This window comes from Rutilus rutilus (genome assembly GCF_951802725.1).
Source record: "Rutilus rutilus genome assembly, chromosome: 25".
Classification (NCBI taxonomy): domain Eukaryota; kingdom Metazoa; phylum Chordata; class Actinopteri; order Cypriniformes; family Leuciscidae; genus Rutilus; species Rutilus rutilus.
This window is the reverse complement of record NC_140229.1, coordinates 23394294-23682651: the sequence shown is the minus strand read 5'-3', so window position 1 is coordinate 23682651 and position 288358 is coordinate 23394294. Positions and strand designations below refer to the sequence as shown.

General features: G+C 39.0%; 13 protein-coding genes and 1 long non-coding RNA gene across 32 annotated transcripts in view; 8 read left to right on the top strand and 6 right to left on the bottom strand.

Annotated features, from left to right (window-relative positions):
* Positions 1 to 12785: 12785 nt before the first annotated feature.
* Positions 12786 to 13961, bottom strand: LOC311285441 (general transcription factor II-I repeat domain-containing protein 2A-like; the record flags this gene model as incomplete). Its single annotated transcript, XM_084401097.1, has 1 exon — positions 12786 to 13961. One exon carries the CDS (start codon positions 13959 to 13961, stop codon positions 12786 to 12788), a length of 1176 nt encoding a protein of 391 aa, XP_084257223.1.
* A 4567-nt stretch (positions 13962 to 18528) lies between these two features.
* Positions 18529 to 19921, top strand: LOC311285566. The gene is made up of 3 exons (XR_014626379.1): positions 18529 to 18664; positions 18853 to 18913; positions 19385 to 19921. It is a non-coding gene; the product is annotated as an uncharacterized lncRNA (long non-coding RNA).
* Positions 19922 to 22444: 2523 nt separating this feature from the next.
* Positions 22445 to 60599, bottom strand: spp1 (secreted phosphoprotein 1). 2 transcript variants are annotated; one of them, XM_084400241.1, is made up of 12 exons: positions 59293 to 60599; positions 58578 to 58675; positions 30342 to 30493; positions 29808 to 29890; positions 27411 to 27627; positions 26241 to 26310; positions 26092 to 26148; positions 25933 to 25989; positions 25311 to 25361; positions 25114 to 25155; positions 24504 to 24800; positions 22445 to 23115 (listed from the first exon to the last, which is right to left on the bottom strand). In XM_084400241.1, exons 6-12 carry the CDS (start codon positions 26292 to 26294, stop codon positions 22756 to 22758), a joined length of 918 nt encoding a protein of 305 aa, XP_084256367.1. In that variant the 5' UTR covers positions 26295 to 26310; positions 27411 to 27627; positions 29808 to 29890; positions 30342 to 30493; positions 58578 to 58675; positions 59293 to 60599; the 3' UTR covers positions 22445 to 22755. The 2 variants fall into 2 exon arrangements, with proteins under 2 accessions (XP_084256367.1, XP_084256368.1); XM_084400242.1 differs by lacking the exons at positions 29808 to 29890; positions 30342 to 30493; positions 58578 to 58675; positions 59293 to 60599 and having other exon boundaries at positions 27411 to 28219.
* A 505-nt stretch (positions 60600 to 61104) lies between these two features.
* On the top strand, positions 61105 to 83640 carry sh3bp2 (SH3-domain binding protein 2). Of its 4 annotated transcripts, none has more exons than XM_084400239.1 (13): positions 61105 to 61230; positions 72048 to 72187; positions 74531 to 74633; positions 76146 to 76263; positions 76361 to 76428; positions 76640 to 76722; positions 78357 to 78413; positions 78539 to 79055; positions 80599 to 80710; positions 81267 to 81322; positions 81557 to 81635; positions 81781 to 81840; positions 82575 to 83640. In XM_084400239.1, exons 2-13 carry the CDS (start codon positions 72052 to 72054, stop codon positions 82728 to 82730), a joined length of 1545 nt encoding a protein of 514 aa, XP_084256365.1. In that variant the 5' UTR covers positions 61105 to 61230; positions 72048 to 72051; the 3' UTR covers positions 82731 to 83640. The 4 variants fall into 4 exon arrangements, with proteins under 4 accessions (XP_084256365.1, XP_084256363.1, XP_084256362.1 ...); XM_084400237.1 differs by lacking the exon at positions 61105 to 61230 and adding an exon at positions 65301 to 65827 and having other exon boundaries at positions 80602 to 80710; XM_084400236.1 differs by lacking the exon at positions 61105 to 61230 and adding an exon at positions 65302 to 65827.
* A 4631-nt stretch (positions 83641 to 88271) lies between these two features.
* Positions 88272 to 114199, top strand: vldlr (very low density lipoprotein receptor). Of its 3 annotated transcripts, XM_084399904.1 has the most exons (20): positions 88275 to 88644; positions 92855 to 92974; positions 96129 to 96251; positions 97292 to 97414; positions 99193 to 99564; positions 99718 to 99840; positions 100278 to 100400; positions 103786 to 103905; positions 104041 to 104166; positions 105390 to 105561; positions 105734 to 105952; positions 106079 to 106197; positions 107035 to 107174; positions 108003 to 108144; positions 108312 to 108461; positions 108689 to 108742; positions 111344 to 111385; positions 111632 to 111712; positions 112260 to 112429; positions 113349 to 114199. In XM_084399904.1, the coding sequence occupies exons 1-20, from the start codon at positions 88578 to 88580 to the stop codon at positions 113382 to 113384; spliced, it is 2622 nt and encodes an 873-aa protein (XP_084256030.1). In that variant the 5' UTR covers positions 88275 to 88577; the 3' UTR covers positions 113385 to 114199. The 3 variants fall into 3 exon arrangements, with proteins under 3 accessions (XP_084256032.1, XP_084256030.1, XP_084256031.1); XM_084399905.1 differs by lacking the exon at positions 111344 to 111385 and having other exon boundaries at positions 88313 to 88644; positions 113349 to 114194; XM_084399906.1 differs by lacking the exons at positions 108689 to 108742; positions 111344 to 111385 and having other exon boundaries at positions 88272 to 88644.
* A 2069-nt stretch (positions 114200 to 116268) lies between these two features.
* kcnv2a (potassium channel, subfamily V, member 2a) lies at positions 116269 to 119515 on the top strand. The gene is made up of 2 exons (XM_084401033.1): positions 116269 to 117691; positions 118160 to 119515. Exons 1-2 carry the CDS (start codon positions 116381 to 116383, stop codon positions 118400 to 118402), a joined length of 1554 nt encoding a protein of 517 aa, XP_084257159.1. The 5' UTR covers positions 116269 to 116380; the 3' UTR covers positions 118403 to 119515.
* Positions 119516 to 119688: 173 nt separating this feature from the next.
* On the bottom strand, positions 119689 to 130748 carry pum3 (pumilio RNA-binding family member 3). Of its 2 annotated transcripts, none has more exons than XM_084401031.1 (18): positions 130393 to 130748; positions 130009 to 130205; positions 129675 to 129854; positions 129421 to 129559; positions 128719 to 128794; positions 128547 to 128640; positions 128387 to 128453; positions 127087 to 127261; positions 126863 to 126966; positions 124680 to 124758; positions 124503 to 124601; positions 124354 to 124407; positions 123504 to 123584; positions 123245 to 123387; positions 122887 to 123109; positions 120893 to 120980; positions 120626 to 120716; positions 119689 to 119927 (listed from the first exon to the last, which is right to left on the bottom strand). In XM_084401031.1, the coding sequence occupies exons 2-18, from the start codon at positions 130076 to 130078 to the stop codon at positions 119801 to 119803; spliced, it is 1890 nt and encodes a 629-aa protein (XP_084257157.1). In that variant the 5' UTR covers positions 130079 to 130205; positions 130393 to 130748; the 3' UTR covers positions 119689 to 119800. The 2 variants fall into 2 exon arrangements, with proteins under 2 accessions (XP_084257157.1, XP_084257158.1); XM_084401032.1 differs by having other exon boundaries at positions 130316 to 130421.
* Positions 130749 to 131564: 816 nt separating this feature from the next.
* trappc13 (trafficking protein particle complex subunit 13) lies at positions 131565 to 144704 on the top strand. 2 transcript variants are annotated; one of them, XM_084400697.1, is made up of 13 exons: positions 131565 to 131694; positions 134761 to 134829; positions 136047 to 136146; positions 137880 to 137964; positions 138054 to 138181; positions 138702 to 138774; positions 139058 to 139102; positions 139477 to 139494; positions 141745 to 141878; positions 143163 to 143361; positions 143455 to 143555; positions 143632 to 143779; positions 144273 to 144704. In XM_084400697.1, exons 1-13 carry the CDS (start codon positions 131613 to 131615, stop codon positions 144378 to 144380), a joined length of 1290 nt encoding a protein of 429 aa, XP_084256823.1. In that variant the 5' UTR covers positions 131565 to 131612; the 3' UTR covers positions 144381 to 144704. The 2 variants fall into 2 exon arrangements, with proteins under 2 accessions (XP_084256823.1, XP_084256824.1); XM_084400698.1 differs by lacking the exon at positions 139477 to 139494 and having other exon boundaries at positions 131599 to 131694; positions 144273 to 144677.
* sgtb (small glutamine rich tetratricopeptide repeat co-chaperone beta) lies at positions 144668 to 156329 on the bottom strand. 3 transcript variants are annotated; one of them, XM_084400699.1, is made up of 12 exons: positions 156253 to 156329; positions 152664 to 152779; positions 151492 to 151595; positions 151290 to 151365; positions 151005 to 151104; positions 150806 to 150910; positions 149023 to 149161; positions 148794 to 148856; positions 148138 to 148175; positions 146587 to 146670; positions 146274 to 146394; positions 144668 to 145421 (listed from the first exon to the last, which is right to left on the bottom strand). In XM_084400699.1, the coding sequence occupies exons 2-11, from the start codon at positions 152761 to 152763 to the stop codon at positions 146283 to 146285; spliced, it is 921 nt and encodes a 306-aa protein (XP_084256825.1). In that variant the 5' UTR covers positions 152764 to 152779; positions 156253 to 156329; the 3' UTR covers positions 144668 to 145421; positions 146274 to 146282. The 3 variants fall into 3 exon arrangements, with proteins under 3 accessions (XP_084256825.1, XP_084256826.1, XP_084256827.1); XM_084400700.1 differs by lacking the exon at positions 156253 to 156329 and adding an exon at positions 154635 to 154731; XM_084400701.1 differs by lacking the exon at positions 148794 to 148856.
* A 2366-nt stretch (positions 156330 to 158695) lies between these two features.
* Positions 158696 to 180187, top strand: nln (neurolysin (metallopeptidase M3 family)). Of its 4 annotated transcripts, none has more exons than XM_084400294.1 (13): positions 158701 to 158831; positions 159387 to 159643; positions 159738 to 159886; positions 162612 to 162716; positions 164879 to 164981; positions 166663 to 166823; positions 167002 to 167137; positions 171677 to 172043; positions 173809 to 174010; positions 174145 to 174331; positions 175417 to 175545; positions 178915 to 179051; positions 179635 to 180187. In XM_084400294.1, exons 1-13 carry the CDS (start codon positions 158791 to 158793, stop codon positions 179788 to 179790), a joined length of 2130 nt encoding a protein of 709 aa, XP_084256420.1. In that variant the 5' UTR covers positions 158701 to 158790; the 3' UTR covers positions 179791 to 180187. The 4 variants fall into 4 exon arrangements, with proteins under 4 accessions (XP_084256423.1, XP_084256420.1, XP_084256421.1 ...); XM_084400295.1 differs by having other exon boundaries at positions 158701 to 158823; positions 179635 to 180065; XM_084400296.1 differs by having other exon boundaries at positions 158717 to 158736; positions 179635 to 180065.
* Positions 180188 to 181387: 1200 nt separating this feature from the next.
* erbin (erbb2 interacting protein) lies at positions 181388 to 249632 on the top strand. 2 transcript variants are annotated; one of them, XM_084399952.1, is made up of 26 exons: positions 181388 to 181815; positions 213686 to 213893; positions 216177 to 216294; positions 218920 to 218998; positions 219077 to 219166; positions 220016 to 220072; positions 223486 to 223549; positions 223767 to 223841; positions 225646 to 225790; positions 227319 to 227391; positions 228842 to 228971; positions 229670 to 229785; positions 230227 to 230296; positions 231885 to 231984; positions 234916 to 235037; positions 236716 to 236889; positions 237011 to 237187; positions 238833 to 238950; positions 239085 to 239268; positions 239642 to 241103; positions 242381 to 242479; positions 243924 to 243980; positions 245228 to 245401; positions 246651 to 246743; positions 246869 to 246943; positions 247029 to 249632. In XM_084399952.1, exons 2-26 carry the CDS (start codon positions 213705 to 213707, stop codon positions 247134 to 247136), a joined length of 4149 nt encoding a protein of 1382 aa, XP_084256078.1. In that variant the 5' UTR covers positions 181388 to 181815; positions 213686 to 213704; the 3' UTR covers positions 247137 to 249632. The 2 variants fall into 2 exon arrangements, with proteins under 2 accessions (XP_084256078.1, XP_084256079.1); XM_084399953.1 differs by lacking the exon at positions 242381 to 242479.
* Positions 249633 to 251771: 2139 nt separating this feature from the next.
* On the top strand, positions 251772 to 261487 carry zfand5b (zinc finger, AN1-type domain 5b). 4 transcript variants are annotated; one of them, XM_084401029.1, is made up of 6 exons: positions 251812 to 251925; positions 255090 to 255266; positions 258623 to 258800; positions 258912 to 259118; positions 260203 to 260331; positions 260420 to 261487. In XM_084401029.1, the coding sequence occupies exons 3-6, from the start codon at positions 258644 to 258646 to the stop codon at positions 260566 to 260568; spliced, it is 642 nt and encodes a 213-aa protein (XP_084257155.1). In that variant the 5' UTR covers positions 251812 to 251925; positions 255090 to 255266; positions 258623 to 258643; the 3' UTR covers positions 260569 to 261487. The 4 variants fall into 4 exon arrangements, with proteins under 4 accessions (XP_084257154.1, XP_084257152.1, XP_084257155.1 ...); XM_084401027.1 differs by having other exon boundaries at positions 251814 to 251925; positions 258909 to 259118; XM_084401028.1 differs by lacking the exon at positions 255090 to 255266 and having other exon boundaries at positions 251772 to 251925.
* A 932-nt stretch (positions 261488 to 262419) lies between these two features.
* smc5 (structural maintenance of chromosomes 5) lies at positions 262420 to 281981 on the bottom strand. Its single transcript, XM_084401025.1, has 24 exons — positions 281695 to 281981; positions 281482 to 281623; positions 280305 to 280357; positions 280044 to 280206; positions 278167 to 278301; positions 277930 to 278070; positions 277071 to 277232; positions 276906 to 276977; positions 275577 to 275832; positions 275240 to 275394; positions 275034 to 275147; positions 272257 to 272351; positions 272036 to 272168; positions 271032 to 271205; positions 270049 to 270218; positions 269762 to 269885; positions 269564 to 269686; positions 268450 to 268578; positions 268264 to 268359; positions 266027 to 266131; positions 265832 to 265951; positions 264364 to 264543; positions 263186 to 263281; positions 262420 to 263101 (listed from the first exon to the last, which is right to left on the bottom strand). The coding sequence occupies exons 1-24, from the start codon at positions 281856 to 281858 to the stop codon at positions 262961 to 262963; spliced, it is 3243 nt and encodes a 1080-aa protein (XP_084257151.1). The 5' UTR covers positions 281859 to 281981; the 3' UTR covers positions 262420 to 262960.
* Positions 281982 to 283101: 1120 nt separating this feature from the next.
* The window catches only part of mamdc2b (MAM domain containing 2b), a 22679-nt gene continuing 17422 nt past the window's right edge, over positions 283102 to 288358 (bottom strand). For both annotated transcript variants that reach the window (XM_084400773.1, XM_084400772.1), the window contains 5 exons: positions 288096 to 288189; positions 287855 to 288010; positions 284398 to 284657; positions 283591 to 283675; positions 283102 to 283501 (listed from right to left, as the gene is read on the bottom strand). In XM_084400773.1, coding sequence (XP_084256899.1) covers positions 283425 to 283501; positions 283591 to 283675; positions 284398 to 284657; positions 287855 to 288010; positions 288096 to 288189 — 672 coding nt within the window. In that variant the 3' untranslated portion in view covers positions 283102 to 283424. The remainder of the gene's footprint in view (positions 283502 to 283590; positions 283676 to 284397; positions 284658 to 287854; positions 288011 to 288095; positions 288190 to 288358) is intronic.

The window sequence follows — 288358 nt, the reverse complement described above, 5'->3', positions numbered from 1 at the left end:
CAGGGGGAAGAACAATCCAGATCAACGGGCAGAAAAACAGCGCAACACCACACAGCACAACCCAGCCTTCTCTTCCTTGTGTGTTTTTATTCTGTCAAGAAGCGAGAGTGGTCTCAATCAAACACTCAGCGTGGAGTCCTTACACCTGTCACCAATCTGCCGTTTAGTTGTCATGACGACAAACACTCATACAGGTCCGGGGATGGTGTTACGCTGAAAACGTCCCGACGGGAACAATTCTCCAGAGGGGAATTGTTCCGGGGCTGTTTGTCACCCCGTGACAAAATCATTACTACTAAACTGTAACGGAATATTTTGCTCAGGTAACGTCTGTTTATTTGTTAGTCTAGCCACGGTGTTAAATAAAAACCTTGGATTATTTTGGTTATTTTCTATTAGTTTGCGGAGGTGCTCAGCCCTGGCTGCTTTTAGGGCCTTTTTATAACGTGACATACTCTGCCGTGCAAAGGCAAAAGACCGTAACTTCGTTTTTGGTCGAAAATGAGTTATTTATATTTTTGGCACATTCAAGACCTCCTTTATCATGTGGATAAGTATCTTAAATCAATTCCGTTGTTTTTTCGAGAAAATAATGAATTGTCTTAACAGTAACTTCCAAAAGCCCATGAGAAACAAAGGCAAAGCACCGTAACATCAGTTACGGCTCTTTGGCTTTGTTTTGGAACGCTCGAAATTGAGTTACGGTGCTCTGCCTTTGTTTAGCCGCGCGTCAATATGAAGTTACTGTGCCGGTGTTCAATCAAATAATGCTACCTACCAGATTGTACTGTTATCTGCCTTTGTTTTAATGTTAAAATTACGGTGTAGCCTGTGTACTTTGTACAGCTGCCATCAGTCCCTATAACTTCTAATGTCCTCAGAGCTTTCTCCTGCACAACTGCGGTCAGAACATTTAGTATGGTGTGAACCCGCCGTCGACAAACGTGCGATAACGATCGCGAAGGATTATGCAGAGTTGACAGAAAAACGTTACGCATTGCCGTATCAGATGAATACAACCAAGTATTAAAGCCCCGCCTCACTCATTTCGGGTACAGGACCTGGTTGAAACACTCATGCATCTAGCTGGCATAGTGCCAAAACTTCGCCGGCGACTTCAGCCCCGCCCTAAACGCGGTCGAGCCAATGCTGGACTAATATATCTATGGAGGTATTTTGTCATGTCAAATGTATTAATAATGCCATCAGAATGCAACCAAAGCACAGGATAGCAATAAGTAGATGGCTATAAATAATTGTAAATCATACAAAATAAATGCCATGGTGACTAGATTTTATACAGGTGTTACTATAATGATTTTGTTAATGGTGATCAGCAACCAAATATTGATAATGTGGAAGTTACTGCCTTTTGCCTTGGCATGACTTCTCACTTTTTGCTGACAATACAAAGGCAGAGTACAGTAACTTTAAAATAGTGGTCAAAAGTCAAGTTTGAGCTCAAATTTTTTTTATGTATATAATTTCCATTACTAAAACAACTATTTGCCAGATTTCCAGTGTCCTACCTATAATTAATTTGACGGGACAACTAAAAATCTTTAAAGTCATTTTTCTCAGTTCCACACTCTAGCGACTTAAGGTCTTTTGCCTTTGTAGGGCAGAACTGTCTTTCCACGCGATTCTAAAGACCTCTAAATTAGTTTGTTTCCATTTACGCTCTAAATTACGAGTTTCTCTCTTGATAACATGCGTAGCACTGTTGTACCATGGTGCTTTCGTTTTCTCTATAACCTTTTTTAATCTAATTGGTGCAACGATGTCTAATGTACTAGAGAAAATGGTGCTCATAGTGCTAGTCATTTCCTCTAGTTCATCTGTTTGTTTGGGTTCACTGAGCAACTGAGATAGATCAGGTAAGCTATTTGAGAATCTATCTATAGTGGTTGGAAGGATTGTTCTGCCTGGTTGATAACGCGGCGCAACATGACAAATTTCAGCAGTACGTAGTATGCAAGTGACCATGTAATGGTCAGTGACTTCATCACTTTGCGGTATAATATCTATATCGGTTGGATTGGTTCCATGTGATATAATTAAATCTAGCGTATGATTAAGACGATGAGTGGGACCAGTGACGTTTTGCTTGACCCCAAAGGAGTTTAATAAATCTGTAAACGCAGCCCCTAACGCATCATTTGTGTTATCTACGTGTATGTTAAAATCTCCAACAATTAATGCTTTATCGACATTGACCAATAGATCTGAGAGAAAGTCTGCAAACTCTTTTAGGAAATCAGCGTAAGGCCCAGGCGGTCTATATACAGTAGCCAAGGCTAGAGATAATAGGGATTTCTTTCTTACATCTAAGAGAGTAACATTTAGCACAAGTATTTCAAACGAATTAAACCTGTGACCTGTTTTCTGGGTAACATTAAGAATATCTTTATAGATTGTTGCAACACCACCGCCACGACCAATCAGACGGGGCTCATGCTTATAACAGTATCCAGGAGGAGTAGACTCATTAAGACCGAAATAATCATTTGGTTTAAGCCAGGTTTCAGTAAGGCAAAGTACATCGAAACTATTATCTGTGACCATTTCATTCACAATAACCGCCTTAGGTGTGAGTGATCTAATGTTTAGAAGACCTAGCTTTATAAATTGTTTTTGTACACTAATATTGAGATTTTCTGGTTTAATCACAATTAGATTTTTCCTAGATTCTACAGTAGATTTAATGTTTGACCTCACTAAACGAGGAATAGACACAGTTTCAATATAATGTTCTACATTGGTACTTATATCAATTAAGTTTGGACAGCAAAGAGTGTGATTTGGACTTTGACTTACTAGTCATATGGTGTGTAGCGTCTTGGAGATGTTGTCCGACAGAATAGCCGTTCCAATTCTGCTGGGGTGAAGGCCATCAGCGCGGAAGAGCCTAGGTCGCTCCCAGAACAGATTCCAATTATTTACAAAGAGCAGTTTCTGTTCATTACACCATGACATTAACCATTCATTTAGAGCAAATAATCTACTGAACCTTTCATGTCCTAGTCGGTACGTGGGAAGCGGTCCAGACACGATGATCGTTGTTTCAGGCGATGTGCTGCGTACCGTCTCGATCAGGCTCCTGTAGTCCTTCTTCAGAACCTCCGACTGCCGCAGCCTGATGTCGTTCGTTCCCGCGTGCAGTACGACAGCTCCGATGCGCTCGTCACCGTTCAGGATCTCGGGGACCTGCGCAGCAACATCAAGAACACGAGCACCAGGAAAGCAGTGAGTGCGCACCTTACCTTTACCTATGGTGGCGTGGACATGCCGGACGATGGAACTGCCGATGATCACAGCGTCGTGTTCCGTCTCGCGTAGAGGGGAGAAGCGGTTCCGTGTGGAGATCTCGAAGGCCGGGAGGGGCGGAGAGGTCCTTGCTCTGGTCCGGGCTCGCGTCTTCCGCTGTGGAATCACCCAGGGTCCATGGTGTTGTGTCGGTACCAGAGTGAATGAAACCAGGGATGATCGCGTCCTGGGCAGAGAAACACACGGAGTAGACGAGGTCGGAGTAAAAAGGTTACTAACCACTGACTTGTGAGCATCGGCGCGTGATGTTTCAAGCGCGGATCGCCGATCTCGCAGCTCGGCCTGTCTCTCTAGTAGGTCGCGGATCTGCTTCTCCACGGATTCCAGCTCTAACTGCACAGAATGCAGCTCGAACGTGCCCTCACCTGCACTCAAAGGTAACGTTAGACACACATCCGTTATATTCGCCATTATAGCAGATGTGCTATGATGGCGAATTATAGCTTTCAGTGATACGGGTGTAAATAAGACGATCGATTGGCGCGACCACGCGTGCAATGCTAGCGGGCTGAGGCTAGTAGCGGAAGTTTGGATATAAGTAGCGATATCAAGGCAATCCGATTGTTTTTTAAAGAGAATAGTATTCCAGATATGTTCACACGCTATAAAAATGAAAAAGTTCGTTTGTAAAAGAGTGTAAAGAAGAAAATCAAGGTTTCTGAATTAATTAGACGGAGCTCCAAACACAACAACGCACTCAGTCCCGACGCATGCGCAGTTAAAAATGTCTATCTTGTACTAGAAGATAGGCATTCATTTTGCGTTAATTTGTAAAGGACGCATGCGCAGATAGAATGCCTATCTTGTACTAGAAGATAGGCATTCATTTTGCGTTAATTTGTAAAGGACAAACAAAAATGGATAATTTTTAAATCCATAAAATAACTCATTTTACATTCTGGCAACATTACATTATGAAAAATATAACATTTTACATTATGTGCTGTTGACTTCCGCCTTGTTCACATTCTTGCACATGGGGATTCAAAAGAAAACTTTTGTTTTCCTTTTTAATTTAGGTATGATAGAACTGTTGCAATTATTTATTTTGACAACTAGCCTAATATAGAAAGTTAAAAAAAATTTTTGACAAACTCAGAATTGATTGAACAGTTCATTGATTATATAAAACGCATTGAAGGTTGAATAATCTTTGGACTTCAGTAGTTATCTGTAGTTATCTGTTATCTGCAATAGAACAAGCTATTGGAGATTTTGAGAACCAGAACCAAGCTAACTGAGCAAGTTGAACTTTAGCTATATTGTGTGCCCTTTTATTACTATTTAATTAATTTTAATATGAGGTGGTGGGTAATAATAAATATAAAAATAAAAAAATCACTCAGTATTCCATGATTCCTAATTCACTACTATCTCAATTACAATGAAGTACAAATTAACTTTATTCAGTTGTGTATATGCACTAAAACAGTCCAATTATGATAAAATAATTAAGATTTCTGTGCCACCCCAGACTGGTTGCTGGCCCTTGCCTGGCAACCCCTATGAAAAAATCCTGGCTCCGCCACTGCTTTTGACAATTGTATGTTGATTGTTTGATTGATTGTGTTGTTTGTTTTTTGCTTGTTTTTTTGTCAGTAAAGCCGGCTTAATAAAAAAAAATTAATCATCCCATTTCTGTGATTTTTTTTTTTTACATAATGTTACGAACTTCTCCAAGACACGAAGGTTAGATCCAAATGCAGCTTTATTGGCTGGGGCAATCCAGAGGCGTAATCCAATGTACAGGCTAGGGTCATACACAGGCAGGCAGTCAAAACAAAGAAACAAACAAAACAAACAAACAAACAGGCAGGGACCAGAGGCAAGAGAGTAATCCAGGGAACAGGGCAAGATATCAAAAACCAAGAAACAAGAAAACCAGGGAAACGCTCAGAAATGCAGTGAAACACTTAACAAGACTTCGCGGTGAGTGAATGAATGAACAAGGTATATATAGACTGAGACTAACAGGATGATAAGACAGGGTGAATGCAATCAGTGAAAGAGGTACAGGTGAATGTGATAAGTGATAATGAGTCCAGGCAGTGAGTTCTGGGAAATGTAGTTTTAGAGTGATAATAGTCTTATGTGGAGTGCCCTCTGGTGGCTCTCAAGGGCAACTCCAGCTGGTGATCGTTACATAGCCCCCCCTTTAAGGAGCGGATTCCAGACGCTCCTAAAACTGTCCAGGAGGGAGGTGGAGCGGAGGCGGACCCGGGGGCGGGACGGAGGGCCTGAAGACTGCAGCGGAAGGGGACCTGAAGACTCCGGCAGGGCGGAAGGCCAGGGCGGAGCAGGCTGTGCAGGCGACCAGGGCGGAGCAGGCTGTGCAGGCGGCCAGGGCGGAGCAGGCTGTGCAGGCGACCAGGGCGGAGCAGGCTGTGCAGGCGGCCAGGGCGGAGCAGGCTGTGCAGGCGGCCAGGGCGGAGCAGGCTGTGCAGGCGACCAGGGCGGAGACGACCCTTCAGGCGGCCAGGGCGGAGACGACCCTTCAGGCGGCCAGGGAGGAGACGACCCTTCAGGCGGCCAGGGAGGAGACGACCCTTCAGGCGGCCAGGGCGGAGACGACCCTTCAGACGGCCAGGGCGGAGACGACCCTTCAGACGGCCAGGGTGGAGACGACCCTTCAGGCGGCCAGGGCGGAGACGACCCTTCAGGCGGCCAGGGCGACGACGACCCTTCAGGCGGCCAGGGCACAGGAACAGACACCGGCTCAGGAACAGACACCGGCTCAGCGGAGACCATCTTGTCCTGAGACACTGGCTCGGCGGTGGCCATCTTGTCCGAAGACACAGGCGTGGAGTCGGCCATCTTGTCCGAAGACACGGGCGTGGAGTCGGCCATCTTGTCCGAAGACACGGGCGTGGAGTCGGCCATCTTGTCCGAAGACACGGATGTGGAGTCGGCCATCTTGTCCGAAGACACAGGCGTGGAGTCGGCCATCTTGTCCGAAGACACAGGCGTGGAGTCGGCCATCTTGTCCGAAGACACAGGCGTAGAAAAAGGAACAGATTCAGGCTCAGGAACAGATTCAGTCTCGGCGGGACGAGACTCTTGACGGTGTTACGACCAGCTCAAGCCGCAACACAAAAGAGGGATCAGACAGAAACGTTTAAATCAAAATAGGATTTATTGAATTAAACATATCACAAACAATAATAATGAACATAAGTCTAGGGATAAGGGAAAACAAAATCTTGACAACATGTGTAAGAAAACACAATGAGCCACTCATGAGGAGAGTTTCCCCATGGAGTGCCTGCCCCAAACAAGGCACAGCACTCTATACTCTAAATAATTATCAATTAGGATGAGGAAAACCAATCAGGAACTCCCACGTCCAGGACCAATAGGATCAGGAGACTCAGGGACGTCACAACGGGCGGACATGACGTGAAGCTCAGTCTCTGGATCGGCTGACGTGACGTGAAGCTCAGTCTCTGGATCGGCAGAAGTGACGTGAAGCTCAGTCTCTGGATCGGCAGAAGCGACGTGAAGCTCAGTCTCTGGATCGGCAGAAGCGACGTGAAGCTCAGTCTCTGGATCGGCAGAAGCGACGTGAAGCTCAGTCTCTGGATCAGGATCAGCGTGCTCTGAGTTTGACGGGACCAGCGGCGAAGAGGGCTCTGAGCTGGGCAGGACCAGCGATGAAGAGGGCTTTGAGCTGGACAGGACCAGCGATGAAGAGGGCTCTGAGCTGGACGGAACCAGCGATGAAGAGGGCTCTGAACTGGACAGGACCAGCGGCGAAGAGGGCTCTGGGCTGGACAGGACCAGCGGTGAAGAGGGCTCTGTGCTGGACAGGACCAGCGGTGAAGGCTCTAGCTTGGCGGGCATGTCGCTTGCTGTCTCAGGCGCGGCGGGCATGACGCTCTCAGTCTCAGGGGCGGCGGGCATGACGCATACTGCCTTGGCTTCGGCAGATCTGGCGTGAAGTGCGGGCTCGGTTGGACTGGCGTGAAGTGCGGGCTCGGCTGGACTGGCGTGAAGTGCAGGCTCGGCTGGACTGGCGTGAAGTGCAGGCTCGGCTGGACTGGCGTGGAGCGCAGGCTCGGCAGGGCTGACGTGGAGCGCAGGCTCGGCAGGGCTGACGTGTAGTGACTTAGACTCGGCAGACGCCAAACTCTTTGAAAAATGTGAGCCGCTCAGTTGCAGGGCCAAGTCAGTATAATGTTTCAGAGTCCAGCTAGGGTGATGCAGTGGCATAAAGGCTCGGATAGGCCTCCACGAAAAAATATCATCAGGCATATCTCATCCATAGAAGTCAGGTGGGCAAGCTCCAAAAAGTCAACAATGTAATTCTCAATGGGTTGCTCTCCTGGACTGAGACGCATAATCTTGACTGCTGGATTCATGATGACGATCGCTGCTGGATCTTTGTGTGACGAAGTCTTCTGTTACTAACTGCTCCAAGACACGAAGGTTAGATCCAAATGCAGCTTTATTGGCTGGGGCAATCCAGAGGCGTAATCCAATGTACAGGCTAGGGTCATACACAGGCAGGCAGTCAAAACAAAGAAACAAACAAACAGGCAGGGACCAGAGGCAAGAGAGTAATCCAGGGAACAGGGCAAGATATCGAAAACCAGGGAAACACTCAGAAATGCAGTGAAACACTTAACAAGACTTCGCGGTGAGTGAATGAATGAACAAGGTATATATAGACTGAGACTAACAGGATGATAAGACAGGGTGAATGCAATCAGTGAATGAGGTACAGGTGAATGTGATAAGTGATAATGAGTCCAGGCAGTGAGTTCTGGGAAATGTAGTTTGAGAGTGATAATAGTCTTATGTGGAGTGCCCTCTGGTGGCTCTCAAGGGCAACTCCAGCTGGTGATCGTTACACATAACACTCGATCTCCTTAGCTGAACCTAACAACACTGGTCAAAATTAATATATTGAGTTAGTTTAGTAACTGAGTAACAATTGAAATAGGTGTTACATCAACAAATCCGAATTGGGCATCAAGTCCTGCATTGTAAATGCGGCCACTGTCTGAACGTCAGAGAGAATCCTCGCACTCATTGGCTGCCGCCTCTGTAGATTCGCTAGTATAGTGTTGTAGTGTATTTGGTAGTGTGAGAGCGAAAATTGTACAATAAAAGGCAAGTTTTATTGTACTTCACCAGCGGAGACAACAGGAGAATCAGTATCTGTACGCCCAAAGAAGCAGAAAAGCTCTGAAGACTGAAGACAGAAAGACTGACAAAAACAAGCAATGTTCTACTTTTTTAACTCTATTTATAAAATTCACCATTTTATTTGCACAATGATGTTGCATGTCAAATGTATTATTATTAACACGCTAAAATATGCGTCTCTGTTAATATTTTTAGCAGTTTATACCTCTGTATAAGTGTGAATTTTGTTTTTAGAGACTTTTACATTATAAATGGAGTTTATCGTTCATTGTAATTTATTTATAACTTCTACCATTCATGTAGGGGCTTATATATGGGATTATGTCAGATGATATCATCCATGTGGAAAATTACATTCCTGACAGTTTCACATCCTCAGTCATCGTTGACGTCTTTTGGGTTGGTGAAGTATCTGTCTGAGCTGCTAAACCTGTTTGCTCTGGTCATATGAACTGTTACACTCACTCATGCGATACCAAAGACAAAAAATCCCATAGTAATATCTGAATATCCATCATTATGGATCAGCAGTCAAGACGTCATGCCACTAACATCTTACAACAGTGAACAATGAAATTCTAAAAACAATGTTTTTTTTTTTTTCATTGAAGTATGTGATACATGCCATTGATCATGTAGGCCAGTGGTTTTCTTAAAAACCAGTGTATCTGGTCTGGTCTTTATGTTACAGGCATTGTCTGTATTTGGTATCTGAGAGGTGACTGAGGGTCTGACCCGTGTATGCAATGCAGTAACAGTGTTTACTCATTTAGCCCGTCTTCCAGAGAATAAACATCTACTTGTTTTGTAATTAATTAATTTGCTCATACAAGCAAACTAATCAAGAGTTATATTTTGTAGAAAGAGAATTGTCAGTTTGAACTTTATTCTGCTCTTCTCATCATAGCTGTATGAGACATGTAAAGACAACTGTGTCTAAGGTCATGAAGGTCAATAACACACCAAATGTATCCACTAACACATATGCATACTTAGGATGTGTAATTCTTTTTAGGATTAATACCACAATTTGTCACTATGTTAAACTATGACAGTGAATCATGTGTAGAAGTTTGTATCAGTGCTCTGTGCCGTGTGGATGCGGTTTTCATGTTCTGTTCCAGTGAAGTCCTGACGAAAGTTATCGCCTATGTTTTATTTAATTGTGTTTGCAGAGGTCGTTTATTATTATGAGCCTGAAAGCACCGAATGTGAGTAAAGATCGGCGAGTATATAAAGCGTTGTCAGTCGCCAGGAGGCCGGTAACATTTGTATCAATTCTAACATTACAATGTCATGAGAACATAAACTTAAACAAACGTGAATGATGTTCGGGACAGTTGGGCCAGTGCTGCATCGTCACGAAAGTTCAACCCTTGCTAATGTAAATGTTCCAGTGCAAGAAGTCAGGTGACGTCATTGGTGTGCCAACTGGCTATACTGTATAAAGGAGAACACATACACTTGTTCTTTGTCTTCAGGAAGCTGTTTGTTTGTGTGTACATGTGCTATAAGTACGTGTGAGAGAGCTCAAATTCTCTCAAATTCTCAAAGAGTGAATGCAGATATAGGAAGTGTACGCCTCCGTGTGAATGATATATCATACCAAATGACACTAACGATCTTGTCTTGGAGTGGAGCATGAGCGGTCAGCCCTTGAGGGGGCTCTGTGCTCACTCTGATAACTTCACAGTGAGAAAGCTTCGTTCCCACCTTTTGGGTGGCGTTTATGGTCGTGGGGTTCGCAGCTTGATTTGGCCGACGAGCTTGGGACGGGTCTTTCCCTTTTGCCAGTTCCAGAGGCTCTTGCTCTGAATCTGTAAGCCCACTCGCTGGTTTCTTCCAGTCCGGCGAAGAGCTTGTTGCTTGGCCGCTGTAGTTCCGAGGAACTAGATGTGACTGGAGTTGAGGCTGATGTTTTGTCTGAGCCTGCCTCTTCCTTGTCACCCACGTACGAGGAGTTACTGGATGTAATTATTTGCACCAGCGTCAGACTGAATCTAAACTGGACGGTGGCTAGGCGAGCGGTTCATGGCAGGTCACAAACATTCGTCTCCTGCAAACCTTCCGTTTCTCCCAGACCTCTACGATGAGGTGTTGAGGTCTTGGGGGAAATCTTTTTCTGCCTGTATGTTTCCACCCAGCAAGTCCAACTACGCTAACGTTAAGGGGTTGGAGGAACATGGGTATGTGAAGAAGCCCTGGATGAAGGAATCGTTAGCTTGTTATCTCTCATCCGGCGAGGCTCCCACTTTGCCCTTAAAGCCTTGCCAGTTTACATCTCAACTTGCAGGCAAAGCGGTAGTGGGCCAACCTGGTGGTGTCCTGATTTTGCCGAGTTAGACACGTTCCTGACATTCCTGTCCAAAAATGTTGTCCTAACCCTATCCCTCCCCCTAAACCTAACCTTACTGTTACGTACCAAAGGAAGTATGTGTTTGGTTGTGTCCTTATTGGGATAATTTGGAGGGAGGTGGATGCCATTTTATTTGAGAATTTGTGTTTTCTCCTGTTATATAGAGAGGAAGTAAGGGAAGTGTTTGTCTTTTGATTTCTTTTACTTTTGAAGCTAGGAAAGTTATTTCTAAAAACCCTTAGTAAAAAATGATTTTGTTTGTTATGTTGGCCGTTTCCCCTCCTGAAGTCCTATCTTTATATCCCACTGATTATGTAAAAATAAAACTTCACAAACTGGTGTCCTTGTAATTTGTGCTTGTCCTGGGACCTGGAGACGGGAGTTCTCTCTCAATCTCTCCTCGCAACTTTTGGTACCCCCTTTCCTGCCCCTAGACCTGAAACAAATCGTAACATTACCCATAAGTAATCCCTAAAACCGGAGGGAAATAATAGGTGAATAACACTGATACAGAAGCACATAACCCTGGTTGTAAGACTAAACTTTAAACCCCATGGGGTCGGCGGTATCGTCGGCGATACCAGCTCACTTTTTATCTTATTAGTGCAAAAGAGACTCAAAATACTCTGATCCTGTTAAGTGTCTATTTTTCGGTGTATACCCACAATAAAAACAAAGTGTTGTGCTTTTTGCCAAATAAAGATAAATAAACATGATGCGAATTCTGCCTTCTCTCTGTCAGTGAAGTCCATTCTGAAACGCGTCCGAAAATGAACTGTAACTCAGCGAATACTTGTCACACAGGAACGAGTGATATGAGCAGGGGTGGGCAAACTTTTTGGCTCAAGGGCCACACTGGGTTTTAAAATTTGACAGAGGGCCGGCCCAGTAGCAGATCTCATGAAAGTGCGTATCTATACCACTAATTTTATTTCTCGTGCCATTTATACGCCAAAAATGTTTTTTTGCGTGCATATGCTACGCACTGTAAACCCCTTGGTTAGGATTAGGGGTGCGGAGTGCGTGCCTATTACACGCCATAAAGTGCGTATCATATGTACGCGAAAACTGCATATCTACAAATACAATTTCGTGGTATTTGCACTTTCATGAGATCGGGCTGAGCAAACACATTTACGTTGTGGCAACGTCTGCGCGAAATTCAACAACTGAGAGACGACATTCTGACAATACATTTTTATGCTAAATATCCCCCATTTAGCATGTTATGTTTTGAGGTTGATTTTTAATTAGTCAGATGTTAAATAATTATAGCATATACTTTTTAAATATTGTTTATCCTTAATATTATTTAATGGGCCTAACAGTAAATTAGAAACAAAACACCTGCAAGTGTACACTTAGAAGAGTAAAAATTACAGAAGGTTACGTTAATTCAACTTTATTAAAACTGCATATGTGGCAATCAATTTGCACTTCCAAAAGTCATACATTTGTGGAAAAAAAAACGAAATAAACGAATATACAAATTTATTATTAAAGTATAATAAAATAAAACATAAAAAGCAAAGGCAGATCAGAACATTTAATCAACAAAACCGGGTTCACGTGGCAGACAGGGGAGCGTAGTCGAAAGCCGGGCGAAAGGTCGGTAAACGGAATCAGTCAGGATACATTCACAAATCCAGAGGAGCAAAGAATCTAAATAGCAGACAAATCAAAGGAAAAAAACTATTCAGGTGTGCAAGCGGTTACCAAAGATTTTTTTTCTCTGTGAGTTTCCAAAAAAGGAAAAAACATTAACGTGCAACAAGCCTATGCGCTTAAGTTGCTGTCTGTTCAAGGAGTGCTGAAATGTCAATTATTCAATCGTGTGCAACGTTCTGTGTTTGCTGGGATATTAGTTAAGTTATATGATGAACTAATATAAATTACATATGAAACTCAATACCTAAAAGGTAAAGATTAGACTACCTACCTACCTTATTCAGTTTCAATGAGAACAGTGTTGTTGATCACCCTTTTTTGCCAGCGCATCGAAGTTTGGTGTCAGTTTAGTTGTGGCAATTCTCAGGACCGATCTCAGGTGATCATCAGTTAACTGGGATCTGTGGCGTGCTTTGTTGATGTTCATCACGCTAAACGTCTGCTCACAGACGTAAGTAGAGCCAAACAACACCAGCATCTTCTGTGCCAACTGCCGGATGTTTGGAAACTTGGTTTCGTTGAGTGAAGCATAAAACTTATCCACGTTCAAGGAGTCGAACCTCTCCTTTAAGACAGAGTCACACTGCAGATCTATCAATTCCAATTGCAACTCCTGCGGCGCTGTTTCAGAGTCCAGTGACAGGGGACATGACACCAGCTTAAGTGACTTCTCAATTTTTTCAAAATCAGAGAATCGACGGCAAAATTCTCCGTGCAGGACATCCAGTGATTTGCTGTATTTCTTCGCATGTTGAGAGGCCTCTTTCAGCGTCGCTAGTGTGGGGAAATGAGTGAATGTGTTGTTTGAAATTTGCCTTGAGAATAAAGTCAGTTTGGTTTTGAAGGCTTTCACATTTGTATGCATGTCATGCACGAATTGATCTTTCCCTTGCAGCTTCTCGTTCAGCACATTCATGTGTGCCAATATGTCAACAGCGAACGCAAAATCACAAAGCCAGTCGGTGTTGCTCAGCTCAGGAAAATCGTCAGCCTTCCCCATTAACTCCAAAAATGAGCTTATCTCCCCTTTGAGCTCCCACACTCGTTGACATGCTTTCCCCAAACTTAACCAACGGACATTAGAGTGGTACAGTAAGTCCTGGTGATCAGCATCAGTTTCTTCAAGGAATTGAATGAATTGACGGTGGTTAAGTCCTCTTGCTCGAATGAAGTTAATGAGCTTTACGACTACCTTCACTACATGATCAAGCTGCAATACAGACTTGCACAGAACTTCCTGGTGGATTATGCAGTGCAGGAAAATTATATCCAACTCAGGGTTTTCCTCTTTCACCTTATCCTGGATTCTTTTCAGCAGCCCGACGTTTTTTCCTGTTAAATTTGGCGATCCATCTGTGGTGACATTCACAAGTTTACTCCATGGTAACTTCAGTCTTTTGATGACACCAGTCAAACTGTCAAACAAGTCCACTCCTCGTGTTGTCCCCTTTATGGACTCCATGGCCAAAAACTCCTCCGTGATCTCAAAATTATCATCAATCCCTCTGATAAAAATTAAGAGCTGCGCTGTGTCTTTTATGTCATTACTTTCGTCCAGTGCTAACGAATAGAACTTAAATGACTCAGCTTTTTTGTTCAAGTCGCTGGTCAAATCTTCGTCAATTAGTTGTATACGGCGGGTCACTGTTCTGCGTGATAAACTAATTTGTTCAAATTTGTTTTTGCTCTCTGGACACAAGAGACTCGCAGTCTCTACCATGCATTCTTTCAAAAACTCCCCTTCGGAGAAAGGCTTGCTGGCCTTTGCTAATTTGAATGCCAGCAAATAACTTGCCTTGGTACTTGACTCCTGAATAGTAGCTTGTCGAAGAAAAATATTTTGCTGAGCCTGTAAATTGGCTGCTAACCTCTGAGCAGTAGCCTTCCTTTCTTGCTCTGACTGGTTGCTTACATAGTTAGCATGCTTGGTGGAAAAGTGGCGGCTGATGTTGTATTCTTTGAAAACTGCAATGGTTTCTTGGCAAATAAGACATACGGCCTTTGATCGGACTTCGGTGAAAAAATATTTAGCTGTCCACTCCTTATTAAAAACTCGGCATTCACTATCCACTTTTCTTTTCTTTGATCCACTCATTATTAATTTTACACGTAAATTTAAGATATTTCGGCTGAATCCTCAGCGTGAGTGCTTCAAAGCGACCGTTTGTACTTGGTTTCCATGGTGACGCGTCATCGCTTGTTACGTGACACACCGCAGCCACAACAGCGCTGAATGAATGATGATCTGCTTTTATGTCATTTTTTCTTTTTTACATTTGTTAACTATGGCATGAAATATCTGATATTCCAATTGTCAAATATATGCAATGCAATATATATATATATATATATAACGCAAAGTATTGCAAGAAAAAGGCTAAATGAATGCGATCTTTAGAAAAAAATTTAAATACTTGACGGGCCGGATTAAACAGCCTAACGGGCCGTATGTGGCCCGCGGGCCGTAGTTTGCCCACCCCTGTTATAAAGCTTGAATTCTCTTCTTTTGAAATGAAGTAATTTATATAAAAAACAAATATTCTCTGTTTATTTAATCTGTATGAAAAGAGAGAGATGTCAGTCGTTCTCAGTTCAGCTCATTATAGCTCATTAAGTGCTAATGTGATCACGCCCACGGAGAGCGCATGCTATTCAAACGCAAATAATCTGAGACAATCCAAGCAAACGTGTCAACGCCCACATTAGCTGGATAAAACACATCAAGTTTAAAGGGTACTAAACCCTAAAACAACTTTTTTTAGTTAATGATTTGTAAGACTGGGGCTTTATTAGTGCTGTTCATTGATTCAAGTAAATTTTTTGACATTTTGGTATAAAGTGTTTAAATTCTACAATATATGGTGTAAAAATGTCTGAGTGCTGCCCTCTTCAGGTTGAACGGTGGCTACTGCAGTTGAATTTTCCTACTGGATGTTGTGGTACTGCATGACATAAGCAGGTACGAGCTCACCACGCCCTTGGCAGCCCCTGGTATAAAAACATCTTGTTTCGTTCGTCCACTGTAGCGAGTCAGGAGTTGGAATTGCGAGTATTGAAAACGATCAGGATAGCGTATATTAGCATCTAGTTAGCATAGCATTTATATAGTTATTTAGCTTCTCCAAACAGCTCGCGCTGAAAAGCGAAGCAGTGCCAAACGCTGCTCCTCCTGCATGGACTCCATCACTGCAGTGGCGTCTTGATGTGAGTGAGCATATATTTTTAGTCACAATTTATGTTCCTTCCTATTAGGCTAAAGTTAATCCTCTGGGGTCGACAAACGCGCTGGCGCGTTTTGCTGGATTTTTTCACATAGCAGCAAAATAGACTTAAAATACTTATGGTCATACAGACTTAAGAAAAATGGAAAAATAAATGGTTAAATGTCTATTTTTTATGTGTCCACTTACACAGGGTTGCCAACTCTCACGCATCTGGCGTGACACTCACGCTTTCAGCATCAATCTCACGCTCTCACGCACACGCAAGAAATGTCACGCCAAAATCCATTTTTCTCCCCTCTCAATCTGTTGATTTTCTGTTGATGACTAGACCACAGCGTATTAATGACAGGAGAGGAGTTTAAGGCACACAGCTGTATCATCTGCCTACAACGTTCTCACTGCAGTATTCTCTGATCGTTGATTCGCTGAAAACCTTGAACCTGATACGTCAGTTGCGTGTGACAAGTTCAGAGAGAGTTCAGAGCATCGGTTCGGAGTCGGAGCCCGATGATGCGCGTTTGAAAGTTTGGATGACAATCAAGGTAAGCAGATAATAAAATGGTGTGCCTTTCACTCACGGGCGTAATTTCCTATGGGGACAGGGGGGACATGTCCCCCCCTCTTTTCGAAATTCCGTTCGTGTCCCCCCACTTTCAAATTAGTTTGTTATGATTTTTTAACCGCACGCCGTCATCGCCACAGAGGAGCAGGGCCGAGCAGGACACGGAGCGCCTGCCTGCGTCAATTCGCGCAGCCGCGTCCAGGAACGTCGCTTGCACACACTAAAAATACCTCACCGAAAGTTATAATGAGCAGGTATCGCGCTGTCTGTGAATGTCCTGGCACACACGACGCACAGAAAGACTCGCGCCAGTATCGAGCGCACAGACAGCGCGTCAGAATCAGTTTTGCTGGGCAGTTCTCTTTCGCGCTTGAACGAACAATAACACATGCCAAAATGTCCGTTTTGTCGAGTATCCTCATAACAGAAAAGCAGTGTTAAATTAGTTACATAAAGTCTTAAATGAACAAGAGTAAATGAGAAAATGAGATGCGTGAGAGCCTGTCAGCAGCAGCATATTTTAAAGTGACAGCAGCCACTAATTCTGTCTGTCAGTAAAGTTAACCAAAGAACAAAGGGAACAGAGAAAATCACTAACTGCTCTTGACTAAAGAACGCTTGCATCTTTAATAAGGATTCATCTAATTTAATTCATAATTTATGCAGTGCGGACTGTTTGATAACCTAAGTCAATTTCTGTATATTTCATACCTGTTAGACAGGAAGGGCACATGTAAATATTACATTTATTTTTGGGTTTATGTGAGGATAGTAATAAGTTCACTTATATTAAAAGTTGTAATAATTTTCAAAAGTAAAAAATCATTTTCATGGAGACATCAGTAGCTACAGTGATACTGGCCTTCATTCAGAAAAAAATGCCATTAAACAATTATTTAAAATATACTGTCTTTATGTTGTTTCTATATTACAGTGGAAATTGAGTCATTATTTACATTTTATTTGCACACAAAACATTAATGGTGAACATTTTTGACTTTATAAAATGATTCTCTCAAGTCTTGGCAATTGGCCCCTATTAAACAATAAAGAAAGTAAGACATATTTTTCTTATACATAGTTTAGTAGCCTACTATATTCTTTTTGGCAGAATTTATCATTATAATCAACTTAATTATTTCCTGGATTTTGTATCACCATAGTCCCTAAAGGTAAATGCAGGAAATGTGATTAAAATTGTGAAAAACATTGTTTTGCTTTTTTTAAAGTGCAAAAACATTTCCCCCCATTTTTTTATAGTGCAATCAATAAATTAATTGTACATTTTGAAAACTTTTTTTTTTCATAAATCAGGGTTTAGGCTATATAAGTAAACAATGACTGACATTTTTTAAATTAGGGTTAGGATATTTCGTTCGCACATGTGAAACGCCCATTTCATCTGATTGGTCAAACCACTTCATCTTCAGTACAGCCAGAATAAGAGTCCGTACGGCACACTCAAATCCCACTTTAATAAGCTTTTGCACCACTTGCTGACATTTGATGCAGAAATATGTTGCTGGGAACACAATTAGTGCTGTTGCGAAGCTTTGCTTCTAATGTAGGCCTACGACACTTGAGAGATCGCAAGCCCCCCCCCCCCCCCCCCCAAAAATATATACTATGGAAGTCAATGAGACCAGAAACTGCCTGGTTACTGATATTCTTCTAAATATCTTCCTTTCTGTTCAGCAGAAGAAAGAAATTCATAAAGGATTGAAACAACATGAGGGTGAGTATATGATGACAGAATTTTCATTTTAAAGTGGAGTATCCCTTTAACCATTTATAGGCTTATTTACATTTCAGATTTTATGCTGTATTTATGTTACACAACATTAGTTCATTTAAATGTCAGGCATTAAAAATGTATTGAAATGGCTATTTATTAAGTAATTTGACAATTTGCAGTATGTGTACAGTATAAAAAAAACTCAAGCTGTGTTTCGAGCACTGGACTGTGTATTAAATGTAAAGTTAAAGGCCATAATTTCACACGCGTGGATTTGAGATGTAAAGTACAGTAAATCCTGTAAATAAGTTAATGCTTAAGTTCTGAGCCTTTTACAAGCTAAACACGTAGCAGACAATTTGTCTGAACAATGCATTGGGACAGCGGCGTTGCATGATTTACCGTCTAGTTTGGATTACTACACACTGAGTTGTGAAGGGATTTTGCAAGGCATTTTGAAAGTTTTGATTTAGACCCGGAAGTTGCACAAATGTTGACTTATTGTCACGTCATCTTCATGGGAAATTCACTGGACCAAGCCCTGGTTTATTCACATCCATCCAGTATTTAAGCCACATTATCACAGATGTCAGAGTAATACAGACTGTGACATTACAGTAACTGGACGAGAGCATCAGCGCAAGGTAACTCACTCATCTCTTGAGTTATGCTACATTTATGGCTTTTGAATCTATGTTTATTTCTGGTAACTGAATAATCACTGAATATGAGCAAGCAAAATGTGTTAAAAATATTTAAAAAAATAATTCTGTGATAATATTTAGAGAATAAATGTTTCACATTAATCTCGTTAAGCGCTTTTGTTTTGTAGGATGAAGTCAATACAGGCAATGTTGCTGATGCTTTTTGTTGCATCTGTCTTTTCAAAACGAGTAAGTATCAGGTTATATGTTTTCCTTTAAATGTTCACTTTATTTTGATGGTCCCTTTAACACATTCAGTTGCCTATAAGTAACATTGCACCTACACGTCTACTAACTCTCATAAAAAATTTTGTAGAGTATTAGTAGAGTATTAGTAGACTGGTAGGGTTAGGGTTAGAATAAGTTGACATGTAGTTGAAAAGTTACTTTTAGTCAGTATAATGTCTGTTGGAGGAGCATCACAATAAAGAGTTAGCAGATATTAAGCAGACAGTCTACTTATATTCTAATGAGAATGAATTGACATGTAGTTGCAAAGTTACTTATAGTCAACAGAATGTTCAAAAGGGACCATCAAAATAAAGTGTTACTGTTTATTTTTATATATATATGAAAGTTACTTAATAGCTACTTCAGTTTCTTTCAAAAGCATACAGTGCTATTAATAATAATATTTTTTTCAACTGTTTGAATCCTCAGTTTCCTTTGCGCAGAGGATTTGATTCATCAGAATCAAGATCCAGTTCCAGAGAGGATTCACACTCCAAATCTGAATCAAATGAGTCTAAATCAAGTGAGTCTAAATCAAGTGAATCTGAATCTTCTGAGGAAGTTATTGTGCCACGCACATTCCCTCCAGCTAGAAGAACAACAAATCCGCCGACCACTGTCAAGACAACAAAATCCACAATCTCCACGACAACCACTGCAACTAGAAGAACAGCAAATCCGCCGACCACCGTCAAGACAACAAAACCCACAATCCCCAAGACAGAAGACACCACAACCTGGGTTACGCAGAATGTGGCCAGTACTATCACGGAATGTCCACCTGGAAGGCTTGATGAAAACTGCTCATAACTTACAATATTGCTGTATTTTCAAGCAAAACGAATGTACAAATAACATTGTAAAACTGATTATAGTCTACAGTGTAACATAATGCTTATGTGTTGATAATGAAGGTCTTGATACTAATAATTAATATAGCTAATTGATTAAAATCGCATGTCCACATTACGGTGTCATGTTCTTTTTTTTTTACGAAAAACAAAAACAAAACCCGAAAACAATTTTATGATGTAAGAAAAAACATCATTTTAAATAGGATTTATTATTAGTAGTACTTTGTCTGACGTAAAAAAAAAAAAAACATATCAGCATTAATATGTGAGTTCAGTCATTTTATTGTACCTTTTTCAGTAACCGAATGAAATAATAATAATAATAGTATAAAATTATTATTATTATCAGTAGTTGTAGTAGTATAACCATAGCATTTGTATAAATGACATGTACCCTGTAGATTATTCAATAATGCACAATGAGGTCAAAATAAGTAAGATTGACAGCATCATCCTTGCATGGTTGGGGAAAGTTGCTTTTAAAAGTAATGGGTTACAATATTGCGTTTATTTGTGCAATTGAGATGAGTAAATGCCCACATTTAGTCTAGAACTACAATAACCATCATGTTCACACACAACACCTCTGCACTTACTCAAGATTTCTCTCAACAGGACAGGAGAGCTGAGAAACAATGTAACTTGAGTAACTTATTTAATAAAGTAACTCTTTATTTTGTTGTAAATTTAAAAGTTATGTGTTACTTTACTAGTTACATGAAAAAAGGTAATCTGATTACATAACTCAGGTTACTTGTAATGCATTGCCCCAACACTGCCTCCTATGGTATTAAAGAACTTCAATTGATCTAAACAATTTACATCATGCCACATTGCATTCGTTTAGCATGGTTACAGATTATACTGAAAGTCAAAAGGTGCATCTGATGAGTGATAATGAAAAGGCAATTTGGGATTGGAAGCACATTGCTTGTTACAACGTAACTTAATGGTCTATGACATGACCAGTAATCATAGTGACATCCATTTATCATTGTAAACATGGAAATTGAAAGTCAAGTTTAGCACATTGCATTTTTGGACACAGCATTTATTCGCACATCTCAAATTGCGTAAGGTCAGCCAGTGATTGTATAAATAATAATAAATAATAAATGTATATAATAATTAACTATTTATAAAGGTTGAAACAGATTTGCCAGCATTAAACAGTTTATACAGTGCTTTATTTTATATCAGAGCCTCATACCTAAATCAAAATATGTGTTTTTGTTGTTAGGTTAATTATATATAAAGCCGTCTGCAAACATTACCAGACGTTGAGGTATTTGATTTGATAGCTCTGTGATTAGAGATGTAATTAAACTTACTGTACGTTGAGAAGAACGTCACATCAGTGGAGTAGAAGTTATTTGCACCATGCTGTTACTTTGTCAACACCAGTGTCAATTGTAAAGAATTAAACTAAATTATTTTATTTAGTATAGTTTTTGAAATGGCCCAGACTATCTGCGATCTCAGAGCGGGATAATTACAGAGCACTAGAGACTCACTCAAACTTCAAAGTTTGACAAATATTTGTCTGAAGCCTACACATCAAGACATTGGCACAAGAAAGACAGAGCTGTGTGATACGTTTTTAGAAATCAAGAGAGGGTTTGACATCTCTCCAGGCAAGTCTTGTAATTTAGACTGTACATCATAGCGTTCAAAACAGGCATTGCATTGATGTGACTGTAGTAGAGAGGTATTTCTTTTTTCCCCCTTCTGTTATTTATCAAAGGAAATGTTTCAAAAGTGGATACAGTTTATATGTGGTTTATAAAGTGTTCAGGGTGGTTGCTGGAAAGTCAGGCCAAGATGCTTGGTTATATTGCCTGGGTGTTACTGGACCAAGTCATAAGTTTCTGTTAATAAACAAAATAATGTAAACTGTCATAATTACTGCAGAAATGGCAGAGGAAATATCTCAGCCAGTATATGTGAGCCAATATAAGGAGCCTTCAAGTCAAAAAGCTTAAAGTCACCAAAAATCGAAATGGACAATTCTTATATTTTTTATGGAATAATGCAGCATTTATTATAAATTATTTATCCGTGCACATCAGTATTTATTTTTTTTAATTCATGTGCCTCATAATCTTTAATTAAAATAACTTCCTTTCCCTCTTGCAGCATCTCTTCTCTTCTCTGATGATGCATTTACAGGCTTGAGGGCGGAGCAACCTGTCACTCACATGAGATCCACCAATAGCAAACCACAACCATCCAATCAATTCCACATGTACAAAATCAGGCCCTGCCCTACATTTGTTCTTGTTTGAGAAGCTGTTTCACACTGATATGTGTCACAACAGGGAAGAAAAGACCATCAAAACTTCCGTTTCATGCTGACTTAAAAAACACTGTTCTATATCATATGGCTGGGCTGCTGAAAAAACTGCTTAAACCAGCCTAAAATGTAACCAAAACCAATGAACAGACCAGGGAGACTAAGCAGCAAACCAGTTTAGGCTGGTTTAGATATATATATATATTTTTATTATTATTCACCAAGTGTTAAATCTACACCACCAAAAATGATGTTGTACTCCTCCAAAGGCAAACTCTGTCCACGATTTGTATCTGTAATTATTTTTTAAGGTAGCTTTGGTAATATTTAGACACTGCTTTATCTTGTGTATTTTTGGTGCACTAAGAAACACTGCATAACTGATATAGGACAAAATTTATTCATAAATGATCATTCATTACATTGAGCAGTATAAAATTACATTTACATAAGGTTTGTAAATTATTGTGCAATGAACAGGAAGACATTGTTGAGATGAAACTGCATAGCAGCAGCTCAAGAACTCGTATGAACCGTGTCTTTGTGCTCTGCGTTTGTCGTCGAACTCACACTAACACCACGTGGCGTGAGTCACCAAGCACCATACAATTAATACATTTGCATTCGTTTGTGTCGACTGTGCTTGATTGCGATTACTTTGCGTTTATGATGGAAGCCTCGGTGGTCTGTGTGTTCTCCTCAGACGAATCGCCCTCCTGGCTTTCTGTGCTCTGTGAGGAGTCGCTCTCGCTGTCTGCAGCTCCAGGGGTGGCTGTGGTCTCCTCGCTGCTATCTGACTGCCCTTCATTCTCCTCCTGGCTGGCGCTGGCACTGGCGCTGGCGCTGTCGGTGGCAGTGTCTCCAGCACTTGCCCCCTCGCCGTCTGACTCTTGGTTCCCGGCGAGAACGATCTCTTGGCTTCCCAGAGCCGCCTGGCGGTCTCCTGGCTCCATGTTCTCCATCTCGGGGGTGCTGGTGTCCTCCTCCTCCAGAAGATCATGCACCTGTAGAGCCTGAGAAACAAAAGTCATTCTCGTTTTGTTATATCATTCAGTTGTTAATTTGAGGAATCATTCATGTCTGTTGCATAAATGGTACAGGAGAGTTACACAAAGACTAATACTGTTTTTAACATTACTTGTCAAAGCAAAAACCCTTGAAGTCACTGGGAAAATGGTTTAAAATGGACAATTCTTGTTTTTATGGAATATTGCAGTAGGCTATTTATTATAAATGATTTATCCATGCACAACATCATTTGAAATGTATATGCCCTCCTAATATTTAATCAAAATAACTTCCCCTCCCTCTTGCAGCAACATTTTCTCTTCTCTGATGATGTGTTTACTGGCTTGAGGGCGGAGCAACCTGTCACTCACATGAGATCCACCAATAGCAAAGCACAACCATCCAATCAGTTCCCCATGGACAACATCAAGTAAATATATATATATATATATACGTCACAATAGGGAAGAAAAGACTATCACAACTTTCACAGTTCCATGCCGACTTTAATTAGCGTCGGGAAAGCTATAGGCTACTTTAAAAATGTAACAAGCTAGTCAAAATTTAAAGAAGATAAACTACAGTCAAGCTAAAGCTTTGAAAAAGTAGCTTTTTGTTGTTTTAACTTATAGCATAGCTAACTACATTAAAGGTATTTAGGAGGGCAATATGTTAAAACAAATAGCTGACTATCCAATGATATCATTTTATTAGAGCCGTATTTTTGCTCATTCAAAAACAGTGACAGGTTTTAAAAGAATAAACTCAATTAGGGTGACGAAGTATCAAACTTTAGCTAAATTTTACATAGCTGAGTAAAAAAAAAAAATAGTACATAAAACAGGGAGGCAAACTGGTGAATCATTTTTGTTAGCTTGTTCATTTAAATGAATCACCCTAATGAACTGATTCAATTGAATGAATTGGGCCAACACTATAAATTGAGAGAGATCGTTTTAGGATGAACCGACTCCCTAGAACAAATCAGACTTTCCAACGCTACATGCTACGAGAGAGACCCGTTCAGGATGAATCGATTCACTGAAATGATTCGCACATTCCTACGAGAGAAGGACCGCAAGGACCGTTGAGGTGAGTATTGTTAAAATACTTTAACAATAAAGGTTGTTACTGGAAAAGCAACACTATTATTAATGAATATATGAATTACTGGCACGGTACTGAAACATGTAGTAAAGTTAGTAGCATAGCTACTTAGTCAGTCACCCGGAACACTGCCCCTAGTAGGTACCATCTGATAGCATGGTTCTGCCACAGTACTTTCTTCTAACATTTGTTCTGCTGTAAAATACATCTTTGTTTTCCTTTTCTATTACTTGTCCATCCTGCATATGAGCACATTTTCCAAACAAAAAGTAACCTTTCTATTTACCTTGTGCAGTTGAATCTCTTTCTCCACGTCATTGAAGCTCTGATCATCATAAGCAGACATCTTCTTGCTCACAAATGTCAAACCGCCTAACTTGTCACTGCTGTAGGACTTGTATGGTGAAGGTAGTTTTTCAATGTTGTTTGCGTCCACATAGACTATGGTTTTTTTGTAGTCGCTTGGGTAGCCCATGCTGTCTCCCCGGCCTGTGTTGATGATGGGGTCCAGCGAGGGCTCGACTGTGGTTGGGACTACGGTGCTCTGAGTTTCTCCAGAATTACTCTCATTGGAGTTAGTCTCCTAAATGGACAATATATGTTAATGCACAATATAACTGACAATACACATTTTTTTGGTTTTCTTGCTATCGTGGTGGATTATATTTTTTGTGGCGTCACGCTGGCTGGCACATTGTGAAATCTCATTGTTATAAATAATAAAATGCAAATAGCCAAATAAGCGTGCGTAATCAAGATTTAAAAAAATAAATAAGGGAGGAGAAAACCAGTTATTTAACCAAAACCAGTTGATTTAGTCCACTTTTTAGCAACTGGGCACAATGGTTCTACATGACAGAAAACGTAAGTATTTTAGCATAATCAGAGTGACTCACGTTCTCCTCATCCTCATCTGTTTCAGATTCCTCATCTGCCTCCTGCAAACGCAAAAAACAATATTGAGATTCGCAGCAGGGTCACTTACAGTGCGTCTAGACCAGCAGAATGGTATTTTTAGAGCCTGTTGCCTTTTATTGGCTATTGTGGGAGTGCAGTGACGTGTGATGTGGTCAGAGGATGAGTCTTCATTTACCTCAGTGTCATCTTCACTGTTTGTGCTTTCATTGGAATCTGCTGGTGTGGTCTGAAACACAACCAAATGCCTTGCCATTAATAAAACAATACTGTATTGCTCATGTATGTGCTAATTACCACATCCTTGAATTTAAATAGCTCAAATGGGCTAGTTTATATCAGTACTTTGACATTTAGTAATAGTTCACTAATTTTCCTGTAGTTCACCCAACATTTGTCACCTGTGACTTTCTTTCTTCCGTGGATTATTTTTATGTATTAGTCCATGCACTGACAATGCAATATCACCATGTACATTATTGATTTTGTGAGGAACAGTGAGCTGTTAACCACTGCAACCGAATCAGTGAGTCAACGAGTCATTCAGACCATTTTTTTGAAATAATGAATTGAATCAACTCTTTGAACAAATTGATTCTTTTTTGTAGGTTTTTTGTAATTTCTCAGCTTGACAGCCCTAGTCCTCATTTGATTGAAAAGACGTGGTCAAGATATTACTCCATTTCACATTTTGTGTTCCACAAAAGAAAGAAATGGCACAAGGTTGAATAAACAACAGAATTTTAGGGGTTAACTTTTCTCTTATAGACATTTTAGAGGCTATGGAAGACGAGTTTTACCTGTGTAGGTTCTGCCTGGAACATATTAGCATCAGCTTTTTGTAGAATAGGAGGTGGCTGTATAGGACAGATGTTTTGTTAAAATAGCAGTATAGTTTATATACAAATTATTCATTTCAACACAGTGTTAATTTTGCCCATATTAAATAAGATACTTGCCCGTTGAACAGCAATCATTTCTTCTGAGCTCTCTGAACTGCTGGCTGAGCGCTTGACCTGAGAAAAAAAAAAGTGCATTTACACATTTGAAGAAAAAAATCATAGTGTAAAATTTTAAAGCCCAGATTTCACAATTAAAATGAACTTACAGGCAGGCAGAAGACTGTGGCGATGAGGAGGGTTAAAACGATAACGGTCTTCATTTTTGTGCAAAATACTCTAAAAAAAGGGAGAAAAACAAAGTTGCAATGAACGTCAATTTTGAACCATTAGGCCATTCAAAAGTTATGCCAACTAATGCACGTAATAAGACATGTATTACATAGAGGATCGCCTGTTCTGTTTTACTTTAATGTTCTAACTATAAACTGCCTCAAGAATGGGTGTTTTTGGTATTTACTGCAAGGCAAGCCGACCCGGAAGGAAGCATGCCTTTTAAGGGCACTCAGAATCACGTTGGTGTCCAAAAATGCCAAAGAACTTCCTCACCATGAAACATCTCATTTATTTTCAGCTACAACTGCAGTGCATAAAGTATAAGTTGAGGCAGCGTGTGCTTGGCGATACCTATAATGATCTCCCTCTGGTGTATAATTCCAGAAGTTATATGTAGACTATGTAGCAGCCGCAATCCCAAGAAATAGCACGCCTATGGCTCCAGACTTAGTTTCTCATTTGAATCTTTGTTGCTGTGAGCCAAGGACTAAAATTTGTGGCGTCAAAGGAAATGTGAAGTGCAGCACAGAACGCTAAGTGTGGAAGCGTTTTGTTGAGGCTGCCGGCAGAAGTGATGGTGGCAACTGTCAGTCAGCCAGTATTATTATTCTTTTGTATGGAACTTTAATTTAGTGGTTGTGTCGCTGGAATAAATGACTCAGTGGACAAATTAGTAAGGCCTTTATGTGCCATAGCCGCAACTTCCTCTTTCGTCTGACAAGTTCATGTTAATCATCTCTGCCTATAATAAACTGTGGTTGGAATCATTAAAAGTCTTCATAACTTCAGTCTTGTACTTACATTGAGGCTGCAAGAACAGCATTTTTTTTTACTTAGAGCAGCATTAATGCATAAAATGAATTTATTCATGATTTAAGGTTAAAATAGGCTGTAGCTACATGATCCCAAACTAAGTCCTTCACGTGCTATAAATACAGATAAATGCCTGACGAACCTGATCAATTACAGACTACAAGCAAGTAAATACATTCCACATAGGCTAATACTTCTTCCAACATCTGCATACTGAATCCTTGGACAATTGGTTTTAACCTCACCATCCTAAAGAATAAAAACAAATGAATTGTTTAATTGTGACTTACCTCTTTCTCTTTGAGAAATTTGAAGTCCTTTGACTGTCAGAGGATAGACTGAGGTCCTGTTTATCAGATGAGATCTTGCAATGTTTTGATGCTAGTGAGAGATGGCTGCTGGTTTGGCTTTTAAACCCTGTTCCCTCAGGAAACAGCCAATGGCTGTGAAGCTTGTGATGTCATGAGGTTTACCGCTGCTGTCCCACCTTTTTTGCTCCCACTCTTCCTGTGGTTTATATGGCCAGGCAATGCAAACATTCACAGCCAGGCATGACAAGCACAAAAAAATAAAACCAATATCCTGTATTGCTCTTAGGATCCTTGATATAATGTTGTCATGCTTATTATTATTACTAACATATTATGCATATACCATGGAAAGACTCAATGTCCACTATAATTGTTATTGTATAATAAAACAGGGCAAATAAATATTTAATAGCTTCAATTAAGGGGGTTTAAGGCCTCTAGCTGTAAAGCAGAATGAAGTGTTAAGTGTGTAATCAGTTCAAACTTTGGTAGGGAACAGTGTGTCACAGAAAATCACAAAAGGAGCCGTTTATTGTAATATATTAGAAGTTTATATTTGGTAGTGTTTGCTAGGCACATTACTGTTGTTTTGGGATTCAAATTCCCCACACGTACCTTTTTGCTATGAACATGAATGATACCTCAAATTTTGAGCCTTGTGTGGATTTTTTAAATCAATAAACAGATTAGAAATTAAACGAATAACTGAATTACTCATACATCTGCAATGAATGACAGCACGCAAATAAACATTGGAGTGAATACCGAATAGCCATTCACTGTATATATTAATGTCATGTTATAAGCCCGTGTGTGTGTGTGTGTGTGTGTGTGTGTGAGAGAGAGAGAGAGAGAGAGAGTGTTTTGGGGGATGGTGTTTGATGTGCACGTGTGCAAATACCTAAACCACTGCGCAAGTATCACTTAGATGTTCATGTTCTTCTTATTATGTTACAAATTTCAGTAGTAACTATGATAAAATAGCTTCACGGTTTAACATAATAGTTCATCATATTGTTATTTAAGTGCGATTTATGTACACTGCACCCATGTGTTTCACATAAAAAGGAAGAAAAACATTTTACAGTTTATTTTGAGTAGGGTGATGGTGTGTCATACCAAAATCACATGAATTTCCCATCAGTCTGTATCATTCCTATGATTCACAGTCTGTTTAGAGAAATAAAGTCAGATGCTCAAAATTGTGCCTCCTTCTGTGTTATTCTGTTCATTTACAGAATATGTAGTCTTTGACTATTGTATGTTAAGGAGACGAGACAATTTTGCATTCCCTTACTTCTACTATAGAATTATTCACCATTAACGTGCAGCACATGAACATAAATAAGCTACTGAAAGTGATAGTTAGTGTTCATGATTCATGATTTGCTAAGATATTGTGAGGCGTACCTCAGGGCAGCAATTAAAGAGACTGAATATCAGTGCTTATGATTGACAGGCAGCTTATAGACTTGAAACATCATACATCACTCTATATAAGAATCATTCTACCAACTTATGTAAGTGAAGAAGAAAAAAAGTCAAAGGGACTTTAAAGTGCAAGTAAATGGGGAAATAAAGTACATCAGACATACTAATCGTAGGTTGTCATCTAGAAACATCATCTTGAGAACACATGTGTTAAGACATGCAGCATTGAACCACCATTCATATAAGACGTGAAATGTTTTTCATTTCTTCACTCAGGCAAATTTTGTAAGAAGTCTACAGTTGGCGTCTGGAATTTTTTTTAAATGTAAAAATAAGTGTCTTGCTGTCATGCATGGCGGCTGAACCACATGTGGCTCACGGATGGATTAACAAAAAAACTCAGAGACACCACCACAACACCACAGAATTACAGAAACTTTCCCAGTTCTATTAGATATAATCACACAGACTGTTGTGTGATTTCACATTTCACATTCAAATGAATGACTGAGAAGGTCTTTTTTTTTTTGTCATTTACTAACAAAATATCTTCGGTTAATTAAGTTAATGTCAGTCCTCACTGAAAAGAAAAATACTACATGACACAACAAAATCAAAGCCAATCAGATCATATTTGATTTGATGCAGATCCAGTGACTGTTCTGAATGTCAGCATCTTATGCTCGGTACACAATGTACGATTTTAGGCTGTCCCAGATGAAACATGACCAATCATGGTTATTTCTGTGGTCGTATCTCCTAAAACGGAGGTCCTACGTCGTACAATGAGAGAGGTTCAAAGACGGCCATTGTCACGGTCTTGCGACCAAAGATAGCCAAGATAGCTGTTTGCTGCTACAACCTACATCTACTGACAAGCCAATAAAAATGCAACCTGAAATGGCGTATTAACGTGACATGGTGCTAAAACTTAAAACTGCTTACCTCAAGCACCATTTGCAAAATTGGCATGCCTCTTTACCTAGCCATGATGACCACCTCCATATTCTCCTCTTTCGCTTCCTCCTCTTTTTTCAGCGCATATAAAAAACACAATTGCCAAAGTGTGATTCATCTTGCTCTATTTGTTTATCACTAGCGCATGCTGATGACATTTTATTCTTTTATACTAATTTGCATCGTAGTCTACAATTCAATATGTCATCTTCGTACAGTATACATACATGTCGTACCCAAGTTTATTAGATCAGTGTCGTACAGTGTGATTTGTAATGATATTATAGGATTGCCGAAATTGCACAGTCTGTAGCAGACATTAAACTTGATGCGGTGAAGTAAAACAAAAAAAGGTGTAATTTGAGCTCTCTTGGATTCATTTAAGACAAAACGTGCCACCAAATTTTGCTTTCAGAAAGGTCGGGTAAAAGAGCATGGAAGTATTTTCTATCAAGAAATGACAGTAGTCTAGTTTTGAAGTTTATATTTTCGTAAAACACTTCTTTCAAGTTCAGGCCTTACCTGAATGCCATTATCGATGTTATGATGAATTGCTGAGCTGGGTGGGAAGGCAAGGAGATCTGTCTTCACTCGGTTAGAGGTGGCGTTCTGGCGATCCATGTAGCCACTATTGCAATCCTCTGGCTGGGATAAGATGTTGAGCTGTTTATAGTCTGTGTAGCAGAGGTAGGAAAAAGTACTGGAAAACAAGTACTGGAAAAAAAGAACCTAGTCACGTTGTGTACATTGAGAAAAGAAGGGGGCCAAGTATCGATCCCAGAGGTACCCCATTGACTGAAGTGACTTAGACCCTAAGACAAAGATCCCTCCACAAAACCTTGAAAGATCTACCTGTGAGGTGAGACTCAGCCCAGCCGAGTGCTATGATAACAATTGTAGAGATGGCAGACAAGAAGATCTGATGATTTAAAGTGTTGAAAATTTCAAACAAGTCCTGCAGAATGAGATCTTGTGAACTGCAAGGAGCTCTCGCCAAACACAAAGTAGTCTCAACTGAATTTTTCTTTTTGAAGCTGAACAGTGATTGCTAGCTTAATAGAAAACAAGTTATTTAAGTGTTTTCACTGAACCATGAGTGAGACTGTAATTTTTTTTTTTTTTTTTTTTTTTTTATGTAGTTTTGTGTATGTTTTCTTAAACCGTTTTGAATTTGCTTGTTTGACTCTTAATTTAAGTTAAACTCACTTAAACTTTCTTGAATCCCAAATGGTCACTGGCATGTTGGTATGAGTGTGAATGTTCACTAACAGGATCAAGGCTAACATTAGGAAATATGTTTAAGTATTAAACTTATCCCTGCTTTAACGGATGAAGCCATCACAGACACAAGACAGAATTGTGACTGTCCAATGACATTTCAATCAATGTTAAGTCTGTGTGTGGTGATTTTTTCTCCACAATGTCTGTGTTTCATGCAGGGATGGACTTTATGAACTCAGTGAAGCATGCACCAGGACTGCATTCTAATCAGCCTAGTCTTTGCTTCTGTACTGCGGTTTGGTGGCTTTGGAAATTAAGTAAAAAAAAATATTTTTAAAAAGACCACATGGCTTCAATTCAGCCCTGATCCAAAACATTAGTTTATGAAGTTGATGTCACCCTTTACAAGACTTAAACAAATGAAGTTCCAAGTCATGTGCCATTAAATAGGCCCCAAACCATTAATCTTTGAGGTCAATTTGTTTGGAAACATTCTGTAGGAATACATTACCTATACGGATTCTACATTCCCAAACATGCTTTTAAAGGACCGTTGAATTAAACTATCAGCTTCTTAACTGTTAAAACTATATTAGGCCATTAATATTAGATGTGGTCTAGATTACACTGTTTTATAACTGGGGAATAACATGATCAAGACCTACAAACCATTGAGACTCTTTTATGGCTATGGCAATGGAAAATCCGTATAAGCCAGTCAGTGTGGGGAAATCTGTCATGCACTATGTATGTAACCTGATATAGCCATCAGCTATACAGTGTCAGAAAATGTACAGTATATCCATATGTGAAAGTTAAAAAAAATTGGCAGCGCGTGTTAACCACTAAGCGTGTAGGTTTAAGTAGTAGGTTCTTAACCCCAAAGGTTCAGCAGACATGTCAAATGCATGCTCGGCTTCCTGTCAGGGAACTTCAGATGTAAAATTCAGTCTGGATCAATTTAGGCATGAAATATTTTGAGAATTCTTGGGAAGATTGGAAGAAAGTGATGTGAAAACACAAACAGGAAACTGAAACTGGAACTTTCTGAAACTGGAGGATAGCATACTGTGGAGGAGCCTACTGACACAAAATTTGTCTGAAACTGAACCACATACTGTACACTTGGTCAAAACCAATAGCTTTGTCATCCATAGTCTGGAAACAGAATAACCTAATGTGTGTAAACACATACAAAGCTTTGAAAGAAACTTTCTGTTTGTTTTGTATGTTATATAATGTTATATGGGGCATGGAAAGGGAAAAATACTTTATATACTTGCCTTTCCCACTTTAGATGAAGTTTGAACATAAAAACCTCAAAAGTTTTTACTGTCTAGATCCAACAGTAACACAATAAGAATAATAAAATTAATCTTGTGGAAACCTCTTAAAACAAGGAACTTCTTCCATCAACAAAACAACGTTTGACGACAAAAACTGGGGCAGGCAGAACAACAACGATGCATTATATTCTGTTTTTTTGTTTGTTTTGTTTTTACTTTTGGATTGTACATTTAAGAGACTCTGCAGTACATTGTAAAAATAATATTCTTAGATATAATGATTATTGTAGGTTTTTTGGGTTTACTTATTGTAACTACTTTGAACTTTCAGGAACAAAATTTGCCACAAATAATGTGATGTTTTCATTAATATGTAAGTTGTTGATGCTTAATCTCATTTAAAGACATCTTAATTTACATTGGAAATTGATACAAATATAGTTTGGAGTTCGAGTCATGGCATCTTAATATTTTAGGTTCAGTTCATATTTTTAGTTGTTTACTTTGAGAAGATTTGTTACTGCATTTGTTCTTGAGTGATTACGTCATGTCCAGAAATAATGAAAACAAAGTCTGGCTCATGTGTGGCTTGTGGCTGGTGTAACAATAAATAAATGTAAATTCTGAAATAGTATTTAATTGATGGTTTTGTTGAAGTGTGCATTATTTCAACTTATTTTTTTAATAAACATTTTAATAACATTGCATGTCAGAGCACAAACCAAGCCATGAAGTCAAAGGAATCGTCTGTACCATCTCCCCACTGGCCTTCACCATGACAATGGAGTTAATAATTCGGGCATCTCGATGGGTGGTTGGAGGGGAATGTCTGAAGAGCGGGCTGCAAATCCCCAGTATCTCCATTGTCAAGGGCCAGATCATAAATGAGATGTTCCACATCAATGACGAGCCGATACAAACTATCCTGGAGAAGCCCATCAAAAGCCTTGGTCGGTGGTACAACACAGATCTCAAAGATGCCGAACAGGTGGAACAACTCAAGCAGGATACCATCAGTGGCCTGAAGCAGATCAACAGCAATGCTCTCCCAGGGAAGTTGAAGCTCTGGTGCCTTTAGTTCGGACTGCTGCCCCGCCTCATGTGGCCAATTTCCATCTATGAGGTCACCCTATCCCATGCCAATCGGTTGGAGCGATTGGTGAATGTGCAGATGATAAAGTGGCTTGGACTACCCAGATGCCTCAGCAGCATAGGACTGTACGGCAATGGAGCCCTCTCTCTGCCAATCTCAAGCCTGGTGGAGGAGTACAAATGCTCTAAAGCAAGGCTTGAAATGACCCTCACAGAATCTTGGGATCCCTTCATCAGAGGGGCTGCTCCCGCCCTAGCCACAGGGAGGAGGTGGAGGTCAGGTGTAGCAGTGGCACAGGCAAAGTCCGCTCTGAGACACTGGGACATAGTGGGCCAAGTCCAACAAGGCAGAGGTGGCCTAGGGCTGGGAGCAACAACACCCACATGGTAGAAGGCTACTCCAGCTGAACGCTGGCGCCTGGTGGTTGAGGAGGTGCGCCACCAGGAGGAAGCGGACAGGTGTGCCAGAGCGGTGTCCCAAGCCAAGCAAGGCTGCTGGATGAGGTGGGAAGGTGTGGAGAGGAGGAAGATCACTTGGAGCGAGCTGTGGAACACGGAGTCCAATATGCTGAACTTTACCATCAGAGCCACATATGATGTCCTGCCCTCTCCAACCAACCTACATCTCTGGTTTAGAGAGGATCCAGCCTGCCTCCAGTGTCTTGCACCACCAACCCTGAAACACATCCTGGTGGACTGCAAGACCAGCCTTACGCAAGATACACCTGGCGCCACAACCAAGTGCTGAAGTGCCTGGCTGTTACACTGGAGAGTAAGAGGGTAACCATCAATGCCATGCCCCTGGAAGCCTAGACTACCTTCCGCCAACCAACATCCTTCATCTGGGAAGGGGAGAAATGGTCGACCAATCGATCACCTCCAGACTCATGTCCACTGAACGCAGCCCGGGACTGGGAAATGCGGGTAGACTTAAGTCAGATGCTCACCTTCCCACCCGAAATTGCAGAGACCATTCTGCGCCCAGACCTGGTCCTTTGGTCCAAATCCTGTTGACGTGTCTTTATAGTGGAACTGACAGTCCCGTGGGAGGAAGCCATCGATGAGGCAATTAAAAGGAAAAGGTTGCGATATGCAGTTTTGGCTGCGGAAGCAAAGGATCGGTGTTGGAAGATAAATGTGAGTCCAGTGAAAGTGGGCTGCAGGGGCTTTGTAGCTAGTTCCACCACAAGGCTACTAAAGGAGGTTGGAATCAGAGGACAGGCTCAGCGGAAGACCATCAAAGACCTTGCAACTGCTGCCGAAACGAAGCAGTCACTGGCTGTGGCTGAAGCAAAAGGAGACTGTATGGGCTCCAAAGTGACCTCATGGAGCCTCCGGTGCGACACACACCCAGGTCTGATCAGCCTGTGGTGGGCCAACCTCGGGTGAGGGTGTATTGTGATAAAAGGCTGAAACACCCAATGAGGCTGGGGTATTGAAGGCACCAGGCGGTCATCCCCCAATCCAACCCCACCAAAGAGGACATCTCAAACAACAGCGCTTGCTGAATATCAAGGGATTCTAACATCTAGTCCTAGTATACTAGCATACTGTAGACCTCCTAGACAGGATTGTATTGAGGCACAGATCTGGGGAAGGGTACAGAAAAAATGTCTGCAGCATTGAAGGTCCCAATAAGCACAGTGGCCTCCATCATCTGTAAATGGAAGAAGTTTGGAACCACTAGATCTCTTCCTAGAGCTGGCTGCCCGGCCAAACTGAGAGAACCCGATGGTCACTCTCTGACAGAGCTCCAGCGTTTCTCTGTGGAGAGAGAAGAACCTTCCAGAAGAACAACCATCTCTGCAGCACTCCACCAATCAGGCCTAGATGGTCGAGTGGCCAGTCGGAAGTCAATCCTCAGTAAAAGGTACATGACAACCCGCCTGGAGTTTGCCAAAAGGCACCTGAGAACTCTCAGACCATTTGAAACAAAACTGGATTGAACTCTTTGGCCTTAATGGCAAGCGTCATGTCTGAAGGAAACCATGCACCGCTCATCACATGGCCAATACCATCCCTACATTGAAGCATGGTAGTGGCAGCATCATGCTGTGGGGATGTTTTTTAAGCGGCAGGAACTGGGAGACTAGTCAGGATCGACGGAAAGATGAATGCAGCAATGTACGGAGACATCCTTGATGAAAATCTGCTCATGAGTGCTCTGAGCCTCAGACTGGGGCGAAGGTTTATCTTCCAACAGGACAACGACCCTAAGCACACAGCCAAGATAACAAAAGAGTGGCTACGGGACAACTCTGTGAATGTCCTTGAGTGGCCCAGCCAGAGCCCAGACTTGAACCCGATTGAACATCTCTTCAGAGATCTGAAAATGACTGTGAACCGATGCTCCCTATTCAACCTGATGGAGCTTGAGAGGTTCTGCGAAGAAGAATGTGAGAAAGTGCCCAAAAATAGGTGTGCCAAGCTTGTAGCATCATACTCAAAAAGGCTGTTATTGGTGCCAAAGGTGATCAACAAAGTATTGAGCAAAGGCTGTGAATACTTATGTACATTTGATTTTTTTATTTGATTTTTTTTATGTTTAATACATTTGCAAACATTTCAAACAAACTTCTTTCACATTGTCATTATGGGGTATTGTTTGTAGAATTTTGAGGAAAATAATTAATTTAATAAGGCTGGAATAAGGCTGTAACATAACAAAATGTGGAAAAAGTAAAGAGCTGTGAGTACTTTCCGGATGCACTGTATGCCCAGATGGCTCATTGGCGACATCTGGGGTCCACCACTCTGTTCCTCTCTTGTTGCTTGTTGCACTCTTGTTGCTGGGCCCAACCAAAGTTCCTCCTCTAAATCCAGAGCCATCGACTTGCTTATTCAGCGGCACTGGTGTTGGCCTTAACAGCTAGCTGATGGGCCTGGTCTCGAATTTCTAAATCTTTAAGAATTTTGATAACAGATGTACTGTTATCCAAAGCCTCAACAGCCAACTTTGACCAGGTAAACCTTTGCTTTCCAGCCACATTGTTCCCCGTCAGCTGCTAACTCAGCATCCTTAAGGCTCTTACGTTCGCAGGCCTCCTCCACAGCATCCTCCCAGGGCACAGTAAGCTCTGTGATATACACAGTGCGAAGTGAGCAGGACCAAAGCTCAAGGTCTGGTCTGAGATTGGTAGCTGCAATTTAGGATGGGAAGCAAAGCCTCTGATTCAGGTCGGCTAAAAACTTCCAGTCGCAAGCTTCACCCTACTGGCCAGTATCTGGGGTCTTCACTTTGACCTCCCTTGCCCCTTCCCCCACAAACTCCTTTACTGGAGCACGAAGACATAACGGAAGAGTTAAGGTGTTGATGGAGGTCCGTCTGGAGTCCAATGACGCTACAAGACACCTGGTTGTGCCTCCACATATAGTGGCCATGTGTCAAGCTTACTTCAGGTTTGCTTGAGATAAGCAAATTGGGCAAATAGGATCATCTCCGTACCATTGGCTGAGGTTCACTGGAAATGGCAGGACAATTTGAGATGCTTCCATGCCCCACAGCTCCTTCCAAAAGAACTTTTGCCTCTCAACTCCCTCCCATCTCATCCACTGCCCTTTCTTTGCTTGGGAAATAGCCTTTGCACGCATCTCGTTGCTTGCTCTTGCCGGCACACCTCCTCAACCAAAAGTTTTCGGCACTGAGATTGAGTTGTTACTATCTCAAAGGCTAAGGCCTCTTCTCCCTTGCTGCACATGGCCAATGATGTCTCAGTGATTAAGGGCTGGCTTAGCCTGTTGTAACAGTGGATGGAGTCCACTTCCTTCCAGTGTTGAGGCCAAGAACTAGTTGGGCAATGCATGGATCACGGGATTCCATCAGTGTCACTTCCTGCCTCACTTTGGAGCATTGGTACTCTTCGCAATAAAAAAAGGTAACACTTTATTTTGATGGTCCCTTTTGAACATTCTGTTGACCTCTAAGTAACTTTGCAACTACATGTTAACTAACTCTCATCAAAGTATAAGTAGACTGTCTGCTTAATATCTGAAAACTATTTATTATGATGCTCCTCAACAGACATTCTTCTGAGTATAAGTAACTTTGAAACTACATGTCAACTTATTCTACTAACACCTAACCTTACCAGGCTACTAATAATCTACTAATACTCTACTAACACTCTAATGAGAGTTGGTCGACATGTAGGTGCAACTTTACTTATAGTCAACAGAATGTGTTAATTGGATTGAGTTGTGTTTAACGTTACAGCTCAAAATGCATAAAACATTTCCTGTAGACTTGTCTCTATTGTTATTAGTTTGTGTTTTTTGCAATCGGGCGAACAGGGGTGTGAATGGGCCCTGGATTTAAGGCTACAGCTCCAAATGTTTCTTCTACAGCCCCAGATCTTATTTTCTGCTTTCTTTTAAAGCTCCAGAAAAAAATACTTTATTATGTTTATATGAACACTGCAGCAATTTAATTGAAGGAAACTAAATAAATGAAAAAGACAAAACGAATAAAAACTAAACTAAACAATCCCCCTCCGCTTATGTGACTAGTCCAGATTTGAGGCGCCTCCACACATGGCTAAGCATCTGTATGGGCCAGACATGTTTGGACCTTAACATTTGGCAAAAAAAAAAAAAAAAAAAAAAATTATTAAAACACAAACAAGCAAGCCCAGCCCAGATTAGAAAAAGTAACGTAACACATTACTTTATATTTTATACTTGACAAAATTAGTTACTTTTTTAGAGATTAACACTATATTGTAAAGCATTACTTTTAAAAGAAACTTACCCCAACACTGTACACATACCCTAATGTACACATAAAAACCAAAGTATACTTTGAGCTTAGTACACAGTCTTGTGCGATTTTCAAATACTTTTTGGCTTCAAATCAAAGTTTGTAATGTGGTGATTCACTTCCTACCTAATTGGTTTGGTCCATGGCTTATAACTCTTTACCAATGACTTTTAAAAATCCCTCTGGGAAAAAATGAAAGGTGAAAATATTGCACTGTTGCACTCTATAGCAATTACAGCTAAGCATAGTGAATCCTCAAACCATGTAATTCATCCACGAAAAACAAGTGCCAAAATGAGCCACTTTGCATGCCAATTTATTGGCCAAAGTTCCATAATGCAGCTTTAAGTAGATGAATTCAACAGAAATAACACTATATTTATTTCTATTATTTAAATACAAACAACCTCAGAATATTTTTTTACTAATGTCTGAACTTATATTTTTCAGTATTTATTTTGAATATGCAATGTTAAATATGGAAATGTTCAGTATGATCCATTCTGTAAACAACATGCAAAAGTACTGTATTTTACACTATCATTGCTAAGTCATTTGTTTCTGTAATACTACTGCAATTTAAGAGCCACAACTCTTCAAAACCTAATCTTTTACAGTAAATCGTTGTGTTTTGGTCAAAAAGACGTGACATGGCACATGTCTTTCAAGAAGTCTTTGTTTTTTCTCATCCCACACGTCTCTACCCAGGTTGTGTGTGCTCGGATGTTATACAGTCTACATGTATTTTGATTTCCACCCCCATTTTCCACCATGACTACAGAACCATACTTCCTGTTTCAATGAACTGTGCTGACTTCTTCAAAAGCGACTGAGGATCCATGTCACTGCTTTGTTTGACTGCAACAAATCTAAACAATCACAAGTGCAGAGACAGAACACAGGAATTTTAGCAATAATACATGTAGACAATTTATTCACATTTAGAAACTGCAAGAATGCAGAGCACCGTTGAACTTATTAAGTTTCTGCCAGTTAGTAATAGTGTATCGCCTACGCAGTCTGTAGCGTTTCATACCCAGTATGGAAATAGTCTATAATTGAAGGTACATTTCCTGTCTGGCATGATGGTTTTCAATGGTGTCTCAAAAAGCTCAAGTGCTTAGTTCATAATTAGACTCCATGAGTAACCATGAATAAGATGTTGTAAGAGAGGCATTTTTGACAGCCCAAAACACCTCTTTTGTAAAGGCAATTCATGCATCATTCTTAAAAAGTACCTAAATTGTCCAATTGTCTTCTGGTGTAATGGAAAAACGTAATATTATGTAATGGATGTGCAATAAGAAGAACATGTTCTAAATACTGAAAAAAATAAAAAATCATAATCATGTGGTCAACTGTTTAATGGTTATCATATGGTCATTGACACAACAGGCTTTGAAGACTTTTGTTCAAACTAGCATAGCAATGTCAAAATTTATTTTGTTATGATTAGCTAAAAAAAAAAGCTATGTTCTACAAACATAATTGGATTGAGTTGTGTTTAATGTTACAGCTCAAAATGCATAAAACATTTCCTGTTGACTTGTCTCTATTGTTATTGGTTTGTGTTTTTTGCAATCGGGCGAACAGGGGTGTGAATGGGCCCTGGATTTAAGGCTACAGCTCCAAATGTTTCTTCTACAGCCCCAGATCTTATTTTCTGCTTTCTTTTAAAGCTCCAGAAAAAAAAATACTTTATTATGTTTATATGAACACTGCAGCAATTTAATTGAAGGAAACTAAATAAATGAAAAAGACAAAGCGAATAAAAACTAAACTAAACAATCCCCCTCCGCTCATGTGACTAGTCCAGATTTGAGGCGCCTCCACACATGGCTAAGCATCTGTATGGGCCAGACATGTTTGAACAATTTACACATCCTCTCAGTTGAGAAGAATGTGTGTTAAAACCATTGAAGAAGATGCTGTTCTTTACTGTCTCACAAACCATACAAGAAGTTATTTGCCTCAGGCACATCAAAAATTAAGTATATCTCTACACTGTACAGTGTGCTATCAGAAGATCAATAATGTGGGATATTTTGTATATACTGCTATACAGTCAATCCTATTATTCGTTCATATTTTACTTGACTCATAAAGACACATTTGTCTTTTATTTGACAAACCAGCTATTGTTATTAATCAGCACTAATGGAATAACGTAACGCTCTTAAAAATAAAGGTTCTTTATTGGCATAGATGGTTCCATGAAGAAAGTTTAACATGCATAGAACATTTCCTTTGCACAAAAGGTTATTTATGGTAAAAATAAAAATATTTTTTTTTTATATGTTCGTAACACTAGGGTTCTTTTAAGAACTGTTCACTGAAAGGTTGTTTGGTGAACCCAAAATGGTTCTTCAATGGCTTCACTGCGAATCCCCCCTGTTGGAACCTTTATTTTCAAGTAGTGCACTGCTAAACATTTAAACATTGTATAAACATAGTATAATTTGTTATTATAGTTTCTTATATAGGTGTTATTAAAAAATGGAACTGGATTTTGAAAATAAACAGTGCATTTTTTTATTGAATTTGATGAAATGTTTTATATTAAAACTGCATGATAGTTAAAATGCTTATGATTCATTTTTTAAGACCTCGGATAACTGTACCAAGTACCCCTCGGAAAGATTAGGTATTAGACACGTTTCCCTAACAGTTGGAGATAAAAGCATCAATGAAGGCATTTAACCACTAATCTGAGTGTATCTAGTATGCTTATAGTACTTTCTAACTTCCAATTTCAGTCATTTAAGCGCTGGACTATTGTAGGTGCCATTGCTGTGGTCATCTAAAAGTAACTGTTCAGTTTAATGACTTGTGAAATGTGAGTTTGTCCATCCAGGCCAACATTTAATCTCATTCATGCCAACATTAAGTCAACACTATCATTAAAAAACAAGCTCATTAATTTCACCGCAAAACTACATTAAACGTACTTGTTAAAAAAAGCAATTGAATGTTGCATTGATGTATATGTGCAATGTGAAGATTTTTCATATGTCAAAAGAATTATTTTCAAACAGAAAATACTGGAGAACATGGTAATTAGCACATGATGACTTCCATAATAGCACTATAGCTGTAATTTATTAAAGTATGGCATTCATGAGCTTACAACAGAGGTCACAAAAGATAACTAGGTAGTAAAGTCATATTGTAAAAATGTAGTTTAAAAAATTGAATTTACTGTAGTAGTTGCATTATTTGTTTGACATACACTGTATAGGGCCAGGCCATTGTACAGCATTGTACTGTAGAATCATAATTATTACTATGTCCACTTTTCCCAGCATGCACTGTGGCATAAATATATTAAGCACTTTTATTTATTATTTGCTGGTTTATTTTGCTGTTGCTCTAAATTGCAATTAACTTTTACACAAACAGCCTTTTTTTTTTTTTTTTTTTATCTGACAATGCAACTAAATGTGCTCTGTATCGCTATTGAGCTGGTTCGAAGAAAATTAATTGAAAATAAAAAATGTTTTATGTTTCCAGTTGAAGGAAACACTTATCACCATAATGGTAAATTCACACAAAACACACAATTGCCCCACGATACACGAAGCATGACATTGTTATCTTCATAGCATAATCTATTGTATATAATATTTATCTCATATCAATTTGAACTAAGTTTCATTTATTTGACAGTAACATTCTGAATACAGAAAAAAAATCTGAATATAGAATTTTATTGTAAGAAATTATTGTTAAAATACTTTTCTTTTAACAATGTTGGTTGAGTTTGGTCAACAATTAAAATATATGACATGTTATGGCTTGCTGCCAGTTTTATGAGACACTTTATTGGTATGGTATGTAGTTTCCCAGTATAAAAAAATATAAACATGGAAACAAACATCTGAAGAACTTGCTGAAGAGGAAAAACACTTCTTAGGGAATGGGGTAAATGGGTGGGATATGGAGGGATCCTTCAAAACATTTAAATGTACACTAAAATATCCTGTTAAAAGTCTCTTAAGGTTTCACCGATCATTTTTTTCTTGGGTAAAAACAGAGTTTATGGGTGGTATTAAAACCATTTTTGCCTTACTCATGGACAAAAACATCGTTGCCCATTATGTAATACTGTCTGTTCATGTCCATGTCTACTGTTACTTGGTTTTCAAAACCAGCTCCACAAAATGTCAATCATTCTAAGAAAACTTTACTGTTGTTTTGCTGCTCAGTTCCCTTAAGGTCATTAAGACCACATATGTAAAACCAGAATCAGGATCCAGCTTGTCAGGCTCAGTATGTGCGCAATTTTATCTTAAACATGTCAACACATATACATCAAACACGCATACACTATTAAAACTCTGCCAAAGGCAACACACCATGTGACATAATGGTGCATGTTGTAAATGTAGACACCTAGTCTTAGGTGTTTTTTTATTTTATTTTTGTCTGTCTGGTCACCCCTGATTTCAGACTTTAGAGAAAGATTTTGCTAAGGAAACATTTTCAATGTGTTTCAATGTGTAACATTTTCTACTAAGGACACACATTTACACACTTTAAATGGATTTTAAGAAGGGATGTGATGAAGTCTTACTCTTGCTATAAACATTTTTATAACCAGAAAAGTTCCTCCATCATTGAATTCTATTCATTTTTATCTTTAAAAAGCATTTACTTTATTATTTACATTTCAGGCACCTGGTTCGTTCTTATCCAGAGCACAAAACTGATCAAGCTCTTGTAGTCAACATACGGCAAGCATCCATACATCTGTTTTCTACTTGTTCAGCTTTAGGTGGCAGGCTGAAATGTCTGGCAGACATAGGATGATGTTTTACTGACTTATTTATCATCTAAAAATGCTAAATTTACAGGTGGTAATTTTATGATTTGGGATAAATGAAGAACAAAAGAGGTCAGAGTACTGAGCCCTGTGGAACACCAGTGGCCAGTTGGTGTTGTGTCTTGAAAATGTATTCTTTCCATTTCTATTCTTTCCATTTATAGTAAATGTTGTTCAGAAGGTGGGACATGAACCTGTCATTACTTTTTTGTTTATGACCTTAGTGATGAATATGTAAGATTTACATAAACTGAATGCTATTTGGGTTATCAGGACATTTTGGCATCAGATAAAAAACGAGAAAATCCATTCTTCAATAGATAATCTAAGAAAATATCTCACTCACACAATATATCAATGGCAGGAATATCGAACCTGCTTAAGTTGGACATGCATAAAGAATAAATATCTCCACATCTCCACTAAGTATTTACTTAGTTTGCACAAAAGTAAAATGTTATAACATGTTTTTCATGTTAAAAAATACATACATTATGTTCATCATAATTATGGTAGGGTGAGTCATTCATTCTTCACACAGAATCAAATGTCCCATACGCTAAATGTGGAACTGTCTGGGGCTCGGTTTTTAGTGTGGGTTTTCTTCAGACACAAGAAGTCTCAATATTTAATTGTGCTATAACAAAATGTACAGCCAACATTTTATCCACAAACTAGCATTTTAGTTACAAATTGAGAAATACATTTAAATCTATGAGTTCTCTTACCAAATGAGGAATTTCAACACTATGTATAAATGTCTCTTAGATGCTTGGAATAAATGTGAGTGACTAGTAGTAACAGGAAAAATCCATTCAGAAAGTATATATTCATGTACTTTTCCAGGTAAGGAAATGTATAGCAACGTCATAAGATGCTTGTTTTTGAAAAATGTTGCTGTTTTAAACATGTCAAGTTCTCCACTGGCCTATTTCTGTATGTAGTAGGCCATTCTTCTATAGCAGAATGAACAAAATGTTTTAATAGATGTGGTCATACCAGTACATGCAATAAAAGTCCAATTAAACAAAACTGTAAATGTTCGTTTTTCATAAGAGGAAAATGATTATCAGTAAAAGTCCTAGTTAATGAATTTACCACCAGATAGACAGCGTATTGAGAATAGAAGTCATAAATTTCATATCAGAATGCCAATGGAACAACTGAGAAAAATGGAAATTCCCAAGAGAATGAGACCTCAGAGAGCTTTAAAAAGTTATGATCTCTTGTTTAACACATACACAAATGTGCACTATTACTTCATAGCTTCATAATTTTATGACTTATTATAAAGTATGCTGACCTCCAATTCAGATGGTTTATATGATTATGTCTAAAAGCTCAAACAGCCCTTGCAAAACTTGCTTGTTTTGAACAGGAAAATATTGTACAGAGGGGCTATTTTATTGAAGGAAAATATTCATATTGTTCCTTATAATTTTGTAATAAGTGAATAAATCATGCTTTTAGACAATTCATTTTATATTGTTATTTGTTAATTATGTATGCAAAAGATGTAACGTCAAAAATAATATTTATAATGTTTATAATTTTTTGTAATTATAATTTGCACAGCTTCTGCATATTTTAAGTAAATTAAAACCAAACTCTGTACACAATGTCCAAGGAATAGGATTCAAATAGCATTTCTGCATCCAAGATGTGCCAGGGAAATCTTCAAACAAGTAAACACCAAGGGAACATACAAAAAAAGTTCTGCCCTTATAAAATATGTTTTTGAACCATGTTTGTCACCTAAAGAACCTCAAAGACTTGACCAAACAAATGAGCAACTATATAAAAATGTGTGCATGACCATTATGTGGAAATATCTTCCCAGAATTTCTAGGAATTTAGAAAAAGATGTGAACAAACTTAAATTCCTCCCACACAAATCTTGTTTTACAGTGACTAACAGGAGAGCTCAGGCGTGCAGAAACTAACTGTGGCTGTTTATTTGTAATGTTTACTAAGTCAGGCGTCATTGAAGAGTGACAGCTTATAGAGGAAAAGGTGTGCTATTTCTTTACGATCCTGTTTTTTTTTTGGCTGTTGTATGATAAAACAAACATAAAATAAAATAAAAATCCCACAGACATACATTAGAGACCACTTTGTGTATGAGTGTGTTATAAGGTAGTCTGTATGCAGTAATAACATGGGAAAAAGGCCAGCAAAAAGCCTATTTGCCGGGGCAGTGTGTGGGAGAAGGGTGTTCATCGAGAGAAGTCTGTTGCGGTCGACAGTAAATCCTCCACAACTAGCTGGAGCCCCACACCACACAAATCAGCTCCACGGGCTCTCTAAACCTCTGGCACAGCAGTCTGTTTACTTTGGGAGCAGTTTTCTGTCTGAGAGAATACTTGTTTCACAATGCTGAAACTTTAAAGACACTTGGCACACTTGTTACGTAACTGTGAATGTTTAGTTTAGTTGATTTGTGCAGTTAAAATGTGTTGCCTATGGCAAGAGAAGATGTCATAGAGAAACACATATCTATCTATATCTATTTTATATCAGTAGTTGCCAAAAGTGATGTCTGACCTACGAAAATTGACTTCTTCACCCTTAATTTGAATATCATTAAAAGAAATTGTAAAGATTTTGTAAACACATTGCGTAGTTGTGCTCGGAGTCTGTTTTGTTTGTGGTAACGCAATGAAACATGCCAAACATGCACCAAATTTTTGTCCAGGCTGTCATACAAAGAAATTATGAACACATGCAGAAACAAGAGAGAACCAACAAAATATTAATAACTGATTGTACTGTTGCAGTGTGAATAGCAAAATAAAACCTGTAGCTGTAGTTTTGCCAAATCATTTTGTCAGATAAATACTGTTACACCTGGCTCAAAGATGTAACATAAAGGGAGACGACACAGCGGAATCACATTTGAACATAATATTTATTATAACAAAACACAATAACACATAATTGGAGCATGGCTCTGGCAAACTGCTCAAGCAACAAAGAGCAGCCGCCCAACAAACTCTCGCACCAAGGTTAAATAACAGCCAAGACGAGCATCAGGTGGACTCCAATCACGCCTCAATCACAGAACCTGCCAATGAAAAGAAAGAAACCAAAACACCCAAACCAACACAATCCTAACAATACCTTCACAAAGTTTAGTGTTTTATTCTTTCCTCGCATTTAAAATATTGAAAAAAATATCTTCTCCGGATATCACTTTTGGCCTTTACTGTATATAAAATGTATCCATTTTCACCAGTTTATGTAATTTGTTTATTATAGCATTTAATAGCATTTAATGATGGAAATTACATTTAAAACATTTAGATAAATGGCCAATTTCTCAGACTTGCGTTCGGTTAGCGTACTAAATACAATTAAGTGACATTTTCATGTGCAAAATTTTATAAAGTTATAGTTTAATTTGAAATGACACAAAATATTACTGTTCAAGTAGTAATTTCTAATTTCTACAAATTTCTAATTTACACAAGCTTTATTACAAGCTTACACAAGTAAATATGTTTGTTGTGGTGAAAATGATGGCAGTGGGATGACTAAAGTTTTTGGAAAAATTTATATAAATCATTTCCACACAATAATAATTTAAAGAAATATGATCTATACACACTCTTTTTTAGATCATAATATTTAAACTTCTTTTTTTATGATGAATGTTTATAGTTTAAAATGGGATGTCTGGGTATAACAATACAATCTGTAAAAGGAATTTGAACCTTCAGATAATAAAGGTTTTATTAATTCTGAGTTTTATGTTTGTATGTTGTTTATGTGAAACTGTTTGTGCTGCCATTTTGGCCAGGACTCCCTGGAAGAAGAGACTTTATATCTCAATGGGACTATCCTGGTAAAATAAAGGATAAATAAAAATAAAAAGGTTGGTTAAAAAGAAAATCGTCCCCAGGACATAAAATTAATTAAATTAAATAATACTTTTAATGAAATATGCATACACTGCAAAAAAGTATTTGGTTCGCCATTTAGCTTTAATGACAACAGTTAATACATGTCACATAATTGAACAGAATAAAACATATTATTTAAAACTGTTATTTTTGCTAGCTGTTTTTATATTCATGTTTAAAAGTCAGATCATGCATGTAGGTGTACACCCGGAAATCTATTCCATATATACAGTACATGAAAAATTCCTGGATACTGTTAAACTTGCCATGAAAAATATGTCCTCTGTGGGACAAACATCTCTAAAAAGAAACGAACAAACAATAGCAGACCACAGAAATGTCAATAATAGTGGGCAAAAGTTTGTTTTAAGTCCAGTTTGGTCATCTAATATAAGATTTTTCACAAATTCTCAATTATATGTCCAGTCAAAACATTTATGTCACACGTAGCCCAAAGAGCTTGAATAGTCAAACATGTCACTGGCAAACCAATATGATGAATTTCTCTAAACACTGAAAGTGGGTAAAGCTGTAGCATAAGCTTCCTGGAAGTTGCATGTGGTGTTGGTTTGTCGCCGCCAACGCTCACCCATTACTGGGCCTCTTCAAAGGTAATTACAGAGTCACACGGAGGCTGCGAGATCGGCATAAGTTCAGCCTTCTATGAGGAGGAAGTAGACTTAGATGGTCACAATTGGGCGATGCCTATTGCGTTGACCTGTTCAGACACGGGGCAAACATCACCGCCATATGCTGTTGATGTTTTAAGAAAGGTCAGGAAAGTGTGGTGTTTTCAAGGAGTGTGGTCTGTCTATGTGTTTGTCTATTTTTGGTAGCAAGTCCTCCTCTGCACTCTTTTTTCCTAAAACACCGATGTAACATGTTTTTCATGGGCCTGTATTTCATTTTAATAAGGATACTTGAGTATAATAGAGTATCAACACAAAACTGAACATATCTTCATGTTTGGTTCATTGCTCAAGTGAATGAGGAAAAACAGAAAAATATATATATATATTGTTGTCATTTGTGAGGAAACCACTTAGTATAGATTTTGGTGACATATACACATTTTAATAAAGTATAATATGGCTTGTTGCATTTTGGTACAAATCGATGCAATGACTCACTCATAACACATAGAAGAAGCTTATTTGTTGTCACTTACTGGAGTAAATATGTAATATCAATGTAAAACGTGTTGCTGGGATAATAAAAATAAAATTATATTTAAAAGATTTGTAAATTAAAATTAAAATTTCCACCACAAAATTTTCATTTCTCATCTACTTTCAAGGCAAGGTGTTTGGCATCTCAAATGGCCTGCTATATTTTGAGTTGTCTGGTCAGATTTCGTGGGGAATACCAGGCTTACGTTGTTCGCTCTTGCATGTCTGTATACAGAAAACGTCTGAGATTACGACTGTAACCATGGTTCCCTGAGAAGGGGAACGAGGCACTGCGTCTGGATCGATGCTTTGGGGAATGCTATCATCAGTGTGACCAGTGTCTAAAACATGCGTATACATCATACAAAGCATCAATCATACAGGGCACAGACTCCCTAGACCATCTAGTGATAATATTCCCTCGACCATTGCCCAAGCTCATATGCCTCATATGTGACAAGGACCTCCCTTCCTTGTAGGCCCAGCCTCAACCACCTACGGCCCAGGAGCAGAGCTCTAAGCTTCTTTAGCTTGACACAGCTATTTGGGAATTCTGGCCCAGGGAGACAGATTTCAATACACTACCCTGACCTACCACTACCACTAGAGGGAGCAAACATGGGGGTTTCCATTTAGAATAACTATTCACCCTCCTCGCTACAAATAACTCTAACATCTGGGAAGCTGCAGGGGAGTTTCAGCTCTACTACCCCAGAACGATCAGGGGAAAGCGCTTGCACCCTGCCTGGACTAGTCCAGGACCACAAGACTCCCAGCACCCTACAAAGGTGCCTGATAACAAGAAGAGCTGCTAAAAAGGCAAATTAACCTCTACTTGCTACGTTTTAAGGAATCGGCTTAGGCTCCAACATGGAGTGGAGGACTTTAAAACTCTGATAGTAGGGGAGGGTTCTACTATACACTTAACCCAGAAGGACTGCCCAAAATTGTCCAGGGTCCCAAGACTCCCAGCACCTAAAAAAACTCCCATTACCTAAAGTGTTTAGGTGCTCCCAGCACCTAAACACGTTATCACGTGTCTGATAACAAGAAGAGCTGCTAAAAAGGCAATTTAACCAACAGTTCTACAGGATCCGGTTGAGGCTCAACCTTGAAGAGCGACCTACCAAAGGGAGCACTAGCTACAACCCTCGATACCGTCTCTTCTAGAAGGGAGCCACCGGGGATCTATCCTACTTAAAGACCCCAGAATCCTGGGGAAGGCAACCCTTCTATCACACTCATCTAGGACCTGCTATAACCCATACTTGATTCAATCAGCACCGGCCAGTGACAAGAACAAGGAGGGATTCGGTCAGCGATTCGGTCCTGTTTACCAAATTGCTTTCTTTCGATCACTTCCCTAAGATCTCTTCCTCGTAGCGTCCTGCCTCCTCTGTGCTCTACTCCTCGAAGGAGAAGGAGCACGAGTGGCTGCACTCTCCCTCTGACCCTGCCTCCAGTCCTCAGACTGTGATGGACCAGGACCCCCAGGTGAAGATTTAGATCAGCACGTGATGTACTTCCTGAAAGCAGCCAACCACACCCACTTCACTAAACCCGACTACCATCATTATAGACGCGGCAAAAAGCTCTGAGGGCAAGACCCATGCATCAAGGAGAACGTTTCTCATCTTCTCCTTGATGTCTGCCAAGTTCAACTTCAGATACCTCATTGAGGCCACCATTGAACGACTAATGGCAGCGTCTATTTGTTTGTTGGCCCGGAGTGCTAGATCTGTGGTGTGGCGCAGCTCAGCGACAGCTTCATGAGACAATCCCTGCCCCTGATCCAAATCTTTAAGCAGGTCTGCCTGGTATGCCTGCAACTCTGCCATTGTGTGCAAGGCACCACTGGCCTGACTAGTGACTGAGGAATGCGAGAGACATACCTTTCTCGAACTCCTCAGCCAGCTCGCCCTGTGAACCCAACAACGCTGTTCAGCAACCACAGGGCCCGTGCCCAAGACGTTTGTCCCACATTCCTTGAGAATTGGGCCAAGCGCGAATGGAGCTTCCTCATTGTGAATCTCTCACATTGGGCGCATTCAGCTCCCCCAAGAGCTGAACGCACATGCTCCTCACCCAAACACATAATGCACAAGTCTTTAGTGTGTGTCCTCAGGTGTCAAAAACCTGGCACACGGTGGCATACACTTCCTGAAAAACTTTTTAGAGTGCTTATCCATGATAAATGCCTTCACATGCGCTAACACAAACAAACGGATCCTGAAGACCAAACAGCTGATGATGTCCATTGCAGGCGCTCTCTTGTACTCACAGGTGCTCTGGTAGTGACATCATGGACTGTCGTCGGCCAATGAAATTGTTGTGTGTTTACACATGCTTCAGACACTGGTCACACTGATGGCGTTACCTATAACGTAGATCCAGACACAGTGTTGAGTTCCACTTTGAAACGGAATAAGGTCTGATATGGCGTGAGTGAGGCTTGTAGCAACAATAAATAGTTGTTGCTAAGAATTAGGAATAGTAAGCTAACTAGCATTTAACATGGACAAATGTAAACGTCAACCCTCGTTAACTTAAGGGGAACCACCTACACCTATTGTAAAAACATAGAAACTTGGATCTGTGGAGAGAAAGTGACAGAGCCCGTGGCAGAACAAAATTCGAACCACAGCCGCAGATGTGATAGGCCTACTTGCTTAAGTGACATATTTTTTCTGATATAAGCTTTGTTGGAAATGCTTACTATCAGTGGAGCGTAGAGTGAGCGTCACAGATCTGCTTCACAGGTAAGCATAGCGATTCCTCAAACCATCTGATCCATCAGCAGATCAGCAGCACAATTAATGTAAACGAGATACTCGGCAAGTAACGTAATTTTATTGTCCAACGTTCTGTAGTGCAAGGAAGTAAATAGGGTCAGATTTAATTTCATGCTGACTTACTGTACATGTTTAACCTTACTTTAAAAACATTTGGTTAAATAAAAGTCATATTTTGTTAAATCAACAGATGTTTTGGTGTGCTCTTAAGTAGTTCACAAGAGTTTTAAGTATAGGAATCTCTAGCCCTTCTTGGTTCTTTTAATAGGATTGTATCTTTTATTTGATGCTATACTTGTCTTGAGAAGCGGCTATTTTAAGTGGCGACCGTGGCAGGGGTTTCTGACATGCTTTTTTTCCATTTCCTGTCAGAGATGTGAATCCTGTAAAATGTCTGTTTTGAGGGACTTTACAAGGGCTGAGGAGGGAGCAATGGAGCAGCGCTGTCGGTTTCTCACACAGTGCAAAAATACTTTGTTTCTTTTTTAATATTGCCTTCTGGTGTAACAATATTATCCATATCCTTGTGCCAAAGAAATGATCAATGGTCTTCTGCTTGTTTTTAATGTTTGTTCATAAACTACGTATCTCTGTTTGAGAGAGTACTGAGGAAACACAGTGACCTGCATCAGTTGACGTCAAAGAAATAAAAGGTGTTGATGTCTCAGCAAATTGCAAATTGCTGTAATTAGGGCCGTCTCAGGCCCTGTGAGTTTAAGTGACCGCCTTAGCTGCAATACACACGTTTTCCAAGTACTGGTGCAGTTAGATAGTTATGTAGTGGGCCACTACACCCACAATTTTAAACAGAAATCTGAAGCATTTTTTTAGAATGAGTAATATGCCTATAATAGTATGACTGTGTTTTCTGTGTTGTCTATGTGTGGGGTTTCATTTTGATTGATAACAATAGGCCTATATCATAAAAAAAATGTGTGATGGTGAAGTGATTGCTGATAAAATAATCATTCATTATTCAAAAGTAATCGTAGACCTATCACAAATTTGATAAATTTTTATGTATTTGTTTATATTTATTTAAAGTCACCCTGTGGTGAAAATCAAGTTTGTAATGTGGTGTTTTTAATGTGCTTTAAGTGCAAATTCATCAGTCAACACCATTGCTGAGTATTTTCTCTTTAAAACTGCAGTAAACCAAAGACATCGTTTGAAATCGCTGGTGTTTCTGATGTCACAAACTACCTTGTAACCAATCAGGTCAACGTGTCGACGGGCTTTAGCATATCATCAACAGCAAACTAGCAGGTCTCGAGAGATACCAGGTTATCCCGCTATATTTTTCTGTTGACATGAAAAATGTAGCAATATAACGGGTACGGCGTATATTATGATGTTATGATGAACTGTATGCCTTTCTCCATTGATGTTCTGAGTTGTTCAAAGCCTTTCTGATGATTGTTAGAAGGGGGTTCGGCCAAGATGGCGGCGAGATAGGAGGTGTTTCTGAAGTGTCGTCGGGAATGTTTTAGGCTGGATGATATTACAACCAACATAGCTCAAGCTATGAAAACATAAACAAGCTCCAGTTGCTACCATGTCAGTGCCTGCACCTGAGTAAAAGATGGATCCTGTTCAAAGTGCATGTAACGTTACCCTGGAAGCTTCCTTTTCATCCAAGAACCAAAACACATCAAAGATGGAAGAGACAACGAACAAATGGTTTGACTCTCAACCCAAACTTTGTGATCTCCTTGCTACTCCTCTTCCTGACACCCCCATAAGGCACAGTCTGAAAAAGTCTAAGTGCGAGTCCAGTTAGCGTTATGACACGTCCGCTGAAACTTTGGCGGCCATTCGTGAATTTCGCGATGAGATTTTCCAAAAAATGTCAACAATTGACAAGACAACTGCCGTTACTGCAAAGCAAATTGAAAGCTTGTATTCGACCGTACATCAGCTTGTTACTGAGGTGACTGCTCACAAGGAGGCTTTGAAAGTCGTGTCTGCTGAGATCCAGGATCTTAAACAGGTGAACACAACTTTGAAAGAAGAGGTTGGAGATTGCAAGCGGTACAGTTGGAGGTGGACGCTGAAGCTGCACGGGGAACATGAAAAGGATGGAGAGGATGCCCGTCGTGTTGCAATCAATATCATCGGCAAGGTGGTACCTGGCATCAGTGAGAGTGGATATCGCCCATCGTCTCGGCCCGTGGAGAAATGATGGTACATACAGATCTATAATTATCCCGTTTGCTCTTCGTCATTACCGAGATGCTGTCTGGCAAGCTGCCAGAGGTTGTAAGTTCCTCTGTGACAACAAGCTACTCACTGAGGCCTTATCCCCAGAGGACAGGGTGGCAAGAGAAAAACTTTGGCCCTTGGTCAAGAAGGCCAGAGATAAAGGGAAAAGGGCTTCTTTCCGTGGATCGTTTGCTCTGATTGACGGGAAGAGATTTGATTTCGCCAATGTGAAGTATGCATTCTTCTGTTCTCTCCGGGTTGAGGTGGTATTCAGCTATTTTGTTTTAGCTGATTACCCTGGTAAATTAGTGCCTCATATTTGGCCAGAGACTGATTTATCAATGTTCCAATCTTCAATGCTAATTTCTAGACTTGACTCTTGTTTAGTCTGATATGTTTTGATTTTCGTTAGCACTGATTAATGGCACATTTTGCCAGTTCTTTTGGGCATTTTTTTAATAAAGAAATATATCATTCCTTCCTTTAAAGTAAAGCTTCCGTACAAATTCTTCAGTCGTTGGTACATACTTTATCCTTTCTTTTTGTCTTTTTCTACTTGTTATGGATTTCAAGTTTAGTTCATTCTCTGTTATGTCCTTAAATGTAAGAGGTATGCGTAAAGTGGTAAAGAGGAAAGCTATTTTTTTATTTTGTAAAAGCTGTGAAACTGATTTAAGTTTTCTTAAGGAAACACACTCTTGTGAGTTGGATGTTAAATTCTGGAAGAATCAATGGGGAAATAATTTTTTTTGTAGCCATGGTTCTAATAGTAGCCTGGGGTTTCAATTCTTTTGCACAAATTTAAGGGGCAAATTCTGGAGGTAACAACTTCAGGTGAAGGCAGATGGATTATTATGTCGCTAAAGCAAGATAACTCAACTTGTATTATTTGCAATTTATATGGCTGCAATTCCCTCTCTGCTAACAAAATATTATTTTCTCAAATTACTTGTAAATTGACAGAATTGCATAATAAATACCCGGGCTCCTTTCTAATTTTAGGCTGTGATTTTAATGAATGTTTAGATAACACACTGGCCAGATTTCCTCCTAGAAGCAATGAATGTCTCAATATTAATCATAATTCTAATAATATTTTATCAATATGTTCTTCTCTCTCCCTCACAGATCCTTGGCGTTTTTTCATCCTGACACACAAGACTTTACTTGGTCAAAGGGTAACATGTCTTTGAAATCTAGAATTGATTTCTGTTTAGTTTCATCATGAGCCCTGCAATTTGTTAAAGGTGTATCTCATTCGTTCGCCCCCCTTTCTGATCACAAACAAATCATTTTAAAATGAGGCTGTAATGATGAGAGTCCGAAGTTACGTGGTTATTGGAAATTTAATAATTGTCTTTTAAATGATAACATCTTCAATGACAGTATAAAAAAATTATGAATTATATGTTTTCTGATCAAATTCATAACGAGAAATAGAGCCAAATGGGAATTTTTAAATACAGAGCTAGACAAATAGCTGTAAAAAGAAGTAAATATAAAATAAAATAAATTAAATAACTGAACAAATGGAAAGAATAAATTCTTTATTGATAGGTAATCTGTCTCAGGAAGAGGAGTTAGAATTAAGAGAGTTACATCTACAAATGAATCAAGCATATCTAGATATTGGCAAATGTGCCTTTGTCAGGTCCAGGGCTAAAGGGCTGGAAAAAGGAGAGGTGAATTCTAGTCATTTTTTTGCATTAGAGAAAAGGAACTGCAAACGAAATTCTCTGACTGTTCTTAATATTAATAGTGTCAACTGCACAGATCCTAATTTGATATCTAATTTTGTCACAGCCTTCTATAAAAACATTTACACATCCGTGTTTGATAAACACAATTGCGACAATTTTATAAAGAAGGTTCAAGCTCATGTTCCAGTTATTGATACTGACTTCAAAGCCTTCTGTGATTCTGGTTTGACTATTGAGGAAGTTCGAATAGCGCTTCACTCAATGAAGAAAGGACAATCTCCAGGCAGTGATGGATTAACTGCTGAGTTTTATATTCATTATTGGGAACTATAATCAAACAGCCATTGCTTTGTATGTATAAAGAATGTATTGATTCAAAGGAAATGACAGCATCAATGAAACAAGGCGTTATATCCCTTGTTCCCAAACCGGACAAGGACCCTCTTTTAATAGATAATTGGTGTCCAGTACGCTCCTGACTATCGATTATAAAATGTTAGCCTTGGTTTTTGTTAATAGATTAAAGGTCAAACTGGTTGCAGAGACGCTATCAGGTTTTATAAAAGATTGGCACAATATAAGATTTATTTTAGATCTTTTGGACTATCATTTGGACATTATTCTTTTCCTACACTTTTATAAAGCTTTTGACACCCTTGAGCATGGATTTCTTTTGCAGACTCTCAAGTTATTTGGTTTTGGTGACTTTTTTTGGTAATGTTATTGAAATGTTTAATAGAGATATTAGCAGCTCTGTCTTAATTAGCTTCAATAGTTCTAAGAGATTTTTCATTACCCGCGGTGTCAGACAGGGCTGTCCAATTCCCCCCTTTTTATTTATTTTTGTATTATCCATGAACAAATCTTGGAAGGTATATCCATCTTTGATAGAGAAATTAAAATCTCCCAGTTGGATGATGGCACGACTCTCTTTTTAAAAGATAAGTGTCAATTAACCAAGGCTATAAATGTAATTGAGCAGATTTTTTGGGGTAATACCACTGATGCATAATGTTTCTTCTGTGTAGGCTATATATTTGTGTGTGTGTGAAACTTTACATATATTTGATATAATTCCATTCCTGTAGAAGTTCTGTTCTGTCCTTTATGTCTGCTTATTCTTTGATACACAATCAATAAAAAATATATATATTTGATAACATAGTCAAGCAAAACGCTAATCATATTAATTACCGTTATGTGTCCGACGTTGTAAAGAGCGATACCATTGTGCAGCGTTTACCTCAGTGAGTTGGCTGAGTGGAGGCGTGACTAATTTGCATATTCATACTCCGCTTATACTAATACTACATTCAAGCTATTTTAAAGGGATAGTTCACCCAAAAATGAAAATTCTGTCATCATTTACTCACCCTCAAGTTGTTTCAAACCTGTAAGAATTTCTTTTTTCTGCTGAACACAAAAGAAGATATTTTGAAAAATGTCTGTAACCAAACAGTTGATGGACCCCATTGACTTCCATAGTAGGAAAAACAATTACTATGGAAGTCAATGGGGTCCATCAACTTTTTTTTTTACAGGAAAAAACGTTTAAATATTTTAATTTTGGTGATCAAAGATGAGTTTTGAGGGATAAAATGACTGACTACAGGGGGACTTTAAAACAGTTACATTGCAATAATCAAAACATAATTATTAAAAATAAAATAATTTTAAGTATTTTATCTGCTCTGCATTATTTTGTTTAGAGGCATTTCTCTTTTTTAGTTAAGCGTAAATATTCAAAATTTCTGCCGTGGATTACAAAAATAAAATAAAAAATTGGAGATGTTTTTTTTTTTTTTTTTTTTTCACACAAAGTCAAAGGGGTCCAATGTTGTTTGAATAAAAACAATTAAACAAAGGAAAAAATGCAGTTTCAAACTTCATCTATAAACACCCCTTACTAAATTTGCCAAAACAAGTCTCTCTGTTTTGTGTTTGGAAGGTTCACTTTTTTTCTCTCTCTTTTATATATATTTATATATTTATTTATTTTTTATTTTTTTTTTTTTGCAGTATGTGTCTCCAACAGCAGGTGGCGGCATCGACTAGAAGAAGGTGTGTAGTCAACCAAACCAACTCAAGTCTCCTGTGTAGGGGACTCCTGTTCTCAGTGCTGTGAAGTGTGATTGCTTGTCATGTATTATGGCACTTTGTTTTGACAGAGAGAAAGTGTATATATATATATACGAGAGGGGGATATCTAGAAGAATTTAGTTTATAATGGCAATAATACTCTACACAAATACAGATGTATGGGTACAGATGATCTAAATAAAAGGTTTTATTTTTATTTTTTATGTTTGCATTATGTTTTAACATAAATCCAGAATAAATCCCAAGCTTTGTCTTGTTTAAATTCAATAGGTAAAAGAGAAAAGGGACTTTAAACTGAATTAATTGTTTTTTGTTGACACTGACATTGTTTTTTCTGACAAAAAAGAGTCATTGAGCTTCTGAGTCATTGTAAATATTTCCGTTGAATGGGAGGTAATAATAGAAACTGGTCTCAGATGCGTGGGCTAAAGGCTTGCGTCAGTCGCACTCTGAGATGTGGTATAGACATCGGACCAGCTTTCACTTCCTCTCTGCATCAGTTCAGGTGTTATTGAATCTCTTTCAAAACAATATAATCATACACAGTTATTCAGTACAAAGCAAACAGATCAAAACAAGAAGAAAGATTGAAGAATCATCTGGAATAAGCTCTATCAAAGCAGATGCATTTTGTCAGATTCGTTTGTATCTTCCTTCCTCAAAGTGCCTTTGCTGTGACTTAACTACTTTTAATGGAGAGTAATTAGTGGCTCCTGTGATGTGGCTTTGTTTGGTAGGCCGCACAAAGAAACCACTTTAATATTTAACTGCTATCAGACTGGTATTTAACCCTAAATATTATGTTTAAAAATTACTACAATAATGAGAGCACCAAGAAATCTAAGAGATTCATAGAGTTGCAAATTAACTTCATGGAAGTTTCATAAAGTAATCAAATTTTTGACCAGACATACACTACCATTGAAAAATGTGGTCAGTGACCGTAAAGTAAATGGTAAATGCTACATCATTACAAAAGATTTTAATTTCAAATAAATGCGGTTCTTTTGAACTTTCTGTTCATCAAAGAATCCTTTAAAAATGTATCAGTTTCCACAAAAATATTGCACAGCACAACTATGTTTTCAGTATTGATAATAATAAGAAATGTTTCTTGAGCATCAAATCCTCATATTAGAATGATTTCTGAAGGATCATGTGACACTGAAGATTGGAGTAATGATGCTGAAAATTCAGCTTTGATCACAGGAATAAATTACATTTTAAAATGTATTCAGATAGAATTTTTTTTTTATTGTAATAATATAATCGTATAATATGACTATATAATTTATTATATATATAATATAATAATATTTCACATTATTACGGTTTTACTGTTTTTTTTGGGTTTTTTACGTAAATGCAGCCTTAATCTTACTGACCCCAAACTTTTATATAAAATATTTTTGAATATCTCACACATCTCACACAGTAAGTTGAATGAAGGTCTTTGTCTAGATCTCATGTGGTTACAGGTGAAAAGACAAACAAATTAAAGGCATTTGGCATATAGCGAATGATGCAATAATCATACTTTTTGATACTAGATTCCTCTTCTACCAGTGCTGATGCTAGTCAACCAAACCCTGAGCCCGTGGCATCATGCTTGTTGGTCCTGGATATTTAATGAAGTTGGGGCTTCAGCAACATACTTATCAATAGGAATATATATTTTACCTTTGATGTTAGTAAAAACGCTAATATGCGTCTTACTTGCGATCTGGTTGGTTCCGCCAAAGCCCCCAAAGGCAAGTCATTTCACTCGGCGGCCATCTTTGAAACGCCTCTCAACAAGCACAGCTCTTGAATCTCTGTGGGGAAACATCAAATTCTCCAAAGCTGTTCACCAAGCTTATGATTAAATTTCATATTTGAAATCACCAATGAAATCTGACGGAAACTGTCTCATAAATTTAGTTTCTAAACACTCAAATCATGTCCAAAAAAAAAGGCGTGGTCCAGCAAATGCGCAGTGTGTGTCTCAGAACACTGACTGTTTTTATAGCAACCGGTGATTGGCTCTTTTATTTTAAATGTGGGACTTATTCCACCATATTTGCATTGCACTTTCTCCCATATGAGTGTACTGTCTTTGTATATCTAAAGTCTTTGGTTCCGTCGTCTACAAATGAAACTGCTTCTTCATGTGCAAATATCACTATTAGAAATAGTGATAGTCAGAGGTTAGCAACAAAAGATGCATTGCTGATTCTGCATTCTGTAGCATTTCCATACGGTTAACGTGAATGGGTTAACGTAAACAAGTGGAAAATTTGTCTCACCGTTCGCTCACCGTTTGCTCACCGTTTTTCACTCACTATTGCTATAAGATTGTTTAGGAAAACATACAGACCCGAACATGGACAGAACTATTTATATAAAACAATTTGTGGTAAAGTTTACATTCAAATCTGTTTATTGTTCTTACATTTTTCTTTCTGTTGGTGTTTTTCATGTCTGTTCTTTATGGAAATGTTCTCGAATAGCCCCGTGTGGGTGGACGACAGTGGTAAGTTACATGGAAAACAAACAATAAGACATTAAAAAGCTCGCAGTCAGTTCTCACTTCACTGTGCTCATTTACATGCCACTTTCTGTAAGCCTACAACCACACAGTCTCTATAGTACTTCCTCTCTTTGTGGGCTTGTGTCGTTTTTCAGTCAACCGTTGCTTTTAATCAGATATTACTGGCTTTATTTTAATGCAGAGTCTATTTTCTCTACATGTAAGTTACAGTTAGATGCCAATAGTTATTTATACTTAGTGAAAAAAAGTGGCAGATACTATTTGCACCTCAGTGTATTGCAGTACATAATGAAACAGAATACAATAATAGCAACATATTTATTTATTAATGTCATGGATGCTGCCTTATTGCGACATTAGTTGTCCCTATAGTCCACCTCTAAATCCAGTTTCAGTTATAAGTATATTAAAAACCCATTAGGCACTTAATGTGGTTTCACTTTATTTTGATGGTCCTTTTAACACATTCTGTTGATTAAAAGTAATGATGCACCTGCACGTCTACTAACTCTCATTAGAGTATTAGTAGAGTATTAGTAGACTGGTAGGGTTCGGGGTTCGTAGAATAAGTTAACATGTAGTTGCAAAGTTACTTATACAGTAGTTAGTAGAATGTCTAAAGTGGGCCATCGAAATAAAGTGTTACCCTTTATTTCAACTTTTCGAATATTTTCTTTAATTTTTATTTAAAATAAACTGAATGGGATTGGAAAAGGCAGATTCAAACATGTCAAAAGCTAAAGCCGCTATAGTTCGCACTGCTGCTTTATAGTCATCTGAATGGTGGCTTAACCAGACAGTGGTGGTGGAGTTTGTGTAAATGGCCTTTGTCAACAAGACAAAACAGATTCAAGTTTTAACATCTAGCATTGACTATCATTATTGCATTTATTTGCATAAGTGTAACTGGTGATTTTATTCTTACATCTATTGAACAATATAGCCACCTTTTATAAACCAAATACATTCACTGTAAAAAGTGATCAGTTGACTTGAGTAAGTAAGTGAACTGAACACTTTTTATAGTGTTGTTGCATTACAAGCGGATTCTCATAATACACAGCCAGCAGAAAACAAGCGACAGCAGTGCATGTCTGATGCAACTAATGCAGAACTAAAACCTAAATTTAGTGAAAACTTGAACTCTATTCTTCAGCTATCTTGCAACCACTGGCGTTTTTTTTTTTTTTTTTTTTTTTTTTTTCAGGAAATGCCAATATAGTTTTTCCAAGAGGACGATGTGACGTGACACAAAGAATATTTCCTTTGAAACAAGAATTTACATGGTTACACTTTATTTCGATGGTCCACTTCAGGCATTCTTCCTTCTATGAGTAACTTTGCAAGTACATGTAGACTAACTCTCATTAGAGTATTAGTAGACTGGTAGGTGTTAGTAGAATAAGTTGACATGTTGCAAAGTTACTATAATGTCTGTTGAGGAGCATCAAAATAAAGAGTTTGCAGATTTTAAGCAGACCGTCTACTAATACTCTAATGAGAGTTAGTTGACATGAACTTGCAAAGGTACAGTACATATAGTTAGTAAAATGTCTGAAGTGGATAATCAAACTAAATTTTTAGAACTTTGACCATATGTAAAGTGAATATCTCAGAAACTGCAATAATTATGCAGTGCAAAGAATGACTAGTGTTAAGATATTCAGGGCAGAACGGCTGATTGGAATCAGCTCTTGATGAGCAACAGAACAAAGGCAGAGTTGTAAATGGGAGGATCATAACATTTTTAAGTGCAGCAGAGAGGAAGTGGACTTGTGCTCACTACTAACCACTCACTTTAAGCGTGAAAGCCAAGCCTCCATTAGATCATCTCAATGGGTAAGTCCTTTTGTTATTTTAAAAGAAATTCATCGTCATGGTGCATGCAAGGCACTCTGTTAATTGAGGCTTTATAGATTTGGATTTTGCTTTAAAATATTGTGGTTGATCATGGGAATCTGGAGAGGCAATGTAACTTGTGTACTTGCCACCGGACAGATGAAAAGGAGAAGGAAATCGTTTGAATTCACATCCTCTATAAGGGGATTTCTGCTCAATTTTATATTTAGAGGATGTTGTAAAAGGTATACTTTCCTTTCTTAAATGAAACCAAAAATTAGGTATATCATCGTAGTAAGTGCAGTGCCGGTGTTGTAATTCCCATGACAGCCTACTTTAGTTGAGTCTTTGGTAACACTTTATTTTAATGGTCCCTTTTGAACATTATATTGACTAACTTTGCAACTGCATGTCAACTAATTCTACTAACCCTACCAGTCTACTAATACTCTACTAATACTCTAATGAGAGTTAGTTGACATGTAGGTGCAACGTTACTTATATAACAGAATATTTCAATGTATTCAAATAATTCTGTGATAATTTTGTGGTTTTGAAATATGTACATTGGGTTGAAGATCAGTTAGATTGTGTTGGGCGTCATTGACGCCCATATGCAGATATATATTAACTAGAGTTTGAAATTTGTTTTGCTTTTTGACACTGATGGGTCATTTACAATAAATGTTATGTTTCTATTTGAAAGATTAAATTTAGTATTTTAGTAACTCTATGGTTACACTTTTCAAAATAACTGAGGTACCTCAGTTTTAGTTTTAATTCCCTTTAAAGTCTGATGCAAAAAAAGTTTGTGTTACACATTCTGATCTGTCTTGATCACAGAGTTTATGTAGTTTGGTGTGTATTATATAGGCAACTGTGTTCATGTAATAGGGAAGTAAGAAAACGCTTTTGTAAATACCTGTATTTACCTTCAGGAAGCTGACCATATTTGACTAAATGCTGGTGTTCAAAATGTAAATGTGAACTTTTTTCTTTTACAATGAGTTGCTCATGCCTGTAGAAAAAGTTGCCGCCGCGATGTAAGAGGTTGCTTGGGCATTGGCCATCTGTTCTGGGTAATGTCCAGGGCTACTAATGGGTCAAAGAGTTTCTGACCCAAGATTTGATTTGGGCCTTAAATCAGTGTAAGACCAAAGGATTGTATTGCCCATTTTCATGACAATTGTATGTCTGATTATTTAGAAAAGTAAAAGCACACATATGAGGTATCATTCATGTAGCAGAAACCTCAAAGGTTACACATCAGAGTTTGGTTTCACTTTATTTTGATGACCCCTTTAACACATTCTGTTGACAATAAGTAACATTGCACCTACATGTCGACTAACTCTCATTAGAGTGTTAGTAGAGTATTAGTAGAGTATTAGGCTGGTAGGGTTAGGTGTTAGTAGAATAAGTTGACATGTAGTTTCAAAGTTACTTATAGTCAGTATAATGTCTGTTGAGGAGCATCAGAAATTATGTTTTTTGAGGAAAACATTTCTGGATTTTTCTTCTAACAATGGACTTCATTGGTTACCATCGTTTTTAAGTCCAAATCAATGCAGTTTCAAAAGTCTTTGAAGTGTTTAAACGGGCGATCGCAGCTGAAGAAGAGGTTGTTATCTAGCGAAACGATAGGTCATTTTCAAAATAAAATTATAATTTATAGACTTTTTACCTTCGATAGTTCGGATTGAGCTGATCAACAAACGGACAGGGAACTACGCCATCACGTTGAAAGGTCACGCCGGCGCCTATCGTTTCGCTAGATAACAACCTCTTCTTCAGCTGTGATCGCCCGTTTAAACACTTCAAAGACTTTTGAAACTGCATTGATTTGGACTTTAAAACGATGGTAACCAATGAAGTCCATTGTTAGAAGAAAAATCCAGAAATGTTTTCCTCAAAAAACATAATTTCTCTCCCACTGAGGAAAGAAAGACATGGATATCTTGGATGGCATTGGGGTGAGTAAATTATTAGGAAATTTTCATTTTGGGGTGAACTAATCCTTTAAGCAGACAGTCTACTAATACTCTAATGAGAGTTAGTTGACATGTAGGTGCAACGTTACTTATATAACAGAATATTTCAATGTATTCAAATAATTCTGTGATAATTTTGTGGTTTTGAAATATGTACATTGGGTTGAAGATCAGTTAGATTGTGTTGGGCGTCATTGACGCCCATATGCAGATATATATTAACTAGAGTTTGAAATTTGTTTTGCTTTTTGACACTGATGGGTCATTTACAATAAATGTTATGTTTCTATTTGAAAGATTAAATTTAGTATTTTAGTAACTCTATGGTTACACTTTTCAAAATAACTGAGGTACCTCAGTTTTAGTTTTAATTCCCTTTAAAGTCTGATGCAAAAAAAGTTTGTGTTACACATTCTGATCTGTCTTGATCACAGAGTTTATGTAGTTTGGTGTGTATTATATAGGCAACTGTGTTCATGTAATAGGGAAGTAAGAAAACGCTTTTGTAAATACCTGTATTTACCTTCAGGAAGCTGACCATATTTGACTAAATGCTGGTGTTCAAAATGTAAATGTGAACTTTTTTCTTTTACAATGAGTTGCTCATGCCTGTAGAAAAAGTTGCCGCCGCGATGTAAGAGGTTGCTTGGGCATTGGCCATCTGTTCTGGGTAATTTCCTGGGCTACTAATGGGTCAAAGAGTTTCTGACCCAAGATTCGATTTGGGCCTTAAATCAGTGTAAGACCAAAGGATTGTATTGCCCATTTTCATGACAATTGTATGTCTGATTATTTAGAAAAGTAAAAGCACACATATGAGGTATCATTCATGTAGCAGAAACCTCAAAGGTTACACATCAGAGTTTGGTTTCACTTTATTTTGATGAACCCTTTAACACATTCTGTTGACAATAAGTAACATTGCACTTACATGTCGACTAACTCTCATTAGAGTGTTAGTAGAGTATTAGTAGAGTATTAGGCTGGTAGGGTTAGGTGTTAGTAGAATAAGTTGACATGTAGTTTCAAAGTTACTTATAGTCAGTATAATGTCTGTTGAGGAGCATCAGAAATTATGTTTTTTGAGGAAAACATTTCTGGATTTTTCTTCTAACAATGGACTTCATTGGTTACCATCGTTTTTAAGTCCAAATCAATGCAGTTTCAAAAGTCTTTGAGGTGTTTAAACGGGCGATCACAGCTGAAGAAGAGGTTGTTATCTAGCGAAACGATAGGTCATTTTCAAAATAAAATTATAATTTATAGACTTTTTACCTTCAATAGTTCGGATTGAGCTGATCAACAAACGGACAGGGAGCTACGCCATCACGTTGAAAGGTCACGCCGGCGCCGGCAATACTATTTGAACTACTATTCATATTCATCAGAATGTTATTCATATACTATTCATATTCATATTCACTGAATACTATTACTATATATATAATAGCAAACAATACTATTTGAACTATCCTCCTACGTACGGTCGCATTGTAAACAGTGGGGCGGTACTTCTGCCGGCGCCGGCATGACCTTTCAACGTGATGACGTAGTTCCCTGTCCGTTTGTTGATCAGCTCAATCCGAACTATTGAAGGTAAAAAGTCTATAAATTATAATTTTATTTTGAAAATGACCTATCGTTTCGCTAGATAACAACCTCTTAACAACACTTCAAAGACTTTTGAAACTGCATTGATTTGGACTTAAAAACGATGGAAACCAATGGAGTCCATTGTTAGAAGAAAAATCCAGAAATGTTTTCCTCAAAAAACATAATTTCTCTCCCACTGAGGAAAGAAAGACATGGATATCTTGGATGGCATTGGGGTGAGTAAATTATTAGGAAATTTTCATTTTGGGGTGAACTAATCCTTTAAGCAGACAGTCTACTGATACTCTAATGAGAGTTAGTTGGCATGTAGTTGCAAAGTTACTAATAGTCAACAGAATGTTCAAAAGGGACCATCAAAATAAAGTGTTACCCAAAGTTTAGTAATTAGGATTAAGGAATGGTTCAATGGTTCATACTAATATTGACACTAGCCTACACTCAACCATGATGAAACTATTAAGTTTCACACAAAATGATCTGTTTTCAGGCTTTGGTAGTTGTATAGGTCATTTAGATACATAAATCAACACAGTGTCCTACAATTGAGCTTTGAGACATTTCTAGAAATCAACAAACGCTGTTGCAAGTTTGTCAGAGTAGCAGTCTCGACGACGTAATTTCATGTTAAAAGAGGTGGAAAGTCCCTGCCAGTGAATTCAAGTCCTGAGAACTTTGGCCAATCAGTTTGTCCATACAGCAACCAAAAGGAAGTGACTTTGTGACACAGAAAAAGCACACGCCAGTGTGGGCCCTGAGAGGAAATGACTTGCACTGTGCGTGAGCCTGAGATCACAGGCCGTCTCCGCTCTATCGGTCCTGCCTGAACCCTCAACTAACTCATTCAACTTCCGACCGTACGCTAAACATCAACCAGTAAAACATGGTGACAAAAACCAGCCAGTACGAATGGCTCTTTCGATGAAGAAAAATCGTTCCTTCAGTCATTTACAACCGTCGCATGCGAAGATGTGCATCCAGGATTTCTGTAACAAGTAAGTAGCCTATGCGGGTTTCTTCACTTCTGTGTCTTTGTCCATTTGAATGTCTGCAACAACATTGATGTACGAAAGAGTATTTTGTTATCAGTTTGTTTGAAAAGGGAAAGTAATTCCCACAAGTTTGAGGGTTACTACAGTATTGTGAGCCAGTGCTGTGGTAGACCATGTGTATTAAGAAGGTAAATGGGAATCATTGGTTTATTTTCGTTTTTAAGACAATTGAGAAGAAGGTGGGTGGTTTGTGGTGCTCGACTGAAGTGAATCAGAGTACAGTTCTACCTATGAGTGTTGTTCGCACATAATCTGTAGTTTAACTCCGGTCATGTGGCTCTGGTAAAATTTAGGCATATTTAATGTAAAGTTAGACATATTTCACATGTATGTGTTTTTCATTCATAATGATTGCAGGGAAAACCCCTGCTGTACTCAAGGCCACAATATGGATGTTACACTACACCTTTACCACTAAACTCCTACCCCATGTTCAAGGTGTTCACATGACCTTTTCAGACAGGATACACTTTGCATTTCTACGCGTTATAATGTGGGGGCATATCCAGCGGACTATGAAATGATGTTCTGACTAACATCTGTGGGCAGATGTTTGAAAAAACATTCATCAGTAACTATGCAGTACTACATTAAAACTTCAGCTACTAACTAATATAGAAATCAGTAAGTAATATGAAATTTAGGAGATAGTTCCTTATTAGGTAATCAATAATTACTGAATGAGATTGGCATCATTAATAGCTATTAACTAACTGACAAATTATAAAGAACATTATGTGTGTCTGAGACGTAATCAGTCATCATTTTTACTCTGAATATAGTCATAAAATGCATCACTAATTACTCAAGTGTTACCAGGAACTACTAGTGAAAATTATGTTTTTGGAAGGGGATGGAACTATCTTAGTCCTAAATTTGATTTTACAGTTCTTACTCATTAGTTAAGCTTGTTTCCATAATAGTTAATAGTAGAAGCTGAAGTGTTAATGTAGTACTGCATAGTTACTTATTAATGACGGATCATTATTCTAAAGCGTTACCAAAACTTAATGTGCCGCTGATGGAGGCTGTGCTACATGTGTTTTTAGGTGAAGTGCAGGAAATGAAGGAAGGACGTACGTGCAGAGCAAAAATAATAAGTGAAACTGATGCCCACAGATTATTTTCTTATCTTTGGTTTGTAATATTAACATAATAAGGAAACGGTCCTCTCAGTTAGAAAACCTTGAGTCGCTTGTGATAAATTCAAAATGTATGCTTTAATGTTAGTTTATACTTAAAGCGAGTGTAAGTGTATTATTCATGTATAATCAGACTGTAGCAGCAGAAAGTCCATTTTGGCCAAGAAACGTCGGTTTAGGTGCAGTCACATCATCCAGACATCTGGTGTACTTACTGTACTACTGACATTTCACACCACTAACCTGGAAAATCCTGATTAGAAGCGCTCATTGGATCGTTGTACCCAATAAATCTGACTTTGCCCACAAATGGTTAACCATATATGCAGTCCAGTTTTAACAGGTGTTTTAATGAGCTTTTAGCTGTGCTATTAACATTTAAACAGTTGTTCTAGTTTTTACAGGGCTTTCCAGATTAGACAACCTCTATCACAACTTTGCTTGAGTGACACACTTTCATCACTTAGAGTCAAAAGTGAAGATATCTGAGCATGTTTGCTAGCTGGTGGCATCTTAGATTTAGTATGAAACCAAATTGACTTTCATTTGTCACTTCTATTACTCAAAATTGTATGGTTGCTAGATAAGGTATGTTATCCAGTCATTTTAAAGGGGCTTTCAGCAGTCAGTTTAGCTTGTTTTGGTCGCGTCGGGTGTTTTTTTTTTTTTGCCCCATTGTCTTGCATTAAAATGGCTTAGTCGTTGGTTATTTCTTACATATTCACCCACACTTTAAGAGCAGGTTAAGTTCTGGTCACTGACTCTTGTGAATGGAAACATTGTTAAAATGTCACAAGCTGAAAACAATCTTGTGTGGAAACTCTGACACACCACTGAGGCATGATATATTATATTGCTTTCAGAGGAAATTGATACTACTCACTTTACAGATACACATCCCTGGTCTTACTGTAAATAATGTTATCCCAAAGCGAAAAAAAAAACAACTTTATTGATAATCTTTAATCAAAAAGTAATAACTTGCTCTTCCTCTGAAACAGCTTAACTTTTCCTCTGACGTCATCGTAACAACGTGGGCGGGGAAAATAGACAAATGTGTTTCAGTGCCTGTTTTCTTGTTCTTGCGGACTGGTTTGCTTGAACTTTCAAGAACATTAGAAAAGGACAGTTTTCATTCCTTTCATCCCATTTTTACTTCTTCAGTTCACACATTTGTAGTCTTTTTCTGCAATGATTCAAGTATGTCATCTAAACATCTAAATGTAATAATTGCATCCTCATTCAAATCATTGCGGCCTCTTCTCCAATCATGTGGCTCCATTCTGGCATGAAAGGCCTGCTTTTCATGATCCAATCAATTCCCGATGGATAATCAAGATCTGCGCTACATTCTTACCCTCTGAAATTCACATCACATTTAAAAAATAAATGCACTTGTAAACTGTGTTTGACCTCCTATCACTTCATGCTGAGCACATGAGGTCACATCAGCAGGATCGGGAAGTTGTTTGAATAAGGCTGAAATCGTCTCCACCCTGCTATTTTGTTGCAGTTCGAAGAGCATGACATGATCATTGTGGTTTTTTGGAGATTTAAGATTAATACTTCATAGCTTAGAGCAACCCATGTGTTTGTTTGCAGCAGCAGGGCATTGCTGGGTCATTCTGAGTAATAGGCTCCTTAAAAAAAAGGCTTTTGCTTATTTTTCTCTTTATGTTGGAGAAGGAATTTATCACATGGGCATGCATAATGTAAACAAAATATCAAGCCCATTGCTTGATATTTACTGTTTTGTTTCCATTATATAATATATTCGAAAGAAAAAAATAACTTTCAAATTACATATCAAAATAACTTGCTCTACCTCTGAAACAACTGTACATTTCCGCTGACATTATCATAATAATGTGGGTGGGGAAAAGGTTTGACATTTTTGTACCTTAATGTCTGCAAACAAAGACTTGAACATGTTTTAATTTATAATTTTAATCAATTTAGATATTTTTTGGAGCATGTAAAAAATGATAATTTTGTAATTAATAATTCATGATATCTAAAAAATAATAATTTTTTTAACTATATTTTTTTGTGTAACAAAGGAAGAGTAGGGAAAATATGTGTACGGCAAATTTTTTGAGACATTACATTTAAAGTTTTGTTGAAAATGATAATAAATAATTTTTCGAAACCATATGAAACCAAACATAAATACAAAGATTGCCATAAAGTGTACAAGAATTTTTTATTTTCTAGATTAAAAAATATATATTTTTTTGTTTTGGCGTAATTTCCCAAACAAATTTGGCATAATTTGTTGTTTTTGTTAAAACTATACACTCTCATTGCAATTTGTAGGCCTAACCATTTTACGTTTTGCTGATTTGGTGGATAATTTGCATGTTCTTGCACAATCTTCTTAAACACAGTGACGTTTAGTTATTTTAATTTCCTTGAAGTGAAGTATGCAAGAAGGTCAAGAGCACTTTGCTGACAGTGCCACACTAAACTTCTACTTAACTCCTAAAAATAGGATCCTCTTGCCACAAGCTCGCTCCTGAACCATAATTCTTTGGTTGGATATTATAATGTCATGATGAGATTCCACTACGCTACCATTAGACTTCTCATTTAGGGCAAAATTGTCCCATGGGATTCTAATCTCGCCACTCCACCCAGTGTTAGATGGACTTTCCTCCGTTCCCATCTATATCTGCTGACTGGCACTCAGACGTCCCGCGCCGGATAAGCAAATTCCTCTGTGCGCTCGACAGCCCAGAAGGGCTCGAATTTTCCAAAGGAAACGTAGAGTTTCCTGTCCTTTCAGTGTCCCGGGCCAGATTCAAGGTTTTTGCTGGAGGTTTGGAAGTTTTGTGGTGGAGACGAGTACGTCCTCAAGCTTTCTGTGATCTCTAGTCTCTTCTGGCGATATGTTCAGTGAGAGTCCAGCGGTGCAGAGCATCAGAAGATGCGTCAGCAGAAGGTAAGCGTCGATTGTGGAGTCAGGGAACAGATTGAGGATCATGGGACAGTGTGGGTGGGTGTTTGGAGAAGCTTGTTTGGAGTTGGGTTCTTAATTATGTGGAGTTTATGATTATGTAGTCATATTCCTAAGAATTCTCTTGATATCACTAATGTTATTTGGAAATTGTGGATCTATAGCAGGAATTTTGTTAGGGTTTCTGTGATTGGTCTCTTTGGACGGCAGTTGGTGTTTTTTCATTGTTTATTATTATCGACTGTCTCATCTTCATGTTTTGACTGGGTTTGCTCAATGTGTTTATAAGCATGTCCTTTTAATTTGTTATGTCTGTAATTTGTTATGTCTGTAATTTGTTATGTCTGGTTCCAGTATTATCAGTTTAGATGCCGAAGGTTTTTGTTTATCGCTGAGTTTTGCACATTGGTTCCCAACCTTTTTTCCTCCAAGGCCCCCCACTATATTCAAAGGCTTGACTTTTCCAGTTGTTCATGATTTTCTAGATATGTATTATGTAAGGATAAGGGTTTTTAAAAATGCTTTCACTCACAATTCATACCTCATATATTCAGGTTTAGCACTTTGTTTCAAGTAACATTATCCAGTTCCATCAATATATACAGACATACGAAAAACATCTGGTCTAGTATTTTCAAAATTAGTACTTAAGTGTACAGTGATGTATTTTTGTAGGCCAAACCTGTAAGGTCGCATGATCACCCTGGTTCCCTCGACAAAAAAAAAAAATATATATATATATATAAAAATAAGCTCTATGACCAACAAAGTTTCGGACATATTTTGTTCATCATGATAGTCTTCACAAATGAACACAACTTTCATGAATTTTGAACCGTAAATATACAAACTACACCACCTTTGCTTGACTTCAAGTTTGCCATCATTAAGCTTCAGACAGCTCTTTCAGTCTTTCCTTAAAAATATTTGGTAACACTTTATGTTAAGGTGATTTACTACATGTTCTTACCATAGTAATAACTAACTAACCGTAAACCAAACCCTTTTCCTTACACTAACCGTAACTCTATAGTAAGTACATGTAATTCATTTATATTACTCAGTGCTTATGTGCGTAAGTACAATCACTACGTCACCTTAAAATAAAGTATAACCAAACATTTTCCCTCAAGGTTTGAGTTAGAAGAGTTTGCAAGAGCACGGTTATAAACACAATGACATGGCTACTGAGTAATGAGTTGTTTGCAACCACATTTTTTCAATTTTCAACCGCATTTTGTAGAATATACGTGGAACTATCTCTATGTTCACCCCAGACCTCATTTCAGGCATTTAACCAAAAACCCATTCAAATCACCCATTTCTGTGTTAGAAATATAACATCACTTTCGGAGGAACATTGTTTGGGTTTATTACATCAGCTGGGCTTCAGAAGTGCACTGGTGAATCTGATGGTTTGAGGTTTAACCATGGCTGCCCGTCAACACCATGTCAGAATGAATCCGATTAACTACACCAAGATCGCCGATAATAAGTTCTACCAGATGTTTATCTGGAAATATGTCGTCTGAGCAAGTAAGCATATCTTCTGCCATTGTAGTCAGGCCTTCTTTTCTTTAATTATTTGTAGGTTTACTATAGTGAGTTGGAGTAAGGCAAGAACACAGATTATTTAAAGGCTTACCTTTATGTCGAGATAACCAGCAGTGCAGAGAGATCTTCAGAATAGGCCCCTGGCCCACTAACTTGAAAAGTAGAATTCATTAATGTAGGTTATAAACCTTCAAATTTAAAGGTTTTAATATGTGTGCAGCGTGAAGAGAGATTTGATTTTGATAGTTATATTTGCCCTGAATAGTGTTTTATACAGATAATCTTGTGTTGAATTTCAGCACAGTTGTGATTTGGCCCGAGGCCTGAGGCCGCAGGTGTTTGGGTGGCTGTTGGGATGTTGTTAGGTGGTTACTAGGGTGTTCTTGGTGGTTGTGCAGATGTTTTCACCCCCTGCAGTAGGTGATCGTGAAATAAGACACCCCAGCCCTTCCCCATAGCAAGGTAATTGTCGAGAACGAGGCTAACCAACATGGCCTTTCCTTGCTTACAGAAACATGGCTGCTCCAGCGGTCTCCTGGCCCGTTCCCATGAGGGCTATCGGAGCTCAGAATCTGCTCACCATGCCGGGAGGAGTCACCTCGTCTGGGTATCTGCACAAGAAAGGAGGCAGCCAGTTCAGCCTGATGAAATGTGAGTTTTGCAGCTCGCTGGAATCCATCAGCCAATAGACTAAACATCGAACATACATTAACATCTGTTAGAGAAAAACAACATGTTGTTCCAAACCTGAATGACGTTCTTTCGTCTGTGGAATTTTTTTTGGAAAGAATATATATATAATCCCAATGAAAGTAAATGTTTGTTTGGACCCCATTCACTTTTATTTTAAGGGCAGAAACATTCTTCAGAATATTTTCTTTCCCGTTCTTTATTTCTGAAGAAATAAATTCATGCAGGTTTGGAATGTAAAGTTTTAGGAAATACCCTCAGGAATTATGTCCAGAAGTTCATCCATGCAGAAAAGTAGGACCTACTCATACTGTTTTACACAGCTTTATAGATCAATGTTTAGGGTAATGTAGGTAATACAATGTTTTAACCCAGTAATTTAATAGTGGTTAGGTTTATACCATGCAGGAGTTAAATAGGCTGCCAATGCTTTTTCATGTTGACTAATCTAGAATATTCTGTAAAACCTTACAATAAGGCTCAGTTTGTTAAAGGGTCTGCTTGAGGGTTTAGAGGGTTTACATGATTTAATTTTCAAAGAACGCTTTGTGTTTCTCATCATTTACATTGTTGCAGCACCCGTTTTCACTCTGTCTGAAGGTTCTGTTTTAGATGTGGTTTCTTCTAAAACACGCTTTCCGAAAAGCGTAGTCTGCTCTGATAGGTCACTCGGCCCCAGTCTGTTGTGATTGGTCAACCGCTTTAGAGCGTGTGTCGGAAATGTAAGAAAGAGGGTGAAAACAGATGTTGCAAACAAAGTCACTGTATGGATTTAAATAGCAAATGCTTAAAGGGATAGTTCTCTTTGAAATTAATTTTTGATATGTTTTAGCTTACCTCAAGGGCATCCAAGATGTAGGTGTCTTTGTTTCCGCAGTAGTTTCAATTTTGATATTTTTAGGTCAAACCGTTCTTGTCTGTCAGTCATATAATGCAGGTCGATGGTCACTGGCTCAAAACACAAGCACAGAGTCCAAATTAAAACAATTCCCCACGTCCAAATGAAACAATTCCCCATCGTAAGTACACATTGATGGCCTAAGACACGAAACGAGCGGTTTGTGTGAGAAAACGAACAGTATTTATATCGTTGTTATCTCTTGAAAACAGCACACGTCCAAATGATCTGACGGCGCGGGCGGGTATAGATATATACATAGATGTCGCCTTGGCTACGGTTTCGTTCCAATGAACTGCAGTAGCCAAGGCGACATCTATGTATATATCTATACCCGCCCGCGCCGTCAGATCATTTGGACGTGTGCTGTTTTCAAGAGATAACAACGATATAAATACTGTTCGTTTTCTCACACAAACCGCTCGTTTCGTGTCTTAGGCCATCAATGTGTACTTACGATGGGGAATTGTTTCATTTGGACGTGGGGAATTGTTTTAATTTGGACTCTGTGCTTGTGTTTTGAGCCAGTGACCATCGACCTGCATTATATGACTGACAGACAAGAACGGTTTGACCTAAAAATATCAAAATTGAAACTACTGCGGAAACAAAGACACCTACATCTTGGATGCCCTTGAGGTAAGCTAAAACATATCAAAAATTAATTTCAAAGTGAACTATCCCTTTAAGAGTCTTATGTCTGGATCATTTTTACAGTGATGATTATGTTTCTAGCATGTTATATGTTTGGCAACTGTTCTTTTAACCCTAATTGATGGAGTGTGTAGCTTTTCATTTCTTAAACAACCATGTAGGAAGACACATCATGGTTATATTACAGGATGACAATGTCAAGATTCATCAGGATCAAACAGTGAAAGAATGGTTGGGAGGAAGCATGAAGAATCATTTTCACACATGAACTGGCTCCTCTGAGTCCAGAGTTAAACTCAGTGAAAGTCTTTGGGATGTGCTGGAGGAGACTTTACAGAGTGCTGGACTCTTGCATTGTCAATACAAGATCTCAGCCAATCACTGATGCACCTCTTGATGGAAATAACATCACAACATTAATGATTCTTCATGCTTCCTCCCAACCATTCTTTCACAACTTGAGCCTGATGAATCTTGACATTGTCATCCTGGAATATGACCATGATGCGTCTTACATGGTTGTTTAAGCAATGAAAAGCTACACACGCCATCATTTTGGGTTAGAAGAACTGTTGCCAAATATATAAAAACATAATAATCACTGCAATAATGATCCAGTCATAGACTCTTAAGCATTTGCCAATTCAAATCCAAACAGCGCCTTTTTTTTTTCCGGCCAGGCAGTGTAAAACACTTTTGCTTTTCATTTATGTGCTGAAGAGAAACATATTGATTGTCTGCCAATTCCACAGGGCCGCTTCGCTTCATTATAATCCACAAAGGCTGCCTCTACTATTTCAAGAGCAGTACTTCTCCCGCACCGCAAGGAGCTTTCTCCCTCAATGGCTACAACAGGTTGGTTATTCTGCTTGTTTCCATTGGTTATTTCCACCAGCTCGCATCATATTTCCCTTACAACACTGCATTTGTTCACGTGAAGCTCCGCTGCATCTGTGGTCATTCAGCCAGAGAAAGTTTCAGAAGCCCACCTCTCTGTACTAAGCTTACCAATCTGTGAGTTAAGTTAACCGGTGGCCATCTCGACAAGATCGCAGGCCACATCCTGTCCACAGCTGTGCTCCTCACGCAGACTTTTTTAGGTGCATGAGTTTCGATTCTGCACCGGATTGGCCTTCGTATGTGTTTCCTGTGCATGTGAATGCAGCGTTCACGTGTGTGTTGTATGTTCTGTTTAATACCATTTGTTCCGTTATTTTAATGTGATGGAAAGGACGTTGAATTCTGCAGTAGTTCCTCTTAAGCAGGTTGACTGTGCCATATGGTGAACATGTAATTATTGTGTGGCTGTGCTTGGGTAAAAATAGCCCTCTGAATTAATACAGCAGAGCACAGGGAGTGTTCGCGGATGAGCAAGACCTAGAACACTTTATTTTACAGTATGTGCATTTGCAGTGAATTTACAGTGTACTTAAATACTGAGTAATTTAATGAGTTTAATTGATAACTATGAGTTAAGGTTAGGTTCAGGGTCATTACCTAGTTATTGTGTCATTACTACAATGAGTACATAGTATGTACATGCGGGACAGGACTGTAAAATAAAGTGCTACCATAATAATAACAATATATTTATTATGGAATATACTTAACATAAGAATATTCTTAATTGTGAACTGAATGTGATGTTTTCGGACACTTAACTGCATGTTCATTGCAATTATGGACCCTTTAGCCATGTATCTGACACTGAGGATACAGTAAAACCATATAATCCTGACTGAAAGCACCACTAATAATCAGCGATCAAAAGGTTAAAACGTGTTGTGTGTTGTTTTAGTTTTTTTATGACACTTCGCGTACACATCGCGTACAAAAGTTGAAGGTTTTTTGTTGTTGTTGTTGTTTTTGAAAGAAGTCTCTTCTGCTCATCAAGACTGCATCATTCATTTGATCAAAAATACAGTAAAAACTGAAATATTGTTACAATTTAAAATAAAGTTCCTATGTGAATATCTGTTAAAGTGTAATTTATTCCTGTGATCAAAGCTGAATTTTCAGCATCATTACTCCAGTCTTGAGTGTCACATGATCCTTCACAAATCATTCTAATATGATGATTTGATGATCAAGAAACATTTATTATTATTATTTATCAATGTTTAAATCAGTTGTGCTGCTGCTGCTTAATGTGTCTGTGGAAACTGTGATTCTTTGATAGACAGAAAGTCAAAAAACAGTTGAATTATTAAATCTTGAAATCTTTTGCAACATTATAAATGTCTTTACTGATCAATTTAGAAGTGTTATGATAAAAAACAGACCACTTTTGAACAGCATTTAAGTTCAAACCAAAAATGTCCATCACCGTGAGTTTATCTTCCCGACACTGCTTTCTGTGCTTGTCAGAGTTCTGCGGGCAGCAGAGGAGACGACATCCAGCAACGTCTTCCCCTTCAAGATCGTCCACTTCAGTAAGAGACACCGGACGTGGTATTTCTCAGCAGCGAGTGAGGATGAGAGAAGGGTGAGATGAGATCACATCAGACTGCAATCATGAACACGTGTTTGTTTCTTTAATCAGTTCCAATGAAACCTAAATGTGTATTTCTCAATTCTGACAGAAATGGATGAGGAACTTAAGAAAAGAAATCAACCATTATAATGACAAAAGAGACGTGCCGCTTCCAAGGTAAAACTCTGCTCACATTAAACGAACACCATTGAAAAGCTCGGTCACATTTCACGCATTACGCTTACACAACATGGTTCTTACCCCTTCGTTTTCTTAGGGTTTTTTGTCACATGTCAGCCCTCACCTCTTCCTCTTTCTTTCAATCACAGCACGTCTGTGTAATACGTCTGTGTCACTTTTCTCATGAATTTCTTGTGTGTTTTGATAGTGATGACTTGGATTCTGAGAGCATATATGGGCATTTAGAGGAACCGCTGGAGATCAGTCCTGTTGAAGAGGACTTTGAAGCAGGTATGAGTGGGGCTTCAAAATCAAGCCAATTTATTTATTTTTTAAATAGTCCAAAAGTTTGGATTTAATTTGGCAAATGCTTAAGAGTCTATGATTGGATTATTATTGTAGTGATTATTATGTTTCTAGCCTGTTATATGTTTGGCAACGGTTCTTCTAACCCTAATAAATGGAGTGTGTAGCTTTTCATTTCTTAAACAACCATGTTCATCATGACTATATTACAGGATGACAGTGTCAAGATTCATCAGGCTCAAGTTGTGAAAGAATGGTTGGGAGGAAGCATGAAGAATCATTAATGTTGTGATATTATTTCCATCAAGAGGTGCATCAATGTTTGGCCGAGATCTTTTATTGACAATGCAAGAGCTTCCTCCCAATCATTCTTTCACAACTTGAGCCTGATGAATCTTGACATGGCCATGATGCATCTTACATGGTTGTATTTATCTTGTGGTAACACTTTATATTACAGTTACAGTTGTTAAACTTTACATGTAGTTACTATAGTAATTACTGTTAATTGTGATTAATTACATGCAACTACCCCTAAATCGCACCCTAATCCTACCCTTACCCTATAGCAAATACATGTGGTTAATTATTATTACTCAGTACTTAAATGTATAATTACACAGTAACACCTTAAATTGAAGCGCAATGTTTAAATAAAAATATTGAATAGTAGTATTTCATAGTTTCATTTCACTTAACCATATAGCAAATTATAGGTCTACAAAAATGTGTTTATTTAGAAATATACAAATTTGGTAACATGCACTTTACAATAAGGTCTCATTCGTTCATATGAATTAACTAAATTAACATAAATGTACAATGAACAATATTTTCACAGCACTTAATACTCTTAACCTCAAAGGGTTCTGTCAGGCACTTCAAATGGATTTAATTCATTCATTTTTTTTATGAAATGTTATGAATTAAGCAGCGCGTAACAAACTTCTCTAGAAAAAAAAAAAAAGATCCTTATATAGAAGCTGTTTGGCATAAAATTGAGTCAAGAACCCTAGAGTTATATATAGAACCTTTTTTTCAATATTTACATCATTAGAAATTTTTACAAAGAAAAGTATATGTTACCATTAGTTAATGCACTGTGAAGTAACCATGCATGAACAAACAATGAAGACCTATATTTCTATTAACTTACATTAACAAAGATTAACAAATGCTGTAAAAAGTATTTGTATAAATCTGTATAAATGTATTTTTTTATTATTATATAAAATTGTATATGATACACATTTTATTTAACAATGTATTTAATAATGTATTAACAAATCATCTTTTTACACAAATATTTGTAGTCTGTAATTAAATAAAATTGCATAAAAATAAATACAATTTTAAAAATCATTTCATTTTAAACTACTCATTCTCATCTATTTATGATATGGTCTCTAATTTTCCCTCATTTCTCATATCATTTTTCATGCGTTTGTCATACCACGTGACTTGAATTGAAGCATTTTTAAACCTTTTTTTAATTTATTACATATTAAAAACAAATTCTATGAAATAATAATAAAAGTTTAGGCTCAACAAATTAAAATAATTGTAATTTTGAAGAGGTATATTCAAATTCAATTTAATTTAATTTAATTTAATTTTAGATTACATGACTCAAGACGAAGACAGTGATGGAGAGGACGGGCCTCCAACATCAGCAGGTATAGATGCTTGATTCCTTCTCATTTCTCGGCATATTTAGCGATTCCACTGTGGTTGCATTCAGAAGATCTACCTTAGACAAAACCCACTGAGTGGAATAACTGTTTGATGTTTTCTTTTCCAGGTCGACCCACGGCCCCACCCCCACCGTACCCACCACCCCCTGTTCCCTTTCAGACGTCTAGAGAAACCCGTCACACGAAAGGACCTCCACCTCCACTCCCCCCTCCATTCAAAAAGCCTTTGTGTTCATCCAAAGGTCCTCCTCCACCCCTGCCGTACGCCCCACATCTAGAGAAACCAGACTCGCACCAGTCCGCCAGAAGCCCCATTGGTCCCATGCCTCCTTTACCCCCACCAAACAGCATGAAGACCATATCAGGCCCGTTCTCCACAATGCCCGTTTGCGAGAAGAAGCCGAACGCATTTCTCATTGGGAATACGTCAGCTACTTTACCCATCATTGAGAACTTGCAGAAGGTGATTCTGAACAGTGGAAACCAGCACCTGACAGTGAAGCCCACACCTGAGCACCGTCCCGTCTCGCCTCACCTGTCCTCCGCTGCTCATAACAGGAGCGTGGGACAGATCCCCAAACCTCCCTTACCAACCAAACCCAAGCCCAGCAAACCCTCCTTCCAGTAAGTGTCTTACGCTTACACGTACGCTCTGTGTTTTGTTGAGATGCAGCGCACACACTCTCACGGGTCTAAATACATTTGTGTTCGTGCACAGTCCAGTTATAAAACAAGAACGACAACCGCATTCTGTAACTTAGTTTGTTTAACCACGTGTGAGAGTTCAGACCACATAACATGTGAGAGCACGAAAGCAGCAGGAGTGGCGCAAAATACCGAGCAACACTTTACAATTAGGTCTCATTTGTTAAGATTAAATAATGCATTAACTAACATTGAAACAATTAAACAAAATAAAAAAGCGAAATATTTTTACAGCATTAATTAAACTTGAATGTTCATATTAGTTCACAGTACATTCACTGTTAACAGATTCAACATTTGATTTGGTCTTTGTAAATGTTTAGATTAACCTTAATCTAGACGTGATATTCATTGTTGTCTTTTGACGTTAACTAATGTAGTTTACTAATGTTAACTATTGACACCTTACTGTAAAGTGTTACCAAAATATCTTAAATTAAAAATACTTAATTAGACATAATACAGTAAAAAAAAAATTATTATTATATTCAAATGGTTTTGAAAAACTTTTTTTACAATTGTCAAGAAATGTAATGAATCTAAAAATGTCATACGGTTTAAGCATCAAATAAAAATGATTCATATATTTTCTTTACACCTTGAATACATGTGAGTTTACACACCTTAATCATTATTATAACTATTTTTAATAAGCTGAATATTGAAGAAATATATTTATCTGATGCAAACTTTTTGCAAAGAAAAATTCAGAAACAGTACGTTGTTGGAAATTCACGGCACGTGATATTTTGAAACCAGAACTAACATTTCCTTCTCATTTATGTGATATGATCTCTCATTTTTTTTCTTCCATATCTCTGCGTGTTGGTCGTACCACATGACTCTGATTTGGAGAACAAAAGTTTTTGATGTGAAGCATTGTTTGTTTGTTTGTTTGTTTATAAAATGTCATTTATTTATTGGATATTAAATATATTTTTTCTAAGAAATAACTACTTAAAATAATGTTCATTTTTAAATTAAAGACATGCTCATTACTGAAGAGGTGTATTCAAGCGACTGTATGTCTGAATAGCATTTTTAGTTTTTCAGAATTTTAACAAAATTAAGAAAAAATGTAAGAAAATGAACAAATAAAATACCAAAAAAAGCATTATGCCACTGACCTGAGTATATTTTCTGTCACTATGACTACAGGCGTTACTTGTGAGATCGAGAGCCATGATTTCTGTCACACCTTAAAGCTTTCCTTCCCACACACTGAATATCAGTGAACACGACCTAAATGCCCATTGTGTTTCTCCAAGATTATGACATGCAATATCTGTTCATTTGTATACGATAATTGGCTTTTAGCTTGTTCTTAATTATACACATACACACACTCACAGATAGATAGATAGACAGACACACACACACACACACACACACACACGTATGTCTGGTAATATTTAGACTTAGGGAGGTTATTTATACATATTGTCTGTGCCTTTCTCCTCAGAAGAGCATCGCCAGATGGACAAAGTTTTCGTTCTTCTATTGAAGAGAATCCTTTAAAAAAACGAGTGCCGAGCAGAATTAACGAAGACTCGGACGATGATGACTATGAAAATGTAAGTTTACCTCAACTGATAATGTGGACACATTACCCATTCTGTTTTTGATAAAGTGCATTTTTAATAAAAGACAATGTGACGCAAAATGTGTTGATGGTGCATCTGAGGTCTGGAAGTCTCAGCATGTGTTTCTGCTTCAAAGTTTCATCATTTTTAGGAGTGATGTTCAGCATCTCTAAAGCGTTCCTCTATCTATCTATCTATCTATCTATCTATCTATCTATCTATCTATATCTGTCTGTCTGTCTGTCTGTCTGTCTGTCTGTCTGTCTATCTATCTATATCTGTCTGTCTGTCTGTCTGTATATCTGTCTGTCTGTCTGTCTGTCTGTCTGTTAGCTGCTATAGTGAAGTAGAAAACATGAGTAACTTCCTCAATGACACGCTGAACCAAAATAGATTGTGTGGGATTTGACTTAATTTCTCAAACTCTCTGTTTTGTTTTGCTGTTGCAACATTTACCAAGATAAGTTTTTTTTTTTTAAATCGGAAGGGTATCTTACCTTTGACCTCCTTTTCCAATAATAATTTGTTCACATGTTTTTCTCATCAGGTGCAGCTTCCTCCCTCTGTCTTTGTGGACACCTTGGAAACCTTTAATGTTGAAAGGTAAATTAAATATTTGTGTGTATAGTTCGTTTTCTATGTCTTGCTGCCCTCTAGTGGAAATTAATTGTAATTGTACTGTAAACTGCACCAGTATCAGTACTCTCTCTTTAGAGTTTAGACAACTGCTGTTCTCGCCTGCTTTTACTCGAGGACTCAGACCTTAACCACTGATCTAGTCCATGCATCACTTTGTTTGACTACATTCTTAATTGTGTCTTTGCTTACTGATTACAGAATATTTAAGGAGACGTACAACCTCCCACAGAACGGTCTGTACTGCATCCGAAAATCAGGAACAGGGAAAACATCACAGGTACTGTCAACATAATATGCGTAATACACATAGACTGGCAAATATATATATATATAGTGTCTGTTTTTAAAAATAATAAAGTATATTTTCCTAAAAAAAAAAAAAAAAAACTAAGTTATCTGTGCTTGCACTTTGTTTGACACAGGTGCTGGTTGTTTGGGACACGGGTATCAACAAAGCCAGAAATTACAGGCTCTTTGAAGAGGTTAGTATTTTTTCAAGAACTCTAAATCTACAATACATGTAATGTGTGCTCTTATAATATTATCATCCTGAAAGTTGTTTACCAAGACAAGATTTGCTATTACCAAGGGAATATTTTAAGTTTGGCACATAACTTGACCCACACTATTTGGCATCAGCCCATAAAACTGTAAAGAAGATGAACCCATTAGAGACCATATAATAGAGATCTAGCAACCACTCAGGAACCCATAATTACCACAAAACAACATGCAAATACCATTTACAATACCTTAGCAACTGCATAGCAACACCCTGGGACACTGTGTTAATAAGTTTAGAATATTTACCATATATAAAGTACTCCCATTGTCACAACAGACTGGGCCATCTGACCAATCAGAGCAGAGTAGACCAATCACAACAGACTGAGCCATCTGACCAATCAGGGCAGAGTAGACCAATCACAACAGACTGCGTCATCTGACCAATCAGAGCAGAGTAGACCAATCACAACAGACTGAGCCATCTGACCAATCAGAGCAGAGTAGACCATTTCAGACACTGTCTGAAGAGAAATTATGCTGCAATCTGCAATCCAAAACAAAATTAGAAACTTCTAAAATAATAATAGTATTAGAACTTTTCTATGCTGTCCTATCATGGGATGCCAATGCTACTGAATGTTAAGGAAATGCCACTGTCGCACCCTATTTCTGGGTAATTCACCAAAAAATGTCCCTTTTATATTTACAGGAGCAGAGGGTTTACCTGGAGACAGATCTGACATTCCCAACTTTATCTGCCCTGGTTGAACATTACCACAATCACCCACTGCCCAGCAGCAACAACTCTCTGCCCAACTACTCCCTGTGCTTACATATACCATACGGCTACATCCCACCCAGGTGACCTCGGCCTCCTCTCCTGTGCTGAATCACCTACATGTGCCCGCTCTGTGTGTGAACATGTGCCCTGGACCTGCCCACGGCAGACAGCTCCCTCTACTGGCTGGAGTCACCATCACACTCTCATGAGGATGTGGCGCCAGTCTTACTCTGAATATCATACGGATTATAAATGAGTGCTAATGAACTGTTAATTTAAGTCCAGTGAGTCCACATGGACACATTGTTAGTAAGTCTTATGGATTTTCAGGGAACCTCCAGTTTTAGTTTGAGTTCCAGTGAATTAAACAGTATTGAATAGCAAATGTGTACATTAGTGCACAAATGCTAGTATAATGCAGCTTATTCTGGCTAAGAGTCGCTCAGTTAGAAAGCAAGAGTCACCTGACTGACATCATGTGATGTGATTAATCACAGACTGCATTGGTTATATGTGGCATTTGGGGGAGGAGTTTTCTGAGATACAGTAAAATATCTTTCAAAGATTTGAAGCCAGTAACCGAGCAAACTTGTCAAGAACATGCCCAGATCATGGATGGATGGATGGATGGATGGATGGATGGATGGATGGATGGATGGATGGATGGATGGATGGATGGATGGATGGATGGATAGATAGATAGATAGATAGATAGATAGATAGATAGATAGATAGATAGATAGATAGATAGATAGATAGATAGATAGATAGATAGATAGATAGATAGATAGATAGATTCACATGGTTGTTTTTAATTCTAACATAAAAAAGCCTGAATGTTCTTGCAATATTTCATCTGTTACTTTATTGTATAAATGTTGTATTATATTGTACATTATATATAAGTCATTTAATAACTGGATGTTATTGTTATGTTTGTACTATAACACTGTACACAGCTGTAAAGTGAATTATTGAAAATAAAAATCGTTTAGCACTGTAAAAGGCCTGTTTTATTTACATATGTAGGCCTAAATGAAATCATAAGAATAGTAATGATGACACAATATTTTTTTCTCACATAATAAAATAATTTTACATTTGTTAAGTTACATGATTTCAGAAATACGAAACTGGACCTGTGGCAGATCTACCGCCTGAAAATGAAGACAGAATTCAAAATGGCCCCATATATGCTAATCTGTTACATCATTTATGTGAAACCATGAGGCAATGCATTAAAGGCTTCATAAAAAGTTATTTTACAAATTACATAATTAACGACCTGAGTATTTCAGTGTCCCAAGCTAATATGTTTCCCGTACTATTTTAAATCTGTTTAAAAATCGAAATCCGTAAAAATCTACTTTAAATTTTTATTCATTCTAGTCTTAGATTTACATTCAGAAAGCCATGTTGGATTCAAACATGATTAAGGCAGAGATTTAATATGCAAAAGAGTGACTAAATTAAAGAGAGGCTGCTAAATAAATGATTATAATGGATGATGATTAAAATTTAGCATGATTTTTTTTTTTTCTTAAGCAAAGAAAAACTGAGCTGTAATAGCAGGACGTCCTGCAAAGAGCCTAAATGTGATGCCATGACATTTCTTGAGCATGTAATCATCATATTAGAATGATTTCTGAAGGATCATGTGACACTGAAGACTGCAGTAAAGATGCTGAAAATTCAGCTTTGATCACTGGAATAAATTACATTTTAACATATATTCACATAGAAACCAGTTATTTTAAAATGTAATAATATGTCACAATATTATTTTTACTGGTAATTTTACCACAGCTTCCCTGCATCCCTTAGCAAGCACAACTAATCAAGTTATCACCTCATAAGATAAACAGGATATTAATGGAATATTCTTCAAAGCTTTAATCAGATGTGAGGAGGCGAAGATGTAGCGAGAGCAAATGAGAAGAGAAGACTTGAGCTGTCAGGACTGGTGATTAATGAACAGAGTAAATATAGTGCTTGCTCACTGATCTGTCTGGATTCTGCTGACAACATTGATCTCCTCTGAATAAAGGATCAATATGCATGAAAGGTTCCAGTGTATTTTCTGATCTGCTCCTGTTCATGTAATCCTGGTTTTTAGAAAGGGATCTTTGATCACTACTCTTCTCCTCAGATGTTTGATATACTGTCCCTGATGTCTTTTTTCAAAGTGACCATATCCAGTAGAATCAAATGTAGGCTAGCAGGATATTTTATATTGCATAAGTACTTTTGAAGAATTCATAACGATTCAGGTGGAATGATCCAAAATTCCAGCTGATCTGTCAAAATTTGTCAAAGGAAAAAAAGGATTATGCAAAAGATAATTGTCAAAAAGACGGCATTAAAGGGGTGGTTGATTATGATTTCACTTTTCTAACTTTAGTTGGTGTGTAATGTTGACTATACAAACGGCTGGTAGGGACTACACGACATTCCTCCCGGGTTAGTGACATCACTAACCCTAAAATTTACATAAACCCCGCCCCCTGAACACGATTTATAGATTATCAAGACAGAATATGCTAATCAATGACTAGAAGATCACCATTAGCTACATAAATTCATCAACTAACCATTCAGAAATGTCCTGTTGCTTCTACATGTTGTCACTTCTTCTTGAGTCTCTCCATCATTGTCTGAATCCGGTTTGAACATAAAAGGCTAACATTTCCAGTGCATGTCTGTGAGGTAAAATGACACAAGCTGTTGAAGCTCCGCCCTCTGTGCCTGGAGAAGCAGCTCATTTGCATTTAAAGGAACAGACACAAAACGGTGTTTTTGCTCACCCTCAAAAAGTGACAACTTTAACATGCTATATACAAATATCTGTAGGGAATTTTGAGCTAGAACTTCACATACACACTCTGGGGACTTATTTTACATCTTGTGAAAAGGGCATTATACCACCCCTTGAAATAAATATTTTATTAGATTTCCAGTCAACACAGTTGATTCTATATTATTTTCTTAGATTCTTATATAAATATGTATAGCTCATGACGTAACATCCAGGAATGTACGCCCTCACTTGAGCATGCGCATGACGTCACTGTTTTCTGTAAAAACTTAGCCTTTTGAAAAGTGCAAGTTTTTGAAAACGATACCGTTGTCGTCTCTGTGTAAACTACAGAAATGCGAATTAGTGAAAACGTTTTGATGTCATGCGCATGCGTATTACATGTTCAGTTTATAGGGGTGTAGTTCTTCTTTACAAAGTGACATCGCCATCTACTGGCCTGGCATGAATAATACAGCGGCTGTGTTTTGAAATCGCCCCTATACCCTCATTCACCATTCCCTACATTTCTCCAGTAATATACTGTAGTTCACTTAATTGATTTTGATGGGCTACATCATTGTCACACACAAATCCAAGTCAATTCACACATGGAGGACGATTTGCACATTCAGATTCAGTAACAAACTCGTAAATTTGTGCATTATTATTGAGACCAATCTGCCTCTTTATTTATAGGCATTTAAAAACATCCATGGATTCTTTTCATTCCACAAAGAGTTTTTAACAGTGAAATTTTGTTTTTTTTAGGTTAATAAAAAGTTCTACACACAATGAAAAAAAAGTTCTTTAAAGGCCCACTGAACTGCCTTAAAACACGCAGAATTATTCAATGTGTTGATGTAATTTCCACTGAAACGGGACGACAGGGCGGGACATATCGAACAGCTCCTCCCCTTTTTTTTAAATAGCCAATAGCGTTTCGTTTATATCACAGCTCGGCCAGAGCCGTTGAGCTCAGGTAAAGCCACAGTTTCCTCCTAATCTCCTCCATATCGCTTTAAAATACAGAATTATGTGCAGATTTCAAATGGTTCCAATAAGTTTTCTGGTCTGTGCCGACTCGATCACATGATCCGCTCTGTGTATCGTGTCTCTGGACCGGAGCTGCGGCGGTTCCTGTGACACTAACGTGAAACCAGACTTCATTCACCAGTGGAAAGCATATTTACACTGTCTAAATCGTTCCCTATCCCCTATATAGTGAACTATGTGCCATTCACCATGTAGAAAATAGTAATTGTGTGAACAAGTGAACAGATTCTAGAGAGCATTTGATTGGACAGAAAATCTGATGAGAAGCTGGAGTGCAGTAGCCTGGTAATACCAAACTCTGCTACTTCGCTTTGCTTCGTAGACAGAGTCTGGAATGGCATAATAGAGAAGTGTTTTCTCTCTCGCGGGGGGCGCTTGTCTGAAGTTTAAAATCATTGGTTACCTGTAAGCAAATCACATAACGTTTGGTTATGGCGTGTGTTATGCGCATGCTCAGCCGCATCTAACTTCCACTGTAAACACATGTATGATGCGAAAACAAAACCATCGAGCGAAATACCGGAGTGAACATGGCTGTGAACGACTTTTGCAGATTATGTGAAGTAAAAATCAACGCATCCACGGTACAATCAGCGTCTACGTCACGGCTCTCAGCCCGCCCTCTGTTCGTTGATTGGCCGGCTGTTTTCAGGCCGGAGGCAAACGGAAAGCTATTACCAGAGAATGTCTAATATGGCGAGAAGTTTCACTCTCACTACACTTCCGGCTTCTGAACTGGTTGCAGTTCCACTCTGATTCCATATGAGGGCGTTCACAGGACGAGTGCAGAATGAATGGAGGTCAATGGCGGTATACCCCTCAAAATCCACTTTTCTCAGGATATAATTTTTTGTCTAGTAATTTGAATGTTGTATTCGAAAGGAGATGCAAAGAAATTACACATTGCTGGGTGTTAGATTTTTTAGAGTCACTTATTTGCTTTAAAAAAGTCTTTCAAAATGGTCAGAATGCTGACGTCATTAGCAGAATGCTAGCGTGTTATGGGCAACAACAACTCAACCTGTAAGAAATCAAAACGACATAAGTACTCATTTATTCAACTTTCGACCTAAAACCCATGTTGAACTTGCAAAATCTACAATCACATCTGAGATTTCTCAACGGCAATCGGGTGAAAGAGACAAATTTAGCCGTCTAGCCCCATTGACTCCCATTCATTTTGCACTCATGGCGAGCGCCCCCAGTGGAACTCTGGTGGTACTACAACCAAAATTCGGTACAATAGGGCTTAATAGGGAGTGGACAGGCTCTCCGTAGACGGGCTCTGCTATTACGCTGTATCAGACTGACTACAGAAGCAAAATGAAATTGAGCGGAAGTAGGAAGTCTGACGTAGTCAGGCTAGGAGTGCAGAGTGATGTCATCAAAATCATTTATCCAAAAACTTAAAGCAAAAAAAACCTTCAATTTAGATTTCATGGGGACTTTAATAGCTTCACTCTTTTGGAACCTTTATTTTTAAATGAGTAGCTGCTATAGGTTTTTTTTTTTTTTAGACAACAATGAATTCAGTCAGTGCTTATTTCCTCTTCATCAGATTAAAAACTTTAATTCTCCATAATTAGTGACGTTAAAAAGTTCCTTAACAGCTTTGTATTGTACCAAAAACATTGGTCTATCCTTTTATTTAACTGACTGAAACTTACACATGATAAAGAATATGGTTTATTGATTTATTTATTCCTCACATGTCTTATGAAGGCAAAGAGAGACTGCACCAGACGCGTATAAGGCAGTTTCAGTGGAAGATATATGGTAAAGAAAGGGTTAACAATGTGTAAATGACATGTTGGAGGGGGAAAAAACACGCCAGTGTTCGGCAGTGGAGCGGTTATTCGCTGCAGGTTCACGCTATCATTAAATTAGGACATGGATTGCGATTCCGTGACCGCTTCGCTCGTGTGGGGAGACTGACCGGGGAACTGCCTAAATGAGATAAAAGCCCTCGGTTCACACTGCTTTCTGTTTGTTCCACACGAAGACATATCGGCTGCGCTACAATATCAGGGACGAGGCCACAGACAGACAGACAGCACGGGGTTCAGGTTCTCTAGCGCGAAATGGTCACGTCTATCCTGGGGCTTCTCGTCCTGCCAGTATGTCTTCAGCTGTGTGGATTTGCGCGCGGTGAGTGTTTAGAACGCTGATGTAACAATGGTTGCCATGGGAAGATCATATAGAACAATACCGCGTTCTCACAACGTCAGTGGTTACAGTGTTTCCAATCTAATTCTCAGAGGGGATTTAAATGCCTTGTATTAAACTGGGCTTCTTGGTATCATTCGTGCTTTATCTCATGGGAAAAATGTGTTCCTGTGTGGTATTTGGGTGTAAAATGTGTTTGATTGGATGGCCATTGATCGCTTATTTAAAATGCGTCTAAATGTAAGGCCCTGGCAAATGGTAGCTGTATAGCAACCCACCATACATTTCACATTATTGATGGTGTTATTTTTTTAATTGATATGATGTCCCCTTTTTAAACATAATCATGTGCGTTTTGAACGCGTAGCTGAATATATCTCTGCGCCAACGCCTTCTAAGGTTTGAGCGTTTATTTATGCATAGTATAGGCCTGTTGTGTTATAACATGTATGTATATGCTTTCCACTATTCGTTCAGAATGCTTGTTTAATATCTCAGTCCGCACGCTCAGTAAAGACGCGTCGCGAGGCGTGTTTGGTTGCGGTAATTAAACAGGTGACTCCGGTTGCAGCGCGTGTGAAACGCGTTCGCCAGCCTGTATTCCGGCACGGTTTGCGTGGCCCGTTTATTAGCTTCGGGGTGAATTAAACTTTTAAGAGTTATGATATACTTGCTTATGATTTATATGCCCGATCTACACAATCCAAGCAATGGGTTGGACGCGTTCTTGCGCAATGACTGAGGGCAATATGGGGGCGTGTACATGCGACGCGTTTTCTGAAATGAATACCCTAAACATTAGGTTTGCGAACCTAAAGAACCGAACGATTCTGTTTCCTCTTAAACGATTCCGTTTTTTAACGGTTTAACGATTCTTTTAGGCTAGATCATTTCTGATTAGACTACAACATAACTCATATTGTGCTTAATATTGTCATATTAAGGACTGTTCAGTAATTAAGCTACATTGATTTCTCGTATACATAAAGCAGCCGTACTTTTGAGTTAATTTTCAGTCAAGTAATTTGAGCTACTGTTCTAGGCTAGTTAAAGTCCCCATGAAATATTTTTTGCTTTTAGTGAATATGTTCGTCTTACTGTTATCTATAAGCTAGTGTGCTCCAAAACAATGACACAGAAGATATAAGCATTCAAAACTTCCAGTCTCTCACTTCATCCAATATGGATCAGTGATTTTAATGACATCACTCTGCACTTCAGCTTCTCATCAGATTTTCTGTCCAATCAAATGCTCTCTAGAATCTGAAGCCCCGCCCCCTACACTATAAATAGATGCTGAAGCTGCAGCTAAAATTGATCACTTGTTCACACATTTATTTTCTACATGGTGAATGGCTCATAGTGCACTATATAGGGGATAGGGAACAATTCAGACAGTGTAAATATGCTTTCCATTGGGGCGAATGAAGTCTGGTTTCACGTTAGTGTCACGCGAACCGCCACAGCTCCGGTCCAGAGACACGATGCATGCATGGTACATGTCTAAATGGGTGACTCGTTTTGGTGACATGTTTGTAAATTTCAACATCTCAGCTTAAACCGCAAGCACAAGGCTGGGGAGGCTGTGGCCTAGTGGGCTGGGAACTGAAAGGTTGTTGGTTTAAACCCCAGCAGTTTATCCATGTCTCCATTGTGCCCTTGAGAGAGGTCCTTATAGCCTCCCGTTACTCCATTAGGGCCTAACCTTGTAATGAGAGTTACTGAAGATATTTTTGCATGAAAGCATTTCGAAGTAATTGGTGTCATTCTGCTGATGAGGAAAGATAAATGGGTTTCAAATCAAGGAAATTCTACTTGATATTTCCCTCATAAGGGAATAGGTAATGCTGATATGAGGTTTGGTTTTGAGATTTAAGGTCCAGCTGATCCAAATGGGATCCAAGGAGTACTTTAGATTAAGGCATTCTCAGCATCTGTCAGCGATGGAGCAAAGATATTCTGATGAATCAGAGCTTTGGGAGTCATGTGGTAAATGTTTTGCACAGATATGAAAGAATAAAGCTTCTGGGCCTTTGGCAAGCTCAGTCTCTGCAAGTCGTCTTCACAGCTCAAAAGTGAATCTCGGAGCTGACATTTTCTTCAAGGAATGTTTGCAGAGCGTCAGTGCTGCATTTTGTAAACATCAAAATGATTCTGAAATGCCAAATGGTTTGCGCAATGCACTCTAGTTGAATTAGGAGGGTTTTTTCTTATTTGGTAGAAGCTTTGGTATAAATGCTATTCCACTGTAAAAAAAAAAAAAAAAAAAAAAAAAAATTGTACTCTAAATATGCGTGTGCTTTTTAATCTAAAGAAAATGTTATTGCTATTAATAAATGTCCTGCATATCTTTTGGTTATTGTTATTATATTGCATTTAAAGCGTATATACACTGCGCAGTATCAGTGTTCCATCAGTAGTTTGCTAGTGTTCCGTTCGGAGTCTGGAAGCACACATGCAGCTGTGAGAAGATTCTCAAATGCGGTCATGGTCAAGAACAGCTGTCCTGCATTTACACAGCCTGATAACGGTAATCTGAAACTGTAAAACGCATATTAAACCCTATAACTAGTTTAGAGACATCTACCATGCCATTTTCTTTTCATTTTGAGTGGGTTGATGGAGTGGTACAGATTTAACTAGCTTTGACAGTGTTCCTGACTGATCTCGGACCGAATGGCAGGCAGGTCACATGAGCGGCTGACTTTGGGTTATGTCATGTGTCATAAGTTGGTGCCCATGAAGTGACCGCATTGTTTGGAAGGACTGGCTGCGCTGTCCCTCATTCAGAAGACATGCAGGCCATTTTATTAAGAGATTACTGCTACTTTACTGGTGGTTTTGACTAAAATCTCATTCCAGATTTAATACACACTGTAATTGAAGACCATTAGTCTTGCCAAAAGCTATTTCCATCCGGTTTGCAGTTAATGCACCATTGCATTATTACTGAACTGTATTGATTAATTCAATACTGAACTGTAAGTTCTACACCGTACACTTTTGATCACGTTTAGTCCGATCTTCCACAGAGAGCGTTATAACTCCGCTTTAGGTGCTTGCAACTCTGATCAAATCATGTACTCGGTCAGATTATTTTAGAAACTTTAGAAGTTGTCAGGTTAGCAGAGACCTTTCAAATGTTTCGGTTGTCAATGGTTATGTTGGTCTGTTAACAGATTCAATACTGAGGACTTTCACAGCCCTAAGCGGCACCAAACAGAATTGTAATAAGGCCGATGGCCCTGTCAGACTCAGCATTTGGCCATAGTTGGTAGATGTCGGTAGGTTTTCCAACAAAGCAATTCCATCGAAACTTCTTATGGGTAGTCAGTGCCAGATTGGCAATTATAGAAATGCTTTATGCCGTATGTATTTGCAATCATGAATGTAATTTGAGTTTAAAGGCAGCACAAAATAACGCTTTATATTTTTGATCAGGCCATGAGAAAGGGTTTTGGCTCTTGCACGACACTAATGGCATCTTGGGCCCATATATACAATGTATGGAAATGGTTGAAAGGCAGGTATCTTGATAACCAAAATTTACATGACAGTTCTGAGTTTTGTTTTAACTATGACATCATTACTCACATTTTATGGGTAATAGGCCAATGGAAATCTGCAATATTGCAGTATTTATTAAAAATAATTTGGTGCACTATATTTAAAAAATGAATGTGCCTCGTAATCTTTAATTAAAATAACTTCCCCCCCCTCCCTCTTGCAGTGACATCTCTTCTCTGATGATGTGTTTACTGGCGTGAGGGCGGAGCAACCTGTCACTCACATGAGATCCACCAATAGCAAACCACAACCATCCAATCAATTCCACTTGAGAAAATCAAGTCCCGCCCTACATTTGTTCTTGTTCTAGAAGCCGTTTCACTGGGATATACGCCACAATAGGGGAAAAAAAGACTATCACAATGTTTCATTCCAACATTTGTTTTCCTGTGGCTCCAGTTAGTCACATGGTGTTTACAGCTCAGGTCATTGGCTCAAAACATTTGGCTGCAGAACTGAGCGCCCTTGAGCAAAGATTGCAGATTTCTCTGCGTACAAATCTGTGATGGGAGAAAATATATTTTTATTAATATCACACACCTCTATGCAGGATGTTTTTTAGTTTTTTGATCAAATTCTGTACATCGAGTCGTCACCATTGACTCTGCCTCCTCCTTCCTCACAGGTTCCCGGACAGAATGTGAGCAGTCTCAGTTCCAGTGTGGGAACGGCCGGTGTATTCCCTCTGTGTGGCAGTGCGACGGAGACATGGACTGCTCCGACGGGAGCGACGAGACGTCCTGCGGTGAGTCTCGAGTCATCTGAGAATGACACCCGCTACATGCACAACATCCGTCATTGTTCTCTGACACGTGTTTGTCTTGATGCGTGCCAGAATAACCACACCTACGAGCTAGTGTAATGCCAGCATGTGATTCCCCTGATCCACAGTTAAACTAGTCTTGATCTTGAGAGCTGATGTAACTCTTGGGTAATCTGTCATAATGTCTGCATAAAGCGATTGGCATGCAGTTGGACAACGCACAGCAGAATTAAAATATTGATGAGCTACAGTTGCTTGTTTGACTCTCATCCCTATGTCTGCATACTAAGTGTTTTTTTTTTGTGTGTAAAGATTGTTCCCACTGGGTGATCTAACGCTCATCTGATAACTGGGTCATTGATGTGAGAGAAATTGCAGACGAGGGCCGGCACAGATATGATGAGCTTTTTTTGGATCCAAGTGTTCTCATTTAGGCCTCTTCACCTTTTACTCGGGAGAATGGAATAATCCACCGAATGAAACATGTTTTGAAATATGAAATGAAATGGTATTTTAAAACATTGACACAATCTGATTAAGTGTCAGAGGGTGGAAGCAGGTTTATGCTCATTTAATCTGAAATACAGTAAAAACTAGAATATAATGATTTTTTATTTCATTTAAAATAACTATTTTAAACTTTACTTTATTCCTGTGATCAAAGCTGAATTTTCAGCATCATTACTCCAGTCTTCAGTGTCACATGATCCTTCAGAAATCATTCTAATATGATGATTTGATGATCAATTATTGTGAATTCTTATGGGTGCTAAATTATTTATAATGGTGCTAATCAGGGTTAAAACTGTTTTGCTTAATGTTTTTGTGGAAAACATCATATAAACAACATATATATATTTTGGCTTCCTTCAGGATTCTTTGATTAACAAAGTAAAAAATAACAGCATCTCAAATCGAATATTTTGTATGAGTAAAATTACTTTACTGTTATTTTTGGTCAATTGAATGCATTGTTACTGAATAAAAGTATTAATTTCTTTCTTTTTTTTTAAATCGTTTGAATGGTAATCCATCATGTTTTGCACAAAACCATGAAGCAGCGCTTGTTTTCAACATTGATAATAATAATAATAAATGTTTTTTGAGCATCAAACCAGCATATTATAATGGTTTCTGAAGGATCATGTGACACTGAAGACTCATGGTAATATATTCTTTTTTTTACAGTTTTAATCGGATCGATTTTTGATCCAAAATCCAGAAATCTTAATTCAAAGCGTTTTATTCCAAACCAGTTGTGTGTATATATAATATGTGTAAGTACATGACAGATTCTTTTAGGTTAATATTAGGTGGTTTCTTGTTGATACTGTGTGGGTAAAGGTTGCACCACAAGCCTTACTTAGCCTTACTTGGCCTTACTATCTGGAAAACACGTGAACATCTAATGTAACATGATTTTACACCACCTGGAGTAAAGAAATAAAGCTAAAAGCAAAGACTGGGGGCTTCGCCTCCATCTCATAAATCAGCACATGCCGCATGGTTGACTGTATCCCAGCAGTGGCAGCAAACACTCGGCCCTGTGTTGAGAATGTGTGTCCTGTCAGTTTGCTCAGCTCCGTCTCCTATTGCCATTCTGTGGGCAGGAGGCCTCCTGCTCGGAGGAGCACTTGTGTTGAGAGGAGACATGAAGAGACTGTAAATGTGTCTGAGACGGGAGAGAGCTGCTCGTTACTTCATGTCGGCGGATTCGAAGAGCCCCCATCTTAAAGTGCCACTCTAGGGTTGAAGGGCTTTCTTTTCAATCAATATCCAGTGCTGAATTAAGCAAAAAATGTGCAGGCTATGAGAGCTCAGCAGAGGTTATTGCTTTTCATTATAACAGATGTGAGAAGAATTATGCCGTGGTCACACTAGACGTTGAGCAGGCGAAGTTTCTGCAACGGTCGTGTTATGATGTCACTCTTTTTTTAAAAGCATAAATTCATTTATGGTGTGATCCAATCAGGAGCTTGGCCCACCCTGGCCCCACACCACATAACAACCAATCACAGCAGTTGTTACGATATTCAGTTCAGCTCCAGATTCTTTTCTTTTCCCTTTTTTTTTTTTTTGGCTGTCATGATAATAACCTTAGCCTCATTCACTACCTTTGAGGTTAACAGATGTTCTGAATTACGTAGCGATATACAAAGCAACTATTAGTGAAGTGTATTACTACTACACACTTTAGTATCCCCCCGCATCCCACTAGGATTATCACCTGGCCCACCTTTCATTTTATATCTGGAGCCGAACCTGGCCTCTAGCCAACAAAATTTGTAATTTGGCAAGACAAAGTGGTGTTCAACTTCAAATGGTTAACAAATCAATGCAAATGTGGCCTAAATTATTCCTGAAATGGTTCCACATTGCATTATTGTGATAGCCTGGAAATCCAGACCTAAATCTGAAAGATTAATGGTCTGGCATCGACCAATGAAAATCGGCCAGCTCGAGGGGCGGCACCAAGCATGCATTTGAAAATCTCACTGCACGCAATTGGATAACACTACGACCAATCACAACAATAAACCCCATATGCTCTTAGCTACCAGCGGAGCTAACTGGTAGATTATACTCCTACCGTATCCGGTCGGCAAAACGGCAAAAACGTCCTTCTTGCACAGGAACGATTCGAGCGGCGTCTTCTGTTCCTCTTTTAGTTAAAAAGCCAAGTCTAACTCGTTCATTGTAGCGGCCAAAGCCGTTTCAGACAACTTGTGTTCATCCGTAGCCATCTTGCAATGTTTACTAATGACTTCGTCACAGCGCTGTCGTCATCTGATTAGCTCGCCTCTGGCCCGCCTATATCAGATAACCCGATGTGATTGGTGCAGCTCGGATACAAGGGCATATTTAATGAGCATCATTACTCGACGCCAGAGTAACTCGCTGAGCAAATTCAACTTGTGCTCTCTCGCGAGAACTCTGGATTACCAGGGTGTTATTGTGATCAAACTGTGCCAAAACTCTTATACAGCATTTGTAAATCTTTGCTTGGATACCTAGGGTTCATTAGCAAGTATTTCAAGCACTCTTGAATTGACATGTTTGTGCATGGCTTGTTCTTCCCTCCCTTTGAAGCTGATTCTACTAAAAAGTAACGGTTGTGTTTTCTTGACCGTTTCAGTGAGGAAGACCTGTGCCGAGGTGGACTTCGTCTGTCGCAGTGGACAGTGCGTTCCCAAGAGATGGCAGTGCGATGGTGAACCGGACTGTGAGGACGGCTCGGACGAGAGCATCGAAATGTGCCGTAAGTCTAAAGTCAGATTCCACCTTTAACACACATTGATTCACCTTCGTCGCTGTGAACTCGCTGTGTTCACTGTCTGAGAGGGTAACCTTGAAAGCTAGACCATACAATTACCTGTTTATTTTTAACCTGAGTGTGAGAGTCTTATCTCATCTGTGAAGTATATGTTTTAGATACACCCCTGTGTGTTAGTTTAAGATTTTACATGACGTCCATTACTAAAGCACATGGATATCTTCTCAGCATGTCTTTGTTCTGATGCATAGAATGATGAGATTAGTTTGAAGTTCAAGCACTTATTATGACAGGGGCTTAAAAAATGATCTATTGCTTTAATAACCTGCTGTAGCTATACAGTGCAGAAGTACCGTGTACGTGCAGTTATGCGTGGCTGCTCTATATCAAGTCTTGTTTGACCAGCTGTTGGAAAGTTAGTCAGCAGAAAATGGAAAGGGACCAACAATGTGTGTGTGTGTTCATGAACTTTTGCACATGGGTGGCTATAAACTCACATGTGATGTTTTGAAGATACTAGATCTCATGTTCAATATTTCCGTTTGGTTTTTGCTTTCTCATGCAGCAGGTCGTTTATATGAAGGATATGTTACGTTTGTACAGTTCAGCCTTATAGTGTAAAATATCAAAGGTTTCATGGATTACGCAACAGCACCCTCCTTCCTTTTGATATTAAGTTTCCTGTCGTGTTTATGAACCGCAAACCTCTCTTAACCATTGGAGGGTTGCCAAATGGATAAATGTTTCAACCTAATTGTTCACATCAGTCTAAAGGTTGTTTCTTTGTGAAGGTTTACACCCATGTTACGTGTTGTACAACAATGTTTATGCTAAGCCTGCCAAGCACTTAGAATAGATTATTTTACACAGTTTCACCAATTATGTGAAAGTGTCTTCTGTGGGAAGCAGCTAGTAAATGTTACCGTTCAGAAGGCGTTACTGGCCTCACCAGATTGCCTGTAGAGTTGTAAAATCGAACGTTTAAGGTGAATTGTCATATGGTCCTGCCTGGCTTTTCCTCCCAGACACGAGAACCTGCCGAGTGAACGAGTTCAGTTGTGGCGTCGGCTCCACGCAGTGCATTCCCGTCTTCTGGAAGTGTGACGGTGAGAAAGACTGCGACAACGGAGAGGACGAGATTAATTGTGGTGAGTCACTAGACACAACGACGCCTCTTACAATCAGTTTCAGTTCTCGGTTTGCTTGCCTCCTGCTGCTTTGCATATAAAGCCAATAATTGGAAACGAGTCATCAAGAGCCAAAGTAAACTCTGAGGAATTAAGGAATTATCTCAGTTTTTCTTTTAAGCCCTGTTTGAATTGGGCTCGGATAGGTACATTTGTGTTTTACAGACTGATTTGTAATGCAGTCCCAATCAAAAACATCTGTGCTTTTGTCCTGAATAAAAGAGTAATAGTCTTCTTAAAGTTTCTTTAAGGTCCCCCTGTTGACAGTTGTATCCCTTAAAACTCATCTTTGATCACCAAAATTACATATTCAAATGATTTGTCCTTGAAAAAAAATAATTCTTCATGCCTTAAAATAGCTTGAATGTAACTCTACACCCTAGTATAGCTGGTTCTATGAATATGCAAATGAGCCCCGCCTCCACTCACTCACACCAGCTCAGAGATCCACACGTTGATGATCACAAGGTACAGTAGTCAACATTTGAAGTGGATCAAAAAAGTTCATCAAAGTTGTCCTAAAACGACTTCAACTTCCACTTCAAATGTTGACTAGTGTAGTTTGTGACGTCAGAAACACCAGCGATTTCAAACCGTGTTTTTGAGACTGTCTTTGGTTCACTGCAGTTTTGAGGAGAAAATACTAAGCAATGCAGTCGACTTATGAATTAGCACATGGTTTGTCTTAAAGCGTATTAAAAACACCATATAAACAACATTAAAAACTTGATTTTCAACACAGGGGGTCTTTAAACTCTGATCAGATTTGCAATGAGATAAACTATAGTTGCAAACATTTCTCATAATTTTTATGTCAAGACCAAGTATGTCAAATATATATTAACAATTCATATATTTGTTTATTTATTAGTTTATTTTGTATGATTTTTTTTGCATTTATTTTGTATTATTATTTATATATTTTTATATTATTTATTTATTTTGAGTTTATTTATTTATTTGTTTGTTTGTCTATTCATATATTCATTTATTTCCATCCTATAATACTACTTTTGGTAAGTGCCCTTTGACTGAATAAAAGCAGACTAGTGTTTTATTTTTATTTATTCTATATATTATTATAGTATTTTTTTGAATAAGCTTTTATATTTTTCAGTTTTAATTTTAGTTGACATTTTAGTCTATATACATACATACAAGTCCCTATATACTCACGGTGAAGTTCTTTTTCATTCTTCGCTTTGGGATAAAAAAGTTTGGAATACGTGAGCAATGATACACTGTTAGCAAACATCCTGAAGCCGAGCACACACTGATGAGAGCAAGGTTTAAATGAATATGTAAATATGTGCTGCACGCTTTCATTTCAATAACAAACATATGTCACGTCACGTTTATTTATATAGCACTTTATACAATAGATCGCAATAAATCAAGCAGCTTTGAAGTATTAAACATGAAAAAAAAACCATGTCAGTGTATTTGAAATAGAATTACAACCTCATTTTCTACTATAAAGCAGCTCTCCAGTGTGTTCATGACTTTACTTGTGGACGTCTGACCTCTAGGAACTCTAGGAAAGTAATAGTTTTGTAATAGTTTTAGTTACCAATTACAACACTGATGCGGACAGTAAGACAAGCTGGCGGTTGTTGAGGGAAATTTAGCACTATTAAAGCTATATTTTCTCCATGAAATGATTTGCCATTATTGCCTGAAGCATTGTCGAGCCCTTTTGACAGCCGCATCACACACATTCTCCTGTGTGGTGTTATTAGGGAACATTACTTGCGCCCCTCTGGAGTTCACCTGTGCCAGTGGCCGCTGCGTGTCTCGTAATTTCGTCTGTAACGGTGAGGATGACTGCGGGGATGGCAGCGACGAACAGGACTGCGCTCCTGCCTCCTGCGGCCCCAGTGAAGTCCCCTGTGGGAACAACACCTGCATTCCCCGAAGCTGGCTGTGCGACGACGACGTGGACTGCCAGGACCAATCGGACGAGTCGCCGGAGCGCTGCGGTCGACACCCAACGCCGCCGGCGAAGTGTTCGTCCAGTGAGATGCAGTGCGGCTCGGGGGAATGCATTCACAGAAAGTGGCGCTGCGACGGGGACCCGGACTGCAAGGATGGCAGCGACGAGAAAAACTGCTGTAAGTTCTTTGTTGGGGTTGTTTTGTTTTGGAATGTATGGCTGGAGTTTATTGCGCGTTCCCGTTCTTGTCATGGAAACATGACCTTTTGTTTTCTGCATGTTCCAGCTTCTGGTTAACTAACAGGTCTGTGTTTGTCCGTGTCATTTGCAGCGGCCCGTACCTGCAGGCCCGACCAGTTTAAGTGCGATGACGGCACCTGCATCCATGGCAGCCGACAGTGTAACGGGCTCAGAGATTGTGCAGACGGCACAGATGAAGTCAACTGCAAAAACTGTGAGTCCGTTGAGCTGAAAAACATTTCCTCCTTAACAAATATCCTTAAAAACCCAAGAAAGTTTTCAATATTACCATTAACTGCCCAGTAATATGAAAGATTTCGACATTGGCTGAATATGAAAGTAGACAGTTTTATATAATGGCAGTGTTTTATAATTGATCCACCAGCATAAAACATGTAACAAATATTGAATTAATATTGGCCATTTTACCAATTGACTAAGTAATCCATTTATTTTAATCAAGCCTATTTTATCCATGCATGAATATTATTATCATTTGCATTTTTAACAGAATTGCTATCCTATATTGGGTCACAACCCACACAACTGCTGCTCTCATTTTACATGTTTTGACTGGTTCACAGTCTATATTTTTGTGCTTGATTTTATTTCAAGGACTGAAACTGATGTTCTCGTTGTCTGTTTGCTCAGTAACTCAGTGTAGCGGTCCTGACCAGTTCAAGTGTCGGAGTGGAGAGTGCATTGAGATGAGTAAAGTGTGTAATAAGGTCCGTGACTGTCCTGACTGGAGTGATGAACCCATCAAAGAGTGCAGTACGTACAAGTGTTTTGCTGTTCTTCTCCTTACAAAAGACCACTTGGCTTTCTGACATCGCTGTTTTCTATAGACATCTAAAAATGTCAGAGAAAGTCTATCACTAGTGCACACAAAGCTTTGAATTAAATATCTTGTGGGTGTGTCAGATTAAATGTGGTTTATTCTTAGAAGTGTGCAATTTGTCACCTAAGTGTATTACATAATTACATATTCGGTTTTCAAGTTTGTTTTTTGATGTATTATTTCCAACTTCCCCAACATTAGAATTAACAATAAATTATGAAGTCTAACATTTGTGACTAGTATAAATAGGCTACAAAAAGCTTAGTTATTAACTGAATTGCATCATCAGTTCTGTAAAGTTACACTGTCTTTGCAGTGTGGAGGTCTCTATAAATACTTGAATGGATACAAAAAATACAAAAAAACAATCACAATTCACTATGCAAATAAACACAATTAAAGGGTTAGTTCACCCAAATATGATAAATGACTCACCCTCATGTCGTTCCAAACCCATAAGACTTTCATTCATCTTCAGAACACAAAATAAGATCTTTTTGATGAAATCTGAGAGACTGACACTTTGATGCTTCAAAAAGCTCATAAAGAGATCTTAAAACTAATCCATATGAATTGAGCGGTATTGTCCACATTTTCTGATGACCAAACTGATCGCTTTATATGATGAACAGACTTAATTTAGGCTTTTAGTCACATATAAACATTGATCAGCGAACATAAACAGAAGCGCAACCGAACCTGCTTGACGCATGAGAACAAACCTCATAGGTTCTTGCTGAAGCTCAAACGTGCTGCGTAACACGAAAATGAACCTCATTGGTTCTTGCTGAAGCTCAAACGTGCTGCGTAACACGAGAATGAACCTCATTGGTTCTTGCTGAAGCTCAAACGCGCTGCGTAACACGAGAATGAACCTCATTGGTTCTTGCTGAAGCTCAAACGCGCTGCGTAACACGAATGAACCTCATTGGTTCTTGCTGAAGCTCAAACGTGCTGCGTAACACGAGAATGAACCTCATTGGTTCTTGCTGAAGCTCAAACGTGCTGCGTAACACGAAAATGAACCTCATTGGTTCTTGCTGAAGCTCAAACGCGCTGCGTAACACGAGAATGAACCTCATTGGTTCTTGCTGAAGCTCAAACGCGCTGCGTAACACGAATGAACCTCATTGGTTCTTGCTGAAGCTCAAACGTGCTGCGTAACACGAGAATGAACCTCATTGGTTCTTGCTGAAGCTCAAACGTGCTGCGTAACACGAGAATGAACCTCATTGGTTCTTGCTCAAGCTCAAACGTGCTGCGTAACACGAGAATGAACCTCATTGGTTCTTGCTGAAGCTCAAACACGCTGCGTAACACGAGAATGAACCTCATTGGTAACACGAGAATGAACCTCATTGGTTCTTGCTCAAGCTCAAACGTGCTGCGTAACACGAGAATGAACCTCATAGGTTCTTGCTGAAGCTCAAACGTGCTGCGTAACACGAAAATGAACCTCATTGGTTCTTGCTGAAGCTCAAACGTGCTGCGTAACACGAGAATGAACCTCATTGGTTCTTGCTGAAGCTCAAACGTGCTGCGTAACACGAGAATGAACCTCATTGGTTCTTGCTGAAGCTCAAACGTGCTGCGTAACACGAGAACGAACCTCATTGGTTCTTGCTGAAGCTCAAACGTGCTGCGTAACACGAGAACGAACCTCATTGGTTCTTGCTGAAGCTCAAACGCGCTGCGTAACACGAGAATGAACCTCATTGGTTCTTGCTGAAGCTCAAACGTGCTGCGTAACACGAGAATGAACCTCATTGGTTCTTGCTGAAGCTCAAACGCGCTGCGTAACACGAGAATGAACCTCATTGGTTCTTGCTGAAGCTCAAACGTGCTGCGTAACACGAGAATGAACCTCATTGGTTCTTGCTGAAGCTCAAACGTGCTGCGTAACACGAGAATGAACCTCATTGGTTCTTGCTGAAGCTCAAACGTGCTGCGTAACACGAGAACGAACCTCATTGGTTCTTGCTGAAGCTCAAACGTGCTGCGTAACACGAGAACGAACCTCATTGGTTCTTGCTGAAGCTCAAACGTGCTGCGTAACACGAGAACGAACCTCATTGGTTCTTGCTGAAGCTCAAACGTGCTGCGTAACGAGAACGAACCTCATTGGTTCTTGCTGATGCTCAAACGTGCTGCGTAACACGAGAATGAACCTCATTGGTTCTTGCTGAAGCTCAAGTAGTGTGCTGACTTGGTTAAATACAGACTGAAGCATCATGGGTGCATCAGGAGGGAGAACCTGCTGTATAATTAGTTCACACAGCAACAGTAGTCTGTTAGACAGCATTGTTGAGTCTAAAAGTTAGCATGAGAAAATTGTTTCAAGCTGTATGTTTTGACCTAAATGCTTAAACTGTTCCAGATGTTTGGGGTGTGAATGGACCGTGGGGACGGATAAAAGGGATGCCAAACAGGAATTCTGCCCCACTCTTGATGTGTCTGTTGCAGGATCAGTTTAGTTCTGAAAAACAGTGACTAAACAGTCATCGCTAAAAGACCTTGAAATGGATCACAATGTGAATCTAGTCAAAATAATCCAGATCTCAGTGCTTAAAACACCAAAAATTTTTATTTGTTATAATTTAATCATACAAGTCAGTGGTCATCAGAATTGTTTGGTTACTAGCATTCTTAAAAATATATTTTTGGGTGAACCTTTAAAAGTGAAATCTGATTTTATTTTGATCCATTTTCGACTTTTGATGCACATTCTGTGTGAATCAAGTTGGAAAAAGGCCTTTACAGAGGAAGTGAGCAGGACTTCAGCTATTGTATCTTAATATTAAGACCTGATATTGTCTAGTTGTATATCACTTTCTACGTCAGGGTTGAAAACTTTTTCTTTTTTTTTTTTTTACATCATTCATCACAATGCTTGAAAAAAATAGAGAACTATTTAGCTTCTCTTTTTTGGCTGTTATACCATGCACAAATACACAGTTTGTGGACAGAGGACAGGAATTTTTACTGTTTTTTTTTTTTGTTTTTTTTCTTATAGAACAAGCACAGCTTATGTTGTAATCCACGACTAGTTGACATGGGCTCAAAACATCATTCATCAAAGCTATAAAACACTGAGTGTTGTGGCACATTTGTCCAGCATGGAGTCAATATAGAGTAGCACGCTCCATGTTTTCAAACCTGATTCAAGGACATGGTTCCACCTTGGGGACATTCATCATGTGGAACCCCTCTGGATTATTGATCCTTGCAAATGTCAGCATGTTGCATCCATGCGTCTCCTGTGAATGTGCAGCATTGATATTCCAAGTGTGTAACGCAGCAATCCACATTTTGTTTCAGATATGAACGAATGCCTGCTCAATAACGGAGGCTGCTCGCACATCTGCCGCGACCTGACGATTGGCTACGAGTGCGACTGCACGCCAGGACTCCAGCTCATCGACCGCAAGACCTGCGGTGGTATGAATAGCCACACATACTGTTCAAATGTAGTCCAAAAATGAATTTAGTATTGATTTATTATGGTTCTTAAAAAATGGATCTTTGCGACTGTGCTCCTCAACAGGAACTGAGACTATGATTGTTTCTCCACAGATGTCAATGAGTGCCTCAACCCTGGTATATGTAGTCAAATTTGTATAAATCTTAAAGGAGGCTACAAATGTGAGTGTCACAATGGCTATCAGATGGACCCCACCACTGGAGTGTGCAAGGCTGTAGGTAAGCGCTTGACTTGTCAAGTTCTGTGCTTCATTTGAGGTTCCACCCTCGGTTTTGTAGCTTGGCTGAATTAAACAAATGGTGATTTGTTTTAAACATTGGGTTTCACATTCAAACAAGTAAGGAATAATTGATGACAGACTTGAGTTATTGAAAATTGTATGCACACCAATGGTGGCAGTGGAATTTATTTTCAGTAATTCCAACATAGTGTTTTCATCAGGTACTGTAACAGTACTGTAACAGACATTTTTTTTTCTGGTTTTTAAAGTATAACAATTAAATGGATTGCTTTGAAACAGCCCAAGCCAGAGTTATGGTGTGTTTATACTGCAGCAGCAGAACTCCGCTCAATGCTAGAATTCCTCTGCTTTGGGTTATGTCTGTAGAGTGTGTATGTGTGTATGACACAGTAAAAAATTACCCAGCCTATATAATCATCATTTATATACACACAATAACAAGATGCAAGCTTTGTTTCTGAATTCCCAAAGTAAAGATAAGGTGTCAATTTAATAACTTTTTAAACTTTAAAATCCAGCCAGCCTAGTCACAATGAATATTCATGTGTATAACAACTGTTAAGCATCCAGTATGTAAACATGATATACACAAAGTTTAAAAGAAACTCCTGCTCACAACTGCGTCACTACTTCTCACAAATATTGTCTGGTATTTGACATTTGCATAAAGGTGTGCATTTCTGAACTTGTCGATGCTCTCAATAGATCCACTGTCAATCCCACAAGCCACATTGCTTGATTCCCATTGGAATTAATAATAATAATAAAAACACCCACTCTTATCCAGGGTAAATGCACCACTAATAGTTTGAAAGTGTCAAACTGAGGTAGCTGCTTGGTTTAAGATAATTTTTTTAAATAATTTAATTACAAAACAAAGGTGTATATAGTGGATGGATGGATGGATGGATGGATGGATGGAAGCACAACAGACTGAAGAGTGCAGATGGACGACAGTTTAAGGTGGCTCAAATGGCACAATGAGCACAGCAAAGTGGAACTGTTTTAACAGGATTTCTCAGTCTTTCTAAAGACCTAATTTAAGACCTGCAGATATTTCCATGTGGCTTTTAAGTCTTTTAATGACCTTAAATTTGGGAAAAGTACATTTAAGATATTTTAATACTTTCTACTGAACTGCAGACACCCTGATAACTTTGAACACCTGCATTTATGGTACTCATCTTTTTGCATTTTCAGGTAAAGAGCCCTGTCTGATTTTCACCAATCGAAGAGACATCCGCAAACTAGGCCTGGAGCGCCGTGAATATACTCAGATTGTGGAGCAGCTGCGGAACACAGTTGCCCTTGATGCTGACTTCGCTCAGCAGACGATATTCTGGGCTGACCTGGGGCAGAAGGCAATTTTTAGGTAACCGCTGGCTCTCTGTTGCCTCTTCCTCACTTTTAAAGTCATATAGTAACTACTATATGAATAGGTATTCATGCATAAATGTTAGAAATGTGTTTCTCTTACTACTTAGATACTTAGATGGCTTACAAACCCATATTTGCCTGATGATTTGGTGTGTTTTTTTTTACAGCACAGTATTGGATAAGCAGGAAGCAAGCCATACGAAGGTGATTGACAATGTTCAGATTCCTGTTGGGATCGCAGTGGATTGGATTTACAAAAACATCTACTGGTCAGACCTGGGCAGTAAGAGTATTGCTGTTGCCAACTTCAATGGGACCAAGAGGAAGGTGCTCTTTAACAGTGGCCTAAAAGAACCGGCCTCTATTGCTGTGGATCCTCTTTCAGGGTAAATTATCAAAACATTTCCACTGCTCTCTAAAAGTTTCTAAAGTTTTCAAATTTTGCTCAGGTGATCATCTGTTTTGAGCTAGTATAAATTTCAAATAATTGCATAAGTGTCCTTCAATTACAGATTCCTGTATTGGTCAGACTGGGGCGAGCCAGCTAAGATTGAGAAGTCTGGTATGAACGGCATTGACCGACAGGTCCTAGTTGATACAGACATTCAGTGGCCCAATGGAATCACTCTTGGTGTGTGAAGTTTTGTGATGTTTCACCTACTTGTTTTTGAACCAACTACAATAGTTGAACCAGTAAGGCAGGGGCAGCCAAACCTGCTCCTTGAAGGCTACCTGAAGACTTCAGCTCCAACCCGTTATTTTCTAGCAGTCCTGAACACCTTGATTAGCTGGTTCATGTGTGTTTGATTAGGGCTGGAGCTAAACTCTGCAGGATTCTAGCTCTCGAAGAGCAAGGTTGGCTTCAAGGGTATTCTGCTTTCCCAGAAACTAGTGGTATTTGCCAGTTTAGGGCAGGGGTGTCAAACTTGGCTTTTGAAAGGGCCTGCAGAGTTTAGTTTGCTCCAACACACCAGCCTGAAGTTCTCTAGCAAATTTCAGAGTTGAAACTAAACTCTGCAGGACTGTGGCCCACCAGGAGTGAAGTAAGACATGAGTTAGGGGTTTGTGGAAGCATTTGGACTTCATTATGGACATTTGGGCAATTTCCGCCAAACTAGAGGACCACAGTCCTGCAGAGTTTAGCTTCAAGTTTAATAAAACACAACTGATCCAGCTAATAACATGCTTCAGGATTACTTGAAAACTACAGGTTTTTGATGGAGGAAGATTGGAATTAAACCACAGTCCTGCAGACTTTAGATGTGACCCTGCTCCAACATACCTGCCTTTCACATGCCAGAATTCGATTTCAAGAAATTCTGAAGGCCTTGCCTAGCTGGTTCAGGTCTGTTTAATTAACTCTGAAGGGCTCCAGTTGAACGGGAGTTGGGCTCTTTTGACTTAATTATTGTTTGACCAACTATCAATCAGACAGAATTATCCCCTGATCATGCCTCTTGTCTTGTAGATTTGATCAAGGGAAGACTCTACTGGGTGGATTCCAAGCTGCACATGCTCTGTAGTGTAGACTTGAATGGAGACAACCGTCGGAAGGTTCTGCAGTCGTCAGACTACCTGGCCCACCCTTTTGCCCTTACTGTTTTTGAGGTACACCAACTAGATCAATTACAACTGACAACTAATGCTGGGTTCATCCTGAATTCTTGTGTCATAGACAAGAAACATGTCAGACTACACATTGCTTCCCGACCAATCATCACTTGCCGTCTTTAACAACGTGCGTGATGTCATCGAGAAGGCCGAACTAGCGACTGACTTCACAAGAGCGTAAACAAAGGTTGGACTAGCCTAATACTGATTCCAGTACTCACCGGGTTGCTGAAGAGCCTTCACTAACGTTCACCAGAATTTATCTTGTTTAACTCTGTCGTGTTCGTCCCTCGAGGAAACATCATAAAGGCAGGAGTATTGTTGCCATTACTGTAGCTCTATGAACCTTTCTTCCATTGCATAATTCTACCTAGCAGCACCAATACCATTGTCTCTCTTTTGTTTTGCCATGTTTGAAAGCTATCTGACCAATAGGAGCACAAAAGATCTTCCGTAAAGTCACAGATGTGACGGAACCTGTTGTGGACGCCTGGAAAAAAAGAAACATGTTAGTCTTTCTGTTGTGACGTCATGAAGCGCCGCAGATGCAGCGGAGTTGTCGTTCACTATGACACACTATACGAGATAAAACCAATCATTTCTTGAGACCCGATGCCCATTGTCTTTTATGAATCACCATGACACCCTACTCCAAACGGATCATGCCAAAATTTGGCTGATATCGTGTAGTCTGAACCCGGCATAAAATGGATCAACAGAAGTATCAAATTGTGCTATAGCAGTGCGTGAGCATTTGTTGATTTTATTTGATTTAACGAACCAAGTTTGTTTTCTCTCTCATCCTCACTGTTTTTCCCATCGCAGGATCGAGTTTTCTGGACAGACGGTGAGAATGAGGCCATCTACGGCGCAAACAAGTTCACAGGATCTGATGTAACTGTGCTGGCCAGCAACCTCAATGAACCACAGGACATCATTGTGTACCATGAGCTAATTCAGCTGTCTGGTGTGTCCTGAATTTATCTAGAGTTTTCTTTAATGTTTTGCTGATTCTGTGACTCACAAACGTCTCCATTGTTTGGAAAGAACAGAAGCCTTGAAGGCTCTGATTTGATCTTGAAGAGTCTGGGGAGATGTTGGTAGTAACCAGGTTTTGTTGTCTTCTCAAAACAGGGACCAACTGGTGTAACGAGAAGATGGAGAATGGAGGCTGTTCCTTCATGTGCCTGCCAGCTCCACAAATTAACAAACATTCCCCTAAATATACCTGTGTGTGTCCGCAAGGCCAAACACTCTCCTCGGATGGCCTGCGCTGCAGACCAGGCACGTAACTTTCATTTCGTAACATAAGCCAGTGTATTGCTGATCAAGCATTTGCATTCGGTTACATTTTTGAATGTGTACCATCCATATTTTTGTCATTCATGATCCTTCTTTGGTGGTCATCTTTGGCTCGTTCTGACTGCAGTGCTAAAAACAATTGCAAGTTATTATAAAGCTAAGAATTAGCCGTTTTATTGCTACGGCTCTGTAATGCTCTCTTATGACAGAGGCACCTACTGCTGCCCCTCGAGATGGAGGGAGGCTGACCCCTCACCCTAAAGGTAAAGCAGTTACTAGGAGAACTGCACATGCATGGAGATCAATGCCTTTGATTTGCTTCCTGCAATAATGATAGTTGGCTTCACAATTGAAGTCAGTAGAAGTGGCACGTTAACATTTCCTTCAAGCTTGCATTGAGGTGGACTGATTGGTGTGATGACTGACCTGTTAATATAAGCTCTGCTTTGTGATTTTGGGAACTTTATCTAATGCTAGTCCCTCCTAACATAAGCACAGATTGATATGGGATATTCAAATATGCGTAAATGTTCTTCAATTTCTACTGGTCGCAACTAAGATCTTGTTCCCCTTAAAGGAGCATTTCACCCGTGGGAACATTAATCTTTATTGAAAGTGGGTCATATATGTAGTTGAAATGTTACATGAATTTTGAATTTGGTGCCGCCTTGACCGAGGAAAGACAGAAAGTAACTTTAGGGCGCATTTGTATGGAAGACAACAACTCCCACAATGCACCACATTGCACAGCTCCACAAGCCACTCCCACTAATCCAGAACACTGAAATCACTCTTCCGTCTACAAGGCTAGCTACGCCCAGAGCTTGGAATTCAGTCCACACAAAATTTCTAGTTAGTTGGCAAACTCATTAGTGAATTGCTCCTCGTTTGTATTTCTTTCGAAATGGTGAATTATTGCATGGTACTGGGCTGTTCAGTCCGCATCCGCGACAGGCTGGTCTTCTGCCTCGGTGTTCCTCCATCAGCCTCAGCTGCTCTTCGCTATATTGCGGCTCGTAAAGGGAGCCACGAACATCTGATTCGAGCATCAGACTTTCGAAATCCTCTTCTTCCATTGAAAATCGAAATCCACCTTCCGCCATTGTCGTAACTTCACATCTGGCTCCACAGCGCCTGTTAGCTTAGCTTCCAAACAAGATGGTGGATATTGCTTTTAGTTTCTGCAAGTGAAGTCCCACCCACTGATCTGTAATAGGTCTATAGCGTGAGTGGGTCCCACCCCCTGGAAAAATGAGGAACGAGTGTTTGTAGTCTCAACCCCTCTACAAAGATATGGGACTTCCTGCTTTGAATGACACTGTTAGGGGTTAACAGTTCAGGACCCATGGACCAGATGTTTGAAAGAAGACCCGGAGTCAGAATTATAAAAAATAGAAGAAAAGTTTTACTGAAGATAGTTTGCAGTTTCATCAGCAGAAGTCAGCTTCAAGACTCACACAGGAGTTCGTAGGCCGCCCCACTTACAGTTACACAGATCACAGCGGTTATACCATTTCCAAGGTCTAAGCTACGTCATTGCTTACAGGCTGAATAATTCTTATTGGCCAAGAAATTGATAAACATAGTAATTTTCCACACATATACAGATAGACAGAAGCATATCTCCATAGATTATGCCGCTGACACTCGGACCCTGAAGTTAGGCACGTCATGACCTTCCAGGTCGCAAATTTGGGTTGCTGGGTGCCAGCATGTCTCGAACAACAACTCAGTCAATCTCCAACAATGCCAGTGGTTCCTTAACCTGTAAGCAAGAAGACTAACACACACACCCGACACACATCTTTTCCAAGGTTGGATTTGGCCAGGCTCTAACTATAAACAGGAGAGTCTTCTCAAAACATCAAGATAACAAGTTCTTTCTCTCAGGATAGGACACTTTATCCTAAATGGAAATTATAGGCTTTAACTGACAAATGGTACCTTAAACTATAGACTTAAATGACCCCTATGTGTTTTAACATGTTGAAGACCTTTCTCAAACACAAAACCAGTCCCTATTTAATTTCTGGAAGCTGGGATAAATAGGCAAGCAATGTTACTGCATTCAAATATCAAATACTGACATTAATAAATACATGAAAAGAACATTTCAGTAATCACACTGGTAACTTCTATAACAAAGTAAAATCTCCAGAGAAGTCATTCAACTCATTTGATATTTAGAAGGAAAAGTGTTGATTAATACCTTGATTATAATCACTCATTACATATACATTGAAGCAGCAGTGGATTCCAATCCACTCCCTTCAACACAAAATGACGATTTTGACATCATTATAAGCAGGAACTGCAACACTGAAATGCGTATTTCTCCCGTCTCAGGGGAAAATGAGGGAATAATGACTGGGTTTCTAACAATACAAGGCTTAATGCAAATGGGTGAAGTGTCCCTTTAATCTCTAGATTAACAAATGCTAGACTGAAAGTTTACAGATTGTTTTACATTTAGCCTATCTACCTTATTTTGCTTTGTGAAACTTCCTTTTTTTTTCTTTTTTCTGTGAATATGCGAGACTTTCGATTCATTAGCCGCTATAATTAAAGAACTAGAAGAATGACAAAGTACAGTAAATGGTAAAACTATTTGCGCTACAAAATAGTGTTTACAATTATGACAATACATTACAATAATATAAGAAATACCAGTTTGCAATATCAAGCAGCATAACAAGGAAGTGGGTGACACCAGAGCCAGATATTTACAAATGGCTGCGCTATGTTAAAAATAAGGTGGATAACATTTGACTGTGGTTGGATTATTTGAAGCATGCACTTTGATTAAGAAAAATGTTATATGGAAAAGGAGCCTCCAGTTATTATACTTATAATTTTTTTTACAGCATCTGCAATATCAAAGGTTGCCTCTGAACCAGTTCATACTGGTAAGGCTAGTTGCCTCCCATCTTCTTGAATCTTAATCTGAAAATAAAACTGTAGCCATAGTCTTTAACACTGCATTTAGAATAGAAACCCCCCCGCCTCCCATTCATCCTTTTTGTTGCAGCTTGTTTTATTAACTTCATTTATGCCATTTCCATTATTATGTTGCTTTGCGGACTCTTGATATAGTTTGTTTCATAGTCTTTAGATTTGACATTTTCTACTACTTTTTTTATAATTTATTTTAGAAGGAAACATAAGCACCTCCATACATGAAGTAAATTCATCGGCCAAAGGATCCGCTGCTGCCTGGGCTATTCTACCTGTGTGTAAGTACATTGTTTCTGCTCCTGTAATGCTGTATGCAATTGTACTATTTATGATTTTATACATCTGTGTTTGTTGGTGAATTCAAATCGAGGCTTTTATTCCATGTATGCTAGCTTTGAAGTCCTCTACTTGTATGTGTTAATGTATTCTTGACTAATAATTGACTAATCTTTACCAGATGAATCCTTTTGAAAACCATACTTCCTCTTCCAGGGAAAATGGACCAAAAGTTTTGCACTATGCCGGTTATTGACAAATCAAATGCTCTGTAGAATGAACCTTCACCTTCAACCGACTAGCAAGTAGCAAATCATGTTTCATGGCTATGACGTAACTACAGCCATTAAGCTTGTAATAGTCTATGAGCCGTTTAATATTGAAACAAAGTTTGGCCATATGTCACACAGGAAAGAAAACTACATTTTGTCAGGATAGTTTTGGAGTTTTAACACGTTTCTTCTCTTAATATTACACATTGGCTAGCACATCTTCATTGTTCTTTCAGATGAATTGTTAGTTATTAAATTCATTGTTCTTTGCCTGCAGTGTTATTGGCCATGGCTGCTGCGGGTGGTTACTTAATGTGGCGCAACTGGCAGATCAAAAATAAGAAGAGCATGAACTTCGATAATCCAGTATATCTCAAGACCACAGAGGAAGACCTCAATATCGACATCACGAGACACAGTGCTTCTGTAGGCCACACATATCCTGCTGTGAGTAATGCATAATCATTATCTGCGTTTTGAAATTAATGAAACCATAGATTTTCTCATCTACCTCATTGTTACAAGCCCAAAAATGGAAACAGTGGTGATTAGTTCTGTGGCCCTTTTTACACCTGGTATTAAGATGCGCTTTGGTTGATCACAAGGAGACGCATATCCTTTTACACCTGGTGTTTTAATCTGTCTCTCTGGTCCACTTTCAACCACTTCTGTCCTGATTTCTTCGAGGGGAGGGTCTTTGGGGTAAATGTATGGGCTTTTTCAGATCTTTTGATCTAATGGATGGAAAAAAGCTTGCGCAGTTTACATTTGAACACGGCCGGAGACGATGGGAAAACATATGGAGAGCATCAGATTTAATTTCTGCTATGGCAGCTCAAGACCAGCCGAACGCTGTGAGTGTGTGTTAGAAATCAGGAATGGTGAGGGAACATTGTGCTTGGTACGTTTTTTTCATCTTCAAACCAAACTTGGGTCTTCAGCCGACAAAGTTTAAATCTCTTCTTGCTAGCCGCTGCCCATAATGTTTACTCATTAGGTCAGTAGGCGGACAGTAGGCGTCTTTTGTGGCCGTTCGAAAGCATTCAAACACATGAGCGTTTACACTTTGAAAGCAATCCGGTCTAATGCGTTTATTACCTCTGGAAGTGGTCAAAAGTGGACAAGCTCAAAACATTTAGACTCTGTTTACTCCGGTATTTAGCGTCGTCCACTTGTGATCCGATCGACCAAAACACATCTTAATACCAGGTGTAAACAGGCCTGTGGTTATGTGTTTGTGGAATATGGCTCCTTTTACATTTTATGCCAGAAGTCAGTTTCATTTTTCTAAACGCTTCATGTTTTCCTAACAAGCTATAATGCATCTAGAACTTCAGCCCCCTAATTTCTTGTCCTTTTCCTGCAGATTTCAGTGGTAAACACAGAAGATGACTTGTCATAACCCGAAACCCCTACAATGCTTCAGTTTATTTACTAGCCACTTGGCACCAATGGCAACTGCTGCCGTTTCAACGGTTTCACAACCACCTGCCTTCTGAAGTGCATTTCCACGTTTTTTTTCCCACCCAATAAGAGGATGTCATTTGTGGTACCAGAAAGTATTTGCATCCTGCTCACGCTTGTGTGTTCAAAGCATCAAGGAATTCCGAGGGTTTGGGTTTTTACCTTCACTCACCCCATAACGGTCCCAAAATGATTCAACAGCCTTACTTTCCCACCTCCAAGGATGACGGCATAGCTGGAGAACCAGAATCAAGAATAGATGGCCAGTAGTGTGTGTGTGGATGCCTGAAATATTTAAATGAAAATGCATATTTTAGATGGCCATGTCTTTAAGATGTAAGTTTCTTTCTTTGTTTTCCAAATGAACATTATTTCCCAGAGACACATTATTATGAAGCTTCTTGTCTTTCTGGGTTAAAAAAGCTTATAGGGAAAAGTGCTGTTACAACATTTGTAAAACATTGTATATATCCCTCTCTGGAAAACATCATCAGGATTCTTCAAGCACTTTGATCAAATGTTCCTCTGTAAATAAGATTGTATACATTTGACTGAGACAATTTTGCTATGGTTGGGCACTGTACTGGGGTAGAGGAAAATGTATTTAAAAAAAAAAAATGAAGTTTGTTAAACTATTTTGTATGTTTGTGTGCTGTTCCGGTGACCTTTTATAGCAGTGTACAGGGGAACAAAATGCTCTGTATTGTGAAAAGGAAACATTTGCAAACGTAAAATAAAATGAAAGTTTAAAGTAAGTTTCTTTATTGGTCAGAATGAAAATTAACCTTGTGATTGAATGTTTAATTGCATAGAATTATATATATATTTTTAATAGTTTTATAGGCTCCTTTGAGACTAGATTAGGTTAGACAGGCCAGGATCTGATCCAGACTCAAATTTTGGTCGCTGCACATAATGTTATATAATAATGCAGAATGATAGCATTTATATGCACTCGTCACATAATTACCATCAGTGTGATAATTACTGGTGAACTCCAGATTTTTTTTTTTGAGGTGGTGTTAATTAAAGATGATGCAAACTGATATATATATAACTTTATATTTGCAGTGGCAGCACAAGCATAATGAAATGTGTAGATATAACCTCAATTACAGCTGGGTTCACATTACAATTTTGCTGTCTGAGAGCCATTTCACGTTTGTAAAAGATTTCTCATCTAAGGCACTCTGTAGTCTTTAAATGCTTAATGTTGTTTTCACTACAGTAATTAACTGCCTTTGTGATAAACATTAAGCTCCAAAGAAGTGTCCGGTTGTTGGGACCAAAGTGTTGGCTGTGGTGTGTATTGTGGAGTCTGACACAAAATAAGTTGATGTCGCACTTGGGCTTTACCCAAGATCTCACTGGGATAATTTTATACAGTGTGACAAACAATAATTGTAAAAAATAATACAGTGTGTGCTTGACTTAAGGTGTATATTTGCTTTTTATATTGTCATACCAGCTCTAAAATTAGCTTCCTGTCTTTTGGTGGGAAGTGAGAGAGAAGATAAATTGTTAAATCATGTCATGTTCTTGGGAAGGCTTGATGACGTTAAAGACTGTATGAAAGGGAAGTTACGAGTCTTTCTCCTATTGTGTCATATTTCTGGGTCACTGATTTTGCCTGTGATCCTGGAACATTCCTGTCCGAACACATAGTTCGAACCCGACCCATATGTCATCCCTAAAATTAGAGAGAAATGATGGGGGAACAACACTGATGAAGAAGTACCTAATCCTGGCTGTCAGCCTAAACTTGACAAACTCAAACCTTATCCCACAAATCTGATTGGTTGATTGGAATGTTGTTCCGGGATGAACAAAGATGTTGAGCCAGGAACATGATGCACTTGGTGAAATCAGGTTCATAGTAGTTCTGGGTCACCATGAATTTGCCAAGCAAGACATGTTCCTGGGTCAACATATTTTGTTGATCCTGGAACAACATTCCTGTCCAAAAATGTAGTCCTAACCCTATCCCTACCCCTAAGCCTAACCTTACCCATAAGTTATCCCTAAAAATTAGAGGGAAATGAGATGAATAACACTGATGCAGAAGCACCAAACCCTGGTTGTAAGCCTAAACCTGTAAACACAAATTGTAAACTTGTCCCTGAAATCTGATTGGTTGATTGGAACGTTCAACAAAGATGTTGATCCAGGAACATGTTGTACTTGGTGAAATCACGTTCACCGTAGTTCTGAGTGAAACAGCTTCTCGAACAAGAAAGCTGTTGGATTTTGATAATCTGGAATTGATTGGATCATTGGATTGTTGTGTGCTATTGCTGCGATCTCATGCGAGTGACATGTTGTCCCGCCATCGTGCCGGTAAACACGTCATCAGAGAAGAGAAGTCTCAGCTAGAGGGAGGGGAAGTTATTAAAAAGTTATTTCAGGAATTAAAAATAATGATGTGTACAGATAAATCATTTATAATAAACACTGACTAGTCTTATTGTTTTAATGAAATATTGGCATTTTGATTTTGTGGTTTCTTTACGTTTTTGGGATGTTCAGTCAGATGTGAACACTTCTCAACGATTCCGAAGAAGGATATGTTTAGAATGTGGTCTGATATCCATCCCTTGCTAAATGATTCTCATCCATATTCCAGAGCTCTGCCTGGTGCAGGGTATGTCAAAAGATAACCTCTATTGCTGTAGTTTGCAAGCTACAATATCCTCATATTCGGTTGGAGATTGGTGAATGTACGGCAAACGAAAGACATCACGGTTGGTAGAGAAAGTCTGGAAGAGGATCATAGTATTTAAACCTTTAAGCACTCATATCCTCTCTGTCAGCAACATTAGTCTGAGTCAGACCCCTGAGCAACTGCGGGAAGCAGCGCAGAGGTATTAGAGCCATCTAATGCCTCTACACCTCCAGTAACCTGTGCATCTGCCAAGCTGAGAGGACGCTGGCACCATGATCAAGCTTAAAGGCAGGAGGCAAAGCCTTTTCCCCAACTATAAACTTGGGGTCACAGCCCCTGCTCCCAAGGATCCAGAGGACTCCGAGCTTCCTTTCGGCCAGCAAAACTGGGTGAAACCATGGAATTCGATGCAGGAATTAAGTAAGGATATTTATGACATCTACGCAGAGTATGAAGACGACGAAGAGGAGAGACTGATGTCCACCCCTAGTAAACTGTCCTCTCCGACTAAGAACTACATGCTCAACATCAACGTAGGAGGGAAGGTCTACCAGATCTCTTACAGGGTAGCAGCAAAATATCCCAAAACAAGAATCGGCCGTCTTGCAACGTATACGGACCACAACAGGAAACTTGACCTCTGTGATGATTACATTGTCCAGAACAATGAGTTTTTCTTTGACAGGGATCCAGACATCTTCCACAGCATATTCAACTTCTATAGGACTGGAGTTCTCTGGATTAAAGATGAATTGTGCCCACGCAATTTCTTGGAGGAGATCAATTACTGGGGCGTTCGTATCAAGAACACCCATCGCTGCTGCCGCATTTCATTCGAGGAACGGCAAGATGAACTCAACGAACAGCTGAAGGTGCAAAGAGAACTTGAGGCAGAGGTGGAAACTGAGGAACATGAGGACCTGTTTCAGGATATGGCTTTTGGTCACACACGTTTCCTCATTTGGAACTTGATGGAGAAGCCCTTCTCATCGGTCACAGCCAAGCTCATGGCAGTAGCATCCAGTTTCTTCGTGCTGGTGTCACTTGTGGCTATGACTCTCAATACGGTAGAGGAAATGCAGAAGATGACCACCGACCACTTGAGTGGGAAGACCTACTGTGAGTATGTGGAGATGCTCTGCATTGCATTTTTTACCATGGAATATATTCTCCGGCTTGTGTCCACACCTGACCTCACACACTTTACAAAGAGCATGCTGAATGCTGTGGACCTGATCGCGATCCTTCCATTATATCTTCAGATGCTCCTAGAGAGTTTCGAGAGTGACGACTATGGGAGACATGGTAGCGATATTGAGACTGTAGGACGGGTTGGTAAAGTGGGGCAAGTTCTCCGCATCATGCGACTCATGAGAATATTTCGTATCCTAAAACTGGCGCGTCACTCTACTGGACTTCGAGCCTTCGGCTTCACGCTCCGGCAATGTTACCAACAAGTGGGCTGTCTTTTCCTCTTCATTGCGATGGGAATTTTCACCTTCTCTGCCATGGTTTATACCGTAGAGCATGATGTGCATCACACAAACTTCACCAGCATTCCACACGCATGGTGGTGGGCAGCTGTAAGTACATGTTTTTTCAGGTTTATGCCTGGTATAAAAAGTACTGTGGTTGTACCATGGTAAAGGGATGGGATTAGGTGATGATGCAAAGATACTTTAATATATCGTGGTCCTGACATTATCCATATACAATGGGATGTACATAGTGCACCAAATTATGATGGTATATCCATGGTACACGTCCAAAAAACATGGTAATATCATAGTACTTTTCTGTGTAGAGTACTGACAGAGCAAGACTTACTGGTGTCCTTCTGCTATAACGCTATTAAATGCTTCCTCTCAGTTGTGTTAAGCCCAAGTGGAACTACTTTGCCTGACATCAACTGCTCTTCTTAACTCTAGTTCTATTTAATTCTAATGACATTTCTGGCGTTTTGAGAATTCGTGACAGATTTTTTAAAATCTAAATAGATCATTTGTCATTTTACTGCACACTGAAGTATTCCTCGTCCATTTATTCCACAGGTGAGCATCTCCACTGTGGGCTATGGCGACATGTTTCCAGAGACCGCTCTGGGCAGGATTTTTGCATTTGCGTGCATCTCGTTTGGAATAATTCTCAACGGCATGCCAATCTCCATCCTGTTCAATAAATTCTCTGACTACTATGCAAAGCTGAAAGCCTATGAATACACCTCCACTATAAAGAATCGCGGGAAAGTGAGGTTTGTGAAAAGGGCTGCAAAGACATTCACAGATTGTTTTTAGGGTGTGATGCGCTGACCTACTTTTTTTTTTTTTTCACGGATTGATTTTTAACTCATGGACAACGAAAAATTCTAAACAACCAGAACACCCAAGTAACTGTCTTCAAACAACTGTATAGAAACCAAGTTGTTTGTGCCGCTGGGATACATTTATATTGAACATCTTTTGTACTACACATAAGCAGCACTTTTTTAATGCTGAATCGCTGCATTTAGACAGCTCTTACAGGTTATAATGGAGTTTAATAAAAACTCTTCTTGGAACACCAATTTATTTGTCATATCAACTGTTAAAAACATTAGATTTTTACTGTGCCATAAGTAATAGTAAGAAAAAAAAAGTCAATATATTTTTATATGGGCTAAAGGCAATGTTAAGATAAATAATCCAGTGTAGACAAACACTGCTTCAAATAATCAGTTGAAGGTTTTAACATCTGGCCAAGCACAAGCTCACGATCAGTACTTTTTACAATCTTGTATAGGCATTTAGTGTCAATCAAGAAAAGCCGATTTATATCAACTGGTTTCCTCTGGAAGCACTCTGAGCTGGGCAGATTGGAAAAAGATCTCCTATGAGGTTAACTGCCGTATTGGCAGGGCTATTTCATGACTTAAAGCCAATTTACAGAGGTTAACCTGTTAAAATGAATTCAGAGCTGACATCCTCATTACAACAGCTTGGCATTGAATGTGACTTACAATTACAAAAACTTGCTGACTTAATAAAGGGTGGCCATTGTGACGTCTATAAGAATGCACTGCAGACAACTAGAATGTAATTAAATCTGAAAAGCATGCTCATGCAAGCATTGATAATCCTTGAAAGATTAATCCTTGGGGATCATTGAAGTCCCAAGGACAGATGGAAGTAGAGCAGGGAAACAAAATTAATTTTCAAGCCTGCATGTCTCCATCCTCAAAGCTACCATATATATGTATGAAGACTTCAGATGTTTTTATATATAACAAATTAATCTCACATATAAATCTCCGGTCATATTTCACCCCAAAAAAACAAAAAGAATTTGACTTGGCACAAAATAAAAGCACATTTATATGACCATTGTGATTTTCATGCCAATTAAACATTTCCTCCTGAAATTGGAAAGTGAAATAATCCCCTCGTCTTGACAGAATCTTTTTTTTTAAACAGCATATATTCAATTTACTACAATAAATATAATTATGATGTATAAATATATTTATCAAATACAAATCGTCATGTCCTTGATTTGTTTTACAAGATTAAACATTAAAAAGAGTAAGAAATAACTCAAAAACAGGTCCGGGTATTCTTGTGTATTTTATATTTACATACATCAGCATATAAATTCACAATTAAAAATCCAGAAGAAAGAAAAAACTAAATAACATTGATTTGGGACATCAGCCTCTTTTAGGCCAGTTTTTCCAGCAGAACCTCAACTCCTTTACAGTTCTGGATCTTCTGTAGTTTAGGAAGGATGGATTTCAGCATAACTCTCACTTCTTCAGCAACACTTTCATCTGCACTGTGAAGAAGGCTGTGGAAACACAAACAAAACCAAATAAAGCAGCTGAAACTTGAATCAAATGCAACCAACCAATGCAAAGATCCATTCATAGATTAAGTGCTTCTCTGTATGCAGCATGGGCTTCAAATTTGTGAAATTTGATTGGTGGAAAAAAGAAGTGACATCAGAATAAACAAAGAGTCTAGGCTGAGAATATAAAGAAACAAATCTCTCGCTTCTTAAAGTCTTAGGGAGATTATAAGAGGTCATGCACAAAGACTGAGGCTGAGACGGGGAGTGGAAAAAACCCATAATCCTTTGCGGGGTGTAACTCAAGGGTTTGCAGCTGCGAGCCACAGTTTAGCCCTTTATTAGCATACAGACAACAGCATGGCATAATGAAGCAGGGCTGTGGAAGATGTGCTTAACCCAGAGCGAACTGTGGGCAATTCCTCCAGCTAATAATCGACAGTATGATGGAAAAGCAGCAAATTTGTGATGTCATAGGATAAGCACTTTGAGGCTTTGTGAAGCAGAGGCTTTAAACATGAATGAATGTACAGGCATGTTCTTCTGGGAGTATATTCAGCGTATTTAACGCTCAAACAACAAAGGCTGCTGTGCTATTCTTTACGCCCACCAATCCGAAAGCAATTTACTGGAGTACACAAAAAGGAAGGCATTTTGTTATTTCTAGTTCTGTTCATTTGTGGCAGCCATAAACTTACCAACAAAGAACAATGGCACCACGGTTGACTGAAGCCCACGTCTTGAGGTCCTCCAACTCCACCTTCTCCAGAAGAATCCTGGAAAAACGCTCTGTGGACAAAAATAAGGCAGGAGAGGACAGTAAAACTTGTGTTTTCATGTAAAAACTGCTCACTTTGTTTTTATTAGCAGGCTTTACACAGAGCAAAGTGACCTTTTAAAATAGAAAAGGAAACCCTAAAGTATCATGAAAATGAATGTGTCAGGGTTTAACATTTTGTACTTGCCCTCTCTCTCTGCCTCCTTCATCTTAGCGTCCTGCTCGATCAACCATTTCAACACCAGGTGACCAGCGGGGTGTTCTGCCATATGCAGCTACAGGAAACACAAATATCAAACCATTACCTTAAAGCTTTTAATGTTTATATGTCTATGTGGTGTTTTTAATATGCTTTAAGACAAACAAATGTACAAATGCATAAGTCAACACCATTGCTGAGTATTTTCTCCTTAAAACTGCAGTGCACTCCATGTGTTCATGGCGAGAGCCAGGTATAGATATGAAAAAAATTAAACTAAAGATGTTTATTTGAGATTCTTTTTTTTTTTTAAACCTTAAGACTAAGTCTGGATTCACTTGGTTACAAACCTTTTCAAAAGTATCAACAGAATAAAACAATTTTCTCAAAGGAGTAGAAGTATTACAGTCCAGCAAAATGTGTTTAATGGACAGTGGATTCTAACAAGATGAACACTTTGGTGAATTTTCTCTTGATGGTAAAAAAATGATACGCGAGTCTTGAGTATCCTATCCGGCATCGTGTGTAAATGACTTGATCTCAGTGATTATTTATATGGATTTTTTTTTTTTCAACATCAAGATTTATTTCATGTAGTATTGTTGTTTAAAGGGATATTTCACCGCTTTAAAGATGAATATGTATTTAAATTGGGTCATTTATGTAGTAGACGTGAAATTATTTTAAAAGTTGATGCCTTCTAGACTGAGAAAACCCAGAAAATGTATTTTTGGCTCATGTGGATGAAAGACCTTCGAGGCCACTCCCAAGCCACGCCTACCGGGTACAGAGGGCAGTATCGGGAGAAATTATACAACTAGGCTACTAGTTGACTTGAAACTGAAAAGACGCCGTTTTATCGTGAGATCCCCCTATGGGCGGGTTGAAGACATGCGGAACGAGCTCCTCCTCCTGGCTGTAGTCTCTCGCCTCTGGACGAAAAAGCCTCCGATGACGCTAAATTACGATTTTTGTGCCATCTGAGGTTTTTTCCCCAGACACACAATACAGAAACCTCTCGTCTCAGAGGGACATGAGGGAGGGAAGCACGGTCATTCGAAAATACTACCGGGTTTCTACTGATACAAAGCTTAAAGGAGAACTCGGCAACTCTAGCAAACTCTAGTCACTTCTTCGCTGATTTTCCCTTTTGTTGTCGCATGTTTTCCCCACGAGCTCCCCCTACAGCTGTGGGGGGGGGCGTATATTTCACAACACGGTCGTAAAAAACTCACTTGCGGCGGCCTCCTCCCCCTATACCGCTGCTCATGTGCGTTTGTTTTGATCGGAGCAAGCCAACTGTATCGTGTGGAGCTATGTCTACCGAGGTGGGTAATACATCATACATGCGTGTGTGTTTATGTTGAATTGCCGTAAAGCAATTCGTGTTTCGCGCTCGTTCTCGCTTCTCACGAGACTTCCAATTTCTATCTTGCCGGGACGGTAGTCCCCAAGTTGCAAGGTTGGTTTTCCGCCTGGGAACGCTGGGGGGAGCGGGGAAAGTCACCAATATCACCAGAACAGGTTGTTTAACCATCCAAATGATTTCTAGACAGTTTTATTAAGTTAAAAAAGTTACCAAGTTCTGCTTTAAGCACTGATCGGTCTCAGATCTGTGAAAGGTAGAGCATTTAACTGGTTCTGTAGAGCTTCTTTAACAGCACTGTCTGCTTGCTCATTACCAGAGATTCCTCAATGGCCAGGAACCCAGCAGAAAATAATATTACAATTCTTTAATTCGAGAGATGACAATTTGATTAAGATCTTCACAGTTGTTGGGTGATCACTTTTTAAAGATTCCAATGCTTCAAGACATGACTTTGAATCAGTTATTATTAAAAAAAACCTTTTGTGAAGAAATCTCAAACTTCAATGCCAATAATAGAGCATTTGCCTCTGCAGTGAAAACATCACCACATACTAATACTGGTATTAATGACAGCACTGCAAATTTCCGAGGCTGAAACCTGTAGATGCGTTACCTGGCCGTCTTCTCCACCTGGTACGAGGGGCCCGGCCGCCAGAGCCGCCACCGCCTCCATGGCAGGCCTGAGATCTCCAATGGCAGCCCCCAGGATGTCACTCACAGCCACACAGCTGGCTTTATCCATCACCATAGCCCGGGCGTTCTCACACAGGTGCTCCAGCAGAGGAGGGGACACGGCTTCCAGCAGCTCCTTCCTCCTGATCGCTACATCCTTCTTACTGGAACACCAAACACAAAATGCTTCAGCGTTTGAGTGGAGCATTTCTTCCTCCATCTTTATTGTCCATCTGATACAGTTGATCCAAACGGCATGCACATTCATAGAAAAGTGGACATTTTCTCATACGCCATACCTGTGTGCATTGCCGTCACCTTTCTCCAGCACCTGAATGATCTCGGGTAAGAGGTGTGCGGGGTCTCTTGGGCTCAGGAGGTAAAGCAGCACTTTTTTACCATGTTTATTGCTGATTATGTCAGATAAGGAACTAAGCATTTCCTGAGAGCAAAATAAGACAAGATAAGAAATATTAAATCATCCAAATAATGAAAAAAACAACAACAAAAAAACAGAAAAACTGCCAATAAAGAAATATCAATCTAAAGAGGACTTACTGAGATGATAATTTGTTTAACCAACTTGGTGTCGTCAATGCAATCGAATGCAGCCAATAAGACAAGATGAGCATATTCACCCTGAAAATAAATAAAACTTATGTTTACTTCCATGAAACATTTAATGGAATAAACGACAAATTAAAATTATTAAAATAACAAATTATTTGAGGTTTGTTAATAATGTGTCTAGGTCAACTTTCCCCCACAAAAATCAAATGAAAACAGAAATGATCATTTTCTTAAAGAAAACAACGCTCATGCGGGACAGCCCCTACTACTGGCTGTAGTCTTTAGCCTCTGGCCAAAAAATCCTCCGATGATGCAAAAATTAAGATTTTTGCGTCATCTGAGGATTTTTTCCAGACAAAAAAAAAAAATACACAAATCTCTCGGAGGGAGGAAAGCACGGTAATTCGAAAATACTACAGGTTTTCTACTAATACAAAGCTTAATGCTAAATCTTGAAGTATCCCTTTAATTGTGGCCAACGTGTATTGGAGAAAAGAAATTTCATAATTAGATTTCCCCCCCATTTTGACTGGTTTTACTTCCATGAAAAATTTGATTGTGTACTTTTTGAATGAAAGGTCAAAAGGATTCACCATGCAGATGTTTTCACAGGCTTCTTTGGTCATATTTACCAAGGATCCCAATCATTTTGACCAGGACTGTATATACATATATATATATATATATATATATACAGTCCTGGTCAAAATGACTAAATGGACTAAAAAACACTATATTTTACCCTAAAATCCATATATATGGATTTTAGGGTAAAATATAATGTTTTTTAGTTAGATTCACTCATTCATAGATTGCACAGATTAGAAAGCCATCTTACCATTGCAAACTTTGTAATGTATGATTTCATTGTTTTTACTATAACTTTGCGGTCCTGAAAGAAAGAGCAGAGACAAAACCATGTCAGACTAAAAGCAAACGCCAGCAATCATGAAGAGTGTCATTTGGAGAGTGTAAAGGAGTGCTAACCTTAGGTGTGCCGTGCCATAAACAGTGCATGGTCACTCTGGCTCCATCGTGAGTGTGTGCCATGTACACGACCGCTTCTCTGATGGCCTCGATCATCTCCTGAAGGACAGCCCACAACAGACATCAGTACAGACAGCAGACGGTAACATCAGCAGTCAAACTGGGCACAACACTCACCGTTCTCTGTTTGACAGGAGCGTGCTCAAAGAAGTCCAGAAAAACTTTGTGGACCAATGAATGTTTAATGACGGCCTCCCTGTAGAGGGAACGCAATGCATTAATTCACTCAGAAATAAAGTACTAAGACTCTATCATCACATGCCAGTAGGAATAGGCAGTGTGATGATACATATCTGTAATAAACTGTGAAAATAAACTGTGTAACAAAATTGACAACAGGTTTTTGATACATCAGGGTTATTTTAGTATTAATAAAATACTATATTATATTTTGAATTGCCTTTTATTTTTATATTTCAGCTTTATTATAATTAAATTGTTTTTAATTCAGGTGTTACATAATGTGAGGCTGCTTTTGCAGTGATGCATTATCATTCATTCATTTGTTTAAATTCCACCACGTGTACATAGATAGACGGACAATTAAAGCAAAATTAAAAATAAACTGTGGACAATTAAAAATAAAATAAAAAGCCAAATGGATTCCTCATATTTTGATCATTAGGGGTGGGGGGAAAATTTAGATTCTTAGATGCATCGCGATGCGGACATGTCACATGGACGATTCTGAATTGATTTACAAATGTCAAAAATCTATTTTCTAAATGTTTTTTTTTCTTTTTCTAATAACGTAATATTGACGGAACGCAAAAGGCGGAACCCTGAAGCACGGACGCGTAGTCCCCGGACAGTCTGTGGCGTGCGCATAACAGACACATGATGGCTGAGCGCAAAATCCGAACGGCATCCTCTTCATTAAAGCTGACGTATGGAAAATGGCATCATTTCATTGTGTTCAGTGTGGCCTATTTTGTATTTTGTATGAGAGCTGCTTTCTGTATTGTTTAGTTTTCACATTAATATGCTGTAAACCGATCTGTCATACGTGTGTTTACTGTACTGCCCTCCACAGTCACAGTGTATATCAGTGCAGCGCCAGTCACAAAAAGTTACATTTTGACAGTGCTTCCTGCAGATGTTCATTTACTTTTTTTGTATAAGCTGTTTTCTCATAAATCTTAGACTCTTTATTATTTATTTGTGTATAAGAGCAGCTTTGTATGTTACTAATTATTCAGAATATGCATAAGTCCACAAGCATTATTTTTGTATGAGAGTTGCTGGTACATAATTCTATATTTTTGTATGAAAGCTGTTTGTGATTTTGCTACAGCAAAATGTTTATTTTTTTGTCTGAAGGATTATATTGCTCTTTGCACATAACATGTACCCTGGTAATCCAGAGTTCTCGCGAGAGCACAAGTTGAATTTGCTCAGCGAGTTTACTCTGGTGTCGAGTAATGATGCTCATTAAATATGCCCCTCTATCTGAGCTGCACCAATCACATCGGGTTATCTGATATAGGCGGGCCAGAGGCGAGCTAATCAGATGACGACAGCGCTGTGACGTCGAAGTCATTAGTAAACATTGCAAGATGGCTATGGATGAATACCAGTTGTTTGAAACGGCTTTGGCCGCTACAATGAACGAGTTAGACTTGGCTTTTTATCTAAAAGAGGAACAGAAGACGCCGCTCGAATCGTTCCTTTGCAAGAAGGACGTTTTTGCTGTTTTGCCGACCAGATACAGTAAGAGTATAATCTACCAGTTAGCTCCGCTAGTAGCTAAGCGAATGGGGCTTGTTGTGATTGGTCATAGTGTTATCCAATTGCGTGCAGTGAGATTTTCAAATGCATGCTTGGTGCCGCCCCTCGAGCTGGCCGATTTTCATTAGTCGACGCCAGACCATTAATCTTTTAGATTTAGGTCTGGATTTCCAGGCTACATAACAGGATGATGTTGGTTAGAAGTCTAGTCTATTATTTTAAATTAGAGATTCAGAATATGCTGAAATTTGTATTCATTTACTACAAGTTTGCAGCTAGTACAGGCACACATTTCTTTTCCTGTTGGTTCTTTGTAATGTGACATATGCTGGCAAATGTAACCTTACAGTTGACTTGCCAAATCACTTCCATCTGTTTTATTAATAAAAGATATTGGAAGTAAATTCTTTATGGGTCATTATAAATACTTTGCTTTAAAAGTACCATGTAGTCACAAACACACAAAAAAAGATGCATTGATAATCATTTTAGCATCGTAATCTGAATCGTAATCGAATCGTGAGGTGCCTAGAGATTCCCATCCCTACATGTCAGCTTTAAGAATAACTCACTTCTGTGCCATTGGTGTGAGGATCTGCTTCATTTCATCCATGATGCTCTCCATTTTCTCTGGATTTGCTTCCAAAACCTTCTCTAGCGTAGGACAAATTGGGGACTGGCAAAAAAAAGCAAAAAAAGCAAATGTGATCAGCATTTTTATGACAACAAACACACTTATCTTTCGGTTTACATAAAGCTTCTAGGTCTCTTATCCGGCAGCTGAGAGCACACGTACCTTGCAGACTTGGAATACGTTTCCATACAGTTCCTCAGTGAGCATGAGTCTCTGGGAGAGGATGGCCTTATCGTTGTAAGCATACTCGACTACTGAAGATGCCTCGGAGTGCCTGAGCATCTGTCTGACCTTCCCCTTAAAAGCCAGCATCACTTCCCCCACCTGCTGCTTACTCCTGCACCAGAAAAGAGTTCATTACCAAACCATTCTTGTTTGAATGCATCATTAAAACATCATTCTGAACCGAGCCTAAAGTCAAACATAGCAAACACTTAAAGGATTAGTTCACCCCAAAATGAAAATTTCCTAATAATGTACTCACCCCAAGATATCCAAGTCTTTCTTTTCTCAGTGGGAGAGAAATTATGTTTTTTGAGGAAAACATTTCTGGATTTTTCTTCTAACAATGGACTTCATTGGTTAACCATCGTTTTTAAGTCCAAACCAATGCAGTTTCAAAAGTCTTTGAAGTGTTTAAACGGGCTGTACGCGATCACAGCTGAAGAAGAGGTTGTTATCTAGCGAAACGATAGGTCATTTTCAAAATAAAATTATAATTTATAGACTTTTTACCTTCAATAGTTCGGATTGAGCTGATCAACAAACGGACAGGGAACTACGTCATCACGTTGAAAGGTCACGCCGGCGCCAGCAATACTATTTGAACTACTATTCATATTCATCAGAATGTTATTCATATACTATTCATATTCATATTCACTGAATACTATTACTATATATATAATAGCAAACAATACTATTTGAACTATCCTCCTACGTACGGTCGCATTGTAAACAGTGGGGCGGTACTTCTGCCGGCGCCGGCGTGACCTTTCAACGTGATGACGTAGTTCCCTGTCCGTTTGTTGATCAGCTCAATCCGAACTATTGAAGGTAAAAAGTCTATAAATTATCATTTTATTTTGAAAATGACCTATCGTTTCACTAGATAACAACCTCTTCTTCAGCTGTGATCGCCCGTTTAAACACTTCAAAGACTTTTGAAACTGCATTGGTTTGGACTTAAAAACGATGGTAACCAATGAAGTCCATTGTTAGAAGAAAAATCCAGAAATGTTTTCCTCAAAAAACATAATTTCTCTCCCACTGAGGAAAGAAAGACATGGATATCTTGGATGGCATTGGGGTGAGTAAATTATTAGGAAATTTTCATTTTGGGGTGAACTAATCCTTTAAAGGATGCAATTCATACAATGTTGTTTTTCAAGTAACTGCATTATAATGGACTCTCTCTGAACCCAACCGTTAAAGAGATTCATAAGAAATGGATGTGACTTACCCGTACATCAGAAACTTCTTCACAATGTTTCTGGCGTATTTCGATTTACTCAACTCCACAATGTGCTCTAGAAAGTGAAATATCAGGGTAGAGAAGGGCGATGAGAGACGATCACTTCACATAAACACACGCAGCTCATTACACTGACGATAAGACCGACCTTTGAGTTCCTCAAAGACCTCTTGCCTCTGGTTCTCACTGCCAAACTGAATAAAGCACTGAAGCACTCGTGTGGAATCATGAGCAAACGCAATCTAGCAAAAAGACAACCACAAAAGAATATTTCACAGTTTGAGAAATATAGTAATTCAGCGCAAAGAGTCTTTACTTACGGCTTTAATTTTTCCCTTCACAAGATCCTGTAGTTCTTTCATCAGTTTTTCCCTCTTTTGCTTGTCACAGTCTTTCCTGTAATCCACAAAACACACAGATATGAGCGTTTCTTCAGCTTTTGCACTTACCTCCCAGGTTTTTGAGATTTATTAAAAATTAGCTGCTTTTGGTTTTATGAAGGTCACATTCTTGAAATTAAAAGTTTCTTGGAACAATATGCATATTATAATACTTTCCTACTAAAGACAATCTATACAAAGAGAACCATACACAGGCCATTTCAATATTTACGATCAAAACAAGTTACATCAATTTTGTCCATAAATTCTTTCAAAAGTTAGTGTACTTGGTTACCAAGGAGATACCCAGTGCAAACAAAGCATGCTTGAGATGATAAATATTATTTGCGAACAATATTTGTATCCTTCATTGATTGCATGTATAAGGATAAACACAATTGATTCGCCACAGAATGAACTGATTTGAGATGAGATGGAAATGACTGTTGAAAAAGACTCTATTGTGATGCATGTGTATCTATTGTTTGACATTTCAAGAAGACAATTAAACTGAGTGTGAAAACTGAAAAGTGTTTTATGACAGCTTGTTATTATTGTTAAATTATATTTTTTATTAAACGCCCATGACTGAAGAAAAACCCATAAACAAAATCCTTGCGTGTAATAACCATAAGCACTTACCGTCTTACAATTTCCCACACTTGTTTGGCTCGGTTTACAATCTGGTAGCTGTCCTTTCTCTCGTTCTGTTGACGATTCTGTTTCAAATCTTTCTTTTTCTGTTTGAATTCATCCCATTTAGGCTTCTTCCCTTCAGAGCCTTTGAAAGAAAACGTTCTATTCATTAATTTACACCAAAAATCACATCAATTCATAACACACCATTACAGCGGTTCCCAGGTAAGACACTCCAGGACATATTTTGACATGTGTACCTTCCTCCGGTTTGCCTCCATCTCCAGGGTATTTCCTCTTCTTTGCGAACTTTCCACCTGTTGGTTTTCCTTTGAATGTCTTTGGTCCTCCATCTGCCCCTGTTTTTTTTAAACTCTTTGCTTTGTCTGTGTTGTAAGGTTTGAATGGCCGTTTTCCTTGTGGTTTTCCTCCAGTTTTACCTAATGAAGGAAAACACTGATATTAATGCATTGTAAGCATTTGCCTGAGCATAAGCTGTGTTCTGGATTCTTTACAACACTGCAAAACTAATAATTAAGAATAGGTGGAAATCTTACAGCATAATATAAAAAATAATAATGTAAAAGAGGTTACCTTTCGGCTTGAATGACGTTTTCTTGCCGTCTCTGGGCGTGAATGACTTCTTTCTCGGTTTAGCCTCCATTCTGGACTGGAAACGGCTGATTAAATTATCAGATTGCTGGTTTTACAATTGTGTTTTATTCTCGAAGCTGGAATGCATGGATTTTAATCACGATACAATAGAGAATCTCCTGTGTCTGAACGACACCCTGTAAAGAATCAAACAGTGGCAATTTAAGTTTCTGTAGTGGCTTATACAATAACCTAAAAATAATGACAAGCAAGTAGTCTAATCAATGTTACATATATATTTACATACTGGACCAGTTCTCGTCCTAACTGAGAGGCTATTTCGTTGTTCTTTAATAAAACGACGAGACACGTTTTCCTACTCACCCATGTGTACAGACAAATCACTTTACGGCATCTGATTTCCAGCGTCGTAAGGAACTGGGAGCCCGTTTGCGACAGTCTGTCGCAGCGTAACAAGACACCTTAAAAGTCACTGGCATATTTGTTTAAAAGATCGTTTAATATTTTTTTTTAAAATACCGTTTAGAATATTTTGATATTTTAGTTGTTATAAAATAGTTAACAAAAAATTGCAATAAGGTAAAATTGTAAAATAGCAAAAGGATGTCTGATTCTCCTACAATATCTTCTTTTGTGTTCAATAAAATAAATAAAAACATGCAGGTTTCGAACAACATACGGGTGAGTTAATGATGATGACCTTTAACCACTAGAGCGCCAAAAGATACATAGTGTACCATTAATATCTTTATTTATTATCATTAACAGCCTGCACCTGTCCAATAAAAAATGCCGTAAACACATTGAATTAATTTGGGATTAAAATTACTATTTTAAAAAATCTTTAAAAATCAACTGTAAACATTAAAATTTTCAAAAAAATCAAAATAAGAATTCAGCCAAAACTCTGCCAACATGACATCACATGACATGAAATACACCAACAGCAAAATATTTGTAATTTTTAAAATAGTATAATTTTTCTAATCGCCTCTCACTGGTAGTTGTGTTAAGAATCATATATAAATAATGTACGTGTCGTGCATTTATAAAATCATAATTATGGAGAAAAAAAGATGCTACAGCAAAAACACAATCGCTCTCACGAGAGAAAATCTGCTGAGAAAATCACGAGAGCTCTATCTGCTGGTAGAGTTGTGCATCTCTGAAGCTTTATTATTATTATGAATGTATGTCAATGCATACTACATCCTGTCAATGCATCTCTGAAGTCTAAAATATGGGGTGGGTGAGTGAGAGTGACGATACACAACCAACAAAACAAAACAAAACAAAACAAAAGTTAATATCTGTGTATAATGAGTAATCTGAAAGGGGTTTCACTTGCGGACCAGGAATTCCTTATTAGCAAGTTAACTTAGTTGATGATTCAGCACTTTACGTCCTATTTGAAGTGTATAGTAACGTGGTAACAGTAAAGAGGTGTTGAACTGCAGCATTACATGATGTGCATGTATCACACACTGTCTGTGTGGATGTGCTGTATATACAGACGCCTGCGGTCGCGTTCTGGTGTCGCTGAAACGCGGTTTGTCCCTCTGTAGTCTCCGTCAGCAGCTGATATGCAGGTGAAAGGTCAGTTCAGTGCAGCAGACAGGATGGATGTCAACCAGGCAAAACAAGAGCATCTGCTCGCATTAAAAGGTATTGCGGGGTTCAACCTTTTCTTACTCTAGTAGCGAAAGAGCAGCTGAATGCCTGAACAATGTTACGTGCTTACTTATATTCATTCACTCATAAACCCCGCTGTAGCCGAAGCGATCGCCCTGTTAGCTGCATGCTAATCACTTCTTCTGAGTCTCAGGTCTGCTGCTGCTCACTGGGTTTGAGCATAGACAGTATAAGAAAGGGTTAGAGCCCTGGTACATGTGTACTAGTGTAAGAGTCACACACTGCAAGAGTATGTGTCTGTGTCTAGCAGTTTTCTGCTGCTGTAGGAAACAAGTGACAGTTGCTGTTTTGTGGCATCCTCAGATACACAGAGTCCTGTCGTTCATTGATTCTAGTGTTGACATTGAGTCTAGTAACTGAAAAGCTCTCTGAAGTGATGTCTTATTAGTCTTCTACGTAATCTCTTCAGGGTTTAATGGCAAATAACCCTATATCCCTCCATATACTTATTACTTACTATACTTGTCTTGGCATAATTTTCAGACTGACAAAATGAATTAAGAACAATAAATGAATTTATTGTCCACAGTCATTTTCAAGTTTGTTCTTTTGGTGTGTTTGATAGGTTACTGAAACTGGTATAACGTGTTTTAAAACAGAGAGCGTGTTAAATGGATTAAATCTTGCTCATGCTCAATAGTCAGACTGAACTGCTAGAGAACAGAATGCAGTGTAATATTGCGCTTCAGGACGTGTGCAAGTAGGACAACAAGACTTTATATTTTGCATAAAGAAAATGAAGCCTTTCTTTTGGAATCATTAAGAATCTTTGCATTTTTATTTTGTTTTATCAGAGGTCACACTTGGCGATCAAAACAGACTAAGTATACAGCAAAAAATGTACAAAATTAATTAATTTTGTTTCAATAATATTTATTCTTTATTTTTTGTATTTTGAGGGGATTTTATGTCACAAGACTATATTTACTTCTAAATTATACACCATATATAATAATAATAATATTAATAATAATAACATAATAAAATATTATTTTCAGTTAATAAAGTGTTTAAGTTATAAATACAACAAAGGTAGCCTATTTAATATCCAATGCATCGAAGGCAGATTGGTGTCATCTAGTGGGGAAAAATAAAGTAAATCATATGTAATAGAAACAGGGCCCTCAGCAAATTCAGGGTATGAGGCCCCGACACACCAGCTATGTGCTGCTTTACTTATCAGCTAAACCTCTCTCTCTCTCTCTCTCTCTCTCTCTCTCTCTCTCTCTCTCTCTCTCTCTCTCTCATAGCTTGTAGTTTATTTACCTCTTCACTTCAACTTATCTATGGGAAAGTGCAACTAAACTCTGTAAATAATTAGTCAATCTGATTACCTTTTTATTTTGGATCGCAAAAGAAGAAATTGCTGTGTATTTTCATGTTGTTTTTTTCCATTAACTTCCTATGTTGGTCATTTTTGAATGCTAAGATCAAAAGTGTGACTATTTAGCCTTTTGTAATCATGTGTGTGTGTGTGTGGGTGTGTGTGTTCATACATCAAGTGCCACAAAAGTCCCCAAGTTTCATACCATTCTGAGGAAGTAAAAAATGTTTTGGTCTAATTTACCGATATTGAAGCTTGTTCCACCATGGAATAAAAATGTAAAACGTATTCTTATTCTTATTCTTAGAAACAATTCTTATTTTTTTCTTGCAATTGCAAGTTTACATTTCGCAATTTATACTTTTTTTCCTCAGAATTGCGTGGTATAAATTGCGTGTTGTGATCATGAAATAATTTCACAATGCTAATCAAGTGAAATATTAATAGATCATCATTTGGTGCTGTATGACAGGGATGTGAATTCATGGCATACATGGAATAAGACATCTAACTATATATACACTACCGTTCAAAAGTTTGGGGTCAGTAAGATTTTTTAATGTTTTTAAAAGAAGTCTCTTCTGCTCACCAAGGCTGCATTTATTTGATAAAAAATACAAACAAAAACAGTAATATTGTGAAATATTATTCCAATTTAAAACAGCCGTTTTCTATGTGAATATACAGTAAAGTGTCATTTATTCCAGTGATCAAAGCTGAATTTTCAGCATCATTACTGCAGTCTTCAGTGTCACATGATCCTTCAGAAATCATTATAATATGATGATTTGATGATCAAGAAACATTTATGATTATTATCAATGTTGAAAACATGCTATGCTATGCTATGATGAACAGAAAGTTCAAAAGAACAGCATTTATCTGAAATATAAAGCTTTTGTAACATTAAACACTTACCCTTCAAAAGTTTGGGGTCAGTAAGAATTTAAAATTTTATTTTTGGGGGAAATAAATAAAATAAATCAATACTTTTATTCATCAAGGATGAGTTAAACTGATCAAAAGTTACAGTAAAGACATTTATAATGTTAGAAAATATTTTATTTTAAATAAATGCTGTTCTTTTGAACTTTTTTCATCAAAGAATTTTGAAAAAAAAATTGTACACAACTGTTTTCAACATTGATAATAATAATGAATGTTTCTTGATCATCATATTAGAATGATTTCTGAAGGATCATGTGACACTGAAGACTGGAGTAATGATGCTGACAAATTCAGCTTTGATCACAGGAATAAATTACACTTTACTGTACATTCACATAGAAAACAGTCATTTTAAATTGTAATAATATTTCACAATATTACTGTTTTTTAGTTTTTTTTTTTTATCAAATAAATGCAGCCTTGGTGAGCAGAAGATACTTCTTTAAAAACATAAAAAAATCTTACTGACCCCAAACTTGTGAACGGTAGTGTATATTATTAACCTTATATTGTAAATATCACTTTATGGCTGTGTTGGTCTTTGGATCAACTGCATCAACTGAGCATTTAAAGTTATACAAGAAACTAAGATGGTGAACTAATGGTGCATTCGTGTCTACACATGAGCTGTTACTGTCTGTTACACTGGTGGTCAACCTTAAATAAATCTAAACAAAAGCAACTAGACCCTCCAATAGTTAACTGTACATCATGTGTGTTTGATACTGAAGTGTTGTAAAGATTTCATGTAATGTTTCTCCCTCCAGTGATGCGGCTGACCAAACCTACGCTTTTCACCAACATGCCGGTGACGTGTGAGGACCGAGATCTTCCAGGTACAGTACGATCACACGAATCAGGAAACATTTGAAGAATACACACATTTTGTGAAATCAGATACTGATTCATTGGGAAAGAAATTAATTTAATAATTCACAAATTAATTATGAATTGTCTAAAGCAGAGGTACCCAGCTCGACTGCAGTGTCCTTCAAAATAAAAGCTCGACTGCAGTTTCCTTCAAAATAAAAGCTCAAGGGTTTATCTCTTGCAATTGTAGAAATTAGGACAAAAGTATTGAAATTTCAATACTCTAGCTTAAAGTAAAATAAATTTATTTTACAGTGCATTTATTTTAAAATATATGGCTATAACTAGCCATAGGAATAATAATAATATAAAAATATTATTATTATATTCTAATTGTACCAGCGTCAATGCTATAGTCTGAGACACTATATCACAACTAAAAAGAGGAGTTCAGGTGCACATCAATTCATCAGCTTCTTTCTTTGTTCAATTTGAACACTGGACACTGGTCGGAGCTCTTCGTTTGAGCTCTTAAAGTGCACCAGATTGATGAATTGAACTTTAAATGTTAAATGACCTTTAAATGAACTTTAAATTGAACTTTGAATGTTACACCTATAGGGACCGGGGTCCACCCGCCACAGTCTCACTAAATCCAGTGGAAAACACTGTAAATGCACTGAAACATTTGTTGTTATAATGCAACACATGAAACCACTGCTGAGTTTCTCTGAAAGCTATTATCAGCCGCTCAGTCTCTGTGCTTTCGCATTACCCAATGCTCTGAAACGCGATCGCCAGCGGCCGTGCTCCAGGACCGCGTGTCACGACGACACTTCTGAGTGGCACTTCTGAGTAGCACTTCTATATATAAAAGCGGCTGAAATATGTTCCCCCATTAATCTGCATGAATGAGATTGTAATGTTGAAAACATGAAGTGAGCGGAGTTCATCAGACGCCACCTCGTGTTATGCTTCTAATTTGTATAAATAGTCAGCTGAATCATGATAGTTTTGTTTGGTTGTTATTATTCATAATTTGATGACTCGTATATCATTGTTAAATTTTGCCATACATGCATGTTGGCAATTCATGGCCTGTGACCAGCATGTGTGGCCTTCTGGAAAGTCTTGACTATACATAACTAAGGCACAAATAAAAATCTCTGTTGATTTAGATGTCTGTGGGGGTCTAGGCTGTCAGTCAAGAGGTTTTACAGCTCTGCATATCACATGTCTGCAGGTGATTTGTTTATACGACTCATGAAAGACGATCCGTCTACTGTAAAGGGGGCAGAAACACTAATCCTTGGGGAAATGCTCACACTGCCTCAGAATTTTGGGTAATGTATAGATTTAATGACCTCACATTTTATGATTTATTTTTGGATTTATTAATGAGTTCATGCTTCCACAAACACTGTACACTTTGGTATTTATTTATTTATTATCTATTATATATCATTATTGATATCTATCTATCTATCTATCTATCTATCTATCTATCTATCTATCTATCTATCTATCTATATATATATATATATATCATTATTGATATCTATCTATCTATCTATCTATATATATATATATATATATATATATCATTATTGATATCTATCTATCTATCTATCTATCTATATATATATATCATTATTGATATCTATCTATCTATATATATATATATATCTCATTTTTGATATCTATCTATCTATCTATCTATATTTATATATCATTATTGATATCTATAATAATAATACATTTTATTTATTTGGCGCCTTTCTGGACACTCAAGGTCATCTATCTATCTATCATTATTGATATCTAACTATCTATCTATCTATCATTATTTCTATCTATCTATCTATCTATCTATCTATTTATATATCATTATTGATATCTATAATAATAATACATTTTATTTATTTGGCGCCTTTCTGGACACTCAAGGTCATCTATCTATCTATCTATCTATCTATCTATCTATCTATCTATCTATCTATCTATCTATCTATCTATCTATCATTATTGATATCTATCTATCTATCTATCTATCTATCTATCATTATTTCTATCTATCTATCTATCTATCATTATTTCTATCTATCTGTCTATCTATCTGTCTATCTATCTATCTATCTATCTATCTATCTATCTATCTATCTATCTATCATTATTTCTATCTATCTGTCTATCTATCTATCTATCTATCTATCTATCTATATATCTATATATCTATCTATCTATCATTATTTCTATCTATCTATCTATCTATCTATCTATCTATCTATCTATCATTATTTCTATCTATCATTATTTCTATCTATCTATCTATCTATCTATCTATCTATCTATCTATCTATCTATCTATCTATCATTATTTCTATCTATCTATCCATCTATCTATCATTATTTCTATCTATCTATCTATCTATCTATCTATCTATCTATCTATCATTATTTCTATCTATCTATCTGTCTATCTATCTATCTATCCATCTATCTATCATTATTTCTATCTATCTATCATTATTTCGATCTATCTGTCTATCTGTCTATCTGTCTATCTATCTATCTATCTATCTATCTATCTATCTATCTATCTATCTATCTATCTATCTATCTATCTATCTATCTATCTATCTATCTATCTATCATTATTTCTATCTATCTATCTATCTATCTATCTATCTATCTATCTATCTATCTATCTATCTATCTATCTATCTATCTATCTATCTATCATTATTTCTATCTATCTGTCTATCTCTATCTATCTATCTATCTATCTATATCACATAATAACCCTTCTCATAAGCTAGTTTTAAACTCATCAAATATCTATAATCCCATCCTAAATCACAGGTAATTTTTAAATTTCTGAGGAAAAAAAACATAGATTTTATTTATTTTTGTTAGGAAAATGCCCACACAAACCAAACTGTAAAAAAATAAAAAAAGAGGTGAAAGGTCGAGCACCTCAGGTCCTTTTCTGTGTAGTGGAAAGTGCCACATGCCCATTTGAATCCCAAACCGTTCCAGTGATGCGGAAAATGCATTCTCACCATTCCCCGTACAGAAATATTTTCCTTGGCGAGACCTTCTCCAGTTACATCAGCGTGCACAACGACAGCAGTCAAGTGGTCAAAGACATTCTCGTAAAGGTAACGGCTCAGGTGAAGTAATAAAAGCCTAATGTAGTTGTGTCGGTTTTGGTGTCTCGCTACTATCCCACGATCGTCTCTGTTCGCAGGCAGACCTGCAGACCAGCTCCCAGAGGTTAAATCTGTCCGCTTCAAACTCTGCCGTTTCAGAGCTCAAGCCAGAGTCCTGCATTGATGATGTCATCCATCATGAAGTCAAGGAGATCGGGACACACATGTGTGTAACTTCTGACACTCTCCAAACATTCCTAGTCTTTTAATGCTGGGTAGCGTTAATATAATGAATCGAATGGAGTAGTCCTCCACAATCTTATGTTGTTAACAAAAAAGTAAAACGATTAAAAGTAGTTTTTGGGAATATACACAGTATATATAAGTGTATATTATGTATAAGTGTGTGTGTATATTAGAGTGTCCAGACATCCCGAAAAATTCGGGACAGTCCCAAAATCTAAGCTGTTGTCCCGAATCCGGCCCTAATTGTCTCGAAAATTATACTAAAGCAAAATCTTGAGTAGTTATTGTCTGATAAAACATTAAAAACTGTTCCCCCCCTTCCAATGGGTTTTTTGGGTTTGATATCCTCTAAATTACTCAAATTACTGGAGTAAAATTGGTTGCAAATGCTGTTGCATGTTCACGTTTCTACCATAAATAGATCAAATCCATCAAGAATAAGAGATGTATACAGCTCGCTGTTGTCCTCACCATATTTGTGTCTGATCTTCTGATTCCAGCTTGGTCTGTGCTGTCAGTTACACCACTCAGACTGGAGAGAAGCTGTACTTTAGAAAGTTCTTCAAATTTCAGGTGAGCTCATTTCCTCCTGCTCTGTGATTGGACGCCAGCTCTACGCAAACCATTTTGCACAGAGCCGAGACTTTTAATTTACACTAAAGCTTGACATTTGAACTGGAGCATGAGATCTCATGCTGCCTTACACAACCTGAAAACAGTCCGCAGAGTTGAAGAACTGAAGCTAGGTCATTGAAAGCAGTCTTGAGTTGTGTGATAAATTCAATTTGATATGGATTCTGTTGAAGTAGAATCAAACTGCAGCTCAAACTTCAGTTTTAACTCTATTTTGAACCAGGTTCTCAAGCCTCTAGATGTAAAGACCAAATTCTACAATGCTGAGGTAAGTTTACATTTACCAGTTTGAGCTCCTATGTGTTTTCCCCCCTAATATTTAGAGAATAAATACGAAAGCAAATGACTCACTTATAGTCTCTAGTATTTTCCATGGTCATACTGTTTATCTTCCTCTCTGCACTGCCTCGCAGCTTTTGAAATAATTTATAGTGAGGCTATGCTTTTTAAGATCCCATTTTATACATTTTCACTTGTTTCATTTGATATCCCTTTTGTAAGTAGTGTGTGTGTGTTTCATTCATAATTCACTGTTTTGTTCACGTTTATGCTGCCTCAAGAAGAAAACTGACATTGTCATTTTCTGGTGCATGTAACCTTCACTTCTCTAATGTTTATTTTTGTGTTTCATTCCTCCATTAGAGTGACCTCAGTTCCGTGGTAATTGTTTTTCTTTCTCATTGCAACTTTTTTTTCAGCATAACCTGTTTCTTTTCTTCTTCTGAGCCTTTGAAACAAGCAAGGGGAAAACATATGAAAAGTATTTTGATATTCAGATAACAGGACAGTACTGAGATGGAAAATATGAGATTATGTTGAGAAATCCAGACCTGTGCTATTAGTAAAAGTTATTTTTCTAATTCATAATTTTTTGGCAAAACCTTTATTTAATTCGTGTTAAATGACACTAAGTTACTGTATTATCTGTTGGCAAGATTTTAGAAAGGCTACGTTACCTACAGCAGTAGCCTAAAGAAGGCCTGAATAGCTTTTTGGCTATTGGTTATTACTAAGTAGTAACCTGAGAAACCAGGCATTAGCCAAAATGGAAAGTTGTTTCAAAAGGTAGAGCGGATGGATGGACGGATGGATGGATGGATGGACGGACGGATAGATGGATGTATGTATGCATGTATGGATAGATAGATAATAGATAGATAATAGATAGATAGATAGATAGATAGATAGATAGATCAATGGATGGATGTATAGATAGATGGATGTATGTATAGATAGATGGATGATGGATAGATGGACGGGCAGATAGATAGATAGATAGATAGATAGATAGATAGATAGATAGATAGATAGATAGATAGATAGATAGATAGATAGATAGATAGATAGATGTATGTATGGATAGATCGACGGGCGGATATATGGATAATGGACATGGATGGACGATGGATAGATGATGGACATAGATGGATATGGATGGATGGATATAGATGGATGGATATAGATAGATGGATATAGATGGATGGATGGATGGATGGATGGATGGATGGATGGATGGATATAGATGCAGTAAAACTGCACATTTTAGAGTGGGCTTTTATTGTGGCCAGCCTAAGGCACACCTGTGCAATAATCATGCTGTCTAATTAGCATCTTGATATGCCACACCTGTGAGGTGGATGGATTATCTCGGCAAAGGAGAAGTGCTCACTAACACAGATTTAGACCGATTTGTGAACAATATTTGAGAGATATAGGCCTTTTGTGTACATAGAAAAAGTCTTAGATCTTTGAGTTCAGCTCATGAAAAATGGGGGCAAAAACAAAAGTGTTGCGTTTATAATTTTGTTGGATGGATGGATGGATGGATGGATATAGATGGATACAGATGGATATAGATGGATGGATAAATAGATGGACAGACAGATAGAAAGATCAAACCTCTACTACAGTAACAACATTTATTTTTACAGTGTTTATTTTTATAAATTAAATCAATGATAATTGAAAATAGAAAATGTCCTTAAATTTAACAAACAAAAGTTATCATTTTTTAATTGGCAATCGTCAAAATCTAATAATAATAATAAAGAAATATGTAAACCAAAAATTAAATGAGAGAAATATTTTTTGTGTGTTTTCCTTGACTTGTTCCCTCTCAATGCTTCTGCCTCACTGCTCCCTCGCTCACAGTGCTGAACTGAATCAACTCACTCTTTTCCTGAGGCTGGGACAAACTGATGCTTGTTTTCAATCATCTTTATACCAATTGATGTTTTCTTTGACAGATTTAAATCACTTCTGGTTTGAAATTCCCAAAACCACATGTTAACAGTTTTATATCACATTAGTATCAATAATAATGGTGTGATGAGTTAAAAGACTTCTTTAGAGTGACATGATATAGTCTAATTAGTCTAAACTGTTTGATTTCTGGGCTATTGAATGAATCCGGCTTGGCATGGGATCTTTGCTTCATGCTGTATCAATAACAACACTTCTGTCAAACGGTGCTGCTGTTGATCCACAGGCATGAACTAACCTCCAACTCAAGATGACACTACTGGGCAAACAGCTGCTTTATATGCCTCTCTGAAAAAATTCTATAAATTCCACTTAAACTTGTCTGAAGAACTTGATTTGATGGGCCACAGGACCTTTAAACAACAGTGATTCAATTCAGTGCCATTCACAACCGAAGAGATAGTCCTGTTTATTGTGATATTACTGAATTGTAATTCATTTGTATGCATTAAGTCTTTATGTAAAGCCCTCCAGGATCAAATATTAATTGATTATACATACAGTACAATACTGCATGTAATCTGACCAGGGCTGAGTAAAGGCCAACTATGATCGCAATTTCCATTGAACTCTATTGGTAACTTGCGACCATAGTTGGCTTTGGGAAACGCACCCCGGATTTGATGTGTTTGACCTTTGACCCTACAGACGGATGAGGTGTTCCTAGAGGCACAGATCCAGAACATCACTACGTCCCCAATGTTCATGGAGAAAGTGTCTCTGGAACCTTCTATGATGTACAACGTGACTGAGCTCAACGCTGTGTCCTCTGCGGACGAGAGGTGAGCCTCACTGTTACTGTTGACACGTGTTTGTGTTCCACACTACCAGTCAAACGCTTTGGGGAAGTATATTTACATATTTCTTTAAAGAAATTCAAACTTTTATTCAGTAAGGATGCATCAAAAGCGACCATAAAGTGATCATAATATTTCAAATATTGATCTTGAACTTTCTATTCACCAAAAAAATCTTGAAAAAATGTATCCGTTTCCTCAAAATATGAAGCAGCACAACTGTTTTCAACATTGATAATCAGAAATGTTTCTTGAGCATCAAATCATCATATTAGAATGATTTCTGAAGGATCATGTGACACTGAAGACTGGAGTAATGCTGAAAATTCAGCTTTAATCACAGGAATAAATTACAGTTTAACATGCAGTATATTCACATAGAAAAGTTTTTTATTTTTTATTAATAATTATATTACACAATATTACTGTTTTTACTGTATTTTTGATCAAATAAATTGGTGAACATGAGACTTCTCATAGACTTCTATTGTAAGTGCATCACTGTAAATGAGACGATTGTTTGCTTTTATAAACTCAGGGAGATTTCTTTGGTGATTGACAGCACGTCACAGTTGTTGTTAATAGAGTTTAAAGGAATAGTTCACTTCAAAATGAAAATTCTGTCATCATTTACTCACTGTCAAGTTGTTTCAAACCTGTGTGAGTTTCTTTCTTCTGTTGAACACAAAAGAAGATATTTTGAAGAATGTGGGTAACCAAACAGTTGATGGACCCCATTGACTTACATAGTATTTTATTCCTACTATAGAAGTCAATGGGGTCCATAAACTGTCTGGTTACCCACATTCTTCAAAATATCTTCTTTTGTGTTCAACAGAGGAAAGAAACTCATACAGGTTTGAAACAACTTGACGGTGAGTAAATGATGACATAACTTTAGTTTTTAAGTCAATTTCCTTTAAGCTGTACTGAAACCAGAAGATTCCTGTTAATAGTTGAATCTTTAATGTTCTTTTGTGTAACCTTGTAGAGTTGTGTGGTCACATGAGCAAAATTTGGGCTTCATTTCGTGGACAGAAAAGGCCCATTGTCTATTGTCAAAAGAGTAGTGATGTATAGAGCACAGCTCGCACAGAAGTCGCTTTCTGTTGGTCAACATGGGGAATTCATGCCACCAACTTGAACCAAAATTCCCAGTCGTGTTCACTTCCTATTGAAATGACGTTTGCTAAACAGCTGTAAATGGTACAGCAACAGACTTGTTGACATTATTGAACTTATGCGCAGCGTTTTCTTGGATTTCCGCAGCGAGTCGACGTTTGGGAAGATGTCGTATCTGCAGCCCTTGGACACGAGGCAGTATTTGTACTGTTTGAAGCCCAAGCCAGAGTTTGCGGAGAAGGCCGGGGTCATCAAGGGGGTGACGGTAATCGGCAAACTAGACATTGTGTGGAAAACCAACCTCGGGGAGAGAGGACGTCTACAGACCAGCCAGCTACAGAGAATGGTACAGTGCCCAGTCACTATAGTTAATCCAACGGACTACAACACAAATCTATATGTTACACAGAACGCGGCTCATTCAGGCCTTCTCTTCTAGGCTCCTGGTTACGGTGACGTCAGGCTTTCCCTCGAGTTCATCCCAGACACGGTCAACCTAGAGGAGCCCTTCGACATCACCTGTAAAATCACCAACTGCAGGTCAGAGCACGGCCGAGAGCCTGTCAGGTTACACATGAACTCTGTGGGTTTTAACCGCTGGTGTTCCCGTTGTCAGTGAGAGGACCATGGATCTGGTTCTGGAGATGTGTAACACGCGCTCCGTCCACTGGTGTGGGGTGTCCGGCAGACAGCTGGGTAAACTCAGCCCCAGCGCCTCGCTGTCCATTCCTCTCAGGCTCCTGTCGTCCGTCCAGGGCTTACAGGTACGCTCCAGCAGGCCTGAGGCGGCATTATGATATTTCAATGGGCTTTTCATTGGATGTATTGCAGAGTCGGGCAAAATTTGCTACTTGAATTCAAATTCAGTTTAGCGATATTTAGTAATTTGGCATGTAATGCAAGGGGCCAATCATAACAGCAGTCATTTACAGATAGGCTTGTCTTAACCCTCTGGTGCTCTTCGCGTGTATTTTTATATGAAATATATATTTTCAAAATCACGTTTTACTCTAAAACTGCGAGAAAATCAAAGCCAAAAATGTGACATTGATATCTCAAAAAAAGGAGCTTTCAGTCAGATTTTGTGTGGCTGCACTCCCAAAATTACCAAGATTACCAAGTTTCGTACCATTCCAATGAAGTAAAAAAATGTAAATACAAATTGACCGAAGAGCACCAGAGATACAGTAGCAAAAATGAAATGAATGATGATGCAGGATCCATGATACATCTATGTAATTTCTGTTTTTCTTTTAGAGCATATCAGGACTGAGGCTGACGGATACTTTCCTGAAAAGAACGTATGAATATGATGACATCGCACAGGTCTGTGTGGTGTGTCCTTACACGAGTCCAGAGAGTTGAACCCCTGTGGCATTTTGCACTGTCTGTGTCAATGGACCAACTTCCCATCTGTTCTGCATCTATTAATATAACACCTTTTGCTCTTTACCTTTAAGGTTGTTGTTTTAAAATGTCATTTTTTTTAAAGCCCTTAAAAAATCATTTTAACTGTCAATGTAAATAAAATGTCAATTAAAAATCAGCTGTTAAAACATTTATAAGGTTTCCGATACAAAAGTGTGTTGTTCTGGTGGGCGATAAGCAAATATCATAATGTTTCGCCACAAAGGACGCCGACATCGACAGAATGATTTCAAGACACATTTATTAACATTGTTTTTTGACAAAACATTATACTGCTCTGTGTTTTATAAGCATATTACATAGGCTTCAATCACTCATCTGACTGCAAATATCAGATTATGGAGCATGCAAAAGAAAATTGCAAATGCTGAGATTATGAATATGCTTATTATAGCAACATTTTGTTGTCATTACCAGTGAATAAAATGACTAAACAAACAGATCTGGTGAAGCAGCTGATATAGTGATTACCACACACAAACGTCTCTTGTTCCTAAAACGAACAGAATATGTTGTAAAAAATAATCAGAATGCGTTAAAGGGTCAGTTCACGCTAAATGACAACTGCCGTCATTTATTCGCCCTCGTGTCCTTCCAAACAATGAGTCAATTGTCATTTTAGCAGAGAACTATTCTTATACAATGCCCTCGGATGTTAATAACATGGCCCCGAATCTAGTTAATAGGCATAAACATATTGATCAATCATTCGTTTAGTAAAATAAAGTCAACTCTGATGTGTCATAACCAGCTACATTCATAAAGAGGACTGAAACATTATCTACACAGACAAACACAAAGAAACCTAAGAGAATGTTCTGTGTACAAGGTGATTTTAGATGTGTCTTCTCCTCTTCCCTCCTGACGTCTCCGTATAAAGTGCCATTCCCTCCATCCCGGGTTCGATTCAACAGAAGAATGAATTTAACGATTGCACTCACGTCTCTTTTTCCGCCCGCCCTCCTCTGATTCTTGATCCTGCACAGACCAGATTTATAGTTTTCGTTATTCTGCAGGACACACGGGTGCGTGAATATAACAGTCCTGTCCATGGAATATACTTACAGCAGTGTAAATGTTATAGGAAAATCCCTACAGTGATAAGAGCACTGGGAAAATGTCCAACACAGGCTCACTGGGAAAACGACATTTCTGCAGATGTATTTAATGTTGCTTTTTTGCACATTTCACGACTATTTTAAAAGTGAAATGTCAAGTGAGTCAGTTATATCTGAAACAAATGACTGTGAATCTGGTTGTTGTACGTATCGCGGCAGTTCGGAAATACAATGTCCGGTGAGTGGCGCTAAAAGGTTAATGCTCAATCGCATTTGAAATTAATATACCGCCAACACTAAACCCGACAAACATGAGATTAAACCAGATGTGCTGAAGCAGCCACGCCATTTTAGCTTGCTTCTACAAGTGTTTAAGCTCTTTTATCGTGACATCACAAGTGCAATGCTGTATCAGTTGAGCTATCGAGAAAGTTACCCATTTTAGGAAATACATATGGAGCTGATTATGTGATGCAAACGTCATAATGTATTACCTTACAAGTACTCGATGGTAAAAGTGTTTTGAGGTCATAGCATTCTTTTGCGCAAGGAGCCACGTGAAAATAAGTCTTTATTAATCGATAATCTGCCAATGTAATCATAATTTATGTGAAAGGGAATAAGTTGTTTACTAGTTTTCATTTCAGCTGGAAACTGAATGTCACAAGTTTCAAACTGAGCACCACAGCTCAAGTGTTGTTGAACAAGCAAGACATTTTTTTTCAGCAGAGACTCAGTAAAGAGAGTAAGTGTGTAGTTTAAACAGGACGACCTGCTGGGATCAGGAGTGTTCCTCGGCGCTGCCGCTGAAGGAGCGACTCCGTATGTGGTTCCTCAGCTGTTCGATCAGCTCTGGATTCTGCTGCTGGATCTGCTGGGCGAACTGCTGTCCACTGAGAGAAACGTCAGCAAACACTCCTAGTTTATGAGCCACATCAACACATCCTGCCGCGTTTGTAAATCTGCTTGGTGCCTCTGGTGTATATTATACACATCACCTCTGAATATCTATGCACCACATAATTCTTAAAACCTTCCGTGGAACACATGTCACGTCAATCAGATGTCAAAGAGAAGATGCTCACGCTTCAATGAGACTGGATATGTCAGATAATCCTCCCACTCCCGCGGCAGGTCCGCCCACTGCGTTGGACATCATGCCCGACATGCTGGTTTTGGACAGTTAATCACAAACACACCTGGTCATGACTTTTTTAAATATAGCGCGTGTATCTGTTGCAGTATTACAGGGTTCGTACAGATGCGACTTTTTTAAACTCAAATTACAGATATGAGGTTTCCAAAACACAACTTACAACGTATTTAATAATACATTTTGAATACAAAGTTTATAATAGCTATTATTGTTCTATAAATAATGTTTTGTGTTATAATGTTGGCGCACTTCGTATCGAGAAAGGGTCTGATGGGGGTTTATCAGACGGGCTGCAGTGTTCATTTTGCGTGAAAAGATTGCATTTGTGCCTTTTTGAAAAAATTACGTTTCATATATATATATATTGCATTTAAAGCTACACTGTGTAGGATTTTCTCCCATCTAGCGGTGAAATTGTTTATGACTACCAACTGAATATTACTTTCTAGCCCCTCCCATTCCGAGGGCGTTTTAACTCCTACGGTGGTCGTGAGTAATCTCCCCCTCGCATTCGTCACGGTGCCACTGAGTGTAAAAACGGGAAAGGCGAAGCTTGAATTTCCAGGTATGTCCCTCATTGGCTAATGTATTTTCAAGATGGAGGCGCAACATGGCTTCCGCCATTCGAGCGACTCGCTCGTACGTATTCTAAATGGCAGATTCTGCGCTTACGAGAATACTTGATTAGTTGGTAGAAGTAATTACACATTAATGAGCGCATATCATTTTGAAAGAACAGTGTTTTTGCTAAGAATCAACTTTAAAAATTAGCTTTAAATAAGTCAAGCACTTTTCAAGTACCTCTTCGTAAATATGGCTGTTTTCAAGCGTTTTCCAGGACTTACATTTTTTAAAAAGTCAAATTAAAGTACTTTAAGCACCTTGTACGAACCCTGGTACTGGCTGTTTGAAGGGATAGTTCATCCAAAAAACTTTTGTTCGTGTGTGTTTGTAGCGTGAGAACAAACCTCATCGGTTCTCATACGTCAAGAAAGTACGTTTGAGTTTTCTTTACCATATTTGATGTACTCTATGTACGTGCATTGATCAGTTAAGATAAGAAGCCTTAATAAAAGCCTAAAATCTGTTCATCATATTAAGTGATTGTACTGCTGGAACAAACTGCCCAATAACACTATTGTTCAAAAGTTGACAAAGAAGTGAAAGTCAAGTCATTTATTTTGAACTTTCTATTTGTCAAAAATGTATCATGGTTTAAACTGAAGAATTGAGAAACTGCTCAATTCATTCTTCACGACGTTCTGAAGCTGGAAAATGTTGATTATGCAGACAGAATATAAAAAATATATTTCATTGCGTTTCAAAAGATGAACAAAAGTCATACAGCTTTGGAACGACATCAGGGTGTGTAAATGATGAGATAATTGTCATTTTTGGGTGAACTATCCCTTTAAATGAATTGACAGGTTTAATTTGGTGGCACAAACGGGCAAAACAGAGTTGATTTATTTAAACTCACAGCTGTTGCACCTGCTGGTTTTGCATCACACTGGCAGCCTAGAGCAAAAGAGAGAGTGTTTGAGTGGATACAAACATCAAATGTAAAGAATACATGACAGTGACATTGTAAGATTACTGTTTTAGATCCAATAAATACAGCCTTGGTGACCAATGAGACTCTTTCTGACAGACTCCAAACGTTTAAACGATAAAAAAATGTAGCCTTTCACTTCCTTGAAAATGGACTAACATATTGATGGAGTTTTTGTCCCATAAAATGCTCTGCACTATATTCTGCAGAGCAGTACTGTATGGTAATGTGCTACTCCAAACATAGCCATAGGCTCTTTAAGTAGCATAATCAATGCCTAGAGCATGTCAAATTCATCTTTCTTGAGTTCTTCCTTCCTCTACAGCAAGGGAGTCTCACCCTGCATTAGATTTGGTGCATTTAGGTCTTAAAAGTCTGTTCTTTTTATGAAATTGTCCCAATTTCTAGACTGCTGCAGTGTGCTAGAAACCCCACGCTCCCCCTCAGTCTGATTCAAGCGACTGGCCCTTTAACTGTGGCATGGGCCGCGTTCCAGACAGATGAAAGGGGTCGCAGGGTCGATTTATGACCCGTTTCATAAATACTATTAACAGAGAAATGCGAAACCACACACTTGCGCATACCATGCTAATGAAAGCGGGGTTATTGATGAGGCTGGCCATGTCAAACCCCAGTCCTGTGGCCGTCTGTGAGAACACACGTAAAAGCTAATGTTAGGAGTTATTATTGGCTAGTTCTCATATTTAATAACTCAACTGGGATATTCAATATACATTCATTAAAAACTAAGATAGACTGAAGTCGTTCATAAGGTGGATCAAACTACACATGACAGCAGCTTCTTCTACTCACAGGACTGGATGCTTCTTTTTGTTTCTGCTCTGCGATCTTTAGGTTGGATTTGTAGGTGTCGTTTTCAGGATCTAACACCAGAGCCTTATTAAAATAAGATATCGCTTCTGGATACTTGCTCATAGAAGTTAGTGCCAATCTATAATCATAAAAAGATCAAAGAAGATAAAAGTAATGTAATTTTGTTAAATTAATAACTGTAACATACTGGTTACTTTTAAAATACTTTAGATTAACTTTTCAAATCTGTTGTATAACTCAGCAGAGATGGGAATCAAAAGGAATGCATTTGTTCTGGTTTCTGATTCATCTGAGAATGCTAGTTTCATTTATGGCCCTCGCCACTATAACTATATTTACTATATACTTCCTAACTATATATTAAACAGGAAAAAAAGTACAGTTGTAACCAAACATTCAAGACTTTGGGGATAACTCATGAGACTGATTCATTTAATATTCATGAGAGTGATTCATTTAATTATCATGAAACTGATTCATTTAATATTCATGAGAGTGATTCATTTAATTATCATGAAACTGATTCATTTAATATTCATGAGAGTGATTAATTTAAAGCTCACGAAACAGATTCATTTAATGCTCATAAAACAGATTCATTTAATGCTCATAAAACTGATTCATTTAATGCTCATGAGACTGATTCATTTAATGCTCATGAAACTGATTCATTTAATGCTCATAAAATAGATTCATTTAATGCTCATGGCACTGATTCATTTAATGCTCATGGCACTGATTCATTTAATGCTCATGGCACTGATTCATTTAATGCTCATGGCACTGATTCATTTAATGCTCATGGCACTGATTCATTTAATGCTCATGGCACTGATTCATTTAATGCTCATAGCACTGATTCATTTAATGCTCATGGCACAGATTCATTTAATGCTCATGGCACAGATTCATTTCATGCTCATGGCACAGATTCATTTAATGCTCATGAAACTGATTCATTTAATGCTCATAAAATAGATTCATTTAATGCTCATGGCACTGATTCATTTAATGCTCATGGCACTGATTCATTTAATGCTCATGGCACAGATTCATTTAATGCTCATGGCACAGATTCATTTAATGCTCATAAAATAGATTCATTTAATGCTCATGGCACAGATTCATTTAATGCACATGGCACAGATTCATTTCATGCTCATGGCACAGATTCATTTCATGCTCATGGCACTGATTCATTTAATACTCATGGCACTGATTCATTTAATGTTCATGGCACTGATTCATTTAATACTCATGAGACTGATTCGTTTAATTCTCATGAAACGGATTCATTTAATGCTCATGAGACTGATTCATTTAATTATCATGACACTGATTCATTTAATGCTCATGAAACCGTTCAATTTAAAGCTCACGAAACAGATTCATTTCATGCTCATGGCACCGATTCATTTAAAGCTCATGAAACTGATTCAGTGTAATTCCATTAAATGATATTAACAGATACAACTTTTGATTTTAATAATGTATTAGTAAATGCTGAAATTGAAATGATTAAGATTAATAAATGGTTAAGTATTATTTTTCGCTGTTAGTTCATGTTAACCAATGTAGTTCACTAATGCTACCAATATAAACTTCTATAATATTTATAAATTATATCTAGTATTTGATTATTATTTGAATATTTTATTCCAGCCTTATTTCAATGAACGAAAATGATTTTTAATAGTTTAATTTTAGTTTCAGATACAATAACAACACTGACGGTTACACCACAATAATTAAACCATCTCACCCCATTCTGCCATAAGCTTTACTGTATGAAGGGTCGATGGCGATCGCTCGTTCACAGTCTCTCGTAGCCTCTGTGTAGTTTCCAAGTTTACTATGTGCCGCAGCCCTGAGAGAGAACAACCCCATCAGTCAACACCACACACCAACACATCCGTCTTTATGAGTGACGCATTCTCACAGTGTGATATCGAAACGTTCACCTGTTACAGTAGTAGACTGCATTTCTTTGGTCCAACTCAATGGCTTTTGTATAACAGTCCACAGCACTGCTATAATTCTCCTCTTTCATGTGGTTATTCCCTAAAGAAACACAAAAGCATTTGAGCATTGGAAATGATTGATGCATTCATTATTGATCATGTTTTTATTTGCATCATCCCAATGGAACAATGTGATGACAGAACGATTAAGTTATACATTATGCATCGTGTAATATGACTCCGCGAGTGTTTTGAGTCTAAATACAGTAGGAAAGGTTGACATGCCCTCGTTTTTAAGCTGCTCAGCTCTCTCAATGTCCTCAGGAGATGGAAACGTCTCAGGTAACGTCACAATATCATTCTGGAAACAACAATTAGACAACTGTGGGAAAATGTGCGTCTAAAATCTTGCTTGTTGCATGTTATGCAGAATTAAAACAACAGTGATCAAAAGCATGACAGGCTGATATGTATAAAATATGGTTACTTTGAGGAGAGAGTTGAGGAATATCTCTCTCAGTGGCTGAGGGGTGGCGAGATGGCAGTCACTGGAGCTGATCTTGAAAGTGGTCTCGAGACACTGTACGGCAACTTGAATAGAGAATTATGCATCATACTTTCAATTTTGTACAATTGTGTATTTGTAAAAAAAAAAAACAATAACGCTATATATTAATTACATATTAAAATGCTGATATGGTGGTGTTTCTTCAACAATGGTGGCCATTTATGCAGACTTTTTTTTTATTGTTTTAGGAATATCTTAAATGTGCAATGTTTTACCATGTCTTCATCATTTATTGAAATAATTTTGAAATGTGCATACAGTATATGTAATATCTAAACTGGTTCAAAAGAGTTTAACTTGGATATTCTATAAGCTTTTCACTTTTATTTGGCCTCTTTCCCAACTTTTTTGGAGTGTGTTACATCCACACTTCCAAAATGTGTTTACAAAATACAATTAATTTGTACATTGGAAACCTTTTTTTGTACTTTTGTCAGTTAATTAAAGGTTCAAGAAAATGAACAAATAACAAACTCTTGATTTTATTCAAAATGTCCCAACTTTTGAGGCCCTTAAAGTGTACCTTCAATGGTATGGTTTACAATAAGGTCCATTAGTTAATGTATTAACTAACACAAACTAACAATGAGCAATACATTTGTTACTGTATTCGTTCATTTTTTGTTAATGTTAGTTAATAAAAATCCAGCTGTTCATTGATTGTTAATGTTACTTCACAGTGCATTAACTAATGTTAACAAATACAACCTTTGATTTTAATAATGTATTAGTAAATGTTTAAATTAATATGAACTAAGATGCTGTAGAAGTATTGTTCATTCTTAGTTCATGTTAACTAAGGTAGTTAACTAATGAACCTTATTGTAAAGTGTTACCCATTCAATATAATTAAGCACACTTCTTTTTTTACAAATCACAAAATGGCCACATTTTTGTCAGTTAATCAATCTGATATATCAGGCCGCCGATGTATCACTAATAATAATGTAATTAAACAGACAAGTATAATAGTTTGCTGTGGTGACTTTCAGAAAGTCCTTCTGATCTGACAGAGTCCAGAATCTGAACAGCCAGTCCAAGAGCAGAAAAGGCCTGTGACTTTAAATGTTTTAAACATGAGGGTGACCTACCTTCCAGGCTTTCCTGTTCATCTGAATTCAGCGAGCCACAGTGTGTCTGATCTCTGAGGAACTGCACGATAGAATATGCCAAGCGCTTTTCCACTGCCATTTTGTCTGGGAGAAACCTGAGGAAAGATTTGTTGAAAAAGGTCCTTTTCAATAGATTCAGACGTTAGAGGAAAGGTGGCATGGATGGGTCAGCTGAAAGAGGAATAATGATTTAACAAGAGACTGTACTGACAAAATATTCAATAATGTGTAGGGTTGCAAAATTCTGGGAATTTTCAAAGATGGAAACTTTCCATGGGAATTAATGGGAATTTAAGGGAATTAACAGGAATTTATGGGAATAAACGGGAATAAACTGGGAATTTTCAAAGTTGAGGGTTGGCTCTTCATAGGGAACTTAAATATAGTTGAGGAAAGTATATTTTAGCATAATCTTGACTAAAACAAACAGATGCCATTCAAATACACTTGAATATCCATGCCATTCCTCAATCACATGCACATAGCACACTGCTTACTGCATGGCTATTGAGACCACACCCCCTACTGGCACTGTGCATGCCTCCATCACATGTACAGAAGCCCAAAGCACAAGACTATTGAAGGCACACATTTGAGCCTGTGGACTAAACAAAGTGAAGTAAGTTTAGATGATATTATGGGGAAATATATTTATTAAATGTTTAAATTGCAAATATCACATACAAATGTATTCATCTAGTAGATAGCAAGCTGAAAAGTTAGATGCTAAATAAGCTAGCATAACTTTATTTACCACATAAGTAGGGCTGGGCGGTATGACGGTATATATCGTTACCATGGAAGAAAATGTCAACCGTAACAGATTTTTTTATTCCGTGTATACCGCGACATGTAAATAAGTAGGCGTGGTTAACTCACGTGCAGCGTGCGTGAGACTGAGACACTGATATTTGTCAAAGAAACATGAAGAATGACCAAGAGGATCCGCAAAAATTATTACGTTTTCAAAATTAACGTGATATTTTCGGGGGGGGAAGGTGCAGAAGTCAACTAGAGCAGTGCAGCACACTGAAAGTTTAGAGAGACGCACATGCTCGCAACGGGGCTTACTTGACAACAAGTTCATATATCAATATTCTAACGAATAGAAATAACCTTAAATAATGTATCTATCCGTCTCTTATGTGTACAGTAATACTGTAATACTGCAAGCGGTTGCCGTGGTAATGAATATTTCCAAAATTCCCCAGCTTAACTTCCCATGGAAATTTACTGGAAACTTTCCGGAAATTTACCGGAAATTTTCCGCCCCTTTGCAACCCTAATAATGTGTACATTTTGCAAGTGATAACAGCTGATTATTCTAAACATATTTAGACACATAATTAGTGGGAATCAAAAATCGATTCCAAATCCAGAATCGGATACTTGTAATACAATTAAAATTTCGATTCCGCAATTTACGCTAATCAATTCCTGTGTGTGTGCATTTTAATAAACCATTTTCAAGCGCAAGAAGTCATGAAAGAGAACTCAACTCTCGCATCGGTTTCCTTTGCGCAGACATCCAAAGCGGCCTCTCATAGATCATTACACCTGATCACTTCATGTGTTTTCTGTGATCGGATAGCTATCCGGTCGTGAAAAGACCAGGTGTAAATGCCCTCTGAAACGCTTTCGAGATGGATTTAAATCCGATCGCTCAAACCACTTCAGGAGCGGGTCTGGCCCGCATTCCAGACGAAACTGGACAAGTGGAAATGCATCTGGTTGTTGAAACCACATTTGTAATTTTACTCCTCCCAAAATGTTCAAGCGTGTTATGTCATGTTATAGCCAGATATGACAGCGCTACTGAAATACACATTGCTGCAAATTAATCTGCGTATCTCTTCAGCAAGCCAACGTGCAAACTGACGCAAATAAAACAGAAAGTAAGCTCAAAACACAATCATCTTCATTAAAAGTAGTGAGACTAAATGATCTTACCGGTGCTGAATTGAAGATCGGATTTATATTCGTTTTGCGGAGATACACTTATGTGGGCACGGGTAAATGGAACCATTTTAGCAAATCAGATAGCTATCCGATCTGTAAAAACACATGTAAATTACAAGATGTAGCCTGAACAGGCCCATATAGTGCGCGATACTGACTGAACTGTGTTCTCACACGCGTCTTCTTGCGCTTGAACGCACAAATACACACAAAAGTATGTCAAAATATCCTAGTAAACACAGTCGATTATGTCTTAATTGAACGTAAGCAAAACGCATTTAAGTATCAGTATACTGTATCCTGCATTAGGTTTTAAAGTGACAGCAGCCTAATATTCCTGTTACCGTCTGTGTCATTAATGTTAATCGAAAAACAAAAGAAAAAGAAAAAGAAAATCACTCACTGATCTTGACTGAATAAAAGGATTAATCTATATTTTATTTATAAAAAGAAAGCTATGCAGTGTTATTTTACATTTGATTCAAATTTATGTAACGTTACCTGAACTTTATTCAGTTGTATTTTGTTTAGTGCAGTTGTTTTTGCTGTGGTATTTCTGTTAAAACCATAGGTTGCAGATTTTTGTTCATGGAAATCAGCTGCAACAAAACGTTTTGCTAAACAAATATGTTATATGTAAGGGATACATATCCTTTACATATAACTCTCAGCGATATCACTCCGCTTCGCGTCGGGGTCCTGATCAGCCTGTCGGGGTTGTATTCGCGATAACAACCGCCTTGCTCTACATTATCCCGTTTATTACATGGCTACCTACCAAATAAATCAATAATTTGACACAAAATATTGATTTAAAAAGGAGTTTATTGATTTAAAAACGATTGTATTGCTTCCGCTAAAGAAAATAGTCCGTTCCGTCTCTACGGTTAGAATCCTGCGTTTCCTGTTTTTCATGGCAACGGTGTGTTATTCTCATCAAGAAATAACTGACCGCATTCTACATTAGAATTAAACCAAGCCATGTAATAAATAATTTTACTCGAATCAAATCTGGGAAATCGATAATCGGAATCGCTAAATTTCAAACAATGCCCAACCAATTATGCTGCATGTTGTTGCAGGGGTTAATTAATTACATAACAGTCTTCTGATTTCATCAGCTTCTGCTCATCAAAGCCACATGTGATCTGAAATATAAAACTGTTCTGGTCCCATATTGTAGACTAGCCTACATAGAATAGTTTCGTGCAGCTGTAAGAGTCTCTTATGCATGTCCCTGGATAACAAAAGCCAAAACACATGATGCAGTTATGATGTAATAATGACAAAGGCATCAAAATTCGCCCTACAACATGAAATATTATTTAGCCTGATGTATATTTAAGAATAAACCTATTGTTAGGTAGATGAGCGGTAACGTTAGCCTGTGCATCACAGATGGTCTATGTTTACACTGGTTTACACAGATGAGATTGCAGGAGGTTGGGCAATGGCTGAAGACATTCGCAGTTTAATTAACGGACAGAAAGAGAAATATTTGCAAACGCAAGTCTCTGATACACTTCTAGACTCATATCATCTCATATCAGTGCACAATATCAATAACATTATAGTCTTGTGGATGCGGTGCGCGCCCCCGCCCACCTACCTGGAGAAAGTGCCCGCAGCGCTCGTTCCAGCCACAGCGTCATGAACACTCGCGTCGTGAGACTGATGATGAGGATGCGCAGCACAGCGCATGCGCCGTCGAGCCGGAAGTGGCATTGTTCAAGGACTACAATGAAGAGTTCATGGATCCTACAACGCAAAAGGCGTAAAATGATTGATATATATTTTAAATTCTATCTTTTTTTATTCATTAACTTTCAAAAAACATCAAACAGAAGTGGAGGATACATATAACATATCTTTATAAGTCTGCATGCACATATTTGCAAAAGACATTCTTTTATCTTGACCAATTTACATATTTTCCTGTATTTTAAAAGATAACGCAAAATATTAAATTCTACAGATTACGGTTTCGGAATAAGAGATTTTTTTATATACTTTTCTTATTTGTAAGTAATACAATTTAGCTGTCTGCATGGGGCAAAGACTTATCAAGAGAGAGAGAGAGAGAGAGAGAGAGAGAGAGAGAGAGTCCATTATTTCATGTGATCTATCTATTGCACATCAAATGTGAAATGTTTTTTGGCTTTTAGTATGAATATGTTCGTCTTACTGTTATCTATAAACTAGTGTTTTCCAAAACAATGACAACATTCACATTTAGAAGATATAAGCATTCAAAACTCACAGTCTTTCACTTCTGCCAAAATGGATCAGTGATTTTGATGACATCACTCTGCACTTCAGCTTCTCATCAGATTTTCTGTCCAATCAAATGATCAAAATCAAAGCTCCGCCCCCTACACTATAAATAGATGCTGAAGCTGGGACTGAATTGGTCACTTGTTCACACAATTACTATTTTCTACATGGTGAATGGCACATAGTGCACTATGGGGATAGGGAACGATTCAGACAGTGTAAATATGCTTTCCATTGGGGCGAATGAAGTCTGGTTTCACGTTAGTGTCACGCGAACCGCCACAGCTCTGGTCCAGAGACACGATACACAGAGACGTAAGAAAACGTATCAGAACCATTTGAATTCTGCACATAATTCTGTATTTAAAGTGATATGGAGGAGATTAGGAGGATACTGCGGCTTTACCTGAGCTCAACGGCTCTGGCCGAGCTGTGATTTAAACGAAACACTATTGGCTTTTTTTTTAAAGGGGAGGAGCTGTTCGATATGTCCCGCCCTGTCTTCCTGTTTCAGGAATTACGTCAACACACTGAATAATGCGGCACGTTTCAAGGCACTTCAGTGTGACTTTAACTGACTCATTTGAATTATTAACTCTTTATATTACATTGAAATTTTGAATATGAACTTTTAATATTTTACACATTTTGTCTATTTCATTTTTCATGTCTATTTTCATTTTTATAATTCATTTAGTCTGTTTCTATGTTCAGTGCTGGATATAATACATAGGCCTAACTAAGTAATTAATCACTGTAATTTAATTACTTTAATTTAATGTATCTTTAATACTGTTCAAGTTCAAGAATAATTTATGCAATTTTATATTATTGTTTTTTATATTATTAAAAGTGCAGTTTCATGTCTATCATTGTATTGTTCAGCTGGTTGAGGTTGATATGGGATTTAGAAAGTAATTAGTAATAAGTAATGCAATACTTTTAGAAATTAATTAGTACAGTATTCTAACGATGTTGGCGATGTAGCTACTAGCTAGTAATTAATTAGCCTAATTTTTTCACTTACCAAACACTGTCTATTTTGGATACAGGGATTAAAAAAATTCGAACCATGTAGAAAAGGAATTTCACATAAATGCTGTTAACATGTTTTTAACGTTTAATAAAAGGAACACTTCTTTCGGAGTTGTTGTTCATTGCTAACTCTGTGTGGGCAGTTTCATCTCCATAAATGTAAAGTCACTGTTTCTAAGCCCAAAATTAGGCTTTTCTGTGTTGATTTAAAGTTTTTATATGACTTTCTTTGTTTATCAGCCAACAAGAAAGCTGCTAAAACTGCTCTGTTGTTAAAAAATGTATTCATTATTTCATTATAAGTTACCTCCTGATTTCCTGAAGATTACTTTTTTGAAGTTTCATGTTATTTATTTCTATTTATTTTCATTCGTGTATTGTATGTTTAATTTCAATTGCTTTAGGCCTAAATGTTTTATGAATACTTTTTTTAGTAGACTATGTCTTACTGTATCTTGCTTGAAAATGTACTTTATTGCCTTGCTCTACCTTGGGGTTTTTTATCCAATTTTTTTGTGTGTGATACATGTATCCCCTGTGATCTTTGTTCAATAAAAAAAAAGAAGAAGAAAAAAAAGGAAGAAAAAGTACATGTCACTGTTAGCTGTTTAATATTCATAAGCCAATCTTCCACCACATTCATTAATTCGCCAGCTGACTAGCTCTCAACGTCTCCCTTGTAGCCAATCAGAATGCCTTGCCGGGTTACGCAATTAATATTCAAAAGTCAAACCTTCATCGTAGTAGTAGTGGTACTAGTATTACGGTCGGCTCGACAGTGACGGTAGGAGTTGCATCCTGTTTTTGCACGTTGCACGGATGAAATTATAGGCATGCCATGTTTATCTTCGGCATTTCAGTGGCCCGAGCGGTAAGAAGGTATTGTGAATTCTGTTGTTTAACACACGTTATGCTGTATGTGTTGTTGTTTGACTGGGTTGACATCGGTACTACTAATAACCGAATGCTTGAATGTGACTGGGGTCAAATAGACAAGCTATAAATGCACGAACTTACCTTCCAAACTTTAGTATTGGAGGATATCTGGTTTTAGTCAGGTTATCTCATTAGCTTCTCCCTGAACTAGGCAATGCAACTGGCATATGTGAAGTAGTATAACTGTATCACAAGCAGATCAGGTTCGCATTCCCTAGTTTGACAGACATGTGAAAGTGTCCATCGTTAGTACGGAAAACATCCACAGCTTGCGCAGCACAGCACACAGTTTCTCTTCTATATTCTCTTCTTTGTTTTATGAACAGTAATGTGTAGCTTTTCTTTTTCTAAAGTTACAAGAAGCTGCATAGAAGAGCCCATGCAATGCTTGCAAGCTTGTATTTGCACACTGGCTCTTTCTGGCTTTCTGTCACTGGCTCTTTCTTTCATACAGAAAGAAAGTGTATTAATACTGGCTCTTTCTTTGATATAATGCAGAGTCATTATATCTAGCTCAAAGCTCAAGATGACACTTCAGAATGGATCAATCATATCCGCCCACAGCTGCTCCAGCACAGTTGACAAGAACAACAGCCTGCGATGGGATCTGAGCCCAGAAGAGATCCGACATCGGACTCAGAGGCTGATCCAGCGGATACAGCAAGCCTTTGACTCCGTGGGCTCCGTGGACATCGGGAAGGTGTGCTTCGAGAATACTCTGCAAGTCATTGCAGATGCAAAAGCAGATTATGCCTGTGAGTGGCGAATGATAGCCTAACTTTCATATTGTATTAATGTGAAGTTTTTCTTCATCTGCTGTCATATTCACTTTTCCGTTCTCTGTTTCAGCTTCACGTCATATGTTGGACTTCCCCCAGTATGTGTCTCCATGTAAAGAGGTCAGATTGGCGAGCACCGAGGCTGAGAAACGCCTGTCCGATTTCGATGTGGAAATGAGCATGAGGGCGGATGTGTTTCAGAGACTTATAGTCCTGCAGGTAACACAACCACACACACTACAGTGCTGGATTTAGATCATTCCAGTGTAGAGTTATTCTGAATAATTCTGCTATTTTATTTCATTTGATTAATTGTGCAGTGGAACGAGTATCCAATTTTTATAGCCTATGATAATTTTCGTTGGCTATATAATAAATTGTGTCTCAGAGCACGCAGACGAAACACAATAAACATGATTGCCAGGGCTAAAGGAGTGTATGTGCACTAACCTCTAGCCCTCCATCCAAATATGTTCTTCTCCACTATTTAGTACACAAAAATTTCTATGTCAAATGAGAATGTAAAACTGATGCTTAAAGGGATAGTTCACCCAAAAATTCTGTCATTATTTACTCCAAACCCGTAGAACTTTCATTCATCTTCAAAATACAATTGAATATATTTTTAAGAGCTATGTTTCCATCCACCTGTTTTTATGCGCATTTTGGGATATCGCATAAAAAAACGCATGTTCGAAACGCCAAGATGAGCATAATTAAACAAGTGCGAATTAAAAAGAAAAATATATATATATATTTTTTTATCCGATAAGAAAAAAAAAAAAACGATGGAAATTTACCGAATAAAATTCTCGATGTGCATGAAAAAAACAAAACATGGGATGGCATAACTAGATCAACCAGCCGGACGATATCGTTGCACAGCATCTGAAATGCTTAATTAATTTATTATAGCATACGGAAATTATTATAGGCTATACAGTCGCATCTCCTACTACAGCAACTTCCATTTTCCTTAGTGATATTTAGTTCCTGTTTATCAGGAAGTGATGATTTTGTGCTCACTGAATGGAAACAGTGCTTTATTCACAAACATTTAATGCGATATTCCTGTTTTGTGTGTAATTTAAATTCGCAACTTTGGATGGAAACATAGCTAATGAAACCTAAAAGATTTCTATACCTCCATTGAAAATCCATTCCGTCAAAAACTAAAAGCTTCAAGACTTATATTACTTATATTGCATGTCAAGGAAGCACATTCGAGCCTGAATGCTCTATGTATGTGCGTTGATCAATGTTTATATGCGACTAAAAGCCTAAATTAAATCTGTTCATCATGTACAGTAATTGGGTCTTTTCAGAAGACTTGCCCTGCGTTCGAATATGCCCACTTCCCTACTATATAGTAGGCAAAAAACAGTATGTGAGACGAGTAGCATGTCCGAATGCATAGTATTGATAAAACATAAGGTGAAATACCTGGATGTCCTACTACTTCCACTGAGATTCTGAAGTGTGCATCTGATGGACACACTACACACATTCATAGCATATAGAACGTACCTTTTTAATGGTTGGGAAGCTTCAAGCCAAATTTCATACCAACTTACTGAACAGTATTTGATTTCGGATGCAGTTTAGGTTTAAACCACTCGATCCATATGGATTACTTTTACAATGTCTTTATGAACTTTTTGAGGCATCAACGTTTTGGTGTAATAGACTTTTAATAGAGAGTCAGAAATCTGTCAGATTTCATCACAATATCTTCATTTGTGCTTCAAAGAGGAAAAAAGGTCTTATGGGTTTGGAACAAACTGATTAGTAGTTTTCTTTATGTAACAGTTGAGTTCATTTAAATCAGTATTTTTAAATGTTAAACTATTAATATTGTAACCATCTCAGGGATGTGATTTTTCTGTATTTATACGGATTTCCAAGGTTTCCGACCTGAAAAGTATGATGACCCACGTGAATTGCTTAAATCCGAGAAAATAAATGATTGATGGTGGTGATGACGATTGAAATCGCAAAATGGCCTTAAACAATTACTAAATAAAAGTAAATACAGGACACTATTATCATGTTTGCCAGGGTTCAAAGCACTAAATGCAGTAAAAAAAAATATATATATAGATTTTTGACGATGCCGGTTTGTGGGAATGTGATATATAGCTTAGTGCGATCATCAAACAGTTGTGATGTCATTATATAAATATATAGTCTGCATGTTTCAGAGATTCAGTTTCGATTCACAGTATATTGTGTTTTTGAGACGCTTATAATTTGCATTTGGAGAAGGCCAACCATCTTCCCAACTCCGTAATGAGAATAGTTTATAAATCTGTAATTTTCCTTCTGTTTGTCTTTAGCTGATCACATGACATTGCCTTCACCTGCTTATTACAGTTTATGGGTCAGTTTTCTTGAATGAATGAATGAATATGTGTTGTTTGTTTTATTGGAGGTAAACAATATGACCTCTGTCATCACTCATCAATGGAGAACTTAATCTCTGGGTACTAAAAAGACGTCTGGCAAGCTGGAAACCGCGTCCAGTTTCATTGGGGTGACCCATAAAATGAGGCATGTGGCATGTGGCAGTGTTGGCTGTCCAAAACAGTTTCATGTTGCAGATTTCTCAAATTAAAATGATTATTTGAGTGGAAATCTCCCGTTGGAGTGAGCTGGACACTATTTTGTGCCTACTCAAACTTTCTACTCCAATAACGCTCATTTGACGAGGTTGTCCTCTCTCCAGGGTATTTACTGCCTTTTTAATTGGGCTGTAATAAAGTGATCCCGCTATTTCTACCGAAGGCCAGTGTGGCGTCCTCACGGAACCTGTGGAAGAGTCCATTCACAGGAAAGCATGTGACGCTCGTACGGTGTCGGACCCATGTCAGTTTGGCCTGGTGTCAGAACCGCGGCAGTAAACCTAACTTCAGCTGTCTCTGCATTTCCCTCTTTATCTTTATAGGAAAAACAATCCAGTGGTTTATTGCCTGAGTCGGAGAGATTCCTGGGACGACTCATTAAATTAGGCAAACGGAATGGATTGCACTTGTCTAAGGATATACAAGAAGTAGGTTTGGTTTGGTTTGGTGTTTACTATAAACTTGCCTGTGAGGATGAATTCACATATAATCCTGATTCTTCTTAGTAGAGTGTCTCTATTACTATTGCTCATGCTTTACAGTATTTACTTTTTAGTGATTTGAACAAACCCAAAAACCTGAAAAATGGACACCGGAGCATCAGCTTCTAAAATCATAGCAAAATTGTCACAGGCAAATACCTCTTATGTTTTGTTTAAGCTGAGCTGCTATTCTAGCTATTATTGCAAATAGAAAATTTAGCATGAAAAAAAAAAAACATGTATATGTGTGAAAAATGTATGATAATAAATACTATTTTTTAATGATTCTGATAAATATTAAGTAATGAATGTAAAAGCATGTATAGAAGTTTTTTTTATACATATACAAATTATAATTTGAAGTTGTAATATCTGTAAATGTGAAATGATTCACATTACTATGAAACATTATATTAATATGATAAATGTACATATAAATGTATACATTTTTTTATAATACTTAGCATTGAAATACTTTTATATTTATATGCATTTATGAATACATTTATATAGATGTATTTAAAAGGATAAATGCAAATTTTAAATCTCATTAATATAGAAAATAAATGTAAAACAATGTATAAAGCTTTTGTTTATATATATATACACTCACCTAAAGGATTATTAGGAACACCATACTAATACTGTGTTTGACCCCCTTTCGCCTTCAGAACTGCCTTAATTCTACGTGGCATTGATTCAACAAGGTGCTGAAAGCATTCTTTAGAAATGTTGGCCCAAATTGATAGGATAGCATCTTGCAGTTGATGGAGATTGCACATCCAGGGCACGAAGCTCCCGTTCCACCACATCCCAAAGATGCTCTATTGGGTTGAGATCTGGTGACTGTGGGGGCCATTTTAGTACAGTGAACTCATTGTCATGTTCAAGAAACCAATTTGAAATGATTCGAGCTTTGTGACATGGTGCATTATCCTGCTGGAAGTAGCCATCAGAGGATGGGTACATGGTGGTCATAAAGGGATGGACATGGTCAGAAACAATGCTCAGGTAGGCCGTGGCATTTAAACGATGCCCAATTAGCACTAAGGGGCCTAAAGTGTGCCAAGAAAACATCCCCCACACCATTACACCACCACCACCAGCCTGCACAGTGGTAACAAGGCATGATGGATCCATGTTCTCATTCTGTTTACGCCAAATTCTGACTCTACCATCTGAATGTCTCAACAGAAATCGAGACTCATCAGACCAGGCAACATTTTTCCAGTCTTCAACTGTCCAATTTTGGTGAGCTCGTGCAAATTGTAGCCTCTTTTTCCTATTTGTAGTGGAGATGAGTGGTACCCGGTGGGGTCTTCTGCTGTTGTAGCCCATCCGCCTCAAGGTTGTGCATGTTGTGGCTTCACAAATGCTTTGCTGCATACCTCGGTTGTAACGAGTGGTTATTTCAGTCAAAGTTGCTCTTCTATCAGCTTGAATCAGTCGGCCCATTCTCCTCTGACCTCTAGCATCAACAAGGCATTTTCGCCCACAGGACTGCCGCATACTGGATGTTTTTCCCTTTTCACACCATTCTTTGTAAACCCTAGAAATGGTTGTGCGTGAAAATCCCAGTAACTGAGCAGATTGTGAAATACTCAGACCGGCCCGACTGGCACCAACAACCATGCCACGCTCAAAATAGCTTAAATCACCTTTCTTTCCCATTCTGACATTCAGTTTGGAGTTCAGGAGATTGTCTTGACCAGGACCACACCCCTAAATGCATTGAAGCAACTGCCATGTGATTGGTTGATTAGATAATTGCATTAATGAGAAATTGAACAGGTGTTCCTAATAATCCTTTAGGTGAGTGTATATATATATATAAATGATTATTTTATGTTATAACTGCAAATGTAAAATTTTACGTATAAAAATTCAACAATAGTACAATTATAAATGTAAAATAATACATTTAAATTAATAAAAAAGAATACATTTATAATTTTTTGTTGGGGTCATGAAAACATTGGCAGGGCAAGGAGAAATTTGGACTTTCGTCCCGATTGAGCAAGCAGAAAATCTTCACTGTTGAGCCCTGGAAAAAAAATATATAGTTATTAATTATTTTTATTGGTCTTTCGATGTCTTTTTTTCCCCAGGAAATCAAGTCAATCTCTAAGAAAATAAGTGAACTCTCCATAGATTTCAACCAAAATTTGAATGAAGAAAATACAGTGCTGTTGTTCTCGCAAGAAGAGCTCGGTAAGTATGTTTATCTGTAGTATAACAGCTGTTTTAAGGGGCTTTCGCACCAGAGGAACGGTTTCATAGTTCCTGTAATTATTGGCGCAAGTACCCGCTTTTTGGCGTGTTCGCACCGCAGGAACTGGGAACGATTTTGGTTATAGGAACGCCTTTTGGTTAACACTAAATTAGCTGTTACTTTATAGTAGGGTGTAACTCAACAGGAACGCAAGTGTATGTTGATTGGCCGAACGCATGCCATACGAAACACCAGCACCCGCCATTTTTAAAAAGCTGTGTAAACAAACACAGTTTACATATATTTACTCCACAAACTAACTCCAGGAACATGGAAAACAGTGATAGATGGAGGCCATGAACTTCTCAACCTTTACGCTACAGAGTTGTTGATGTTGTTGAATGCTGCGCTTAAGTTTCTGTCGGCCGGCTTACGGCACTTCACAGTTCCTAGCGCCGGTGCGAATGCAACCAGGGAAATAGGGGAACATTTGGTTCTGCGGGACCGTCCTGGTGGCTAGTTCCTATAACTACCCCGGGGGTGGGACGATACAGGTACCTCACGATTCAATTCTGTGGCGATATGTGGTCCACGATATGATAATATCACGATTCGCGATATCTACGATATTCAATATATTGGAAGAAATTTCATCAACGATATATCACGATATATGTGACTGAAAAGAAAAAGAAGGAATAAGGAAATAAGGAAATTTTATGCATTTATTAATGCCAACATTTCCAACACTGTGCAAAGAAATATGCATTTGCATAATAACTCACTGCCTCCTGGTCTTAAATGTAAACACTGTACATCTAGACAGATAAAAGTGCATGAACATTACAAAACAACATGAACATTAACATGTGTAAACCATAATACTGAAACATCAGTAGCGAACGAGGTGCATTTGCAGATTCGTAGTGTTGCTGTTATATTTTATCTTTGCAAAGCAGTTCTTGCAGATTGCATAGTCTTTATCCAGTGCCTTTCCGTCGACTGTCTCGTAAAACCCTTTAGAGTGGAAACTAGCGGGTGGGTCTTTGATTAGTTTTTAGCGCAATTTTCCACCGGACAAAATTGCGATTGTTAACTCATGATTTCTGTTCTGTCTGTGCGCACCAATCTTGCACTTCTATCTACTCCTCAACCAGACCACCTAGAGACTTCGGGTTTTCGGCAGTATGTTAAGGAAGGTCTAATCTCGGGAACGCACAAAAAAAATCCAGGAAAAGATTTACTATCTCTTAGTGTTGTGATCCCATGACGTCAGAAAATTGCGCTAAAACACTCACTGAGTTTTTATTACTTGTTTATTGTTTTCCGCCATTCTTCTCGCTTCTCTTTTTTTCTGCAATTCTCTGTTGTTGTTAGTTAACTTGTGTTCTTCACCGGCCGCTGTTTGCGCCACTTTACCCCTATTTACTCGAACAGCGCCCCCCGCAAACAGAATGGTAGATATTGGGTAGTGACAGTGACACTGACAACGGGTAAATTAATCATTTTGTGTTGTAATAAAATATCGATATTGGGCGTTAGTGTATCGATTATTTATTGCGACAGAGAGCACAACAATATATTGCAATATCGATTTTTTTTCCCACCCCCCCTAACCCCGTATGAAAGCCCCTTTAGTGAACTCATCTTTGACACACTTTTCCTCCTTTCTTTCTCAAGTGGGCCTTGCGGAAAGCTACGTGAATGGTCTGGAGAAAACAGAAGATGGGCGGTATATAGTCACCCTTGCGTATCCCCACTACTTCCCCCTGATGAAGAGATGTCATGTTTCCGAAACCAGGAGGAAGATGGAGATGGCCTTTCACAGCAGGTGCAAGGATGTAGGTTCAACTCGTACTTTGGGTTCAGTTAGGCTTTGGAGGATTAGCCCAACTGGAATGAACAAATTGTTGTGTCAGGTGGAAAATCAGGGTATAGTTTTCCAGCCCTGGCAACTCAGTCATGGAAATAAAGCCATGTCCTAGTTATGCACTATTAATGTTTGTTCATTGTTTACAGGTGAACACTGCTATTCTTGAACAGCTGATTGAGTTGCGGGCAAGGCTAGCCAAACTTCTGGGCTACAGCAGTCATGCCAATTACATGCTGGAAATGACCATGGCCAAAAATTCTGAGAATGTGGCACGATTTCTTGGTATGTTTTCTTGTCTTTTTGTCCAGTTCTTTCTGTGAAGGATCTTCAGGCCTACATTCAGGCACACACAGGTTAATTCTGGAGTGACAGGCAGTTTGGTGACCCTTGTCCTCATGTTCAGTTGTGTGACCTGACAGTTTCATTATGTTGTCGTCTGTCTGTGGTGTTGCATAGACTCCTCTTGTAGCTTTTTGGTTGTGCTTTGCTGACTCTTCGTTTATTTTTATAATCATTAATTGACAGATACTATTTTACAGGCAGTTTTACTTGTGCTGATGAAAAACAAATTCTATGCACGATAATAGATAGAAAACATATTATATGTAAGAATCCGCCAACTAGTAGTTTCCTTTATTTCAAAAGTCTACAAAAAAATATTATTTTGAATCGGTTTAGTGAGTTTTGAGTAAAAATACTGGTAACACTTTTTACACTGTTACACATCTTACATATTAATTACTATAGTATTTACTATAGTAGTTACAGTAAATTATGCATAATTACACACAACTAAAGCTAAACCAAACCCTAATGTGTGTAGTAAGTTCATGTAGTTTGTTAATATTACACAGTACTTAAATGTATAATTAAACTGTAACAAGCACACCTTAAAATAAAGTGTAACCAGAAAATTGGTCATTCAGTAAATGATTTTACACGTTATTCACTCAAAAATATTTGAAAATATTTAAATAACTTTAATCAAAGAGCACCTATGTACAACCTTTGAGCGCATTAAGATATATTATATGAGATGTTCAAGATGTCATTATGTTGCAGATATACAGTTGTAATCTAAATTATTCAACCCCCATTGCAAATCAGGTTTATTGGCAAAATGTACAGACTTTCAGCTGTTTGCACTGAACAAATCAAACAAAAGTAATTGAAATAGCTCAACACAACAAATTTTTCAAGTGGTTTCCCCAAATTTAACTTCCCCAAAATGCAACTTTTTATGACTTCTGCAGTCTCAAAATTATTCAACCCCCTGAAGAGAATCCCTCACAACAGTGCAAAACAGGTGTTGCCTCAAGTACACCTGATGCAACTGATCAAGGGCTTCATTAGTTGCACCAGGTGTGCTTGAGCTAGAACACACGAAACTGGCTAGGTTTCTTGAGTGTCACGTTTGACTGCAAGTTAGAAATATGGCTAAGTCAAAAGAATGGTCCAAAAGTTAAGAGAAGATATCATCGCCCTTCACAAACAAGGAACAGGATACAAAAAGATAGCGAAGGCACTAAATGTTCCTAGAGACACCGTTGGAAGCAAAGTTTGTAAGTTCAAAGTTATAGAAATAGTGTTTACACTACAAGGACGGGGCAGAAAAAGGAAACTATCAACGGCTGCAACCAGATTTCTGAGAAGGCAGGTTCAGAAAAACCCTCGAGTGACTGCAGAAGACCTTCAGCAAGACCTGGTGGCAACAGGCACTGAGGGTTCAGCTGCACAGTAAGGCTCGTACAAAACGCATGCTAGAACTCCAAGACGTACACCACTACCCAAAAGCACAAGAAAAGTCGGCTCAAATTTTCTCAAAATCATTTAAATAAGCCAAAGAAGTTTTGGGATTCTGTTCTGTGGAGCGATGAAACAAAACTGGAACTTTTCGGCCCTCTGGATCAGCGGTGTGTCTGGAGGAAGAAGAATGAAGTATATGCTGTAAAGAACACTGTCTGCAGTTCAGCATGTTGGGGCTCGTGATGCTCTGCGGCTGCTTTACATCCTCTGGCACTGGAAACCTGCAGTGTGTGGAAGGCAAGATGGATTTATTGAAGTATCATTGGACCTTTCAACAGGACAATGATCCCAGGGTTGGAAGTGACAGGACAATGATCCCTCCAACAGGACAATGATCCCAAGCATACCTCAAATTCCACCAAGGCTTGGTTGCAGAAGAAGTCCTGGAAGAGTCTACAGTGGCCTCACAGTCACCTGACTTGAACCCCATAGTAAATCTCTGGAGGGATTTGAAGAAGGCGGTTGCAGGACGCAAACCCAAGAGTATCACTGAACTGGAGGTCATTGCTCATAAGGAACGGGCTAAGATTCCTCAGATACGCTGCCAGAAGCTGCTGTCCGGAAATACAGCTCGTTTGCAGCAGCTCATAACAGTATACGGGTGCTCTACTAAATATTAAAGATGCTTGCCCATGAAGGGGTTGAATAATTTTGAAAACTGCAGAAGTCATTAAAATATAATACACTTGAAACATGTTGTGTTGAGCTATTTCAATTACTTTTGTCTGATTTGTTCATTGCTAACAGCTGAAAGTCTGTACATTTGGCCAATAGACCTGATTTGCAATGGGGGCTGAATGATTTAAATGTTTTTAATGTTTTTGAGAGAAGTCTTTATGTTCACCAAGGCTGCATTTATTTGATAAAAAAATACAGTAAAAAAAGTAATATTTTGAAACATTATTACAATTTAAAATAACTGTTGATAACACTTTTTTTTTTACAATGTCCTTATGTTACATGTAGTTACTTACTGTAGAAATAACTATAAATTATGCATAATTACATGCAACTAACCTTAAACCAAACCCTAACCCTATAGTAAGTGCATGTAGTTAATTATTATTATTATTATTATTATTCAGTACTTAAATGTATAATTACACTGTAACAAGGACACCTTAAAATAAAGTGTAACCAGACTGTTTTGTATTTAATTATATTTGAAATGTAGTTTATTTCTGTGATCAAAGCTGAATTTTCAGCATCATTACTCCAGTCTTCAGTGTCACATGATCCTTCAGAAATCATTCTAATATGATGACTTGATGTTCAAGAAACATTTATGATTATCATCAATTAGGGCTGGGCAATATATCGCATGACATTGTTAGGCGCATCTCGTCAGTAAAGCCGGTTCCTTGATTAGTAGTAAATCGCCATCACCTGCTTTCAGATGGAGCGGCATTTACAACACAGATTGCCGTAGTTAACTGACAAGCTGAGCCATATCGCATTAATTATCGCAGGCGATACGTTGTAAAACGTTGTGATTTTTTTGTAAAAAAATCTGTTGTAAATGCCGGTCCATCTGAAAGCAGGTGATGGCGATTTACTACTAATCAAGGAACCGGCTTTACTGACGAGATGCGCCTAACAATGTCATGCGATATATCGCCCAGCCCTATCATCAATGTTGAAACAGTTGTGCTGCTTCATATGTTTGTGGAAACTGTGATACATATTTTTCAGGATTCTTTAATGAATAGAAAGGGGTCAAACACTATGAGCTATGACCACCATCAACACAAGTGGAGCAAATCATGGTGACTATTTTGTATCAACTGTGTGTGTAAAGCTCTGGGCTTTAGGCTTAATCCCAATTCACCCCTTGCCCCTACCCCTCCGTTTTGCGCGTTCCCGTGAAGGGGTAGGGTTGTCTCGATTCTCTTTTGGTTGGAGGGGTAGGGGTAGGGGTAGGGGTAGGGGTAGGGGGAAGGGCCAGATAGCCCTTGAAACGAAGATTTTTCGGGACCACACTTCAAACGAAGGGGTATGAGAAATGTACCTGCATACACCGGCTACAGAGGCAACATAGCTGCCAATAATCATTTTCTTTATGTCACATTCAATCTTGTGTTCATATTTACGGTCATGTTCTTCAAAGAAACGGTTGCAAAAAAATCGCTAAAGTTCGTTAACAATATGACGCGTGTAAAAAGCAAAAGTTTGAAGCGAAGTGGACGCGCGAATGAGGCGAATTCGCGTCCAGCGCGCTGCACTAAACGCCACATTCGCGCCGCAAGACCTCCAGACGTGCGTAAACGCGTCTTTACATTGACTTAACTTTGAAATCACTCGCGCAAGACGCTCTATTCGCGTTTGGTGTGAACGCAGCATTAGGCGTTGAAGATATCGTCATCTCCGTTGTTTTCTGCGAACTTCAGAAGAAAAATGCAAAAACAAAATAGCTGTAACTCACGCAGTTGTGATGACTACAGCTGATGACGGTATCTTGGAAGTTTGTGATAAACATTGGCGCATCTCCTGTGAGTAGGCGCTAGCGACGACGTATAATGACTTGTAACGGTGTAGTAGTGGTGTCCCATCACAGACGAATATTTTCACCCCTACGCCTTGCCACTCTGTTTCAAGGGGTAAGGAGTAGGTGAAAGGTAAGGGGTAGGCGAGGGGTATAAAATAGAATTGGGATTGAGCCTTAGTCTGTTGCCATAGTCAATGTGTGGGATGTTGCCGAAATGGCTTGGGCATCTTACAGCAGGATAAAGTTTCCTGTCACCCAAGTACACACAGTTCCAGGTGTCGCCCTGGCCTCCAGATACCCCATATCTCAATCCAAATCAAGTACAAAATCTGGTACAAAACGTCCCATCCATGGTCACTTCACCCAATGTGCAGGACTTAAAGTGTCTGCAGCTAATTCTTTGGTGCCAGATAGATACCACAGGACACCTTCAGGGGTGTCAGAGCAGTTTTGGCAGGTGCTCATAGTGTTTTAGCTCTGAACAATTTTCCAGCTGTCTAAATAACCAAACTGTTTTTGGTGCTCAATAGATGAGTTGTATACGAGGTTGAGACCAGTTGGCGAGCAGGAGCGGCACGACCTGCTGTCACTCAAACACGCTGACTGTGAGAGGCGGGGCTTGGCCTTTGACGGACAGCTGCACGCATGGGACATGCCCTACTACATGAACCAGGTGGAACGAGTGAAGTTTGCGGTGGACAAGGACAAACTGATCGAGTACTTCCCTCTGGAGGTGGTGACGGAGGGCCTGCTGAACATATATCAGGATCTGTTGGGTCTGGAGTTCCAGCAGGTGGAGAACGCCCATGTGTGGCACGATAGCGTCAAACTGTACTCAGTACTGGACTCTGTGACTGGAGATGAAATTGGACAGTTTTACTTGGACTTGCATCCCAGGTAAACCATTCTAGACATTCTAGATCCATTATAATCATTAAGTATGTTTATCTTAATGTTTGAGTACCAATAATCAAATTATGTTTTGGATTGTCTAATTGGTCTTGGCTAACTAGTAAATTTTCCTTGGTCAACAAGCTTCAGCAGAAACGATTTGTTCATAGACCAGCTCAATCAGCTTGGTTCTGCTAGTGAACAGAATAGCTATGCTGGTCCAGCAAAGTCAAGTGGTGCAACCAACATGCAAAAAAAAAAAAAAAAACAGGGAATGATATCATGGAGATGAGATCAAGGTCATCTCTTTTGCTCTTTTGAAATATCAGTTAACATTTCCAAACTTGTTTTTGCCATTAATTGTAATAATCCAGTGAGATTTTTGAATGCAAAAGGAGTCTGACAACAGCCGGTATGATCTGATCATCTCACCATCATTGAGTCTGTCTGTGATTACATGAAGAAACAGAAGAAAACTGAGACAAAGGTCAAGCTCAGGGAAGAAGGAGCTCAGACGTTAAACGTAACTTTAATTGTAAAATAAACATAAACAACCAGGCAAAAAGAGCGGCAGCAGCCGACTGCGCCATATAAGCACGATAAAAACTGCGAGGTAAAATGTCCCGGGCTCTCGGCCCCACCCTGCTGTGTACCACATTAACGTTATAAAACTTTAATACATTAGCTCATTCATGAACATGAGTCCCGTCAGATTGCTTTCCATCGGCTGCGGAGGTGAAGACGACACTCCCATGATTCCATGCTCATTCACCACATCATCAAGCTACACCTTTGTTATTGTTTTGAATAAGTGACCTCTAGCGGTGAAATTGACATATTTTGCCTTTAAACTAAAATTGAAATGAAAACTGAAAATGTAAAACAAAAGCGAATTCAAAATATTAATAAATACTATCTGTGGGTTCTTGATGAGTCTAAAATCCAATAATCTGAATTTTAGTCCTTAAAATGTTGATTTAGGTCTTAACTTTATTGGCTTATGAAGTTAACGTTAGTGCTCAAAACTGAGGGATAATGAAGGATTTTGAAGAGTACAACTGATGGACACTTCGCTTCATGATCCTTTGTGCAGCGTATACAATTGTGCAAGAATCGTGCCTCCTTAATTGGCTGAAGTAATAATAACGTTGGGTCCCCGGCCTACACCCTTCATCATCTCTTCACAGTTCTCACTCTGGAGGGTTAGGGCATAGGGATGAGTCCCTCAGAATGAAACACAGGGTCAATACAAATTTGGAAAATGGGTGAACAAAGCCATCAAATTATTTATTTTTTTCCTTTTAATGTTTTATTTGATATTCTGTTTTTTATTTTATTTCAGCCCATCAATTTCTTGGTTAAACACTATTTTTTACAGTCTATGGTTAAACACAGTTCTGTGTAGTCACGTTCAGTTGATTGTTCATGTTGAATGTGAATAGATAAACTTTTGGACGTGAAAGGACATGAAATAAGTCTTAAATTGCATTCATAATGGTCTTAAAAAAAAGTCTAACATTCAGCCTGTTGAAACCTGCAGAAACCCTGCATAAATAATACAAAACATAACACTGAATCCAGCCTGGAAATTCATGCTGATCAAAACTAAACGAGGTTTGTTAACTTAAAGCACCCCAGTGCAGTTCTGAGTCTCTTAAGAGCATGCAGATGAAATCTGATGAATACTTCATGTGCTTCTCTGACTGAGGAACTGGCTTATTGGCCGTTGATGTAATGACCTCCAGATGTATTGGTCTGTTTTACTCTTCAGGGAGGGCAAGTACGGCCATGCTGCATGCTTTGGGCTCCAGCCAGGATGTCTTCGGCCCGATGGGAATCGTAGGATACCTGTGGCCGCAATGGTGTCCAACTTCACGAAACCCACACGCAACTGGCCTTCCTTACTGCAGCACCATGAGGTGGAGACCTTCTTCCATGAGTTTGGACATGTCATGCATGAGCTCTGCTCCCGGGTACGTCAGTATTCTCAAACATAAAGATCGAGGGTCCGAATGTCTGAGACCACACTGAAGGAAAATCTCAGATCAATAAGAAGTAAAACTGGTGGTACCAAATGAGCTCTTCTGTGTCAACCTGCATGTTCCAGACGCGCTATGCAGAGTTCAGTGGGACGCAGGTGGAGACTGACTTTGTGGAGGTGCCGTCTCAAATGCTGGAGAACTGGGTTTGGGAGAAAGAGCCTCTCAGGAGGATGTCCCGCCACTACAAAGATGGCAGCCCGATCCCAGACGGCCTGCTGGATAAACTCATAGCATCTAGAGTGGCCAACACAGGTCAGATCTGACCCCACATTCACCACACCTATATAATCATCATCTGTTCTGTTTGAAAACATATGTTTGAACTTATTTTGAGGGAAGATTATTCAGAGGGAAGTAACATATATATATATTAGGGCTGTCAAAAGATTAATCGCGATTAATCACATCCAAAATAAAAGTTTGTGTTTACATAATATATGTGTGTGTACTGTGTATAATTATTTTGTATATATCAATACACACACATGCTTGTATATATTTAAGAAAAATGGGTAATTTATATATAAAAAAATTATATTTATATATAATATAAATTATATATAAATATATACAGTGTATGTATGCAAATATTTCTTAAAAAAAAAAAAAAATATATATATATATATAGGCCTAAAATTATCTAACACATATGAACAAAATTATATTTTGCATTTTTGGGAACATTAAGATTCCTTTTTTATTTTTTAATGGCCATAAAAGAGTTTTTTTTTATTCTCAATGGTGATTCTCATTAGATTCACTGTTATGCAATGCTTTATTTATAATATTTTTTTATTTTATTTATATAACAATTACTATCTTTTTGTATTAAAAAAATGAAAATTTGGGGAGAAGAGAAATTTGCTTGGATGTCACTAAAATATTACAGTGGTCTTAAAAATAGGATTAATTTTCTTAATTAACTTAATTACTCGCCCTCATGTTGCTCCAACCCCGTAAGACTTTCGTGCACAAAAAGTATTCTCGTCGCTTGATAAACTTAAGGTTCAGCCACTGTAGTCACTTTAACTATTTTAACGATATCTTTAGTGCTCATACTAACACCAAAGTACTCTTGTGTCTTAGTTCTTGGCCATATTATAAAATATTTATTGGTTTTTGACATATTAGGTCATCCTTGCATTCGATTAGTAATTGTAACTCAACACTTTGTTTAGTAAAAATTACACTATTAACAGTTTACTGCTGAAACATTACTCTGATCTGACAGCTTTTCCTGTTACTTTAAATATCTTCTATACATGTTTGTGGTAAAGGGGTAAACACATATAAATATATATCAGTTTTTTTTCATCTGAACCGGTGTCTGTCCGCAGGTCTGATGAACCTCAGGCAGATTGTTCTCAGTAAAGCTGACCAAACGCTCCACACTAAAGACAGAGCGGACACCGCAGCCGAGTTTGCCAAGCACAGCAAAGACATCCTGGGAATCCCAGCCACACCAGGTCATAAACACAGTCCCAACACGCTTATGACACCTCGTCTAATGAGCACATCAACACATCAACGACTATTCAGTGTTCAGCAGCTCGGTGTGAACACTCATTACACATGCAGAGAGCTTAGCCACCCACAACAGAGCTCATTTGCATATGGGCGCTGCTTTTACATTCTTTTTCTACATAGACTTGTGCTAAACATGTGTTGTACTGTTGCGTTTGCGTCTCGCAGTGTCTTGCGCATGATACGGCTAAAAACATGGCAATGACCCTGTTGCCAGAGTAAAGAAATTGTATTAACCCTTTATACGATCACACCGGTGTGATTAGAACGTCGCTCTGCGTCACACAGACTATATAAATTGATGACGTGTTTTATTCATATCAGATACACATTGTGTTAGTAACTATAAAGTTTATTCTTCTCCCACTTCACCGGCCACTTACTTTCATGTATTTCGTGAGAAGTGGATGAATTGACATGCTGGAAAACCGACAGGTACTATTCTCTGAATTGCGGTGCAAACTACCACTACCACTATCACGCGTTACAGATCAGCAAACATGATCATTATAAACGTTTATAATAACAATAATAAGGTGATGCGTTCTAAAATAACTCGCACTGGGCGTCAGCTATAATATTTTAAACTTGCGTGTGAAAGGGTTCAATTGATTTAATTATATCACTCAGCAAACGTCTCTAGACCCGTTTTTACTCAGCCTGGTGTCTCACGTGTTTAAAAGGAAACATGCGTTCTGTGTGAACAGCCACAGAATGTGTTTATTTTTTATCCACTACATGGCTTTTCCATAGTTTTTCTTTGTAAACATGACACAGCATTTAAGAATGCACAAATGCAGGAATTGAAATGAATTGCCTCTTAAAGGTACAGAAGTCCAATCTGGAGGTTTAATTGTAAAAGTCTAGACGGGCATGTTTGACTGTTGCACTCTTGTCTTTTGCAGCATCTCACACAGGACATGGTGTTCTGAAAACACAATGCTGAAGTTAAAAGAAGTTTAACTTTGAAAGAAACATCTCTCTAGACACTGCGTTTTTTCCATTTCACTGCCATACTGGATAGTAACTGATTATTCAGTGGGTACGGAAAGTATTCAGACCCCCTTAAATTTTTCACTCTTTGTTATATTGCAGCCATTTGCTAAAATCATTTAAGTTCTTTTTTTTTTCCTCATTATTGTACACACAGCACCCCATATTGACAGAAAAACACAGAATTGTTGACATTTTTGCACATTTATTAAAAAAGAAAAACTGAAATATCACATGGTCCTAAGTATTCAGACCCTTTGCTCAGTATTTAGTAGAAGCACCCTTTTGATCTAATACAGCCATGAGTCTTTTTGGGAAAGATGCAACAAGTTTTTCACACCTGGATTTGGGTATCCTCTGCCATTCCTCCTTGCAGATCCTCTCCAGTTCTGTCAGGTTGGATGGTAAACGTTGGTGGACAGCCATTTTCAGGTCTCTCCAGAGATGCTCAATTGGGTTTAAGTCAGGGCTCTGGCTGGGCCATTCAAGAACAGTCACGGAGTTGTTGTGAAGCCACTCCTTCGTTATTTTAGCTGTGTGCTTAGGGTCATTGTCTTGTTGGAAGGTGAACCTTCGGCCCAGAGCACTCTGGAGAAGGTTTTCGTCCAGGATATCCCTGTACTTGGCCGCATTCATCTTTCCCTCGATTGCAACCAGTCGTCCTGTCCCTGCAGCTGAAAAACACCCCCACAGCATGATGCTGCCACCACCATGCTTCACTGTTGAGACTGTAGTGGACAGGTGATGAGCAGTGCCTGGTTTTCTCCACACATACCGCTTAGAATTAAGGCCAAAAAGTTATATCTTGGTCTCATCAGACCAGAGAATCTTATTTATCACCATCTTGGAGTCCTTCAGGTGTGCTTTCATGTGTCTTGCACTGAGGAGAGGCTTCCGTCGGGCCACTCTGCCATAAAGCCCCGACTGGTGGATGGCTGCAGTGATGGTTGACTTACTACAACTTTCTCCCATCTCCCGACTGCATCTCTGGAGCTCAGCCACAGTGATCTTTGGGTTCTTCTTTACCTCTCTCACCAAGGCTCTTCTCCCCCGATAGCTCAGTTTGGCCGGACGGCCAAGGGTTCTGGTCGTCCCAAACGTCTTCCATTTAGGGATTATGGAGGCCACTGTGCTCTTAGGAACCTTAAGTGCAGCAGAAAATTTTTTGTAACCTTGGCCAGATCTGTGCCTTGCCACAATTCTGTCTCTGAGCTCTTCAGGCAGTTCCTTTGACCTCATGATTCTCATTTGCTCTGACATGCACTGTGAGCTGTAAGGTCTTATATAGACAGGTGTGTGGCTTTCCTAATCAAGTCCAATCAGTATAATCAAACACAGCTGGACTCAAATGAAGGTGTAGAACCATCTCAAGGATGATCAGAAGAAATGGACAGCACCTGAGTTAAATATATGAGTGTCACAGCAAAGGGTCTGAATACTTAGGACCATGTGATATTTCAGTTTTTCTTTTTTAATAAATGTGTAAAAAAGTCAACAATTCTGTGTTTTTCTGTCAATATGGGGTGCTGTGTGTACAATAATGAGGAAAGAAAAAGAACTTAAATGATTTTAGCAAATGGCTGCAATTTAACAAAGAGTGAAAAATTTAAGGGGGTCTGAATACTTTCCGTACCCACTGTATGTAATCTGGATTACGTTATCAGATTCTTGTAATTGGATTATTAAGACACTCATAATCATACTACAGTTATATTTTTTTATTGATTACATATTTACACAATGTTAGTAAATTGTTCATAATTTATTGATTCTCCCCAATTCTTCTTTTTTAATTTCTAAATAAATGTTCCTGTCTAAAAAAGCCTATCACTTACATATGATATGTTCGAAAAGTCTTCTAGATTTGTGTAATTGCACACAACAGCCACTAGTCGTGTGGCAGCAGTTATATGAAAAACATTAAGTAAATACATTAACCATGTATTACTGTCTTTGGGAGGTTTTTGTCTTGCAAACACATTAAAATGCACAAATTCATGTCATTTCATATGTTATTTATTATATTGGGTTGACTAAAAACAATACATTTTAAGGTTTACAATTAATTCAGTGAGATTAATGTAATAAATGATGTAGTAAACTACAATCAAATCTATGCATATATAATCAAATAAAAATTTGATTCAAAATCGAGAATTGATTTTTAATCGAATCATGACCTCAAGGATCGATTTAAATCGAATGATTCCCACCCCTAATGTATTTATTTAGAAGATGTTATGACATTTTGTTCTTTCAAAGCAAAAGACCTGTAGCCTCTTAAGCATTATCTTCATATTTCTGTACATGTTCTGCAGGCACAAACATGACGGCCAGCTTCAGTCATCTAGCCGGAGGATACGACGGTCAGTACTACAGCTACCTGTGGAGTGAAGTCTACTCCATGGACATCTTCTTCACTCGCTTCAAGAAGGAGGGCATCTTGAATCCAAAGGTTTCACTCTTGTTATTCCAGCTTGCCATTGGTCAGAGTGAATGGAGAAAACATGTGACTGATGTTTAGATTGTCTCATCATGGCACAGCACATTTTAATAGAGAACTGAGTCATAACAGCAGTTGATAGTTACCACATGACTGATGTGCCAGCATTTCCACATTCATATGTCCATTTAGGGCACGTCGCAGACTCTTATCAAGAGTGACGCACATGTGAGTTCATTGTCAAACTGCTGTCGAGGGATTATCTGCCACGAAGAGATCAATATTATTTATAATAATAGATACCTCAGGAATAGTACTAGCTGAGAATAGATTGTTCATACAATTGTTGTGTAAATGAGTGAGTGTTGTGTCATAGTTAGTCATAGTATTGTCGAAGGATGAGTCTGTGTTGCATTCAGAGGAAGATTATTTGTAGAGCGCTTTCACAATGTGTGTTTTTCAGCAGCTTTACAGACAGCGCTTGTTTCAATGCCATCGTTTAGATTAGATTAGACTAGTGAAATTCCAGTGTATAAATGACACCATCTGGTCTTTAATGTAATCATATGTTTTGATTATGTGTTTTGACATGCAGGTGGGCCGGGAATACAGGCGCGTGGTCCTGGAAACGGGAGGTTCAGTGGATGGCATTGATATGCTGAAAACGTTCCTGGGTCGTGAACCATGCCAGGATGCGTTTTTTCAGTGTAAAGGACTCGCCCAAACAATTACAGAACAAAACTCTCATTGACGTCGGACTGTGAACTACAGGAAAGCAACTTTTCTGAATATATAGAGATCCAATGACACATGCATCCTTAGTTTTCATTGTAATAGTAGTAATATACAGAATATAATTTTAAGTTGTATTTCCTGCTGGTGTTTTGTTTCCTTTATAATCAATTACACATTTAAATGAAGGTAGCTATTAGCTTTTATGCAAACTGAGTCATGCATGAAGAGTCTTCAAGGTCTGTGCAGTCTCAAATGTGAGGGAAATAACAAATAAAATATTAGGTTAACTTCAAAGCTTACTTCAAAGAGATAATGACTAAGTTTGCTGAACTTTAAGTTAAGTGAAATGACAGTGTAAAGTGTAAAATATAAATCTGTATTTCCATGATGAATAATGTATTTGCAATATAGGGATCATAACATTATGTTAATAAGTATGTAAATACAGTACTATGGTACAGTATTATAAACCAGACATATAATGCCTCATTATCCACAAAGAGTCCTTGGCCTGAAAAGTCGAAGACCCCCGTCATTGAAGATTTAAAGTGACAGTGACACCACTGAACACTAGGGGGAGACAGACACCAACCGATAGCACTCTAAACGAGCCAGTGTTGAATAAAACAGTGTTAGACATTTAAGGTTATCAGTTTTTCACTATTACATAAAATATGAACTAGAGACTAAATAAATACCACTACTTTTCTGGTATATTGGCATTTTCTAAAAAAAAATGTACGAGCACTTTGTAAGACATTTTTACCACTGGCCCTCGTAGAGTTAAACCATGAAAAAAAAAATCACAAAACTTACACTCCGTTGTAAAATTATAATAACACACAAACCAGCCAACCTTGCGAGGGAAACTGATCGAGGCTCTTCCTCCCGTTGCCTTCAATTGGGAGAAAATGATTCGTTACCGGGGACTCACATTTTCCATTGGATTAAACTGTACGCCTATCAGCTGTCGCTCTGTGTTGATGGGGTTCGACGGAGGCCCCCACCAGCTTTAGCAGCGGCGCTGAGAAGTACGATTCATTTTAGCGAGTCGGTTCGTTCGAACGATTCATTCCAACAACAAGCCGGTTTCCATGTAATTCACTGATTCGTTGAGTGTATCACACTACACTTTTCCCAAAAAATCCCCAAAATGTTCGCTTTTGTAGTAAAATAAATATTACGATTTTACTGTGTCTATGATTTTAAATAATCAGTTATATAAATTTTAATTCATTTTAGCTAGTCGGTTCGTTCGAACGATTCGTTTTAACCCCAACAAACCGGTTTTCATTTGATTCACTGATTCGTTCGATGTATCGCACACTTTTCCCAGAAATCCCCACGCGACAATTTAAGGGTTCGCTTTTGTAGTAAAATAAATATTACAATTTCATTGTGTCTATAATTTTTATCAAACATTTTAATAATAAATTTTAATAATCGTTCTATTTTATGAGATGAGAATAGGGAAAGTCCACACACAGCTTGCTATAACGATTACTAAGCGTTCTGATTTTTCCAGTCGAATGATATCCAGAATCGGGTCGATCGAATCATTGAAAAGACCGGTTCAGAAGAACCGATTCGCTGGTGAATCGAACATCCCCATTAGCACAACTGTAGTGCAGAGTGCAGATTATCCAGCGCTGCTTCACTGCTCCATCACTTCAATGACTGCTTCTCCGCGCCTCAATGTAAACCAATTATCCCGGCGACCCTTTTGGTCGCTCTTTTTATTATAAGGACACTTTTTTTGTAATTTCATCGTCTCGTCGAACCGTTTTCTTTTGTATCCGCCAGAAAACTTCGAGGCAGCTGTGGGCAACTTTCCGCGTCGCGCGCAGAGGTGAAGAATGCATTAGCAGAGCTCGCGCAGCTAGCAGCAGCTTTCTTCGGCTTTCCTGCATCAAGCGCTGTGTTTCCTGGGGGTTTGTAATGTTTTTCCGTGTCTCCAGTCGTGAACTAACCTTCATGGATTAGCTGAATGAGTTCTATCCCTCGTAAATGAAAGGAAAATAACGAAAAGATCCAGTTTAAGGTGAGTACCAGACGTTTTATTTGTCCTTCAGCGTCTCGCCTGTGTTTTCTGTCTTCCTCACTGTTAGCCAGATAATGCTAAGAACGGCGAGGGACGCTAATTTGTTTTCTAGTTCGCACTGCGTGTGAAACCCAGTGTTTCTCTCTAGCATTAACGTTACATGACTCAGGCTTTGTTTTTGTTGTGTACATATTCATAAACCAGCGGGTTTTTCACAATGTAGCGAATTAAGTATCATGACTGTGGCTAGACGTGAGTATGTGTACTGTGTTTAGGCAGCTGTACCATGTATGTGTCACAAAACATCACATTTTAATAGGCTTAATGTTTTCGAATGGGCATAACATGACTTATGTTAACAATATCGACACAAATGAGGTTCAGGTGCAGTAACGTTACATTAACCACCGTCTCTCATACACATCCTGTTTTCTGTCTCCTGTTGAAAGGACAGTGTGGTTTACGAGGCATATCTGCTGCAATCTCTCGTTTATTGTGTTTAATGAGTAATATACCGTCATTGTGCCATCACGCAGATAGATCAACGTTTCATGCCTTTGTTTCACAATCACTTCCTGCTCTGAACAGGTTCTGTAGGTGAAAGCAGGGTTTGTATTGATACCTGATGATAATAGTGAGCAGATCCTGATCAGATTAGTTTGTCAGTGGTGTTAAAGGCTTTGAGAGTCCAATGATCGGAATCAGTCCTGATACTCGAGTTCCGCAATGATTGTGGGTTTAACTCTCGGTTTAGGCCCCATTCAAACTCATGATAGAGGAATGAATGGGTGTATTTCATCCTCTGTCATGGGATTGTGAGAAATGCGATCAGAATGGACCCAGAGGGAAATGTCATTACTTGGATGTTTCTCTCTCACAGTTTTCATTTTTCACAGTGAAATCAAAATCAACAGTTCTCATTTTTGCATGAAATATTGCAGTATTTATTCTAAATGATTTATCCGTGCACATCATTTTATTTTTAAATGAATGTTTCCTCTTTGACATCTCCTCTTCTCTGATGACGTGTTCACTGGCGTGAGGGCGGAGCAACCTGTCACTCACATGAGATCCACCAATAGCAAACCACAACCATCCAATCAATTCCCCACGGACAAAATGAAGTCCCGCCCTACATTTGTCCTTGTTCCAGAAGCCGTTTCACTCTGATATACGGGACAATAGGGAAGAAAAGACTGGCACAACTGTTTCATGATGACTTTTTGAGATAATGGTTGACATACTTTAATTGTGTGGCCACATTTTCTTAGCGAGATCTCGATTGGGATCGGCATGAGGAATTTTCCCTGGGAGACTTCCATGTGTAAATATTGTGTTGAGTTCAAGTTTGTTGAACTTTCACGTGCAAATTCGCATCATTAACCAATATAGCAAACCTCTTGGTTGGACAGCGACATCTGTGTGGCCGGAGATTCATAACATGGCGACAAAGCACTTGTTTCGGTACTGTGGCGTCACAACAGCGTATCGTTTGATTGCCTTTTTAAGCGTTTAGGTTTGAAAACAAGTGATTTTATACCGTTCAAGCGCAGTAAGCAGCGAATGTCTTCAAGCAATGCAGTGGATTAAGTAGGCTAGCCATTTATTTCTAAACATAATTAGCTAAGGGTCCAAAAAACAAGTGATTTTATGAACATAAGAACTACAATAAAGAGAGCTTCCACTATTCCCACTATTCCCACTCACCACAGCCGAGATCCAGTTTCCATTGGAAGACGTTGGAAAACCCTGCGTCATGATTGTGACGCGATCAGATCCCGGAAGGCCTATAGCTTCAGCCAAGCAGCGTGTCATGATCTGTGGTCTCATGTTTTGTTTGGGCCTGTTCAAGACCAGCTGCTCTACATAAAAATGTATTGTTTACACGTGTGTCTGTGGAACATTTTTTTTTATACAAATACTTGCTTTAGTTTGGTCTCTAACTGAAAGAAATCTGCTTGTTGTATTCTGCTAGTTGAGACCTTTTCAACGAGATATGACACGTCCTTGCTATGGGTTGGTGTCTGTCTCCCCCTAGTGTTCACTGGTGTCACTGTCACTTTAAATCTTCGGTCTTCGACTTTTCAGGCCAAGGACTCTTTCTTGATGCGGCATAAAACGAGGCATTATAAGTTATGTATAATGATTTTACAGATCACATTTTCATGTAAAGCAGTTATTTTTTCCACGCTGTGAAAATAAAGCCCTTCTAATATATCAACACATTTAAAGCACTTGTTAAGTGATGGTCATATTCCCTTTATTCACTGTAAAGACGAGCTTCTAAGCTTTAAAACGACACCTATTTTGTGTTGGTTAAGCAAGCGTTTAAGTAACGTGATAACCTAGTACTTTGATAACTTAATTGATCGTTAATTTGAGCAACAATCAATTATAGGAATTCATGTAAATGGACGTGCCCTCTTCAGATGTTTATTTTGTTGTCATTATTCCTGTATCGTTCATCATAGTTTGTCACATCTTGACAAATCTGAGGATAATTTGAGAAAGGGCTCTTCTGAAACTCTAGAGGATGTTCCCATGATCACAGAAAACCAAAAGATTTGAGGGAATTTTAAAATTGTGATTTCCAGAAAAGCATGCACGGTTTATATATATATAGTTATCTAATTCTAAAATATAAATATAAATTAAAAAAATATTTTTTCCCCCTTACATTATTCTTTATAAATTCGACTTTGTGAGTGAGAGAATCTCTTTAAAATGTATTTTGAGATACTTCTCCAGTTATCGCAAATGACTGTAAAAAAAAAAAAAAAAAATGTGGGAACCTGGCAAAGGTTTGTCAGGAGAGAGCAAAGGTACTCTCCACTTACTGTCTTGCTGTTGAGGAGAAACGCTCCTTAGTGGTTTTGGGTTCCTATGGGCCTTTGCCTTGATTTCACCCAGGACATCAGCAGGGTTCTCTGTTGGTCTAGCGGATCGTTCTAGCAGGTGATAAATGAAGCTAATGGGATAAGATGGCTTGAGGGAGATTATTGCCACTTGCTCGGCTCATCTCCCTCATGGCTAATCCCTATTTTCTGCATCCAGCAACAAACAGATTGGAGCGAATCCGGCAAGTGTGAACTTTAATCAGGAAAGATTCTGCTGAGGGTTTGTCTGTAGGTTACACCAGATTGTTTTGAGCATTGCAATGAATGAATAAGTCACAAGGATGCAGTGATGTAACAGGCCTGAGCTGTTTTGTTTCTTTTATTATGGGTTGTGATTTCTTAAAGCCACTTGGTCTGCGGGATGCTTCGTCAGGAGCTCCAGTGCAGGTGTTTTAGAAATGCAAACAGAAGAATTCTCTCGTCTAAATAAAGAGTAACAAATGTGCGCCTCAGATGGTTTTGTATTCAAGGAAGAAGAGATCGTGTGCACCGGTGTAAAGGTTGTGTGTTCAGTTTAATATAAAACCTGAATGTAACTTCATTTAGAAAAATATTCACATCTTGTGCATGTGTGTTCGATCCCGGGATCAATCCCAGGACGTGTTTGCGTTCGCACAGAAGGCACTCCAGAAATTAGCCTATATGGCAATTCTCTGGGATCAACGCTCCGTGTGAAAGGGGCATATGTTTATAGTTGCATAATGCACGTTTTTTGCATACTTTTCTTTGTACGCAGTTTATAGGCAACTGCACCGTAAGCGTCAGTATGCATTTCATTCTGAACAAAAGTGCTTTTTCCTGTTTAAGTAGCAGCTATTTGCTTCTGATGGACAAGAGCTTCGGTTGAAACACGCCACTATAAAGCAGAACCTGAGATGCTCTCATTCAAAATATTATAATGAAGGTGTGGATGTCTTGGTGAATCCAGCCAGGCCGTTGCCAGCACACACTGATTGCTTCACACTGATGCATTATTTCACAGGTATCTCTTCAAATGACTTAAATACATGTATATAGCAGCGAGGCAATAAGTATGGTTCAAATAAAGAAGCAAAAGCAAGTAATCGTATGGTTTTATAGAACAACACTGTTAATATATACGTAATATAATACATATTAACAATCATCCTTATGTATTATAACACATGCCTGCCTATGGCTGAGTGGTGTTACACTCTACAGCAGATCAAATCCTTGTTTAATATTGACCAAACGGCATTTATTTCAAATGTTCACTTAATCTTTAATATTTGTCCGCTTCTTTATGATAGAAATGCTACAGCCACTGTCATTTCTTCAACAAGGACATCAAAACATGCAAACTCAGAGCGAGCGTTTAAACTTTTATTTGGAAATTGCGATGAACCGTTTGCATATTTCGACAGATATTGATGTATTCTCCTGTGTTGGCGTGGGTTTATACATGATTTATCTTACAAATCTGATGAAATGGCACACATTGTGTTCCTAGATGAATGTTATAGCAACTAGGGTTGCAAAATTATGGGAATTTTCAAAGATGGAAACTTTCCATGGGAATTAATGGGAATTTAAGGGAATTAACAGGAATTTATGGGAATAAACGGGAATAAACTGGGAATTTTCAAATTTGAAGGTTGGCTCTTCATAGGGAACTTAAATATAGTTGAGGAAAGTATATTTTAGCATAATCTTGACTAAAACAAACAGATGCCATTCAAATACACTTGAATATCCATGCCATTCCTCAATCAGAGGAAAGCCCAAAGCACAAGACTATTGAAGGCACACATTTGAGCCTGTGGACTAAACAAAGTGAAGTAAGTTTTGATGATATTATGGGGAAATATATTTATTAAATGTTTAAATTGCAAATATCACATACAAATGTATTAATTTAGTAGATAGCAAGCTGATAAGTTAGATGCTAAATAAGCTAGCATAACTTTATTTACCACATAAGTAGGGCTGGGCGGTATGACGGTATATATCGTTACCGCGAAAGAAAATGTCAACCGTAACAGATTTTTTTATTCCGTGTATACCGCAACATGTAAATAAGTAGGCGTGGTTAACTCGCGTGCAGCGTGCGTGAGACTGAGACACTGATATTTGTCAAAGAAACATGAAGAAAGACCAAAAGGATCAACAAAAGGAATTACGTTTAGAGCAGTGCAGCACACTGAAAGTTTAGAGAGACGCACATGCTCGCAACGGGGCTTACTTGACAACAAGTTCATATATCAATATTCTAACGAATAGAAATAACCTTAAATAATGTATCTATCTGTCTCTTATGTGTACAGTTACTTTCAGAGTGGACGCGCAAGCGGTTGCCGTGGTAATGAATATTTCCAAAATTCCCCAGCTTAACTTCCCATGGAAATTTACCGGAAACTTTCCGGAAATTTACCGGAAATTTTCCGCCCCTTTGCAACCCTAATAGTAACTCAAACTCGCAGCATAAGCAGAGACTGAGTTTGAGACGCTTCATGCACGTGAATGATAACGTGTGGAGCAACATTTACTGTGAACAGAGCCGCTCGAGACGAACAAAACCTACACGCGTGTAAATCGAACAGGGCATCGGTTTGCTGTCAGGTTTCTGTCGTGTCACGCCGAGCTGCGTCTAGTGTAGACGGCATCACTGATTATAATGGGTTCTGTGTGCCTTTGTGGCGTTGTGCCGCATGCGTCTGGTGTAACACGGTGTTAGGCAAGTATTTTGCAAAAGCTTTGTGAATCGGTTCAATCGAATCATTTAAATGACCAGTTCAAAAGAATCATTTGTGGTCTGAAAACAAAAAAGATGTATTTCCATCTCCTTAGTAAGGCTGTTGAGCTCAATAGATTCAGATGACATGACAAAGATGACAATGGAAAATAACGTGCTCGAGTCAGACTCGTTCTCTTCACGCCAAACTGCACAATTAGAGATTTATTGTGTTCCACGTAACCCGTATTTTCCTCTTCAAAAAATGTGTGCTTCTACAGAGAAAATATTTAGACTGATACATTCTAGATACGCTCCATTGTGTGTGTGTGTGTGTGTGTGTGTGTGTGTGTGTGTGTGTGTGTGTGTGTGTGTGTGTGTGTGTGTGTGTGTGTGTGTGTGTGTGTGTGTGTGTGTGTGTGTGTGTGTGTGTGTGTGTGTGTGTGTGTGTGTGTGTGTGTGTGTGTGTGTGTGTGTGTGATAGAGATACAGTACGTGTCAGTGCTATGGAATGTTTCCATTAAAACCAGGAGAACGCGGGAGTGTTTCTGCTCAGTCCCTCACGGCACCCGAGACGTTGTTCCCACACTGTGATTGCTCTGCTCTGTATATTGCGCATCCCATTTACGTCCTAAATGACTCCGACCGCTCATGTAGAACGAGTTGCCATCAGGCTGTTGGGTAAACATTTCAAATAGCTTTCACCAAGAGCTTGTTATGATCAACTCTGTGGACATGGTCTCATTCTGCTGCAATGGCTACTTCTGAGAAGTACTTCAGATGAGTTGCAGTAAGACTGGATGTACAGGTTTCAGATAATGAAAATGAAAATCTGTTATGTAGCGTTTAGTTACTGAAGATAACAGGTGGTTGTTGTTGTAAAGCCTGAATCCCTCTAAAACATAACACATTTTTGCATAAAGAAAATGAATACTTTTAAAATATTTTTAAGCAGTTTTTTGGGCTATGTAATATGTCCGATGTTTTTCTTAAAGGTTCTTTCTTAAAGTTTCACCTATTAGCACCTATTTCCAATCACCAAACATGATAGTCCTCGTGCGAGCTGGCCTGGTCCCCATCCTAACGTTTAAGGCATCTATATTGTTTCCTGTATAAAGACCCAGTTTATACTGTAAAAAATGAATACTTTGAATATGTCCACTGTCCAGTAAGTTACATTATTGTGTTTTTCTACTCTGTATAGTACTGTTACTAGATTTACTATTTATTTACTAATTATTAATAGTCTGATTAAGTTTTTTTATTTTAGTATTTTTTCGTTTTCATTTATATGTTAAAGTTGCCAGCAGTGAATCACCCCTTTAATTACTTATTGTCAGTAGCTGAGTTAAAGGAGAACTCCGGTCAATTTTAACATTGAGCTCATTTTTTTGTACATTTGGAGTGCTGTCAATACAGAGAACAACGACAAAAATCGGTGTTGCCTACACCGTGTTATCCTCTTTTTAAAATTTGCACCCTGTTGACTTCAATGGGGCAAGTTTTAAACCTGCTTTTAGGCTCTTAACATCCTTGATGTGTCATTACAAGTGCACAGGTCATGTGAGTGATTCCTTCGGAGTGAACGCGGGTGAATCTGACTGCAGTAGATGTGAAAGATATTAATAAAAATGATGTTTATTCAGCCAGCGCACATACCTGTATTTACATCCTGTTTTCGGTCGAAGTCCACAGTAATCGATTGTCGAGTTCACGCGCGTGATCATAGGTACTAAACTTATGCGCGTGAACTCGACAATCGATTACTGTGGACTTCGACCGAAAACAGGATGTAAACACAGGTATGTGCGCTGGCTGAATAAACATCATTTTTAATATATTTCTTTCACATCTACTGCAGTCAGATTCACTCGCGTTCACTCAGAAGGAATCACTCACATGACCTGTGCACTTGTAATGACACATCAAGGATGTTAAGAGCCTAAAAGCAGGTTTAAAACTTGCCCCATTGAAGTCAACAGGGTGCAAATTTTAAAAAGAGGATAACTCGGTGTAGGCAACACCGATTTTTGTCGTTGTTCTCTGTACTGACAGCACTCCAAATGTACAAAAAAATTAGCTCAATGTTAAAATTGACCAGAGTTCTCCTTTAACAAAATGAGTCCTGCTAAACGTCATGAAATGTGATATGCAAAGCCAAAATGTGCAGCCAAACTGATTTTCATATCTCCATCTCTTCGGGCCATTGTCATGCACAACTGTACTGGGTGAACAAACACACAAGATGATCAGACAGCCTGAAAGATTGAGTGTTGAGTGCCTGACACGACTACAGGCTGTGTTTGCTTTGCCTTTCAGTGCGTTGTAGTGCCTGTAAGACATGATGCTTCTCTGCTTGCCTGTAGAGCTGAGCTTTCTGTTCAGGGGATGTTGCTCGTATCATTTGAAGTCATGGCCTACTATTCTCTTGTTGACTGCTTACGATGTGTTGGCCAAACATTTGCGTTTGCATACTTGTAAGTATGTTTCTGGCCTTGGTTAACTCGCACTTTGTTGGGAAAGCCCTGTTCGCACTGGATTAGTATTATCTGGGGACCTCGTGAGATTTAGAAATTTACCCCGGCACATCTGAGTTTCGTGTGGCACATTCGCATATGCAAAGCCTGTGAGTTTACTCGAATTTACAGACTTATCTCCCGGATATGATGTCAATAAGGCTATTGTCTTGTCGTTATTATAGGTCTAGCTGTATGATCATAAACAGAAGAATGTTCTTTACCTCATGCTGCTGTACATGTCATCCATCTCCATCTAATTATGGTTTTCAGCTTTCTCTTTCTGCAAATTGTATAGCGATATGACCCAGCACCCAAAATACTATCAAAACACTCCAACGCTCCATTCTTCACGAAAGATGGATAACAAGCGCACAGGAAACAAAGACCTTCAAAAAATTAAATACGACCCCTCCAAATCACAGAGATGCTGATTCGCACGGGACTAATATCATCACAGGACCTCGGTGTTCGGCGAAATGTGATAAGTCATTTGCGGGGGGATTTTTACTTTACAAAATCACAGACATGGCCGATTCACACGGGATTAAGATCACAGACAACCTCCGCAGTTATTGCAAAAGACTAGAGGTCACCTGGTAATACTAATCCAGTGCGAACAGGGCTTTTCAGTGTATTTTAGATGCCCTGATCTGGAGCATTGTGTTAAAGCCATAGTAAGGCGTGTGTGTGTGTGTGTGTGGTACATGCACAGATTTCAGGCAGATGTTGTTTTGGCTGGTGCTTAGAAACAGTTTCACACAAAACATATCATTATTAAATCAGAAGAGGGCAGAAAGAAATTGCCAGATGTATAATGTTTAGGTCAGATGTGTAATTTGTATTCATCAATATTGTTTGGAGTCACGAGCGTGATTTCTGTTTGCACCTCGGTGTGTACATTTGTCATTGGCGCTGAGGAGGTTTGATGAGGTCATCTGTGGACATGGCTAATGGTGTGTGTGTGTGTGTGTGTGTGTGTGTGTGTGTGTGTGTGTGTGTGTGTGTGTGTGTGTGTGTGTGTGTGTGTGTGAGTCTAAATGGAACATTATAAAACGCTAACATAGCCTAGATCTTTCCCATGGACTCTCTGATCTCTTTTTAAACGGTTTATCCAAAAAAGAAAATTGTCATTTTCTCACTCTCTTGTTCTTTCAATTCCACATGATGTTTTCTTCCACACAATTTCCTCCTTTTCCATTAATTGAAAGTGTGGACAGATGCTGTTTAAACCAGAACTAGTCGATTACATGTGCTCTGTAATCATGTCTTCTGAAGTCATTCGAGAGCTGTGTGTGACAAACAGGCCTAAATCGTGATCATAAATCATAAATGATCCTTCAGAAATCAGTCTAATATGATGATTTGATGCTCAAGAAACCTTTCTGATTATTATCAATTGTTGAGTTCAAAAGAAAACAAGGAAGTGAGATTTGAGAGATGCATCAGAGAGGAAGATTTTCAGTGGATAATGATTAAAGTTTTGTGTCAGGAACAGGATCAAATTACCATATGACAATTAGGGCTGGGTACCGAGTTCGATACTTTTTAGGTACCGACCGAATTGCCTCGATACTATCGAGTATCGAAAAATGACTTGTTTTTCGGTACCAGATTTCGATACCTAAGGGGTTAACTCGTCAACGTCAGTGCTCAAACAAATACATATGAAATGCACAACGACACGCCTAAATTCGCTCACGCACATACACGCAAACTCTACACACACGAGACGCGCGGAACTCTCCGCACATAGCCTACTCTTATGAGACGCGCGCGCGCACACAAACTGTCCACGCACATTCTCATGAGACGCGAGCCTATGGACGCGAGCACACACACACAAACTCGCGCACATACTCAATGACACGCAAGCACACACACTCACAATACCCTAAAGATGTGGAAAAGTCGATCAAAAGTGTGGCTACATTTCTCCAGGCTCGATGCCAACAGCGTGCGATGCAGTATTTGTGGTAAAATAATGGCTGCAAAGACGGTACCGCGACAGATATGATGAAGCCCTTGACAGTGCACGGAGTAAACATAAGAGCAGAAAGTTGCTGCGTCTTCGACTGGTAAATGAAGAGATACCTTGTTGATCACTCTGACTGTGTTTATATTGCAATAATGACCTACTGAATGTACACTGCCGTTCAAAAACGTGTTGGTCAGAATTTTTTTCAGTAAGCATGCATTAAAGTGATCAAAAATGACCTTCCAAAAACTGTTTTCATATTTCAGCTTTGACAACACAGGAATAAATTACATTTTGAAATATATTCAAATAAGATTTTAAATTGTAATACTATTCCACAATATTACAAGTTTTACTGTATTTTTGATGAAATAAATTCAGCTTTGGTGAGCATGAGCTCTTTATAAAAAAAATATTTTGTACCTTATGTATAAGGAATATTTTGTTCCTTTGTGCTTTTTTTGTTCCTTTGTGCACTGACTAAGGAGCATGAGTCAAACTGAAAAAATAAAACCAAAGTTTTTCTGAGGTAATGTGTTATAATCTTGTTAAAATGGATTTCATAAAATTGGTATCGAAAAAAGTATCGATCAGGAACCGGTATCGAAATCAAGGTATCGGTATCGGTATTGGTATCGACATTTTTTGAACGATACCCAGCCCTAATGACAATATACAGAAGATTTGAAATATAGTGTTTGAGTCCTTTAATTTGTGTTCATTTCTGGAGCTTGACTGCATACATACTTCCAGTGAATAAAAAAGAGCAGCTGGGACGTTCTGTGAAACCTCTGCTGTTGATGTGAAGGAGAGTAAATGATGGATAAACTTGCTTAAATTCTAACAGCTAGAATGAAAGCTCTTGCTTGTTAACAGTTATTTTTAGATCTCCATGTTGCCAAATGTCCTCCTTTTGAGCTAGTCATGTTTCGGGGTTTTATCGTTACTGTTTTGTGAAAAGCAACTGTATGGAAGCAATTTTTAAAAGCAAAAATAAGCTCATTTTTGCTTATATGTTTGTTTATATTGCGGGAGGCCCGTAGCATTTACTGGGCGACCTCAGTTTGTGTAACATTTGACATTTGAGTCCGTCCGGCAAATCTCACATCTGTGCCGACAGCTTTGCTCCGTTGATACTGTGCTTCTGTGACCCACTTACCTCAGCATCTGCCTCTCTTTTCCCCACCGTTTCAGCATCACACTCAAATCCTGCTTATCAGCCCCTTCATCGCCATACAACACAAGCAAACAAACGCTCATGTGACAATCTCACTTTTATGACCGTATAAGCACGGATTTCACAACAGGAGTTCGCCTCTGTAATGAAAGGGTTTCGTGGTTTATGCTGACTTTTGCTTCAGCGTGTCGTGTGAAAACACACGTTGAAGTTTGCTAGGTTCCGGTTGAAAGGCGGACGGGGACATCTCAAGGTTTATGTCTTTATCTCGCACGTATGGGGGGCAGTGACGTAAAGCTAATTTGGTAAAGACGTTCTCAAAATCAGGTGAAACGGTAAAGCCACGTTTCCGCAACGGTAATCATGTTGCGGTGTCCCATGCAGGAGTATGTGTGTGTACAGACAGTAAATCTTTGAGGCCGATAAAAGGACCCGGGAGGAACTAGAGCAGAAGTAAGTGACTGTCAGACAGACCAATCGCTGCAGCTTCAGCCCTTCCTCCTCCACAGCTGCGGTTCCTCAAGCACCAGGGACACGCTTATATGATGCATATATGTGTCATACATCACACTGCGTTTAGGCAGCGCCTGCAGAACGCTGCACAAGACTCTTTTGTCTCCCTCTGAAGTTTCACTCAGGCCAAATTCTGCTGTTTAATTCAGAATTTGCATAGTGACTAATTTTAGTAGCATCATTTCCTGTTTCACACACGCACAGGCGCTGTGCTGTCAGCTGTGAGGGCTCATGTGTGCTGCATGTGGCGCTTCATAATCGGGATGAAAATTCGATGCGTGGTCGACTTTATTTCACAAATAATAACATGCATGGCTGAATTACAAAATATTTCAGTTTTGTGTCTAAAGACAATATGAAGATATTTAAACTATAAAAAACAGATGATGAGAAGAAAGAAAGGTTTTTGACTTGAAACGTGTCCATTTCAAATCATGTGGTTCATTTAGTTAAAGAATAAGTTCAAGAAAGTAGAGTATTCAGCTGTCATGAATGACTCTTACAAGTCTTCAGTTCAGTGCAAATGATGGCAGTGCTTGAGTGATTTGTTTGCGCTGCCATTGATCAGCTTCGGATCAATGCAAATTCGGAAATGAAGTGCAATCACAGTCCGTATTGTACAGTGGTGTTCATTATCACAGGTTCAGATTGCAGTGGTGAAAAATGAGCTTGTTGGTAGATAGTTTTCTCTTCGGTCAGCGTTTGCATCTTCAGCGACGGGTTGTATTTCCAGGGTGAGAGAGATGGCACATCTACAGTTCTGCTTTTCGGCTACGCTATAACTCATTAAGGAACATCAGACATTTCCTTGCAGAACCCGCCTGTCCATTCAGCCAACGTTTCTCATGACCCGTCCAGTAGACTCTTGGAAAACAAGTGTTTGGCCACAACAGCAGCTCGTGTCCCCGGAGCACTATCAGTTCGCTATCCTCTGATGGAGACACGAGACATTACAAAGCAGAAATGAAGCCAGAGACGCGGTCTCCAGTCGAGCAGTCGTTCCCAGGCCCGGAGCCGCAGGGCTGCCTTGAACTCTGCCTTCTCAGGGCTAATTAAAACCACTTCTCTGGACCTCAGACATCACGAATAACCACTTCAGTTAACTTCGCTTTTTACTGCCCTAAAATATTTTGGATCAATGACGATGTCTGTGGACAAGACAATGACAGCTATAAGTAAAGCAACAACACATGCCTCACTTTTCCTCAAGATCTGGCTTGAGTAATGCCGTGAATATGAGCAGCGGCGTAACGTGACGAATCCAGACCACAGCTAATGTTCTCGTGTGTTTGCAGCGTAAAGGATGTGTGCGATTCAGATATGATTTTAAAGGGATGGTTCGGAGTAAAATCAACCAAGGGTCCTTTGCACCATGACCTCGAACCAAACACCCCCCAGAAGCCTTTTTCCCCTTGGTCGAACATTATTAAAGTTAGAGCTTATTTGGAGATATCAGCCGAATGGCGCTGACGGATCCAAGGATGTATCGCGTAAATTACCCCACTAATAATGCCCAGAATGGTACCAAACTTCTACAAATAGGTTCTGTACTCATAAAACAAGGCATTGGAAAGTTTGTAAGTACATCAGGAGTTTACTTAAATAACACTTGCCTGACGGCTAATGCTACTGCTAACGCGGACACCGACGTCACTTCAGTGTTTTGGGAAAAGCATGTAAAAGTCCTGGCAGAAAGCGATGCATAAGGATGTAGTGTAACGACAAATGATTTCTTTTTTCTGAAGTGTTAGCAACTTAGTGTTAACTAATAATTGTAGCAAACTGGTACTAGCAACAAAATATTAGTGCCTTCCTGGAACTGAGCGTCGGTATCCTCTGTTAGGGCCGGCTCACACAGAATGCATTTAACGGCAAAAACGCGAGCACGACTGTTGAAGACCTCCGTCTAGCGCGTTTACATTGAAAAACCATGGAAGAGTAGAGCAGCGAATGGAAAAACGTGTTCTGTGTGAACAACCCCATAGAATTCCTGATTCCAGAGAAAACATCCAAGACCACAGAAAGACATACACATTTAAATACACACACACACACACACACACGTGCCTCTTTGATCAAGCGCTGTGAAGCCTCATATAATGCTCTGCGGGACGTTTGATTTCTCATAGCTTATTGCAGTAGTAGTGTTGCCATCCGCTATTGGATTCACTAGGAATGTAACACACAGCATTAATGTAACTATAACTTTCTGAGATCTAATAGAGAAGGTTTCAATTCATTTATTGTTTAATTGAACACAACAAACACGTTCCACAGGCGTTTCTGTAGCTGATGTCTCATGGGAATGTGTGAAAGCTTGGATGCGGTCGCTAGTACTGCAATATGTTATTTGCTCTTTTCCTAAATCTCTTCCTGGCATTGACTTCTTGCTTTTGTGTGTGTAGCACACCACCATTTTGTAGCTGGGTTGGTCCTCCAGACTCCTGCTGTAGGTCTGCAGATCCAGGCAGATGGTAGACATGTTCCCCGCGTGCAGTCAGCAGGCCCAGAAACTCCCTCTGCGGACGCGCTTGGCAAACACTGCGCTTTTCAAAGGCACGGGAACGCCATCGCTAACATCACTGTGCCAGCCTGTGTGTACTTGTTTACTTCAGTTTGTCATTTTCCTATAATAGGTCATGCATCGAATTATAGATTGCTGACACATTGTTCACATCATAGGCGTTATTGGTGTTGTTTTCAATGACCGATGGCGATAGAGCGAGGTCGTATTGTCAAGCGTTACTGATATAATTAACTTTTCTTTGGCATTTGGCGGAAATACACATTTACATTTTAAAACGCATCCTGGTAATGCCCATGTTTTCATGTTGAGATTGTTGCTGAAAGAGGGAGGAGGGTCTGTTTTATCTTGGGATGAAGTGGGAGCTGATGATGTCAACCTCCTCATTCCTGCTAGTGTGGGCGGCTCAGATTAGATCCTCTAACAGGGACTGAATGCATGAACATATGCCGATTTCATTACAACACAAAACTGCAGCCAGTTTTTCACAAAATGCTCTTTCAAATAATATAGTCAGGGGTGCACATAACTTTTTTTTTTTTTTGTCTGGTTCTCAAGTGAGCACCTGGAGATGCTGTTTGGTACTCACACTTTACGCAGCACTCATCCTTCAAGCTGCCTAAATGCCTAAATATAGGTTAATCTACAGAAATCATTTGATTTGATGCTCAAGAAGCATTGATTACCTCCACCAGTGCTGAAGCAGCTGTGCTGTGTCATATTTCTGTGACAAATGTTTTCCCAGGATTCTTTTTAATGAAAGAAAGTTTAAAAGAACAGCATTTATTTGAAATATAAATCTTTTATAAATGTATAAATCTTGTGTAAATATTTAATGTCACCTTTGTCTTTGCCGGATAAAAGTATTCATTTCTTTCAAAGAAAAATCGTATTGACCCCAAACTTTTGAAGGGTTGCATAACCCGTCCCTCACAGCCTAAAAAGGATCTTCATAGTAACACCCTAGCAACCACCCAGAAAATCGTTTGTCACTTCCCTTTACCAAATAAAGCTTACACTTCTTTATTTTCCTTTCCTAAAGTAAAGGTGAAATGCAGAGTAAGGGGTGCTGAACAGATCTGCTTTACTCACCGCGCTATCGAAGGGCTTTGCCCGTTGTGTTTTGTCACTGCAGTTTTGTATTGGAAAGAGTTGTTCCTGAAGGTCTGAGTAAACAGCCCGAATGAAAGCAGTGCTGGCCGTGGTATGAAAGTGTTTATGGTGCTCAGGGCCAGAGACGTTCCTTAATGAAGCCAGTAGGCACTTCTGGTTTTCCTCCTGCTAATCAGCCTGTCATCTCAGTGTTGAGGGGGAACCAAACCTGCTTTCTTCCTGTAACTACTTTTCCCAGCAAGTAGTGGTGTAGCGTGACAAAAGTGCTATATATATCTCTACTTTCTTTTTTGTCACATTGTCCACACACAGCTTTACAGTTGAGCGAGCTGAGATAACGCTTTCTCCTAAAATATTCTCTCATGTTAGGCAGTCAATCTTAATGTAAATGAACTGAATCAAAAAGAGACAGACTTGCAAATTCACAGTTTCGAGTCCTAGACATTTGCTTTTCATCACTGTGTTCCAGTAAATTACATAAAATAGACTGCAATGAATATAGTGTTCTGTTTTTTAAATGTGTAATCTTAGTAGTTATACATTTTTATTTATTTATTTATTTTATTATTATTATTATTATTTTTTTTTACAAATGAATTATATACATGTAGTTTAATTATATTATGATTTTAAATTTATTTATAAATTGTCCCCTTAAATAGCAACATTGTGTTTGATTTTAATGTAACTAACTACTTTTTCAGAAGAGTGGTCTCTTTAAAACTACTAAAAATCATGAGTATGTAAGGGTTAATGCCCGACGAGGTGTCCATTGTCAGGTATTAATGGATGACGGCGAGGCGTGAACCGTCCGACGCGCAGCGGACGAAGTTCATTAATACCTGACAATGGACACCTCGAAGGGCATTAACCCGCTTATACCATGGTCACTTGCCAAATAATTTTTTTTTAAAACATTAGTTTATATTTTAATTAGTTTTACAATCGAAATCTAAAGTTTTTACAAACAATAACTTGGTTTCCCTGGTTACGCCTGACGGTTTATTTACTAGGTGTCCTCTATCACTTTTTAATGGACACCCTGCAGCCAATCAGAATCGAGTATTCACCCAGACCATGGTATAAAGTTTGGTAAGTTACAGTTATTAGTTTCCTTTAATGTTGTACTGTATCCACAGACCTGAGATCAGTCTGGCCTTTGACTTAAGCCTGTGACACACCAAGCCAACGCCACAGATCTAGCGGTGTCGAAAGCTAGTGTCGCCTCTCGTCGACCGCGTCCCAGCCAAAAAACTGCGCTTGAACACCAAAAGAGCTAAAGACGACTGTCAAACAGCAAGTAAATAACGGCCTATATCAGCAGGCGAGGTGTTTGGAGATCATCCTGCCTTTGGGCCAGAAGTCGTCTTAACCTTTGGTTCCAGTTTAGATGATAGAGGGTTTGTTGTCTGTTACATCCGTCGCTCCAAGGCTGTTCTCATCCTCCCTTCCTGAGTTTTCTTTGAGTCTCCTTTACAGGAGGACTCGCTCTCACTTCCGGTATCATTCCTGCAGTCGTGGTGTCCAGTCTTTGGCATCGAGACGGCCTCACACTCCAGATAAATGGCTAAAGGTGCAAAAAAATTACATTGTATTACACAAGTAAAATATTTTATTTTTTTATTTTTTTAACCCAGAGGGGTTTGTGAAGCTCAGTTTGGGAAACTGCATTACAGCACAGAAGTCTGACAGAATTTGTACTTTCCAAGTCTGTTTTTGTTGGCTTGTTCATGGTAATAAGTGGAGATGATGTGAAAAACAAAACTCCCCACTTCCCAAATGTTAGCATACACTGCAAGGCCTGTGTGTATTTAGCAGTGTGAGTGAAATGGGGCACTTTTTTTTTCTTTTTTTCTTTTTTTTACAAATACATGAAATAAGTGTTTTCATCTCCATTGCTGAGGGTCACTTGAGCGCAGTGAATAAAGCTGATCGCACACACTTAAAAGACGTGCTGTGGGTAGAAATGAGGCCTGACGACTGTACTAATGAGCACATTTAAATACAGATTTATGAGGGACGACTTCGTTATCTCAGTCTCTCCAGTATTAAACGAGGCAGAAATCCCACAGGCTTACACTGAAAGACCCGACTGTCATAGAGACTTGGGGCTCTTTTGACCTCAGACACCCCCAGAATACCCTAGAAACCTTAGCAACGCCCTGGTAACCACCCACAACTCCATAGCCTCATGGTGGTGAGTTTTGCGATTTCTTAATGTGAAAATCTAGTTAATTGTATACAATAGTCAGTTTGCAATGAAATGAAAGTTGTTTTTTTGGTGTGTTTTTATGGTTTCTGGGTGTTTTTCTTTGTCGTCATAAAATGCCCTGTTCTTTTGAGTTAATCTGGATTGTGTAATATAACGAATGTGACCAGATATGCTATAATCTTCAGGTACAGCAGTGATTAGATTGCGTGAAGATGATGTGCTGACCTGAATGTGTCTGTCGTAGTTACTGCGCCAGAGGAAGCTGAATGTTTTTCTCTCTTCATCTGTGCCTCCATCAGCGCTGCACATGAACACACACAGCATGAGAAGTGTGATGGCAGACTTTGCTTTCACACTGACATTTGCTCTTCGTTTAGAGGATGTGATGAGTGATGCTCAGTGACCCTGCGTCTGGAAGTTTATAGTTTATCAAAGGGAAAGTTCACCCAAAAATGAAAGTTGTCATCTTTTACTCAATCTCATGTCATTCCAAACCTGTGTGACCTTTTTGAAGAGTGTTTCTACTGAACTATCCTTTTAACAGCAGAAGTAGTGCATGCTTTTTTCTGAAGTGTTAAGGAAGTCTACTACACATTGAGAGTGAATCTGGGAAGCACCGTAGGCTTTTATATGCACAGAGGTCAAATCAACGCCCACAGCTCACGCTATCTCTTCTAGTCTATATAAAAACACATGAGCTTGTGAATGGCTCAACATTGACACACTGGCAGTATTTAGTAGCTGAAGCACCCACACACATTTAAGCAATAAGCCCCGCTCCACGTCGTGCCTAACAACGCCCCTTAGCTGTTCTAAATCCACTCTAAAACACGGCTTCAAGGGGCTTATTGCCTTTATAAAACGGTTACTCCATAAAAATATTCATTTTAATATTTGTTTTATTCATAAAATAAACACCAGCAACAAAAAATATAACGTTATAACACATTTATTCCTCCGCCAAACAATGCAGTTCCAAAGAGGTTGCTAAGCAACACATGCAGCAACAAAGCATCACAAACGGCAGTTGCGCGGTAACACTAATGTAATGCGGTCACAGGTGTGTGTTTGTTGAGTAATATACAACGGCTTCGAGTGCGGCTCAACCAATCAGAATCAAGGACTGGAACTATCCGTTTTATAAGCAGACATTATTACTCACGCTCTTATTCACCAGAATATTGGGAAATTAGCAACTACATTTAATCTAAAGGCAATCTGACGTGTGCGTTTGTATATACACAAATGTTTGAGGTTGGTAAGATTTTTCAATGTTTTTGAAAGAAGTTATATTCAACAAGGCTGTTGATTGATCAAAATACAGTAAAAACAGTATTTCTGTATTATAGACTAACTTAGTGACCTTAGAAGTGAAGTCTGTTATGTGTGTGCATCTCTGTGGCACATGTGAAACTCTGAAATCAGTGTGAAAGTAACACTTGCCAAGCACCACGTATCGGCACAACCGTGAGCAAATCAAATACACTGAGTGACGTGTGTTTCACCTACTCTGGGGTCTTCAACTCCACTGGGGCTTCATAACAAGCTCCTTGACTCCCCATCACTGGATCTTCACACTGCCACTGAAACACGAAGCTCCTGGTGCCGTGTGAACGGGACCCAGAGGCATTTGCTTTTCAGTGTTTTTCCACATTTTCAGCTAATCTCATATTTAATTAAAAGCTCAGCAGCTGACGCCGGTTTAATGCTGGCTTCCTTTGGCTCCGTTTCCCTGCCCGAGTGTGCTTCAGAGCGAGGTGAGAGGATTGCTCGTCTAAAAACAGCAGCTCACTCATAATTGATAAGGTCGTGTGGAATAATGGTCAGATATCTGCCACTAAATGCAAGCGCAGGACTTTTTAATGAGCTCATGCTGCGTTCCCTCTGCAGTTCTGGCAGAGGTGTTCAGCAGCAGTTTCTATTCACAGGAAGGGGCATGATGTTCTTCCTTACAGCATCGTGAGAGGACGGCCTGCCTTGAGCTAGAGATTTTGACGAATATTTGGCAGAATATCAAAGCTGTTGCTTTGAGTAAAAGTCCATTTGACTTCACTCTTTAGTTCAGTGTGTTTAATTGGATTGAATTAAACACTGATCCCTTGATCTGTTTGCATCCAGCTCTTAGATGTGTCTGGTGTGGATGTAACCGAAACTCCATATGACATTTAGGGCTCGAGACAGAGGGGGGCTTGTGGTGATTTGCTGTCTTCTCAAGCTCATATTTCTGTCTTTTGACTCACCCCTGGGCGTCCTGATCTGGCCAGTCACAGAGAGAACGATGAGGTTTATTCTCCATTGTGCCTAATAACTACATTTAGCCTTTGCCTTATATTCCCAATATAAAGCATTCTCTCATATCTTTTTGCTTAACTATGAAAGAGTTCAAAATCTTAATTTATTTAGTCTTCGAAGCCATTGGAAAATAACCGCTATAATACCTGTGACCGTATATAATTTGTTGCTTTGCAAATGTAAATAAAGTACAGTTAGGCTAATGGACTACTTCACTCAGCTGAAGAGCTGCTTGTGATGGCTGCTAATAAATTAATTTAATCATTTATTGAACATTCATGTCTTCTCATGTTGCTGTTGTGTCTACGCTCTAAATAATCAAGGTTCTTTATTGGCATCTGTGGTTCCAGGAAGAGCCTTTAACATCCATGGAGTCCTTCCATTCCGCAGAAAGGTTCTTTAAAGGTTCTATAAATATTCTTCGAACAAAGGAAAAAATGGTTCTTTTTAAGAACTCTTCATTGGGTTCTAATAAGAACCTGCGCCTCAAGGCAGTTTTTAAACCGAGACCAAATAAAATGGTGCTCTGTAAAACTGAAACGGCGTACCTCAAAACGACGAGACTGCAGCACAAGTGTTTGGACTATTAAAGTGGATTTTTACACAGCACTAAAACGGTTGCCAGTCCAATATTTTGTGCTTAATACGGCTGCGTTCACACAGCATTCACTTTTTTTACGAGCTGTCGTGGGTGCGAGACTCAAACGTACTCGCTACAACCGCTAACAAAGCTTTTAATGCTGTTGTTGGTTAGTTGAAATATCTAATGGATGAACTCGCGTCTCGATTTTACTCATTTATTTAATAACACGCTGTCAATCGTTTAAAACCGCCACGGTTTTCTGGACACCACGTTTGACTCTTCGCTAGGGCTACCGCTAGCGTTGGTAAGAATGTGCGGTTGTGACTTCAGCTGTTTGATCTTACAGCTGAATGAACACATTCAAGCTGCTACTTTAATCTCCTGCCTGAACAAATCATTTCAGGATTCACACTTGTAAGCAATTGCTGCTGTAAATCCCCAAAAGTGTCTGCATTCACAGCCATAATAAACAGCTTTTCTAGGTTAAACAACTTTATTAGGCCTACACTGCATAAACCACCTTATCTTTTGTCATAAGTAGTATCATAAGGTCAAAGTTCATATATTGGTTATGGTTATTTATTGGTAAGTTAACCAAAGGATAAATCAACCATTCAGAAAATAAACCGTACATTAACAGGAAAGAAATAGGAGTTCGATTATTTGATTAATCGAAAAAATAATCATTAGTTCCAGCGTTACCTGAAAGCTGCTTTGTGGAAACCAAAATGGTTCTTCAGTGGCTCTGCTGTGCAGAAACTCCCTCTTGGGATCTTTATTTTTAAGAGTGTAACAATGTTGTAAGCATGGTGGAGTCACTGTAGCTACTTTTTTTGTACTTGTCTCAGCAATAACCTTTGAAAATAGGTAACCTAGTTTTAGTGTCATTTCCTGGGTATGCATTGCTGGCAGAAGAGTACAGACTTTGGATTATGACTACAATGTCAAAAGACGTGCCAAAAATGACTATCAGCACTAGATATCACTCTCTACCAAAGCAGTTGTTGCTTTCAAATGCAGTTGTCTCAAAGGAATTAAACAGCCAGAAAGTGAACGGGCAAGTGCAAAGGTCCCTCTCACGGTCTCCATACACAACACGTTTGCATTGAAGCTGATGCGGCACAGGCACAGCACATGCAGCGAGGTCAGATTACCCGCCCTTCGTTCAGAGCAGATCCGCCAGCACAATAGCGGTTTTGTTTGCCTTACCGCTGCAAGACCACTGCGCATTGTGCAGAACGGTGAGAACCAAAACCAAAACAGTGGAGCAGAACTGGACAAACCGGTTATGCTGCTTTTGTCACCGATACCAGTGTTTTTTCACCTCTTTTATGTCCCGGCTTCACCCTTTCCCAAGTTAATGTTTGTACTAAGGAATCCACATTGCATCTGTCAGAGATCTTCCTGTAGGTTTGTGTCTCTAAAGCGATCTCTTGTGCTGGATTATTGAGTGGCCTGAGCCCCTGCGGCATCGGGGAGATGTGCTCGTCAACGAGAGGCTGAATGAAACGCACACCCAGCCGTCCTGCTGCTCACACACAACCTCTCACCTCTGAACTGGACACACACACACACACACACCTCACCGGCGAACCGGACACCTGACCCCTGCTTACGCCCAGACACATGTTTGAGCTGGCCCAAGAACAGGCCAGATCAGTACAACATGATTACAGCACTGCTCCTGCATTACAAAGCAACTTACTAAATGCTTTTTTAAAGGAATAGTTCAGACCAAAAAAATTCTATTTTTAAAAAAACATATGAAGGTCTAAATCCGTAGAACACAAAAAGAGAAATTCTGAAGAAATGTAAAGAGAGAGTTCACCCAGAAATGAAAGTTTTGTCATCGTTTACTCGCCCTCAAGTTATTCCAAACCTGTATGACTGTCTTTGTTCTGCTGAAGATATTTTGAAGAATGTGGGAAACTGAGCAGGTCTTACATAGTATTTAGTTTTTCCTACTATGGAAGTCAATGGTGCCCCAAAGCGGCCTGGGTACAAACCTTCTTCAACCATCTTCCTTTGTGTTCAACAGAACAAAGACATTCATACCGGTTTGGAACAACATGAGGGCGAGTAAACGATGACAGAGCTTTCATTTTTGGGTGAACTATCCCTTTAAATCACTAGATTTGAATATCAGGAAACACATGGTTAGAAAACACGGGTGGCTTTGGTTACTTCTGCTTTGACCTGATTGACTTCTAGTCAACCGCTCTGACACGTTTCTGTTTTGAAGGTTATATTTTCAACTTTACACTCATAATGTCATTTTTGCTTTTTCCTTAAGAAGTCCGGTTATTAATGCTCTTGACTGAAACCCCCTAGAGCAGGACTTTCCACGCTGACTTCCTTGTATTGAGTCAAATAATCTTTCCTGCAGTATTACCGTATTCAAGCAGAACTTGCCCTACATTACTTGTGCCAAGTGATATAGATTTCCCAGAGAGCTGTAACTAAACTTCAGATCATCAGCTCACGCGCAGACACCCTGTTATTTTCAGTTCTTCCCTCCAGACTGCACATTCTCAGGGTTTTGCTTGATGTTTTCTGTTTCTCTCTCTCTCACTTTCTCCCTGGCCTTTTCTGTTCCCTCCAAACGTGGCCTAATTTTCAGATGCATCGCCCCAGCATTCCTCCGGCGAGCTCGGTTTGGATCAAAACGCTCCGTGCTGAAGTGTTACCCAAATCCAGCTCGCCTATAAATATCTCCGGCGTTGTCAGAAACCGTACATTTCAGTCGGATCTGACACGCTACACGCCGGTCGCGGGTTCATAGAGCTGTGCGACAGGATCTGAAAACGTTTCCTTCTCCCCGTCAGGAACTGAGAAGTGTATACGTCAGCAGCACCCGCAAACAGGCTAGCACATATTAGCGGGGGCCGTTTCTTGGAGACGCTGGTGCTCTGGTTAGCATTACGCAGGCTCAGAGATGGCAACAGTGCTTTGCATCAGAGACGCTGCAGACGAGCTCTTCCTGTTGTGAGCAGAGAGTCTCGATAACCGCAGACTGGGGGAGGGGTGCAGGCCAGCAGAGCCCTGTTGTATTTAAAATGTGGCCATTGTTTAATTGGTCATCAGAGCCCGGTCCACATAGCTGCGGGAAATGGGTCAGTGAGTTCCCACAAGAGCCCCGGAGCCACTGATTCACAGCCTTGATCTTCTTCATCAGAGCCTTGCTGAAATCTCACCAAAAACTCACTCAATTATATCGTTCCAAACTACAGGCTGAAAGTCCCTGGTGCACTTTTTCATGCTGTTGTATTAGAAAAATGTGTATTCAAAGAAATGTATATAAACAATGTAAAAAAAAAAATCACACTTAATTCTGTGTGTTACTTGCCATTTCTTGGTAATTGATTGATATTTACTAGCAATTTCTGAGTAAAATTTGTTTCTACAGCAATTTTTTATTCTGTATACAAAGTCATACAATTATGTTTGAGGAACAGACAAAAATCTTTTGCATATTCACACTTGACCCTGTCACGTACAAGACACTGAGGAAATAGGGCTGTCGCCATATCAAATGTTGACTACACAGTTATCATGGCTAAAAGAACGACAGCAATATTATTGAGAAATCAGTCGAATTCAACTTTCTTTCTCAATTTTGTGTTTAAGCTTTTTTTTTAAGCCAGTTAATCACTCAAAATTTGAGTGTAGGGAACCGACACTGTACGGAAAGACCTTACTTTTGATCAGGACTTCCTGCATGTCTATTACACACAGTCCTGAACTCTCACACACACACACACACACACTTTTCTCCGTACACTTGATTTTGTGCAGATTTTGTACACAGATTTCTTTCCAAAATAAGACTCGTCATAAAATGGGGTGTCAGCTTCTGCTGCTGGATTATTTACGATGATAATATGTGTAGTATTATGTTTAACATAATATTTCCTTCTTTTTTTTTTTTAAATATGATGGTTGTTGTCAATACCAGTGTATTGTGACAGTGTATGGGCAACACAGTTTCATAGTTCACAGTAACTTGTTTTAGTAATTTCTGTTTCCTGTAAACATAAGCCTAACCGACAGGGTAACCACACGAAACTACGTATTAGCTTCTGAAATTACCGCTTTTAGTAAATTGGGCCGTGCACTTTTCCCACCGTTTTCCCAAGTTTTTCGCATCCAACTATTCAATAAAGAATTTTTAAATTCTCATTATTATTGACTATATTAATTATTTGTTGCTGCTCTAGATTAATGCGAAAGAGCAATGTTGAACAGTTTTGAAGCACTTTTCCTCTAACGCATTAAAGAATCCCGTTCACCATTTCCTGTAAGCTTCTCAAGTCACGTTGTTTTTTTCAACTATAAGCCTGTACTGTCTTACACAGAAATCCAGTGGTAAGTGATCTGTGAAAACCATCCCCAGAACAGTGGGCTGGGCTTTACAGTGCCAGCATGCGTGTGAAGGGCTTCCTCCTCCTCCTCCACGGTTCTCTAGGTGTGAGTTTTACCCCACAGGTGTTTTTCTCTGGAACATTTCCGTCCTGTTTTTATGCCACATGATCCCGGTAACCTTGAGGCGCTGTCGTTGTGTAGCAGTGCTGCGGTGTCTGTCACAGTGTCCACTGTTTTCTCCCCACCATACTCCCACTGTAACCATGGCAATGGCAGTGGCCCGAAGGGTTAAAGGCTTCCCGATGGGCTGGCGTTTTCCGGATAAAGAGAGCCGTGTGGACGGGCACAAAAGAGGGAGGACAGATTGTGGGAGGTCTGTTTGATGTGACAGTTGTGCCAGTCGGCAAATCTCTCTTGCCCCTTCCCTGCCCCCTCATACACACATACACACACACACACACATTTGGATGCGCCAACATGCGCAGTTACGATACGTGAGAAGAATAGTTTCTAACTAGATTTTTACAGTTTTGGTGCTTGTAAAACTTTCCGTCGCTATGCTGGAGTGTTGTGGTTGGTTGCCAGGGCGCTGCTGTTGCCAGGGCGCTGCTGTGCACTTGCATTTCTGAGTGTTTTTTAACCTGTTGCTGTGCAGTTGCTAGGCTGTTCATGAGCTGTGCTGATGGAGAGAGACCCATGAACGGGTACAACTCACTCACTGGCTCTTGAATATTAACTTTGACAATAATATCTCCTGTAAGATCCGTTTTTATCTTTTCTCAAATTCCTTTCTTTTATTTTTTTTTTATTGTATTGAATTACGTTTTGATAAAATTTTCACAATCACAAAGCATGTCTAATCAATTGAATTCATAATGATAATTGAAGTAGTAATTTATTATAATTTTTACAATATGAAATATGATTATTTTTTTCAGAAATCCTTTGTTGTCTGTTTTAATGTTTCTAGATATAAGATATGATTTGATACAAATTGATCAAAAACGTTAATCAAAGAAAGCCATAAAACATTAATGATTTAATCTTTTAAAATGTAATCAACTGACAATTAGCCTAACAATTCCTGTTATTGTGTGCCGAACGAAGTGCTGCCCAGCAGAGGTTTACGGGTTTCATGTTTAGAGGGGCGTTAATATTCACAGAAGATGGCTCATATTCCGATTTGATTAATTGCACATCCCTACTATTGATTTATTCATCCAAAATTAGCCAAACTCCATGACATTCATGTTATATTCTATTTTCATGACTGTATTCTGTGACTCCGTCTGCATTTTCCACATCGCAGGAGTTATAGGGCCTTGATAGGACTCTAAAAACAGCACCAAGAAATGGTATTCACTATTTGAATAACTTAAATGTCAAAAAATTTTGAATACATTTTTTAAATGTGTAGCTTAACAATTACACAACCCAATTAAACAATTAATTTGCCACTATTTTGCTACAATTGTAGTAATTAATCAAATATTCCGAATGCTTGTGTTTTTGTAGACTGAGTATGTGACATGTTTTGAGAAAATGCTTCGTTTAATATACAGAAACCCTGAATATGCAAATTATCCCCGCCTCCACTCACTCACACCAGCTCTACCTGATCCATTCGCTCAACTGTTGTAAACGCTACACAATGCCAAGTGGAAATATTGGTTTGAATCAGCCAAATAAGTTTGAAGATTGAACCAGAATCTGAAGAGGAAGAGGAAGAGTGAATTATACAGACTCGTCTACAAGTCGATGTATCAGAATGACACACTTGTTCTGAAAAGCCTTGTTATTAAACAGCTAATAATGCTAATGCTAATGCTAATGTTACACAAAACATATTCCCGTTGGCCATCTCGGAGTCGGACAGCTGCTTTCTGTATCAGTGTCTTTAGAAACGCTTTGAACATCATAGAAAGCCATGAGCTCTGCACGTTGATGGGATGGGTTACATGTTCGTGACGGTTTCGAAGCGTGTTTTTGAGACTGTCTTTGGTTCGCTTCAGTTTTAGGGAGGAAAAAACTCATCAATGGTGTCGACTGATGAATTTGCACTTGGTTTGTCTTAAAGATCAGTAAAAACTCCACATAGACATATAAACAACATCAAAAGCGTTCGCCACAGGGGGTCTTATCCGCATTGCTAATGGTCATAAAAAGGTAATATTGGTTGATCTCTAGTTGCTAGTTAGCCCTGGATCTCTGATATCCTGGTCTCTAGATTTGGCTCAGGCCCCTCCTTCAGTGTGTTCAGTGTTTTGCTGCGTGTAGAGGCCATGTGGTGTTCATTACCATCGGCTTGGTGAGCTGCATTGCTCCTGAGAGACATCCTCATCCTCTCCGAGGGATGTATCGCATGGCACGCGTCACATGATGCCGTCAGCGCCAATAGGACGTAAAACCATATTTTCCCATGCACTACAGATTGCTAAATTATGCATGCCTGTGTTTAACCCTCAGGAGAGTGAATGCCTAGAATGAAAAGAGCAAAAAATTGCAATTTGTAAGAGAAATGTGCAGTAGCGGTTGTGCAGGCACTCAGCCTGGACTGGATGCTGAATGATCTCTCAGCTCTTCTGGACTGCTCGTGGTCCTCAGCCTCCCCCCCCGTAGCTCTTACACACTGTGTGTGTGGACGAGGAGTCGTCTTCTCGTCAGCTACGCTGATTGCATCAGTATTTCCCTCCGCAAGTGGACGTCACCCGCCGCGTGTTTATTATGCCTGATAAGAGGAGGCCTCTGGAGAGCAGCGTGTTCTCATTCGCTATCACTCTCTGCACAAACTTTCCGCAACAGCCACACACAGTAGTTGTGAAAGTTGAACGGCTGTGACTGTCATGACCTTACGAAGCCTTACCAAGGGTTTCACTAGTCTTACACATTTGCACTCTTAACATTGCTTCCAGAAAGTGCTGTTTGACTATTTTCTGTTGAACCGCAAGGCGATATTTTGCAGAAAGTTCCTGCTGTTCTTTTCCATAATTTCTTTGCCAACATTAAGGGGATATTGAGCTTGAAAATGCCAAAATACAACATCAGAAGCACTGTAAATCTAGCCCACGTGCTGGATATCACTTTATTATAAATAAAGTGCGAAAGAAATTACGAGCATGCGGTGTCGTCGTTATGATGTTAGTCCGTAAATCATCAAATTACCAAACACTACCAATCATGTAACTGGTGCGTCGTGTGTTTGCTGGGAAGGATTTGCATGCAGACTGTGTGATCTTTATTCTGTTCATCAGGAGCGGTTTACATATGAAAAGTGTGGTACAAAAATACAAACAGGAAATATGACCGAGAGGGCCCTGACTCCGCAGACTCACAACTGTGTGTGACGGTTTAGGAAGTTCTCTTAAAATATCAGATAATTTGACGTTTTTGTGAGAAGGCAAGGTTAGTTCAGGCAGTAAAATATCATGCAAGTGGTAGTTTTTCAAAGCCAACTTGAAGACCAAGAGTGCACTCAAGTTTTAAACTCTTTATTTGTCACTGACCCATACCTGCTAAAAAAAAAAAAAAAAAAAAAAATTCTATTATAAAGAAATCTTGACCACTATTTCAAGGACAATTAAGAAGAAACCAAATAAAAAGCTTTTATGTTTTTTAATTATTCCATAATTTAATGAGGGCCCAGTTCTGGGCTCCCCCTACCCTGGGCCCGGGACAACAGACCCGTTTGTCCCCCCCTATCGGCGGGCGTGCCCACAGTGACTTTCATTGAAGGAGTGATTGTTTGGATGCCCTCGGTCCAAACACTCCTGCACACGTGATGAAGAGCTGTGCTGCGCCCGTCCGAGGAGGAGGAGGAGGAGAAAGGTCACATTCTCCACACTCCTCCACAAGGATCTCATTGATGCAGCCGCATTCCTGTGTCTGTGATGTAATCCCGCTCCTCTTCCTCATCAGATTCATCACATGGCCTCGAAACAGCACACGTAACAACTGGTTGGAAACGGAAATCTCTCACCCTTTCTCTCACACGTCTCCCCTTGACGCGCTGCAGTGCAGCCAGAGGCTGAGAGGGCTTGTCTTTCCTCCTGCACTGCTCGCGTCTCCTCTGTGCGCTGAAATCCATGTCTAAAAGCAGACACTCTAGACGACCTGTCACAATACCGCAGGACTCCATGTAATCACCACACAGTGTGTGTGGAAACACAATGGTGCGCCTGGACCTGCTCCAAGAGGAACGAGGCTCGAGGCCTGTGCTTTTACTCTCCCTAAATGATTCATACAATGTGATGATCTCTTCATTCATTATCCAGAAGTATTGACCTGTCATTTTCATCAAACATTACCCATGTATGCCTGACCTTGCCTAGTGTATTACTGTATCAAGTGTGTTTAATATCTAATGACCGAAACAACTGCTTCTATTGTCTGGCGCAGTGTAGCTTAGCGGTCAAAGATCTGGGCCTCTTACCAAAAGATTGCAGGGGATGCACTGATTCTGTTGATTATCTGCCGTTCTGTGATGGAGACGGGTTATTTTTATATTCAACTGATCAGAACAGACTGTAATTGTTTACTTTCTGCTTTTGAAATAACTTCATCACTATTAGGCTATGGAAATAAATATGTATTAGGAGTATAGTTAGTATTATAAATTGTTGTAGTAGTAATAATATACAATAATAATGCTATTTTAACTTATTACTAGTAGTAGTTAGCCTGGGTTTCCCCCTGCTGCCTTGTGCGCAGCGCGATTTTTATTCCCGCTGCTAGGCAGCCTGGACACCATGGACCAGATTTTCCCCTCAAAAAGGGAGCCAATCACAGAACGGGGAGGGAGCAGCAAGACGATGACGATGTCTATGCGACACACCGAAGCAGTTTGTTTATATCTATGGATCTAACATGGCAGCAGACGCGAAGCTACCTTTCGATGCAGCCTTAGATAAGTAGTTTAGAACGCAAGTTTATTTCGTCGTCGAATATCTGTCGCTCTGCATACGTCATCTGGTATAATTGAAACGATTGGCTATGAGCTACGTACAGGCGCATTTGATAGACATTCGTAGCGCCCAATAAACGGCTCTGGGCATTCGTAAACCACGCCTCAAATACGAGAAAATGAACATGTGGTTCCCAGACCTGAGACGAGGTCTGACGTTAGCCAGGCTAAGTAGTAGTAATATTTTTATTTAATTTATTATAAATTAATTATAAACAAGTTGTTATTATAAAATAGTATTACATTTGTATTAAAATTCTTATCTTATAAAATTATTAGTAAATATTTATGAAACATTATTTCTGTTTTTTTAAGCTATGTTTTTCACGTAATGAAGCTCATTAAAAAGTAATGTATCAATGTAATGTATTTAATGTCAAAAGAATTATCATTTATTGCCTGAGCATCAGACTTTTCTCCTGCAACATCTGATCATATTTTCATTAATACTTTTTGAGAATCGCTTACAATCGCTCTAAACAAAACCAGTCAATCTTTAAATTTCGTAATTGTTTTGAGCTCTGACGTGTCCAAATATAGCTGAAGCTGGAGGATATCATTGCACAATTGTACATATGTACAAAGTCAACACTCTTTGATTTCACTCTTTGATTAACTTTTTTTTTTTTTATGGATGTTATTCCTAGAAAGAAAGATTTTTCTTTGTAATCTTTCCTTCAAGTGTAGTGACTATTTTCTGTGAATCACCTTTCCTGTGACGCTGATGTGATGTGGCCTATTGCATGATGTGACGTGGCCTATTGCATAATGTGAACCACTAACCAGCCGCCAAAGAGACTTCCAGCCATTGCTTGAGTGACTTTCATTCAGTCGGGCTTTGTTCCTGATCCAACTGCTTTTGATAAAAGTTCAGTACTGCATTTTTCCTGTTGAATATCCTGCGTCAGATTCACAAAGTTAAATACATTGTTGACCAACAAGTCACCATGACTTTAGTCAACGGGGACTGACATCCTGTGAAAGGTGCAGAACTGAGTTTCAGTGGCCCTGGTTTTATGACGACAAACGTTTTTTGATAGTTTTCAGCTGATTTCTGTCAGCCGATTTCAGATCACTCGTACTTCTGAATAGCAATAGCTGTGGCGCCTCATCTAAATGCAGATTGAAGGGCTCTTCATGACGGTCCACACACTGACCAACACCAGAGAATGCTTGTGTGTACAGCAGGCAATTGTTGTTGCCACTGGGTTTGGATAAATAGAGCAGCACCTCGTGAAAACCTCAATTCACGAGCAAACCTTGGGCCGCCCTTTCTGATGCCATATCGAGGACTTCTTTCCATTTCAACAGAATGAAAGGACATTGTATAATGATGCTGTTTTTCAGGCCGACCGTGAATATAAAGGTTTTAATGAATGTTAATGTGCTCCTCCCAGTGCTATTGTAGATTGAGTAATTGTCGCAGTATGTTTATGCCTAAGAGAGTGTTAATCTCGCCAACAAAATTACTGAAGGGAAACATTCATTTGTTCATTGACAAAATCATTAAACCCGTCAACAGCAAACTGACAACAATGGGTCAAGAAATGCACCATGATGATAATTGGCAGATTTTAGTTTAATTTCTAGTAATGCACTAGCAATGTTTTTAGAAAAAAGAAAATGTAAAATTCAGCTGTGATCATAACATGTAGCTCACGTTGTGAATGTTGATGCAACAACGCACACAAGCAGACATGTTTCACACACTGAATTGTTTGTTGATATATCAAACACAAAATCATGTTGATACAATTTTTCAAAATTAGTGAATTTGAAATTTAATGACGAAAATGAAAGCACATTTTTGCCAAAAGAAAACAACTAAAATGGCACGTGTGTTTTAAATAATTTAGAATAAAAATTAAACAAGTGATGTAAACAATACCTACTCAAAATCAATTAGGAATCGTAAAAAGCTGATTCCTTGCTCAGTGTAACTAAGCTGTAAACCAAGCTGTTTTGGCAGCACTATCGCGTATCCCAGTGTTCATTTCCTTGAATAATTAACGTTGATGAGATGCTGATCTTGTTCTCCTGCTCGCCTGCAGTGCCTGAGCTGTCGTGAGGATGAGCAGCAAGCGGAGTCTGTTTGTGCGGCTGGTGCCGTGCCGCTGCCTGCGGGGCGAGGAGGAGACCGTCACCTCGCTGGACTACTCTCACTGCAGCCTGGAGCAGGTGCCCAAGGAGATCTTCGGCTTCGAGAAAACCCTGGAGGAGCTCTACCTCGACGCCAACCAGATCGAGGAGCTGCCCAAAGTACGAGTGCGCTCGCACCATTCACACGCACTCATTCACACGCTTGCACTCGCACCATTCACACGCTTGCACTCATTCACATGCTTACACTCGCACCATTCACACGCTTGCACTGCATGTCTCCAAAAAGCTTGTTTAGTGCTTAGGCGGTGAAACGTGACTTTTTTTTGATAGTTGGCAGTAGGGCTGTCGATCTTCCTCTATAATACTATTCGAATTCCATTCCTTATTTTATTTAATATTCGAATAATATTCCAATATTAAATGCTCAAATTCATCCTATTATTAATATTTACGACATTACACAGTCTTATGGATCGCCAATGCCAATGCAAGTTGATCGGTCTCATATCTTCACAGATAAACCGTGTCAGTTTGTCTGTTATCGCCTTTTGGCGGACAGCTGGTAAGCCCCGTGATGAGGAGAGAGGCAGAAAATAAGTAATTCTTGCCTGTTTTAGCGGCGGTTCCTCGGACAGATCGTCTAGCTTGTCAGTCAGGGTGTAGCGTTGTCATAAAAAATAACGTATATTTTTCTCTCCGTTTTGGCCTTCCGTCCACACTGAGACGGCGTTTTAATTAATGAAAACGCACTCCAAAGTGGATACATTTGAAAACGCCGTTTTCACGTTGTAGTGTGGACTGTGAATCAAATTGTCAAGAGTGGTGATCTCCGTTTCCGTGGAGACATTGCTCTCCACGATTTTTTACAGTAATGTTATGATGATAGGCCTACAGCGTGGATAACGTGCACAATTGTGTTACGATTCAAAAACTTTATTCATCACAAGAAACAAAAGCATTTAATTTTCACATGCGTGTAAGCCAAGGCGGCGAGAAAGGCAAGATTGCAAAAAAAATTAAAATATACAATTAAAAAGCAATATTCGAATAGGAACTTCAGCATTCGAATAGTATTGATTTTTTTAATATTCGAATTATATTAGAATTTCGGAATTCGTTCCAACAGCCCTAGTTGGCAGCAGTATTGGGGGAAAGTTGCTTTTTTTATACTTTTTATGAAAAGTAATGTTGCATTACTTTTTCTCATCTGGGCTTGCTTGTTTGTTTTTAATAAAATGTTCTATTTTTGGCAAATGTAAAGGCCCCTTCTCACCAAAAGTGAAAAGAATAAGGAAATGCAAATTCACGTCTGTACAGTAGAGGGCGCAACTCAGAGAAACCCTTCAGCTGCGCTGCCGTTCTGGATCGCAGAAGAACAGGGCGCACAAGTTCAACACTCTTACATCAGCAATAAAAACAAACACTGAAACACAAATGTGATGTTTAACTAAAGGCAGTTTTGCTTATCCTAATGGTTATTCAAAACATTTCACTGTTTTTATTCATTTCGAGGAATACTGAATCTGTTTTTGTGAGTAAATGAGTGCTCACATTTAGTTTAGAGCTACAATATCCATCGTTCACGCACACACAGCGCACACACACAACACCTCCGCACTTACTCACGATTTCTCTCAACATGTGGACAGGAGAGCTGTCAGTCAGTAAACGAGAAAACAAAGTAACTTGTGTTACTTATTTGATAAAGAAAATCTGATATTTTGTTGTAAATTTAAAAGTGATGTTTTACTTTACAATTCACATGAAAAAGTAATCTGATTCCCTAACTCGTGTTACTTGTAAATGGGCTTTTTTTTTCTTTCTTTTTTTGATTGTATTCTATATAAATATATTGAAATATTTGATCTGAAATGGTTTAAAATCTGTGATAATTTTTTTTCAGCAATCATCAATTCGTCCAAATGTAATGAAATTGGCATGTGTTACAAACTCGCAATTCTGAGAAATATTGCAGAATTGTGAAATATAAACTCAGAACTGTGAGAAATAAAGACACAATTGTGTTATAAACTCAGTATTCTCTGAAAGTCTGAATTGCGAGATATTCACTGGCAGGATTTCTCGGAGCGATTCGATTTTCTCTACGTATCATATAAACCGTTTCCACTGGGCTGAATTGTTTTTGCTTATCCACGCCGTTCTTGTCCTCCATCAGAAATGGCCTTGTGTTGCAGACGTGTTATTTTCCTCAGACCGGATGGAATTAGATTACATGAAGGTCCATCGAGATCTGATCAAGTTTTAACCAGATTGTGCTTTGACTGTTTCACCTATGCAGAACTAATTCACCAAAAAATCCATTTTAAATGAATCCAACTCCTCTGCACAAAGCTGGAATATCAATGAAGTTTCTTTCTTCTTAAAGTTTTCCACGAATGTTTCTCAAATGTCTGTCTCTCCATTTCTTATCCTTTACAGCAACTTTTCAACTGCAGTTTGCTCTACCGATTGAGTCTACCGGACAATGACCTAACGGTGTTGCCACCGGCCATCGCCAACCTCACCAATCTCAGGGAGCTCGACGTCAGCAAGAACAGTAAGCAGAACCCCCCCTGAACCCCCCATGAATTAGATTTCATGCTAATCAAACATGTGGTGATTGTGTGTGCAGTGTGTTTTATGTCAGTGTCATGGTAGTGACACTTTGCACGTGTTTTATAGATTAGTTTTTTTCCCTATCACATAATTCAATAATCATCATAATTTAGGTACAATCACCTTAAACAGTCAAAATTCCTTCCAGTTGAAATTGGGCATTGCTTTAGCATGCAAACGGTACTTTAAATCCTTTCAGCGGGTTCAGTTTTTGTGATATCAGCTTCAAATTTGAAACATAGCTTGGTGAACATGGCCTTGTGTTTTTTTATATAAATTTTTTTTTTAATGAAAAATGTTTAGTTCAGTAATTTTGCTTTACAGTTTATTTCTATAACTTTTTTTTACACTTTGAAGTACTTTCACTTCTGCTATAACCTGCCCTCATGAATTACATCCATTTAAGATCAGATCTATGCTGAAAAAGGTGTGACCGTTAACAGAGAATATTGTGCTAATAGCTTAGCAACATGCTAACATCTCTAAACCCCTGGGTTCCTGTTGCTGCACTGCTTCGTCCTTTGTAACGCCGCTAGTAAGAAGGTAGCTGCCTATGTAGACCGCGTCTCTCTAGGGATTGGCACAGAGCCGTTGTTTACACTATTACACTGTTTATTCTTGCTCTGCTTTGGAAAGTTAAATACCCACTAGCTTTGATATTCTGTAAACTGATGGCAATCTGCAGAAACAATTTATTCCGTTTTTTTAAGCATAAGCGAAGACCGCAACACCAGACACACACACTGAGTCTCTGTTTACACATCACTTCATCTGTCAGCTGGTGCTCTGCAGAATCTGATAAAGCAATGACAGACGTGACAATCTCAGACCTGCACAGCGAGGCTCAGGCAAAACCTTCTTAATTCGTGGTCACATCCTAATAGTAGGGATGTTGAGTAGTTCATGGTGATTGTTCTTTTCTTTTGTACTTCTAGCACTGGTGCTTTAATTAGCATGATTTTGTGCTGTGCTTGAGTTATTGCGCATCTTGCACTAAAAACCAGCCTAGTTTTACATGGTTTCCTTTAGACCAGTTAGCTGACTATATTGAAAAGATAGATTTGAGGCAATTTGATCAAATTTCTTACATTTACTGCATTTCCAGGAAATGTGGACGTGTTTGTTTTTAGCATAGCAGCTCGGTGTATTGACGCATCAGAAGTGCTGTACAGTAAACCAGAGCGAGCGCAGGGTCACCTGGTGCAGATCTGAGAGCTCACTGATGCGCGTGTGTGTGCGCGTGTGTGTGTGTGTGTGTGTGTGTGTGTGTGTGTGTGTGTGTGTGTGTGTTGATGCAGACCCACCTGTCTCTTCTCACGGGTTTAGCTTGCATCCGAGTGCGTTGGAGGGAGGATATCTTAACATAACTTTGTCACACTCCAGCTCCTGTGGTTAGTAGGACAGGAAGTGTGCAGTCTAGCTCTAGCGCTGCATGAGCTCGAGTTGTTTCTAAAATCAGCATTAGGTGATGTTTTTGGTAGTCCATTTAGAGAAAAACCTAGTTGAGAAATGTTTACTTAACATATTATGTATTATATTTAAGTGGGCCACAAATGGGGCGGGGACTTCTTTGAATTGCAGCTGTTTATTTTGGCATATTCAAATTCTGATTCCAAATAATACCTCTAGGTCCATAATAACCCCCGAACAATTATTGTGCAACGATTACTACCAGTAATCATTGTAAAAACTTATTTTACAATACTGGTCAACGTTTTAAAAAGCTTTTATATTATGCTCAACAAGGCTTCATTTATTTGATCAGTGAAAGTAATATTGAGAAATATTATTACAATTTAAAATAACTGCTTTCTGTGTGAATATATGTTGAAATGTAATTTATTCCTGTGATCATCATATTAGAATGATTTCTGAAGGATTGTGTGACACTGAAGACTGGAGTAAAGATGCTGACAATTCAGCTTTGATCACTGGAATAAATTATAATTATAAATTATAATTTTAACATTATTCACTTAGAAAAAAAAAAAGTTTCTAATGCAATTTCACAGAATTAATGTAATTATTACTGTAATCTTTTACTGTAATTTTGATCTAATAAATGCAGCCTTGGTGAGCAGAAGAGACTTTTTTAAAAATTAATAATTCCAAACTTTTCCTGGTAGCGTAGGTCAAATTCCATCACATTTATTATAACTCTGGACTCAAAGATATAATAGTTAAAAATGTGAAATAGAATTATAAAAAACTGTAATAGTGTGAGTTTCCAGGATCTTTATTTATTAAAGTGCCGTTTGAAAGTCCGTTCTGAATTATTGTTCCATCATGTGTTTGTTGTTTCACGCAGCCAGCAATAGCAGTGCAATAGTCTCTTTCTCTTGTTGTGTTTAATCCCGACAGCTAATGCTCCATTGACTTGTTGGTGTGTTTTCTGAATCTACAGTGTTCTGTCCGCATCCACACAAAAATGCAGTCAATCGAGATGTTGTAACTGAACCGAATGCAAATTGTTCATTTGAAGTCATATTATACCCTAGGCACAAAGAGCAACATGAAACCAGCAATTATTAATCAAGTTCATTCTTTTCTTTGTTTTAAATTTCAGGCATCCAGGAATTCCCTGAAAATATCAAGAACTGTAAAGTCCTGAGCATCGTTGAAGCGAGTGTGAACCCTATATCAAAGTGGGTATATAGCTAGTAGAGAGTGTGTGTGCGTGTGTGTGTGTGAGATGTAACGAAAGCGCTCTCGTGTCTCCACAGACTCCCAGAAGGCTTCACGCAGCTCCTCAGCCTGACCCAGCTCTACCTGAACGATGCCTTCCTAGAGTTTCTACCAGCCAGCTTCGGCAGGTCAGACACACACAGATTCACACTCACGAACAATCCTAGAGAGAACAAGATAATCCAGTCTCCTGTTTCAGATCAGACAGCATCTAGATTCAAGATCGGCCAAAGTATTTACTACATTAAAAAATAAAATGGACAAAACTCTTCTACAAAACACTGAATAGGTTTTCCAAGCACACTCAAAACAGGTTTAGCGTGCATCATCCAGCTTGTTGATTTATGCAAGCTGTAAATCTATTAAAATGACACATGCAAAATTTCCTCAAAGCTAGGAATGTTTGACCATTTACATGCTGAAATGAGCCTAGCATTTCCTGGAGCTTGAATTATATATATAACAGCTCAGATGCAGTGCAGTTAATGTGAAAGATCGTGCAGTGGTATCTTTGACATATAATCATACACACACGGCCTGAAATAGACTTCAGATGGCACATGCAACATGTCCCTCAGTTCCTGTTGAGGTCACTTGAGGACAACAGGCGGCATACTTCCACTGCATACTGAAAGACCACAGTATATTCTGAGGGTGTAGTTAGTCAGTATGCCAGCATAGGGACATAACATAGTAAAGTGCTTACAAAAGTTTTGGACCGAGGGGATTTTAGAATAAAGGTGCTATTACATTTATTGTTCACATTTTTAAATTCTTTATTACTTAACATTTACGGTACATTTGAAACCTCAAGTTCTTTGATTTTAAACCGAGCAGTCACAAAATACAGTAGTGTTCTGTTTGCAATGCATAGTATAAACTGCAGCAGCATTAATTACTCTTAGTAGATGTCAGTTTATAAATATATTAATGTGTGTTTGTATAATTAACTTTTTTGTCTTTCTCTGTTTCCTCAGACTAACCAAACTGCAGATTCTGGAACTGCGGGAGAACCAGTTAAAGATGTTGCCAAAGTAAGTGCGGCTCTGGGATTCGTTTGAATTACTAAAATATTAAAACGATGATCCGTGCTTCTGCACTCCTTCTGATAATCGCATTATAAATACAGGCAAACATCTCTTTCTCTGTCTCAGCGGCATCATATTGTTCAGTCTTGCGTAAGAGGCTCTGGAGTGACATGCTGTGACAGGTTTTATAATCATTTCTGGCTCCGGAGCCAATATTGCATCATGTGAGGGCTCGTTTGTTTGGTTTCGTGTGTGAGAGCCACAGAGGCGATCTCCGTGCCTCCGACTCCTCCGTCCTGAAACACACAGTGTGAGTGTGTGTGGTGGTTGGGTTACTGTTAGTCCGCAAAGATCAAAACAACTCATTACAGCCCTAAATGTTTTAAACAAAAGCCACTTGAGCAGAATGTCTCTGTTTTAGAGCACATGAACTAACCACAAAACCTACAGCACCATAAATCAGCTGTTAAATCGTTTTTTAATACATTTTTAATCTTATTAATTACACGATGTTGCGATTTAAAGATAATTTAACCGCAAAAGATAAGTTAAAGTCATTATAGTGTTGAATGAGAAAAGCGTCAAATAGACATGACAAACCTTTAGGCAATGAGGGTGTGATGACAGATTTTTCATTTTTTGGGTGACCTATACCTTTAATGTGCTTTTTTATTTATTAATTTTTTTTTGAATGAAATAATACTCTGAATAAGAAACTAAAACTGGCAGTAAATGTCAAAATGAGTGAGTCATTCATTCATTCATTTGATTGGTTCAAACGGCTGATCCAGTCAGGAAGGAAGTAAATGGCTTTCTTTATGAACGGCTCATTGAATCATTGGTTCACCCGATTGATTCGCTCAAAACACCGCTGTGTTTCTCGGAGACGCACAATCGTTCTCCTGGGGCTTTGTGTAATATGTTTATTAACAAAGAAGACAGACATTATTGTATCTAAAATATAACACAATATTAACTTCTTATTTGTTGAACTGTTGTATAAAATGAATATAGATTTTTAACATTTGCACATGTGCTATTCGGGATAGAAACAGCACCATGTGATATTGCTTAACTATATCATATGATATAAATATGAGACTAAAACTCATACAGGGCATTTTTGCCTGTATATCTTGAATTTTAGGGGCATATTGTTACTCTGTTCTATAGGCTTCATCTTGCAGTGAATTTTTATTTATTTATTTATTTATTTATTTGCTCTGCTTCATGTTTTTCACCAGTCAACTTTATGAAATGTAAGATGAACTACTTAGATGTGGGGTGGGGCGGGTGCGTTAAATGCATGAATTTTTACATGCAGTTTTTTTCAATAGCCAATTAACGTGTTAAACCGACAGCCCTAATTTGTTCTGATTTGAAAGCGAACTGTTGACCTTTGTATGTCAAAAGAGAAATTTCATGCTTTACTAATCAAATATAAAATGAGAGAAAGAATGTTTATCTCTCAAGAGTCATGTTTCCTAGTGTTTACTAAGGAAAGCATCACAATTATGAGTGATTCCTTAACTGAAGCTGCTCATTGTGGAGAAGGTGTGCTAATACTTTTCTAAGGGATCAAATCTATGATTTCATTCTCAAGCTGTGGTCACACTAGCGTGATTTGGTGAAATGTTTGCAGACAAAAAAAAAAGGTCCATTGTCTATTGTCAGTAGCGTAGTGATGTATGACGCACAAGTCACAAAGAAGTCACTTCCAAACCAAGCAGCTTTTCAAACAACCAGACAGCAAATCGAATTTCAATTTCTTCAAAAATGACAAAATGTTGCAGATCAGGAGAAGTAAAATGCATGAACTGTGTTGGATCAGGAAGTATACCAGGAAGACACAAGTAATCAAAGACAGACTGAAAGCTGTCAGTCACATGCATCTCTTACTCATCTGCCATTATTACACTTTGACCGGATATCTTTATGGCTGTGTTGTTTCAAGCAGTCCTCTGGTGTGTGTGTGTGTGTGTGTGTGTGTGTGTGTGTGTGTGTGTGTGTGTGTGTGAGATTCTAATGAGCTGTGGATTGCTCATTAGGGGTCAGCGAGTTTTTTTGGCTGATTGACTGGTTGCACGCCTCCAAACCCTGGATGAATGAATCCCTCTTACAGTCGGCCAACTACCAGTGTGTCTTTCAACACAGAATTTCCTACAAGCCTGCCTTCAGTTTATAACCATTTATTATACAATTCCTTGTGCCGTAAATCATTTTGAGTTTTATTTTGTCTTTAACTTTTTCCACGGATACAATGTGCCTGTAGGCTGTTGATCTGGTGTCCACTACAGCAGAGGTTACACCCTGCCCTGAAGCACACCTACCCAAGTGTTTGATTTAGGGTTGGACGCAGATATTGATATCGCATGAGCAGCTTGGAAGAGGAGAACGAACCTGGAGAAATGTGTTGTAAAGATTGGCATTAGAAGTGTAATGGCAGATTTTCATCATTCCCCGATACCCAAGTGATTTGTAAAGCATTCAAGGTGACCGTAAAATATCTGATAGAACATAGAGATAATAGTATTGACTTTGTAAAGAGAAATAGTTAACAATTATGTGCTTCCAAATGAAATCCAATAAGCAAGTAATATATTTCATGTTTACCAGAGCATTGACTCCCACATCACTGTCATGCGACTGAAAGACATTTCCTGAAGTGAAATGATAATGACCTTATCATGCTAAATGTTATAGAAATTGGTTCGACTGATGTCATTTCCAAATCCTGTTCCCATTTCCGTTCTCTGTCTCTACAATCTCTATCAATATAAGTGGCAAAAAAAGCTAAAACATGAAAATGTGTGTAACACCGTATGTTTTGGAAACATTTTTATTTTTTTGCTTTTTATTTACTTTTTTTGTGGACTTATATTAGCCTAGATTTGTGGAAAATCTGTAAACAAAAAAAAAAGTGAACAGATTTTTATTTGGATAAATAATGCATATAGTTTTAGTTACAGTAGAGGAAAGATGCATTGCCTTAATATTTTATTGTCATTTATGACCGTGGAACATCCTTAAACTCCTTAGCTTGACCTCTAGGTAATGATCTTGGAGAATATATTTGAGTGGTATTTTAATTCAGTTTATATTGCTTGTGATTTTATGTGAGACTGAGGATTGAAGTCTAACTGTGTTCTGAAACTGCTAATGAAAAATTGATTAGCAGTAACTAGCTGTTCGCTAAATGTCTTTGCCATTTGTTTTCTGCGGGGAGTCATTGAGTGCAGTCTTTAACAAGAAGAGTTGTGGTTGACACCAGCCTGTCTGATGTTTTTCTTCAAGCTCTCCATCTGCGGTTCAGCCAGTCCTGCAAAACTGATAATGGCTCAGATATGTTTGTGTACCAAGCTGAATTGTGGTTAATAATGTTAGTAATACTGTGTGTGTGTGTGTGTGTGTGTCTGCAGGAGCATGCATAAGCTCACACAGCTGGAGCGCTTGGATCTGGGGAGTAACGAGTTCACTGAAGTGGTGAGTAGCAGCTATCTGTGGTTCAGGTGTCGCATGCATTTCCCTTCCAGCTCTCAGTGCAGATGCAGGTGCAGGTGCAGATGCAGATGCGCTCATTGAGTCCTTCTCTGTTAGATTACACCTAATATGCATTTTTCTCCTTTAATGGCATTGAAATTAGTGGCAGATTTCCTCTTGCTGAGAATGAGATATTGAATTGTACCTTCTCTCTGTCTAGCCTGAAGTGTTAGAGCAGCTTACAGGAATCAGAGAGCTGTGGGTGGATGGAAATAAGCTGACGTTTTTACCAGGGGTGAGTCTTGCATTCATTTTTTTGTTTTCTTGCCTTTTTCTTTGTCTTTTTACCATGTTCATCATGACTCATAAAAATGTTTTGTTTGTTTTTATTTAAATATAAACTCGTTTGGCCTCATTCATGAAACATGAGTCGAATGTGCGTAATGCTAAAAGGGTTACATTTTTGTGTAAATCATTTGTAAAAAGTATTCTAGCGTAAATTGTTGATCATGTTTTGTGTGGAAAATCATTTTGTTAAACCAGTGGTTCTCAAACTTTCCCCCCTTTAGACCTGTACAAATCTGACCTCTGACTACCAAATAAATTTTTTTTTTATTATAAAGACAGAAAGATTCTTTAAATTAAAACCGTGCAATGAAAAACACCTGCAATAGATTTACTTTGTAATGTCACTGATTCATTGAAAAGTATAACCGTAAGAGAGAGAGTAATAGATCAGAACATAACTTTTAATTTAAAATGAGAAGAACAAATTTCTGTGTAAACCGTTCATTAAACCATTCTTACAGAAATTGTTGCGTTTGTTTAATGTAAAGCGCTAAATTACTCTATTTTCAGCACTATTCATGAAACAAAAAAGCAGATCATTTCTAAGTAAATCATTCGTGTAATGATTCAAGCTGGTGAAAATCTCCTTCCTAAACATTCCTTCAGGATGGTCTTCTCTTCAGACTGCCAGATCCTTTTAAACGGGTCGTGATTAAGGCATTAGCTTGCCGCTGAGAGCAAACTGACAGTAATTGTGGGCCTCGCTGGCAGGATTCGCATTAGTCTGATGAGTTTTGCACAAGTTTTCCGAACATCCTTTTGAACAAGTCTGACCTCCGAATGATCCGGATATGAGGACGGCACCCTGACCTCTCTCCCTCTCTGACCCGAGAGACCAGCTTACTGACGGCATGCCCTTGTGCAAGGCCGAACGGCCATATGTTTCTCTTTTTGCAGAATTCAATTTCTCTCCGGTTATTAGTGCTTTTGATTAAGCTTCTTACGCCACACCCAGGAGAGCGGCTCATGGTCGCGGTGATTAATCAACAGCAGGGTTCGTCACAGTCACACACAGCCGCTGATTGCGGTTTAGGCAGTTCGCATCTAATCGGTCGTCACCCAAGTGTATCTGAAGTTCAAGATTCCTGTGTCCTGTGCCATATAATTCATGCTCCGTTGATGCTCACTTTAAGTCATCATCAAATCAAAACTGACTATTGTCTCTCAAGGTTTGCTATTACTAAAATGGCCTAAAGCACTAGTTTTCTTCTGGACCTGCGCTAGAAAACAGAGCCCTATCCCTGGTACCCTTATCTGGACAGACAAAATTTGTGGTAACACGACATTGCTGGTGACAATTTTATACTAGGCTAGATGGATTTCACACTTGTGTTTTGGAAAGGAGCTACAGAAAGATGAAGTGTGTTTGGGAACAGGAGGACAGGAGGACAGGCCCACAATCTGCCCTCATGCTTGAGAAATGGATTTAACCAGTTCACGCTTGACCTCTTTCTCAGCTGTATTCCTCCAACTCTTCAAATAATCAGTTTCTGCTTCCTCACTGTCCCTTTTTTCCTTCTCAGGAACCATCTAGTCTCTATAGCAATATACACAAGGCTATGGCTCTGATTTCACCCATCATATTTGATTGAAATTGAGATTTGAGATCAATGCATGTTTGCCACAGCACTCGTGCTGGAGTTTTCTGGAGCTCTTCTCGCTGTCGCTTTTGCGCAGTCACACAAACTTTTCTCAGAAATCAGTCATTTGTTGCAGTAATGGAGAGAGGTGTTTTGTGTGTGTGTGTGCAGATGATCGGGGCACTGAAGCAACTCTGCTACCTGGACGTGTCCAAAAACAATTTGGAGATGGTTGAAGAGCAGATATCCGGCTGTGAAAGCCTGCAGGATCTGCTGCTGTCCAACAACGGTTTGACGCAGCTGCCAGGGTCTATAGGTAAGACCCACACACTAAAATGCAGAGATGAGCTCCATAATTACTGTTTGTGGTGTCGTTTTTCTTAAATGCGATCAGTCAAAACGAGTGCAGGACGTGAAGCATGTCCTCTTACAGCCTCAACTCTAATCTGCTTTGTAACAAATGAACAGGTGTAAGTGAACGGGAGGATTATGGGTAGAACAGTAATGCAATCTCATTACCTAATGAATGGCCCAGTCGGAGAGTCACTAATGAGCAGGCATGTTGAAGTGGCCAAGTCACACACCGCCCTTGAGGCTCGCTGGGAAATAATACCTCCCATCTTAACGCTTAATGAAATCTGCTTTAGAGCTGGACAGAGGTGCTCGACATTAACAGAAATACAAGGTCTTGTCTTTCATTACAAGGGCTTTTAATTAAATGGCACTTTTCATCAATCTGGTGCACTCTTTTTTCTTTTTTCTTTTCTTTTTGAGACTGGCAAGTTAGATTTAACTATTATCTCCCATAGACCAAGTTTAGCATTGGAAGTAGCTAGTTTTAAACACACTGTTGTCTGTCACCCAACCACCACCTTTAAAATGGTGAATTTGACCTGTTCCACCTTTGAGCCTTGACCTTCTTGACTCCAACAATTCAAATCGTTCAACTTCATAATTTTGATATTGTATGTCTAATTGTAATGTTTCATGATGGCCAAAACCATTTTTAATGTTGTTATTCAACTAATTTTAAGTACTAAAAATTAAACTTGCAATTTTCATTCAACCCTGTTACTGCATATAAAAAAATAAATTAAAAAAAGGTAAAACATTACACACAAAAAGCAACATCCTTTGGACATTTACTACAGCATGGCAGTAAATAATCTCGATTTTTACACAAATTGCAGTCCTGACTGCATTTGTCAAACTTTTTAACCCAGTTATTGTAAGAAAAAGTGATCAAACTCTTTATATTTAAAATACTTCCTTAATTTAAGAGTCTTTGACTACAAAACATTTGGTTCTGAACTCCTGCTGAGTGAATGGGTCAAATGTTCAACCCTGTTTACCCATTTTCTGTTGTTGTTTGTTAATATAAATGAAATAATGTATAATCCACAAGTTATCGATTTGATTTTGATGTCTATTTAAAGTTTTTCTAGAAAATTGCACAAATCAAGCTTTTAAACCTGTACTAAGACATCACACATTTTTTGTAGCAGGGTTGAAAATGGCGGTTTTGCAAACTTCATAATAAATAATAAAGCTCTTATAATTCTTTGACAGTCAGTTTTCTGACAGCTAAACGCCCTGACCGCTTACTGACCATATTTTGAGAGAAAAAGGTTTCGGACACTATTTTGTACCATATTTGTGGAAAGTGCTGAATATTCGAGTGTTCAGTCTGATTCAATTTCTTCTAATAACTTCTTTCTTCAAGATGGGCAAGATTGATGGTATCATCGTCTAAAATGAAGTGGATGTGGAATGGCCAGTTTCTGTCTGCATGTATAAATTACCAATTGCAACACAATCTCTCTCTCTGTCTGTCTGTCCCACAGGCTCACTGAAAAGACTAACCACTCTGAAGGTGGATGATAACCAGCTCATGTACCTGCCTGACACGATAGGCGGGTAAGTGAGCACCATTTTTACACAGCGACCTGATGAACTGCACTTAAACCATGACCCAGTTCTCCTTAACACACTTGTAGACTCGCATTGAATTTGCCTACTTGTTTCATGTTTTCTGTGCTGATGGTGGGTGAAATCTACCCGTGTGATGATATATTATATAGTCAAGGAAATAATAATAATGATTTTTGAAAGTGAACCCTGTAAATGATCAGACCCATAAGTTACATATGTTACAGACAGAAGGCTTCGTAACGGGTCTGTGATTGAAGGAAGCACGTCCATATGGGCTCTCTGAGAGGGATTGGTGTGTGTGTGTGTGTGTGTGTGTGTGTGTGTGTGTGTGTGTGAGAGAGAGAAACAGACTGTTATCCATCAAAAAAGAAGCCAACTGCTGTACCTCATTCTCGCCACCTCTTATTTTGAGCTTGTTTCCAAACATGTTGGTTATCCCTTATGTCAGATTAGATTTCCTAGTCCGGGGTTAAGAAAATATGCCAAGAGGGATTATGAATACGTGATTGCAAGGATTCTCTTTTTAATCCCAGCCTGATTGTAAAGCATACTGATTACGCACGATTAACTTTCCATTAGTCTCAGCGGTCTTTTCCCATCACACTGATACAACGGACATTTGCGGACTTTGTTTTGTTTTTGTTTGATTTGGTTTGTTTTGAACTGGGCAGTTTTTTTTTTTTTTTTTTTTTTTGAATATGAAACCGTCATTGATATCATTTTAGATGAGTGAAGAAACTTCACAATAATTGCTCTTAAATATGATTTATAATGGGATTGGTTAATGATGTAAAGTCATGATCAGTTGTATGTAATTATCGATGTCTCTTGCTCTGCCTCTCACACACACACTTTTTTTTTTTTATGTTGCATTTTGGCATAAATTTGGCTGGGTTTACACTGTCACCCAATTCCATCAACAATTTTTATCAAGGGTCATAAAAGATATATGTTGTTGTAGGAGAGAACGAGCAGTCTCTTGACCACATACGGCTGATTCGTTGCCTTCTCAGGGCTACTTCAGTACTTTAGTGTCATCCAGACCTTTTAGTTAGTTTCTCCTCAACACTTCTTCTTACAGGGTTGGAGAAACATTCAACTGTTTGTTTCACAGCTAAAACCCTTTTTACGGAAATGAATATCAGCTTCAAAATCCACTTATTCAGCCTTGGTGTTTTCAATGATTTTGTGATTTATTCAGCACACCTGCATGGTAGTCATGCCAAAAAAACCAAAATGTTTGACGTCAGACTTTTAATGAACAAAGATTCAAGGTCGTTGATCACCGAAGTTTGTGTGAACCATCTGAATAGAGGCCAAATAGAGTCTGATCTTCCTTGCCGTATTGAAAGATGACACAATATTTCTTATATAGAGAACTGTTGAGCTTGATTATATGTTAACAGTTGTATCACATGTGGGTCTTTGTCTGTAGACTCACGACTCTGGATGAGCTGGACTGTAGCTTCAATGAGATCGAGGCGCTGCCGTCCTCCATCGGCCAGTGTGTAAATCTGCGTACGTTTGCTGCCGACCACAACCTGCTCGCACAGATGCCTCCAGAGGTCAGTCCAGCCCTGGCATGCTTTAACTTCCATATTATGATGTATTTTTTTATAGTGAAACAAAAAATAGTGCAGGATGGGACTTAGTTTTGAATTAAGTAATAATATCTATAACTGTGCACTTGGTTGCAGTGGCCATGATTTGTATTTGGCAGTTAATAATGTCAAATTCACAAACATATTGTTCTTCTGCACTGTAAAAAAAAAAGTTCTGCTGCCTAAAATTAAGTACAATCACCCTATGTGTAAGTCATTTCAACTTAAATTACATTAAACTGACTTAAAAATGAGTTGAATCTTGTATAATTTAAACGTTGAAAATTGCTTGACTTATCTTGAAGAGGTAAAGCAATGTAAAACACGTTGTCATACATTAATGATCATATAATTTTTTTACAGTGTAAACAGATTCTTATTAATGAATCCGACTGATTCGCCAAGAACTTTGTCAGTGAAACTAAACATCAGAATTTAACTAAACATTTATTTTTCTTTCAAAAGATCTTTTTGGAAACACATTTAATGATATATTGAATTGGTTTGTTGAAATAAACCGACCGACCGAACGAACAAACTCTCACTGCTGTTGTCAGTTTAGCTCATATGCGATGATCCCGGGTTCCTGTAACTGAGTATTTGAAGAGGTCTCTACGCATCTCAGTTAACCCTTCATGTTGTATGCTTGTGCATCTTGACAGATGGGCAGTTTGAAGAACGTCACCGTTCTCTTCCTGCACTCCAACAAGCTGGAGTGTCTGCCGGAGGAGATGGGCGACATGCAGAAACTCAAGGTCATCAATCTCAGCGACAACAAGTACGTCCCCCTGTGCCGCATATACGGCCAGGCATGTTTTGACCCAGGCATAAGAATTTTTCTTTGTAAGTGAGGTCAAACCGAATTAATGGACACTCTTCATGTACGAAATCTTTCTATGAGGAACGTTTCCCACCTGGGCGCTCAGCTGGTGTCTGTGAGAGCCATTGCTTTCACATTTCTCTGAGAGAACCACTTAGACAGATTTGGCTGGGATTCAACAGGCTGGAAAATATCGCTCTATTTTCTACTCTCTCTGCTATATTTATCAGCCTTGATGCACATTATACCACTCAGGCCTTTTTCAATTTGCCGTATTGCCAATGAATGATGTCCCATTTTTTTGTTTTATCAGCATATGCTGTCATGCTAACTTCTTTCTTATGCATTGTACATTAATCTAGTTTTTGTTTTGTTCATTTTTGTCCTCTTTCTTCACAGGTTGAGGAACCTTCCGTACAGCTTCACTAAACTCAACCAGATGACCGCAATGTGGCTGTCTGAAAACCAGGTGGGCAAAGCTCAGATACACAAAACAGTCATTATTGTGAAATAAACACCAACGGAGTGATCAGGACCGCAATGCGAGCAGAGGGTTGTTTTTTACTTTGATGGAGTTTGTTTGTTTGTTTGTTACAATAATGATCGACGGACTGTATATTATCTTGTTTATTACACAGCTACTTTCTAAAGGTATAAATAAATTCACGCACGTGAAATATTGATTTGAGTTTATGGCTCTATGTCAGCACGGCTGTGATTAGGCCACGTGCTCGAGGCTGTAGGCCGATTACCGGATATTCCTCCGCTAGTGACGCTGTGAGAAATCAGGATGTAAACTGAAATATTAATATTATGAAATATACAGTAATATTAATGTTCATTTTACAAAGCTTGTTTTCAAACATTTTTACCACTTTCCCCGCCAGTGTTTTTGATCATGTTCACAAAAGTTTCATGGCCCCCAGAATATTTTGTTGAATGAATATCTGAACACACAATATATCAAAATAAAGAAAGAACAGAGCCTCTGCTTTTAAACACAAAAAACCCATAGCTTCATGCATTCTTCTTTTATCAACACTTGAATTTGGGTAAGTATCATCAAAATAAAAATAAACTAACATTTTGAGCAAAAAGATGAGAAAATCATGTTTTTGTAAGACCACATAGCACATTGCCTGGGACAGGAGTCCGTTATATTTCAGCTTTCTGTCTCTGTACACATAAATATTTGATCGCATTTGATTATTTCAGAGAGCCGTGTAATACATTTACATAAATCACTATAATCTCATTCGCAGTCACTTCCCAAAATACTCTTGAAAAGCTTGTCCTTTAACAGGGTCTGTGCTGTTGGTGATTTGATGTTCCCATCAGAGGAGCTCAGAGTGTGTGTGGGTGATCTGAGTGATTGTCACAAGTGGCCATCAAGCCTGTGACTAATGCTTATTCAATATAACAATCACCTCCACTCCCACGCACGCCGTCTTCCCACCTCTGAGGTTCAACATAGCACAGAGTTTATCTAAATATATGATATGAATTAAAGGTATAGTTCATCCAAAAATTGTCATTGTCGTCATTTACTCACCCTCATGTCATTACAAACCTGTATGACTTTCTTTAATGCTCACCAGCACTGGGTCAGTTGAATGCTTAAAGCGTTGGAGGCTGGGATAGAGATTGTTGTGATATTTGCTCTCAAGGAAAGTGAATTCAGCAGAACGCATGAGAACACGGCTCTATGAAGTAATAAAACACTGGTAGCGCTTCTAATCAGTGTGGCCCATATGGCATGAGACTGCCAAGATCCTCTGTGAATCAGCCTCTCTGCAAGGGTTTCAGCCGTACAGCTCAGCTGGACTATCGACAGCTGATGAAGATTGCGCTGGGACGACGGTGGCACGCTGTTCTTTTATTGATCGTGATGTGGGGTTTTATAAAGCTGCATGTGATTAAAGATGAGATGAGTTTAAATCCAGTGCTGCGTGGCTTGAATCTGTAATGAGAGCTGTCAAGACTCGTGATTTTCCAAGGCATCCGGACGAATTTTACAAGTCACTAACCTTGTGTTTTGTTTTTTTCTCTTTTTCCAGTCGAAGCCCCTCATTCCCCTGCAGAAAGAGGAGGATCCAGAGACGCACAAGACCGTACTGACTAACTACATGTTCCCTCAACAGACCAGAAGCGAGGACTGTGAGTATCTAGTCATGCATCACATATATATATATATATAGGTGCAATTCACTGTTTTAAATTCCAGTTATTGTGTGTGTGATGCTAATTAATAGTGTTGTGTGATCTAACAGACACCTGGTAGCACAACATAGTTTAGAAACAGCAATACACTCCAGCAAGATAGTCTTTTTATTCAAATCCACATCCCTGTATCTATAGATCAAGTATTACAATGGGAATTTATCATATTAGAGACTTTTGCTGATGGTCATAACCGGAAGAGGCGCGCTGAACAGAGAATGATTGAGGAGGGAAGTTTCCGTGAACTTTAATTTAACAATGTAAATATTCTTCTGTTCCTCGTATTAAACTTTGAAGCAGCAAATCATATTAGAATGCTTTCTGAAGGATCATGTGACACTGATATATTTCTGATTATTTAATTATCACGACAGCATGTGACTGCCTGTCTGAGTTTTGTCGAATTAAAATGTTTTAAGCAATTTTTTATTTTATTGGCAACCGCTCCAAAAATAAAAAATAAAGTATCTCAAAATATTTAATTTTAAGTTTGACCATTTCTATTCATACAGTATTAATACCAGGTATCTCTAGTTCTTGTTGAGTACATACGACCACAATCATGAGGAAGACCGCTGACTCGACAGTTTTCCAGAAGACGATCATTAGCCGCTTTTCCACCGTCGGGCCGAACGGTTCTTAGAATGGTACGGGACGGTTCCAGTTGTGTTTCCACTTGAGTGCCTGGTACGGCATGGCACGTTCTCTAACCGGCTAACCGTGCTGGGAGAATCCGTGAAGTGACAACGCAACTCAGGATTGAGAGCAGCTATTGACACCCTCCACAAGGAGTGTAAGCCACAGAAGGTCATCGCTGAAAGGGCTGTGTCGAAGCATATTCATGGAAAGTTGACTGGAAGGAAGAAGTGTGGTAGGAAAAGTTGCACAAGCAACAGAGGGATGACCACAGCCTTGAGAAGATTGTCAAGCAAAGCCGATTCAAGATCTTGCGAGAGCTTCACAAGGAGTGGACTGAAGCTGAATAGTTCCCACAGTCAGTGATGATTTGGTGTGCCATGTCATCTGTTGGTGTTTATCAAGTCCAAATTCAGCGCAGCCGACTATCAGGAGGTTCTAGAGAACTTCATGCTTCCGTCTGCTGACAAGCTTTATGGAGATGCCGATTTCCTTTTCCAGCAGGATTTAGCACCTGCCCTCAGTGCCAAAACTACTGCTAACTGGTTTGCTCGCTATGATATTACTGTGCTTGATTGGCCAGCCAACTCCCCTGACCTGAACCCCGTAGAGAATAAATGGGGTATTGTCAAGAGAGAGATGAGAAACACCCGACTCAACAATACAGACGAGCTGAAGGCTGCCATCACAGCAACCTGGGCTTCAATAACGCCTCAGCAGTGCGCATTGATGCATTCGTGCTAAAAAAGCCCCGACCAAGTATTGAGTGCATAAATAAACCTTTATTTATTTGTTTTCAGGACTTTTTTTTTATTGATTTTTTTCATGAGAAAATGGATACTCATTTTCATGAGCTGTTAGCCGTAATCATCTAAACTAAAACAGAAAAAAGGTTTGAAATATTTTACATGTAATGAATCTAGAATATATTAGAGTTGCTCTTTTTAAATTAAAATATGAAAAAAGTGGGGGGGGGGGGGGGGGGAATCTTACTGAGTCCAAATGTTTAAACAGTAGTGTGTATATACCCCTAATATAACCAGGGTTTGAAGTTAATACCAGCCAGTTGTGGGTGAAAATCAACAGTGGCGGGTAATGCAAATCAGCTCACTAGCCAGTTTGACATGGTGGATTATGGTTCATAAATGATGTCCTGTCACTTTGCATGCCATGGCTATCAGAGCCCCTCCCCAAAGAGGAGCCTCCAACATTAGCAAAGCGTAAGGGCCGCACACTGAGAGAAGCGTGTGCTATGGCAAGTCTTTAAAATTCGATTGTTTGGTATGAGTGTACCGCAGTAACATCTCACTTTGTTCATTCATGAAGTGAACGTTTGTGTGAATAGCGCATAGATTCACTATTTTGGACTGCCGCCTTGAACTAGTCAATGCAAGTACAGAATGACATGTACAATGTGCGATACCTGAGATGTCCTAGACGTCGTGTGACCGGTTAGCGCTCCGCCAAGAGCTCTGGGAGACAAGAGGCCACTGTTATAACCCCTTTTACAAACATTAAGCATTCATTTTAGAGTGAGCTATAGAAGTTCTGAAAGGACGGGAACTTCAAAGTCTAGGAGCCGAATGCAGGCATGAGCAGACATTTGACGCTCAGTCAGGTCTGTGAAGTCTTTTATATAGTTTTAGAGACCTGACTGAGCATCAAATGTCTGCTGCTACCTGCGGCCAGAACTTGCTCATGTCACGGTTTTCCGTCTCTGAGACTCAGGATTCCAGAGGGAAGAGATTAATGAGTCTTAACCTGTTTCCTAGCAACCCCACTCCAAACTCCTCCGAACGCACAGGCTCTGCAGCTCTCCGGGGTCCGCTTCAGTTTGTTAGCATGATTGAGCTTTAGAAACGGCCTGAAGTCTGCGCGCCTACATGACACAGTGCTCTCCTGAACACAGATGTCTTGTTAAATGTGCACACAACACAAATGAGAGTTGATGTGTGTGAACTGAGTCTGAGCCGCCCACCAAGCTCAGGCTGTTTAATTCAGCTTTTTGCTGTTTGTTAATCCACATAGCAGAGAGACACTGCATTAGTCCATTTTAATGATTTGGTCCAGCCGAATCAGAAATAACTGGACTGTCAGGAGCAAACTGAATCACTGACACGAATCAAACCGAACTCAATACAGGATTTGCTTTCGAGATTCTTGAGCTTTCCATCCTCCACCGATGGCATGTTTTGATTGTTTGTTAATGGTTTTTTGGCTTCTCTTTCACAGATGTGCCCAACTCGGACAGCGAGAGCTTTAACCCGTCTCTATGGGAGGAGCAGCGCAAGCAGCGAGCACAAGTGGCCTTCGAGTGTGACGAGGACAAGGATGAGCGAGAGACGCCCCCGCGGGTCAGTTCTCGCCCTTCTCTCTCGCTTCATATCACCCATCTAAACCCCTTGTTATTCTGTTCTGTCCTAACCAGGCACACTTAAATCACTTTTCTGCTTTCACAGTGAGCTAAATGCTGCTGCAAGCCTCAAAATCCCAGCCAATCGGGGGCATGTTTGATGTTTAATATACAGCTATGTTGAGTGGGATTTTGGACCAGAGTGGGTTGGAGCTACTCTGCACATTTTGACTAGAAAAGAAAAGAAAAAGAAGACAATTGATTCTCAAAATGTCCTGTTACCACCTGCTTGCAGTCAGAACTGAAACTGAAACCTAAATAGAATAAAATTTACAAAAGCACATAAAAAGTACTACAACTTAAACTATGAACTATTAAAAATAGTTTCCATTTATTGAAATAAAATGTAAATATTAGAAATATTGCCTTACAAATATTGAAATAAATTGAAATAATATAAATTCAAATAATGTATAATTGAAAAAAACTAAATGAAATATTTAAAAAATAATATTAAAAATGTCAAAAGTACATAGTAAATTCAAAATATTAATTAATACTATAATAGTACATAAATAATTCTAAAAACTGATGAACTTGATCAACTGATTCACTGACAAATAATTATTAATTCACAAAATTACTTTGAACTAAATAACACAAATATTGAAATGAAAAATTTTAGATAATGTTTGTTATGATGTGAGTTGATGTCAGTTTTTTTATTATTTTTTTATAACTACTATTTATTTGTACTACATTGAACTTGCCATGAAATAGCTATAGATGCTGGAATGGCAATAACAAACAAACAAACCAGCAGATTCTTCAGCATCTCCTCTCTCTGTGTGCCACAGAAGGAAGTCAGTCGTGCAGGTTTGAAACGACATGGGAATGAGTAAATAGTGAGAGAATTGTCATTTTTGGGCTGATTATTTCTTGATGTTTTGGCAGCTGGAGGTAAAACGGTTTGAGAGGAACAGCCTCACCTGGTTTTGTCAGCATGTCACAGCCTGCGCTTCACTGCATTGCAGTGGAAACTCATTAAAACTCTAACCCTGACATGACTCCTGTCAGAAAGTGAAATGGAAGTCTTCACTGTCTCAGGGCCCTCGAGCGTACAACGTCAACCTTATTTTTCCCTTCCACCCCTCATCTCGCTGATATTACACACTCGGTATCTGGTTCCCTCCCTCTCGCGCCCGGTCTTGCACCCCTGATGACTCAATATGCCTGTCTGGCTTATACGCTGTGCCAGGAACACATGCAGGCTCCCAAGCTGTCTAACGTAGCTTCACTATCAGCTCTCAGAGCGCCAGTGTGACCCTGAAAGTGTTGTAAAAAGCTCACCAACGCCTCCTCCAATAAAGTGGTATCAGTGGTTTGACCACGGGTTCAGCGACACCTATAAGAACTGACCTGGGTTTTCTCTTACAATGACCTAACTTCCTATGTAGCTACATAACGTGCCCACAAACTATTTATTTAAAAATAACAAATGTTTAATATAAAGCATCATTATATATTTATATATAATATGAATTTAAATGTAACACATCAGATTATTATATAATAAATCTGATTTTAGATTATTATTTTTTTTATCATTTATTACAGATCCAATGAAGTTCTCTCTGATAGATTCCTCGAGTAACTTAGCTGTGTCTTTGTCTTTATAGGAGGGCAATCTGAAGCGTTACCCGACACCGTACCCTGATGAACTGAAGAACATGGTGAAAACGGCTCAGTCCGTGGCTCACAGACTCAAAGAGGACGAGTCCGGCGACGAGACGAGGAAGGAGTCCAGAGGCAGCGAGAGGAACCATATCGGAGTGCAGGACGTTGGAGTGAAGGTTGGATTTTGAAAACACTACCAGTTGCATGTCCTATTGTGGGATGGGTCGCCGTAATTATTACATTGAAAGTGAATCTTGGTGCAGATGTTGGAATAACCCTGAATTCCCTGTGTGTCAGGTGATCGAAAGTCCCTGCACTAATGGCAAAGCTGTTGAAATGGAGCCTGAAACAATGATGAACAGTCATCACAGTTACGAACCAATAGATTCAATAGACTACCACAGCGTTGAAAGGATCCCTCTCAAGACTTCAGACAACATGAGAGCCATGGTGAACCATGATGACACCCTTGAGGTACTATATCGAAGTGCCAGAAATGTTAAATGTTATGAATATGGTTATTGAAGCAAATTAATTTTATTATTATTATTATTTCATTCTTGTGTAGTTTCACACCTCTATGATGGTGAGTGAATCTGTACCAGGCTGTCAAACATTAAAAGTAACATAAAAGTAGTTCATGAGACTCATGCACTGTGGAAAACTGGCCAAAAAAAGTCTTCACTTGTGCTGTTGCCATTCGATTTAGGTTAGCATTACAATCAGGTCATTCATATGTGTATATATGGACTACTTTTATGATACTCTTTTACTATATGAGGTAAATCTAGTACTAAATCAAGGAGTTAATTATTGTTATTTTATTGTTATTTTTATAATAGATATTGACCAGGTTGTATATACGAGATGTCGAATTGGTCACTCAAGACTAATTCATATTTATTGAAAGGGGAAGAGAAACCGGTTTGTGATTTGTCTAAAAATTTAGTGTAAAACATATTTTAATAGAAAGTCCATTTTTAAATGATATTAGGCAACGTTTTTATTCAGAAAATATATGAATGGACATTTTTTTAGAGGTTTCTCCTGGAATAATGTTAGAATTTTTATCATACACTAAATTGAAAGAGATATATATATATATATATATATATATATATATATATATATATATATATATATATATATATATATATATTCTAGATACTTGTTATTATTACTATTGTTGTTAATGTTATATATGTACGTTTTTGTATATTGCTTATTTTTAATACAAAATTTAATTATTGTAAACAATGTATTGAAATGATATTGTAATCATAATAATTTTTTTAAGAATTGAAATACTGTTGATTTTGACATGAATATAGCCATTGCTGCTAATAAGGCGTTAAATCATAAATATATATATAGTTTCCATTCATGTTCATTATGTACTGTAGAAACTATTTTCCTTTTGTGGTCCACGGAAGAAAGTTACATGGATTTGATATGGCATTAGGATGAGTAAAAGATGACTAATTTATTTTTTGGATTAACAAGTCCTTTAAAATGTAAAAAAAAGTGTAGTGATGGTGATATAATAGATCAGCAATATGGCTTGTGAGGAAAAAACTGCAAAATATGTCTATATCCCTGTATGCTACATGCACGTTCACACATTAGCCATGGTCACATATCCACGTGTCCTGCTGAGACCTTCACATCTTTCAAGAATCAGCTGAAGACGCACCTCTTCCACAAGCACTTAACTATCCCACACCTTTAAACCACTTCACACACACACACACACACACACACGCGCGCATTTCTCCTCTGCATTTCTCCTCTTTAGCTTGTTTCCAAATCTGGTTGTCAAATAAACCTGGCAGTGTATACTGCGAATATTGTTGGCTCCTTGACGAATTGCTTTTGTTCCTCTTTTGTAAGTCGCTTTGGATAAAAGCGTATGTTAAATACATAAATGTAAATGATTCTCTTACTATGAGTGATACATTTGCTCATTGTATTATGTGAGATTTGTCAATACATCCTTTATCATAGGGATCATTTAAACAAATGAATATGAAAATGACATCAGTTTATCACTATAGAAGCAGGAAGAAAGTTGGAGTATAAATTTGAATTTAAGCATTTGGTGTGATGTGGTTGTGGTCAGGACTCAGAGGAGCTGTCATCCGAGGAGGAGGAAATGAAGATAGCCGAAATGAGACCTCCACTCATCGAAATCTCCATTAACCAGCCCAAAGTAGTGGCCCTCAGCAAGGACAAAAAAGGTAAAGAAATACTCTCGCACTTTCCCTAACATCAATTAATGATCCTCCCGTTAACGTGGGTAATTGTTCCTCAAAATAAAGTGCGTCATTGAACTCACAAATGCAAATGATGTTTTTTGTGTCTGGTGATGTAGATGATGGGAAGGATGCTGACTCTTTGCTGGATGAGACGGTGGCCAACAGTAACCAGAACAACAGCAACTGCTCTTCTCCTTCACGCATGTCTGATTCAGTGTCCTTGACCACAGACAGCAGTCAGGACAACTCCCTCTGCACCCCAGAGAGGGAGTCAAAGATGCCTCTCATCCCCAAGAACAGGTACGAACACACACTGAATACACCCCGAGTCAAAAACATGACAATGAACCTCAGTGTTTAACTAAAGTTGAAAAGGGGTCAAAAACATTGTTTATCATTAGAAAGATATATGAAATGAAGGCAGAAATAATAGTGTGTTGACTGCCTAGACTTGCTTTGTCATTAGTTGAGAACTGTATTATATTATAAATTATATTATATTTATAGAAAGCTAGACTAGATCAATGTCAACAAAGTATCTGGATAAAAGAATCACAATATATGTTCCTACTTAGAAGGCAGATGCCCATGTAGTAGACAGAAAGGCAGCTCACTAGGTTTGGGAACAGAGCTAGAGCCTTTCTCTAACTTGATTTGATTTCCTCAAACGCAGACAAGAGGATGAAAACCTCAACCAGCTGAAGCAGATGACCCCTTTACTCCAGAACTGTAACGGCTCTGAGACGTCCTTACAGACCATCCTGAAGAACCAGCAGAGCTACGAAAGCAAGTCAGACCAGATGGCCGACTACAGTCTCTCCATGGAGGAGAGGCTTGCCCTCATTGAAAAGGGCATCAACAACGGTGTGACAGAGCAATACAGCAAGTGGGATCAGATCAACATGAACGTGGCCAAACTCCCACCTGACAACATGGTGTCGTATGAGGATCTGGAAAGAACCAAGAGTCCCTCAGCCAAGGAGTCCATGTCAAGCAACAACAATGCCATGCTGTCACTCGAGAACCTTGAGAACGGCAATCGGCTTCAGAAAACCCATTCTGGGGAGAGTTTCAATGGCCGAACGGATCAAATTCCCTTGCGCTACGAGTCTACGAGGACCGTCTCGACAGGTGTAACGGCGTTAAGTGATATGAGTCTTTCTCGTAGCACAGAGGAGCTGTCACCAGAGAAGAAATGTCCACCGGGCCCAGTGGTGAAATCTCAAAGCATCGCAAACATGGAGGCTGGAGGGATGAAGCTGTTCTCCTTCGAGGGGGAAATCCCCCCGTACGAAGTGGCATGTGCAACCAGAACATCTGTACCCGCCGCTCAGGGCCAGAGCATCGTCCGCTCCAAATCTGCGTCCTTACTCAATGATCAAACTTTGCAGATCTACCCTGGATCCTCAGCATCATCCTCCGACTTGCTGTCGAGCTCCAAACCTCCGGTTAGCAGCGCCCGCTACCCAACCGGCCCCCCGCCCCAGTACAACGTCCAGTACGCCAGCAGCACAGTCCCCAAAGACAACCTGTGGAGCCAACGTACCCCTGTACCTCCCGAGCAGACCTACTTACCGCCACAGCACTCCCTTGCCAACACCAACTACTCAAACCGCAACAACGCCCCTCCGTACCCCCAGCCCCAACAGCGCGGCCCGCCCAAGACCCCGGACATGTGGGCCAAGGAAAGGATGCTGCCCTCTGTTGGCCAGCGAGGCACCTTGCAGAGGCAAGGCAGCGGATCCTCTAGCACCTCCATGTGCATGTCAGACCCGCGTCGCATGCCAGGATTGGAAGGAGAGTACATGACGTATCGGGACATTCACGCGGCGGGCCGTGGGCCCCTGCAGATGAGCCAGGCTCTCCACAGACCCTTGTCAGCCCGCACCTACAGCATCGACGGACCCAACGCTCCCCGGCCACAGAGCGCCCGGCCCCCACCGCACGAGCTTCCAGAGAGGACCATGTCCGTCAGCGACTTCAACTACCAGCATGGCAGCCCCAGCAAGAGGCCCAGCATGAGGGTGAAGTCCGAGCACTCGCTGCTGGACGGGCCGGTCGGAGGAGGTGGCAGGGTCCCAGCCGACTGGAGGGATCAGGTCATGAGACACATCGAGGCCAAGAAGATGGAGAAGGTATGCTTGTAAAGGCAAACATAGCTGTTGCTAATACTTTAAGAGTTTTAAAGAATTAAGGGTTTGTTCAAAGCCATAAGCTTCCTCCGTTACCATTTATACTCAAGACATGAATGATACTTCAGATTGAGTGGTTTGTTGAGGAGAAGTGTGCTGCTACTTTTGTAATCGATTGGACTTGAAAGTTCGGTCTAGTGCAATTCCAGTCCCAGAGGGCCACTGTCCTGAAGAGTTTAGCTCCATGCCTAATCAAACACACCTGAAAAATCCAACCTGTGGCTGAATCCGAAATCGCACCCTATATCCTCAAATAGCATGTTACTTGAGGGAACAGCGATTTGTAGTGGTATCCGAAACCATAGTGGATGTTATTGAGAGCACTTATTCAATCCCACATTGCACCGCAATAATGAGTGTACATCCAATGTACGCTCAACGGCTGTTCGAATTCACTCACTTGTTTTCATTCACGCCTTCAAGTGAACTGTATTAGTGGACTAATGTAGGGAATAGTGAATGAGGGTTTAGAGTTAACCATCCCTTGCAATCAAAAATTAGACATACATTGTGTAAAGGACCCAGGCTGTCTCTAGGGTTCAGAATATCATAGTGCAGCGTTAGCCATCCTGCAGAGTTTAACTCTAACCCTAATCAAACGCACCTGAACAAACTAATCAAGGTGTTTAGGATTGCTAGAAAATAGCGAGCAGGGTCGGAGCTGAAATCTGCTATAAGGTAGCCCTCCAGGAGCAGGGATTGCTAGCTCATTGTGTTGGCAACAATATAGCTATGTGCATCTGAAATCGCATAGGTCCCACATTTGATAAGGAATGAACTTCACTGTTGTTCATAAATCCTCTCCCAGTGGCCTCATGAAATAGTAGTCACTTAGTAATACTATGAATCAATCTGTTTTTTCACCTATTTAGTAGCAAAGTATTCATACTTGGACACATAGTCAGACCACCTTAGGCAATCATATAGCAACACCCTGGCATCATAGCAGCAAGTTTCGCATGGGCACTCACAGTTTAGTTTCTGAACCTCAAGTCTGAATTTCCACGCTCCATCATTCCTTCAGCATTAACTGCATGCATATGCTATTGTTTATATTCTCTCTTAAAAAAATGCTCATTACCCAGTATTTCTCTGCATGTTTGTGTATTGACATTAACACTTATACCTACTCTAACCCATGCATGTTTCAAAGTGTACTCATGGTCAATGCATGCTCATTAAATGCATGTGTGTTTGTGTGCATGTCATCATGTGTTCAGAGCACTCTATCTCGGTCTTTGGCCACTCTCACTGGCAGTCAGAGCTCTCTGGCCTGTAGCGCTGTAGACCGGTGGCAGATTGGAGCTCATGGGCCCAGCGTAAGTACCGCCTCACTGAGACCTCACCCTTGCTGACTAACTTGTGTTCCCAACAAATTTAGAGGCATTTATCACCTTGCAATTTCTGTACACCCTTAAGCTGAATATCTTGACTGTTTCCACCCTGCTGAAGCACACGAAAAAGTACTCAGTTTCGAACTCATCCTAATCAAACACAACTTCAAATCATCAGCTTGTTAGTTGAGACGGGAAGACCTGAATAAATGGGTCAGATAAGGGAGGCTTCTGGGAAGGTTTGGAAAGTCAGTTAAAGGGATACTCCACTTTAAAATGAAAGTTCTGTCTTCATATACTCACCCTCATGTTGTTTCAAACCTGTATGAATTTCTTTCTTCTGCTGAACAGAAAGGAAGATATTTAGAAGAATACCAGACAGTTTCTGGTCTCATTGACTTCCATAGTAGGAAAAAATATATACTATGGAAGTCAATGAGACCAGAAACTGCCTGGTTACTGACATTCTTCTAAATATCTTCCTTTCTGTTCAGCAGAAGAAAGAAATTCATACAGGTTTGAAACAACATGAGGGTGAGTATATGATGACAGAACTTTCATTTTAAAGTGGAGCATCCCTTTAAAAGGTTAAATTACCCAAAAATGAAGATTGTTGTTCCAAACCTGTATGACTAACTTTCTTCCATGAAATACAAAAGAAGAATGTCCAATCTGCTGTTTTCCATACAATTCTGCAAATTTCTGGGGGAAAAAACTGGCTTTTGAGTAGCCAACAAACGTCTCTAAGCAGCCAGCATTGGTGAGAATGCCCCTTATGGAGCTTAAGACCCCAACCCCAAGTTCACCTTTCTCAGCTTATATCCAGTGTCGGCTGGTTTGCACAATTGCTCAGTTTCTTTGGGTTGTCTAAGTAATACGAGATTAAGAACATTCCTAACCACTAAACCATATACACTGAAGTCCTGGAAACAAACACTCTTTATTTCTCTCTATGTGCTTAAAAGCACAATCTGAGCTCAAGAAAGCTCTGTTGTTTTGATCAGTTTAGCTGAAAGGCCCATAAAGTCTGTTTTAAAAATCTATGGAATATGATCATGAAATATTTTATGAAATGTGATTTTGTTCAGCCTGATTTTCATTATGTGGAGTTAGTAAACATAATAGCTGATTCACCTGGCTAATTAGAGTACCATAAGTAAACCATCCTGTTGGTTGAAATGACACATAACAGGAGCTTAAGCAACACAAGCTTATGCATCAAATTTACTGGGAATTCCACATTCATGGGAGTTTAGTCACTAGTGACATCCAGCCTAGTTCTCATTTAGCTGTATATTTTAATACAATAGTCGTCCACTGTAGTTAAAAGTACTCAAAATACATCCCATAATGGTTAAACAAGCTAAACAAATACAGTAAACCTTTTCCCGTAGCAAAGTTTGAGACATTTTGTGCTGTTTCTCTGCAGGACGATGTCTTCAGTCCTCACGGACAACCGGGCTACCATATCGACACTCTAAGAAAAGTAAGTGCTTTACACTGTAAATGAATGACACACAAAGTGTTTGGACACTTAAAATTGTATAAATGTTGCTTGCTTTATCGAATGTGATAACGTTCAGATGTTTTGCTATACACACTCATGAAGAACAATATGCAGTGATGTTCAGGAATATCATTTAAACTTCTCCTTATGACTGAATCATATACGTCCTCATCTGTGGTTGTGTGTAATGTGCTAATGAACTGGACTGAGATATGGACCCAGTGGGCACGCCTGACTCCAGCAGTGATTAATTAGCTCTAATTAACAAGCGCTGCTTTAAAGAAGCCTCAGACATGTTCGAAAGCTGATCTTTCTAGCACACAAAACCAACTGTGGGTGTTCTCGCTACTGACTGCAATAAACACATGGAAGGATCAAATTATTATAAAAAAATATCTTAAATTGAGATTTAACTGGCTATAACAGTGTATATTCATGTGTGTGTATATATATATATATATGATGCATGATTTAGTTCATCAAAATGTGTTGTAGATTTACTGATCACCTGGCGAATATTTTATTGGCAACTTTATTTGTTCTGTTTTGTGCCATTTTGTTTGTACTTGGTGAGTGACTTTTGGACATTGTTTGAAAGTGTCCTTGAAAACAAAGATGCAGTTTGTTTCATTGTGGAATTCTTGGTCTCTCGGGAAATAAACCATTTAGTGATTAGAATTAAAGGTCTAAAAGTGTGACGCTTCTTCAGTCAACATGGATGTCTTGTTCTTTTAACCACATTCTTGGTTCATTGAAATCTTTCCTGGGTACTTTCTGCCCCCTGGTGTCTGAAAAATGCATCACGGCATACAAGTAGACATTTAGACAAATGCTTAAAGGACCATCGTTTGTTTTGTTTTTATTGAAAAAGCCCAGCAATTTCCCTTTAACTCAATTTTCAGTTATGATAAAAAATAAAAAGGTATCACTGAATAGAGTTAGAGTGTTTTCACCGATTTCTGTCTAGTCGATGAAATGTCAGGAGTCTGGTTAAAGAGGCCTGTTCCTCATCACAGAGATCATACATCTTCTGTATCTCTGAAAGTAGCTCCTGTCTGGTCCTAGGCCAAAACCTGAGAGTTAAATGCAAAAATCACTGCACTGACTTGTTTTAGCTTTGAGGAGAGACTAGAGAGATTGCCATTGGTTGACAGTGTGTAGTGATTTAACTGGCAGAAATACTATGTGCATCTCTTGATGGTTTGGGGTGTGCATTTGTCTCTCAGGTGCCTTTGATGAATGGCCAAATGTGTGCTCCTGTGAGACCTCCCATGAGCTGCGGTCAGCCCCCGATGGCACGCCACCCCTCACGAGAGCAGCTCATCGACTACCTGATGCTCAAGGTGTCCCAGCAGCCCCCCGGTGCTCCACGGGTCCCACAAGAGACCCTGCAGCAGGAGGTGGGACCAGTCTCAATATCAATATGTGCCCTGCATTTGAAATGTTGACACATCTGTTGACCATCATGCCTAACTCAGTGTCTCCACCGGACGCAGCAGTCGTGGCACCACTGTAGACAGCATCACTGATTATAATGGGTTTTAGGCTCTGTTTACACCTGGGATTAAGATGCGTTTTGGTCGATCGGATCACAAGTAGACGAGTGAGACGCATTCCTGTTTACACCTGGTGTTTTAATCCGTCTCTTTTGTCCACTTTCAACAACTTCTGTCCTGATTTCTTCGAGGGGAGGGTCTATGGTAGTAAATGTGTGGGTTATTTCAGATCTTTTAATCTAATGGACGAAATAAGCTCAAGCAATTAACATATGAATGCGACGGGAGACGACAGAAAAACACAGAGAGCAGCTTTAGTTTCTGCTCTGACATTCGCAAGACCAGCCGAACGCTGTGAGTCTGTGTTAGAAATCAGGAATGATGAGAGAATGACGTTTTTCATCTTACATTTACATTTGTTCATTTAGCAGACGCTTTTATCCAAAGCGACTTACAAATGAGAACAATAGAAGCAGTTAAACTAACAGTAGGACAACAATATGCAAGTGCTATGACCCTTCTCAGTTTAATCTAACGCAGTACATGTTAATTGTTTATTTTAATTTATTATTTTTTTTTAAAGAACAGAATAGAATAGAAAGTGTTAGTATTACTGGATCAAGTGCATCTTCAAACCAAACATGGGTCTCCAGCCGACAAAGTTTAAATCCCGTCTGGCTAGCGCTCTTCCCATAATGTTTACACTTTAGGTCAGTAGGAGGAGAGTAGATGGTCTTTACTGGCTGTTCGAACACATTCGACCACATGAGTGTTTACACTACGAAAGCAATCAATGCGTTTTCAACTACCTCTGAAAGTGGACAAACTCAAAACGTTCAGACCTTGTTTTCTCCTGTTTTTAGCGTCGTCCACTTGTGATCCGATCGACCAAAACGCATCTTAATACCAGGTGTAAACGGGGCCCTATTTGCTTTTGTCGCGTCCCGCCGCTCACAGCGAAAGTCAATAGGAAGTCAAAGTGAACCCTCTATGCTTTAATATACATTTTTGGTTTTGTTCCAAATAAATTATGTAATTATTGTGTAAAATTGGATAATGCTAGCTAATAGCCAAACAGATATTTAGGCATCACTGTGATGTGAACTGAAGCGCTGTGGTTTGTGTGACACACGTGTCTGTCTTGTGTTCTCAGCTCCATGTGAAGATCGAGAAGAATCCTGAGCTGGGTTTCAGTATATCAGGAGGAGTGGGGGGTCGCGGGAATCCCTTCCGCCCAGACGACTACGTCAGTATTTCTCTCTTTCTCTTGCCTTTTCTTTTGAAATACGTGTGCACATCCATTTCTGGAGCCTTGCTTTCAATTTATGATTCCAATGAATTATGAACTCTTAAACCATAACTGATCAACAGGGCATCTTCGTGACGAGGGTTCAGTCGGAGGGACCGGCTTCAAAACTCCTTCAACCTGGGGACAAGATCATCCAGGTCATTTCTACCACTTACTATTCACATACTGTGTCTTATCCATACCTTAGTAATTCACTAACATCAATTAACATCCACTTTGCAGGCAAACGGATACAGCTTCGTTAACATCGATCACGGACACGCCGTCTCCCTCCTGAAGACGTTCCCCAGCACCGTCGACCTGATCATCGTTCGAGAGATGGCCGCATAACTGACGAAACTGAATGTGCACTGTCTTATTTTTGTACCGAGAGGAGCCAGTGCTGTATGTAGTTAATCTGAGCTGATGTGAACGGGACGAGCTCTGACCGTCGGTGGATAGGGGCGAAACCACTGCATCAGGTGGAAGAGTCGGGAGCATGCGCCTTCACTGTGGGATAGCCTGTTGGTGCAGTCCAACTGATATGAAACCCTGTGCTTTTTGTAAAGATAGTTTTTGTTTTTCATTTTATAAGACATCACCTGGATTGAGTCCTTATGGGACATGAGCTGACCGCTTGAGGGCAGGGCTCTCGAACAAATCTCACTCGTTTTTTTGTTCGTTTTTTAGCGTTTTAAAGATTTTTAAAACCACTTTCATGACCTGTGTGAGATTTTAAGTTGGAAGACAATGCTACGTGCGAACTGTGGTAATGAATGTAGAACTGGGGTGAGCTAAACTGAACTGGATGTGAGATCTGTTGGCCTGGTGGTCAGATTACCCTCGTGAAGAAAACTTCCTCTCATTGGGACTGATAACTTGTTTCATCCACCTCAATGCTTGAAACTCTTCTAGTCTTCTCAGCTTTCTCCTTCTGGAAGTTTCCTCCAGTCAAATAAGAGTCTCTTCCTGCAAACTTCCACCGGACAGAAGTGGAAGACACAGACTTTAGCCCGGATGCCACCGGGAAGGATGCGCTGAAATGCTCCCTGCACGTGAAACATGGACAGGAACGCGGCGAAGTACTTCCGTGAGGATTTCGAAAGAGAGCGGCCTTGCTAAAAGACTGAAACAGAAAGTGGTTCAAGTACCTTAACCAAAGCATATTGGGACACTGTGGCTGGGCGGCATGAAACTGCTGGCACGTGAACCTCTTTCCTCTGACTTCTACAACACAGCCACCCATTCCCAATGCCACCGAACTCATCCGACGCATTCGCGCTCGAACGTTTGATTTTTTTTTTTTTTTTCTTATTTCAATTCGGAGTTCATCAAAAACGTTTTTTTTTTTTATTCTGTGAAGAAGATTGTAGATGTGATATTTTATTCTCTTACGAAAACATTCTAACATTTGACTAGTTGCAGTCGTGGACGTTTGCTATTGGGGGCTTCGAGGAAAAACGACATGTCAAGTGCCATAGACCCTGAACTGTCACAAAATGGGTTCGACCCAGAGCAATACTCGTACAGATCCACGCCGCATATTCAGTGGCCTTATTAGGCTGGCGTATGACACGGTGGGCGAAAGAGCAATAGAAAGTCGTTTATCCCATTCGCAAGATGCAGTCAGTTGCGTTTTTATATAAATAAAGAACCCATTTAGTATTTCTCGATTGATACCGCATTTTATATTGTAAATCTTTTAAAGACGAAAACATAGGAAATGGCGTTTCAGATTTTTTTGTAAAAAAAACTAAACAAAACAAAGTTTGTAAAGTCTGAATAGTGTGCGAATGAATGTCTCGTCACATTAGCGATTGCACTGCTGTTTCCGAACACCCCTATGAAGATTATCATTGCGTTGTATGTGGATCCATCAAACTCTTCAATAGCAAAGAGATTCGAAAAGCTACGTTAATCGCTTGTATCTGAAGTCGTCACATTGAAAGGCCATGATTTTTATTTTTTTTGCCCTGCCTGCATTTGAGGAGGACGACCCACTGTCGATTGTAGTACTGTGTGTATTATTTGCATGAAATTCCTCCTTTTGATCGTTCTTCGCTGTATTCTTCAGTAGACTGGAGCGCTAATTGAATCCAAGTAATCAAATTAACATACTGATAATGTGACAAATCCACAATTTGATGTGAAAGAGCACGGTCGCCCTTTTTTACAAGAGCTCAGTTGATTCGCTATTGAGTTCCAGTTTTACTTTAGGATGTTGTTATGCTTTGGGTCAACATTGCCTATGGACTGTAAATTAATTTGCTACATTTGATTTACTTTTTTGGAGTAAAAAATGATTAATCGCACAGTTTAAAGAACATAACGTTAGTGGATGAAACTACGCCCCTCATCTTTGCTGTGAATGGTTCACTCAACACATGGTTGTGTGGACACTGTTACTTCCACTTTTGTCACGAGTCAGTCTAGCGTAGATCCCTCGACTGTCACTTTTTATTTTTATTTTGTCTGCGAAGACATTGTAAAAACGTAATAACGAACAGTGACTAAAAAAAAAACTGGTGTTCTTTTTACTGTCCCACTTTTATTTTTATTTATTTAGTACACTTTACTTTGACTTTAGAGATTACTAATCAACATGTAAATACTTTTTTAAAAGGTTTATGATTTGGTCATGGCATTAGTGATTTACCTTTTTTAAAACCAGCAATAACTTGCATCACAGAAGCAGCCCTTTTAATGTATAGCTATGTCAAAGGTTTCTCCGCAAGCAGCTTCTGTTAAGATGATCGGTATGCATTTATTCAACATTCCAGATTTTGTAAATAAATTTACTTTCCATGGCGTCCTGTGGAAAGAATAAATCAACTAATGCTCTTTCAAGGTGTATGTTTGTTGTCTTTTTTTGGCTCTGTTTTATGTATTTATTTTTGTACCGTACAGTCACTGTATTGACCAAAGCAATTCAACCATTCTTTCAGTAAGTCCCTCTGTAGTCAATCATTTTATCCCTTAAAACTCATCTTTGATCATCAAAATTACATATTTAAATGTTTTTTCCTTGGAAAAAAAACTCTACACCCTTTCCTCATTTAGTATACGTGGTTCTATGAATATGCAAATGAGCCCCGCCTCCACACACTCACTCACTCCAGCTCAGAGATCCACTGGTTGACGATCACAGGTTGATCTGATTGGTTACAAGGTAGTTTGTGACGTCAGAAACACCAGCGATTTGAAAGTGTTTTTGAGACTGTCTTTGGTTCACTGCAGTTTTAAGGAGAAAATACTCAGTAATGGTGTCGACTTATGAATTTACACATGGTTTGTCTTAAAGCACATTAAAAACACCACACAGACACATAACCGATATTAAAAACCTGATTTTCACCACATAAAATATATTTTGTGTGTGTGTGTTTTGCATAATTTAGAAAGTCAGAAAGGTTTGGAAGGATAGTGGGTAAATTACTATTTTTTTCAGAAAGATGATCTCAATGAATCTGGCCATTTTGGGCCATAGTACGAATGCATTATCAGATGTGAGATGTTTACCTCTGATTTGTCATTAACAATCAAATGGCATGTTTTTGTTACAAGCCCATACAATATTTCAGTCCATAGTGACTTTATCTCGCTTTCTGACGTCTTTCATCTTTTGTGGAGTGTGGGTTAGGGTCATTAATCAAAGCTGATAGGTGTTAACAAACACTGTAAATGGGTCTGTGAAGTAAAATTAGACGACTAAAGTAATTTAATCATAGCTTTTATCAGGTGCAACTCAGTACTTTGTTCACTGAAAACGCATCAACGATTCGAGCAAATGCCTGAGATGGTCAAACGTAAGAATATATTCAAGCCTTCAGCACCTTTATTAGCTTCATTCCTTGGCTTTGAAATCACTTAAAGAGCAGAAAGCATGGAGTGAGAGCTGGTGTCGTATCAGATTCCAGCTCTATATATAACCTGGGGCAAAATACGAGAGTGCTTTCAAAACAGACCCAGGGTTGAAGACATCCCACTAGAGACTCGTTTCATTGTTTTCCTGTGGACAAGATTTCAAGCCAAATGGTTCTCGGCTTAATCGTGATTACTTTAGTATATAATGCATACATTAATATCGGTTTTATGTCCATTTCTACCAAAAAATCTACGTTTTCACACACAAAAGCGACACATAATGCTTTGTTTTTAAGAAGAGACGTTTTTGAATGTGTCTGTAACACCAAACATCGCTGTCTATATAGGAAACTCACTACGTTTTGAGGCAGCCAGTGTTCAGTGTGTCCCAGTATCTTCATCTTGCGTCTGCTTGGCCCTGATGGAAACGTGTTGTGATTGGATCAACGTGTCCTTCAAAGCGAGCTCGGCTCTGGCTGTTCTGCGGGTCAGCAGATCACAATGCGCTGACATCTGATACAAGCTCGGGTAAAAATAACCTTCAGCACACCAATGGACCACAGAAAGCCTCTGCTTAAAATGTGTTAAACATGTTTTGGATCTCGATACAATCTAACCTTTTGAACTTTTGAACACATTTTGTGCCTGCTCTTTTACTAAAACATCATGTTGCATCCAGAGCCATACAGTTAATACTGTAAAATCACAGTAGCCTTTATGAATGACAGTGACGGCTAATACCTGCGTGCTAACTGGTGTTTGGGTTCAAATTGTGGCAACATGGCACATTGAAAGGGTGTGCAGATATGTTTGTATTATCAGTACTATCACAGTACTCAGAATTCATTTCGAAATCATTAGAAAAAAAAGTGCAACTTGTTATTTGTCAGCCTCAATTTGTCTCAAAACATCAAATTTAGGACGAACTCTTCCATTTACAACACTCACAAGCTGTAATTAACAAAAAAATCCAGTATTTGAGTCATGACTATGCAGGGTAACCCCTGGCCACTGCACTAGAGCTATTGCTTCACAGCAGAAGGTTGTTTTTGTACAGTAAACTTGTTGTGACTGGCGCATTAGGCCCCGCCCCCGCTGAGCTGTCAATCACCGTGACGTCACGCCCACTATTAAAGAAAACCAACAAACAGCAGCCAGAAAAACACACACACACACACCGAAACACACACGTCAGCGGACTAGCGGCACAGACCAACGCGAAGGGTTTAATATATAGTCTCTTTATTCCGGGAGCTTCTCTTTTTACTCATATAAGGCAAGTAAAACACTTTCCCCCAACATTACAACCTTTTAAAAGCTCATGCTAACGCTACAGGAAAATATGATTAGTTTTTGGTGAAATAACCAGCTAATAAGCCTAATATCTTTATTTCCAGAGTTATTCGTTGGTGTAATGTCATTTAATGTGCTAGCGGTTAGTCTAAATTGATGAACTTGGTGAGTTTAACCAAATATTGCTGTTAGCTGCTGCTAGCATGTTAGCTAGTAAAATTAGCCTGTTGTTCCTTTCGATCTAAAAGCTGAAATATGATACGAAACCAGCAGATTTATGTTTAAACACGCGTGTTTTATTCGTAACGCGTTGTTTGCTTCGCATTTAAACTGATTTTGTCCTTCAAGATACGAGAGATGAAAAATAAGATCGTTTGCGTGTATTTCTCTTCTAATGTTTATTTAGATGCAGTTAATTGGCTGTTTATGTAGTATTATCATTAATCGACTATTTTACTGTCTATTATAGTGTTTTCTGTTTTATTTTGGTGTCGTTTTGCGTGTCGATCGAGATGTTACACAGGAAACTCGAAGCCCAGCTAGTTTGTGTCTTTATCGCTGAGTGAATGAATAAACGTCTTTAAAAATAATTTCCCCGCCGTTTATTCTTCAATATTTTGACTGATTTGTTGTGAATTGGCGTTCTGGTGGTGAATTGTGGTGTTTTTTAAATTGTTATCAAGGTTTGTGCTTTGGCTCAAACAGGAAGAGTGTTTGAAACAAAGGAGAACACAAAGCAAATTCACCCTGACCCCGATATAAAGTAGATAAACAGCTTCATTAGCATCCATCCTCACTCGTTCATCACCACAGACCCCTCAGACTGAACACAACACACACTTTTGAGAGCAGCAGCTGTTGTGTTGAGTGTTTTTTGCGCTTTATATGCCACTGTGTGTTTGTTAGCCGTGATGCTAATGTTAGCATGACTCAGTGGATTTCACGAGGCCTCAAACTCTGATATATCTCTCTATATAATGTATAAAAGTACACACACTATGTGAATAACACGCACATACAGTGTTTGCAGTGTAAAGTGCACTATTAGACTTTGTATAAGCTGTACATGTCTTTTAAATGCTTCATGTCTTGGTGCATTGAGACACGTGAGCATTTGTTTTCTGCTGTCTTTCTCCATTTATGGTGTCCTTTTAGCTTCATGGTTTGCTTTTGTTCAACTATTTGACTTGTTTTATCTCTCATGTCTTTGTTTTGCCCTGTATGCCGTGTATTTGCTGTCATCCAGACAGGGATAGGTGAGCACGGATGGCCAACATGCATGGGAATCGGCTGAAGGAGAGAAAAACAGCCCTGTAGGGGCTTTGCCATTTTTGGCTTTATCAGAATATATGAGGCCATGTGTAGGGAGGAGGGCGCTATGCAAACCAGCTCCTACTAGAGATGTGTGTGTGTGATGTAATGGAGGCAGGTTGGACAATGGGGGGGGGGTATTTTTGGTCGGGGACACACTGGTGGAGGCTGTTCAGGACAACATGTCACATTGCACCCTTGTGACGGATGAAAACTAATCCAGCGGTCCATGTGAGCGAGTGCGAAGGGCAGCAGGCTCACTCACACACACGTGACGTGGGCCATGTGGCGGGTTTTCAGGGGAAAACCTCTGATGCCAGAAGGCGGAGGTGAAATGCTGCAATCTTGTTTACTTGCAGACAGGAGGCCCTCTGAAGCCGCGGGCCCTCGCACACACACGCCACTCCTGACACAGTTCAGGTTCATTGCTGGGGAGTGGGTTTGCTGCTGTGATCGGCCTCTGCTTGAACAGAATGTTCCACCTATAGATATATTAACATCTCACTGCTGTTCAGCATTTACCCGTCAACACCGCATAGTCGTGCGCACTTCTCTGCCGAGTATGGTGCTCACAATACCGACGTCTCAGTCGTTGATGCCAGGCCAGTGGGTATTGAGGATTGTTTGATACAGCCCCAACTATTAGAAAAGTTAACTATTAATATAAATGGAAAGTTGTGCGCAATGTGACTGTGGACCAGAGGTGGGAGATATGATAAATCTTATAAATTCATGATAATATCTTTATCGTGATATTATTTTGTCTGTTTTAAAAAAAATAAGAAAAAACATGCAAATAACAAACGATAGGACAAATACAATAAATCTGTGATGCACATGTCAAGCAGCGCTTTAATAGGTCTATTTATACAGTAGCGAGTATAATTGTCCATGTATGTTGCTTTATCACATAAACATTGTCAGTAACTTCTGTACATATTGTAACGGAATTGGTATGGCAAAATATCATTGGACACTTTGTACTGTCACCATGACACATTGTCAGATCGCCCAGTCATAATCAATATTTAGAGTTTAGGTTGTGCTCTATGGGGGAGCGTTTCATTTTAATTTAGTTTTTAGTTTTAGTTTTTTTTACTCATGACACCACAGAATTGTGACTCTGGTTTGGACTAATTCAGTGTTCAAACCAGCAGTGAATCGTTCCAGAAACAGACTCTGATCCACTTCAAATGCTTTTGAGTGTGAACGCACACTTCTGTTTAAAACACCTCACACTCACACAATGTTGTTTTTGTAAGTTATGATGTCATGTTGTGTGAACCAAGATCTAAATATTAATGAATGGAATCACAACAGTGGGCGTGTAGACTTAATGAAATGGTTGTTGTAAACAGTCAGTAATGAATAAGAAAGAAACAGAATCAGTAGCACAAAAAAGTGAAGTTGAGAAAGTTTTTACAGCAGTATCAAACATTGAGAAATTCAGAAAACGTGTTGCCAATAAAGCATAAAAATGGCAAACGAACAACCTAGGACAGTGGTTCTCAAACAGAGCCCTGATAAGTCTTAATGACTCGAATAATTAAAATGCTTTAAAAACTCAAAATAAAGATGCACCACATTAAACTGGCCCTGATTCATAAAACGCTTGTACGATTGGATTTGATCCTAAAAACCATGGATTTGATCCTATGCCAATATTGAGGAACTAGTCAGGATTTATACAATAAATATGCAACACGCACGCATGCGAGCAGTTTATGTGCGGAACGCCACGATGAGATTAACACTCGCTATGTGGATCACAGTTCATATCCGGACCGAAGCAAGCGCGGGTCATATTTTTATGGCCATATTTCATATTTCTTTTAGTGCTCCAAACATGAACCAGCACTGCGAATGCGCACATCTCAGGACTTCAAATGAAATATATATATGTGAAAATACAGACACTGATACAGCCGTGCGTCTGAAGGCGATGACAAATTATTCTGATACCCACAAGACAGTGATGTAGACCGAAAATTCAAAGAAGAATGGACAAAAAAAGTAACTATGCCTTTATTCCTTCTGTGTTCAACTGATGTGTGTCATTTGTTCAGTGATAGTGCACGTAAACACAATGAAAATAGTTTTAGACGTTTTAAATGTCAAATTTTTCATAGACCAGTTTCTTTTGAAAGTTTAAAGTGTTGATATTTGTAAGAAGTTATCAGAACTTGTATGATTTGTTCATGATAGTTGTTAGTTGTAACTTTTGTGAGTTTGTTGTCATAGGGTTATATTTTTAAAATACATCAAGGTCCGCCCAACTCTGTTGTTTGCTAGTTTTTTCTCCACTTGCATTTAAATATTCATGTGTCTGTATTATGAGTGTTGTAGGTCTGTGTTTTATTGGTCCCATTCTCCACTCTCCCACTTTTCCACAGCTTTACACGCCCATTTCTTGTCTTTTTCAAATCTGAGGTATGAACGAGTAGTGATAAAACGGGGGTTTCACGACACTTTAGTAAATGCATCACAGAAATAATTTGTCTTAATGATTTCCTGAAAGAACGAAAAAAAAGCCTGGCCGTGTCTATCAGGCACGTGTGTTTTCTGAGCGCGCGCTTGGGTTTCCTTGCCCATTGATGAGGAGTGCTGTACCCTATAATACATTCTTTCATTAATTACTCGTCCTTTTGTCTTTTCAAACCCGCAAGACGATCTTTGGAAAACACAAATGATGATCTTGTTTTGATGAAGTCTGATGCTTCTAAAAGCTCATAAAGAGATCGAACACTAATCCATTTGAATTGAGCGGTTTATTCCAAATTTTATGAAGAGACACGATCACTTCATATGATGAACAGATTTAATTTAGGCTTTTATTCACATAAACATTCATCAACTCACACATCAGTAGCTCAAGCATGTTCGCTTGACATGCAAGAACCAATGAGGTTCATTCTCGTGTTACGCAGCACTTTTGAGCTTCAGCGAGAACCAATGAGGTTCATTCTCGTGTTACGCAGCACGTTTGAGCTTCAGCAAGAACCAATGAGGTTCATTCTCGTGTTACGCAGCACTTTTGAGCTTCAGCAAGAACCAATGAGGTTCATTCTCGTGTTACGCAGCACGTTTGAGCTTCAGCATGAACCAATGAGGTTCATTCTCGTGTTACGCAGCACGTTTGAGCTTTAGCAAGAACCAATGAGGTTCATTCTCGTTTTACGCAGCACTTTTGAGCTTCAGCAAGAACCAATGAGGTTCATTCTCGTTTTACGCAGCACTTTTGAGCTTCAGCAAGAACCAATGAGGTTCATTCTCGTGTTACGCAGCACGTTTGAGCTTCAGCATGAACCAATGAGGTTCATTCTCGTGTTACGCAGCACGTTTGAGCTTTAGCAAGAACCAATGAGGTTCATTCTCGTTTTACGCAGCACTTTTGAGCTTCAGCAAGAACCAATGAGGTTCATTCTCGTGTTACGCAGCACGTTTGAGCTTCAGCATGAACCAATGAGGTTCATTCTCGTGTTACGCAGCACGTTTGAGCTTTAGCAAGAACCAATGAGGTTCATTCTCGTTTTACGCAGCACTTTTGAGCTTCAGCAAGAACCAATGAGGTTCATTCGTGTTACGCAGCACTTTTGAGCTTCAGCAAGAACCAATGAGGCTCGTTCTCGTGTTACACAGCACTTTTGAGCTTCAGCAAGAACCAATGACGTTCATTCTCGTGTTACGCAGCACGTTTGAGCTTCAGCAAGAACCAATGAGGTTCCTTCGTGTTACGCAGCACGTTTGAGCTTCAGCAAGAACCAATGAGGTTCCTTCGTGTTACGCAGCACGTTTGAGCTTCAGCAAGAACCAATGAGGTTCATTCTCGTGTTATGCAGCACGTTTGAGCTTCAGCAAGAACCAATGAGGTTCATTCTCGTGTTACGCAGCACGTTTGAGCTTCAGCAAGAACCAATGAGGTTCATTCTCGTGTTATGCAGCACGTTTGAGCTTCAGCAAGAACCAATGAGGTTCATTCTCGTGTTACGCAGCACGTTTGAGCTTCAGCAAGAACCAATGAGGTTCCTTCGTGTTACGCAGCACGTTTGAGCTTCAGCAAGAACCAATGAGGTTCATTCTCGTGTTATGCAGCACGTTTGAGCTTCAGCAAGAACCAATGAGGTTCATTCTCGTGTTACGCAGCACGTTTGAGCTTCAGCAAGAACCAATGAGGTTCATTCTCGTGTTATGCAGCACGTTTGAGCTTCAGCAAGAACCAATGAGGTTCATTCTCGTGTTACGCAGCACGTTTGAGCTTCAGCAAGAACCAATGAGGTTCATTCTCGTGTTATGCAGCACGTTTGAGCTTCAGCAAGAACCAATGAGGTTCATTCTCGTGTTATGCAGCACGTTTGAGCTTCAGCAAGAACCAATGAGGTTCATTCTCGTGTTACGCAGCACGTTTGAGCTTCAGCAAGAACCAATGAGGTTCATTCTCGTGTTATGCAGCACGTTTGAGCTTCAGCAAGAACCAATGAGGTTCATTCTCGTGTTACGCAGCACGTTTGAGCTTCAGCAAGAACCAATGAGGTTCATTCTCGTGTTATGCAGCACGTTTGAGCTTCAGCAAGAACCAATGAGGTTCATTCTCGTGTTATGCAGCACGTTTGAGCTTCAGCAAGAAGTTTGTTCTCGCTCGTAAAGCAGGTTCGGTTGAGCTGTTTATGTTCGCTGATCAATGTTTATATGTGAACAAAAGCCTAAATTCAATCTGTTTATCATATAAAGAGTCTCTTCAGAAGATTTACTAAACCACTCAATTCATGTATGAACTTTGTTCAGAAGTAGGAGATCCTTTAAATATTGTCTTGGACAAAGGGGAGCTTAGAGTAAAAAAGTTGAGAGCCACTTACCTAGGACTTTCTCATGAGTGTGTGTGTTTGTGTCAGAAAAATAAACTCGTTTACAGCTTATCTAAACTTTTGGTGCTAATGATTGTGTTTTTGCTGATCTGTGCACAAAGTATTTTCATAGCAGATTGATCTTCGTACTGACAGTCCTGTCCTTTTCTGATGTTACCACACCATATAGTTTAATGCAGCATTTTATTGGTTGGATTGGTTAAGTGTTTGGACTTCCAGGAAGTGTTCAGGTCAGTCTGGTTGTAAAACGATCTTTGGCATGAGTTTGCAGAAATCACTTTGCTTTCGTTTGCTTGAATCATGTGATTCCGTGCAGAGATGAGGCTCATGCCAAACGATGCCAAAAAAAGCGCTCCGACCTCTGACTCCTAATCTGATTCCCAGTCCGTGGCAACGTTGCACCTTTATCGGCGTAAATCCTCTTAATGAAGCCAGCCGCAGTCTTTGATTCACTCTTCACACACGCATGCTGTCATATTCATGGTCCTTGTGTTTTGTTGTGTGCAGGAATCGCCCACCTTCAGAGAGATGGCCCAGGAGACCAATCAAAGCCCCGTGCCCATGCTCTGTGCCACCGGCTGCGGTTTCTATGGCAACCCTCGGACCAGTGGCATGTGCTCGGTCTGTTACAAAGAGCATTTAACAAGACAAAACAATGGGGGAGTCAGTCCGATTAGCACAATGGGTACGTGTTTCCACTCTTTGAACATCTTCACGGACAATCGGACGTGTTGGTAAGATCGATTGTTCCTCAAGCGTCTCATTAACACTAAAGGGATGTGGTCTCTTCCAGCAGCTTCCAGCAGTGTCACCAGCAGTCCTACCTCTGAAGCCTCGGCCATCCAGATCATTGAAGCGACACTAAACCACTCCTCCGCTGCTAGCGCCGAGTCGCCCAACAGCGCCGCCACCGCTGCCCTTCCGGTCACACAACAGATGACGGAGATGAGCATTTCCTGTGAAGACGACGTGGGCTCGCCGAAAGTAGAAGTTCCTGAACCGGGTTGGTATTTCTGTTTTTTTTTTTTTGACTTGAGGAAGTGTCTCAGCTGCGTCCCTGAAACAGTTTATGAAAGTCTTAACACTGGATGGGTTCAAAATAACAGCTTAATGCTTCTGGTTCATTTATAACAGGGCGCAAACAACTGCAATATGCAGGTTTAGCAATGGGTTCAGGTTGGTCGTGTGAATTCGCCATATTGGCCAAACCGCTTGGTTTGGAAGTAAACTCAGTGTTTCATACGGCGCTACTCTATTGGCAATGGACCTTTTTAGTTTGCAGTGCTTCTCTAATGTGACCGCACTTTAAGACTAGTGTGCTATCTTGAACACTGCTTCATTTAAGCAATTTTTTTTCTCATTTGCAAACCCCAGTCTGCAGCCAATTCTGAAGATTTCATTCGAATCCCAGTGCCGACTGCTTGCACAACACTGAAACATACTAACCCTGAACCTACACCTTAAAGGGAAAGTTCATCCATAAATGAACGTTGTCATTTACTCACCCTTAAGTTGTTCCAAACCTGTACGAGTTTCTTTCCTCTGTTGAACACAAAAGAAGATATTTTGAAGAATGTGGGAGACGAAATAGTTGATGGAATGAAAGAGACTGTGTAAGTCAATGCAGTCCATCAACTGTTTGGTCTCCCACATTCTTCAAAATATCTTCTTTTATGTTCAACAGAGGAAAGAAACTGGTAAATAATGCAATTGGTTTGGTTTGTTTTGACTTCAAATAAGAGACTTCATTGAGATTAAGTCCCTGTATGACATCTGAACTATTTATAAATATATATATCCATTAATAGCCATGCAGATGTGTAAAATGCTTTGTTTGACTGTCATCTCAGTTGCATTGCTAAAAGAGGTTCTTACAGTCAAAATGATTCTCATCATTTGCTTCAAGTAATGTTGATAATTTTCCAATGCGCTGGTGTAACTGAAGAAATAAACTGTGCCTGAAAGTCACAAACATCTCGGGTTGAAAGCCACAATATTTAAGATGAAGATGGAAAGATGTTCTGTCAGCATGTAGTTGTTTTTCGGGATGTTAATTGGTGTGTGTGTGTGTGTGTGTGTGTTTGCAGTCGTCACTCAGCCCACAGCGTCCGCTGCACCCCCGAGCTCCGCCGACGGGGACGAGGCCAAGACGCCCGAAGCCCCCAAACACAAGAAGAACAGATGCTTCATGTGCCGCAAGAAGGTCGGCCTGACAGGTGAGCAGAACCTACGAGTGTTCCCACACACACACCTACACACACACGCTCCCTCCACACGTTCTGATGCTGACGTGTCTTTTGTCAGGGTTCGACTGCCGCTGTGGGAACCTCTTCTGTGGACTTCACCGCTACTCGGACAAGCACAACTGCCCCTACGACTACAAGGCAGAGGCTGCCGCCAAGATCCGCAAGGAGAACCCCGTCGTGGTCGCCGATAAGATTCAGAGAATATAAACCCCCGCCCCCGCCGTCTTCACCTCGACTTTGCGAGAGATCAGATAAAAGGACTCGCACTTTGACCTGTGATTCTAAAGACTAGTTTTTTTTAAATTACAGTATGGGAAAGAATCTTGTTTCTAAGCCAATGCATGAGTGATCACTTTGTTTCCATCTTTCTTTTGCTTTCTGTTGGTAATATGAGCTTCAAGTTAAAACAAACGAGAGGAAAAAGAACAAAAAAACAGCCTCTAAAAGGTGTTGAGTCCGGAGACGTGTCTGTTTCTGAGTGTCCTGGATCCGATTGTTGTGTTAAAGGCTGACTGTCTGTGATGGTGTGTCCTGGACTCTCTGAAGACTGTTACGGCTCTGGCCCGAGCGCCGTCAGAGCAACAGTGCATGGCTGGCTCATGTAGCAAATGGACGCTCTTCTGTTTCCTCCGGGTCGAACGTTTCGCCCTCCCGTTAAGAGTCAGCCTTTTCCACATTTATCAACCACTTTCTGCTTGAGCATCAGCCCTCGTCAGTTAATGAGCTATTGGAGTGATGCTGGTTTTCTCTTTCATGTTCAAAAGATTATTTTTTTGTTTTTTAATTATTGACAGACTTTGTGAAAAATATGTAATCCAGTTGCGATGGTTTCATGCAGCCAGACCAGAATACTTCATGATCAGTTTTGAGCGCCCATGACACCAGTGTCCACAATGGATGTGGTGAGACATGGCTTCTAACACACAACTATATCGATTCTCCCACATGACCCTTTAAGTGAAACTTATTTGATTTTTTTCTTCAGTTGAGTTGTAATGTGACACCAGTTTATGAAATCGTGGTTCCTGGGCTTGTTCAGAGGGTTGAGTTTTAAGTGGGTGTTTTGCATGGATAGTGAAATACAGCATACTAGAAGTCCATTTCTTTTTTTTTCCTCTAATTCACCTTTCTTGTGTGTGTGATTGATCTATTCAGTGGGTATTGAGTGTTAAATTCAGGTAAGAAATTAATGGTATTGTTTAGTGTCATTTAATCAGCCCTTTTGAGTGTGCTTGAGTGTTGTGAGTCAGTGTGTGACTATAGTCTACTCGGTGAACGCCATCTTTAACCCGAGGCTCAGTCCGTCTCCTGTTTTTGGGTCTGGCTGCACAGCACTGTTTTATTTTAGAGCTTTGTCAGTTTACACAGTACAACTAACCTTCTGTTCTGATTTTGATTTTAGTTATGCAAGTTTGTACAAACCATCTTTATTTATTATATGTATTGCGCATATAATCTTGTTATCCGACATTACTGCGAAATTGTATCATGTAAATAAAATTATGTACAGAGATATCATTAAAATGCGTCCTGAACTGTTTTGTACTGTACTGGTGTAATAAGTTGCTCATTATAAGATTTATATGTGCAAAATAACATGAGAGAAAGGGCTTTGACTAACTGGTCCTGGATGCGGATTGGTCCGGGTTGCCAGATCTGTGACAAAACCAGCCATTGCCCAATCAGAATGACTAGTTGAACTAGCCCAGCATCGGCATCAATGGAAGATAAGCTGTGTGAAGTATTTTACTACTTTATAAATAAATGTTACATGTTATTTATGTTGTACAAGCTTCGATTAACACTTTTTGCGATATAAAGGCAAAGCCTCGTTTCTCCATTGTTACGTACAACGCTACGCACCAGCAAGGCTTCATTACACACGATGTGCAAAGCTTCCTCAGTGTTCTTGAACAAATCAGTTGAGTGAATGATTCAATGTCTCGCTCAAACACAGTCTCTGTAAACTGCAGAAATACAATGAAAACCAGCAGTCGAACAAGCGGAGTGACGTACAGCGACACTGATGACTCAGCAGTTTTCAGAAATAAAGACCAGTACAAGAACAAGATTTTTAATCAATTTGAACTGTTTGCAAATGATATCATTTTGAAAAAGAACATTCAATCTGATTCATATGCTGAAAATGAAAAAAAAAAATGCTTTAATATATACACTATTGAGCAATTATGAATCACGTAAATGACTGTCAGTTCACAACGGCAAAATGTAACATTTCTATCGTAAAACTTAAGCTACATCTTATCACTCCTTCACCGGTAAAATCTGCAATCTGTAAAGTCTCGCCGCCTTTGCTATGATTGGCCAGCTCAGTAATTATGACCAGCCTCGTCTTTTTGTCAAAAATTCAAATGTGAAATATTGGGCTGTGGCGGAGGGGCACAATCTGGCCATTTCTAGTTATTTTGGATGGCGGTTACTAAATACCAGCAATAATAATGGCAGTGATTAGTGAGAATACACTAGACATTGCTGGTTTGCATTTATTACATTTGAACAGAAAGTCCTTTCATCAGGACTCATATATAGGCGCTAACATGTGACGGAACAGGAAGTTGAGCTGCACATCCGGTGCGGTTCAGGAAACGTGTCTGCGTCTGGTGCGTCTGGCGCGTCTCAGGAAGTCTTTCTCTCTCCACTTGTTCGGCTGCAGCATGTGCGGTCCGTTGTGAACACAGAGGATGGTCATCTGCGCCGCGTACTGCAGGTTCTGCAGGAGCTACACACACACACACACACACACACCGAGTTACACACGCACATCAGTGAACACATCACACACAACCGTATTCAGGAAACCCACCTTAGGAGTGATGAAGAAATACTGAGACGTGTTCACACCGCACGCGCTTCTCACCACAATGTCAAACACTCGCCTCTCGTTGACAGGGTCCATCCCCTGCACACAACACACACACACACACACACGAGTCACACACACTCCACCTGAGGAACGGAGAAACATAATACCACACCTGTACTAGATGTTCTTCTACTAAGGTAATAGATTTCATACGGATTAGCAACAGTGAAGCTGACACATACTGACACGAAACTGAGTTAATTAAAACCAAAACTGAAAACACTTACGTCTTTAATTATTAAACATCATTACATGGCTCTGTGGAATACTTGATTCTGATTGGTGGTATGTTATTCCCCTCTTGCTGGGAACGGGTATTGCGTTTGGTGAGCTAATAAAATACTAAAACTCAATATTTTGTGTCCAGTTATTTAACATGTCATCCGGTATCGTGGCCTCGCTCTCTCGTTTCATACAAACGCAGCTGCTGCCATTTGGTGACTATTGTTTAACACACTGCAATGGATTATAACAAACAGGAACGATTTTAAATCAGTTTCATCTCAGATTAATATCCCCATTATTATTTATGTGGTGAAATACCGTGTAATAAGTGGTATGACTACCGTATCTCTTAAATGTGCGTCTAGTTTGAACTTGAAAGCTTTGCGTTTAAAGAGCTAATAAAATATTTTGACTCAGATCAATATTTAATGTTTAAATATTTACTAATGTGAAGTACATCAAGTTAAACTAAATAGAAATGAGAAATGTTGCTTTGGCAATTAGCTGAAATAAAATAAGTCTGAATGCAAGTAAAGAATAAAGAATTTGAATAGTTTTCTTTTTAGTTACTATAATAACCCCGAGACCTGATTCAACGACTACAGACGTCCGCCTGGTGAACGTTTATCATTATACACCTATAGATCTTACGTAGCCCCGCCCCTTTTCAGCGCTGTGCTCGTTGTCTTCTGTCTTACAGATTAATGAATGAACCGCTCGTTTTAAAATCTTCCCGGACTACTGACATTTGTTATGACATCCGCTTCAAACATTACAATGCTCATCGATATAACTTTAATAAACTCTACAATCAGTAAATACATGTGTGTGCGCTGGTTTGTCTGGAGCACGAGGCCTATAGGAAAGAACATGTAAGTCCTGAAGTTGCTGACCTGGTTGATCTCGTCCACCACTCTGAAGGGGCATCGGTTGAGCTCCTGCAGGGCCATGAGGTACAGCATGGTGGACACACTGCGCTCTCCTCCGCTCTGATGGTGAGGCGTGAGCTCGTGCATCTGCGCGTTACTGCGAAACTTCACCTGGATGCGGATGCCGTACTTGTCATACTCCTCCTGAAACACACGTTCACAATGCTACGTTTGCTAGAGTCTGACACCCCGTGTTATGTTGCTTAAAGCTGCGATATGTTTGCAGAACAAGTTGAGAGGGTGGCTTTCAAAACGATCAAAAAGGAAACTTTGCTAACACGTTCCCTTAAAAGTGAAGTAGGTTCATGTTAAAATACATTCAACACAGTATATTAGTAAGCCATTCATGAGTTTATCTCCCCCAGAAGTGCTCAGATCGGTCCGCTCAGATCTGTCAATCACTTTTCAGCTCAACCAATAGCAAGAGTTTGTGGGCGTGGCTTCAGTAGCAGGCGGAGCCAGAGGCTGTTTAACCGCTGTGGGTCCATGACTGATGCGTTACATGGGAAAACACATTCAGCTTCGCTTACAGGAGTGCAAGCCAAAAGTCACTGCATTTAAAGAGATCATGAACACGTCAAAGCGAACGAGGCTCAGAGATGCTGCGTGCTACAATGGACTCTTCAATACAGCATCATCACCCGTTCTGATGTACCAGGTTATAACAGTGTACTTTGACGTGTCCAGTGTAAACAGCCTCAAATGTGTGGCGCATCATGTCAAAAAATGCACGGGTGATGAGTTTATTATAAAAGAGACGCTTGCGTTCGCTGGTGACTATCTGACAAATTAAAATTGTTGGGCCAACATTTACTTGGCCAAAACAATCATACATGCATTTGAGTGTAACATATAGGATAATGTAAGTACACAGGTCAACAAAATATATACTACTGTTCTCGTGGTTTTTGGATATTTAAATCCAAAAATCGTACATATTGTGCCTTTAATATAAACATGTCTCATGTTGAGGCCAATGCACTTGTATTTGGCACTTCCCGTGCAGCAGCTCACTCTGTGTCCTCCGCTATTTCAGATGTGCTCTTAATTTCAAACTACTGTGTATAAATGGTATTGCCCCATCCTATATCCATTATAAAATTTATATTGATAAATCGTACAAACTCTACGCACCACCCAGCCCTGGGTGCCACTAGTGTCGCAGAAACTACATACGACCCGGCTAACCAACACCAGCAGCGGCCCACCAGGGTAACACTGATGTGACAGAACCCGACGAGGTGTCTCGCTGTCGGTCGGCTTCCGCCAGAGACGTGTGAACTGACCTTCACAATCTCAATTACAGCAGTACAAAATAACATCCTTCACTGTCAGCTGGGCAGAAACAGAACAGAAGTCTCACATGACTGAGTATTGGTCGTTGGTATCAGCCGATGATGGTGATACTGTTGAAGAGAGAACGAGTCCTCACCTCATTCTCGGAGTGCAGATCCACCTCTCCAGCGCACTGCATCGAGCGGAAGAAATCACTGAAGCGCTCGTTGATCTGGTCCACCAGCAGCTTCAGAGGATTCAGCCAGCGCTCTTTCGCCTGGGAAACACATCAGAGTTTGGTTACTCTTCGTCTGTCTGCATGATGAGGGTGTTTGTGTGAGGTGGGACGCACCTCAGCGATGTTTCGACGGTAAGTGGTCAGAGCGTTGGTCTTGTCGTCCAGCTCCTTCTCCAAGTTCTGAATCTCCTGCTCGCGTCGGTTATATTCCTCCACCACCTGAGAGTCAAGACCGGCAGCGCATCAGACAGGGCAGGAACGAACAGCAGCCCTTCTCCTCTTCATCTTCATTAGAATTGACTATATGAAAGTATGTATGCTGCTAACTCCAGCTAGCGAGGAAGACTACACTCAGAATGAGATACTGGCCAATGAAATGCATCAGAGAGGTTTGATTGAAATTTGAGCAGTGGTTTCATGCAGGCTATTATAATAATTATTAGGTATTCAAAGACTTGTTTCAATCATATAAATGTGTATTTGTAAACAGTAAACTAATGAAGATGGAGAATGGGAGATCAGGCACTGGGTTCTCAGTGTAAAATAAAAATAAAAGTCCCGATTTCGACACACCGGCCAAAAGAAAAATCAGCAAATTCAAATTTTGGTTCTGCAAAATCCATAGGGATTTTAAAATAGTCTTTGTTAAAGCATCATAAGCCTAGCCAATCAGCTACGAGGAGAACCACAACATTACAAACTTTGATTTGAAGCAATGAAAATCGGACAAAAATACAAGACTGTGTACGTAAACAGATTTAGTGAAGGAAAGAACTGCAATCCCATGAAGCCTTGCGAACAGCATAATCAGATTACAAACAATGGAGAAATATAAAACTACTCTTTTAAAAATGTTGATTATACAACAATACAAATATTTTGAGGGCATATGGAGACTAGATTATGTCATTTGCAGTGCAGCATCATGGGTAATGTAGTTTTTCAGCACAAATTTAGCTGTTAAACAATTATTTTAAAATGATGTTAAAGTAAATTCCATCGATTAACAACCTCGTAGCTCACAGTAGGTCTTCCTTGGTTTACAAGTTATCATTAAAAATCCATTTCCCCAAGGAGAAAATGAATAATAGTTTTACCTTCCAGAATCCAACTGTTGCACTCTCTATATATTCCCCCTGGTGATCAATCGGTCAACCATTAGATAATATGCTAATACAATTTAATTATAGCAACTGAGATGCATTTGGGGGGGGAAATTGCCATCAGAAATTGCATATTTTCAATCAATTAGGCTGCAAGAACAATCTGGAATTGACATTCTGTTCATTTGCAAGATGGACATGGTTATCAGAGGATACTGATCCCAAAACGGTCAAATACTGAGGAAAATATTCCTCAAGCTAAAGTTGGAGCTCTTTAGGGCATCACATGTCAAGTTGGAAATCAAGAGACTATTCTTATTCAGAACGGTTCCTCTTATCAAAACTTCCAGTGTGAGTTGAAGTCAGGACTGGTTAGTAATAGGGGTGTAACGATTCGTTTTAACAACCACATTCGTGGTTGTCGATACGATTCAAGGACGATATTGGTTCATTTAGAACGATACGATCCGAATCGATTCAGTGACTTTTTAGCCAAAAATTCTTGAAAGGGAATCAGGTATCAATTAATTATGCGTGTGCAATTAAAGAGTGCACGCTACGAGCACAGTATAACGATGACAGGACATGAGATTTCGTTTTTCTGAGGTGAGAGACTTTATTTCGTTACAAGTTATGAAAATAATGATAGAATAATGACACTGACATATAGCCTGACAACATCATCTGACCGCAGATACTGAATCTGGACAACACTTTTTTTTCTAATTTGAAACGTAACGACGTTGCATGCTTGTAGTTTATTTTGTGCTTTATATAGGCTAGTGAAATGATATAAGCCTGCAGCGCGCGCCGCCGCATTTGCGCGTGCAATTGAAGAGTGCGCACTACTGCAGTACAGCGGCTGAGAGGACAGGAAAGTGTTTCTGAGGTGAGAGACTTTACGCTGCTTGTTGTCTTCGCGCTGCTGCTGGCGCGTCACGCATGGCGATCACTTCTAACGTTTAACACCTTTATCATTAAAAGTGCTAAGAAAAAAACATCCTTATAAAGTCTGACGTGCTTAAATCCAATGCGTTATTTCATAGTATCGATACAATCGATTCATTACCTTTTAAAACGATGTTAGATCGATATATCTTGCCGAGCACAGATCGATGTAGTTGGATCATTAAGAATATGAATCGATACATCGATGTAGTTGATGAATCGTTACACCCCTAGTTAGTAACATTTTTAAAGGCAGAGGTTAGGCAAAGTGTGAATGAGCTGATGTGTAGTTGTTCTCACTGCATCACTGAGGCCGGTGAAGCACTCCGCTCTGGTCTTCTCTTCATTCAACATGGCATCAATCTCATCCAGTGTATCAGGCAACTGTTTGAAGGCCTGGAAGGAAACCACACACACACATAATGTTGTAAAATACAGAGTTAAACACAGAACGGAGGACAGGTGTCTGAGGTAGACAGAGCTCACTGTGTGTAGTTCCTCTGGGACCGCCGTCTCTCCAGGGATCACGTTACAGATCTCGCTGACCCTCCTCATCAGGGTCTTGCATGTGTTCAGCAGATTGTTCTTTATCTGGTCCAGCTTTTTATACGCCACCTGTGCCGACACACAGACACATGTTCTGGGGTCTTACTGGGCACCATTCATCAGTGGGTCAGGAAGTTTTCATTAACGAAATGAAAATATACTAGAAATGCACCGATATGAACATTTTGGCCGATACCGATAACGCTTTACTTTGAAAGCTATACCGATAACCGATATATTGGTCAATAAATCTAAATCCAAATTATGATACATCTTTTGAGAGCCTGATTCCAAAAACAAGTCTCACCATTCAAATCCATGTCCCAAGCACACAATTATAATGATGTTCTCATAATTTTATGTAGCCTATATGACAGACTTGCACTGCACATGTTGCACATTACTGTATTTTCTTTTTTTGAAGTGATTCCAATCATATTTCAAGCAATTCAGAACCATCACAGCCAACATCTGAAGTGTCTCAGCTGAAGGAAATAATAAATTATTTATCGGCTTTAACATATCTGCCAAATTTTCTTATCGGGCCGATAACGATTACATGAATAATGAACAAATATCAGCCGATACCGATATGGTGGCCGGTATATCGTGCGTCCTTAAATTATTCTCTATTATCCTCAATAATTCAAATTCTCTACCTGAATAATTAGTGGGCCATTTACACAACATGTTTTGTGGTTAAAAACTTTGAGACATTTTTTAAAAGTTGAAATTCTTTTCACCCGAGCACAGAAGACGCGAGCGCAACGCTCAAACACGTCCATTATGGCATAGAAACAGTGGAGCAGTAGCGCAGGGCAATGGAAAAACGCATTCTTTGTATTTGTACGAATTGAAATAAAAATCAAGTCACCTTCAAAATAGATAGAATATTACAAAATAAATTTAGTTTTTGAGTTATTAAATATAATAACTTATCTCTTATATTAATGCAATAATATATTATATTTGTATAAGAACTGAAATGGGATTATAAAGAGTCCTTTAATTTATTTGTTCAACATCACATCTGGGTGGAAGAGACGGGTCTGACCTCTGCCTGCTTGAGTTCAGATGAGCCGTCCCTGCAGTCCGTCTCCAGTTTGGTTTTCTCAGCGGAGAGACCTGCGCTCTGGAGAGCCAAGTACACCTTCTCCATACTCAACCTGGCCTTCGTCTACACACACACACACAGTCATGAGACAAAGAACATCCGAGAGTAGAAACCAACATGCAGAGAGCACAAACACACCTGCATGTGACTCAAATACTCCTCCATTATGGCCACTTTCTTGTTGTTTACAGTAGCGATCTTGGCATTCGTTTCCTGTTCAACTGTCTCCAAGTTGATCTCACTTTGCTCCATCTGCCTCAAACTACACAGAGAGAAAAAGACAAAAGTAAAGAAGGTATCGTTCATGTCTGTTACAGAGTGTGGGTTGAGAAAGTTTGATCTGAACAAATTTTGAGCAGTAGCAATGAGACGCTTGCCTCAGCAATAATCTGAAAGAATGAAACGCACGGATGGGCAGCAGGTACCTGTCCTGTTTTGTACTGATTTTCTGCTCCAGTTGTCTCTTCTTGCCTTTCAGCTCAGACAGCTTCTTCTTCTTAGCACGCAGCTCATTATCACGCCGCTCTAGTCGAGCTTGTTGCTCACGAATGGCTGCCATCCGTTCATCAACACTCTTCACCTGCCGATCTGCTGCCTGTCAACGAGATGTCAAATCACACAGTACATTAAAAAAAAAAAATTATATACAGCTTTTAAAGAAGCGTACAACAATTTTCAGCCCCCTAAAGCTATTTCTTAATGATTTAATGAAAACCAACATTTCACCAACTAAATCAATATATCTTCCAATCAGCAGCGTTTAAATCAGTGGTGACAAGAGCTGATTCTACTATCAAAGTGGTAAACTTAACTCTTCTACGCAAAATTGGAATATCGCATTAACAAATAAATAGAATAAAAGCACTGATTCCATCCCATGTGTTCAAGAGAACAAAATCGTCACTTCCTGGGAAATTGACGCAAAATCTCTGTAATAAAAACGGAAGTTTCTGCAATCTGGGAAGGAACTGTGGCTCTTTTTTCCTTCATCATAAACGAGTTGCGTCTCAGAGCGCATAGACGGATATAAACACTATAAACGCATGTCATGTTCTCCTGCGTTCGGATGCTGGTGTTTGGGGACACAATCATGCGAGACGCTTCTGGGAGGGAATTAAACCAAATCATTCTGATGACAGACTTTGGCTCAGGCATTTCAGAGCGACCAAACCAACATTTGAGATGCTGTGATGCGATTGGTCCGCTGGTTAGTCATTATCCAATCACATCCACTGTTGTGGTAAAAATCAAGTTTTTTTGTTGCACATCGAGGGATTTATTCAGTGAATGTTTTTCTATCATAGTTATGTCTTCTGATCTGATATAAAAAAATGTATCCACCTAAATTAAGCACTTTTTTAATGCATTTATAGAATCTATGCGCATCGTGGAATATTCGCTCTCTCACTCTCATCTGCTCCTCCAGGTGGCGTCTCTCGTCCGCATCCACGGCTGTGGTGAGGAACTGTGAGGGCCGCAGGGCCGAGTTACTGGAGACCACGTTATTAGAGTAGAAGGACCTCTTCACGGTGTACTTCTCCTCCGCTGTGTAGATCATCCTCAACTGAACCTCTTTGATCACCTGCAAAATAATGTTTATTTATGTCAGCAACAAGGCTATTTTCATTAGCAAAAACAACATAATTCATACAATTAACAAAAAAACTATACAAGACATTTCAGGCTAATACAAGATAGAAAGTCTAAAATACATTCAGGTGATACTTCAGTTTTTAAATACAAACACATTTCTGAATAAAACCGTTGTCTATATACATTAAAAACATTGCAGTCCAGTAAAATATGTTTAATATAAGTCATTGAAGTTTGACATGGAAGGCATTGATGGTGGTTCTTCGCCTTTTCCCTGACACAGAAAAACCCCAGGAAAAGCTTGTGGGACCATATTAATTTAGTTTTATTTTTCCTAATTCCGTGGTTTCCATTTTAATTGTTTAATTAATTTTCATTTAATAATCAGAATGCATGTCAACTCAATTAAAACTTTAACGATTTAATAATTGTAACAAAAAAAATCTGAAATTCTGTGCTATCGGTTTAACTTTTTCTGGATTCTTCTTTATAATTTAAAACAAATGTATTGTGTTCATGTGTTCACGCCCCCATATAGTGAGATGGCAGACGCTGGCTGAAAAGTGTGTGTGTAGTGTGTAGAAACTGTGGTGCTCATTCACAGAGAAATGCAGACTTCTGAGCTTTTGAGCTTTAATATTTAGACGCTAGTCAATAATAAGTGTACAGCCCTACTTTAGATTTACCCAAAATTAGCTGAAATTTTACAGTAAATTCTGTGATTCTATCCACATTTTCTACAACACTGAAACCATAGGACAATACATGATGTGTATAAGTGTTTTAGGCAGCGTCCCAGCTGAATGAAGGAGGACCCACCTTCTCGATCATGTTCTTGGTCTTCTCTGTTCCTACAGGTACATCATTGACTTTGTACTGATGGCACAAGTAACTCATGACTTCCTCAGGAGCATCAAACAGCTCACGCAAGTACGAGAAGAAGCCATAATGCCTGCCAAAAAACAAAACGCATAAATGCATATGCTAAAAATGAGCTGAATAAGATGTATTAGTACAGCAGGTCAAGAAGAAGGTGTTACTTTAGAGTCTCGAGGGGTCGTGATGGTGGTCTGGTCGAGCAGGACTCTGCTGGAGCGATGACACTGTTGACTCGTAGCTTCTGTGAGTCTCGCACCTGAGAAAACATGACACATCTTACTGATTTTACTTCACTTACATCTATTATAGATGTTTATTATGCTATTATTTTATTGCATTATATTATTATGTTTATTGCTAATAACACATCAATTGTGTCAATTCATATCATAAATAAATGAAGGCTTTTAACTGTAAATAGACATGGTACATTTTGGTAACAGGGTTTCAAACATTTACAAACTTCATATAAAATGAACAGAAAATTGTTCATGGTGAGCAATCACCATTTTTTCCTCCACTGACCATTTGTTGTGGGGGGCGGGCGATTGACACGATTAACTCGTAGAAATTTGTCAATCGGTACGAGATTTTGGACTTCTTGGCCTTAAAGTGACGGCATCCAAATTTACCTGCTGTCGTTAATAATGTTAATCAAACAAAAACAAAAGAGAAAATCTCTCACTGCTCTTGACTGAATCACTTTAATAAGAATAAATGTATTTTTAATTTACATAGTAAAGACCATGTAGGGCTGTCCCCGACTATGGATTTTCATAGTCGAATCAGAATCGTCATGTCTTGCCTATAGTCGACTAATAGTCGAATCATGTGTATGGGGGCGGGGCTTTAACGTTTCAAAGCCGCGATGTACAGAAAATCACACAAAGATATAGAAGAAAATGTATAAAAACATTTTGGATCAATAAAACTAGGAAAAAACATAAATAACTCCAGAAAGGCCACACTGCAGACAGGATTTGCATTTCACATGCAAATCAAATTAAATCGGCTAAATTACCTGTGCGAGCAGGCTCTAAGTACAGCACAACATCGACGCACCGAAATAAACAATTAATTTACTAAATTAAATTAGAACAGAGTATACCTTTCTAATGAATAAAAATACAAAACGAAATAAATCAGGAGCAAATGTGTGCAAAATGCCTAAAGTGCAGGGGAACATATATTCAAAACACAAGCCACAAATAGTTAGATTAGATAACCCTGACAGATCAATAAATAAAATTAAAATAAAAGAAATTATTAAAATAACAATAGTAGCCAGAATGTTCAACTTTGTATTTTTAACTGCAGAAACAACAATAAATGCTAAACTGGAACAGTCTTTTTAGCTAAAAATGTTCACAGCATCCAAAAATCAAATTAGAACCGGCTGAAAAGTTTTGAAATCACTTGTGCCCTACCTGATCGAGAGACCAAATCCAGTCTTTTACTCTGTCTGTGTCCGTTGGAGTCTTTTCAAATTGTGCGCGCGGATAAAATACATTCTAATGTGAAACCCAGTCTATGCTTGAAACGTGTTAATGTTGGCCGGCAGAAGTGCGATAATGGTTTTTCTGATGCTAAATCCAGCCTTGGAGAATATCCTTTCTGATGGTGTACATCCACACTTTAGATTTTCTTATCCCAGACATTGTTAAAGATTTAAATCCTTGCCGCGAAGACGCTCCTCTGTCGGTCACGGATTGAAAGTGAAACTTAAATCTGTCACGGGGTGTTTGGATTTATTCACGCACGTTAAAAAATATTTATTAAAAGCTTCTTTCTTTGCACATTTTTATATACAGCATTATCATAATAGGCTGAATATTAACGTATTGACATAAAAGCTAGTTCTATGTGAAATTGAGCGCCCTCATATAGCCAAAGGGGCATGATCCTCGTTTCATAACACCTCTGCGAAGATTCGACCGTGAGATCGGTAGTCGAATCAGGCTCCTCCTATCGAAGCATCGAATCTTCGACTATTCGGGGTCACCCCTAAGACCATGCATTGTTTTTTATACATTTTATGTAGTATTTCTAGTGCTTAAAGTTTTTCAGGTTGGTCCATTTCATTTGTGTCTTTGTTCTACTGTAGTTTGTTTTCTTTGCTCATTCTTTATCACTGTTACCCCTTTTCCAACAAGGCAGTGCTGGTGCTGGTTCGGAGCCGGTGAACCAGTTCTTTGTGTTTCGACAGCCAAAGAACCGGTTCTCGGCCAGGAAAATTGGTTCCAAAGCGACACCAACTCTTTGCTGGACTAGAACTGTTCTTTTACCACGTCATGCTTACGTCGGGGGCTGGGGGCGGGGTTATTGTTGAACTTCTTCTCAAACGTAACCTATAGTAATCCAGACTATAGTAATCCAGACGAGCAGCACAAATGTGTTCTACACGTCTTCTTCTGACCCCAATATAGAATCGCAAAGCCAGGAGAAACATTTGCAGAAAGACGATGTAATTGTTATGCTTGAAGTTGGCGCAAGCGTTTCTGGGAAAGCTTAGACGTATGGCAACGTACACAGTGACGTAACGACGTCTTTTGCTGGGCTCTCTACTCAGTGGAAAACCAAACAGGTTCTGAGAAGGTTCGCAAGTTGAACCAACTTTGAAACAGCACCAGTTCCGAACCAGTTCTTTTTTGGTGGAAAAGGGGTATGTGTACTCGTCTTCAGTAAGTTTTTTTTTTTGTTTTTTTTTACTTAGGCTAGCATTAGTTTTTTGTCATATGGAAAATGGTGACAAGAATTATGAAAGATGATAGATAACCTTATCTAAAGCAAAAGCAACTATATTGTGAGATATACATCGTTATCATGAAATAAAATTAGTCATATCGCACACCCCTAATAATTTTTTTTTTTTTTTATTTAAAAAAAAGATACTCATTGTGTCAGCTTCATTCTAAGTACTACATGCGGAGCTTCTCACCTCGGCCATGAACCTCTCCATGTCCTGCTGTCTCTGAAAGACGAAGGCTCTTAAGTCGTTTAGAGGGATGTGACTCTCAATGTATTTTGCGTGCCGAGCATCACGGACATTTATCTGGCAAAAAAAAATTTGCGAGAACATCAAACTAATCTGCTTGAACAGCCATGTCCAGAAAACAGTGAGTGAATGAGCCGCTGTGCTCTCACCACCAGCATCATGGGCTCGTGGACATTGCCTTCAAAACGTTCACGGTTTTCCCTCAGCCACATGAGGGCCGTGTACGTGTCACGGTAACGGCCACGCAGCTTATCCTCTTTCACCTTCATCATGTCCTCCAGACTCCTCAGACGATTCTGCAAACCTTCAAAACAACAACCAACAAACTAAAAATGAGTACAAGACTTAGTACCATGGACTGATAGAATTGATATGCTAATTTTTGGTGGTTTCTCCACCACAGGCAAAGATATAACACCATTATAACTTCAAAATTTCCTGTTTATACAACACATTTGTATGTTTTCTTGTGCTATTAAACATTACGTATAAATTCTCCATAAGCTTCGTCTTTATCTCTACGCAGGTCCAAACTCTCGCTCTCCAGTTTGGCTTTTTCTTCCTGGATGGTCCTCAGCTCTGCGTTCACAGCCTCGATCTGAGGCGTGACGTCCTCCATGCTGTTCATGCTCTGCAGCTCCTTCTGCAGGTCTCGGATCATGAGCTGCGTGTGTCCAATCCGCTTCTGCCGGTCCACCTCCTCCGTCTGCTTCAGACTCAGGTCCTGTCTGATGTCATCCACCTAGCGGTTGACAGAGGAGACAGCGATCAGTCAGTGTTTTAATACAGTCTTTATTGGTGTAATAAAGCAGTGTTTCTCGACCGGTGGGTCTCAACCCAAAAGTGGGTCTTACAAATGTTTTAGTAATGCAGGACTTTTATTTTGAAAGACATGCGTAAAAGCCGTTGACTCTTCAGTCAGACATAGTTTGAGTAAAGAGTGCCTGAGAAAAAGACATCGTCTTGATTTGCTGGGAAGGATTTGCATGTTCATTCTATTCATCAGGATCAGTGTCCATGTGTTTCATCAATATGTTAGCAGGGCTTGACATCAACATCCGCCAACCCGCTAAATGCGGGTGGATTTCAGGAGTGGTGTGTAACAGTTACTCCTACTAGCCACTTTGGCGGGTTGAATTTTATATATTGTAGTCTTTTAAAAAGGCATCTGATAATTAACTAAGTGCAATGGAGTGTTGTCAAAAATACAGATTCTTTTGACACTGATATATATCAGAAACGCTTCCAATACTCATTTTACTCACTTTCTCGCTCTCTCATCTCGAGCTGACACACAAACCCGCCTCTCCTCACTCACTCCTTCCCGCAGATTTTGCACTCGCACCCAAAGTGTGGCACATAAAGCCGCCTCTCAGTACTAAATTGAGTTCTTTTTAGCTGCTTATTGTGCTTAAACATTCAAATACACACTAAATAATGTCAAAATGGCAGTCTTGGTGAGAATTCACGTGAACACAGCCAGTTATGTTTTAAGTGAATGTAAACAGTTGAGAAAGAAAACGCAGTGTAACAGTATAATGGATCTGTGCGTCAGGTCTTAAAGTGACAGCAGCCTAATTAAGCAGGATTGCTGCCAAATTATGAGATGATTTTGAAAATATCTATTTGGTAGTTTTCCCCCATGGTATTGATGTCAAAATGTCAAAATATCTTATACTGTTTATTCACCAGTGTTAACCATTTTTGAGAAATTAATACTTGGTTCAAAGACCTAAAAATGTGGGTCGTAGTGACCATGCTGAGAACCACTGTTATTAAACACTTTCTTAAAATGTTTCCTCTTTCAGAACAAACCTCTTTACTCCTCAGTTCAAGCTGATCATGTTTCTGTTTACATTTCTGTGACACCTCTCTGATACTGGCAGTCTGAAAAAAAAAAAAAAAAACAGTGGCATTAATTTTATATATAGAAGGAGATGAGACAGATAGCTGGTAATAGGGTTAGTGATCTGCGCTGACCTTCTCCCTCATCTGCTGCTCGATGGGCTGCAGCTGACTCTCCACCGACCGGATCTTTCTGATCAGTGGCTCCTGAGCATCTTTCAGCGACCTCAGCTTCCTTTTCATTTCCTCTCTGTCCTTCTTCACTCCCTCCAGCTCTTTACGTGCCGTTTCATACTCCTAAAAATTGGAAACAGAGATTAGTCTAGAAATACATTCAGAGTGCACACTTGGTTTTATCAAAAGGACATATTTTCACTTAAAACTTGGCAAATCTTTGTTCAGGTTTCTCTGAGCAATAGGACTTTTTATTGGCATCTATTGGTATCGTGTTTACAGGCACGTGGGCGGGACAATAACCTGTCACTCATGAGATCCGCCAATAGCAAACCATGAGCATTCAATCAATTTCCCACGGACAAAATCAAGTCCCGCCCTACATTTGATCTTGTTCCAGAAGCCTTTTCACCCTGATATATTTGGCAATGGGGAAGAAAAGACTATCACAACTTCTACTTCATGTCGACTTTAAATTTGCAACTTTATATGGAAGCATAGCTACTATAAACATTCTGAGGTGTCCCAGGTATTTGTCATCAATGATTCATTTATTTGACAACCGAAACTGTCTAAAATTAATAATAGGGAGTTATCACAATAAAGTGACTAGTATTCAGTGCATTGTGTGATCCAACCATAGCGGTCAGTCACCATGAGTGAGGACCACCCTTATAATGAGGATTCATTTCTCTCAGGAAAGCTTTTTAGCACTAATGCAACAACATGAAACAGAAAGAATCGTGACTTATGATCAATATCAAAGAAACCTTCCACTCTGGTTTTGGGAAAGTTTAGCCTAGTAAGATGGGACGCTCACCACCAAGGGTTTCTTCTTCTCTAGCATCTGGATCCTGTCCAAGTGTCTCTTCTTCATGTAGTAACGCTCTACATCCAGCTTGTTCCTCTCATTCCTCTGCTTGGCCTTCTCTAGGAAGTTGGCTTTCTCCTTACAGACATTCTGTTCAAGCACCACACACAGCATGGAGTCAAATTAAAGGCCTAATCGGGACTATAAACACAATATACTGGATTTCAATACAAGAAAAGCGTTCACCTCCAGGTCCCTCTCCTTGCTGCGAAACGTCTTGAGCTCGCAGTGAAACTCATACATTTCTGGTGGGCCGACAGACTTCTCAGTGGCTTCAAGAAGCTCAATCTTACTCATCTTAGCAAACTCACCGACCTTCTCCTGTGACACCAGATCAAAGGCAGAGGATTAATTACTTGTGTTTTTCATGAGTCTCTGTCTTCAAGTCCATGTTAAGTCTCGAGTCAGTTGCTCAAGAGCCAAAATTAAAGTCTTTTTTTTTTGCGACTTAAGTGTGACTCGAGTTTCCATCTCTGGTGCACACTGATATAAGGCGCCTTCGCACCGGATAGTTCTAGGAACGTTTTCTGGTTGCATTCGCACCGCCAGTAGGAACTCTGAAGTGACGCAAGTCGTGCTTGTTGTTGTGGCATTTATTTTGACGGCGCGTCAGACCTTTATATGGCACAGAGAACATCAGAGCCTGAGCTCACTGCTCGCATTCTCCATGTTCATTAGTTTACGATCGGTCTAACAGTTCTGTCAAATATGTTATTAGATAGAACTATTATACGTAGAAAGTAGACAGTAATGAAAAGTTAGTAGCGTATGCCGTGTGGTTGATGTTCAGTGTTGCTAGCTGAGCAGAAATACATAATCATGCTCCTCTTGGTCTCCTCAAAGTTGAAGAGGTTAAGAGGTCCATCTATCACTGTTTTCCATGTTCGTAGAGTTACTTGGTGGAGTAAATATATAGGCTATAATCTGTGTTTACACAGCCTTTTTAAAAATGGCGGATACTGGTGTTTCGCATGTGTTCGGCAAATCAGCGTTACTAACATCACGGATAGTTCCTATTAGGGCTGAACGATTAATCACAATAAAACCGCACGCGATTTGGCAAAGGATGCGATTATCTTATGCGCAGCTTGTCAGTGGAGTGCGGATGATTGGTAGTAAATACTGCCCCATCTGAACGCCAGAGGGCGCTCTCATGCAAACACAATAAATATGCCCCGCCGCAGAAGTACAATAATGCGCATCATTCCAGGAAAATAAACAGAAGACTGAAACGCTTTGATTAAACATGACTTATAAATACACGACGGCCTTATTCTGTGTAAGAAGCACATCATCTCACAGAAGGAGGAGCTCAGCTGTCGTTATGAAGTGAGTTTGGAGTAAATGCATGTTATTAGATGTTGTCTGTTGTTGGACGAGGTTCATAAATGCTTCTCATGTTTTGGAAAGATGTTTGACGCGTGTTGTTTTTTCAAATGCACGTTATAAGTGACTCAAACTCACAGTGCTTTCAGATAGAGCAGCGTTTACAGAGCCGTACATCAATGACAAACTGCGCATAAAAAAAAAATTTAACAAAAAATTATATATATATATATATATATATAGCAGCCTTTGCGATTTTAAACCGATTAACGATTTTAAAATCGCGATGAGCCATCTCGATTTAAGCGCAATTGCATGTAAAGTGCGATTAATTGTTCAGTCCTAGTTTCTATAGTGCTGGTTTAGACCCTACTCTGATGTAGGAGATAAATTAGTTCCTCCAAAAGGAGTTCCTAGGACTAAAATCGTTCCTAGTTCCTGCGGTGCGAACACGCCAAAATCCGGGAACTCCCGCCAATAGTTCTAGGAACTATGAAAAGGTTCCTCTGGTGCGAAAGCCCCTATAGAGAATAGCTCTAGACTTTGTGCTTTGTAACTTTACAGACCTTTTTCACACTCAAACAGCAACATTACACGCTAAAGAAAGTTGAACATGTAAAAGAGCATATTAGTTCCTCTTTGAAAAGAAAAAAAAAGTAATTCTTCAAACCTTTACAGACATGTTTGGCAATATTTATAGTGCCATAAAAGCTCCTCACTATAATAAGAGCACTCACCTGTGGCAGAAACTGACACAAGTTGCCGACCTGAATGTGCAGCTCTTTCACAGCCTCCTCCACAGCCTTCTGGCTGGAGTGCTTCTTATTGAGCATCCAGGACGACTGGTTGTTCTCCACCTGGATCTCTCTGGTGATTATCAAGTTTCCACTCGCTCTGAATCTGGACAGAGAAGTGAAATGATCAAATCTATGTCTCTCCAAGGACTTTTGGAAATGGAAATTGAACAAATATATATACATATATATATATATACTTACAACTCAATTTCAACTGAACCTTTATTACACCCTCGCTTCACATACAGACCAACCTAGAACATAAAAATATATAGTTAATTTATTATTTATTGACAAGTATGTAACAGTGATATTTTAGTATATATACTATTATAATTTTTATTGAATTTATGTTTTTATATTTTTTGGCAATTTTCATCCTAAAGCTTTAGTAATTTTGTAGTGTTTAAGTTTATATAGTTTTTATTCATTTCTATTTCAGTTTTAGATTTTTTTCAAACATAATGAAAATTAATGAAATGAATATATTTTATTTCAGGTAATGAACATATTTATGTATGGTACTAGTTTTAGTTAGCGATAATAACCCTTGTATGTGATAAGGTATTTCTGAATGTAAAATCTGAAAACTGTATGCACAATGGAAAACATTTTCACTTTTTTTTAAATGCTAATTAAAGTCCGGAAATTGCAAACGACTTTACATATTTCCAAATGAAAGGGAATATTGAATAGAGGGCAGGGTTTTCCTTTAGCGCTCCTCCTCTCCATCCCTCGCTCACAGCAGACTGACGGTTGAGGGACGTGGTTAAGGAAATTCAACCCAAGCGTCATCAGAGAAGGAACGCTATTCCAGAGCGGAAGCTAATTTTTTGATTTTGACTTAAGATCACCACGACAAACTATTTTTTTTCTGTGAATTAACTTGCATGGATTAATTGTTCATCAAAAGACTAGTAATGTGCGTTAAAATAAGGTCCATTTTGATTTCATGAAAACTTTAAAGCACCAAGTCCTTAAAATGTACATTATATGAGTTAAATTAAATCTAAAACATTCAAATCTCATGGACCCACATTTCAGTATGTATTAGAGAAAACCCCACAGGAATTGCATCTATGTAAAAACTCCCTTTCTATTAGTATCCCTGATTATATCATGTAGCTAACATTTAAGATTTACTGGCTTGTACACTTTGCAAAGTATCAACAAATAAAAATGTGTGAATACTGTGTGTGTGTGTGCCAAACATTGTCTATTTGAGAATCATATTGTGAGCTTTCAGGTACAGTGTATGGAAAGTTGTAGAGTTTATTGTGAAATGATTGGAAGTGTTCATGACACTTTTACCATCTGAATATAAGTGTGTGAAGCCTAACAGAAGCTGTGGGGTAAGCTTAGCTCTCGGGAGACTCGCCTTGTCCCCTCGGCCCAGCACGGCTGTTTTCCCGGCCAGGCCCAGGCAGATGGCGCACACGATGCTGGACTTCCCCGTGCCGTTGGCTCCCACGATCATGTTGAGTTTGGGACCGGGGAAAACTTCTGAGTGATCGTATGTGCTGAGAACAGAGATGAGCGTGATTACAAGCATGACCCAGACTGAATCTGTCAACACCCACACGACACTTACAGGAAGTTGTGCATGGAGATGCGGACGATGGAGCCCTCCACGAAACCTCCTGCTCCTGCTGGGACATTGCTGCTGCTGCTGGTGGACGGTGTCGCTGCGCGGTTGGAGGGCTGTGAGTTGGTTAATTCATGGCTTATTCGTTTTCTCTTCTGCGGCAGATCCATTTCTCTGCCCGTAAATCCCACTGACGGTTGATAGCAAGCAGCCTCACATCACTTTCGTTTCGCGCCGGTGTTGTGAGTAAGTCGCCGTGTGATTGGCCCACAGTAGTCACATGGTGGGGCGTCATGCGTGATCGGTGAGTGAGCTGCTTATAAGCACTAGATAGCAGTAAAGATTTACCCTGCGATAAACTTGCATACCAACAAACTATTCTTACCAGTTATACAGCATGTAGTAGTGTATATGTGCACAGGACCTGAATTTAATGTACTTTCATATGAATTTTGGCCAAAATGTGAAGCATTTTGCTTATTATATTGCGCATAATATATTTATTTTAAAAGAAAGTTTGCTCATAACTTGGAGAGAAATGATACTAATGTAGTATTTATACTACATTTAGCATACACTACTCTTATCATTTCTCTCAAAGTTAGTAACAAACTTTCTTAACAGTTTTCTGTTACGTGTGTGTGTGTGTGTGTGTGTGTGTGCCTAATAATTAACTATATTTGGAGGACAAATTTGTACCCAGAAGTGAACAAAACCTTACAGAATCTCCAAAAACCGCCCTTTAGGGACGTCCTCGTTTGTATATCGGGTATAAAAATAAAGTAATTAAAGGGTTTTTAAAAAATGTTAAAATGTAGAAAGTTTTGTGTGATGAGTAGGTTTAGGGTCAGGGTTAGTGTAAGGGGACAGAATATACAGTTTGTACAGTATAAAAACCATTACGTCTATGGAATGTCCCCATTTAGATAGCTAAGTGTGTGTGTGTGTGTGTGTGTGTGTGTGTGTGTGAGTGAGTGTTTTTCCCCCTAAATCCTTTATTTAATTCCATATTATATATATAATACATAAAAATACATACAACAATATATATATATATAATATATATATATATAATACATGATGTATATTCGACTGTTTTCTCAGGAAGCTGATTAGTTGTGCTAGTTTCATGTCTCTCACATCACTTTGCACTCTCTCTCATTGTATAATAAATCACATTAATATTTCATGTCACTTTATTTTTATTTATGTATTTCGGTAGATGTGTAATAGGCAAGATAATGCACAGTCAGTCGGCCATTATTACAAAAGAATATGATAATCGGATATGGTCCATATTACACCCTTACGTATAATGAAAGGCTAACATTTATTCACATCTTCAAATAGGAATCTCTTCAATTTTCAGTTTTAAATGACATTTTAAAAAAAAATGTACAAAAATAAATAAAAAAATCACCAGATTTGCATGCTGATGTCCTGAAGTACAAATTAAAACAAGCAAATAAGACATGGGTAAAAGGGCTTCCTTTATTAGGTGACTAATATGGTTTCTGTCTTAAACAATGTATCCACTGTATTAAGATATATGATACAGACATGAGGAACTGCATAACAGGAATGAACCAATAGTTCATAAGTCAAATACACAAGAAAAGTTTGCAGGTGATCAGATATGGTCATAATGCAGCCGTCTCCTTCCCGTTCATCCTCACAGAACACTGCACTCCACATGGTTTATGTTTTCTCTCTTCAACATTCTTTCCTTTCTCTCTTTATTTAAAAGTCATTGACTGAATATCATTATTATCTCCAGAGAGGCTCTGATGGGGGGTATGGTCATCATCATATTCTGTGTGGATAAAAGAATGAAAAGTATGAAAAGATGATCATGGCAACATTAATAACTTATTTATTTGATGATCAACTTATCATGAATACCTCTGCATATTCCCCTTTCAAAAATAACATCATCGATTGCAATATCACTCCTTACTGATGCACCCCTGGTGGCTTCAAACACAATCTAAGTATGCAGACAAATAGACATAATATATTAATGAAAATTGCTTCGATTCAATGTTGACTAAACATTTTTAAAATAAATGTAAAATTTAAAAATGTAAAAAAAAGATTCACCCAAAAATGAAAATTCCTTCATAAATGACTCACCCTCATGTCGTTCCGAACCCGTAAGACATTCGTTCATCTTCAGGACACAAATGAAGATCTTGATGAAATCTGAGAGATTTCTGTCCCTCCATTGACACAATGACGGTTCAAAAAGTTCATAAAGAGGTCATAAAACGAATCCATATGAATTGAGCTGTTTAGTCAAAATCATATAAAGTGATCGAGTCCCTTCAGAAAATTTGGACTAAACCATTCAATTCATATGGATTAGTTTTACGACGAGGGACAGAAAGCTCTAAGATTTCATTAAAAACATCTTCATTTGTGTTCTGAAGATGAACGAACGTCTTACGGGTTTGGAACGACATGAGGGTGAGTCATTTATGAAGGAATTTTCATTTTTGGATGAACTAAGGTCACAGGTCACATCCAATTATTGTTGGGCTTACGCAGTTCTTGGTAAAATTAATAAATTATGGGGGGGGTTCCTCTGAGTTCGGGCCAAATTCCGCGCTCAGATCCCTCCCCTCGGACAGCACGCCAAATACACATTACCTTTACTCTATTTAATCATATGTAAGTGCAAACTCGTGAATGCAGTTTAATGCAACTAACCTGGTGTTGTTGGTCATATTGGTAGTTTATTGATGCTCTGAGCCAGGAGATGCCCTGTTCTCCGTGGCTCGTCCACAATAATTTGTCCTCATTTTCTTGTCCCGTCTGGAGGTAAACGCTCAGCTGGCCAATCCCTGATCCATACATGTGGTAGTAGAACTGCAAGCACTGTGGTTCTCGAGAGCCGCGCAGAGAGCTGGAGAAGAGGCGCGCTTTGTGTCCGGGCAGCATCACGGATGCCTCGATGTGCAAATAATGACCTAAATGCAGAGAAACGTACGTCTCAGTCTCAGGTACAATAAGATTTAATTACCACAGAAAATAATTGTGTTGTGTCCCTCTGTTTGCATTATATAAATAAAAATAATGTTTACAATAATAGATGTCAATGGGCCAAGGTACTTGAATGTGCACTTGTAGTATATTTTTTAAAACTGTACTTGCAGATAATACAGGTTTAAGGAAATAAAAGGCCACTTAAGTGTACCTGTCATGGTTGTTCTGCATGCAAACACAAGAAGATGAAGGTGAAAGGTTCAAACAGAATTTAATAATATCCACAGGGTAATTCCACAAGATGACAAGCAGGTACACACAACCACACACTGACGATACCTAGACGTGCATAGACAAGACCGGACCAAGGTGAACTGAAAACACAGGAGTTAAATACACAAAGAGCTGATAACAGGTGACACAGCTGAACATGATAATAGATCAAATTAGTAACTAAGGTGACAACTAATGGCGGGAAATACTGTCCAAACAGGCTGATAATGTGACTTACAGAGAGTACACTTTCATGACCGTTTCTTAAAAAGTGCACTTTGTAATGAGTCTGTTAATCAATATTACATTTAAAATAAATATATATTTAAATTCACTACATTGCAAATGTGTACTTACAAATAAATAAATAAATACATGACCTAAACGTTTCATTAGAAATTATATTAAAGTAAATTTTGTTTACCAGAAAAGCAGTACACTTTAACCATGTTTCAAGACAATAGAATTATGAAATTATATATAAAGATGTACTTAAGTCACCCTAAAGTTCAACTAATTGCATTTAATATACATTTTAACTATAATACATTTTCATTTAATTGCAAATAACATGCAATTAGGTGTTTGAAAACATTACGTTCAGTTCACACTTAAGACTGTTCCTGGTTTCACAGGCGAGGCTTCAGCCTAGTCCCAGACTAAAATGCATGTTTGAGCTGTTTTAACTGAAAGCAACTTGCACTGACATATCTTTAAATATATCAGTGCCATTGGTTTGTCTCAAGATGCACACCAGTAATGTTTTTCTTTTCTAAGGCACATTTATAAAAGCTACTTAAATGTCCCAATTGAACTAAGGTCTATCCTGGCTTGATCTAAGCCTTGTCTGTGAAACTGGGCCATAAAGTATATTAATTCTATAATAAGTTATCTTTATAAAGGAATGCTAAAGTGTACTTAGCCACAAGACTGAAACCATGTACATCCAACATTTAAACTCTTGCCATGAGCAGGTAAAGCCAGTACGCCTAATAACTGTGAGAATCTATGACATACTGTAACTATGTCTATTAAAAACGAACTATAAAACTATTATAAAACTATTAAAACTATAAAACTAAATCACATTGTGTGCTTTTTAAGTAATTAATTAGCATTTTATTGCATGACATTGATACATCAGAAAAGCAGAACTTAATATTTGGTATAGAAACCTTTGTTTGCAATTACAGAGATCATACGTTTCCTGTAGTTCTTGACCAGGTTTGCACACACTGCAGCAGGGATTTTGGCCCGCTCCTCCGTACAGACCTTCTCCAGATCCTTCAGGTTTCGGGGCTGTCGCTGGGCAATACGGACTTTCAGCTCCCTCTAAGGATTTTCTATTGGGTTCAGGTCTGGAGACTGGCTAGGCCACTCCAGGACCTTGAGATGCTTCTTACGGAGTCACTCCTTAGTTGCCCTGGCTGTGTGTTTCGGGTCGTTGTCATGCTGGAAGACCCAGCCACGACCCATCTTCAATGCTCTTACTGAGGGAAGGAGGTTGTTGGCCAAGATCTCGCGAAAACATGGCCCCATCCATCCTCCCCTCAATACGGTGCAGTCGTCCTGTCCCCTTTGCAGAAAAGCATCCCCAAAGAATGATGTTTCCACCTCCATGCTTCACGGTTGGGATGGTGTTCTTGGGGTTGTACTCATCCTTCCTCTTCCTCCAAACACGGCGAGCGGAGTTTAGACCAAAAAGCTCTGTTTTTTGTCTCATCAGATCACATGACCTTCTCCCATTCCTCCTCTGGATCATCCAGATGGTCATTGGCAAACATCAGACGGGCCTGGACATGCGCTGGCTTGAGCAGGGGGACCTTGCGTGCGCTGCAGGATTTTAATCCATGACGGTGTAGTGTGTTACTAATGGTTTTCTTTGAGACTTTGATCCCAGCTCCCTTCAGGTCATTGACCAGGTCCTGCCGTGTAGTTCTGGGCTGATCCCTCACCTTCCTCATGATCATTGATGCCCCACGAGGTGAGATCTTGCATGGTGCCCCAGACCGAGGGAGATTGACAGTCATCTTGAACTTCTTCCATTTTCTAAAAATTGCGCCAACAGTTGTTGCCTTCTCACCAAGCTGCTTGCCTATTGTCCTGTAGCCCATCCCAGCCTTGTGCAGGTCTACAATTTTATCCCTGATGTCCTTAGCTCTCTGGTCTTGGCCATTGTGGAGAGGTTGGAGTCTGTTTGATTGAGTGTGTGGACAGGTGTCTTTTATTCAGGTAACGAGTTCAAACAGATGCAGTTAATACAGGTAATGAGTGGAGAACAGGAGGGCTTCTTAAAGAAAAACTAACAGGTCTGTGAGAGCCGGAATTCTTACTGGTTGGTAGGTGATTAAATACTTATGTCATGCAATAAAATGCAAATTAATTATTTAAAAATCATACAATGTGATTTTCTGGATTTTTGTTTTAGATTCCGTCTCTCACAGTTGAAGTGTACCTATGATAAAAATTACAGACCTCTACATGCTTTGTAAGTAGGAAAACCTGCAAAATCGGCAGTGTATCAAATACTTGTTCTCCCCACTTGTACATGGTTCTTTGAATATGCAAATGAGCCCCGCCTCAAATATGCAAATTTCAAACCGTGTTTTTGAGACTGTCTTTGATTCACTGCAGTTTTAAGGAGAAAATACTCAGCAATGGTGTTGACTTATGAATTTGTATTTGTCTTAATGCATATTAAAAACACGTATAAGACATATAGACATATAAAACAACATTACAATCTTGATTTTCACCACAGGGGAACTTTAAGAACCCAAAAAAATTTCTTCTATGGCATCACTGCAGTGTGCAGTTCACATGTGAAAAGCCCTCTTTTGCAACCTTTATTTTTTCAAGTGCAAGTGACGAGTGTGGAAAGGGTTTTCAGGGACGGTTTGAAGCTCACCCAGTCCACTGGTGTGGTCTCCTCTCGGCCCAGTGTAAGATGTTGGTGTGGGTCCTCTGGCCAGCATCCAGTCGCCTGAGTCTCCTTCCTTATCCTGAGTGTATCCACAGAGACCAGACTCAAAGTCACAGTGAGACGGGACTGACAGAGAAGATGCTGTAACAAAAATATCAAGGAATCAACTGTAAGATTCACAATGATTCATGACTCAGAGTTTTGTAAATAAATGAAGCTTTTTTACCTAACAGTGCGCAATCCCCAAGGGTGACCTCAATGTCATCGAGACCAACAGAACCACAACTCCAAACATTTTTGCATGTGCTGATGAAAACCACCTTCATCACCCAGATGTAGAAAAACCACAGAATTAAGATTAACAATAAAATAACAAATCCGAATAAATACAGTGTCCATCTACAATTAAATACATAATATTTAAAAAGTATAAAGCAAAACTCATGGTATGGGTCAGTGGACAGAATGAATGATCCTCTCAGACCTTCT

Excerpts from the sequence above, each read along its gene's own strand:
- smc5 (XM_084401025.1), bottom strand. The coding sequence starts at position 281,858 with ATGGATCTGCCGCAGAAGAGAAAACGAATAAGCCATGAATTAACCAAC. Across the intron at positions 272,169-272,256 it reads CGACCCCTCGAGACTCTAAA|GCATTATGGCTTCTTCTCGT; the intron begins GTAACACCTTCT and ends GTTTTTTGGCAG. Across the intron at positions 266,132-268,263 it reads TCACCGGCCTCAGTGATGCA|GTGGTGGAGGAATATAACCG; the intron begins GTGAGAACAACT and ends CTTGACTCTCAG.
- erbin (XM_084399952.1), top strand. The coding sequence starts at position 213,705 with ATGAGCAGCAAGCGGAGTCTGTTTGTGCGGCTGGTGCCGTGCCGCTGC. Across the intron at positions 235,038-236,715 it reads AGCGAGAGACGCCCCCGCGG|GAGGGCAATCTGAAGCGTTA; the intron begins GTCAGTTCTCGC and ends TTGTCTTTATAG. Across the intron at positions 246,944-247,028 it reads CTGGGGACAAGATCATCCAG|GCAAACGGATACAGCTTCGT; the intron begins GTCATTTCTACC and ends TCCACTTTGCAG.
- pum3 (XM_084401031.1), bottom strand. The coding sequence starts at position 130,078 with ATGGAGGCTAAACCGAGAAAGAAGTCATTCACGCCCAGAGACGGCAAG. Across the intron at positions 129,855-130,008 it reads AACGTCATTCAAGCCGAAAG|GTAAAACTGGAGGAAAACCA; the intron begins GTAACCTCTTTT and ends TTCCTTCATTAG. Across the intron at positions 119,928-120,625 it reads GGTGCCATTGTTCTTTGTTG|CCTTCTTCACAGTGCAGATG; the intron begins GTAAGTTTATGG and ends GTGTTTCCACAG.
- nln (XM_084400294.1), top strand. The coding sequence starts at position 158,791 with ATGTTTATCTTCGGCATTTCAGTGGCCCGAGCGGTAAGAAG. Across the intron at positions 164,982-166,662 it reads GTTCTCGCAAGAAGAGCTCG|TGGGCCTTGCGGAAAGCTAC; the intron begins GTAAGTATGTTT and ends TTCTTTCTCAAG. Across the intron at positions 172,044-173,808 it reads TACTTGGACTTGCATCCCAG|GGAGGGCAAGTACGGCCATG; the intron begins GTAAACCATTCT and ends TTTACTCTTCAG.
- trappc13 (XM_084400697.1), top strand. The coding sequence starts at position 131,613 with ATGCAGGTGAAAGGTCAGTTCAGTGCAGCAGACAGGATGGATGTCAAC. Across the intron at positions 136,147-137,879 it reads ACACTGCCTCAGAATTTTGG|AAATATTTTCCTTGGCGAGA; the intron begins GTAATGTATAGA and ends TTCCCCGTACAG. Across the intron at positions 143,780-144,272 it reads CGTCCGTCCAGGGCTTACAG|AGCATATCAGGACTGAGGCT; the intron begins GTACGCTCCAGC and ends TTTTTCTTTTAG.
- zfand5b (XM_084401026.1), top strand. The coding sequence starts at position 258,644 with ATGGCCCAGGAGACCAATCAAAGCCCCGTGCCCATGCTCTGTGCCACC. Across the intron at positions 259,119-260,202 it reads AGTAGAAGTTCCTGAACCGG|TCGTCACTCAGCCCACAGCG; the intron begins GTTGGTATTTCT and ends GTGTGTTTGCAG. Across the intron at positions 260,332-260,419 it reads CAAGAAGGTCGGCCTGACAG|GGTTCGACTGCCGCTGTGGG; the intron begins GTGAGCAGAACC and ends GTCTTTTGTCAG.
- vldlr (XM_084399904.1), top strand. The coding sequence starts at position 88,578 with ATGGTCACGTCTATCCTGGGGCTTCTCGTCCTGCCAGTATGTCTTCAG. Across the intron at positions 92,975-96,128 it reads GAGCGACGAGACGTCCTGCG|TGAGGAAGACCTGTGCCGAG; the intron begins GTGAGTCTCGAG and ends TGACCGTTTCAG. Across the intron at positions 111,713-112,259 it reads CTGGGCTATTCTACCTGTGT|TGTTATTGGCCATGGCTGCT; the intron begins GTAAGTACATTG and ends CTTTGCCTGCAG.
- sgtb (XM_084400699.1), bottom strand. The coding sequence starts at position 152,763 with ATGGCAGTGGAAAAGCGCTTGGCATATTCTATCGTGCAGTTCCTCAGA. Across the intron at positions 151,596-152,663 it reads TGAACAGGAAAGCCTGGAAG|TTGCCGTACAGTGTCTCGAG; the intron begins GTAGGTCACCCT and ends TCTCTATTCAAG. Across the intron at positions 148,857-149,022 it reads AAAAAGAAGCATCCAGTCCT|ACGGCCACAGGACTGGGGTT; the intron begins GTGAGTAGAAGA and ends GTGTTCTCACAG.
- kcnv2a (XM_084401033.1), top strand. The coding sequence starts at position 116,381 with ATGATCAAGCTTAAAGGCAGGAGGCAAAGCCTTTTCCCCAACTATAAA. Across the intron at positions 117,692-118,159 it reads ACGCATGGTGGTGGGCAGCT|GTGAGCATCTCCACTGTGGG; the intron begins GTAAGTACATGT and ends TTTATTCCACAG.
- spp1 (XM_084400241.1), bottom strand. The coding sequence starts at position 26,294 with ATGAAGACCGTTATCGTTTTAACCCTCCTCATCGCCACAGTCTTCTGC. Across the intron at positions 25,990-26,091 it reads AAATGATTGCTGTTCAACGG|CCACCTCCTATTCTACAAAA; the intron begins GCAAGTATCTTA and ends TGTCCTATACAG. Across the intron at positions 24,801-25,113 it reads CAGATGAGGATGAGGAGAAC|GAGACTAACTCCAATGAGAG; the intron begins GTGAGTCACTCT and ends TTGTCCATTTAG.
- sh3bp2 (XM_084400236.1), top strand. The coding sequence starts at position 65,742 with ATGGCTCTTTCGATGAAGAAAAATCGTTCCTTCAGTCATTTACAACCG. Across the intron at positions 76,264-76,360 it reads CGAGTGAGGATGAGAGAAGG|AAATGGATGAGGAACTTAAG; the intron begins GTGAGATGAGAT and ends CAATTCTGACAG. Across the intron at positions 76,429-76,639 it reads AGAGACGTGCCGCTTCCAAG|TGATGACTTGGATTCTGAGA; the intron begins GTAAAACTCTGC and ends GTGTTTTGATAG.